The sequence below is a fragment of the Patella vulgata genome, chromosome 6 (genome assembly GCF_932274485.2).
Source record: "Patella vulgata chromosome 6, xgPatVulg1.2, whole genome shotgun sequence".
In the NCBI taxonomy this organism is placed as follows: domain Eukaryota; kingdom Metazoa; phylum Mollusca; class Gastropoda; family Patellidae; genus Patella; species Patella vulgata.
Genome location: NC_065884.2, coordinates 58,659,199 through 58,902,991, shown reverse-complemented (window position 1 = coordinate 58,902,991; position 243,793 = coordinate 58,659,199). Strand labels below are relative to the sequence as shown.

Below are 243,793 nucleotides of genomic sequence, written 5' to 3'. Positions count from 1 at the left end.
AGGCTACAAGTAGGCATCCAAAAATTGTAAAAGAAAGAAAACCACCTGATTTGTCGAAAGGTGCCGTGAGTTTGAATTATTAAATAGAATTCAAACAAGTGAAATTTATGGAACTTAACAATTCCATGGGAAACACCCAAATTACGTATTTGAAAAATCAGCAAAACTCAACAAAAGGGAATCTTTTGTTGAAACATACAAAAATCACAACTTTTTCCTTATATGACAAGGGGAGATAATTATTGTGACAATGACCAAAAGTCACATCATCTCGTTTTTTTAACTTCTGCCAAATAAAATTACTTGAATTTAACATTGACGGCCAATATTAGAATAATAACCATCAATTACTTGACATTTGGCGACGGAATAAGAGACTTAAAGGCATGTTCTCGTTAAAAATTCGCAAATAGCAAGAAAAGTCTGCAGTCAGAAGTGTTGTTAAGGGGAAATAACTCCAATTAAGAAGTTCACGTGACCCTTGTAAACAGAAGATGACTGTTCAGTGGATTCTCGTTTTTATTTTATGTTCAATTGTAAATAACTTTTTGTTTGATTTTGTATATGTGCTATAAAATATTTTTTTATGGACTCTGATATATGTACTGCACTGAATTATATCTATAGATAGCTGTTCTTTGCTCATTAGAAGTTACAAACAATGACCACTTTCTCGAAGAGAAATTCAATTAATACGAAAGGAATATCAATATATAAACCAATAGTATACAAATTCTGATAATGACTGACATAAAAGACATTTATAAAATATGAGCATCTAGTGTCTAGAATTCCCAAATGCAAAATTCATATGCCAAAAAACATGAGTGTACCAAGTGTACTTTATAGACAAAAATTTGAGAAGCTCAACAAGTCGAGCACACAAGTGATGTAAAAGCCTTTGAGGTCCCATTTATTGCTAAATCTCTATTTCATATGTCAATTTCCTACACCAGTCACAAGAATTACTCTAAAATTGTCCGGTGTAGAAAAAACATGCAATCTGGCTTATAAGTTTGCAATAATATGATAAGACTTTGGTCAAGTCGCTCTGATATTGATATACCGTCAGCTCGATGATCATCATATAGTCAGCTCAAGTGGACTATGTTTACATGTAATGACATACTAGATAGGCCTACAAGAGAGAGATAATGGACAAATCTGTGCCAGACAAAATGACAGGCATCAAAGGTATTGTCTAACAAAGCCTGATATGGTGCCTGACTTTGTAACAGAGAGAGAGAAAAGGGATTTAATATAGATCATTTTGGGACTAACTTATGGTTCAATTATATTTCAATAATTCACTTGTGCATAGGGGTCTTTAGCAGTGGGAGGAAACTGGAGGACCCAAAGAAAACCCATGAGGTTATCACAAGTGGGTAATCGAAACCACGCCACTTGACACAATGACAGACCTTATGATCCAAAGTGCATTATCCATTTTGCCGCCCAACCCTTAGACTTTTTAACAGGTGCCTTATTGCAAGTTAATGTAAGTTTTACCCTTTTAGGCCAGTGTTTCATCTTATGGAAATCAAAATGTCAACACCACTGAAATCAAGAAGATTCATCTAATATTTATGAATCATTTGGGTAAGTTGAATCCGATGGTTAACTTAATATAGGCCTAAGTCAGATTTCTAAATGTATGGTACCGGTAGTAGTATTTTTCAGTATCTCCTAACTTTTTTTATGTTCTAATTTTATGACATGTAAATTGAATGATGGGTAAGTTTTACAGCAAGTCAATTTCACTACCACTTCAAATGATCTTTTGGATGGGACGAAACACTGAGATCCTGTGTACACATTGGCGTGCACGTAAAAGATCCCTTGACAGTTGGAATTCGAAATAAGAGTAGGCCGTAGTGCCGCTATCGGGACAAAATTTCCCCCATAGCACATTGAATGGCGTATGCCGTCTTCATTAGCCCAGTCGGAGCAGAACAGTGGGACGTTAAATTTCATTTCATTTCACCACTTCAAATGACCATAATGACAATGAGAGCCTTAGTTTAAGCATTTCAGGAGAGCCGCGGTGGTTCAGTGAGTAAGGAGTTGGCTTACCAACCAGCCGGTGTTGGTCGAGAGAGTTCCCTGTCAGTTGGGACAAAAAAATGAGGTCTTGTGTACACACTGCCAGTAGAAATTCGTTATAATAGTAGGTTGTAGGATGCTGTCCGCTCAAAATTTCCCTAATAGCGCACTATATGATGAATGCCCTTCTTCATTAGCCCAGTCATTGCAGAAAAGTGAAATGTTAAACCCCATGTCATTTAAGTTTAAAATAGAGATTTGAAATATTTATTGTAGATGTTGGATATGATGGATTAGGTGGAAAAGAGAGAGGATTAGTCAACAATGTTCTCAACAAATATTTTCAAGTATATTTTCCACGAGCTATTAAACTGAGTGAGACCTTGATTGGTCTGGGTTATAGAGAGAGATTTATCTACACTACACATCCATGGCTTGTACAGATGTACGTCAATTGTCCACCAAACTTAAACCTGTCTGGTATATTGCTTCAGGTAATCATCTTATAAATAACCATACTTACAGACTGTCTGTTCGCACGAGGTTGTTCGGAATTAGTCAAGACTTTCAATTACAATTACTCTCTTAGTCTCCATCCAATTGATGTAAAATTTTCAATCATGAAACTTTGGAACACAATATTTGATGTAGAATGTTCATTGGGTAAATGTTTTGACTGAGCTTGATGATGAGCATTTTGGTCTAAGGCTTGGCTGAGAAAAGCAATTTAATTGGTAAATGTCAATGCTTTGGGGGTCAACTTTGATTCTAATTGTAGAAGAGTGTTGAAACTTGGTGTATAGTTTCATTACATCGAAACCCTAACTAAATTCCATCATGAGCAATTTCTGCATAGTCTAAGTATACATAAGCAGTTTGGTTGCTTGATGCTTTATAAAAAGAAATACATGCAATTAATTAATATGTGTCATCTATTTATTTTGGGATTGAGGCAAGGGACATCAGTCTAACAGTGGGCAAAATGTTTCAACTCTCTTTACAGCCAAGGATTTTTTGTACATATTACCTGTATTGTCTTTAAAGATGCATGATGTAAGATCTAAATCTACCTATTGCAGGTCTTCAAATCATATTACTATTTAGACATTAATTCACACAACAAGCCCAAAATCAACTCTCTAGGTCAGTGGATGGATTTTAACACTCGCAAGATTTAAACATTTAATGATAAAACAGAAAATCGAGAATTAGTCTCGATAATAAGCCATCTACGCCGCATCTTCAGACAGTCATAACTTAGTACAAAATAAAGTAATTTGAATGAAATTTTCACTAGATTCATTTTTATTGTTCCTTTTCTCTGCATATATGTTCAAGTAATAGAATTTAAATTTAGACAAGGCTACAAATAATTATATTTTATGAGATATTTCTACCAAATTTGCCGTAAACAAAATGACGAAATTAATTGTCTGGTAAAATTTCAAGATTATTTTCAAGCCTATGTATACTTTATCTCCAAACCTTTTTAAAGGACAAATTTATGTGTTCAACAATTATTTTTGTTTTTAAAAAATATTGATTTCATTGACAGTGTCCATCAGCAAAAGATTTGCAGAATTTTTATGGAGCGGTTGCTCGTGGTGATATCACATGGCATGCTGGACCAATGAACATGCAGTATGAGATGATGGACAGATCATTAATAGAGTTCAGTTTACAATTATCAGATGATCTGGATGAAATGTTTAAGATACAACGAAAATATAAAACAGTAAGCCAACGAGATGTACCTGGTAATTGTTTTTAACCTTTGATCTGATTTTCTCCTGAGTCGAACATTCTTATTTTTAGTTTTAGTCAGAAAATGCCTAGTTGTGTTAACTTTGGACTTAAAGTATGTTTGAGTTTATTCCAAGTCTGTTGCTTCGATAGAAAAGGGGCCAGGTATGTGAATAAACCGTGGCCTATCTCAAGATTGACGGATAATGTTAAAAATACTCATATTCTTTTAAAAGAATAGCATGCTAATCTGTGACAAAATATGCCATAAAGTTACTGGCTGGTAAAATCTTGAAGTGAAAGCCTGATTGATGACTTGTTATTATATTTTTGTAGGTATGTCAAAGGCTCTATTACCAATATTTGCTAGTAAAGGTATAGTGGCAATAACTGTTGGTGTTAATCCTATGTCGGCTCCACCCGGTGTTCCTGACATCTTTAACTGGCAGTATCAGAACAAAAGTCTTATAGCCATGTGGCACCCAGGTAAAATTGGATAATACATAATTTTGTGTAAGTAAAAATTTCACATGAACAATTTTATTTTTCCCAAAACAAATTTGGGGAAGGGGGGGGGGGGGGGATTTTAATTGTTATAATATTGAATATTATATTTGATTAACTCAAGACTGCTTAGTACAAATACTTTAATTGTGGTAGTTTTGGAGTGTGTTTATATTACATCTGCAGATCATCTATAACTCAGGGGAGCCACAGTGGTTAAGTGGGTAAGACGCTGGCTCACTTGCCTGGAGGTCGCATGTTCAATCCCTGCATTGGCTGAGAAAATTCATCAGGATTTTCTGACGTGGTTTCCCCCTTGTCAGTCGTGCAGGACGGCGGGCCTGACAAGAACAGCTGTCTAGTCGTTTGGATAGGATGAAAAACTGAGGTCCCGTGTTCACATTGGTGTGCACGTAAAAGATCCCTTGGCAGTTGGAATTTGATATTTGAGTAGGCCGTAGTGATGCTGTCTGGGCAAAATTTGTATGCCCATCTTCATTAGCCCAGTTCGAAGCAGAACAGTGGGACGTTAAACCCCATTTCATTTCATTTCATTTCTTTACCTCATAGACCTCTTACTGATAACTTCATGCCTACTCTTTACAACCCAGTATGGAAGAAGAAAATCTTGAGAAATTGTAGCAGTTGATAAAGTTTTTATTAATCATTACTACCTTTGTATTATAAATATCTGATGTCAGAAGATGAATAACTGTATTTATATTTTTGTTCTAGGTGGCTACCCACAAGCGCCAGGTACTGGGCCCGGCAAACCAGGTGGAATGTCCAAACAAGACTGTGTTATGTTTCCTGGTTTCCCAGAAGTTATGTGTTTTGCATTTAGAACTGATAATAGTGGCCCTCCAGTTAATATCTCTGTAAGTAAAAACTGATCTGTTTAACATTATAGCCAGCCATTGAAAGAGGTTGGCTAATCAGGATCATATATGACCCAATTCAAGTTGCTTTCCCACATCAATTAAACAGTATTTATCAGTAAAATCACTGATACTTTATTTAAACGAGAAATCCCAGATATATATTGGTGAATAAATTTGTTAATTCTTCTATGGTATATATTTATGATGTAAGGTCAGAGCAACTGCACCACACACAGAACAATTAACACAAGACAAACCTACGGACAGGGCATAATATACATAGAGAGTTGGAAGTCTTTTAGAACCTTTATTGTCAACAATTTGATGCTCTGTGTACAATCTGATTAAAATACAGATCTATATTTCGTTTCGTTTTTTTATACTTTCGATGGCCTACACTACATGAAGATCTGACAAGTTATAGCGATAGGTCACGTCAGGGGTCAAAAGACCGACTTATGACCTTATGACGTCAGACATTTGATTAACCAATCAGTATTGATGTTACTAGTGGATTACCCACAGTTCCGTAAAAAACACACCTAAAGCTTGCCATAACAGACCGTTTCATTGGCTTATTCCTGACACCATTCAGAACACGAGTTAAATAACAACTCTTCCAGATCCAAGTGTAGTAATGACAAGTAAAACGAAATTTTGAACTATAAAAGCGAAACGAAATAGGATCTGTATTTTAACCAGATTGCTCTGTGTAGTAAACTCTAGAACTCTTTATTGTAGTTTCAGTCAACCATTTGAAGCTGTAGGCCTATATTGGTGCTTCACTTGTTAACCAGAACAATAAACTAATTTCATTTATCAATATCAATTATTTATCTTCAATCTTTCTTTCTTTTTATATTCAGGAAATACTTACGAATTATGAAATAGCTCGTGGTCAATTTCCTAACGCTGTTGTTCAGGCATCAACTTTTGATGAATTTGTTGAAGCTGTTCAGCCTATAAAATCACAGCTTCCTGTGGTAACCAAGGAAATAGGGGACACATGGATACAAGGACCAGGTTCAGATCCTAGAAAAATAGCTGAAATGCGAGCCTATTCTAGATTACGTACACAATGTATTGAACAAGGTAAAATGTTCATGAAATCTATAAAATAATTCTCCCCCAAGCAACTATCTTTACCAAACTAAAGTAAATAAATCTGGGACTGGCTGTAGGTGACTTAGTTGCTGATGGGCATGGTTTGTTGCTGGCAACTTATGTTTTATTGTGTTTTTATTTTAGGACCATGTTCTGTAATTGATAAATCTGGGACTGGCTGTAGGTGACTTAGTTGCTTATGGGCATGGTTTGTTGCTGGCAACTTATGTTTTATTGTGTTTTTATTTTAGGACCATGTTCTGTAATTGATAAAGTATTTTATAACAGCAGTATAATAATGACCAAATTAGGAGAACATACATGGGGTATTGATTCACTATTTGATGGTGTTAACTGGTCCAACCAAAATTTTAATACACAACTTAAAGAAAAACGTAAGTAGGTTGTTGTAGGTAATTTATGAATGCTTTAGGGTTTTTTTTGTTTTTTTTACAGTAACAGTTATTTGATAGATAACAATTAATATTGCAGGGAAAAAAAACAACATTTTTTTAGGATCCCTCTCGACTGTAATGGCCAAACTTCCAATCCTTACATGGCTGAGAAGACCCTCAGAATTTATCGAGCCTGGTTTCCACATGCAAGGCTGACACAAGTACAGTGTTGCCTGGTGGAATGAATGGGATGTAAAAACAAGGCACAGTACATCCTTGTATACACTAACTTTTAATTGAGGGAACCCATGACAGTAGGAATTCTGCAGAAATGCTGCTGTTCAGGACAAAATTAGTTTCTCTAGCATTGAACCAAACTGTGACAAAGATAAAGCAGATGTCACCTTTCGCTTCAATTTAATATTTTGGGTTAAAATAGTCTAATGGCCTTATATTTCTGTTTGATTGTTTGAATTTTGATCTATTATATATTTTCAAACAATCGGATGCATTCAAACCATTCGCTAGGTATTATAGCTATTTAAGATAATCAAGTTATTATTCCAACCACTTGAAAATTCCTGACAAATTATGACGATTGTGTCAAATGTATATTTACAAGTTTTTTATTGTTATAGCTATTAATTATAAAGTGAGTATTAACTCGTGGACAGAACAGCGAGAATTTACCTATCTATCATTAGAAACTCTGGGTGATCATCCACTGGTAGAGGCTGTAAAGAAAGAATTCAGCATGATCAAAGCACAGAAACCTGATTTAAATGGTAAGAAAATATTTCATTACTCCAGAATAAAATTTTATCCAGTACAGAGCAAGTTTCTAGATCAAAATTAATATTTTCAAAGTGGTTAATCTCTTGTGTCCATCAAAAGCTTTATAAATATATAAAGGACAAAATTTGGGCTTTTAATTAGATTTTTGTTTTTGCATACCATAAAAATTAATTACATAAAGCAGGAGTAAAATTTTGAAAAAAAAACCCTCCATTTTATTATCTCCCTTTGCTGTTCCAATATTCAAGAAACTTTGGGGGAAATTTTGGTATAATTCAAACTCATGATATGTTTTTGATGTCAACCATCTTTAAAAGGTGCACAACAATCATTAAATCAAGTAGATCTTGTGTTAATAGAAACAGGTTGATGTGTCAGTGTGGTACCATTTGTAGTTCAAATCACCCCCACCACCAACATGTATGTCTTTGTCATAGCCTTAGCAAATATATTTATTTTATGAAATCCCACTCCTTTATCAGAATCCAATTTTTCAATACCCCTTCCGCCAATAAACAATTTTAGAAGTGGCGTTTTTCACCCCACAGACCTTGAAAATAGTTCAATTAGTTACAAGAAAGTACAGGAAAACCAGCTTTAAAAAAAAAAGACAAACAAATAAATTTGTTCCCAAAGTAAAGCGTAATTTTGGGGAAAAGTATGAAAAACTTGAGTACATAATATCTCTACAACCAATTTAATTATCTCCACAAATTCTATAGATTTTGAATTTAAAAACTGTTTTTTTTTTCTGTTAGCCTTATCCCTTAATGGAATCAAGTTTTATGCGGAATTTGTTTTATTTGTAGGTTATGTAACAGCTTCAATATCAGATGTACAGAAATGTGAGAATGGTTTTAAGTTTCAATTTGATAAAGATGGTTGTATAATATCTCTAGTTGATCCTATAACAGGGGTATGTTGATGACTTGTAATTATAATTAAATAATGGCAGTTATTGTTGAATGTGTATTCAGGTGGCTACTTTGTAACTGAGGCAGAGCACTTTTGGTCCGCGATGAAAAAGAGTTAATTTTCTGCAGGGGGGGGGGGGGGGGTCACGGTGGCGAAATGGGTAAGGTGCTGGCTCGCTAGTCTGGAGGTCGGGTGTTCGATCCCTGCATTGGCCAAGAAAGTTCATCCAGATTTTCCGGCGTGGTTCCCCCTTGTCAGTGGTACAAGACAGAGGGCCTGACAAGGACAGCTGTCTAGTAATTTGGATGACATGAAAAACCGAGGTCCCGTGTACACATTGGCATGCTCATAAAAGATCCCTTGACTGTTGGAATTTGATATAAGCGTAGGCTGTAGTGCTGCCGTCCAGGCAAAATTTCCCTCATAGCACACTGTATGGTGTATGCCCGTCTTCATTAGCCCAGTTTGGAGCAGAATAGTAGGATGTTAAACCCCATTTCATTTCATTTCATTTATTTTTCTGCAAGAAACCATAGAAGGAAAAAAATGCTTTTTTAATTTGCTGTATATTGTGTTGTAAATTTTGTCACAGGGGGAGGGAAGGGCAGCAGAGACAAGATACACTACTGTGTAGTCAACATTGTATTACTCTTTGAATGACCCAAAAAAAGTGTTAACAAGATGGTGATCTCCAATCCTTTCTTTTATCTACCATCCCTTGTACACATGGGAGGCTGGGTGACCGAATGATCTAATGTGATCACTTTAGATCATAAGGTCTGTCATAGATTCAAGTGTCATGGTTTCAATCCCACACTTCTATGTGACAAGGAGTAGGATCGCCTGTCCAACCTAATGGATTTTCTCTGGGTTCTCCAGTTTCCTCTCACTGCTAAAGAACCCTAACCATATATTGGGCCCAAAACGTGTCATAGTTTGTGTCGAGTGGACATTAAACCCCATTTTCTCTCTCACTCCTTGTCCACAGTAATACTATGGCAAGGAGTTGGGTCGCCTGTCCAACCTCGTGGGTTTTCTCCTGGTACTCTGGTTTCCTCCCACTGCTAAAAAATAAATAAAATTGAACCATGTGTTAGTCCCGAAATGACCTAGTATGTGTCGAGTGGACGTCAAACCCCATTTCTCTCTCTCTCCGCAGTAATAGATTGTATTTTATTTTTCTCTTTAACCAGACAGATTGGGCCTCTACAAGCAATCGTATTGGTCAGTTTATTTACCAGACATATAATCAGTCAGATTTCACATCCTTTGAATCCAGTTATTCCTTTAATGGTCAGCCTGTTGGCATTGGGAAGTTCAATATGTCAGAAAATTTTAATGCATCAAGCCAAGATTGGCCAGTTGTTCTTAAAGCTCTTTACAAAGCTAAAGGTAAGTGTATTATAATATTTAAAATATTTTTACAAGACAGTTGATTTTATACAATTCTTTCACCGGTGCGAGTTAGATCATGAGGTCTGTCAATGCGCAGAGTTGTATGGTTTCAATTCCCACTTGTACGTGACAAGGAGTATGGTCACCTGTCCAAACTCATGGGTTTTCTCTGGGTCCTCTGGTTTCCTCCCACTGCATAAGACCCTTACACGCAAGTGAATTATTGAAATAAAATTGAACCATATGTTAGTCCCTAATGACATTAAACCACATATCTCTGTCACTCTTTCCCATCCCTACTCATTGGGTCTTATTTACCATTCTGTCTTCAGATGAAGCAGTACTTAATTGATATATCAGAAATCAAATATTAGTATCAAGTTTAAAAGCATGTTGCACAATTTTAAATACTTTTATTCTACAATATTCATATTTACAAACACATCAGGCTACAGTAGTAGAGTTATAGGGCCTCAGCGTGGGTGAAGAACATCCTAGTAACATGTCATATAGTAACTAGAACACCTAAATAAAACATACATGTCATATAGTAACTGAATTACATAAATAAACCATACATACAAGTCAAATAGTTATTAGATAACTTAAATGAAATATACATACGTGTCATATTGTAACTGAAATACTTAAATAAAACGTATACATGTCATATAGTAACTGAATTACTTAAATAAACCATGCATGCATGTCACATGGTTATTAGATTACATAAATGAAACAGACACATGTCATTTAGTTATTAGATTACTTAAATGAAATAAAATGAAATGGGGTTTAACATCCTACTGTTCTGCTCCGAACTGGGCTAATGGAGATGGGCATATGCCATACAGTGTGCTATGCGGGAAATTTTGTCCAGACAGTGGTACTACGGGCTACCCTTTTATCGAATTCCAACTGTCAAGGGATCTTTTACCTGCACGCCAATGTGTACACGGGACCTCGGATTTTCGTCACATCTGAACGATTAGACAGCTGTCTTTGTCAGGCTCTCCGTCCTGCATCACTGACAAGGGGGAACCACGCCACAAAATCTGGATGCACTTTCTCGGCCAATGCAGGGATCGAATACCCGAGCTCCAGGCCAGCGAGACAGCGTCTTACCCACTTAGCCACCGTGGTCCCCTACTTAAATAAAACATATATACATGTCATATAGTTATTAGATAACTTAAATGAAATAACATATATGTTATATAGTAAATGGATTACTTAAAATCTTTGATAGTCATTTTAGGGATTTGTAAAAATGAGTTTTAGTTCAAAAATGGTTCAATTCTGATCAATATTTACAAAGGTACTATGGATTGATAAGTTTGGCACCCCTGTAATACGATATTTCCATTGAAACTTTTGATGTGTCTCTTTTAATCAGATTTATCCAAATCTGGAGATAATCTAATTTTGATATTTTGATTTTGTTTTCTTAATTAAATGTTGAATAATCAACTAGAGTATATTTTAGCATGGATTAAGCTGTGTAAAATCAGATATTGTCTGAAAAATGCAAAGAAGGATCATCTGCTTTAATTGATAAAATATACATACATGACATAAATAAAACATACAAATGTACCGTAAATCCATCAACACATAAGTTTGAGAGAGAAAGAGAGAGAAATGGGGTTTAACGTCCACTCGACACAAACTAGGTCATTTCGGGACTAACATATGGTTTAATTTTATTTCAATAATTTGCTTGCGCGTAGGGGTCTGTAGCAGTGGGAGGAAACCGGAGGACCCGGAGATAACCCACGAGGCTGGACAGGCGACCCTACTCCTTGTCACGTACAGCCGGGGATTCGAAAACATAAGTTTGAAGATTGGTAGAGTTTTGTGTACATTTATTTAAAAATGTATATAATATAATTAGAGTTCAAAGAGTTATTATAACTTTCACAAAGAAAATGAAAGTAATTGATTTAGACTAATATCATATTGATAATAACATTTGACTCGGCTAATTACTGAAAAAAACAAAATACTGAACTACTTAGATTATGGTATATATATCACAGGCATTGTTTAAACTCCAAGAAAACCACAAAAACAAAACCATCCCTATATCTCTTGGCAGGTATATTTCAGAGTTGAATACAGTCTAATTGGAACATGTCTGATGTACCTCTGTAGCCAAATCACATCAAATCTAAAATTATGAAGACTTCTAAAGCGCAATAACTTTAAGTGACAATGTTTTGGTTGTAACAAATCTAGTATGAGAATTATTGTCACTTCCTATACCGGTTGTTATAATGTTTACTTAGAATTGTGACCTTATTGAGTAGTCCCAATGTTTACTTAAAATTGTGACCTTATTGAGTAGTTCCGATGTTTACTTAAAATTGTGACCTTATTGAATAGTTATTCCAGTGTTTACTTAAAATTGTGACCTTATTGAAGAGTTCCAATGTTTACTTAAAATTGGGAGAACTGTTCTTCTCTTTATTTGATATTTTACATTTTGAAAATAATAATAGTTGAGTTAATTTCATGTGGGTTTTTTTTTTTATCAACACTTATAGTTATAACAAATATTTCTTTCAGTCTTGCTTTTGAGATAAATGTTGAATTCCAGATGAGCATTTGTCCTCTTCAGTTCCATTAAATCACACATAAACATATTCCTCTAAAAACTAATATAAAATAAATAAATATTATTCTTAAATGACATTTAGAAGTAGAGGTATACTATTAATGCTTGATAAAGATACCTGTAAGAGTATTGAAACATGGCATGTAAATAAACCAAGAAGTAGTAAACCATAAAGTTGTATTTTTATGAATAAATAAATATTGTTTAGGATCTGGAACATGGAGTAATAACAGATGTATCTTGATGTGGTGCTAATGCTCCTGTACTTTCACAATTACACCATCCGGTCTTCCAGACAGTTTTGATATCCGTCAAATTCTTAGTGCCGTAAAAAGTAGCTTGACCCGAGACTTGAATGAGATGATTTACATCTGATAAAGTTGTCCTGTAATAGTGAACAGCCAGTGAAACGTCAGACCCCATACTTTCTTTGATGTTTTGAAGAGTTTTACATTCGATATTGTTGTTGACCTTGGCATTGTATTTTATATCTCCGATTAGCTGTTTAGCAAAAAGACCATGTGGAGCGTCAAATTCAAATGCAAAAAAGATGGATTCTGTGTAAGGGCCGATTATGAAAAAAGCACAGTTTGTCCCAACGGTGATCTGTTTTGTAGTTTTATTAATCATATAACATTCCATTGGTTGCCATGGTTCTGAATCTGTTGTTTTCCAAATCACCATCTTCAAATCAGTGCTGGTACTTTGATATTCATAATTAAAAAAGTATTTTTTGTCAGGATTATAAAGTAAATTGTTTATTTTTATTAGTCGCATAAAATTGTCATTCGAATTTTGCCCATTATATATAAAAGTTGGGTGATGAAACAATATACTGACATTTTTAAAATATCGATCGTTATCAAATTCGTGATCGAAGGCTGATGACGGAGTTGAAATGGAGATACCATTATCTGTTAGATTGGTTTGAGTAAAAAGGAAAATTTGGACAGATGCAAGAATATTTAGAAGAAGTCCAAGGAAAATAACTAAACGAATCTTGACAACAGATGCTCTTGCCGGATTATGTTTGCTGGCTTCTTTAAAGGATTCCTTATTACAGTACCGCACAAAATATAGAAGTAGTCGGATTAACATGGCAAGTAGAACCACAGATGCTTTGCTCAGCTGGAATATGCTGACAGGATCTTCACGACAAGCAGCGATTATCAAGCTGAGGATCAGTTGTGGTAAATCAGCGAACCAGACAGTAGCGAGAGAGACACAGTCGGTACACACCCATGCCTGTCCACTACAAATCCCATGACATGAATTAGCCATTTCAAAAATCAAGAAAATAGATCCGATCACAGCCATTGCTAACAGCGCCCATATTACGGCTTGTTTTGGGGGGCCGTAAACTAATCCTGGTTCCAGATAATATATATGTACAAAAAATAGCCAATCGCAAATAATATCTGCAACATCAACCACTAGAGTAACGATCAACAGACCGAGCTGAAATTGTTGACTGTTTACTCCCATATTTTATTTTGGTTTTCTTCAAACGTACAGGTACTTTTACTTAATTCTTTTCACCTGAAATACAAAAAAGGGATTTTTGATTAAATAAAATATTAATTTGTTCTGCCGAGTTGTTAAAAAAATTTCAATTTATACTTGGTACTTAAGAATACAATTTGAATCACTTGACATGAAGTAAATATTTTGAAAATCAACAAAATGGTGCTGATGACAGCCATTACTAACATCGCCCATATTAGGGTCTGTTCTGGAGGTCGGTAAACTAATCCTGGTTTCAAATAATATATAAAAAATATGCACAAAAAAAGCCTATCTCAAATGATATTGGTAACATCAATCATTAGTTTGGCAATCAAGCTATCTAATGCGACTTTGTACAAACATCAACTTGTTAAATTGCGTATGTGTTTGTTTCACAAATGAAGGATAAACACCATTTTTTCCCCTAAAACTAGACCATACTAATTCTTTGGTGGTACAGATCCTATCCTCACAAACTCTTAAAACTTGACTTCATCGTTTGTTTGTAGTTTGGTGGGGAAATCAAGTTCATGCTACTATTAGGGTCTGTTAGAATGTCATCTTTTGTAAGTAGAAATAGTCACTGTTTTTTTTTTCAGCTGGCAAATTTTACAACAAATTTTTGCAATAATAATTCTCCATCCCTATAATAAAAGTAATTAAATGATTGAAATGTAATTTAACGTCCTACTGAAAGGGTTATTAAAATGTAGCCATAAGTCATTTTATTTTCTTATTTTAAATAGGTTACTGGTAATACAAAATGTTTTTACTTGAAATGTTTACAGGCAGCTTTATTATGATATCCAATCTGATCTATATTTCGTTTTTTTTTTATACTTTCGATGGCCTCTACTACATGAAGATCTGACCAGTTGTAGTAGGAGGTCGTGTCAGACGTCATACAAGCGACTTTTGACCCTATGACATCAGACATTTGAGTGGGTTAGCCACAGTTCCATGCACCTCATGCCAAAAACTCGTCAATCATCCAGAACACAAAATTTTCAAGATCTGACCAGTTGTAGTGGGAGGTCGTGTAGGAGGTCATACAAGCGACTTTTGACCCTATGACATCAGACATTTGAGTGGGTTAGCCACAGTTCCATGCAACTCACGCCAAAAACTTGTCATGTCATCCAGAACATAAAATTTTGAAATATAAAAAACGAAACGAAATAGGATCTGTGTTTTAATCAGATTGTAAGATATCCTTTGTTGAGTCGCTAAATTATTACTTTATAATGGAAAATCAAAGATTCTGTCAATAGCGATTAACATATTGAGCAAAAAATTGATATTGAATACAAAAACCTACCTTTTCTTTCAAAGCATACATGAATTGGATAAACCGTAATATCCTTGAAATTATAGATAGCCTATAGTACCATAAGGTAGATGTCGGAAACTAATGTTGTATCATACGAGTTATAAAGATTGTTGGTTTTTGTCACATGTTAGTTTAATATGTACCATATGTATGATACAATATGTTACAGTAGGTAAATGTATACCATATATTACTATATGCTAACAATACTTATTAAAGGAATTCTTTACTTCATATTAAAGGGGCCTTATTCACAAAAACCTTCATCAAAATATTTCAATGGTGCAGTACTTTAATTGGCTGGATGTTGAAACCCTGATGCTATTTCTGCTCTAGGTTAATAAAAAAAGGCTTAATTCTTGAACTATTTTAGTTTATTTTTTTGAGTAGGATGTTGACTTGCTAACCCTGTTGTTTGATCCCTGCGTTGACCAAGAAAGTTCATCGGAATTTTAAGGCGTGGTTCCCCCTTGTCAGCAGTGTAGGACGAATGGCCTGGCAAGGGACAATCTATAGTTGTTTGAATGGGACAAAAAATAATGAGGTCCTATGTACACATTGGTGTGCACATAAAAGAACCCATGACAGTTGGAATTCAAAATAAGAATAGGCTGTAGCGCCACTGACAGGTAAAAAAAATTTTCCTCATAGCACACCACTGCATGGCGTATGCCTGTCTTTATTTGCCCAGTAGGAGAAGGACATCATTACGTTAAACACAATTTCATTTCATTTCCTTACACGTTTAAAGGTAGTCTGTCTTATTCTGTCTTAGAGTGTCAATCAGATATTGAAGAAAATAACTTGTTTTTAATTACTTTATGTAAGCTACTTAAATTGACAAAATTTTAATCTTGTACATTTAATACTTCTATGGATAAAATGTAATCATTTGATAAAATTTATTAAAACTAATCAGCTAATGAAAGCTGCTTTGATTAAGATAAAGTATTGGCTTTAGTTTGTTTTTTTTCTAACATAAAACATATTCTGCTTTAGATAAATTACTATTTGACTATTTTTTCTAACATAATACAAAATCTATATTTTCCTTTAAATTTACTCACTATTTAATTGAAGTTTCTTCCCCAAGCAATTTGGTTATTTTTTTTTTATTAACTTTCACAATTACATCTCACATTTATTTAGATTGTGTCAGATATGACTTGTCAAATATCTATATTTGTTGACGTTAATAATATAGATTTATAAAATGGCTTGCTAAATAAAATTCTATAAAAATATATTACTTACACCCACGATACTCTTCATATTTATATAAATTGTGATCTGTACAAAATTCTAAATATGCTTCGTACAAACTTGTCATAGGTTGTATGTCATTTAAACCTTACTCGTTGTTATAGTGTGTAGTATTGCCACTTTAACTGCGGAATTAGTCATGCATAGACAATCGTTATAGGTCAGCAGATGTTTTCTTAACATGTGTTGTTATAATTAACTAGGCCATCATCAAAATAAACAACCTTGTTTATAAACATACACGTGTATGAAATTAATTGTCATAGGTTAAATGGCATGGGTTACATGTCAATCTATACTTTATTCTTTATTAGAATTGCCTGTGAGTACTGTCACCTTAAACCAATGGATTAGTCTTGCACTTGCACATAAAATCGTCAAGTCAACGAAAGTTATATCATTACATATTGTTATAATTCACTAGGCCTGGACGAAAGAGTCACTCTTCCAAAAAACAAAGTACACCAGCCCAATATATTGAAGCTTGTAGAACAAAGACTGCCTACCAATTAATTATTTAAAGTGCAAATATAACATTATGGTTTCTTGCATGCCCCTACTATCGTCATATTGTTGATGAATTGATCCTATTGTTAAGAGCGTGTATATGAAATAATCTATTAAAACACAACTTTAGCAGCAACTATATACTGAAACAGCATAATGTGGTTTTTCAGATAGGGGTCCCTGCATATGTTTTGTAGGATACACCATAATCGCTCCGAGCCTTAAACTTCACATGTTACCCTACTGTTGATTGATAAGAAACCCAAGAGAATACTTGGGAAATATGTACATATGTTACTCTATTAGTTATCTTCTTATATTTAGTAATTATTGTCTTATTCAAAAGATTTTACTGTTCATTTCCGTTATTTTGTTAATTACCTTCAAAATAAATCTAATATGCCTTATTATGTGCACTTCACAACATATAACATCAACGCATTGTTTTAAAATTGACCAACTTTATTGTATTTCTCCATCTAAAATTTCGTGCTACTTAATATCTGTTGTCACATTTAACATTGCTTCTTCTTCGCCCATTTGTTTAAAACAAAGCATCATTTCAAAACAATCGCTAATGAAATAGCCTTATTGAAGAAATGGGCAGAAGAAGTATTACATGCCTTTCATACTACAGTTATATTTGCTCATGAAAATGTCAGATGTATTATACCTACTTCCGTCGGTATTGAAAATACGATTATTTTGTCATTAATAATTTATACCTTACTTTTACTTAGTGGCAACATACAGCCCAATCCGGGACCAGATAAACATCTGAGTCTCTTATACTTAAATGTACGTAGTATCTCACAGAAACTTGATCTTATACAAGCAGAATTTTCCGATAATGATATCTTGGCATTTTCCGAAACATGGTTAGGTAAAGACTCAAAAGTAGAAAACTTAAACATAGATGGTTTTCATTTACCTGTACTACGTAACCGTGATGATGGATTTGGCGGGGTGGGGATTTATGTTAAAAGCTCTCTATTTTACAAACCTAGACCTGATCTTCATATACCAAATCTTGAAGCGGTATGGGTTGAGATCAAAACTAAGATTAAAACCGTTCTCGTTGGCTGTTTTTACAGGAAACCTAGCTCCACCATTGATTACTGGGACCGAATAGCAAATAGTGTCTCACTAGCTAAAGCTGAAAACAAACCTTGTCTTATTGTAGGCGATTTTAACGTTAACCTTAGGTTAAATACACCATCCAGATTATTTGATATTATAAAACGCTTTAACTTAGCCCAACTCGTTAGAGACCCAACACGAATCACACCCCACTCTTCCACTTTACTGGATCTCGTTTTAGTTAGCTGTCCCGATTTCGTTTACTCAACAAATGTTCTTGAAGCAAGCCTGAGCGACCACTGCCCGGTTAAAGTGTTTCTTACTTTTGATAACCCCCAACCGAAAAACTACACTAGAACTATATGGTCATATTCTAAAATTGATTTTGAAGAATTGAATAGGCACCTTGAAGCATTAAATTGGCAAAGTATTTTTGAGATAGACGAATCCTCTAATAATTTGACCGATGCCTTTTCTGGTGTGTTGATTAAAGCCATTGAAGATTACACCCCACACAAAACCGTGATAATACGCCCTCGTGATGCGCCGTGGATGAATGGTCATTTGAGGAAAATCATACGCAAAAGAAACCGTATACATCGTCACTCGAAACGTCATAACACGTATGAATCTTGGGAAAATTTCAGATCGTATCGCAACTTTGTTATTTCTGAAATTCGCAAATCGAAACAATTATACTATGATAAACTTGACCAAAACATTTCAGAGAATAATTTCAGTGAGAATAATTGGTGGCGACTTGTCAAATCAATTTCCATTAAACAAGGTAACTCGATCAAAGAAATACCTCCTCTCCATTTTAATAACACGATATTTTACGATACGAACGATAAGGCAAATATTTTAAATAATGTCTTTGTTAGTAACAACCAACTAAGCGACATAGACGATGAGCCGCCGACATTACCATTTAATGATTTCTCCATCGAATACATATTGATGACTTCTTCCGAAGTGCATGATATATTAACTTCAGTCTGCCTTAAAAAGGCCCCCGGGCCTGACAATATAAATAATTTGATATTAAAATCGTGTGCTAAAAGCTTATGCAGACCCTTAACCAAACTTTTCAATTTCCTAATTGATAACGTCACTTTTCCCAACTGTTGGAAAGAAGCCAGCGTAGTACCGATCCACAAGCATGGTGACAGACATGACCCTCAAAATTATAGACCAATATCTCTATTATCAACCTTAGGTAAAATCTTTGAGAAATGTATTTTTAAATATATTAACAATTTTCTTATTAGTCATGATATCTTGACTCCGCTCCAATCTGGTTTCAGAAGTAATGACTCTACAATTTTCCAATTGGTTGACTTATATGACCAAATTTGTCGTTCGCTTGATAACGGTAAAGAAGTAAAGTCCATATTCTGTGATGTTAGTAAGGCATTCGACCGTGTTTGGCACAAGGGTCTCATCTATAAATTAAACTCTATTGGTATTCGGGGAAAATTACTTAAATTAATTGAAAATTACCTACAAAACCGTCAACAGTCAGTTGTAATCCGCAATCAAAGCTCTGATGTCCTCATGATAAGGTCTGGAGTACCACAAGGCTCGGTACTCGGGCCTCTTCTATTTTTGATTTATGTAAACGATATTACGCGTGGAATAAATGCAAATATCCGTCTTTTTGCGGACGACACGTCCCTATACATGGTAATCGATGATCCAATAGGATGTCAATCCCTTCTAAATGAAGACTTAAAGAAACTAAGTAACTGGTCGAAAAGTTGGAAAATTAACTTTAATCCGCAGAAAACAAAAACTATTACATTCTCGAGAAAACAAAACCCTACCCGTATTGATCTTTACTTTGATGGAACAGCACTAACTGATATCAAAGACCACAAGCATCTGGGAGTTTATTTAAGTAGTAATTGTAATTGGACTGCTCATATTAATTATATTGTGACTAAAGTGAGTAAATTTATAGATTGTTTCAGAAGTTTAAAATATCGTTTAAACAGAAGGTCTCTTGAGACAATATATAAAGCATTTATACTACCGTTATTCGATTACGGTGACGTAATCTGGAATAACTGTACTAAACACGAAAGTACTGTACTTGAAAACTTAAACCTTGATGCACTTAGAACAATTACTGGATTAGTGAGAGGTACATCTCATTATCTATTGTATAAAGAATCCGGATTCACTTCGCTTGAAACTAGACGATATCGTCATAAACTAATTTTATTTTACAAAATGGTGAATAAAATAACTCCAGGTTACTTGTCTATTCTAGTTCCTCACAAATCTTCGGACGTAAACCCTTACGAAACGCGGAATTCACAACTATATAGAAATATTCTTGCTAATACTACATTTTATAAAAACTCCTTTTTACCGTCCGTAATAAAAGACTGGAATAATTTACCCGAGCATATGAAAGCATGCCCTAGTATAAAACTTTTTAAAGCACAGTTAACCAATGATGATAAATTAGTACCTAAATATTTTTACACCGGAAAGCGTTCTTCTCAAATAATCCATACAAAACTGCGTCACAATAAAAGTAACTTAAACTACCATAAATTCGTCATGCACTTAACGGACAACCCAGCATGTTCATGTGGCCACTACATAGAGGATACGGAACATTATTTATTATATTGTCCAAAATTTACCAATGTTAGATTCCAAACTATAAATACATTACCAAATATTTTTATTAACTTACAAACGTTAACCAATGGTGATAGCAATAATACCTTACAAATAAATACGCACATTTTCAATACAGTCCACACATTTATACATTTATCTAAAAGACTACAATAACCATCGTAAAATACCATCTAAATTAATTACTTTTCGGTTAATATACATCTGACGTCCACAAAACATGATGCAAGGCAAGCGTATTATGAAATAGTAAGGCAATGTAAGTGACACTAACTGTTAAATTACTTGCATGCACGATTAGTGTGAATATTAAATATTGTACCGTTAAATGTATTTGTATGAGAAGTGTATATATCACAGTTGTATTTGTAGTATACTTAATATATAAGGAGACGAATTAATATAAGCCTTGGCTTGTTTTTGAATCCTTACCTTCAGAATTGTATATGTATACAACACTTATCTTATTTGAATAAAATATTGTTTAAATCATATTTATTTAAGTAGGCCTAAAACCAATTTAGCTAAAATTAATTGCATACTACTAGTAAAGCTAATTTTGTAAATTTGATTATTACCCTAATCTGCCCCAGGCATAAAACACAGTATTTTAAAAAGTATTATTCATTCAGTGCATATATCAAGAAATGCGCATATACTCACTAATGTGGCTTATTGAATATTATAAGTAAAACTAATATACATAAACTCTCTCATATACTTCACACTTCCAGGCCTTCACGTGAATAAATTCCTGGGGAGTCAAAAAAAAGCTCTCCTGAAATTGGAAAAAGAGGAAATCGCTCTTCTGAATCTCTTGAGGAGAGCTTTGTTAGCATTTGTGATAAAAGTCCAGAGATTTTAATCCATTTCGAAACCAACCGGCCAGAATTGGGTCAAATGAGGTCCCGGTAAGAAACAGGGAAATTCGAAGCTCCCGTTAACTTTAATATCTGACTTCATCAAGTTCAAGTCAGTAATGTTCCTGAATAGACTAGTGTCTTCGTTTATCATCAGTCGATCGAAATTAGGATTTATCTACTACGACGAAAATAAGCTGATGCGACAGCATGACATTTCTTCATATTTAAAACACAAATATATAATGTTTTTGTCTATCACGTAACTTACAATATTTTTTTCATTCGTGGATGAAAGACAAGCCACACAATGATCACGTGACTCCCATGATTGAAATTGCTTTATATAAAATAAAATTCCGTACGACTATGCCATGGCCTTAAATAAAAAGGGCAATATTTTTAAGGATAAATCCCTGTCAGCATGTGTAAGAAATAAAATTGAATAAAACTAAAACACTATTGCAATGCTGGTTTATTGACCTAATTCCAACCAATGCATGTCACGTGTTATCGGGAATCTGAAAGCATCGAAGATCTTGACGGAAAAATATATTAGTTATTAATATTTGTTTCTCGGGATATCCGGTGTTCTATCAGGGATTATTCAATGAATATTTAAATTTAACTAACAACGGGTCAGTGAAACCATAATTAAAATGCATTATCCAATTATTATTTTCATATCTACCTAGAATTCGTACGGATCGAGAGTCGAAGACGGGGCGCGAAGCACGAGATTCACAATCCATGCGGAGCGAGATGTCTTAGTGGACCTGTTATGAATAACCAGCAGACTTGTTGGATTTTTTTTTGCCGAATTATCAAAATTACTTGGATTATGAAACGGATGGCGGATTCTCACTAAGGTATGCTGTTAATGGTTATTGTAGCCGACAAGCAAGTTGATTGTCGATATGATATTGACAGTATTTTTCGTTACCAGTATATTTTTCCTGATTATTTTCTTTGAGGGGAGTCAAATTAGACATTGAGGAGAGCTATAAAAAGCGCACCTCGACTGACATCCAGGCACGTCCAGGAGAGCGAGAGCGAAATCGCTCCTTTTACGTGAAGGCCTGCACTTTAATAGTATTATTATTAACATTTATAGAGCGCTATTTTCCAAAAACATGTTCTGATGCGCTGTACAATACAATTCAATAAAATTTGTAATAAAAATAAATATACATGTAGGAAAACTAAATAAAACTATAGAAGTAAAACACAATATACTTTACACCTCTAATACATACAGACTCTCTGATATATTCGTGATGCTATATCATGGATTTCCCATCAAAAGACTAGTAAGTTCGTCATTCCAAGCGACTCTCTGAGCAGTCTGATTTCAATCCAAAATGACAACTCGGACTCAAGACCAGAAGTCATTTTGGAAATCAGGCAGCTGTACCAGAGGGTTATAGAGAAGGGAAGCAAAGTAGAACTCGTGTGGATTCCATCACATGTCAACATAAGAGGAAACGAGGAGGCAAATCGACTCGCCAATGAAGGTCTCAAGGACACAGCACCACTCCGCACCATTGACTACAGCACCACGGAAATCTACAGTATGGTCAAAAGACAGGTCAATTCAATCTGGGAATTAAATCTCGTTAACTTGACACATACAGATTCCGGCTGGATGACAAGATCTACACAAAGACAACACTCAATCACCCTAAAAGAGATACTTGTAGACTTATATCGAAGCTAAGGGTGAAAGAGCGGCTGCGAGACTACAAACACCAAGTCATCATCTGCGAGTGCGGAGAAGAATGTACCACCAACCATGTCCTGGTAGACTGCGAGGTATACGAGGAGGAGAGAAGGGAACTAGTGAGAACAATGGAGACCAACAACATACCATTCAACACTAAGAACCTACTCTTCCCGAGACCAGATCTGAAACTGCAAATCTTGGAACAAATCCACGCCCTAATGGACACAGTTGGACTAAGTAGAATAGTGAAGTAAGAGGGGGTCACGGTTAGGCGGGCCCGGCATCTAAACACTAAACTACATAGGGGATTTATACCAAACTGGCAGGATAGTGGAGTAAGGGGGAGTCACGATCAGACGGACTCGGCATCTAAACACTATTCCACCAAAAACAGACACCAAACCTACAGAATGGGATAGTGGAGTAAGGGGAGGTCATGATGAGACGGGCCTGGCACCTAAACACAAACCCCACAAAGATGACATCTACCAAACTAGCAGGATAGTGGAGTAAGGGGGAGTTACGGTCAGACGAACTCGGCACCTAAACACTATTCCGCAAATAAAACTGATACCAAACCCAGAGAGTGGGATAGTGGAGTAAGGGGAGGCCACGATAAGACAGGCCTCCACCTAAACACTAAAACGATGACATCTACCAATCCAGAAGCAGACGTAATCATCTACCAAACGATATGTTTTATATTAGATAAAGGGAAGAACTTCCCACTAAACCAAATCCATGGCCTAAGGCCAAATGGAAAGATTGCAAAATCATATTCTAAAAAACAGGAATCAGCTTCGGCTCTCCTATGTCTTGTCTGCGATATCACTTATGTGGAAGCAGACGTTAAACACCAAGAACGAACGAACGAACGATTTCAATAATTCTCTAGTGGATAGGAGTCTTAGCAGTGGGAGGAAACCAGAGTACCCAGAGAAAACCCATGCGGTTGGACAGGCAACCCTACTCCTTGTCACATACCAGCAGGGAATCAAAACAAAGCCACTTGACTCAATGACAGACTTTATGATCAAACTATTTGCCCCCGACCCCCCCCCCCCCCAGGAAAACACAGAAGTCACTTATTTTATGTACAGTATATGTATTTGTACTGGGTATTTAAATTATTGAATGATTAGATGATTAACTGGATGTATCTAATTGAGTGGTGTAAGAAAGTCTGGTCTACTGTAGATATTATAAAATATACTTTATATATACACCAAATATCATGTAATAATGAAATCAGCTATATATATTCAGCTTACACATATATGTTGTCTTTACCATACTCGGGTATAGACCATGTACAATGTAGTTGTGTAATAGAGCATGGCATTATTGTTGCTATAGCTCCAGGGTAAAAGGAGTGTATGATGTCACGCTATATTTCTAGTAGGTTCCAATGAAAAAAACTCTAATAACACTTTCAGTTTCTTTTCAGCAACTTGATTACATTATGACTAATAATAGACACTAAAAAATTACTGAATTTGTAGTGAGTCAATGAAAGGAAATAAAATGGGGTTTAAATGTTAATATCATACGTCTTAATCATTGAGCCACCACAGCTCCTGTAATGAGTTGATGTTGTTGTTGTTCTTAGCGTTTAACGTCCTCTTCCACCGAAGGTGATATCGCAGACAAGTTCATTTTAATGATCTTAGCGCACGCGCAGGGGTCTTTGCTGTGGGAGGAAACCGGAGTACCCGGAGTAAACCCACGAGGTTGAGAAGGCGCCCCTATCTCCAAGCCACATACGCTCACACCTGGGATCGAAACCACAGCCGCAAGCCAGAGGTGACCGGCCAACTAGAGGTCGAAGCGTGACACTCTAGACCACTAGGCCATCCCAACCCCCCTAATGAGTTGATGAATTATTGTTTAATTTATATAAGATCAAATCCAAGTAGAAATGATTAGATTTGAAGCCATTATTGAAGTCAGATATTATTTTACAATATAGAACAGAAAATTACAGCAAAACACTGAACAATGTCAGCAGCTTTTTTTTTTTTTTTTTACCTCAATGCTAGTATACGGCAATAAACATATCAGCTTAAGAGTTTATGTGAAAATCATTTTATTTGTGTATTCTAAATTATCTGAAAAAACAGTAGCCTACAATCCATTCTTTGATATCAACACCAGAAAAATAGGCAATCATGTTTGATCTGACTCCCTTTTCTGTTTCCATCACTTTTCCACCGAAAAACTAGCAGTTAGCCGTCCCTACCGTGTCCACATGGAACTTCCTACTTTCTATTAGGGTTGGGTTAGGGTTAGGGTCAGGGTCAGGTATTTAAGATTAAAACCTATAACACAAAAATGGGAGTCACATCAAACATGAATGCTGAAAAATAAATCTGATCATTAGTGTTTAGTTTAATAGGACTTAGCCTGTATGTTAAAATATAAAATAAATAGTAAACAGTAAATCCCTTCTTTAATATCAAATCTAGGTAGTCTAAATATATGTTAAAATGTGAAATTAATTACCTTTATATTATTAATTATCCGTTAGTCTATATGTTAAAATATAAAATGAATAGTAAACAATAAATCCCTTCTTTAATATCAAATCTATAGAGAATAGTTTAATATAAGTAGTCTAAATATATGTTAAAATATGAAATTAATTACCTTTATATTATTAATTATCCGTTAGTCCATATGTTAAAATAGAAAATGAATAGTAAACAATAAATCCCTTATTTAATATCAAATCTATAGAGAATAGTTTAATATAAGTAGTCTAAATATATGTTAAAATGTGAAATTAATTACCTTTATATTATTAATTATCCGTTAGTCTATATGTTAAAATAGAAAATGAATAGTAAACAATAAATCCCTTCTTTAATATCAAATCTATAGAGAATAGTTTAATATAAGTAGTCTAAATATATGTTAAAATATGAAATTAATTACCTTTATATGATTAATTATCCGTAAACCTGCTTTAATACATGCCCAACTGTCGTCTAGCAGACGACTAAACCAAATGCTCGTAGGATATTAATAGAAATATTTAACTCAATATTGTCTACCTCAGTCATTGGCTTACTGCTGAAAAAATCTGATTGACTTTCACTTTCTTTCCTTCTCATGAGATTAACTAAGTCAATAGTTCAATGGTTAATTGGCTGTGTAGGTCTAAGCTATAACTAAATAAATCTATACCTTGTCAAATATATAAATAACTTGTCACAAAGTAGAATTAATAACTTTTGGTTTATGATCGTTTGTATTACAAGTAATTTGATCCCTTATTGATTTAAACTGTTTATAGGACCATTACTGAGAATAAGTTTCCAATGATGTCATAATTCTTAGAAATTGTCAGTGTCAGTATTTAACCTGAAAAACACTCAAACTAGAACTAAGTTCTGAAAAGTTCTGAAGTTGGGAAAACCATATGTGAAATTGTCTTTGTTGATTTTCTAGTTAAAGCTGTGGTGGCTCAGTGAGTAAATACACTGGTTCACTAACTAGGAGGCCCAAGTAGGTTTGATCCCGATGTTGGTGAGAAAGTTCCTTGTGATGTTCCAGCCTACTTTTCTCTTATCAGTAGGGTAGGACAGAAGGCATAGCAAACAAATTAAATGTCTAGTCGTTCAGATGGAACAAAAAAGTGAGGTCTAGTCATTTAATCACTGACATGCACATAAAGAGATACCTTGACAGTTGGAATTCAGTGAATTTTTTTTTTTGTAAATAATATTTTATTCACGGGATACTGAAACAAGCCAAAGGCTTATAAAAATTGACTTCGCAAAAGCAAGATACATACACTACGGCATGTGCCCAGTTGATGGAGATAAGTAGGATATGAAACCCACTCCACTCCACCCTACAATGGAGCACATAATCAGTTATATCTTAATACTGGCTTGATCTACAGACATGAAATCCTCTAGGTAGACAGATTGTTACCCTTCATATAAATCAACAGGTAAAAGTTAATGAAACAGACAATTTTATATTTGACCCAAATCAAAGATATCTAGTAAGGTAACACAGTCTTACAATTCATTTCCAGAGATTATATAGTCTTTGTCTATTAAGGACAACTATAGGATAGACACATCCTACTGATGTTCTCTGTGCTATGTACAAGACTTATATGATGTTATAATCCTTGACAGGCATTTAGAAATTGACTTATAATATATTACTAGGACACTTAGTATGGTAATGAAATAAAATGAAATGGGGTTTAACGTCCTACTGTTCTGCTCCTAAACTGGGCTAATGAAGATGGGCATAGGCCATACAGTGTGATATGAGGGAAATTTTGCCCGGGCAGCGGCGCTACGGTCTACTCTTATATCGAATTCCAACTGCCATGGGTTCTTTTATGTGCACGCCAATGTGTACACGGGACCTCGGTTTTTCGTCCCATCCGAACGACTAGACAGCTGTCCTTGTCAGGCCCTCCGTCCTGCATCACTGACAAGGGGAAACCACGCCGGAAAATCTGGATGAACTTTCTCTGCCAATGCAGGGAATTGAACACCTGACCTCTAGGCTAGCGAGCCAGCGCCTTACCCACTTAGCCACCATGATCCCCCACTTAGTATGGATACAATACCTCTGTTTATTATACTGCAACGTTTCAACAAGATTTCTCAAGTTGTTTTCAAACACTGCTTGAAAATGACTTGTGAAATCTTGTTGAAAATTGCAGGGTAATAAAAAAAGTGTTTACTTTACTAAGTCTCGTAGTATTATATGATTTTGTAAATAGATCATGTCTTTCATAATTCCAAAATCAGCATTTTTATTGAAAACCATCTGATTTGATTGAATCAGTTTGCACTAAGAGTGGACAATGGAGAAGACAAAGATGGTGTGATATCCGACATCAACACATCATGATTGATAAATCTGTTTAGTCTTGTGAGAAAGCCAGAAAAATGCCTGAGTTATTAAATAAAATAAATTATTTTCTTGGAATAAGATTGCCAATAAATGAAACGGCAAAGACTATGAATGGGAAAAGCAAAAAAAAGTCTAGTTAAAATGTTTAGTCTCACAGAAAAGCCAAGGATATGCTGAGGGTCTTAAACAATCTGGATAGAAGACAATGATGTAAAAATCAAAAGAAACAGCCAAAATAAAGTTGATGAAATGATATAAGATATAGTCATATGGCAACTACCTACATCTATTGACAGTTCTTTAGATTTTGTCACATGAGATAATTGTTTGAATTACTATTTTTTTGTAATTTCAGATAGAAGTTGTGATTTTTTGGTGAATTCTGGTGTGATGAATAGTAAAGCTACAACAACTTATGGTGCACCTAGAGATATCTGGGTCCAGTATTCGGTTGATGATGTAAAATCAGGTAGGTCTTCGCTTGACTGTCAGACATAATTGCTTTTCTTCATTAGCCCAGTGGGTGCAGAAAAGTAAGATGTTAAACCCCTTTTCATTTAATTCTGATATATTATTTACAAGACTGACTACTATCTTAATCTATTATCTATATTTGTGAGCCAAGGTGACAGTTACGGATTAACCTTGTGGGGGGCCCGGGACATACCAACTGTGCGGGGGCCCCATTGTTGTTTGTTCAAATTGTTCGTACTGACAGCGGATCGTACTAGTATGTACTCCGCCCCCTTGAGTGCCTAGGGTGTTTTCCTCCAGGAATTTTTTTTTAAAATTAGGATTAATTTCAGTGCATCTGTTGGTACCTACCAGTCCCGGGACCCCTGATATCCCTTACTGGCCAGGCCTCTATCCTTGCCCCCTCAGCCCAGGTACTGGTTGGTTCTGTCCAGGATAAAATATTAGTATGACCCAGAATTGTGGGGGGCCCCAATCCCCCCCCCCCCCGATCCGGTACTGCAAGGTGACTCAGTAAGGTGTTGGCACACTAACTAGGAGATCAAACCGGGTGTTGGCAGAGACAGTTCCCTGTGATTTTCCAACTTGATTTCCTTTTGTCAATGGTGCAGGACAGAGTGCCTGGCAAGGAACAGTGTCTAGTTGTTCAGATGGGAAAAATAACCGATTAATTCAATTTCATTTCAGGTCATTTCATATTGGTCCTTTCTTTATTAATGGAGTTATTTAGGATGATTTATTTGTGTTTATTTTTAGGTGTTTCTGTTGTTGTTCAGTGGTTCGATAAACCTCCAACTCGTCTACCAGAAGCCATTTTCTTCTCATTTCAACCTGTACCTCAATCTAATGATCATCATTGGTTCTTGCATAAACTAGACCAATTAATAGATCCATTGGATGTTGTTATTAATGGCAGTCAAAGACATCATGGTAATTAAGTTATACATTTTATTAGTGATGGGTACAACTTTTCACTTAATTTTGCTAAGAAATTTTGTTGTAATGTTTTGAAGGGAGACATGAGTGAGCACTGACAAGGAAAAGTGTCTAGTCCTTCAGATCGTATGAGGTCCTGTGTTTACCCTGACAGTTGAAAGTTGAAATAAGAGTAGACAGTAGTTCTGCTGTCTGATAAAGATTTCCCTCAAAGATTCATTAGCTTGGTTGGTTCAGAAAAGTATGGCAATAGCAAAATTTTGATACATTTGCACTCAATTCTTTATAGTAAAATTCTGTGAATAAGAATGGTAAAAACCCTCAGAAATTGTTAGCTATGTGAATGCATCAGGATGTCTATGCTGAGACAAAAAAGTGATCATGCAGTCTATATACCTGTACACGATAATCAATACTATCCTTTTTTCACTCCGGTTGTACGTGGCAAGGAGTAGGGTCGCCTGTCCAACCTCTTGGGTTTTCTCCGGGTCCTCCGGTTTTCTCCCACTGCTAAAGACCCCTACGCGCATGCGAATTCTTGAAATAAAATTAAACCATATGTTAGTCCCGAAATGACCTAGTTTGTGTCGAGTGGATGTTAAACCCCATTTCTCTCTCTCTCTCTTTCTCCCCTTTTTTCACTGGGAGCCACGGTGGCTCAGTGAGTAGGGCATTGGCTCGCTAACCTGGAGGTCCTGTGTTCGATCCCTACGTTGGCCAAGAAAGTTCATCAGGATTTTCCGACGTGGTTTCCTTTTATCAGTGGTTCAGGATGGGACGGTTGTCTAGTCATTTAGATGGGACGAATAACCTATGTCCCGTGTACACATTGGCATGCAAGTAATATAGAGCATTTGACAGTTGGTATTCGAAATAAGAGTGCCGCTGTTCGGGCAAAATTTCCATCATAGCACAGTAAGCACACTACGGTACATGGCGTTTGCCCATATTCATTAGCTTAGTAGGAGCAGAACAGTAGGACGTTAAACCCCATTTCATTTCATTTCCTTTTTTCACTGTTCAAATACCACTAATGTTTTCTGGGGTTTTTTTTAGCAATTGACAAAGGTGTTGTTTATGTTAACAAGGAGATGAAAGGCATGGAGATAAACTCTGTAGATGCTGCCATAGCAACAGTATTAACATCATCAGGTTCCTTGTCAACACTCCCTTTACCATTGACCCCTCTTAAAGATGTGACTGGGATGAGTTTTAATCTATTTAACAATGTCTGGGATGTCAACTGGATATTTTGGTATCCATATTTAACAGAAGATAAAGACCAAAAGTTTAGATTTAATATTCAATTTGCGTAATATTTTCACAACTACGGGTAAATATGTCCTTTACTGTGATATTCATGTAGCCCATCAGAAGGTACTAGCTGTTCGAGAACCTAGCCGGTTGGTAAAAAAGAAAATTTTATTTATTTTATTCATTGTGGTTATGCAATTAAATTGGGGATGTACAAATAAATTTGTATCTGAATTTGAGATTATAAATGTTATAGAAAGTAAATTTATTTTAAAGGTGGTTAATGTATTGGTAGGCTTGAGTAAAATATGATCTTAGAGTTCTGATCATTAATTTAATCAAAGTATGTTAATTTTGAATATGATATTTTTTAAAATTAAATACAGTTATTTTTTTGGTGAAATTAATCTTGCATTCAAAATTTCAGTGTTATAAAGTTTATGTAGAAATGTCTTTATTTATTACATATAAAATATAAAGGGCATCAACATGTCAGTGTTTTACAGTTTATTTAGAAGCCTCACTTTATAATGAAACCCTAGTTTATGTAGAGAAGTCTTTAAGTATTACATATCATAATAAAGGCCTCTCTATAATAAAACCCAAGCTTATATAGAGAAGTCTTTAAGTATTACATAAAGGTCTCACTATAATGAAGCCCAAGTTTATATAGAGAAGCATTTAATATAAAGAAGCCCAAGTTTATATTGTATTGTTATATAAACAGTTTATGTTTGTTAATGTGTAATTTATTATTTTCTTCATACATTCCCATATATTTTGAATTTGTAATTGTTATTTGTACATTTGTTTTAATTGATTGTATATAATTTTATGCTTCGGTCGTAAAGATATATGCCTGAGAGAGTCAGGACCGTAATTATTATACGACCTAATATATTAAGTAGATATTTTTTAATGCTTTAAATTAGTTGGCACTATCACATCAGTGGAAGCGGACGTTAAATAAAGCTAATTCAAAGCTGGCGAGTAATAGTTTAAAACATCAACTATTTGTCATTACTGGTTGAAATACTATTGTTAACTCATTTATTAAGGCTTTATGAAAATTATCATTTTGTTCCCTTGGTCATTGGAGACATTGTATAAAAATACAAATATTTTTTTGTGTAAGAAAAAGTGACATAATTAACATCATTGATATTTGATAAAATATTTTTTTAAAAAATGAAATAAGTCTGATTAATGTATTGATTTTATATTTGACAAACATGACATTATTTAGTTTTAAGTTATTTTCATACTTTTATAGTGTAATAGTGTTTAGCTTGCAAGGAGTAGTCAATTCAAAAATTAAGCTCTTTTATAATATGCCAAATTACATGTGTATTTAAGCTAGAAATGAATTCTATCCACGATATTCAGCTGTTTTTTGTGTTTACTCAATTTGCCTTAATGTGCCCCAAAAATAAGATTGGGGTTAGATTGCTGAATGGTTTCCGTGCCTGCTGTATCATAAGGTCTGTCATTGAGTCAACTGGCGTGGTTTAGATTCACAAGTTATACGTGACAAGGGGTAGGGTCCAACTTTGTGGGTTTTCTCCAGGTCCTTCGGTTTCCTCCCACTGCTAAAGACCCCTATGCGCAAGCGAATTATTGAAATAAAGTTGAACCATATTAGTCCAGAAATTACCTAGTTTGTGTCAAGTGGACATTAAACCCAATTTTGCTCTCCAAAAATAAGATAACACTTGAGTGCTGTGCTCAAAACAAAACACAGATAGACTAACAACTAAGTTGTTGATCAAGACTTGACAGTTACAATTATTCATTAGTTTAAATATCGTCCCAGGTTTATTTGTGACAGCCACTGGGAAGGGAAGTAACTTGTATATTTTTGTTGGGATCAGACCACAGTTATTCTCAACTGATTAGTGAGTTGTAATCACCGACAAGCGTGTTCTTTTGTTATAAGCACCAAAAGTATTGCAAATGATTTTTTAAAAATTGACAAAATTAGTGAGTGGTTATCTGAAATCACCACCAGTTATTAAGGAGTTTTAAGCTGTGGTCATTATAGTGAGGTGTAATCTATGGTTACCACCAGTGAGTTTACCATTAGTTATTAGTGAGTTGTACGGTTATCAACAGTTAGTTGTAATCTGTGCTCACCACTAGTTATCAGTGAGCTGTAATCTACTGTTACCAGAAGGGTTGGATGACCGAATGGTTAGCACATGTGCGCTGTATCATAAGGTCTGTCATTGAGTCAACTGGCATGGTTTCGATTCCCGGGTTGTACATGACAAGGAGTAGGTTCACCTGTCCACCCTCGTGGGTTTTCTCCAGGTCCTCTGTCTTCATTAGGCCGGTCGGAGCAAAAGAGTAGGACATTAAACTCCATTTCATTCATATATACAGGGGTCTTCATTTGCTACAATCCGGTTTCCTCCCACTGCTAAAGACCCCTACCCGCAAGCGATTTATTAAAATAAAATTGAAGCATGTGTTAGTCCCGAAATGATCTAGTTTGTGTCAAGTGGATGTTAAACCCCATTTTTCTCTCTGGATGTTAAATCCCATTTCTCTCTCTCTCTCTCTCAAGGACAGTACCACTATGACCTACTCTTATTTCAAATTCCAACTGTCAAAGGATCTTTTATGTGCACGTCAATGTGTCCACCGTTTTTTTTTTTTTGTCCCATTCAAAAGACTAGTCACACTTTCCTTGCCACGTCCTTCCCCCTGCACCACCGACAAGGGGTAACCGTGCTCGAACCGGACTGTAAATAATAGACACATGAATATTAAAAAAGATAAATTTATTTCATAATTATAAATAAAGATAACTGAATCAGGATTTGACATCAATCTGATTAAAACTAAATGTTAGTTTCATTTCATGTATTTGATTGGTGAAACCATTAACATGTTTAGGTCATGACATGACAGCATATAATCAGCCAATTAAATGTCATGATAATCAAACTTTTCTGTATGGATAGATTGATTTTGAACCATAATGTAATAAATTATAACACATGGTCTAGAGTGTCGTGCTTCGACATCTAGCTGGCCGGTCACCTCTGACTTGCGGCTGTGGTTTCGATCCCTGGTGTGAGCATATGTGGCTTGGAGATGGGTTTGTTCTGGGTACTCCGGTTTCCTCTCACAGGAAAGACCCCTGCGCATAATCAAAATGAAAAAATAAAACTTGTCTGCGATATCACCTTTGGTGGAAGCAGATGTTAAACACTAAGAACAACATATGAAAGAACAATTACTGGCTTAATGCTCTGTCCTGTTACTAAATGCCTCTAAAAGATTATAATCACAATGTACACATTGTTGAACACATCCTATAAAAAAAGGTTTTTACAGTAGGTTATAATCATATGGAGAAAACAACTGAAGAATAATCAAATAAAACACTATTTATGGATAACAATTACTATGGTTTATTTCACTGTAATTCTTATCCACAAATAGTTATTTATTTGATTATGTTTTATTTGATTATTTTCCAATTACTAAATGCCATTCAAAGAACTGAAGAATAAAATGGAAACAAAACCTTTTTGAGCATAAAAAACCCTGATTGAGTTGGTAAAAAATTAACAAAATCATTTAACAACATACAAATAATACAATTTTAACACATTGATTATAAAATTTTCAAATTCTTCTTCTTAAGGGAATGCAAGAAAATAGAAATGCCATGGACATTATTATCATAAAATTGCTATAACCATCAAAATTTTCTCAGAATATAGAAATCACATGAAAGAAAACTATGATTCAGGCCTAAAATTTTACTAGAATGTACAAGGAATCTCCTGACAATAAACTTCAAAATCCTCTGAATCAAAAGATACAGAGAACCGAGCTGACAGATTGTTTTTTCATTAAAATAATTGAACTTATGAATATTGGCAAAAATATTCCATACAAATCTTCAAGCAGTGAAATAATCAGGTCAGCAAGGTTCCTTGAAAATCAGATTCTGAGATTTTGCAAATATCACAGTAAAGGTTAAAATTAAATATTTCTATTATTCCCCCTGATATTGATTCCCTTTTACTTTTGAAATTTTATTACTCCAAACAGGCTACATTTACCATATATGCAACTTAAAATACAATTTGTTTTTATTCAATCATGTCTGTTTCGATCGTGTATTCAATTAAATACCTTAAGCTTAACTAACCACCTTAAGGTACAATTTCAGCTCAAACCTTAAAGCGTATTTAGTGTTGTTCAGTGGTTCGAGAAATTAAACTTTATGTGTATATTTTTTGTGAAGTAGTTACAAAAAGATAAACAGACATATTATATTCATTGTTCTCAAATTTAAATTATTATGTCACTACATTCCACCTTACTTTACCAAAAATAAATGGTCAGAAGCAAACCAGGAATTAACTAACTTAGAGACTTGTATCCAGTTGAATTAACTATTTTATGACTACAGGGCCGGCGGAAGCAATTCTTGATTGAGGGGGGGGGGCTTCCATCCTAGGTCCTTATAGGCAATAACCTGGAGAAAAGAGTACTTGCGGCCAATTTATTGGGGGGGCTTTAGCCCCCCCCACTCGACTGGGCCTGGACTAAAAAGCTTACTTTTCCTCAAATGGTCATAAGCAAATTCAGAATTATCTAACTAGAAAGCTTAGCAAGTTGTAAATAACTATTTTATAACTAAACAACTTCCTTTCCCTTATATGGATGGCCATATGCTAAGTCAGAATTATGACTAAAAGATATCCTTGTCTTTCTCACTCCTTGGGAAATTTAACATGAATCGAAATTTCTGATTTTTATCTTGAGCTAAATATGGATACCAGAATATATAATTAACATCCCATAAATTATTATATAAATTAAAGGCCATGCCCTTTACATCTTTAATACATGTTAACGGCAATGGTAGGCTGGATGCTCCATTCTCAGATGTCAATACTGTCACCATAGCAACATCTGGAGATTCGATTAGTAACCCTGACGACAGTTTTGAATACATAACTCCTCGATCAATGACTGAAATATATATTTATCATAAATTCAACAAATTGATGGTATTTGTAGTTTCTTTAGAACTTCAACACAATGATAGAATTTTGCCCATAGCCCCATTTAAATCTCTTCTTTTCCTATTTTCGACTGCCAAGAGACTATTTATGTGTAGTACTCCCATGTTTTTTTGTTTCATTTGAAGGTTCTTCTAGCTGGTACGGCATAGAAAACAGGTGGCAAGAAAGGTGGTGAGTGTTAAATGACATTTTACAGCAGGCCACATTTAATCATTATTATAAACACTTGCCTGTGGCGCTGACAAGTAAAGTCCTGTCTAGTCAGTCAGATGTGACATGTAAGCATGAAAGGACACGTAGAAAAATAGGTTGACAGCCAACGAAACATACGCCCAAAACAGCTAAGTCATCCGGGTAGTCAACAAGGGTGGTCGCATATTTTTTCTTTTGTCGGTAATGAAACAGTGTATTAATTCGAAGTCAATCAGATATCTACTTTAGCCTCAAGAGCATCCACATGTTTACCTACTTTTCCTCAAATGATCACCTGTGCATGTTCTAAAACAACACATGGCTGGTTGATCAGTAACTTGAACACCTGAGTCATAACAAAAGAGTCCAGTGTGTAAAACTTTATCCATTCTTACCGTGTAATCTCTGACTACCATTAGTAACCACATTCAGAGGATCTAGAATTTGATCTAATTTATGTAGTTGCCATTGGTAACCTGGTCGTGTTTTTGATTGAAATGAGAAGAAAATGGATTCTGGTAATCTGGTTGGTTGTTTATTATACCACTGTACCTCTATCGCCATGCCTACAAAATATTAAATAATTACTATCAGTCAAAATATCTTAAAACCAAAAATAGCTAAGAAATCTTTTGAAAAGCTTTAAATTTCCAGATATTTGCTTGACTGTCTAATCAATGCTGATATGTACTTTTCCTAAAGATGTCATTGGTTGTTAATTTAGCACGTTTATTAAAACGCATATTCTATTTTGTTTCATTTTTCACAATTCAAAATTTAGTTTTACTTGTTTTCACTACATAAAGATCTGGAAGTGTTCATCCGCGCACAACTGCGGGTAGACAGTCACCGCAAATGTATTTCCAAATGGCCACTTGAAAAACCGATGCTGATTGGTTAATCGAATGGCTGACGTTATAGGGTCAACAGCCACTCATATGACCTCTGACATAACCTCCCACTACACCCAGTCAGCACTTCATGTAGTGGAGGCCATCGAAAGTATAAAAAAATATATAGATCTATATTTGAAAATTCCCAGGATTATGAATACAGGAATATTACGTGCTGCCAATGGTATACATGGGATTTTCTCTCCCTGTCCCTTTAATACCGGCATCAAGTCTGGGAAGTCTTGGTTAGTGACCTAGCTCCATACTGACCGAGTGGCTCAGGCTGGATTAATTTGGGGGTCTCTATCATTCAACTTGAATTAAGCAAACCCCTTGTATCTCCCAGACCTTGTGCTTATTTGACTGACTAGATGATCTGTTATAAAATCATGTTATAAAAAATATATCACAAAAAGTTTTCTGATCCAGCCATGGTGTCTCGAGTTTGATTTTTACTTCTTTTGGATAATGATAAACACTTTAACATCATATGAGCATTTGGGAAGAGCAACCATGTATTTTGGGGTTATCCCTTTTTAAGTTAAATTTTCCCCAAAAATAGATAGTAAAATTTTAATAGGTGTTTCCGAAGAAATGGAGTGGACTAAGCATCATTTGTGGATCTAGAATATAGTTAATCTAAGTAATTGATATTTAATTGTTACCTAATTCTCCTTCAGGTTTTGTATATCTAATCCAGATACCTGGTGGAGCACCATAATACGATACAGCTCTACTCTCAGCTATCTGTATGTGGATCAAAAAATCACACTGAGAGTTTTCTGAAACAAAACAAATGTCAGTTTCAATCATCAGGAGCAGAGTCCATATCAGATACACTCAGTTGTATGTTTGGAAATGAAACCAGAGTCTGACTAACATGGAAAAGTTGGAAACCCATAATATAACTGTACTTGTTCAATCGTGATGAAAAAGCTATAGTTAATGCATTTTGTACAAGACAAAAATTGAGAAATCACACTCATCTGAGATGAAAGAATTTACACTCCACATCCCATGCATGAGGGAGCATAAAGTCATTTCAAACCTTAACAACAATTAGCCCTTTCTCTCAATTCTATCTTAGTTTAGTTTTGATCACTGAACAAAATATACCATATCTAGCTTCTGATACGATTGGTTGATTCATCGCAGACACATCTGTAACCGCGTTCCCCAGTTTTGCGAAAGTGTCAATTACAAATATTTAGCCAAAAAGTACTCTCACTCTGACATAACACCACATTCTTTGTCTAAAACAATAAAATCAACTAACTGTTATTTCTGTAGCGTTGTACCAACCTAGTTCTCCAAAATTTACTCTCGGACTGAGCGTTTTTAGTGAGGTTAGGTTTCCCAATACCCAAGAAGAAATGTTTCGAGTATGGTGTAGTAGCTGCATCCAGTACATCGAAGTCTGTCTGGTTATAGGTCTGGTATAAAAACTGACCCAGTGGTTCTGTTTCTGATGCCCAATTTGTCTGAAATTCAAATATACCATAATTCACTTTTAATCATCGACATGAATTTTCATTTCCAGGACTTGCCATTAGCTATCTGTTCTTCATTAAATGAAATATCAAATTACAATCTGGAATGATCTGATCAATTGTCAAATGAAATGAAATGGGATTTAACGTTTTACTGTTCTGCTCCGACAGGGCTAATGAGGACGGCCAGAAAAATATTGCTCGGGCAGCGGCACTATGACCTACTCTTATTTCAAATTCCTACTGCCAAGGAATCTTTTACGTGCATGCTAATGTATACACTGGACCTCGGTTTTCCGTCCCATCCAAATGACTAGACAACTGTATTTCACATACTCTTATAATTTCAACCTCAAAAAGACGTTTACATACACTACAAGTCTGACCATATTTTGGTCGCATTCAAATCATTTGACAGACTTTTCTTGTCTCAGCTATGTTGGTGTTACCCCTGACAAATGGGAACCAAATCTAAAAATACTAAGTATATAAATAGCTGAGTATTGGTACCTTTGTATAAGGATCTATAAGTGTTGTAACTTGTCCCTGTTCATTAAATCCTATCTTATATCCTTTATCACATGTTAATATATCTGTCTCACTAGGTACTTCTTCCATATCTATAATATAATATCACATGTTAATATATCTATCTCACTAGGTACTTCTTCCATATCTATAATATAATATTACATGTCAATATCTTCATGTGATTAACAAGCCAACAGTGAGGCTGATGTCCCCCGCCGAAATCCCAAAATAAATAGATGACACATTAATTAATCGCACATTTATTTTTTTCAAAAGTATCGAGCAATCAAATTATACACTAAAGTTTCAGCACTCTCTATCAGATAGAATCAAAGTTATCTTGTCCCAAAGCATCGACCAATGTTAATAATTGAACTCAGCCATGACATGACAGCAGAAAATACTCATTATCAAACTTAGTCAAGGTAATGATATAATAAAGCTATACACCAAGTGTCCTCACTCTCACTTAATTAGAACTAAAGTTATCGTGTCCCAAAGCATCAACCAATCAAATTGCTTATCCCTGCTTACTCTAAGCAAAAAATTCTCATCTTCACACTCCATCAAGGCATTCACCTAATAGCCACCTATGCCAAGTGTGAACATTCTAACTCAACTAGAATGAGAGTTATTGTGTTCTAAAGTCTCGACCAATCAAATTGCTTATCTCTGCTTAACCTAAGCACAAAATGCTCATCTTCGAACTCCATCAAGACATTAACCTAATAAACTCCTACACCAAGTTTGAACATTCTAGCTCAATTAGAAAAGGAGTTAATGTGTTCCAAAGTCTCGGCCAATCAAATTGCTTATCGCTCTGCTTACCCTAAGCAGAAAATGCTCATTATCGAGACTTAGTCAAGGTATTGATATAATAAAGCTATACACCAAGTGTCCTCACTCTCCCTTTTAATTAGAACTAAAGTTATCAGGTCCCAAAGCATCAACCAATCAAATTGCTTATCTCTGCTTACCCTAAGCGGAAAATGCTCATCTTCGAACTCCATCAAGGCATTGACCTAATCAACACATACACCAAGTTTGAACATTCTAGCTCAATTAGGAAGAGAGTTATCGTGCCCCAAAGTATCAACCAATCAAATTGCTTATCTCTGCTTACCCTAAGCGGAAAATGCTCATCTTCGAACTCCATCAAGGCATTGACCTAATAAACACATACACCAAGTTTGAACATTCTAGCTCAATTAAAAGTTATCGTGTCCCAAAGCATCAACCAATCAAATTGCTTATCTCTGCTTACCCTAAGCGGAAAATGCTCATCTTCGAACTCCATCAAGGCATTGACCTAATCAACACATACACCAAGTTTGAACATTCTAGCCCAATTAGGAAGAGAGTTATCGTGTCCCAAAGCATCAACCAATCAAATTGCTTATCTCTGCTTACCCTAAGCGGAAAATGCTCATCTTCGAACTCCATCAAGGCATTGACCTAATAAACACATACACCAAGTTTGAACATTCTAGCTCAATTAGGAAGAGAGTTATTGTGTCCCAAAAAGTGTGACGGACAGACAGACGGACGGACGGACGGACAGACAGACGGACGAACCCATTTTAATAGTCCCCTGCTTTCTTCGAAAGGCGGGGGACAAATATATGGGATATCGACTCTCAGCGTTGGGTCATCACTTTACCCGCAACCAATGTCCATGTTAACAATAAATTTGTGAAAAATATAACTTTCCAGTCAAAATTTTTTAGATTTAAATAGAAAAGCATCAAAACTTTTCATTTGGAATAAAAAGAACAATGTTGTTTAAAGACCAATTACCCAGATGTATTACCTGTTATGTCTGGTGGGGTTGACTGTATCTGCTGCCATTCTTTAGTAACCATAGAAACTAAAGGATGATCTCCCAGTGCCTCCATAGCAACATCTAGAAATGCTCGCTGACTTATCCAGGAATTTATAGCATTGGTGTATGTAGGTGCTTCAGATTAAAAACGAAAAATGGACAAATGAATATTCAGAAACAAATCCTAACAGAAAAATATATTGTGCTTGTAAGCTATTCTGGTTCAGAGTTTGTCGTCATTTTCACAAGTGCAAAAACATTTGACTATAATCATGAACTGAAATGGGAAAACATTTTGAAAACCCAGTATAAGGCCACACAAAAAAAAAAAAATTCTGGTTCTCAGACAATCCTTTTAAAAAAATTGATGTGTGAGGGTGTTTTTTGTTTGTATTTTGTCAAAATATAGCTCATTTTTAGGAAACATGTGAAATTATTATGAATTTAATATTTATTCAACTCTTATTAATAAAAACAAAAAAGGTAAGAATTTGAAATAATGTCCAAATAATTCTGTGAATTCATCTATCTACATTAAATAAACTCCTAGGAAAATGTTTTCAAATCCGTTAGTTTATATTTTGGCGACCATTCGGCTAAGATCTATGTGGTTTTGATGCCGTACTCATTGTTAAAGCACAGATTTTGCTGATGATGTAACTCCAAGTCTGCGCTGTCAATCTACCTGCGTAAAATAATTTTTGTCATCTCTCTAACAGTCATATTTCTCGGGGGAAAAATGGGGCATTTTGATCGAAAAAAAAAAGACAGATGAAAGCAAAATTGTCGCCATCCAGAATACAACAGAAGATTTAAAATAGTTACCATTATTTTTCAGGCGTTGATGAAACTGTATGTTGGTCCAGTTAACAGCATCATAAACATTATCAATACCCCATGTATGTTCCGCTAATTTCACTAAAAACCTACTGGCATTATAAAAATGCCTGTCTTTTAAATTACACATTCCTGAAAAATCAATTTATATTAATTTACCAATACAGCAAACATATATGGAATCTGGAGACATGGTGGCTCAGTGGGTAAGGTGCTGGCTCACAAATCAAGAGCTCTGTGATTTTCTAGCATGGTTTCCCCTTGTGAGCGGTGCAGGACGGAGGGCCTGGCAAGGAACAGCGTCTAGTCATTCAGATTGCACAGAAAAAACAAGGTCCTGTTCACACCTAGACATGCATGTATAAGAACCCTTGACAATTGGAATTAAATTGCTGTCTGCCCCATGGCAAAATTTCCCTCATAGCACACTGCCTGTCTTCATTCTTGACTTATTACGTTGTGACCTTTTCACTGAAAACTATCTTCATTAGCTCGTTGGTAAACAGCATATAATTTCATTTCTTCAATGAAAACTATGACCATCTAAGCACAAATTTCATGCATTTCTCATCTTTATAATTTTTAGAAAGTATTCGAATCAATCTATAACATATGTCACATTTTAAATGGAAGCACTTTTCATAACAGAGTGGATACCTTTCATTACAAAAGTAATACCTTTCATTACAAAAGTAATACCTTTCATATCAAAATGAATACCTTTCTTAACATAATGAATACATAATGAACATCTTTCTCAATATAATGAATAACTTTCTTAACATAATGAAAACCTTCCATAAAATGGATACCTTTTTCACAAAATTAATATCTTTCTTAACAAAATGTATACCTGTTTTAATACAGTAAGTTCTGGCTCTATAAAATGCTCTCATTTTAGCCACTTTTAAAGGATCTGAGGAAACTCCTTGAATCCAGACATCTCCAATCTCCTTGTCAACTACTGGAAGTTTATCTTTAATAGACCTAGCTAAAATAACAAAATCTTCGAAAGTTGACGCCTGAACTAATGCATTAGGAAACTGACCACGAGCAATGTCATAATAAAGTAAAATTTCCTGAAATCAAAACAAAAAAAGATTAAAGAATACTAAACAGAATTTACAAAAGTCTTAAAGGGCATACCAAACAATGGACATGAAGCCATGTATATGAGAGTGGATCAGATAGATACGTAATTGGAATATGATTGTCCGATTGTCCGAAAGCTGTTTGAAATGGAATGAAATGGGGTTTAGCGTTGTAATGTTCCGCTCCAACTGGGCACACGTCATACAGTGTGCCATGAGGGAAATGGTGCTAAGGCCTACTCTTGTATCGAATTCCAACTGCCAAGGGATCTTTTACTAGCATGCCAATGTGTCCCATCCAAACAACTAGACAGCTGTCTTTAACAGGCCCTCTGTTCTGCACAACTGATAAGGGGAAACCACGGCTGAAAATTGCGATGAACTTTCTCAGGCAACAAGGGAGCGAACCTGTGACCAAAACTGGTTGATTTATAATGTACTGTAGTGTAAAAATCCTAAAATCAAAGTTTAGTAATACTGTAAGGAGTTCAGGTGCTTTATTCAAAAAAACTTAAACTAAATATCTTAATAATCCTGGCCTTTCATTGGCCAAGAGCTAACATTTGTTCTTGAATTTAAACTCTCAACCAATGAAATGCCTGCACCTTTAAAATATTTCAGTTGAAGTTTTTTGTGAACTAGTTTCCACCATTTTAAAATGTCCAAGTCAACAAAACTTACTTCCAGAGAGTCTGGTGGTCCAGCATTATCCGATCTAAAAGCAAAACACATAGCTTGATCAAATCCATCAAATGATACACAATCTTTAGCAGATAAACCTCCTGGCATCTGTGGAAATATACCTGGTTGATTAGGATAGCCACCTGAAAAAAATTGTAAATACAATTAATCAAAGTTTAATCAAAATCAAAACAAAGATTTATTGTTTATTTCCTCAAGTTTACAATACCTTTACTCTAATAAAGACATATAATACAGACTTGTAATTATGATGCAATTGACATACATTCAGAATTATAATTACCTGGATGCCACATGGCTATAAGACTTGTATTCTTGTACTTCCAGTTAAATATTTTGGGTACAGCTGGAGGGGTTGTGGCACCATTAACACCAACGGTTATAGCCTGTATTCCATGTCTATCAAATATAGGTAACAACATCTGAGACATTCCTGAAATAAACAAGCCCTTACATTTAACACTTATATAATGATGATCTGCAAAACTGGCTAAATCTAGAGAATCTAGGCAATTCCTGGTAGCATAATCTAGACAATTCCTGGTAGCATAATCTAGACAATTACTGGTAGCTTAATTTAGAGAATCTTGACAATTACCAGTAGCTTAATCTAAAGAAAAAAAGACAATTATCAGTAGCTTGAGGATCTAGCCAAATCTTGAGAATTTAGACAAATCTCAAGAGCCTAGACAAATCTAGAGAATCTAGACAAACATTGAGAATCTAGACAAATCTAGAGAGCCTAGACAAATCTAGAGAGCCCAGACAAATCTTGAGAATCTGGACAAATCTTGAGAACCTAGACAAATCTTGAGAATGTAGACACATCTAGAGAACCTAGACAAATCTTGAGAATGTAGACACATCTAGCAATGGCTATGGAATAGAGGGATCCTGGAAGGTGGGTATCAAAATTATCACTGTTTAATAGATATTTTCAGATTGCAATTAGTAATGATTTTCTCATTAAGATACATTGTTTTGAGATAAAAAAAAAAAGTAGTTTGACATGGGCTCTAATTGGTGGTTTCCGTGTATAAAGATAGGTTGCCAGGCAACGAAACATACGTCCACAGCAGCTAAATCGTCCGGGCAGTCAACAAGAGTTGTCACATATTTTTACATTTTTCGGTAATGAAACATTTATAATACACTAAAATCTGATTAAGAGTAACAACTCATTAAGTAATTATCAGAAAATCATTAGAATTTGTTTGGTTTTTATAAAGTTCTGCCCCATGCTAATGTTTAGTATACGAAACATTTAATATCTTGGATTTAGCTGTTCAAGTTATAAAAATTCATTGAAAATCAATATACTTGTTCGTCTCAAGACCTTAAACTCTGTTTATCAATCTGAAATCAATCGGATAATAACTTTAGCCTCTAGATATTTTCAAGTGATCAAGGGCCATAACTCTGGCAGTAATTACCGGAAATTACTGAAAATCAATAGGCTTCTTTGTCTCATGACCTTAAACACTGTGTATAAATTTAACGTCAATTGGATATTAACTTTAGCCTCTAGAGCGTCCACAAGATTTTTTGAAGTGATCAAGGGCCATAACTCTGCCAGTAATTATCGGAAATTGCTGAAAATCAATAGGCTTCTTCAACACATGACCTTAAACACTGTGTATAAATTTAAAGTCAATCGGATATTAACTTTAGCCTCTAGAGCATCCACAAGCAATTGTGGCTGCCGGCTGGCCAGACGGGGGTGAGACAATATACAACCACATAAAAAGAATATCCAACATCAATGAAATGATATTTAAAGTCCTACTATTCTACACCAATCTGGCAAATGACAACAAGCATACATCAAACAGTGTGCTATGAGAGAATTATTCCCCGGACAGCAATGTTTCCGCCTACTCTTCATCAAATTATAACTGCTAATTCTTTTATCGGACTTCAGTTTTTCATACATCCAAATGACTAGAAACTGTTCCTAACCAGGTCCTCTGCATCACTGACAAGGGGAAATCATGCTGAAAAATCCAAAAGGACTTACTCGACCAACAACAAGATTGAACCAAGAACCTCCCTAGTTATTAAGCCAGGACCTTGCTCACTGCAGCTCTCGGGCTTCGATGGAAGATATCTATCAATATCATACCTGGCACATCTCTCTGGCTAAGAACTCTGGTTGGTCTTTTTATCTGAAAATATGCATCTAAATCTGCAGCTATTTGCAAACTAAAGTCAACCATTGGTACATCAAACATTTCATTCTGCATGTTCATTGGTCCAGCATGCCATGTGATGTCACCTAATTGTACAGCCTTTTTAAATGCTGCTACATCTGTGGCATTAGGGCACTAAAATAAAAAAGGCAATAATAGGTTTCTACAGTATTTCATTTATTATTCAATTTTAATTTGTTTATACTAAATCTTAAATGAACTATGGTACATGGGTATCACACACACAATTATGCTACATTTATATCTTTTGCCAGTGGGCTAAGAAGGAAATTTTTCCCTGACAGTGGTGCTATTGAATTATCTTCTCTCCTTTTTCCAACTGTCAAGGGATCTTTAAATGTCTGCCAATGGCATTTATGGGACATAGGTTTATTGTTCTATCCAACCAACAAAATGATCTTCCTTGCCATGTCGTCCGTTCTTGACCAACACCAGGATTGAACCCAGGATCTCCTAGTTAGTGACCTAGCGCCCCACTTTCCGAGCCACTAACTCCATTGAAACCAACACATGCAAGAATTTTACTTCAATCAGTCTTTGACGATCTCAGCTGACCAAATGCAGATGGGAACACATTTAAAAGTGCTAGGTTTTTCAAATCCTGTTTGTTTCTTCTAATGATGATTCTCTCATATTTATGTGATGAGGAATTTACGTTGTATCATATTAATGGAATGGCATTTAATATCTTGACAAGTTCATAAAAAAATTTGAAGTGATAAAATATAAATGATTGGTGGACATGGTTTAACTAGTATGAGGTCTGGAAATAATGCCAATCTGATGGACATATATCAATAAAAAAAACCAGAGAAAAGACAAATCAGTGCTGGACAAAATGGCAAGCACCAGAGGGATCATCTCTGATAAAGTCTGAATTTGTTTCTGATAATGATTGTAGCTGGTGCCTTATTTTAAGTCTTGGCCTTTAAGCTTCAGACTTCAAGTTGGCTTACCATAAGTTTAACACCTGACAGAACGAGATTTGATGGACAGTCCAAGTACATGCTAACTAGCCAGGCATGTGTGGTATAGATAAATCTCTCTGCATATCCCAGACCCCTCAGTTGGTTCGCTAAGCTGATAGCTCTAGGATAATATTCATGAAAATATTTATTGAGGATGTTGTTGATAAATGCAACTTGTGGTTTGATTCCACCAAATCCAACATCTGAAACACAAAGTTTAAACACTCAACACTAATATTATCAATATTCATATCTTTAAAACAAAATGTGAAAGTCACTTTTCCGTACATTCGCCAAAAATCAGTTTCTGGTCAAAAATGGAGACATTCTAGAACCTGAATCTTAGCCTCTCCCCCAATCAAATGGTCCCATATGCCTTAGCCTGAGATTATCGTCTGAACAATGATCTGCCACAAGAAACAAATTTATCTATGTCTAGCTCAAACCTCAGTTTCGTCAAATTGTGGTCATGAATGGCTGAGTAAGGTTGAATGGCTGAGACTGAATCTGGTCATGAATTGTTGATTCTGTCCACAAGAAGAGAAAAAGAGAATCAATATGTTTGAAAGATGTAGAATAAAACCATTCAACAGCCCTGCTACTATACTTACCAAGATGGTATGTAATCAATTCAACAGACCTGTTATTATACTTACCAAGATGGTTCATTCATACATATACCAAGATGATTCATAAAACAATTCAACATGCCTGTTATTATACTTATCAAGATGGTTCATAAAACAATTCAACAGCCCTGTTCTTATACTTACCAAAATGGTACATAAACAATTCAACAGCCCTGCTATTATACTTACCAAGATGGTTCATATAACAATTCAACGACCCTGTTATTATACTTACCAAAATGGTACGTAAACAATTCAACGGTCCTGTTATTATACTTACCAAGATGGTTCAAATAACAATTCAACGACCCTGTTATTATACTTAACAAGATGGTTCAAATAACAATTCAACAGACCTGTTATTATACTTACCAAGATGGTTCATAAATATAAGGTGAACTTGTTTGACATCTGATGGATTTACATCTTGCTTTGTTGGCAAAGGAAAAGTACAAATCTGAAAGATTAAAATTATTAATTGATTTTTTTATTTAAAGGAGATAGTCCATATCTGTTTATATTCTAAGACTAAAAGGCAAGGATGACAGTTACCTAGTTTTCTCCTTTTCATGCCACAGCTAAAGGTCCATAGGCGAGACCACATTTTTAAATAAATATATACCACAAGTTACTTCTGAAATGGGCTAAGATGTCTTTCGTAGCAGCGTGCATCCAAAATGAATGTTATCATAATAAAGATTACCTTTTCTATCTGTGGTGTCGTTCAACCCACTCACCCAATTCCCAAGGTTATTTGATTGGTCCCTAATGTAATTAATGCATAAGCTTACAACCTTTGAAAAGATCTGATACTAATCTATTAAATGTTTTGACAAGAATAGTGCAGCCTCAATTGTCATTGCTACAATAATAGACAACGTCTCGATTTTCCATTTTCGCTTTAACCGATTAAATGGCACATACATTCTATCTAATCCAATTATTATTGCATCCATCTCATGTCCTAGAGACTTGATTATGGGCTTGTCATGTAAAAAGATAATAATTTATATAACATTTGAAGCCAATAAAGACCTGCAATATGCAGATTTAGCTCTAACACAAGGCATCTTTAATAAATCATTTGTATATTGTTTTCAATTTCAGCTATATCAAGGATATCCAACACTTAGAATATTTCCTCATTTTATTATTTCCTTATTAGCTCATCACTAGACTGCCCTATGGTGTTATCTTATGATAATGTACTAATCTAATCATTTTATTTTCCCCAGTAAGACATTAAACCCCATTTCATTTCATTTTTTATTTTCAAACAGACTGAACAGAGAGGGTAGAAAACAGATCTTTGGATGAATTTTCCATTATATTTATGTTTTATATAGTGCTATGCTTGTGTATTAGATTTAGTATTTTGGTTATGAGAGTAGCATCTCCCATCTGATTCATGTAAATAAGTACCGGTAGGTAGGCGATTCTGATTATATACTCACTTTGTATAAATAAAGAATACTATTTTAAACATTATTCTGTGCTGTAGTGCTTTTTACACCAACCCCTAGATTGTGGTAAGTATGGTGTGCAACGTAACATGGTGGAGATGCCAAATTTTGAAATATAATTAACTATGTGCAGATTTCCAAGATTTGGACTTGGTGGATTCTTTAATGTACTCTGTGCTTGTAACCATTTTTCGGGCAAAAATGATACAGCCCCCTCCAAGGAAAATCCGCCCGTACCCCAGGTTGACTGTGACCCGTTCTGCAGATATAGTTCATTCGTGTATAAAGTAGTACCATTAATCATTATTTTTATCTGTGTGGGGTCACTGCCCACCCACTCCCCTTTACAATCAGTAATAGTTTGTTTTTAAATCTATGTGTTATTAGAATAATTAAAATTTATATTATAATTGTTATGAAATGCGTTTCCAATTTCATTAGATTTCTTTTCAGTGTTTCAACAAAGATTCAAGACAATTTTGAAATGAATGTTTCGATGGCAGATCTAGTCTGGAACCTAGAAATGGACAAAAAAGGGTCGCAATGCATATAATAATGTAATATGAATGTATATTAACTATTTACGTTCAATCATTTCTATTTTTAACTGTAATATCTAATCAGTTATTTTCAGTGAAATATGCGAAGAGTTCAAATGGAATAGCAGTCTTTGACGTCTGGTTATTCCAGTTTACATCAGTAGTATTTGTGTGCCATTTTTAAAATTTTCATTGCATCTTAAAAGAGAGAGAGAGAAATGGGGTTTAACGTCCACTAGACACAAACCAGGTCATTTCGGGACTAACGTATGGTTTTAATTTTATTTACATAGTTCGCTTGCGCGTAGGGGTCTTTAGCAGTGGGAGGAAACCGGAGGCCCCGGAGAAAACCCACGAGGTTGGACAGGCGACCCTACTCCTTGCCACTATTCAGTATCATCCACAGTCTTCAACATTGCAAACACGACTTACGGTAACATTTCATTCCTAGATTTTGAATAGTGCCTAACCATAGCCGAGAAACTGTGACCTCTGGTCTGTGCAAGTGTGGGTTTCATCATGGCAGTCCAATTCAAATTAATTTGTGTGTGTTTTTGAATTGAAAAATACTACCGTACTTCAAAATAGTGTTGATCCCTGCATTGGCCGAGAAAGTTCATCTGGATTTTTCTGACGTGGTTTCCCCTTGGCAGTGGTGCAGGACGGAAGGCCAGACAAGGACAGCTGTCTTGTCGTTCAGATGGGACGAAAAACAGAGGTCCTGTGTATACATTAGCATGCATGTAAAAGATCCCTTGGCAGTTGGATTTCAATATTATAAGAGTAGGCCATCGATGATGCTGCCCAGGCAAAATTTCACTCATAGATCATGGCGTATGCCTGTCTTCATTAGCCCAGTCGGAGCAGAACAGTAGGATGTTAAACCCCATTTCATTTCCTTTCAGTAACGGTGAGAGGCTAGTCTCTATCAAACACTGTTACTAAAGTAACTAGGTTAAGTCACTCAAGTTAGTAATACTTATACTAATGTTACTTTTTTTTAGCCATTTCTAATTCTACATTACCGTACTTGTAATATGAGAATCTCCATAAAATCAAAATAACAAGGACATTATCATGCCCATTATCATGTTAAACTAGAGAAATCGTTAACAAAACCATTACTTACAAAACAAACAAATACTAAACATTTCAGCACCATCGTGAAGCTGAAACTTCTTATGTTTACTTCTACCTATTCTTTCACTTTCATCTTTCACGTGACTCGTGACTTACATTGATACAGCTTCCTGTGTAGACTTGTATGTCATAATACCATACCCAACAGTTACATTAAGTCTGGATAACAGAATACATTCCCGGGCAAAGATGAAAATCTTTGATGATGGCATCCTAGATCGTATACACATGTATAGGCCTAATAGTAGTACAGTTCTATGATGGCATGATTACACCATGAAGATTAAATTATCTGAAATATGATATTTTACTACAATAAAAATTGAAAAAGAAATATATCAAAACCTAAATTTCAAATTTGGGAGCTAAGAAAAAATATATGTTTTTACTCGGATTTCCAACAGAAACAAATTTAATGACCAATTGTGCCGTCGTGGTTTATATTACATAACGATTATATCTAGATAAAATGAAAACTTAAAAAAAAATCATAAAAGTTTGTCTATTATCAACATTAATTCATTGAAAATCTCCAGATTTCCCCAGAAAATCTATGACTTGAGTTCAATTACAAGGTACCACCACCAAATTTAACGACTATAATAAACAGTTGTACGCTGATTTCTTGATCCGTGTTAGCTCGAGTTACAAAATTGATCATTATTTCGAAATGAAACCTACCTAGCTCGAAAACTGTTTCCGATGCTTCTACCCCACAGTTACATATTTTCTATTTCTCTTGAGCAAATTTGTGAATGTTTGAAATGAAGGGTTCCCCGCTTTACCCCATTCTGGCCCGGGTGTAGGCCTATGGAAACTGGAATTCTTAAAGATATCTTAAAAGGTTTCTGGGATGTGCCCAGGAATTTTAATTCCTTACGAAAAACAAAAGTCCATAGAGACACAAAAATTATTCAACTGAGAAGTTTCTAATTAAACATACATTATGCAAGAGCGAAATCTGCCTATTGCAAGTCTTTATTTAGGCTTCAGATGTTATAGAAATTATTAATTGGACCTTTATTTACAAGACAAACTCAAAATCAACTATGTAGACCCACGGCCTTGGATACAGTTTGGATTTAACCAGTCGTCCATTTAAAATTAAATCAATAAATGGCGGACCAAGCTAACGTTTACCGTTAGTCGCTGATGTCACTACTGGAAACTGGTGATGAAAGGCCTGCCAAGCGAGGCTACCGTAGCAGTTGAGCATGTTACTTGATAATTGAGGATGTGTGGGTGGAGTTATCTATTTTTGAATTATTATAGCAAGAACAGCCAACTTTTTATGAAACTCTTAATTAATGTATCTTTAATAAAAGGCGCCACTATACTTACAATACTTTGATATGATCATGCCATTATTATACGTTTCATAAAGATAGACTATATTGAACGATTTCTGAGATGTCCCTGAAAAATACTTGTTTATCAAAACCTAACTGAAATTTGCTTCCATGGAAACACGAGAATTACTAAACGGGAAAAAATTCTAATTAGCAAATGACACAACTAGCCCACTATAATTATTATTGGCTGGTGGGTGTCGTAAATTATATTGAAAAGTTTATGAGACATGCTCGGGTTTAAAAATTGCGATATACTAAAAATTAAGTAATATTTGTTTCCACGGGAACGCAAATATATTAAACCTGAGAATGTTCAAATGAGCAAAAGGCACAACTATAATAGGTTGATATGTGCACAAAATTTCATGCAGATATCTTAAACTTGGAGATATTTATAACGCGCGGTTCCTACGTATGCTCGGTAAACAAAACCGGGGCGACGGGATGGACGGACGGAACTTCATTCGGCGCAGAATAATAAACGAATAAATACAAACGTTACAAAGGCTGTCGGTCATGTTTAGTTTTCAAAGACCATTAAAAGACCGAAATATTTTGTTACCGAAAGCCAGATATTCTCCGCCAAAGAGATATTAATCTTTTTTTTCTTTAATTTTTTTTAATTAAAAAACAAAAACAAAACGTCTCTCTTGGCTATAAACAAAGAAAATACTTTTACACTGATGAATGGAGCAAATATGCATTGCATTTTTTTATTCGTGTGTGTCTGAAACGTAATAAATATGCATTATGACGTCAAATCATTGTAAACGTTATAACTTTTAGCTTTTAACACAAGAATCCAGGGATGAAGGTGCATTATTGAAATTAATCTTGAGCAAACCGTTAAAACTATCTTAATTGCCTTTTTGATACCAAGTTAAGTCTCGATAGTTTTCAGCAGGTGTTTTCTTCTTAAAATTTAAATATTTATATTTATAAAGTTATGTGATATTTTGTTTTTAATTGATTAATTTGTCTCGAATTGATGACCCTAAATATGTTTGACGCTGTAGTATTGCCGGTTGGAGCTAACATGTCATAAAACTCCATTTCATCCATTTCAGCAGATGGATCTGGACATTTAAATATATCTACCGATAAATCTAAAGAATTTTTGTTTTATTTTTTGTATTTTTTTAAATTTCAGACTCCCTTTGAAATCATTCATTTTTCTTTCAGGCGGAAGGGGTAGTAATGGGGGAGGCATTACCACCGGATCCGACAATGGATACACCGTTGACAGTCAAAACAAAATACATAGCCCAGCTGTTAAAAATGGGCTATTCATTCGAGGAAGATGTGGAAATTGAAGGTCTCTTTATTGACTTAGAAGACAATAAAGTTGTATTACTGGGTCTTACGAACAGACATCTTGTAATTGGCAACATCAGTAGCGAATCTCTTCCAATGATATGTGATTTGTCTTCGTTGTTACCTTTAAAATGGTTGACCATAACGGTGGAAGACGCCGGGCAGCGGATTCTTAAGGTTGTGTTTTGCACGGCTAAATGTTTGAAATTCAGACTTTGCGATATTGATCCAGATCAAGATTTAGTGTGGATGGAATTTGTTTCTCTTATTCGTAAACTGGATCTGGATCACGTTGTGGTGTGGAAACCTACGGCAACGAATGCAAGTGGAGATTGTATGGATTCAGAGACACTGAACGGCACTAATTCTCAAGAATTCATTTCCATATTAGCAAATCATTTCGGATCGTCAGTGGATAATCTAAATGATTTAGATGGTTGCTATCCATTCAGCAATGAAGAGTTCCCAAAACAATTTAAACGTCTGTCTGTTCAGGAGAAGCAAGCAGATACAAAAGTTAAAGAACAAAACCACAATTCTGAAAGTATATTTAAAAGTATCGAAAGAAAGGAATCCAGTCATTCCTTTACGTTGAACGAATTGTTCACCTGCGTCCAAAATTACCATTGTGGAAAGGAATATCCATATCAAACGGATGAACTGCAAGGAACGGAAGCATCGAAAAAATCTGATTATGAATGGTCGACTTCTTCTATTAGCTCAGATGAAGATGTTCGACACACAAGAAAACCTTCACTATACCAGGATGCGCCATACCAGATGGGCAATGTAAAAAAAAGTAAACTGAAAACTCTAAAGAAATTTTTCACGCCACGATGTCTAAAAATAAAACTGTGATGCTTGCAAAATATATTTTACATATTAACCCGATTATTTTTAATCAATTGTTTTTAATATTTTTTTATTACCAAGATAGGTTGCCAGGCAAAAGAAAAAAAACCCACACGCCCACAGTAGCTTAATTGTTCGCACAGTCGACAAGGGTTGTTGCATATCTATTCTTTTGTATATAATGGGTGGATTTACAAGACACTGGTGGATGGACGGGCGGAGACGACGGTACGGTGGCCCATATACGACTTTTAGATATTTTGTAGTTTTGGGTTGGTTTTTTTTAGTTTTAGGTTTGTTTTTTTAGTTCTCACCTCGGTGATAACTTTTCACCTCGGTGGAAACGTTTTCACCTCGGTGATAACGTTTTCACCTCGGTGATAACGTTTTCACCAAGTCATAACTTTTCACTAAGGTGAAACGCGTGAAAAAATTGTGGCACACCTGGCTAAATATATATGAAAAATATTTGAATTTTGCAAAATAAAAACATGGTAAGTGATCAGGCGGCATACAACTGTAGACAGACACTAGTCATAGACACATAGAAAGATTCAAACTAAATAAAGAAAAAAACAGCTATATGAACACCAGTGAATACTCAATTGGGATCACGTAGTTTTTCGCATTGTCTTGGTGTGGCGTTCAAAATTTCGCGGCACACTAAGGAAGATCTCGCGGAACACCTGTGTACAACGGCATACTGGTTGAGAATCACTGGACAGAGCATCCACAAGGAACAGTAATTATTGGAAATCGCTGAAAATCAGTAAGCTTCGCCACATGAGCATAAAGACTTTGGAAAAATTTCAAGTCAATCGTATGATCACTTTGTATAAATTTCATTCAATCAGGTGATAATTTTAGCCTCTAAAATGTGGACTATGGACAGACAGACGGGGTGATGACATTTCCGTTTGATATACAATAATAAATAGAATACAATTCCGGTATCAAAAACCATCCCCGAAGAAGTTAGTACATGTATTTTTACTGACGAAACGTCATTGGATAAAACAATGATTTTTATACGTCCACATTCATAATTGCCGTCGCCCCTGCCTGGGTGTGAGTGTATGTGTGTGTCTGTGGGTGCATGCCCGACCCCCAGAAGAAGAGCCACACCCATTTCTTCTATTTGTTTGTCGTCTACAAGCCGCATTTCTTAACGGATTATCTTGAAACTTTGAATGCCTATGCCATATACCCTAAGGATCATCCCTACTGTTTGTGGTGTATGTTCAACATCCAGGGTCAGAGCCACACCCATATTATCTTTGTGTGTCTGTGTATCGCCTACAGACCGCAATTCTTAATGGATCGTCTTGAAAACTTTTCATACTTTTTCCTTATACCGCAAGGATGACCTCAATTATTTTTGGTGCATGCCCGACTCCATGGGACAGAGCCACGCCCATTTTTCGTATCTGTGTGTCGCCTACAGGCTGCAATTCTTGACAGATCATTTTCCAACTTTGCATACCTCTTCTTTATACCCTAAAGATGATCCTTATTATTTTTGGTGAATGCCCGATCCCCAGGGGTAGAGCCACACCCTTTTTTCTTTGTGTGTTGCCTACAGGCCACAATTCTTAATGGATTGTCTTGGAACTTGGCATAATGTATTCCTTATAGCCTAAGGATGGCAGCTATTGATTTTGGTGCATGTACTGACCCCCAGGGGCTGAACCACGCCCATTGTTTGTGTTTATCATATACAGGCAAAAATTCTGAATGAATCATCTTGGAACTTGACATACATATTCCTTATAGCCTAAGGATGGCAACTATTGCTTTTGGTGCATGCCCCGACACCAAGGGCAAAGCCACGCTTATTATCTTGAAACTTTGTAAACTTATTCCTTATACCCTATGATCGCCCTGCTGCGGTGGTGTCACACTAACTTTTTATTAATATTTTGTCTGTAAAAAATCTACAGGTTACAATTATTAATATATTTTTATCAAATTAGCATTATCCACCATAGGTTGTAACTATTTATATTGTTCCATATCCCACCCTCAGGGGCAGAGCCACACCCAATTTTTGTGTTTATCGTCTGCAGGCTGCAATTCTGAATGGATCATCCTGGAACTTTGCTATTTATTTCTTATACCGTAAAGACAGCAATTATTTATATTGGAGCATGACCCGACCCCCCAGGAATGTGGACGTATATTGCAGCAGTACCGATGCTCTTGTTTGATATTGTATTCTATTTATTATTGTATATCAACTTATTTTAATATCAAATGCATCATTTTGACTTAGTAAAAATTGATTCAGTCAAATGTCTGTAATTAGTTAGTATTTCAATGTGGTAATATAATTTAAAAGATAAAGACACAGCAAAGACTTGTAATTGTATATCCTTTATATTTTCTCTGAGGATAAATCCATACATCAAAGATATATACAAACATACAAACAGTAAACACTGGAAGTCTTTTATGGCAGTAAACAGTCCTACAAAAATAAATCACAGAATACAATATACAAATTCATATCTTTACAATGTATACAGACAGATATCACAATGTAGTCATGACAATAAGAATTAAATTGAATTTAATATTTATCCATAATATGTTATCTCATTCAACACCATTTCATTCATATAATAGAATTAACATCACAGACTTGTTGTCATAATGTGAATATATAAATGCATTACAAAGAAATAAATCAAATTTATTCATAGGTCTTAATTTAGCATGTGACAATATGTACAGTATAGGAATAAATATTCTTAATAAGATTAAGATGTACTACTAGTACTAAAAAGATTAATTTATAAAGTATTCTCTGCTTCTACATCTTAATTTTTATATCATGTTATTTTTTTATTCTATAGTCAAAATTTTTAATGGACAAAATTAAATATTTTTAGGTTAAAAAATGATGAAAATATGGAAAACATGTGGTTGACAGGCAACAAATATATACCCCCCCCCCCTCCCAATAGGATTTTGAAGTTTTTAAAGTGTGCAATAACAACACATTAAACCGTTATGCAAGTTTGAATTTTGTAATAGTGTTCTTCAATCGGACTAACTGAACAATCCATGGACATTAACCTAAACAAGTATAAGTGTGGTATGTCTCTGAACCAGGAAATCAATTTAAACGCTCAAGCATTGAGAAGTGTCTTTTCTTTATAGCATGAAGATAAAAAATACAGCTTGTCTCTCCTGCATACGATGACAATAACAAACACGGATCAAACATCATAACTTATTTTTCTTTCGCAATTGTCTTTCCCTCACAGAAAGATTATATTCACATTCTGGTGTATCGTAAGCTAGAATTTTACTCACACCATCTTTTCTATTTGGAGGAGTTTTAAATATCTGAAAAGTTTGTAGATATTTATCTTGAAGTCTCGCTGATCTCCGAGTCGTAGGAGTGCATGTGTTGTCACATTGTTCCCCTTCTTTTGTATTGCAAGTCCGCACACAGGTTAAAGGTGAAACATTTAATGTATGGTTCAAAGGTCGTTGATTTAAACTTTGCACATTTTGAGTTAAAGATTCATTGAAACTAATATTAAAACTTTTTCGTGATTTCTTTAAATGTTTTAAACTCCATGAATTTGGTTGCTTTGTTGGTGTATCAAGACTGAAATTAGGCACAGCAGTGGATTTTCGCTTTACCTTAACAGGACTTGGCGAGTTAAACGATATGTCATCTACACTGTCGACGCTTCTATCCCCAATAAATTTCAAACAGTTATATTTGTTTCTGTAGTTAGGATTTATTGCTGAGGTATTCTCTTTGTTTGAGTGATGACGTGAGCGAGTGAGGATGGTACTGTGGTATTTTCTCACATGTCTGCTTCCTCTTATGCTTCTTTGCAGATCTCGGAATTGGGGTGATACCTGGAAAAAATAAATATAAATATGGTGAAAAAATTACAAGTGGACATGAAATGATTTATCAAAAGACAAACAACCTGAATTGAAATGACTGTATGAATATTTGCGTCATCAGAATGAGTTCCGCTTTTTATACATTTAACTTAGATTAAACTAAAAAAATTATTCGACAAATTGTAACTTTGGAAAAATATTAGGGCTGTCAAAAGTGAAAACTATGCACTTTTTGATAATTTGAATATTTGTAATGTAAATAGTGTTTAGTACCAAAACTCCATGATCAAACATTAGAAAATGGAATCTCTAAATAAAAAGACTAATTTAATATATTATACCCATGTTTGATCACCATCAACAGGAACTTTTTTAGCAGTTATTGGGTTATCAACACATAACACTGGTGTAGGAATATGTCGTTGATTATTAACAGGACTTTCAGTAAAAACTAAAGAATGTTTTCTACTTTTTCGTCTCTTTCTCCTTCCTGGCATGACTATAAATCAGAAAATAACGAAATTTAAATAAGAATTTAAGCTAGATTAACTCGCAAGGCCCACTAGTCCCTACGGCTACAGTTCTTACATTATGGAAAATAATTCATTACCCGTATAGGCCTATTTCTGGAGCTGTTATAATTTTGAAAATTTAGTACCCTTCCTTCTCAGTCAGAAATGACTGATTCGGTTAATGTTGAAGAAGATGGTGTCATTGCCTCTTGCGCTGAAAACCAGCACATGAATAGAACTTTGAAGGTTTGTTGGATATTTGTTTTCATTCTATTATTATTAATAATTATTTTAAATAAGCTGCGGTATTGTAGGCCTATGCAAAATTGAATCGTCTTACTACAATAAATAGATTATTCTAATTCATTTTAATAATTATGAGTACTTTTAAGATTGTAAACTTATATTAAATTAAGGTAAAGAATTCCGGTGCGTAAAGAATTAAGAAAGCTTACGCTTGCTTCTGTCAAGTTACAAGGACTAGGAGAAATCAACATTTACAACGTGAACGTAAACAAATAAATAAACTTTATTAATTTTAGGTCTACATCAAATATAGCTTTGGTTACATTGATTATTTGCTTAGTAGATCGATCAAATCTACCTGTGATCCACGCATTTGTTAAACGTCACGAACGAACATTCCGCTAAACGACAGACAAGTATGGACATATCAAATTTTAATATTTGTATAGATCCGCCATATTTTCCTCGTTTCTTTTCTGTCTCAAGATGAAACGAAGCCACTAATTTGACGCTAAAAATAGTACAACGAATCGTTGACCTTTTAACAAAGATGTCACGGTAATAAAGTCTCGTGTCCTCGCGCGGTATATATTTAGAGCTTTTCCATTGGCTTATTTTTCCAGTGTCTCAAAATTTAAAAATGGTCGCCAATCTTGTACAGACATGCAGAATATAAGAATATTTTTTCTGTCACTATCAAGAAAAGTACAGACGAACAATTTAAATCATATCCCAACAATCAAATCAATTTAGTTTTACAAATGCTGTTATTTTTGGTAAGTAAGAGCCATTTTAATGGCTAGTTTTTAATGAAGAAAAACAGCCCTGTTTGAAGTTGATACGCATTCTTCTAATTTCTATCTACCGACCTCGCTTATTAAATAGGCCTAATGAATTATTCCAATATAATGCCAGCCACCCACTCGCTAACACACTCAAATCCTTAAAAATGAAACCATGGTTGAGCTGAACTGTGGAGATCTGAGCATGTTAAATCAAGTTGAGATCTTTGTGACTGAGAGGGTGTGTGTGTGTGGGGGGGGGGGGAGGTGTGAAAAACTGCATGTTCGTCATTGATGTTGCCCCCTCCCCCACCACCACAAAAAAAAACACAAATTTTTTTGCAATTTAAATCAGCATTGGTGTTGTGATCTTACCTGGAAAAGATGGGCTTCTGATATCCAATATAAGAGACAAAATAAACATTTTACAATTGGTACACGAATCGTGTACCATAATGCGTTTCAGCGCCATTTGTAACAAGGTGCTCAAAGAATGAGGTTAGACATATTCCACAAGTCATGTCAAACGGTGATATCATATACTTATTTGGAGAGCATGCGCAATAAATAATATCGGTGTTGACTGGAATAACCAGACGCTAGAAACTGACTTGCGGTTGAGACTTCTGGCGTATTTCGCCGAACATAACTGATGACAATTCACAGTAAAACGGACACGATTGAATGTAAAACAGTTTATATAAATTCATATTACATTATTATGTGTGTTGCGACTCATTTGTGCCAATTTCTAGGTCCAAAATATTAGCGATTTAGCTCCTTTAACATGGTCACATCTCCTCATCTATCCATGCCCCACCCCACCAAGACAAGTCTAGGCCTATATATAATAGATGTATTTAAATTAAGAAACCTTGCATGACCAGATCTTTTTATTACAATAGTTTAAGATTAGAGGGGGGGGGGGCATCCAATTTTTTAAAATCCTCCTACGTCTGTCTACTTGACTTTCCCGAATAAGTTTACCGGGTAATTGTTCTTAACTGCAGTGCATGTGTGTGTGTAGAATAGACCTACAGATTCCAATCATAACTTATGGATACTTTTTAAAAGAACTTTTTTAAATTAAATTTTAATTTTCAAAATCAACAAAAAAACTTGACTTTCACGAATAAGGTTAATTGTTCTTAACTGCATGTGGGTAGAATAGGCCTACAGGTTCCAGTCATGGATACTTTCTAAAAGAAGCTTTTTATTTTTTAAATTAAATTTTAATTTTCAAAATCAACAAAAAAAACTTCACAAAATTTTAAATAACTGAGACTTGAGTGTCTAATCATAGCTAGGGTTTTGGTAGATGGTACATGTGTAGGCTACCATGTTTGACTAAAAAGTATTCACCAACAATCACCTTTCTCCAGTCTCTTTTCTTATAATCTCTACCTAGAGCAGGGATGTATGGAAATAGCAATTTTAATTGTACTTGTAGACCTACCTGACAAAATGAACTTTGTGCGATTTGTGCCACGTACCGAAATTATTAAAATCAATAAAACCACAGTGCCACCACAAAATAACCGGTCAGCAGAGCAGTTGTGTCTGATATTGTCTGCGACAAGTGTGTTATTTCCAGGCTAATTACACCTACACATAGGATGATGCACAAAAAAGAAATTTATAAATATTGTTTATTAAATTTAATCCTTTGTTTCCCTAATTTTTAAATTACCATATAATTTTCACATTGCAGGATTCTTTCGTAACAAAAGATTTGTCCACAGACATTTGACATCATGTGTGATGGATCAGGTGAACTCCAGTACAGTCCACCAATTGCACCCACAAGCCAGACCATTCATGGAACAGTCCAAAAAATTATACAAGAGGGCAATAAAAAGACTTACGTAATTGTCATCAAACCAAACAATGAAAGTAATAATAAACCCCAGAAGAAACCAGCATCAAGGCCTCAATTTACAAAATTAAATCCGGCCAGCTCTGATATTGTTAAACAGAACTTGAGTAATATAACAGATGATGACTATGACAGTAAAAATTCAGCAGCAAATCTATTTCTGAATGATGACGATGATGGAACAGCTTGGCAAGATGATGGAGAATTTGCTAACTTTTGTCGAAAAAAGCCGAACGATGACCTTGACTCTAACCGCAGAATTGATAGCACTGCATCCATTGCTGACGTACATATATCAAATGACAGTGGTTTTATTGCCACTCCTCCAAACTTACAGTTCATGTCAAACAAGTCAACAGCTCGACAAATTATGATGGACTCCCCGGAATTCCAAACCACTCCAGAACAGCAAAGGATTTGTTCAGTAATTGGCAAACTTGATGATGGATTTAAACCATCACCCCTGGCATCATCAACACCTATAAATTCTGCTCTACCATCAGAACGTTTTGCGTCTCCAGATTCTGGGATTTATTCTGCATCCTCATCCATGCTGTCTCCTACTATTTCTACCCCAGATGGTATTCGACCAACTGAAATTCTTATTACCAAATTAATAGAAAGACCAGCATTAAATAATCATTCTGATGATATCGGTTCTAGTCAAGAAGAAGGTAAGTTTGATCAATACTTAATATGTAAGCTAACTCGCTTTTCATTTTAAGAGAGTTGCATCGTTATAGATAAAAGCTGTATTGTTGTTGCCTTGACCATTACATGTCTGAGTTGAAGTGAGTTGTCATTTTCCTTGAAGACTCACTGCAGACGAAGGCCAAAAAAAATTTTCCTTAATTATTTTTATACTTTCAGGAGGTGAAGATAAATTAAATACATCTTTAGCTAATATACAATGGTTGGGTGGATTTGTTCTAGAGAAAGAAGAAAAGAAAGAACATAGACCTCATGTTGTCAACAGAATGAGTGTAGAGGATAAATGTAGAAGAAAACCATTTGAATTAGATGAAATAGATAGGGTATGCCTGTTCTACTGTATTTCGTTTCTTCTTTATGGTTCAGATTTTCTACACTACAAATGACTACATTATGTACTTCATATCTAAGGTGTATATTTACTGTAAAAATGTGACACAATGGTAAAACTTGAGTCTGGTCAAATAAAAAATATGGAAAATAAAAAGAAAACAAATTTAAAGTAGCTAAGTCTCTAACTCAATATCATCCAAAATCTTCAACATTGAAAACACGATTTATTTGTCAAATTAAATCAACATTGATGTTGTGATCTTACCGGAAAAAGATGGGCTTTTGATATCCAATATGTAAGACAAAATAAACATTTTACCATTGGTACACGAATCGTGTACCATAATGCGCTTCAGCCCCAGTTGTAACAAGAGACTCGAGGGACGAGGCTAGACATATTGCACCAAATCAAACAGCGTCTGTAGACTGGAATAACCAGACGCTAAAAATTTGCACTCGATTGAGACTGCTGGCTTATTTCGCCGAACATAACTGATTTGAAATTGGAGTAAAAACGGAAACCATTGAATGTAAATCAGTTTATATACATTCATATTACAGTATTATATGCGTTGCAACCCACTTTTGTCAATTTATAGGTCCCAAATGTTAGCGATATAGCTCCTTTAAGCTAAATTGAATAACACAATTTTAATCAGATTGACAGCAAGTATCATTTCAACTAATAAGACAGCGACAGAATCCTTACAGTATTTATGTGGCATATTATGGTAAATAGTTTAGATGAAGTAAAGCAGAAGTATGTCTGAAAAACAGACTGCTGGAAAGATCACTATGTTTTGCCGTCCAGTGATTTTGTTTATTGACATAAAAACCTACATTATCTACAAGTGAAGTTGGGGAAAATAAATTGTATTTGTTGCTGTCTTATGTCCTTAAAATAATTAGAATACAGTGCACTCTGTCACATCCGACCTCTGATCACTCCGGCACTCTTACATCCGACACCATTTTCATGTCCGATTTATTTCTTTATTACTTAGCCAAAAAATCTCTGGGTAATTCGACCTCTGTACGTTCCGGATTACGACATCAATCAGCCGTCCCGTCATACGATTTCCATTGAATCGACACCGTATAATCCGGCCTTCAATCGGTGGGTGTGAAGCAAACACTTACCAATCAATTATCCGTTAGATTAAAACTGGATGGGTGTGAAGCCACAAAAGATTAACAAGCAATCACCAATCAATTATCTGTGAGATTAAAACTCGCTACCGTGGGTCTTTGTTGATTACTTTGATAATTTTAATCTCTTGTACGACAGTTGTGACAAATACTCAAGAATTTACCAATCAATTATCCGTGAGATTAAAACTGGATGGGTGTGAAGCCACAAAAGATTAACAAGCAATCACCAATCAATTATCTGTGAGATTAAAACTCGCTACCGTGGGTCTTTGTTGATTACTTTGATAATTTTAATCTCTTGTACGACAGTTGTGACAAATACTCAAGAATATCCACGAATTTTCCCCCGAATAACATTCTGATGATTCGAAGTTCTATTTTCGAAGCTACATTATAATAATACTTCCGGTTTTCGAAGTTACAATTTTTCCGGTTTTGAGAAAACTGGGTATTCCGCCACTCTGCGTAATCCGACATATTGTAACAACCTCTACGATGTCGGATGTGACAGAGTGCACTGTACTTTGATTTGTGGCCAATTAGATTTTATATATTTATTTGCTTTGTGGGATGACAAACTGTCTTTATTGAAAATTTTAAGTCTATAGAACATGAACCTAGTGTTAAGATATGATTGAATTTGTGTTTCAATGTTGGCAGTCACCACAGCAAGCCAACATTATGAAACTAGAAATAGTAAACAATCAGACTTTGAAAAATTTAATTGTATTTAGCTTTCCCCTTTTTTTAATCAAAATAAGACATCAGATTCAACTCAATTCAATACTTTAATTTTACCTGAATCAAAAAGGTTTAACTCCTGTAATTAATTGAAAAATTAATTTCTGATAGTATTGTTTTATATATTTCAGCTTTGTCGAGATTGTGGTCATGAACAAAGACCTCCATATTCTTACATGGTATTAATACAGCTGGCTTTAAGTAGTGCATCAGATCACAAGATGACCCTAAAGGAAATTTGTAAATGGATTGAAGACAAATTTGAATACTTTAAATCAATTGCGAAACCGGGATGGAAAGTAAGTATAGAAGTTGATTTTCTCAAACACAGGATTTTTTTGTCTTTTTCTATGTGCTGTATGATGGAGTAGAATTGTGCCTGGACAGCAGGATTTCTTCCTTGCACTATCTATGTGGGAACTGAACAGGATAGTCAAAATTCAATGAATTTATTTCTGAACTGAGCAGAATAGTCAAAATTCTATGAATTTATTTCTGAATTTATTTTGTAATGGAAAATGGTTTAACGTCTCCTCAACACTATACATGGTTTATTATGAGTAATATGAGACTAACATACGGTTATTTGTTTTTCTATTGTCATGTGAATGTAATGATAAGGAGTTAAATTTTATCTTGGCAGCGGTGTTACCAACTGTCAAGTGTCCTTTTAGCTGGATGCCAATGTGTACATGGGTGGTCTTCAGTTTTTAGTGCCTTTCCTTGTTAGCCTATCAACGGGATTCAAGATTGAGACATTCTATTCAAGTGTCTAAGAACCCTGAACACGGTTCCCCCTCCTGTTTAAAATCAGTTTGCAACATTATAATGGCATTATTCTCTTTATTTTTTCAGAATTCAATCAGACATAATTTATCTTTCTATCACTGTTTTGTTCGTGATTTGTCCAACCAGAAAAAACATGGTTCCAAATGGATGCTCCAGTTTGATCCAGTTGAATCACATCACAGAGATCCTCTTTCAGGTTGTGTTTCTCCCTCAATTATTTATATCTAAATACACTCATGCTCATGTTGCTCATTAACAATAGTCCAAGAGTAGGGTGACCCATGTACTCTACAGAAATACAGTCCACCGCTGATAGTTCGAGACTACCACTGAAGCGTGCACATTCGCCGTGCTGAGACCAACTTTCTGACAGTATGATACTATAAATAGCCATGGCATGTGCAATTCTCTACAAATCTATCAACTATTACAGCCGTAAAAAATTTATTGTTGACGATTTTGAATAGTAGTAAAATTAAGCTTCTTGGTTATTACAGCAGATTTAGAAATTACGTTCGTTTCTTTTTTTAAATCGCTTTATCATTAACTGTACCGTTAAGAGCGGCATCTTTTGGTTTAGTACAAATAATATCTCTGAATCACTCGGGTTAGACAGGAACATGATACTAGCAGTAGTTTCATTTTACTTTTACAAGCTTCTTAAAACGATTGTTGAGCTACCTAACGTGCTTACTTCTAAATTCAATTTCTTGTTCTAGCTTTCTGTTATGTTTCGTAACGTAGAATGGTCGATAGACTGGTTAAGCGAGACTAATTTCAAAACAAGGGCACGTAACCAAGAGGTCAAGGGGGGTTGGGTGGCCGAAAGGTTAGCACAAGTGCATTGTATCATCCTACCTGTCATTGAGTTAACTGACGTGGTTTTGATTCCCCAGTTGTACGTTACAAGGAGTAGGGTCGCCTGTCCAACCTCATGGGTTTTCTCCAGGTCCTCCAATTTCCTCCCACTGCTAAAGATCCCTACGCACAAGCGAATTATTGAAATGAAATTGAACCATATGTTAGTCCAGATGACCTGGTTTGTGTTGAGTGGAGTTAAACTCTATTTCTCTCTCTCCAAGAGGTCAAGTATTCTAATTTAAAGTTAACACAAAATGACATAATCATAGTTCCCCAATCCAATTCAGATATCCTGAATAAAAATATGGTATAACTTTTTTCTTGAAAACTGTTAGTCTTGACCCTTGCTTGAGACATTTGGAAAATAAAGGAAATCCGGTTTTGCATGACAATTCTGCTTTTGATTTTATATAAATGAATCTTTGAAAAACTCAAACTGCTTTTGTTTTCAGAACGAGTTGTTACATCACAGGCATCAAATACTAGAACACTACCAACCAGCATGCCCCAAACAGTTATTCCTTTTGTACCAGTATTCAGTTCTATACCTCAGAATAACCTCATGCCCATACCTCAGAATAACATCATGTTTCCATCTTTATCACAATATCCCGTCCACCATCAACAGCAGAAAACTGCTCCTCAGAAAAATCATACAGTACTTCAGAATATGGGCACTGGTGGTCTTCACAACAAAAAGAGAAAAAATTCAGGTTTGTTTTTTTGATTATGTTGAAGTATGAACAGGAAATTATGCTGTAATTGTAATATAGACAGCATTACAAAGAAAAATCTGTTGTTGTATGTTATCTGTCGTTGAACCATCGTCCACAATTCTTTGTGGATGCTTTGAAGGTTAAAATTGTGTAAGATGTTGGCTAGCCAACCTGGAGGTCAGGTGTTTGATCCCAGTGTTGACCTAAAAAAGTTCATCTGGATTTTCCCTAGTCAGTGGTGCAGGAATGAGGGCCTGGCCAGGGACAATGTACAGTCGTTAGGATGGAACAAAAAAACTAGGTCCTGTGTACACATTGGCATGCAAGTAAAGATCCCTTGGCAGTTGGAAGAGTAGTCCGGGCAAAATTTCTCTCATGGCACATCTTCATTATCCTAGTTGAAGCAGAACAGCAGAACATTAAACTTTTAAAACCCTATTACATTTCTTCTGATTGATTATGATTTATACTCAGTATTTCTATTTGTGAGACATAGAATCGTAGAAACATTAGACTTTGAGGCATGCGGAAGTTCTGTATCCAATTATGAACTTTAATTTCCAAAAAAGGTAGCGCCTTAGTATTATTTGTCAGGAAATTCAGGATCAAATGTTTAATCATGTTTGGAATCAAGACTGGGTTTTGAAATTTGACCAAAAATAATAGAAACGGGGTTCTATCCGACTTCATAATTATGTGGAAAATACTTGACCAAAATGTTGGGGATTAGTCAACGATTAAGTATCTCCATTAATTGGTGAATAGAATTTTTGTTTAACACAGTGATCATGATTATAAAAAACAAACTTTCTATTATTTAAACCACAAATAAACAAAATTATAGAGTTAAAAAGAGAGGTGGGTGGAACGTTATTGAAATACAAAGAATTAGATAAGAATTTTTTTTTACCATCACCGCTCATTCTAAGCATCAGATTCATCAGTTTGAAGTTGCCAAATAAAGGTTACTGATTTTATAGCTATTGGATAAAGACTACAGCGACTTAGAACTGAAATAAAGAGATAATTAGTATACTGGATTGTTGGTCAGTGCAGGGCCGACTTGAAATTTTGAACACCAGCTACTAGATTTGGGAAGAGAATGTGCTAAATACATAAAGTAAGCTACGTCATAATGGAAATATATTTGTAATAAATCTTTTCTCTTTTGCAGGTCCATTGCCAATATTACCTCGTCCTGCATCTCTTCAAACCTACGCATTAGTTCCGTTACAGAATGTACAACAACAGCATGGAAACAATCTACCCACAATCCCATCTTCAAACCGTCCAATTCTAGTGAATATTCCTAATAATCCATTTACTCAAAACATTCCGCTTCACTCAAATGTCCAGCCTGTGCAGAATCAACACACAGCCAACATATTACAACAATCCAAAAAGTCAAATACAATTTCTTCAAACGAGCCTGTGAGTTTAGTTCGTCAAGCATGGATAGATGCTCAGTGCTGCATGTCAGAAGACGACCGAGAAGAGCCAAATATGGCTGTGCCTTTCCAAGAAAGACCTGCCTTTTCTAATACAGAAAACAAAAATAATGAAGTCATTGTTCAACATGCTAAAAAACAGAAGGTGAAAGCTGGTCTTCCCGTTCCTACGATATATACTAATAACAATCTACGCAAAACTAAGAGAACAAAAAGCCGTATTAAGAGTAATTCTAATCATACATCTAGTGAGAGAAACTTATTAGACAGTTCCGATTCGGAATGCGATAGTGAAGATGATAAAATAAGTGATCTTCCGACACCTATACGACAATTATTTAGTGACACTCCCAGTATGAAAAATAATATATCTACGTCGACGCCTGTAAGACATGCAGTGACATCGATTGAACAGTTGCCGTCGCCCATTAGAGGTTTTACACCAGTTCGTTGTGGTAATATATTTGATGGTAGTTTCCTAGATATGATTCAGGAAGAAGTTTTTGCATCTTTAGCCGGCTCACCAAACGCAGTCGCCAACAATCTGGTGAATCAAGATTCACCAAATGTTTCTTTGTCCGATTTCGGTTTATTTCGCACTCCACCAGACAAAAAATCGGGCAGATCTCCACAAGAGTCAAATCATTCTCATGGACAGAGTTTGTGTCGATTTTTAGCAGATTTTCCAATAGATTCAAATATCATAGCAGAGGCTGGAGGTATTTCAGAGGACTTGTCCTTGAATTTAAATTGGAGTAATAACCATGGAGAAGGCACAGAAGATCTGAATTCAAAATAACTTTCTGTAAAATCTATTTATTGTAAATGCAGGACTATCTTTTAATATATTTCAGGGATGTAGATAAGATTCTGAATTCATAGGAAAAAAAGAGTAAAAAAAGATCTTTAGACGGCCCCAATTTGAATATTAGTTCTGTGTGAATACTGTTAAAAGTTTGTCTTTCTATTTCTTGGAGTAGAAAAAAAATAATACTTGGTTCCTCTTCTCAAAAGTTCTTAAATCTTAGCTCCAGATGCTTAAAGAATTAAATGCCAATTATGAAAATCTTGAAGGATTATCTATATATCAAATTGGTTAGGTCTTATCATCGGGAAATTAAGTAGAAACAATCATTTTTCAGCCTCCGGACTATTATTGATGATGAGCATTTTCTGTTTAGGCTAGGCAGAGAAAAAGCTATTTGATATGTCAATGCTTTAGGACATAACTTTGATTCTGATAGAGTGACATTTGGCATATACATGTACATTCATTGCCTGAATACTTTGACAGTATCAAATGAACATTGTCTGATAAGATAAGAAATTTGATTGCTCAATGCTTTATAAAATGTGCAAGATGTGTGTCACATTTTGGGATTGCAGTGGGTGACATCAAAATTCTCCTACTTTTAAACAATCTTTAACATGTATTTTACTCAATCTGATTAAAACACAGATCCTATTTCGTTTCATTTTTTATAGTTCAAAATTTCGTTTTACTTGTCTTTACTACACTTGGATCTGGAAGAGTTGTTATCATTGACGTGTTCTGGATGATGTGAGGGTTTAGGCAATGAAACAGTCTGTTACAGCGAGCTTTCGGCGTGTGGTGCACGGAACTGTGTGTAATCCACTAGTAACACCAATGCTGATAGGCTAATCAGATGCCTGACGTCATAGGGTCAAAAGCCGCTCGTATGACATGACTCGACCCATCACTACAACTGGTCAGATCTTCATGTAGTGTAGGCCATCAAAAGTATAAAAAAAAACGAAAAGAAATATAGATCTGTATTTTAATCAGATTGGTATTTTACTATGGTAGACCTCTTACTCATGGCTGTGTATTATTACAAAATTTACTAAAAATTTACCTGCAAGATTGGCTGTTTATAAATGTTGTATAAATTAATGGAGTCATTTTAGATTTCTATACCTTTAATTCAAATATAATCTTCGTGTGATATGACTATTTGTTATTTGACTTGTTGAGTATTTGTCGTAAGTAAATATTAAGGCTGATGTCCATCAAACATGACAACCACAATTAAGCAGTGCAGAATTAGAAATTGAAACCACTTGAGAGAATATGATAGTCTCTGGAACTATATCCAGCGAGCACCATATACATCAAACTAAACTATGAAATCTTTAGTATGACCTGAATACAAATCAGTTTTGATAATATATAAAGGAATTTCTATTTTGTGCGTATGCTATGCATGGCACATCCTGTATACACTGAGAACTGCATTTAGTAGATGGAGTTGCTATAGGGTTTGTTTTTTTGTGCTTTTTGGACATTGACTATGACTGTGTTATTGAGCATTCATTTAGTTTTTGTTGACTGTTTCCATTTTTGTTTTCAAACATATCTGTGATGCATTTCATATCCCTTGTGTGTAAGGCCTTGATTAAAAGAAATTTGTTTGCCAATTAATTTCTGTTAGATTCGGTGTTTCAAGGAAGTAACCTAAAAATGTTGCAATCAACTTATTTTAATTAAGGCCTCATGTATTCATGTAAAATTGAATGATATTAATTAGTGTGAAGAATTAAATACATTTATTTATTTTATGATGAAAAGATTGTACATTGAAGATTCTGAATGAAATAGAATAATATATATATATATATGTATGTACACCATATTTGGAAAACCTGTGATGTTAAAGGGATGTTGCCAGATTTTACTTTGGGTTTGGTAGATGCGTACTTCGGTGGGTAGGGCGCTGGCTCACTAACCTGGTAGTAGCAGTTCGATCACGGTGGAAATCAAAATTATTTTCAGTGTGACAGAAATCAATTATGTAATATTTAAAGATCCTCAAATCTTAAGTTTTAAATGGCATTTAGAAGCTGGTAATTTCAGAATGGCCTTTGTACGATGGTTGTGCATTTTAAAATGATCTTTTGAATCATATGTTAATTGAATCTGGCAATGTCTCTTGAAGGAGAGATTTGAACTATGCATGATTTTAACACCAGAGCAATCAAATCTTGTTTTCTTGTTTTGTTTAGATTTGTTGTTTTAGAATGAATCTGAATTTTTTTAAAATTTCTATGAACAGAATTAATTACTAAAAGTGAAAATAAAGACCCTGTACCTTGGTTGTAAGATGTGTGTTTTTATATAGATTATAAAGACTATAAATAAACTTGTTGTCAAAACATTGAAATAGCTAGTACTAGAAACAAATAAAAACATACAATATTTAAACAAATGTTTGTCTTTAAAATTTAAAGAAGCCACGGTGGCTCAGTGAGTTTGGTGCCAACTCGCTGACCAGGAGATCCTGGGTTAGATCCTGGTGTTGACCAAGAAAGTTCCTCATGATTTTTCAGCGTGGTATTCCCTGATCTTTGGTGCGCTAAAGATGGTGTGGCAAGATACAGCATCTATCTGGTCTGATGGGACGAAAAACAGTGGTTACATGTACACGTTGGCAAGCACATAAAGAACCATGGACAATTGGTATTTAAAGAAGAGTAGGCAAAAACACCACTGAAGAGGTGGGGGGGGGGGAATTTCACACCGTAGACCCCATTCCATTTCTTTCTACATTTTTCTCCCACTGCTAAAAAAATAAAAATATAAAACTTGTGTTAGTCCCAAAACACTACTAGTCTATATTTTGTGGACCTTTAACTTTATTATTTTCTCAGCATCAAAGTAGCAATGATGTTGTTGTGACATGGAAAATATGGGAGACTTTCAATATTTGCTTCAACCATGGACCCAATAATGCTTCAAATTATGTACTGCCAGCCTTTATAAAGTAACTTTTTACCCGAAGGTGCCCCCATTCAAAAGGTGTTACATCGATTATTGTTTAAAATGCTGTCTCTTTTTACTTTTCTAACTCTAAATCTCTGGGTATATCTATATACTTTTAAGGCATATTAGAATGTGTATTGTAAAAGAGCCCAGTTGTCTGGAATCAAAATAAATTCCTTGACCCATTGTCCCTTCAACAAATTACTTAAAGTAGCTAAGTCTCTAATTCAATATCATCAAAAATCTTCGACAATGAAAACACAAATTATTTGTCAATTCAAATCAACACTGGTCTTGTGATCTTACAGGGAAAAGATGGGCTTCTGATTTCCAATATTCAAGACAAAATAAACATTTTACCATTGGTACACGAATCGTGTACCATAATGCGTTTCAGCGCCATTTGGAACAAGAGACTCAAAGAACAGGGCAAGACATATTCCACAAGTCATGTCAAATGGTGACGCTATATTCTTATCTGGAGAACATGCGCAATAAATACCATCGGTGTAGACTGGAAAAACCAGACGCTAAAGATTGCCATTCACATGAGACTTCTGGCATATTTCGCCAAATATAACTGATTAGAAATTACAGTAAAAACAGAAACGATTGAATGTAATTCAGTTTATATACATTCATATTACATTATTATATGCGTTGCAACCCATTTGTGTCAATTTCTAGGTCCCAAATATTAGCGATTTAGCTCCTTTAATTATTTATTAACACAAATTATATAGTCTTTGTCGGAAATATACCAGGATCTATTAAATCACGCTCTGTAATTAAATACCGTTCAATAGAAAGACCTTGACTTGTACAATAGTGCATTGAAACTTATCTTAGAAAGCCCACGCATAACTAGGCCTATTCCAATCATTCATTCATTGAAATATATACCGTAAACTCAAGTAGGAGTTTAACTGCACTTTCAGTTAGTTAGCCATAGCCTACCAACCGGTCTTGTCTACTTTCACTTCATACTACAGTTTTCAAAACTATCTTTAATTGACAGTATCAAATTATATGATTATATTTAATTCATGTAAATATCAACTAAGATACTATTTATACTCATCATCTAAATAAAATATTGATCTGACCGTCTGCTATTGACACTAGTACGCATGCGCGATTCATTCTTATGGCAACCAAGAAAACAATTTACAGGTATTCGCTGACAGTGCACGTGTCTAAATATGTAATTTTTGGCAGTGCATTTGAAAAGGATTAGGAAGCATTTCACGAAGATGGATGTAAAACTTATGTAACTTTGGTGTAAATCCTGTTATTAGAAATCAGTTAGGGATACAAGTTATAACGCATAGATAGATAGTTGATATATCACAGTTGTGTTTATCGAAAACGAGGTGAGTGGGACATATTAATGTTATAATCAACAGTGATAAACATTGTATCAACAAACGGTAATTACTACCAACAACAACCGTATTATAAAATAACAAACTTTTGTAGTTTATTTTTCAAAATTAACACATTCTATAGTATACATTTTTTAAAATTCAAATATAGATCTAGCAGCTGTTACTGAGTGCTAATGAAATGTTTTGTTTTAAATTTTAATGAGAAATTTCGATCATTTGGCCAGAAGATATTGATTTTGTAGGTAAAGAAGTATTGATATGAAATGAACTGTCATTGATGTATGATAAATTTAGCGTCAAAGATGAATTCTTCTTCATTTATATTTGTATAAATCATCCTATGCCTAAAGAAATTATTTACAAGTTTTATCCAAGACTAATGGAGAAAAGAAAGCAATAAAAAATAGTAATAAATTTGTAATTTATAGAATTACTGAGCAGTGCACCCCCTCCCGGAAAAACAAAATTGTTACAAAACAATAGCCCCAAGACATACTCCACCCCAATACGAATCATAAATGGATGTTTCGATGCAATAAAATCTTATCTTATCTTTACCGCCTCCCCACCACCACTTTAATTTGAGCTATCATGATTAACTTGAAAGAAACTGCTATATCTTTTTTGTGTTGAAATGTTCCTGGATTCTTGTTCTACTTCTAATATTGTGCCTATTTTGTTTACAGAATATCTCAGGAATGCAACAACCACTTACAAATTCAGAAGCAGTGAGAAGATGCTTTACTATTCCACATGCTCCATTATCTAGTCAAGTAAACAGATATGATTACGAACCACGCCCACCATACGCAGGATTAAACCATATATATTCCAGACCTCTCTCAGGTAGGGCCAAAACCAGAGCTCTCTCAGGTAGGGTCAAAACCAGGCCTCTCTCAGGTAGTGTCAAAACCAAAACCAAACCTCTCTCAGGTAGGGTCAAAACCAGAGCTCACATAGGTAGGGTCAAAACCAGGCCTGTCTCAGGTAGTGTCAAAACCAAACCTCTCTCAGATAGGGTCAAAAAAATTATTATGTACAGCAAAGAACTTTGTGAACTTCCTACACAGATTTGAAGTGGTATTAGTTGTTTAAGAGACAGAAGCATGAGTATGTCGCCACCATTTGCCAGAGGGATGGTGAGTCTCCTCAAAATTTTCAAAAATACTTGGGGAAATACCAAATTTGGGGTATGTCCTGGATAAAAAAAAACGCAATCAAAAGCTTCCTTTGTGGGCCGACCTTGTGATTATTCAATTTAAATCATAATCTCCAGAGTTATAGTCCTTTTAAAACTGTTTTAGATTGCCCTTTTGAAGGAGTTATAGTCCTTTGAAAACTGTTTTATATTGCCCTTTTGAAGGTTTGGACTTACCTTAATTAGTCAGAAAAAACCCACCTTCCTTGGTATTGCTACTGACTTATTACTTTTTCAGTCAGTGTCCCAGTAAAGTCAATGTTATGTTTCAGGGAGGACATCTGCGCAATGACCACCCCACACCCCCAACCCTCCCTTCGCTCTAGGGGGGTTGAATGGCTGAATGGTTAGCGTGCGCGCGCTGTATCATAAAGTCTGTCATTGAGTCGACCGGCGTAGTTTCGAATCCCTGGTTGTACGTGGCAAGGATTAGGGTCGTCTGTCCAACCTCGTGGGTTTTCTCCGGGTCCTCCGGTTTCCTCCCACTGCTAAAGACCCCTACGCGCAAGCGAATTATGTAAATAAGATTAAACCATATGTTAGTCCCGAAATGACCTAGTTTGTGTCGAGTGGACGTTAAACCCCATTTCTCTCTCTCTCCCCTTCACTCTATCGCTCTGCAACTGAGACTTCTTTGCACCTTTGTGTGATATCTATCATAACTTGTATCAGAGATAGGTTTCAAACTTCAATTTTATGTATGGATTCATATTGAATTTGCAATGGTGCAATGGCGCCAGAATCAGTAAGCTTATAGACAACAGGAATGGGGTTACTGTATGGCCATGGCTGAATATATTGCGAATGAACTCTGCTAGGTTGTTGATGGTCCTCAACTTTCAATAATTTGTCAAAGTTTCTTTTAAACATGTAATAGATTCCAGAAATTTATCTATTGTCTATCAGTAAGATGAGACGCTAACCGTTAATCCTTGCAAGTTTACCAGCAAGCATAATCATTCATGGGTTAAACTGAAACATTTTTATTTCCAGCACCAACATATCATGGAAGTCGATCATACTCTGTCCCCACCCCACCCCCACACAGAAATAATAACAATTTATACAACAGACATAAAGAATCAGACGTCAGTAGAAGAGCACCATACGCACGTAAGTTGTATTTAGATAAATTCTTAAAACAAATATTCTGTGTAGTTTCCCCTTGTCAGTGGTTCAGAACAGCTGTCTAGTTTTTCGGATGGGCAGTTGGAATTTGATATAATAAGAGTAGGCCATAGTGTTGCTGCCCGGGCAAAATTTCCCTCATACCACACTGTATGACTTATGCCCGTTTGCATTAGCCCAGTCAGAGCAGAACAGTAAGATGTTGACATGTTGTAAAAACCAAATTTCTATTTAAAGATTTTTTCTTTCAGCTCGAAGATTTGATAGTACTATAAATACAACTGCAGGGTTTGCTAAAGTTGAAAATTATGGGAAATCCCCATCTCTGCCGTCATATGATCCTCTTAATGATGTTCATTTGGTTGATTATTTTGAAAAAAGGTTTGGATCCATGCAGCTTGATGCCTTATTACGCAGAAAGGTAAATATTCTAATATTTGAAATCCCAGAGTTTCATTGTAATATTGGCAACCTTGTTCTAATCTGTTATAACATCATGATTCACAGGACATTTCTAAATTCTGTAGATATAAAGAGAGAGAAAGACAGTAAGAGAAAATGGGGTTTAACGTCCACTCGACACAAACTTTGTCATTTCAGGACCAACATATGGTTCGATTTGTATTTCAATGAAACGTTTTCACATATGGGTCTTTAGCAGTGGGGGTGGTGTGGGGGGAAACCGGGGAAAAAACCCACATGGTGAACAGATGACCCTACTACTTGTCACATACAAGAATGGGCTCAAAACCATACCCCTTGACTCAATGACAGACGTTATGATTTAAGGCACACTCGCTTCATTTTGTTAAGTTTGTCGATTTAGATGATTTACCAGTTGAGTCCTAAGTTGTCACATGACAAGGAGGTTGTTTGCTTGTCTAATTTTGTAGGTTTCCGCCCACTTCTAAAGAGCCCTACACACGATCAGAATAATGAAATATAGATTTACCATTTGAAGTCACAGATTTTATGTAGTTATCTCCCTTTAATGCTAATTGAGGCGATGCTTGGTTGTCAATCCAGAACGTCCCAAATTGACAAAATTGCAATAAAGTGAAGTGGAACTCTGTCAAGTCACAGTGCTGTCAGTCCCAACACTGGAGGTGGTGTGAGTAGAATATTGTGATGTAATTAAACACAACCAATATGTTTCAGCTATCATGGTTGGGTGGCCGAATGGTTAGCATGCGCACTGTATCATAAGGCCTGTCATTGAGTCAACTGGCGTGGTTTCGAATCCCCAGTTGTACGTGACAAGGAGTAGGGGCACCTGTCCAACCTCGTGGGTTTTCTCCGGGTCCTCTGGTTTCCTCCCACTGCTAAAGACCCCTACGCACAAGCAAATTATTGAAATAAAATTAATACTATATGTTAGTCCCAAAATGACCTAGTTTGTGTCGAGTGGACGTTAAATCCCATTTCTCTCTCATGGTTGGGATATTTTCTTATGTAGTCGGCGTAGGTGTTGTAGCTCAAAATCTCCCTTTTCAAACGATTGTCTCTTTTTTTTCGGATTGAGGTAATTCAGTTCCGGAACGTTCAATCGAGTAACGTCTTAAAATGAATGCCTTTTAACCTTTTTTTTTACAGAGATTACTAAATGGAAAACGACCCTCGTCAGCTGGTTCCCTAACCCGTAGATCAAAACCATCAGAAGTAACTTATAAAATTGCTGTAGTAACTGGAAGTAAGAAAAATTCTGGCACAGATGCTAAAGTAAGTTATTTTAATCTACCTGATTGCGGATTGTCTTTGATTGAATTGCTCATGATTCATAGTATTTGTTAAATTGGGACAGTTTGAATTTTGGATAACAGTAGGGTGAGACACTGCTATGTGGACAAGACTATCCTCCTTGTCATTGAACAACTAATCATAGATATGACATGAAATGGGTTTTTAAACGTTAAAACAATCTACTTTTCTACACAATTCTGCACCATTTCTTTCCATTTTGTTTCTATGCCATTGAATCTTCAAAAGTATGGTTACTAAATTTATCTAGAAATTAAAGTTTCATGAAATCTGTAATATTTTGTGTTTATTTTTCAATTTGACAGGTATTTATAAAACTAAAAGGTACAAAAGATAAATTACCGAAAACCAGATTAACCAAAAAAGCAGGCTCCGTAAAATCCAGTAGAGATGTTAGTTTTAAATTTGGAAAGGGAACAACACATATGTTTAAAATAAAAGGTCCAGAAATTGGTGATCTAAAATCTATAGTCGTTGAGGTATGTATCACTCTCAAGAGGTCAACTATGAATTCTGTATACTGGGAGATTGGGTGGCTTAGTGGTTTAACATGTGTAGAGTTTTCTATACGTTTCAAGGTGTATAGTTGCGTGGATAACTGTGTGTATATTCTTTGGGGACTCTTTGCTCAGGCAAATTATTGAAATAGAAATATATCATATGTTAGTGCTGAAAGATCTTTTTAGTGTCAGGTATAGTTCAATTCTCCCTTTTTGTATTCTAAATTAATTGCTTCCTTATCTTTTATAAGTTTGTAAATTTTGTTGGATTATACTTGCCTCTATAAATTGTAGCTGGTTTTGCCCACCTGTGATGTAACGGTGGCACTGTGCATAGGACACTGGCTCGCCAACCAGGATGTCCTGGTATTGATCCTGATAATGGCCAAGAATGTTACTCTGGATTTTTCACTCTGATTTAAATTAAAATTTTGTTCTGTCTGTTCTGAATTCTTGTCTTGTTTGTTCTATGGTGTCTGTAATGATTATTTTGATGTCTCTTCAATACAACTCTATGAAATTTTAAATCTAATTTATTTATAGCACAATGGAAGTCGGAAAGAAGACGCATGGTTTTTACAAGAAATTGAAATCGTCAACACAAAAACGAAGAAAACATGGAATTTTATTTGTAATCAATGGTTGTCATTACACCATGGTGATGGACAAACAATGAGAGAATTATTTGCTCAGAGGTCTGCAAAAACAGGTAATGTTTTAATTTAATCTACAATTTATATATTTATATTAAAATGTTTTGCACCAAGTTAGGTTGTTGATGGTTTTGACAGGAGCTCATACAATTCACATACTAGTAACTTTTAATATCCACATACTAATGTGTAGTAACTCTTAATGTCCATATACTATAACACATAATATCCAAATACTAGTAACTCATAATATCCACATACTAGTAACTCATAATATCCACTCATAATATCCCCATACTAGTAACTCATAATATCCACGTACTAGTAACTCATAATATCCACATACTAGTAACTCATAATATCCACATACTAGTAACTCATGATATCCACATACTAGTAACTCATGATATCCACATACTAATAACTCATAATATCCACATACTAGTAACTCATGATATCCACATACTAGTAACTCATGATATCCACATACTAGTAACTAATGATATCTACATACTGACAACTCATGATATCAACATACTAATAACTCCTGCTATCCCTATACCAGTAACCCACAATATCCTCATACTATTAACCCCCATTTTATCGCCATACTAGTAACCCACATTTTATCCCCATACTAGTAACTCATAACATCCACATACTAGTAACTCATGATTTCCACATATTAGTAACTCATAATATCCACTTACTAGTAGCTTGTGATATCCACATACCAGTAACTCATGATATCTACATAAGTTTATGATACTAATAAGAATTTTTTTTTTTTCTTCATAATAGTAACTCATTATATCCTGATAATCGTCATGATACTAATAAGAATTTAAACTTTTTTCTATAGAATACGAGATAGTTACTGTTACTGGTGATAGACCAAATGGTGGAACAAATGCAAACGTCTTTTTAACCTTATATGGAAAAACAGGAATAACTCGAAGATTTCACTTAAGAAGCTCAGAAAAGGGTTTGTTTGATCGAGGAACAACAAATTCATTCAGATTTCCATCCAATTGTGTTGGTCCTATGAAAAAAATTCGAATAGAACATGATAATACTGGTATTGGAGCTGGTTGGTATTTAGAAAGGGTATGTAGGCTTTCATTCACTAAATCATATTAATTCCAAGGGCTTTATTCACGAACACTTGAACTGAAATATTATTTTAAAGATGCAGGCATATCATTGGTTTAGAGTTTTTAAGATGAATTATTGTGCATTTGAATGTATATCTTATTAATTTAATAATTTTTTTTTTCTTCTAAATAATAGGTTCATATAACTGATGTTAAAAATCCCCAGTGGAAATATTTTTTCCCATGTGGTCAGTGGTTGGCTGCTGATGAGGGTGATGGTTGTATAAGTAGAGATCTGGTAGGAAGTAAAGATCCAAATGCTGTTAGAAGAGGTAACAAAATTGACCATTACCACCATCTTGGTCTTTATATTAATTTACTAATAATTGCTGTAATATTGCTAGATAATCAAGACTATATTATTTAGGGATAGTGTTGTCATATTAATTGAAGATTTTGTAATCATCTTGGTAGTGTTTGTGTTCTGAGGTCATAAAATGCTGATTTAGGAACAAATAATGAATTTTTATCCTATGCTCAGTGATTTGGATGGAACTGAGTGGTCACATTAATTAACGTGCAATAACCCATATGTGGTTTAACAAATATGATTCTGATAATACTTGGTATTCTAATGGGTGCTTACGATAGAAAAGGTATAGTGAGTGTGTGTTCATTAGCATATCATAAAGCTTGTTATCTATGCAAGTAGTGTCTTCAAACCCCAGTTTGTGTGTGATAGGAAGTGCTGTGGCCCATTTCCCCTCACTTCTAAAGACCCCTGCATTCAAGTGAATCATTATTATAATGACAACATACCCTATGACCTAGTGGGGGGGTTGGATGACCGAATGGTTAGCATGCGCACGCTGTATCATACGGTCTGTCATTGAGTCAACTGGCGGGGTTTTCGATTCCCAGGTTGTACGTGACAAGGAATAGGGTCGCCTGTCCAACCTCGTGAGTTTTCTCAGGGTCGTTCGGTTTCCTCCCACTGCTAAAGACCCCTACGTGCAAGCCAATTATTGAAATAAAAAAATAAACCATATGTTAGTCCCGAAATGACCTAGTTTGTGTCGAGTGGACGTTAAACCCCATCTTTCTGTCAAATTACCCAATGTTTTAACATCTCTTACAGCTTCCAAGTATAAAGTGACTGTTTTTACTGGAAACAAGAAGGGAGCTGGTACCGATGCCAATGTTTACATCATATTATTTGGAGAATTCGGTGACTCTGGAGAGAAAAAACTAACGTCAAGAAAAAATAACTTTGAAAGAAATAAGTAAGTTGTATTTGTAGAAAGTTATTCTATTTTAAGTGTAAATTGTGAATACATTGTATCTTGTTATGTATCTTGTTACCTAACACTTCAGAAAGAGTTCTGGAAAACAAGAGTTTCATTCATCTATTTGTCTTGGTAACCTAGACTAAATAAAATATATCATGGGCAATGTCAAGATTATGCTTATGGCCAGAATTGATTTCGAGTGTTACTTTATATATTAACTGGTGATTACTTTGAAGACAAGAAGGGTAGACAGGGGCTTACTGGGTAGCCTTTGAACCAATTGGTTTTCTTGGACCTCCATTGCAGTGAAGAATACTTGACATAAGACAACGAAACTAGCTTGATTCACCTTTCCGACACTCCATACATGGATCATTTTTCCCCTTGGATGCGAAGATATATGTATTTGTCAATTTCTTTTCAATCGGTGCCAGTGGGCCCCTTACTGCTCGATCTTCGGACAGCATCCGACAATTCAATCCCCTGGATATAACACATATTTTACAAATTTAAAGCACGATACCAACACGAAACTAGCTGAACATAACCCGACAAATTCATTTGGTTTATCTGGCAACCTATCATTCCGTTATAAATTTATGTATAGAACTGAATGAAAGAACTAAAACATTGTAGCCAATCCTCCAACATAATAAATTATTGCTAATATAAACAGATGTCATCTTCAGACATGAATGATAGAAATCCCATTGATTCAATTTCCACACCTGTTTAATAAATAGCAATGAAACAATTTGAACTTGGCTACTTATATTACTGTGGTGGGTCGTCTATGTTGAAATACAGGTGTACAATTCTTTAAATCATTCAACGCTAATTAAGATGTTAACACTAAAAAATTAGGTATTGTTAAAATCAGTGTTAATGAATTACTAACAAAGATACACAGATCTTGTCTAGATACCTTGCCTATCACAAGACAAATTTTTGATCAAATTTTTATGAATAGTTTGTGAGATATCACTTCCAATGTTGGGATTTATTGTTCTCATATGTTGTTTTTTTTATTTTAAAAAGACCTTTTTTTTCAATAAAAAAATCCTTCTTTTTTTTTAATAGAAAGACCTTTTTTTTTCTAAAATGCCCCAATTTTTTAAGTAGTGTCTGAATCAAAACATAAACATTAGCTTATAAACATAAATTTAGGAGATAATCAATTTGTAGGAGATTCCCTGTAATTACAGATTATAAATTGATCAAATGTTGAATTTTGTGTAATGTAATGATAAATAAATCGAAACAACAAAATAACAAAACATGTTGTCATTTGTCCATCAGATGGTCAAATGGTTGTTATAATGTGAGTTTTTGATAGTTAAGTTGGATGGGGGCATAATCTTATAAAAATTAGAGGCTTCGGTCCATTCAGCACTCACTAAATGTGTTTGTGCCCCCTTTATGAATTGCCTGGCAAAGAACAGTGTCTAGTTGGTTGGATTGTATGAAAAACTGATATCATGTGTACATGTTAGCATGTATGTAAATGAACCTTTGTTGAATTCAATGAAGAGTAAGTGGAAATGTTGCTGTCTAGGCAAAATGTTCCCTCATTTCACAAATTGCCTGATTGGTGCGAAAAAGTAGAACATTTTCAATTTATTTCATTTCATTACTGAATTGCCCTCTCCCCACATTACAAAATATCTTTGATACAGTACTTATGGCAAATTTACAAAATATCAACATTGTTTGAGGATTCTTCCACTTTAAAGAACAGGTGTAAAATTCCTTCAGTGCTAATTAAGATATTAACACGTTCAACATTAAAGGCATTGTTAATGGATTCTATATTTTACTTCGTCTGTTATTTCGCACTTTAAAAACCAACCTATACTTGGGTGGTACAAGTTTGTCTTTCTAACAGTTAAACCACTTTTGCATTCTGTTTGTACTTTTGATCAGAGAGGGGGGGTTGGGGTGGCTGAATGGTTTTAACGTGTGCACGTTAGATCCACAAGGTCTGTAATTGAGTCTCTCCGGTTGTACGTGACAAGGAGTAGGGTCGCCTGTCCAACCTCGTGGGTTTTCTCTGGGTCCTCCCACTACTAAAGACCCCTACGCGCAAGCGAATTATTGAAATAAAATTAAACCATATGTTAGTCCCGAAATGACCTAGTTTGTGTCGAGTGGACGTCAAACCCTATTTCTCACTCTCTCTGTGTGTAAGTGAGTCAAATTGCATGGATTTGATTCCCCGCTTGTACATGACAAGGAATTGGGTTGCCTGTCCAACCTTTGTGGGTTTTCTCCAGGTCCTCCCTACGTGCAAATGAATTGATGAAATAAAATTGAACCATATGTTAGTCCCAAAGTGAACTAGTTGTGTTGATTGCACGTTAAACCCTATGTCACTCTCTCTATCTATTTCTTACTTTATAATCCAACCAATACTTGGGTGGTACAAGTTGTTAAACTTTCTTCACAGTTAAATCCTTCTTGTGCTGTCTGGTTTAGTTTCTTCTAAAATACATAATTCGTTCCCGATATTTATTTCACCAGATGTAGACTAAACTGTACATCATTCGTTCTTCACAGAGATGATTGTCAAAATAATTGAATTTGATCTCTTGAGGTTGTTCTTATCTTAATGGCTTCATGCTATAATCATAACATAAATTACACATAAACTATCTGTATATTATCACGATGGATGTAATATTTGTTTTAATCTTCTGTCTGTTTGAAATTGTGGGGTTGAATGGCCGAAGGGTTAGCGCATACGCATAAGGTCTGTCATTGAGTCAACTAGCTTTTGATAGACTCTTATTATGCTGTTTTGATAGTCTCTTATTCACTATACCCTACCATAAATAAAAAACATGAAATAGGAATTTAATTTGCATTTTTATACATTATCAACTGACAGTGAAAATCATGACATGGAAGCCAGACATTGCTATATTTTGATTATACAGAATAATCAGTTCTAATTAGATTTTCAGTACTTTACTCTTATTCTAGCGGGGGAGGGGGGGCGCAAATGGTTAACACATGAGTGTTGGATCATAAGGTCTGTCATTGAGTCAAGTGGCGCGGTTTCGATTCCCGAGTTGTGCGTGACAAGGAGTAAGGTCGCCTGTCCAACCTCGTGAGTTTTCTCTGGGTCCTCCGGTTTCCTCCCATGGCTAAAACTCCTATGCGCAAGAGAATTATTGCAATAAAATTGAACCATATGTTAGTCCCAAAAATGTGTCAAGTGGACTTTAAACTCCATTTCTTCTTCTTTCTTATTCTAGCACAGATTTGATCAGTATTTGCAAATGTGATGGAACATTAAAATGTAGAATAGAATTAGAAAACGGCTTCACTATAAAAATATTCTGAGCCATCAACAAAAACTCATCATGTGTATAAAATATTGATCAGATTAATTTGTTTTTCAGTGCTGATGAGTTTTTCATTGAATGTCCAAAACTTGGTCGTTTAGAGAAAGTCCGGATTGGTCATGATGATTCTGGATTTGGACCTGGCTGGTTTTTGGAGAAGGTAAGTTTGATTTGTTTGTATGACCCGTATGATTTTACACACTATATTTTATCATCATTCTCTTGAGTATTTTTCCAGTTATTGAAATATATATTTAGGTCCTACAATATCTTAGTATTGGGTATTTGATTTCTCTCTCCCTCATTAAAACAAAATTGTTTCCAGCCAACATGTTTTCAAATATGTTTACATAAAGCACAGCTTTAGTAATTTAAAAAGCCTAATTCTCGATTATCAAGTAGGAGGTTATTTTGCCTGGAGTGTATGGGGTCTAGTGTCTGTTTGCATCAAAGCCAAGAGAATATTACATCTACACTTAATAGAACTTTTATGTGTGTCTGATCTATGATTTAAATAACAGAATATTTATTGTCCTATTTTCTGGTCAGTTTATGGAAAGCTCAAATCTGATTCAGAAATTGTAACTTAGTACTGATTAAGCCGGGGGGGTTGAATGGCAGAATGGTTAGCACATGCGCGCTGTATCATACAGCCTGTCATTGAGTCAACTGGTGGGGTTTCGATTCCCCGATTGTACGTGACAAGGAGTAGGGTCGCATGTCCAACCTTGTTGGTTTTCTGCGGGTCCTCCAGTTTCCTCTCACTGCTAAAGACCTCTACGCGCAAGCGAATTATTGAAATAAAAAATGGAACCATGTGTTACTCCCGAAATGACCTAGTTTGTATTGAATGGAGGTTAAACCCCCTTTTTCTCTCTGATTAAGCCATAGATGATAACTTTTATTATAGGTTTAATACCCAGTGCTTCATTGTAAATACATTATTTCCTTGTTTTTTCCTACTAGATAATAAATAAACAGTTTGGGCAATTAACACTGTTAGAAACTGAGCCAGGCGAACTAAACTGATTCTAATAGTTTTCACATGGCCATACCCTTTTCTTTTAACTCAGCAATTACGCACATCTTTAGATGTTAGTGACTACAGATATATAGATTCCACCTATTCTTAGCTACATTAGCTATGAATTAAAACTCCTGAAGTTCTTGGTTACATGAGCTGTGAAGTTGAAATTAAAACCCCTGATTCCCATGGGTAGCCAATAATTCAGTTGTTATTTACAACTATTGTAATGTTATGAAAGTATGAATGGGTCTGTGTGAGACTTCGAAGCTGGTTGGTCATGTGTGCGAAAATATTGTCATGTGTATAAGACAAGGGCTAGTCTTCTGGGTAGGAACAGTGCAGGTCATGTGTGCGAAACAAGAACTGGTCCTATGGGTGGAAAAAGTTCAGGTTATGTGTATCAGATAAGGGTTGGTCTTCTGGGCGGGAAAAGGGCAGGTCATATGGGTGAGTTAAGGGTATGTCATGTATGAGAGATCAGAGCTGGTCATATAGTCAGCTGGTCATGTAGGTTAGACAAAGGACATGTTTGGTCACGTGAGACCATAATCACGACTTGTTATGTGAGTAACACCAGGGTTGGTCATGTCGATGAGGCAATAGTTGGTATGTCATATTAGTTGAGACCAAGAATGGTCGAGTAGATAGGACCAGATTTATTCTTGCATAAAAGTATCAACAGATTAGCCCTATGTTTGCTACATTTTGTAAAAGTAAAGTATTCTGAGGCTTGTGATTTTAAATTTTGTAAAACAAATGCTCTACTGGATGAGGAGTAGATGTATGATCATGTTTTCGAGACAAGATAATGTCATGTGGGCATGACCATTTGAATAGAGGCCACTACAGGAATCAACCGGATACAAAATTTTATTTATTTATGATATTTCTGTTTAATGTCAGTCGCAGTAGAATATGTTGTAAAATAAAACCTCCCAGGAAATTTAAAATGTATTTGTTGATACAAGCATTAACATGAATTCAGGGTGATAACAGATCACTATCTGGTCTTTCTTAACTTTAATGTCTAAATAAATGATTCAATCCTATATCATTTTAAGATCCAAATTAAGATAGCAGTCAAAGGATAGGTCAGAGCATTCAAAATTTTGTTCCATTAATGTGGCTGATGCTGTTAATATGGGTTTGTGTCGTCTAATATTAAACAAGAACCTTAAAGAATAATGGGCCTGACAGATGTCAAGTTGTTCGGATGGGACAAAAAACCAAGGTCCCGTTTTTTTCATTGGCATGTACATAAAAGGTCCATTACAGTTGGAATTCGATATAAGAGTAGGCCTTAGTACGGCTGCCCTCATAGCACACTGTCTTTATTAGCCTAGTTGGAGCAAAACCGTAAGACGTTAAACCCCATTTCATCCATTCATCATCAAAGAATAATGGATATCAAATTATGTTTCATTGTCACACAAAAACTAAGCCTACTCTGCCTTGTGCATGACACTTTTAAAGTTTTCACAAAGTTCAAATAAGTGCTAATAATCTGTCTCATAAAAGTACTCAGATGTTTCAGTGTGGGCTGTTGTACTTTTTGATGAAGCCAATGAATGATTTGTTATTCTGACTGACAAACGGTTAAGATAACATTGATAAATGGCCATTGGATACATCCTCATCTCAACCAACCGAGACCAAATAACATCTTTATCTTTATATTCCCCCATTCCACTGCTGCTCATGGTGGACTAACAGTAGTCTTCAAACAAACTTGACTCTGTTTATTGTTTTTAGTAAACCTGTTTACCCTGGTATGGATATGATATATGATTATTATTCAAAAGAAAGTAAGCTGTTTATCTTTGGGTCAAAAATCTTAGAAGAAACCAGTTAATAATTTTCTACCCCATGACGATCTGATAATCTCTCTAAACTCTTTTACATACCTGTGTTGTAAGATAACAGTTTTTGATATGGGTACATGCTGTAAGAAAACATAGACATCTATTTTGTTTAGTTTAATATATCATTTTCATATCTTGTATTCTTTGTATTATCTGGCTGTGAATTTGTGCCTGTGTATAACTTTTGTCTTTTTATATTTCACCTCTACATATTGTATGCTGCCAATAAAGGCCGTTTCAATGCCATTTTCTTCTATTCTATTCAGTTTCTTGTGTCATTCCGGAGCATAGGATTATTTTATTGGAGGGGAACACAGATTTGGATGCTCTGATTTCTCTGTTTTCCCGCCTGAATATCACCAGTCACAAATTTAGTTGAATATACGCAGAGGCGTAGCTGTAAAATATATATTGGGGTGGTCTGCAACCCTAACCCCTAACCCTAACCCTAACTCATTTTTAAAACCCCTAAAAAATGTAAACAAACACCATGTGGCCATGCTGTCTACCAAGACACCGCGTGCAAAAGCATTATGGTTACATTGCTGGCTGAGCGGTCGATAAATATTTGGTTTAGGTGATAATGTTTTTGGGTACCTACATGCGATTCACTCTGATAAGTGGCAGACAAAAATTAACAAAATATTACTGACAGGCTAACTAGACACAATTTTATGGAACACAGTTACTTTTCACTTCACACATGTTTCCAGGATGATTCTCTCTGTGTTTTATTTTAGCAATGTAAACCATATTGGGATATGTACAGGTTTTATACAGATAGAATCTTAACTAATCCTAATAACTGTTGTAAATAAATAGGAGTTTGGGCCTACTATGTAAATTTTTTGGGGGAAGTCCAAGTATATTGAGACCCCCCCCCCCCCCCCCAGGAAAACAATTGGGGGGGGGGGCGGACCCCCCCATGTTTGACGCCCATGAATATACCAAAAAGTGACCATCACAGTTTTATTTTTCGATTATATTAGTGGAATTCTTGATACTATAGATTGGAATATTAGTCTTGGCGATGCTTATTGTTCAAAAACTGTTCAGTGGAATAGATTGAATTGCAATGATTGCAGAAGTTTCTGTGACCCTTGTGCTTGATTTTCAGTCACATGAATTCGTAAAATTTCCCTGCGTCTTCTCCAGATTCTCTTTTTTCTAAACTGAATTTCAGGCTCTTCATAATGGTCAATAATAAAGAACCAAAAAAAAATACTTAGCCACAGTTAAATATTCAAATTATCAATTAGTTATGTAAATATTATTTAATAAGCAATTATTTCGTCAAGTAATTAACTTTATTCATTTTTTCTTGACTGCTTTTAAATTGCTTTTATCTAATATGTGTATTTTAAAATGAGCATTTATGAGCATAAATTGTACACATTATGATGTTTACATAGTAAACACTAACAACCATCAAAAGTTTGGGCATATATATTTAATTGAGCAACTGCTTGAAACATTTTGTTTTATGGTTTACCTGAGGAATAAATAAAGCCTAATTAAGAAAGTAACTGGAAATCATATAAGTAAATCTTAAACTATTTTTAGAATCCCAAGGTACTTTTTATTCCCAGAGCTTTCTTGAGATAAACAACTTGGAAAGATTTCTTCTTTTTAGTGTACTTTATGCAACTAGTTTCACTCATTTATTTACAATTAACGATAAAAGACTACATGTACCAGGTTTTTCTTAAAGTAGCACTTCCAGACTTAAAGGTACCTGTTATAAAAGTGTGACGAGTTCATAAATTTGACCACAAAAATGTGAAGAAACAGCTTGTCTGCTATTTTCAGCTCTAGATATTGAGCCGTTTGAAAATAATAGCTAGATTTTCTTATCAGGGTTATGATTATCTTAGTGTTATGTTTCGAATTTAAAGAATTCCGGTGTTCAATTGTCTGAGTGACTTTGTAATGATGTTAATCACTTATCGTTATAAATTAAAACCTGTTTCATTTCAATTCACAAATATGTAAATATTGCTATCCAGGTAGAGGGTTGGATGGCCGAATGATTAGCACGTGTGCATTGCATCATAACGTCTGTCATTGAGTCAACTGGCGTGATTTCAATTCGCCAGTTGTACGTGACAAGGAGTGTCCAACCTTGTGGGTTTTCTTCTGGTCCTCTGGTTTCCTCCCACTGCTAAAGACCCCTATGCGCAAGTGTATTATTGAAATAAAATTGAACCCTATGTTAGTCCCAAAATGTTAGTCTATCTCTCTCTCTCCAGGCACTTAAGAATATAGCCTCTCTGAAATACCATATTCCTTGCAATTTTCATATGGAGAGTAAGCTGAAGTCACTGTTAAGTCTTTTTACTAATTTTAATTTTGACTGTTTTATTTAATGCAAAACACGATGAAATTTACCATACTGATCAGCAGTTGATTAGCAGTGAATATGTCATCTTATACAGAGTTATAAGAAGGCTTTTGCAATGCCATTGTGAAACAGATTGTATATTTACCAATAGTCTATATCATGCAAAATATGATGGTAGTCCTTAAATTCTTTATCATCCAGATGGTAGCCACCACAATTTGGACGCATGCCTGTGACTGCTTACAGTCATTTTTATCCAGACAATGATTGTGACCAGTACTTTTTGCACGCACTGCTGTCAATGCTTACAGTCCCTATCATCCAGATCATGATACCGGTAGTAGCCACAACCATTTGTACGCATGCCTGTCAGTACTGGACATTTTAAATTTTTATCCATGGGAAAGAGGTTGTGTTCTTTTGACATTTGTTTTAATGGAGTTTTTAAAGTCAGTTCTTTTGACATTTTGGTTTTATATGCAACAGAAATAAAACTTTTCAAAACAAAAATTTAAGGCAGGAAGTCTGTTGTTAATTTATTTATAATTCTATACCTGATTTAAGAGTCTGTTTATTTCCTTTTAATTGACAATGGCTTAATATCAAGTTTGTGTACATGTTGAAATAGTAGCGTCGGTTACACAAGCAACGCTTTACGCAATTCACCGAATGTCATATGAAATTTTAGCTTATTCTTAAAATTATTCAACAGATTAATGTGCAGTTTGTATATGTTCAGATGGTTGTGTCTGCCATGTGGGCAAATTTTATTTATCATTTTAAATCAAGAGCCGCACCAAACTGACAGTCTGCACATATGAAATTTTATTTCGAAAATAAATTCACCAGTCCATTGAAAGTTAACGAAGTGAAAAAAGATTGAAAGGATTGGCAGACGTGGAAAGAAACAGCTGTATATCCTGAATAAATAAATTGCCGTCTGGCACTGTATGTATCACACCCAAACATGATGGTAAACATTCTCAACCAAATCTCACGCTTAATAGTACATTTACATTGATAAAAATCCTACTGAGTTGATTATGCTTATAAAATAAGAATCAAACATCGCGGTAAGCATTCTCAACCAAATCTCATGCTTAGTAGTACATTTACATTGATAACAAATCCTACTGAGTTGATTATACTTATAAAATAAGAATCAAACATCGCGGTAAACATTCTCAACTAAATCTCATGCTTAACAGTACATTTACATTGATAACAAATCCTACTGGGTTGATTATGCTTATAAAATATGAATCAAACATCGCGGTAAACATTCTCAACTAAATCTCATGCTTAACAGTACATTTACATTGATAACAAATCCTACTGGGTTGATTATGCTTATAAAATAAGAATCAAACATAGCGGTAAACATTCTCAACTAAATCTCATGCTTAACAGTACATTTACATTGATAACAAATCCTACTGGGTTGATTATGCTTATAAAATATGAATCAAACATTTACTTAGAATTATATGGAATAATGTTTAAATCTTTCATAATTGGATTAATTTTGACACAAATGCAATGAAAATGTAGAAAATGTGTGAAGTGGGGCAAAAATAAAGCAAGAGCAGCAATTAAAGCCACATTGCCTTTGATTTGCCTTGGAAATCATTTTTAAGAAACAGATAATTGATTTCCTTTGTATTTTGCTAGAATCTAGCGAGGTCTTCAAATTAATTTCAAATGTTATAATGTTTGTGAGGTGTATTGAGACATCATTTTTAATAAAAAGGGCAAGAGGACTGCACCACAGAAAACAAAAGCCTATGAGACAAACCTGCGAACAAAACACACAGTACACACAGATATCGCAAGCAATAAACGACAAACGTGTAACTCAAAATAATTTACTACTGTAAGTGTCCACAGCACTGTAGAGTCCATAACCTATAATGATACATGCTTCACTCAAAAGGAAACAGACAATTCTTTTCCTTTTTATTTTAAAGGGACAATAACACTCTTGCTGGCTTGATAGCTCCAGAAAATAGAAAAATAGCCTTATTCTAAGTACTAGATGTGTTAGTGTCTTACCTGTTGTGTAAATTATCCATTAAATCCTATTTTACTTGTTCAGAGGGTTAGAAAATATTTTTAAATCCAAGTCATATTTGAATAGGTTTACGTTAGGCTTTTCAAATCATTTAGTTGAATTTTTCCAGTTTTTTAAATTAGGTGTGTTAAGATGAAATTTATATCATCAATTAATATGAATATTGTAAAATAGTGCAATTTTATGACCAGAATAAAGATTGGGACATATTATTCAGTTACAACAAGACTGGTATTGAGCCTTTAAAACCTTGCTATATGTCGCTTACATGTTTGTTATTACTTACAATGTATATACATCAACTTAATATCCAAATAAACACACAATACACCATTGTCTTCTAAACAAAATTTTACCATTTCATTTCCAAACACTATAGATCTATTGTGCAACAATTGAAAACACATTTTTTAACCAACATTAAAAAACTTCAAATACTTTATTTCATAATTTAATTTAAAAGGCACTTGATATTTTTTGCTGACATAATGTTTTTCTTGGAGAAATTTAACTGTAAACATGTAAATAAAAGTGTGCAGGACATGTTTGTTAATGATAGACACATGTTTACCTTTAATCTAAAACTCATTTCTCTTGTATACTTTGTAGCAGCACGCCAACAACAAATTATAGAAGGTGCTGGATTTACATTTAGGAATATCATCAGGCAATAAGAGCTACAGTATTTAATTTTTTGCAACGAAATCATTACCATTATGACATTGATTAGTTAAATAATCTACATAGTTATCAATTAACAATCTGCATTGTTCATTAGTTAAAGAAACATTATGTAAGATTTAGATAAAGAGCCAACCATTCTTGCTATAATAGTTTGAAAATAGATAATGTAAAATTAATAATTTGAAAATTTCATTCAAATTACTCTATTGCGAGCGAAAATATTAGCCTTTGAAGGTTTGAAAAGACGTGTGCAATAATTTCAACCACCGTACTGGTTGTTCGAAGCTAAGTCTTGCTCCTCCATTTTTAGCTTAAATCAAAATATGGCTGAACGGTTCTACTCTATTTAATATCGGAGAAATCCGATGCCATCGAGAGTTGATTATGGTCTGGATAAAGGTAATTAATGTGTAATTAATATAGAAAACATTTCAGGCCTAAAGAAAGACCTGCAATTGGAAGATTTAGCTCTTGCATAATGTATGTTTTATAAGGCACTTAGTTAATCAGTTCATCTACAACATTAATTGGGAAATGCATGGTTAATCAGTTAACAACTTGTGCCTGTTTCTAACCAACTTGGTTGTTGAGTTATAACATGGTTAACTACAGTTAATGACCATGTCAGTTTCTGGCCTACACCGTGAATGAGGTAGACACCTACATGGTTAACCAGGTCCGTTTCTGACCTAAATAGTGGATGAGGTAGTAACCTACATCATTAATCAGTAAACCGGATTATTTTCTAAGCTCGTACATAGTGGGTGAGGTAGAAACCTACATGGTTAATCAGTTAACCTGATGAGTTTCTAACCTACAAAGTGGATGAAGTAGAAACCTACATGGTTAATCAGTTAACCTGGTCAGTTTCTGACCTATATAGTGGATGAGGTAGAAACCTACATCGTTAATCAGTTAACCGGGTTATTTTCTAAACTCGTACATAGTGGGCTAGGTAGAAACCTACATGGTTAATCAGTTAACCTGATGAGTTTCTAACCTACACCGTAAATGAGTTAGACACTGACATGATTGATAACCCTTTCTTTGATCAATTAAATAATTTCTCCAAAAATAATAAATTTTAATGAAAATATTTAAAATCCATTATACAATGTCTTCCAAAATATTAAATATAAACAAAAATCTAGAATGAAATAAACAAATGTATGTATGTTTCCTTTGATGTTTTGTTGCCATTTTTCTCCCTAGAATTATATCATTAGGTTTCAGTAAATCATACTGTACTCCTTAATAAAATAATTGAGAGATTTTTAACTTTTAAATTCTTAAAAAGTTATAACAAAGGAAAACTTAGAGTTTTATTAATAACAAAACTGAACAAAATATTAATTTAGCTATAAAAATTAAAAAGACTAAAAAATGTAAAAATATCTTTCATGCTATAAATTCTCTGCCCATTGAAAGCATTGACATTATGAATATACAAATATAATGCCAATTTCAATTACATAGCACTAAATAAACAAAATATGTTTTTATTAATAATATAAGTAAAAAAGAAATACTATATTGCACTTGCTTACATTAGACTAGAGATAAACATAATCTTGTATGAACATGTATAAAATGGTTTTTGTACAATAAACCAGAGCTCTAATCTGGGCTTACAAGCCTGGAAATAAGGCACAAAGCTCAGACATTGCTGAGCACAAGTCTCAGACATTGCCGGGCACAAGTCTCAGACATTGCCAGGCACAAGTCTCGGACATTGCCCAGTGCAAGTCCCAGACATTGCCGGGCACAAGTCTCAGACATTGCTGGGCACAAGTCTCAGACATTGCCAGGCAGAAGCATCAGACATTGCCAGGCATATGTCAAAAGCACAAATTCAGGATTGATCATGTACAACCCCTCTGGTGTCTGTCATTAAATATACATGATTGGCACATGGTTTAAAATGTCAGATATTAGTTTAACAGATGCTGCCATTTTCTCAGGTACATGTACAACTAAAATCCTCATTTCCGGGCCTTGGGCTTTATTTTTGCCAGTCAGTGTCAGGGTGTCAGAATTACCTGTCAGACAATTTGCATGCCAGAAAACTGATATATAAGTCACTAATATCAAATTTTCCATCGCTTAATCCATACTAAAATGCACTCCTATTTGATATTGAACATTTAATTAAGAAAAACGAAATAAAAATAGCAACGGCAATTCCTCTTCTGGATTGGACTCTGTCGTATTAAAAAGAGACCTATCATATTGGTTCAGCAGAACTTGCTGGAGACGGTTTGTTTAAAAGAGTTATAGATGAAATAACGCCCCCTCAAAAAAACCTTGGAATTTTATTCATGGGTTTTTGAACAATAGATAATTATTAGTTAAGTTAGTCAAATCCAGAAACTAAAATCTATTGGTATGAAGGCCATAAATATCCTATAAGATTTACCTTATTTAAAATGAGAGCTTAGAGTTCAAAAAAGATTATGGTTATTGAACCAAAGATAACAATTGAGGTATTGAAATCCGGCAAACAAAAAGCTCTTCTTAAGAAGCCCCTAAAACCACCATAAAAGTCAAATTTATGCTAAATTCTAATGCTGCCTGACTTCTCATTGAATTAAGTTTGATAGAAAAGTTTTCAAAATTGTACGGCACAAGTTATCAACCATTTTTATGGTGGTGCTCACAGGATTATGCTCAGTTTTAGTATTAAGCTTCATCGTAAGTAAATAAGTTTCATTGCCATGAAAAAAGTTCCTTGAAATTTAGAATATAACTGTACATATTTACACTTATTGTATTCTGGTGAATTTAAACTTTGTTTCTAGTTGTCTGCTAATTCTGACTGTTGTCTTAAAAAACGCCACAAATTGGTTTGAAACACAATTCACAAACACAATATAATCTTTTGTAGTCAACAGTCTTTTAATTTTAATCCTTATCTGTTATTTCCTTGAGAAAACATTATGTGTTTACAATTTTTCAGAATATTCCACAGAAAGGAGTATATAAAGATGTCCTTTTCTAACTTTGTTGCAATGTTTTACTGTGGGATTGAAATAGTTGGATTGCCATTGTCCAGCTGAATTATTAGTCACTATAACAACACCAATAAAAATTTTTTTTATGATATCCGATCTCTGTAAAATAGTATGTACACATATCACATATTCCATCGTTTGCCGTCTGATGAAAACACTGACAATTCACACATTTCCTCTTTCACACTTTTTGGCCAGTTAGATGTCCGTATTCAAGGGATCGTTATTCCACATTCGTACCAAAAAGGTGAGTGATGTAAAAAGCCTAAAAGTCCAATTCGTGGTTCGTCTCCCCAGTTAGACCGAATATAACCTGCAACATAAAACATGTAAAATTAATACTCAAGCTATATCATGTAGCCCACGGTGGTTCAGTGAGTAAGGTGCTGGCTCACTTAACAGGAGGTCCCAGGTTCAATCCCGGTGTAGGTTGAGAAAGTACCTCACGATTTGTCAATTGTGTTGAGCAGAGGGCCTGCTGGCAAGGAACAGTGTTTGATAGTACTGATGTTACAATTGTGTGCACATAAAAGAACTGAATAGTGTTTGATGGTACTATGTTACAATTGTGTGGGTGTAAAAGAACTGAATAGTGTTTGATGGTACTGATGTTACAATTGTGTGGGCGTAAAAGAACTGAAGAGTGTTTGATGGTACTGATGTTACAATTGTGTGGGCGTAAAAAAACTGAATAGTGTTTAATGGTACTGATGTTAAAATTGTGTGGGCGTAAAAGAACACTATGACAGTTGGAATTTGAAATAAGAGTGACTAGACGCACTTTCTTTGTGGCAGCCTCACAGGTGCTGCCACAGACAAGTGAAAACCAGTGGCTGCCAGGCAAGATATGCCCACATTTTGCAAGAGATGGATAGAGAACAAGCTAAAAAAAACAAACACGATTTTTCGTACAATCAGGGGTCATAATCAAAAAAGTTATGATCTGAAATGTGCGAATATCGAAAGGAACCAAGATCTTTGAAATGTAAAGATATATTTTAAGTTTTATCAAAATCAGACAAAAATTGTGACCTCTAGAGGGTCCACAACCTTCGTATTATATACTTGTACACAATTTGCATACTAGGAGCGACCATTTTGTCATGCAGTTTCATTTCGATTTTCACGAAATTCGTACTCAACGGTCATTAGGGTATAACGATGATACATTTAAACATTTTATAAAATTGGATAAAGATTGTGACCTTTAGAGGGTCCAAAAGCTAAAAACATGATTTTTCGTACAATCAAGGGCCATAATCCAGGAATTTACGGTCTGATCTGCGCAAATATCAAAAGGAATCAAGATCTTTGGATTATAATCATACATTTCAAGTATCATCAAAATCGGATAAAAATTGTCACTTCTAGAGTGTCCACAACCTTGGTCTTACATACTTTGACACTATTTGCGTACAAGAAGCAGTCATTTTGTCTGGTTGCTGTCAGATTTTTACGAAATTCGAACTCAACCTTCATTGATGTGTAACGGTGATATATTTAAATTTTTTTTAAAATTGAATACGATTTTTAGAACAATCAGGGACCATAATCCAGGAAGTTACGTTTGGATATGCGCGATTATCGAGGAACCAAGGTCTTTGTGATTTAAACATGAATTTAAAGTTTCATCAAAATCAGATCAAAATTGTAGCCTTGAGAGGGTCCACAACTTTGATATACCATATTTTTACACTATTTGTGTTCGAGGGGCGGCCAATTTGTCTGGCAGTTTTGGTCCGATTTTTACAAAATTCAATTTCAAATGCCATTAGGGTGTAACGGTGATATATTCAAATGTTTATTTTAAATCGAATAAAAATTGTACAATCAAGGGCCATAATTCAGGAAGTTACGAACCGATATGTATCTACTCAACTAACACGGTTTATAAAAATAGAATAAATAAAAAACTTTGGATCAAGTACCATTGCTACGATACTCAACTAACACAGTTTATAAAAATAGAATAAATAAAAAACTTTGGATCAAGTACCATTGCTGCGATAATAAACTAAGTCTAAGTTATGCATTTTATCATTAAAATAATAAATGGTGCGGTTGTTCTAATCCATTATTCATTAAATATCACAGCCTTCTGGTGGTCTCTAGAGTTGATTATGAGTTTGTCATGTGGACAAATGCCTAATTAATAATTTATATAACATTTGAAGCCAAAAAAAGACCAGCAATAGACATTTTTAGCTTTTGAATAACAAATCTTTAGTAGAAAAAAATGTACTTGACGTACCTTTATCTTGCTTAAAGGACTTATTGAGATTACTGATTGTTACAATAGCATTAGGATTACTACCAACATATTCACAGTGATCCTGTCCTAATCCACCCTCATCACCAATACTCAAAAACTTGTCCATCAAATTCTGACCTAAGAGAATTTTATAACGATTTTTGTCACACAATACTACTCCAACAAATCTACCAACTTTGTATTTGGTTCTTTTGATGAACTGTTGTCCAAAACAGTCCGTGCGTGAGCTGTCATATGAAAATTGATACTCCACCCAGTCACTCGTTAAACTTAATTTAAATTCCAATTCCAACATATCAAGTCTTTTTTTCACATCGTTATTGGCTTGGAAGCTGATCACTTGTTTCTCTAGGGACTCCTGCTTTTTCTGCACCTTGCCTTGTGAAAAGCCTAAACTTTGGATATCTTGTTTAGCTATCTTCAGATCTTGGTCGATCTTGGACATCTTTGTTTTCAGTTTCCGTTCGGTGGTACCCAAATCCACTTGCATCAGAACGTTCTGGTCTTCCAAACTCGTTAGCAGACTTTGCATTTCTGTCAGCTGACTTTTTATTGTGGTGTTTTGATGTGCTATTTGAGTATCAATGATCGCGCCGACATTTTTAACAACAGTTTCACGGAGAGTTTTCATCATGTTTGATTCAGAAGATATCTTTCTCTCAAGTTCTGCATAAGTAGCTTTACTTTCATTTCTGTAATGTTCTAGAGATCTTTGGAAAATTTCTGCAAGCCGCTCCATCTTCCGTAGTGTTTTGGCATGTTCATCCAGTGTTTCTATAGTTGATTGACTGTCTCCTGTAGACTTGGTTACTGAATTCTCTGTTAAATTTTTCTTTAATTCTTCAAACAGCGTTGGCAGAGGTTGTAGTTTGACTGTTTTACTGTAAAAATCATCCATTGTCTGCGTGATGGATGTGATAGTGAGTTCTACAGTAGTGAGTTTGTCGTTAAGATATTTCACGTCCGACAGATGCTGATCTGACAAGTTGTCAACTTCCTCATCATAGGTATCGTGAACTGACTGTTGTTTTTTGACAAGGCTTATGACGGCTTCTATTTGATTATTTAAAACATCTTTAATTTCTTTTTTTAGCATTTCTTCCAACTGTACAATCATAGTGTTTCGACCAGTCGGAATATGATTGTTCTCTATCTTCATCTTGGTATCGGGAAAATTTCCTGCTAAATTGTCGCCAATCTCTGTGTCATTTGAAACATTTTTGGTGAGTTTCAATGGTTGATCGTTTTGTAATGGTATGTGGTTATTGTTTTCGTCTGGAACAAATTCTCCGAAAGTTGACCCTGTCTCATTATCGATGGCATCCTCCAAACTATTTGAAAATGTTTTATTTAATTTTACAGTGTTTGTCACATTTTTCAATACGTCTTCAACTTTATTAAGAATATTTTTTCCAGTGTCGTTAATTGTCCTCTTCATATTTTCTAGCTCTTCCAGCAATTTTACTTCCCTCTCCGATTTAGTATTTTTTTCAGGTTTTGTAAACTTTCCCCAGTTGGTCATTGGACTGAGGGACTGGTCACTGGTCATATCTGCGTCCTCATTGGAGAATTTGTATTGTTTGTCGTTACGTCCAAAATCACTTACTGTTCTTCGTTGATTATTTTCGAGATACGAAACTCTTTTTTCTATTTCCTCTAGTTTATCAACCTTGGACAACATGGTTTCCAAACTCATAATTTTGTCATTATTCAGAAGTCTTTCTTTGTGTATTTGTGTCTCTAGTTCGAGAACTTGTTGTTTATAAATATTTATTTTTGTTTCCATGGTGTTCATGCGGCGTTTCACCGTTCCGTCCACAGAACACGAGGTTTTTATTTTATCCCGTGGGACCACTAAACTCAGAACACAACTCTGATCCATGGACTGTATACTGGAGGCCATTATGAGACACAGGTTAATTAGCGCAACAACTGACTGAAACATTAAAGATTTCAGCGCCATCTTAAAAAATCGTAAACACACGACTCCCGTCAAACACTAGGGCTTATGACCACCTTTCTTTTAACTGAACATAAAAAACAAAAGTTCATGTAACTGGTCTACCATCGTGGTACATGTATTCCCGTCTGATAAATGGTGAAACTGTCGATCAACACAGACGTGAAAACACTTAGCTCTATATTTAGCGGACGGATAGAAAAGACACTGATTTCTTATCTTGATGAAAAATAAAGGTAGATCATCACTAGAACAATTAGTCATATAATCTTGTCATTCGTGTGCCAACTATTTTCTTATCCTCGTTAGAATGTTTGTGCAAACAGACAGCTTGGATCTTCATTCATAGCACTGTGTTGTCAAATCACTCACTTTACAAGACTTTACCCACTGCAAAAACACATTACTCGCATTTGAAATTGCAAAAACTTATAATCGGTCCTAAAAGTTGTGGCAGTAACCACAAAATAATCTTGTTTGCAGAAACAGAATGATGAGTATAAACTGTCACAAAGAAAAAAAAAATATCTATGTCTGGTGCCAACTACTTTGACTATGTCAGACTTTGCTATAATATTTGTTCTTCAAATAAACAAACTGACTGATAAAATTCAGTAATTGTTACACACCAGTGCTTCTTCTGTCTGAGGATTTTTTTTCAGGATATTGTGGGCGAAGGTATGAGAAAATAAACCAACCACTGTGATGATAAGCTTAGATTTTTTTCTTTATGTCTTTAGCAGATCAACCTGAAATAGTTACGAAAAAATGTCTTGTTAATGATACATTTTTTCACTTCCATAGATGATATATTGATAATTTAGTTAATGTTACCCCTTTTCACTTCCATAAATGATATATTGTTAATCTAGTTAATATTACCCTTTATTACTTCCATAGGTAATATTTTAATTGGGGTTTGACCCCCAAAATAAGACCCAACAGAAAGTCAGAAGCAATTTTTTTTTATTAAAAGATTTCCTGACTAGGTCACCTGCAACATAGTAAGATTGTAAGCTACACGGTAATAACATGCACGTGATGGTTTCAATGTTGTTGGTTTTTTTTTTATCAAAATGCCTGCAGGAGGCAGGGTACAACTTCGTATAATGTACATAACATAGATATGAAAACAGAAATTATTAAAAAAAATGCTAAAAGATATCCCCAGACATGTCCCAAGAACATAATAATTATAATTGTGTATTAAAAAAAAACAACAAAAAAATCTAGAAAGAACATTCACAAAACATGATTCAAAAAGAATATATAAAAATTCCAGTAAATTGTGAGTCAAAACAGAAAATTAAAAAAAAAAAAAAAAAAAAATAGAAAAAACTCCCCAAAACATGACTCACACAAAACAGTATTGTGAATCATTTGAGGAACATTATTGAATGTATTCATTAGGTTAAAAAAATTGTATGTGAATCAACTTCAGAATGATCTGAAAACAATATCCAAATGTACCGATACATAAAGTCGTCATTTCTGAAAATCTAAGAATCTCAGTGCATTGGAAAAAATCCAGATTCATCTCACATTAATTATATAAATCATACTTTAATAAATTGTGAAAAATTCATTAAAATATATATTTCTTATCCCAGAAAATATGGTATTCCACTCACTCCCCAAAGCTTGATCTCTCATGGTCCAGCACAACAATTATGTTCAGATTTGCTTTTTAACTTCCAAATATAAGCGTAAAACATTCATTACAAAAAAAACAAAAAAAAAAAAAGTTCAGATATGACGTTCATTTGTTATCTGGAGAAATATCTTATAAAGTTAAGATTTCCTTTAACTTAATTAATTGATCCAACAGTCACACTTTTCAAAAGAAGAAAAAAATATAACAGTGCTGCAACATGATCTTAATTATAAAGTGGTATGTTGTTTTCTGTTATTTGAAGACCGGAATATTTTCTTGATGAAAATGATTACGTAATTTAATTAAGGTAGGAGTCAAGTTCGACACAAACGTTTTTAATTGTAAGATAGAAATATAGATCTTATCATTTGAGAATGTTTTCGCCAAAAGTAATGAAAAATAGTGTTTAGTATTACCGTATTTTACAGTGTATATGTCCAAAAATGGTTCCGATTCTCTTCTCTATTTACTAGAGGATGATGAATTGAAAATTCTGTAACATTCCTTATCTTCTGCAGTGAAGATGATATAAAACATCCACATTGCCTCCTATAAGTGTTGAATAAAATCGTTTGATGGGTCCCTTTTTTGATCTGATTGAATCCAAGCCTAGTTAGGGGAGTGGATGGCCGAATGGTTAGCACACATGCGCTGTATCATACGGTCTGTCATTGAGTCAACTGGCAGGGTTTCGATTCCCCGGTTGTACATGACAAGGAGTAGGATCGCCTGTCCAACCTCGTGGGTTTTCTCCGGGTACTCCGGTTTCCTCCCACTGCTAAAGACCCCTACGCGCAAGCGAATTATTGAAATAATATTGAACCATATGTTTGTCCCAAAATGACCTAGTTTGTGTCGAGTGGACATTAAACCCCATTGATTTTGTTTTCTTAATTAAATGATAATAATTTAATAAACTGATAAAAAAAAAGCATAGTAATGCATTATTATATCTATCCTTAGAAAATAACATTAATTGTCAGAAACATATGAGAAATATTACGCTATTTACACCTGGAGTTAAAACTCTATTTTGAAATGTTGTGAAGTACCATTAGCATATCTTGTTTTGGAATTTTGACTTCGTTCAGCCCTTAAGCTGAATGTGGAGCAAATGATATTTCGCCCGCATTTCGGTGAATATTTAAAAAGCGTGAAAAATGATTGGATTAATCTGTGAAGAAATCATAGAATTTGATGATTAGCATATCTGTTTTAGAATTTTGACTTCGTTCAGCACTTAAGCCGAATGTGGAGCAGATGATATTTTGCCCGCATTTCTGTAAAATATTTAAAAAGCGTAAAGGATGATTGGATTAATCTGTGAGGAAATCATATAATTTGATGATTAGACTGGTTTATCAAGTACATCTGTTACCTGCTATAAGTTCATTAAGTCTTTCAAAATAGTGTTATGTCTGGGGAATCAAGGTTTAATATGGATCCTCCCTTAATCTGATTCACAAGTATGTGAAACAAAATATTTTGAAAAAATGTCTGTTCCAAGGAAACTCATTTTCAGTCCATCAGACCAAAGAACTTATTTCATACTCTTGGCCATCGTTCTGTTGATCAGCTCCTAAAGGAGCTGGATGAGGGAACCTGAAAGGTTTAGACATTTTCAGACAAATTCTCCTCTAAAAATACTTGATGGATTTCAACCTACTTAGGTAGGTACATGTATGTTGCTTGAGTTATGCTTATTTAATTTGTTCAATTTTGATCAGCCTCATAAGGGCAGGGTGGCAGGTTCCTGAAAAACACTCAATATTGCACAATTTTTACTTCTTCTCCACAACCAAATTTTGTTTGTATGTTCTGTCAATGTTGTTAATATGTTAATGGTAATTCAGATGTGCAGGAAATTACCAGCATTTATTGAGGAATACTGATTGGGTCACATGTCTAAAGTTTCCACTTTGATTCTTTATCTTTTAATGATTGAAATTAGTCATTTTAAAGGATTTTTAAAAAAAAAAAATAGAATGGTATGATGATGAATTAAACCCCGGATAATATGTCTAGTTGCAAGTCTAGTACTCCCAAGAGATATGGGCCCTAAAGTATGGACGATATATTATACAATGCTCTTACTTGAGTTAAAGTAAAATTTTCTTATCCCTTAAGCGGAAGATGTTGGTTTTGTTTTGCACATGAGCTGTTCAAAATATCTTTATGAAACATTGTACTTATAAAACATTGTACTTGTGCTTTTTGATACTTGCAAATTTCCCGGTTTTTAACCATTTTTGTGTTTGAATGAAACAAATTTGATTGCTTTATTGGTATACAATATTTATCCGAGGGCCCTGGAGGTTGATAACTTAAAGTCTTCTTGTTGATTTTAATTGAATTTCATGTGTTTAATACTGTATTTTAGAGATTATATTTATCTTGCTTAGACACATCAAGACATAGGTGTTTATATCGACAAAATAGTAATCGTCAATGTTCATTTCCCAAAAATTGAAAAACTAACAGTCATGATGCGTTTCATTTTATCTTGTGATGTTTTAAATTTAATTCTTATCTCCTTTTTGAAAATTACTGCTAATAAGGAAGTTAAAATTTTGAAGCAATGAAAAAGTATAAATGATAAATTTTTACCTTGAATAGTCGATCTTGAATTTGATTTATGTCAATTCCTACTAGCGGAAACTTGATAAACACATTTAAAGAGTACGAAAATATTCACATTAAGATGTTTATCCTTGATGCCTGTAATATGGTCACATACTAATTTCTAATTAATTTACAACTCTGTTTGAAATTCAAGTAATTAATTCCTCGTTATTTGAACATGTCTTGACACCATACTTGTGTCTGCTGTTAACTGAACATATGCAGTGAGGATCATATGTAAAGTGGAACGCCACCTTCACTAAACACTTGAAGTGTGAGAGATCCCGTGTAATAGTAGCTAGTTCCTGCTTTAATATATATATATATGTATATGTATTAAACATGTAGACGCTTGATGCTATATACTTCCAACACAGGTGGTCCATTCGTCTGCTGGCTTAAAGGGGCAGACGGCTATAATAGCCATTTTGTACTCTGCAGTAAATATTGTTTTTGTGCATCTACATCAAATGTTTTTTATTTTTTTGTACTATATCCATTTTGTTTTCTGCTCTGTTAATGGGCGTATTGATACAATAATATCTTATCTTAATGCCCAAATACAATAAAAATCAGTTTTGAACATATATGTTAATTTAAAATAAAAAGTGTTAGTTTTTTCTGAAAAGTCATCTTGTAATATTACACAGTCTGTATGTACTACAAGCATCGCTAATGTATAAGAAAATTTGTTTACATATAATAAAGATAGTGTAAATAAAAAAGACTTGTTTTTCCAAATTTGAAAAACATGTGCCTTCTTGTATTTCTTTCTAAAAGATATCTTAAATTGTAATTTAATAAAATATATTTACTGCAGATCTGTTTGTCATACACAGAAATGTGTTTTACATGCATATTAATTTATCATAAGGAACTTGCAGTTCTGAAAAATAATGTATAACTTAGAGGAAAGCTGGGGGTATACATGAAGGTAGTAGAAACTCTTGGCACCGGATTGAATTTCTCTTTCTAAAAATATCAAATGTGCCATTTTATGATATTTAAAATTTCTATAAGTATTTATAAAAAAAATTCCAACACAGTAGTAGTAGGGTTATACCGCAGACTATTAGTAGTAGTAGGGTTATATCGCAGACTAGTAGTAGTAGTACCGCCCGGTGGTACTAGTAGTAGTAGTACAGGGATTAACATCAGCATCAACCTGGGAATTATATCGCCGACTAGCAGTAGTAGTAGTACAGGGATTAACATCAACCTAGGGATTATATCGCTGACTTGCTGATTTTGAAGGAAATTCTACTCCCTTTATTCTCACTTCCAGCTGAAAGCAAGATTTATCCAAAAAGTAAATGATTCACCAGTTATAAACAATATTTACATATCAATATTAGCTTGCTGTCATTCTGTAAAAGTTATTGTATGTTCTAAGGCCAGACAGGAAGCGATGTTCATCCAAACAATATTTTGTTTTACATATTAATGAGTTTATGTCAAGGTAATGATATTTACATGGAAATATCTAGTGCGTGAAGATGTTTTTCTGAAAAATGATCGTAGTAGATGATATTCACAGATTTCTCATTTTGAGAGAAATAAGTACGTAATTTCAAGTAGCAATTGGAGGCATGATAATCCTTTACATACTGAAGTACAATATCAGCCCTATTCTTCTGATCATTTTTTACTGGTAAATAAATCAGCAAGACTTTTATCATTTGGAGATCGATCTTTTACACCCAAATTATGGAATTCTTTACCTTTTAATATAAGATGCTGCACCAGTTAAGTCACTTGTTAAGATGTTTTTGTTTAAGAAAACCTTTAACTTATAATCCTTATCTACTTTTAAAACCTATTTATGTATATTTATTTTTATTGCATGTTTTATTGAATTTAATTGTACAACACATCTGAACACGTCTTGTGGAAAATAACGCTCTATAAATGTTAATAATAATAATAATGTAGCCTAAATTTTAGAAGTTATATTAAGTGTTCAAGAAAGGTTTCTAAATTGAAATTCTTTATAGGTGGTAACCTCAAAGAAAAGAGTCACGGATGAATCACTCAAAAAGATGTTTATACAGTAATCCTGATGTATTTTAATTTAGTAATTTTAAAGGCGTCTTTAGTTGAAAAAATTGAATATTTGGGGGATGAAGAAATTTTTTCTAAAAGATTTATAATGCCATGCCACTGTGAATCAGCAGGTTTTATTGCCAGTATTTCACAATAGAGTCCAGTAACCAGTTGTATATATTAGAAATAACCCTTTAATTGACAGTAATGGAACTTGGAGTTAACATGTCAAGTGCATAGAGATAAATATTATTATTAAAGTGTTTACCTCATACAGATTAAAATTTCTTTAAAACTCTGGTAACATAAATTTTAGTTGAAGTTCATTATGAAATTTGTAAAATAGGGAAGTTCCTGTCTAGTGAAGTGGTTCACTAGGTAAGGAATATCAAAGCTTCAATAGATTACTTAGAGATTTTCGCTAGTAAAAAACAAAGTTTGATTTGCCATGATATTTCTTTTCTTTTTGAAAGTTTTAATGTCACTTTAAAGTTTAATTGCATTGTTGAGCAATCAACATAATTTATATAGGAGAAAACATCCAAATTTCAGAAACTTCTGTCGATATATATTAGACTGTAAATTAAACTGCATCTATTTAAGAAAATGATAAGTCATATCCTTGAGCATGATGTACTTAATGTATAAATGAAATAGCTGAATCAACATGATGATGAATAATGCAGTATGTGATTCATTATTACAATTTCATTGAAAAAAAGATTTGGATTTGTAACCAAAAAGCATGACAATTTGGTCCACCATCTAGAACTTCAACCAAACCTTTATAATTATTATTTGCTTATTAAAGATGCATTATGTAAGATCTAGATAAAGAACTGACTGTTATGTAAGATTTAGATAAAGAGCTGACCGTTCTTGGTATAATTGTTCAAAAATAGATATGTAAAATGAATATATTGAAAATTTTATTCAAATTACTTTATTCTGAGTGAAGGTATCACTGTTTTAAGTTCTGACATGATGTGTCATAGATTGTTTATTATTATAACACTGATACTTGTTAGTCGAGACTTAGCTCGATTCGCCATTTTTCAATTAAATTATTAAATGACTACCATCTTTTAATCTGTTTAAATCTCTGCCATCCTATGGCCTAGAGAGCTGATCGTAGGCTTGTCATGTGAATAAATGTCAAATTATTAGTTCACATAACATATCTAGCCAAAATAAAGATGTGAAATAGTTCGATTTAGCTCTTACATAATGCATCTTGAATATAAGCTATGCTTATTGTCCCCTGTCTTTGACGAAACAGGTTCGTCTGTCCTTCATAGTTTTTGGAACACCAATAACTCAGGTATTGGTGTTTATTAGGTGGATGCTAATAAGCAGGGGTTAATGATGTGCATTTTCTGCTGTGGTTAAGCAAATTGAGCAAGTAATTTGGTTGATCGATACTTTGGAAAATGATAACTTTGATTCCAATTCAGTGAGTGTGATGAAACTTGGTGTAGATTCATTACATCAACAATGACCATTTGGTTGCTTGATGCTTTACGAAAAGACAAATATATTGTCTATTTCTTTTGGATAATTCCTGCATTTATTCATGACCAAAAATTCTCATTTCTGCAAAAATACTTGTATTTGCTACCATAACTTGCCAGAAATTATTTTGAATTTTTTAGAATATGTGACTTTTTGTTTTAAACTCAAGTTACTGTGTTTAACATTGGTATGATGACAAAATATGTAGCAAGTTTATTCTAGGCGTATATTTAAATACCGTTGGATGTTGAGGAGATTACATGAAAGTTTTCTGTGAGACTTGGTATGTAATCTTGATCAAGTTTTGTTTTCTGACACATTTATGTAAATATCAACAGAAAAACAACAATTGTTCCATATAAATGCTCACAAAAAATGGAAATTTTTACTGCTTGTTGATGTATTGTTCCATCCAGAGAGTCATGATATTTTGGCTAGTTGATGCTAATTTACCATATAAAACACTGTTTTATTTGTCATTTTCCGAAAATATGATATTATAGTCCAACACCACTGGCTTTATATCACTCAGCTGACTTAAGACTTAAGTTCGGTCACATGAAACAAAGAAAATTGTGATCCATATATGGGAAATGGTATTATATGTTCAAGAAGACTAAGCATACATTGTCTTGTGCACTACACCTGTCACTAATTCTAGTTATTTAAAGAAACTTATTGGACTTGAATATCAAAAGATCTATTGGGGATATGGTGGATGAGTGGTTGGAACAATCCCAATGCAGACATAAAAGAACCTTTTTAAGGGTGGTGCCTGTGAGGATGACAGAGAAATCCCACCCCACCCCACCCCATCAGGTCCTGTATATAAATTCGCAGTGTATGTTAAAGATGCTTTGGCAGTTGGAATTTGAAGAAATGTATAAAAAAAATGCCGCTGTAGAGGCAAAATTCTCCCCTCGCATTGCATAGGAAACAATTACTGTATGTTAGTCTCCAAATTGTGTTGACAAGACTTTTAACCCCATTCCGTTCCATTCAAAGAGATCTATTAAGTTATTTATTGTTTATAAATTATTCCATTCCAAGAGATCTATTAAGTTCACACAAGGTACAATTTTTATGGATACACAATTACTGAGTTTTAATACTAAGTGACGTTTCGACTAGGATACTCTCGTCTTTATAAAGCAAATGATACAGATAAGTTCTTTATTGTTTATGAATTATTCCATTCCAAGAGATCTATTAAGTTCTTTATTGTTAATGAATTATATTTAATTGTTGATAGTTTATGGTATATAACTAGATCAGTAATATTACAATGATTTATTATACTTTTCTTGGGGGGGTTGGGTGGCTGAATGGTTAGCACGTGCGTGCTGTATCATACGGCCTGTCATTGAGTCAACTGGCGTGGTTTCGAATCCCCGGTTGTACGTGACAAGGAGTAGGGTCGCCTGTCCAACCTCGTGGGTTTTCTCCGGGTCCTCCGGTTTCCTCCCACTGCTAAAGACCTCTACGCGCAAGCGAATTAATGAAATAAAATTAAACCATATGTTAGTCCCGAAATGACCTAGTTTGTATCGAGTGGACGTTAAACCCCATCTCTCTCTCTCTCTCTCTTATACTTTTCTTAATTGACTAGAGATCAGCAGTAAATCAAAGATTTGTTTTATTTAAATCTACATTACAGCATATTACAAGATCTTTACCATCCACTTGTTTTTTTCTATCTCCTATTATTTTTTCTTCACGCAGGGTTCTTTGATGTTTATCTTAATTTTTTTGTTTTTCTAATCAGATTTTCTCGTTACTTTCTCAAGGGCAAGGTGTGTACTGCCAAGTCTCAGTGAATGTATTTCGTCTTCTTCGTGAGTTTATTTTGGTATAGGCGGTTAATTACATTTACATTTGGTTTTAAATTTTAAGTAAATAATTTAACCAATATGGCAAAATAAACTGTTTCAAGTCATCTTTGAAATTCTTCAGTATCGTGTTTCAGATTTCCCAATGTCACTTTTCTCTTTTGTCAAATATTTATCCACCCACGAGGGTCAATGACCTTAATATTCTGCTACTTATAAAAGTAGAGCAGAAAATGTTAGCTGTGTGAACTTCCCAAATAGATAAAAAGTGGTATCAGGTTTGTCTTTAATGTTTATACTTGGATTTCAAAAGCTAACGTTTTTGCAAGAGAGAGATAAGAAAATCCCTGGAAAAAGGTAGCAACACTGTCGGTAAATAATTAAACTGGAAGTAAAGTGCTATCTCAGGTTGCAGGACCTCCTAAGATACACATATAAAATTTAAGATAAGGCCAAACCATTTGATGAAGAATAGGTGGAGAGGTTGCTGTACAGCAAAATTTCCTTTTTGACACTATGTGTCATATATCTGTGGTTCAGTGAGAAGGACTTTGACTCGCTAACCTGGAGGTCAATAGAGTTCATCTTAATTTCCCGCCATTTTTCCCCCTTATCAGTGGTGCAGGACAGAGGGCCTGGCAAGGAACAATGGATAGTCATTCGGATGAGACAAAAAAATGAGGTCCCGTCTACACATTGGCATGCACGTAAAAGATCCCTTGACAGTTGGAATTCGATAAAAGAGTAGGCCGTAATGCCGCTGTCTAGGAAAAATTGCTCTCATAGCACACTGTATGGTGTATGGCCATCTTCATTAACCCAGTTGAAGCAGAACAGTAGGACATTAATTAAACCCTGTGTTTCATTTCACATGTGCCTGTCTTTATTAGCCCAGTAGAGGGCAACTTCATTTCATTTTTACAAAGTGACCCTGCCACAATCACAATAAGTGAACTTTACATTGTTGCAGCTGCAACTATTCGTGAGATTTCAAAATTATTTCTACATTTGCATCTGCATGACTTTATGCTCAAGAATCCGATGGTGAAGACATTTCAAGGTTTGTAAAATAATCTCACCCTTTTACATATTTAGATAAAGTGCACATTTGTGATAATATATGTTTAAATGTGGAATATGTTTACATAGTTTCATAAAACAATTAACACCCATAGTGCACCTGTTGTTGGGCAACAACCATCATTCCAAGTGATTTTATTACTTTCAACAATCCAGGAAGGATGTAGTAATCATAGACCACAAGATAAAGATTACAGATAACAGTTCATTTATATCAACAATGACGGGATGTTGGAGATAGTTCTTCTTCAAGCGTTCCTGTCTGCACTCGTACTGAACTTCAAGCATCGATTCATAAGAGAAATCTTTGTATAACAAGAAATGAATGGAATTCCACGTCTGGTCACCACAATACTTCTTCTATTTTAGACTAACATACGGTTATATTTTCTATGGTCAACATGTGCAATGCTAATGAGGATTGTTCTTCTTCTGTTGCCTCCCAAGTTTCATGTGGTCCTGTCTGCACTTGTATTGAACTTCAAGTATTGCTGCACAAGAGAAATCTTTGTATAACAAGAAATGAATAGAATTAAGTGTTTCGTCATCACAATATTTCTGTCATTATGAGACAAACGTGCAGTTATTTTTTCTGTGGTCATATGTGTAATGCTATAAAGGCTAATTTTGCCTGGAAAGCGATTTTGCCTACTCTTCTTCAAATTCTTACTGTCTAGGCTTCTTTTACGGAATTTAAGGACCTTGGTTAGAATGAGATCATGTATAGTTTTCAATGATTTATACATTAATGACTTTAATAAAAACCAATTATTTTCTGTGAAGAAATGTAGGACGTTATACCCCATTTTATTTCAATTACTTTCTGAAAGGCTGTTTACAATATTTAGAACCCTTGGTGGAGTCAGACACCCCGATTTGGATCTGCCCTTGTGAATCAGAATCAGACTGAATTACAGGTCAAGTATTTCCACAGTTTAGTCTCTGGGCAATAATACATACAAACGTTTTCAGTAGAGAGTGAATGTCGGGTAGATGTTAAAGAAGAGTAAAATAAACTGTTATCCCATGGGAGGACTAAAAATCTTTGATCCAGTCATAAGTGAGAAATATAGAAGCACATGATGATGAATCAGTTCAGTTTAAAGGGAGGAACTTGACCTGAAGTTTACAAACGGTAGCCAGACTTTGTTTTAATGTCTCCATAATATGTTATTTCAGGCATGTGTATTTATGCAGTTATTGGATTTTTCAAATTTGTTTTTCACAACATTCATTTTTATCTTGTTTATTACTTTGATTATCATTCAGTGCTGAGTTTTATCAAGAACAGTCCTTCTAAATTCAGAACACTCTTTCCCTGAACCCCTCTTCCAATTAAGACCTGTTTCTTCTGATCCAGAACAGAACTAAACCCACCCATCCCTTTCCTTGGTCTAGAACTTGACTTTCAGAACCAGATCTTCCATTCCTGATTCAGAACTCCCTCTTACGACATAGAACTTATCCCCTTCTGATCCCAAACTACTTATCTAATCCAGAAATGTTTATCTTACAACATTTCTCTTATGACCCTCATTGATTCAGAAATCACTTTTCAAACAAAAAATTTCCCTTTCTGAACTACAATAGTTCTTATGACCCAGAACTTCTTCTCATGACCCAGAACTTTCTCTTATGAAGCAAAAACCATATTATTTTATCAACCCCAATAGGGTTTTTTTTTTTCAGGTCACCTTTTCATGATCAAAGACCATTCCCATTTCAGTTAACTTTGAAATCAACTCTGATTTTTCTGTACTTTTGTTTGGCAGTAAGTTCTGCACTGTCTATCATTTATTATCTTTTACATCATAATCATCATTACAATAAAATTTTGAGAAATTTGAATGTAAAAATACAAAATAAAATGCATGTTGATAGAATTTGCCAGTAAAAGCTTACTGTATATACTGTTTTTGATTTCGGAAAAGTGTAAAAGTACTAATCATGTTTATATTATTTATGTCATATGGTTGATGTATATTAAAGATGTTATGAAACCAGATATAACGTTGAGTAATAATTAGAACATGGTTGCTACGGAGTAAAAAAAAAAACAACAAACGCCCACAGACTTTCTAGTTTTTGCCAAAAAGCCAATATAACCTTGAAAACATCTTTTTTGCTTGAGTGACAGATTTTACCGAAATCTCTTAATCTTGTGCTGTAAGTTTATTTTGCCATAATTTAATTTTATTACTCTGGTTTGAAAAGGTTAATCATAAATGATGTATTGGTAGAAAGAAAATGTTTGCTCATAGTTCTGAATGAAAATTGTCAGAAATTTGTACTTTCCTCTGCACCCTATCAACCCAACATAATATACACACCTAATAACTTGATAAATTATACCATATATTTTGAATCCTGGAATTGCTATATCCCAGCTTGCTACTTGTCTTTTTTTCTCAGCTGGATTAAATTAGCTGTCTGAATGGGTTGACTTTGGTCTTGAGCATTTCGTTACTTTTCGTGAAAATTTGCAGTGTCTAGGAGAATATACACAATCGTAACTAACTATAACCTTTAACCATGACTGTCAGAACTGTTAAGCAGGTTTTGTTTAGTACCGTATTATCCTAAAGGCTGGCCATGTTGAAACCTAGTGTCCCACAAAGAGCAGGCACACACCAAAAGCATTAAGGATGTAGAGGAGCCCACAGAAGATCGAAGCTTAGGGAACCTGCTTACAGTGTGTGAGGAAACTACACGTCTATGACTTAAATATGCAAGTGTTTTTAAAAAAGGTCTATGTATAGCTGTCTGTGTGTCACATACATAATATTACATCTCTTACTAATATGCACACTATACAGTATATTATTAATCACACTAATTAATTGAGTTATCAGTAAATGTGAATAAAGTGGTTGATTACAAAAAATTAATTAATTAGCTATCACAAATCACAGTGTTTCTCTGTAGTCAATATAACTTAAAGTCTCCGATTGGTGATTATATAAGTCAGACGTCAAAGAAGGATATCTTCAAACCTCGAGTAATTAATTAGAAGTTCATTAATTAGCTGTGAAAACAAACCGATTTTCAACGAGTCCTTAATGAACCTCTTAAATATTTACCATTGTTGTTTATTAGTTATCCAGTAAATAAAACAAAACTCCACCCTTGACTTCAAGTTTGATTTTAACCAAGTGTGTATTACATTGATATCCTGTATTGAAATTCCGTTCCAGTTTAAAGAGAGTTGAACAAGTTTATATTGATGTAACTTGTTGCTAAATAAAGTCAACGATTTCCTTTGATTTCCTACTTGTGGTTTACGGTGAAAGATATTGTGAAAATTAGAGATAATTGCACACTCCTGTCACACGGGTAATTTGATCGTTAAAAATAATATTGGTCAATTGTTATGACGTATTTCATTTTTGTTGCCCTTTAAAATGTTTAATTAGAAATAATATTTAAGATCATATGACTGTTATTACGTATTAATTATGAATGCTATTTTATGCAATAACAAAAATGGTTTTGTAAAAATGAGTTTCATATATTGGTTCAACAGAAATTTAAAACAATTTCTTATGCTGCCACAAGACTGTGAACCGGTCTGTGGCCAAATTCCAGTTTAATTTTGATAATGTTAACCCAAAATAATTGACTTGTGCGGTAGTAGAACAAACTTTTACAGATTATGTTCATTTTCTAGTCATGAAAGGTGCAATAAGTTTGTTATTCCATCTGTCATCTGTAGTGATGGAACTGATTATGAACTGTAATTGGTAATCACAAGGCAATCTTCTAATCTGTCATTTTGTTTCTAGAGCTGTAATAAAACTCCCTTTCCCTCATCTCACAAATTAACACATACAAATTACCTACATGTCCGACAGACTTATTCTCATACTATACACTTGAATTTAATGTCTAATTGCGTTATTTGGATTTTTTCCGAAAATATCAATTTTTTAACAAATTTGGATTCAATCAGCTTAAGTAGAGGCCCATCAACAATTTTTAGTGGAAATTAAAGGTAGTGCAGGCTTGTGTTGACTATATATCTTATGTACGAAGTGTTGGTTTTTTTTTCAAGGGGGCGAGGGGGGTGGGGCAGGGCACGACACACTAACCACAAACACTAGCTGTGGAAGCCATACTTTGAAACAGTAACAATATGTTTCTGTAACTTGCCAAAAATGGTTGAGATCAGAACCTTTCGTTGCATATCTGCATATCGGAGCAGGGGTGGACGACACAAACCACAAACACTAGTTGTCGAAGCCATACTTTGAAACAGCAACAATATGTTTCTGTCTTTTAGGATACTAGTCTCCCTTGTGTTGCAAATCTGATCATAGTTGATACAAATAAACATAATAATTAAAGTTTTAACACCATTCATTTTCTTTGCGGGAGCAAAAGTTAAAAATCAAATTTTGATGTTTTCAGGTTATTGTTGATGATATTGCTGTCTCTAAAGTTTATGAATTTCCGTGTCAGCGATGGCTGGCATCTGACGAAGATGATGGACAAATTTCTAGGGAGCTGGTGTTGAATGTGGGGCCGAATGATGCCGCTAAAGGTAGGTTAAAAGATTTGTTTGGTGTTTTTTAATGTTTGTAGAAATAACACATAACAGAATACATATTATACATGACTATATAGCAGTAACGGTGACAGAAAGGGTGGGGTGGGCATGCTCCCCCTTAAAAAAAAAAAGAAATTAAGTGATTGACATGATTAATTAATTAAGCTAATTGATCAAATCTTGATATAAGCATGAAATTGGATTCAATTTATAAAAGATTTAAGTGAAAGAGATCCTTTTGGAATTAATTTGGAAAGCACCATTACCGCTTGTGCCGTAACTGCAATGTAGTAATATTATATAGAACATTAGTCTGTAGTTGTGTGGTTATTGCTAACCAAAGTATTTATCTAATTATCTATATACCATAGCGTATGTATTTAGACCGTTTTTTTTATAGCATACGGTATATAGATATATGACGAATAATTGTTTTTCTAATGTACATTAAATATGGTGTGTAAGTAAAGCTAGTAAATACTTTGTTGTTTTCTAACTTTGTACCATTATTTATTTGCTTGTTTATCTTCATCCTCCATATTGAAGAGGAATATATGTGATCTAGTCATCCCTTTTTTTCTGAAAATTTAAAGGAGCTAATTGTCTTTGATTTAGGTCAAAATAAAGGGTTAATTGAGTTGATCTGATTGTTATTTCAATCAGGGCTGGGACAAAATCTAAACAAGTACATTTTCATTTTGAAAAATTGAGTGAAAGATAGTTTACAAACTCAGTTCTATCTCAGTAATGACGCCATCTGTGGACTCAAATGTAAACAGATGCCCACTTCAAAAAGCAAATAAACGCATTACATTAGCACTTTTAATTTTTATCCAAATCAGTGGGGTCTTACATTTTAAATTAAAAGTAAATAGAACCCAGAGGGATGACTTTGACTGTTTCCAATATCGGTTCAAAGATTTTGGAAGTGATGTACCTATATATTTTGACTCACTGTCATGACGTCTTTATTTTCTTTTTTTAATCTGCAAATTTTTATCCAAATCAATGAGGTCTTATATTTTAAATTAAAAGTAAAAAAGAACCCAGAGGGATGACTGAGACTGTTTCCAATATCGGTTCAAAGATTTTGGAAGTAATTTACCTATATATTTTGACTCACTGTCATAAGTCTTTATTTTCTTTTTTTAATCAACAAATTTATAATTATTTCTAATCTATTGTATCTATATGAAGGAGGTGGTAAGTAATTCTTATAAATTTATTTACACTGTAAACTTATGTAGGTAGTAATTATTATTTAGTTTACACTATAAGCATGTAGGCAGTATTTTAGTATATAGTAGTATTTTAGTAACGTGAACAGTAGCAGATATTGGGTAATTGTGAAGATGCAAGTAGTTTTGCAATCTAATTACACTCAGTCCAATCAAAACACAGATCCTGTTTCGTTTTTAAATTTTAAAATGTCATTTTACTTGTCTTCACTGCACCAGGATCATACGTTCGATTCTGAGGTTTTACGTCCACTTCTACCAAGGGTGATATCGTAGACAAATACACCAGGATCTGGAAAAGTTGTTAAATATTCTGCATTCTGGGTGATGTGAGCCAATCAAATGGTCTGTTGAGTTGAGATATTGTCATGTGGAACCATGGGTAGACAAAACAAAGTAAAAGTTGTATTTCCAAATAGTCAAACCTCTCTGATTTGACCTCCCACTACAACAGGTCAGATCCTAATGTATTTACGGCCATTGAACATATAAAAAAAACGAAAACGAAATATAGATCTGTATTTTTATTTGATTTTATTTATTTGGTTTTCCATTAAACTCCAAAGATATGTTTGAGAAAAGCGTGTGCTGGCCTATGACAAGAGCATAATGAAACCTTTTGACCTTGATTAGACAGCCAGAAAATCTGCGAATATTTCTCGTTTATCTGGAGAAGGTCAATTGAATCTTAACAATTTATTTAATGCACATTTTGAACTGGAATAAAACAACCAAAAAATAAAACAAACTGAAATTTTTTTATTATTTTAATTAGACTAGCAGTATTGAAGTTTATTTTATTTTATTTACATTTGTATGATGGTCCTTATTTTAAAATTTATAAAAACACATAATTTACTATGGATTTACAAGTTCTTAGTTTATTTCATGCACTGTTTCAATACTGTTAATGGTATCTTTATCAAGCAATGATATGGTCCATATTTTTAATACTTAGAGAAATGTGCTTAGAGAAATGATACAAGTAATGTAAATCCTTTGATTCTGGAATTTTGCTCTGTAAATCTCACACTGTGACAACAGAGCAAAGGCAGAGCATTAGAGGGTTGACAATTCTTAGAATTTACTACATTAAAGGTGTAAAGAATTACAGGCCTAAAATAACTTTTATTTTTTAAGCAAATGGAATGATTGCTAAGATTAAACTTATAAAAGTTCATAGATATAAAAGATCCATAGTTTAAAATGTGTACCGGTAATGCTTTCTTTTTATTACGATTACAATTTACCATTACCCTATAATGTCTGCTATGTGCCGTATTCATTTGGCTTGGATTACCTTAGCTCTGTATCTGAATCCATATCTTGGAAAGAATAAAGAAGTTGTAGCCATTAATCTTTTCAGTATTTGGAAATAATGATATATTTTAGGGTAAAATGAGCTAACAAGCCGCTTTAAACAAATGTCCCTTGAAATTGAAATAGATATCAGTTCATGTATTTTGAAAAATTGTTCAATTTTGGGGGCCATTATTATAGTTTTAAAAAGGAGCATTAAGATTTTAATAATTACCTAATTCTTCATGTATTCTTAAAACATTTTGTACTTTTTAAAGTTGGTGATGATGACGATGATGGTAAATCTCTATATTTTCTAGAATGGCATGTTCGATGTTATATGAATGACATATTTATAGTAGGATGATATAGATAGAACATGTATCATTAGGTTTTCGTATCCACTTTATATAGCATGAAGTATATTATAAGGATGATATAGATTGAACATTTATCATTAGGTTTTGGTATCTACTTTATATAGCAAAAATATAGCATGTAATATATATATTATGAGGATGATATTTATAGTAGGATGCTAGATTGAACATTTATCATAAGGCTTTGGTATCCACTATTAGCATGAAATATGAGAATGATTGACTGAATGTTTATCATTAGGTTTTGGTATAGCAAAAATATAGCATGTAATATATTATGAGGATGATAGATTGAATATTTATCATTAGGCTTTGGTATCCACTTTATATCGCATGAAAAATATTAAAGGATGGTAGATTGAACATTATCATTAGAATATATGGGATATTTAAGGTAGGATTCGATATATAGCATGACATTTTGGATAATAGGTTGAATGTTAATCATTAGGGTTTGGTATATAGCATGATAGATTGAACATTTATCTTAAAAGATTTCGTATTCACTGTATAAAGCATGAAATTTAGTATTAGTATTATAGATTGGACAGTTATCATATATCCACTTTTTTAGCTTATTAAAAGCAAAAATTTAGTATGATAACACACAGACTGGAATGGAATTTTCACTCTTGTCACATCACATTATACTTATTAAAGATGCCTCCCCACGTATGTGATTTGATGATATATTTCAACTCAATTTATCCACCAAAAGCTGTCTTCAATTCCCTCTCAAAACATTTTAATTACAAGGAAATACTCCACGCCTTACAATCTATTTTAGCAGCCTTCACATGTCTCTATAAAGAGCCAAGCTATTGGAAGATCCATTTTCAGTTTGTATTTGTCTTTAGTCGCTCTCCATTGTTCATAAGTTAGACTATCGAAATTCAGATTACTGATCGAATAGAATGTTTAATAATTGGGTAGGATTGTTCATTGTTGTATTAAACAAGAAGCCTATAAATTCTTTTCACTTTTCGGATCATAAATTTTGAACATGATCTGCAGAGTTAACTTTAAATTCATAGTTTTGAGCTAGTACAGATGACATTGCTGGTGGTGAGTGCAATAGGGAGCTTGACACCCATTCCCCATACTCCATTTATGGATACAATTATATTGGCATGAGATACAAAAAAGTGTAATCATCTTTTTCCGAGGGAAATTGTTGATACATTATACTGAATGTAATATTTTGGAAAAATCCCAGAGGCAAAACGTTTTTGTTTTCTTTGAAATTTCTGGGTCAGTAGTTTGATTTGTTGGTCGTTAATTCAATTGACCTAAGATAACAGTTTCTTAATATGGCGTGCAGATGATGGAGAACAAATTATAACAGAGGAGAGCCTGAGAGAATAGTTCAAACTTCAGATAATATAAATACTCGTGACATTAAGTAGGTAGAGGCTTAGCCGGCAGGGAGGCTGTCAAAAAGCCAACTTCCAAATCAAGATACACCTTTTATATTAGGAAGAATTTTAAGCTTAAAGGCATTAAAATCGCATCAGTCGGGCAATGATTTCCAGATGAGTTTTAAACCCGATCAGCCTCGAAAACTGTAAGAATTTAAGTGTTTATTATTCTAATGATAAAATTTATTTCTTTATTCTGTTTTCAAACATATGTTGCATGGGTTATGGAGGACAAAATTTAATATCATTGATAATTCAAGTCTTCATTATTGCCATATGATAGATGGAGATATACTGATGCTCAATTCTGTGATGAATTTTAGTTGGAATCCATTGTGGTTCACTTTGATTATGTCATGTTAATTATTATTAGTAGTATTTTTAATACAAAACATTTATTTAGTGCTTTGTAATTTATATTTGTACTTTCTGCGTTGCGGTAGATTAGCATGCAGGGAACTATAAATATCTGCATGTGTAAAATTCAAGTTGTAAAGATAATATATAAGCGGTTTTATGGCATCAGTAGTTAAAAGTGCATCTAATTTGAGCGAAATTTCTAAGATTAGAATAGCATAGTTTGCATCAGGGCTTTCAGTTCAAAATTTGTTTAGCCAGTCAATTTTTGATCTGTTTTGTTTATTTCAGATTGACAAATTATTTTTCCTAAGAATAGGAATAACTTTGTTTTTCCTAATATTTTTAAGTGTTTTTACACGTAAAAACGATAAATTTAACAATATATAATATTTTCTAGGGTTAAATTTTTTGAAATTGTAATTTTACAACACGTAAATTGCACTTCCAGTCATTCAAGACAGTCAAATATGATTGAAACCAGAGTCCTGGTTTGCGACTATTAGTTATATGAGATTCCATACCTAGTTGTCAAACGTCATACCAATATGGCAAGCAGACTAAACAGGGGAAACAGTATAATGAGAACCAATATTTAAATTATTGTCAGTAAATATAGACAATAATTGTTATAAACCAATTATAATTTGTGTAATTATTTAACTTTGAAAAAATTGCTGGATTACCATTCTTTTATTTCATTTATACACAATATGTAGCATTAATGTTTTGATCCTTGTACATTTTCTGTAGCAACCACCTCTGACAAAATATGATTTAGATTTATTTTATAGGTGGAACAACATTCTCTAAGGAATTTTAATGAGGCATTTTATTTTATTTAGTCACCAATCTTAGCAAAATGCAAGGAATATTTCATGCATTCCATTCTTGAAATATATTAATGCATATATGTCACTTCAAGTTTGTTTTTTTCTGAGAAATACAACTCTTAGCACTTTATGTGTATTGTATTAAATACAAAACAAACTGGATAATTCACTTATATCTCAAAATAAACACTTCACAAGAGTAAGAAAAATCAGCTATTTTGCATGAAAAAGATTACAGAATGCTAGATTGGTCTAGAAAAATTAAATGTGGTCGTGTGAAATTATTAAAATCGGTGTAAACTGTGAATGGCCCTAACTTATGCTAGAATTTGTCAACTTAGAAAATGTAAACTTTAAATGGCTGTAGCTTATTTTAGAATCGATCAATCTGATTGTGTATGATCTTAAACTTAAGGGGATTGGATGGCCGAATGGTTAGCACGTGCGCTGTATCATAAGATCTGTCCTTGAGTCAACTGGCATGGTTTCAATTCCCTGGTTGAATGTGACAATGAGTAGGGTCGCCTGTCCAACCTCATGGGTTTTCTCCAAGTCCTCTGGTTTCCTCCCACTGCTAAAAACTCCTACGCACAAGCGAGTTATTGAATAAAATTGAACCATATGTTAGTTCTGAAATGACCTAGTTTGTGTTGAGTGGACGTTAAACCCCATTTCGCTCTCTCTCTTAAACTTTTTATTTAACTTTGAATTTATGTTTTTTTGTATCTAGCGTTAAGTTAAAGAATAATGATATTCCATTTCTAATTGTTTTTGGTAAAACTCTTCAAAACAAAATGGAGGGCTTAAGTAGCCAAGATTTTATCTGAATTGCTGTTTATTTTTGTAAGAGAATTAGAAAATAATGTATAATTTACCATAGAAACAAAAACCTTTATTTCAGACTTTGATTTGAATATCTTGTAAACTTCAATGTTGTGAAAGTTGAATCTCTAAATTGCATATCAGTTAGCAAGATTTGATGAATTGTAATTCACTATTTGGCAGTTTTAAATCGTCAAAATAAGCCAGCCTATTATTTATATTAACTAAATTATTTTGATTGGGCTTTTGTTAATCCGAGCCGTGAGATTATCTATCATTAATATTTTGGTTTTATTTTCTTATTTAGAGGTTGAATAATCGTTTTGTGACCATTTTAGTGTGGATTAAGCCATGAAAAATGAGATATAGTTGAAACAATGCTAGTAACGATCAAAAGCTTAAAGTGAAATATATATATTGGTTAAATCTGTCTTTGAAAGAATTATTCATAGACTGTACTAATTTGATAATAGAAAGTTCTAAAGTAAGAGAAGGAAATGAATATTAAAGTTGTTTTTCTTAAAAAAGAATATGCAAGAGTTGTAAACTGTTTTTTATTTTTACAGGTATACCATACATTATAACCGTGGTAACTGGAAACAAAGCCAGTGCAGGTACTGATGCTCGCGTCTGGATCATTCTCTATGGCGGGAAAAATGGTGTGGAGTCCAGTGGAAAAATATGGCTGGATTCAGGAGAATTTAAGAAGGGCAAAACAGATTTATTTAATGTTGGAATTGCCAGGATGCTCAGTCCCTTGTCTAAGATTGATATCGGCCATGATAATAAGGGTGTGGCTGCTGGATGGTTTTTGGAGAGTGTAACGGTGTATTGTCCTACAGCCGGAATTGAACAGTTTTTCCCATGTGGAAAATGGCTGGCTATGGATGAAGGTGACCGAGTCATCAGCAGAACCTTGACGGAACAAAAATCTAAGCGTATCAAGAAAACTAAAAGTAAGTGAACATGGTTAATGGTACAGGATAAGGTTTCACAATAATATTTCTATACATATAAAAATTAAATGTCAAGTTTGTCAGTCAGAACGGACAAATATCTCCAAAACTAGAGTAATTAGGTTTAAAGTCTTGTGAACACCAATTATACCCAGGATTCTTCTACATGCATGTCAAAGTGTAGACCTGTGGTTTTTCATCCCATCCGAATTACTTGGCAAACTCCGTATTTTTCGCCTCACAGAGTCGAGGCCAAACCTGATCAGACCAACACTGACAATTGACAAAATCCTAAAGGTTCTACTTAGCCTACACTAGTATTTAAACCTTGGATATTTTTGACAGGTCACTGCTCTACTACTTGACCCTCTCCCCACTCTCCTTCCCCGCAAAAGAAATACACTCCAGTATTGATTTTTTTACGATATTATCTTGATATTTTTCAGATATAGAGGTATATAAATTGGGCATAATTTAATATTATATTTTGTTTATTCACTGTGTAAAACATGCATATCCCCTTACAGGTGTGATTTTTAACCAGAACACCTCTCACAAAGGGTAAAAAAAATAAAAATATTTTTATAATTTATTACAGAAGGATCATGGACAGTTTGGGTTTATACGACGGACACGACTAATGCTGGAACCGATGCCAATGTCTTTATATGTTTATATGGTGACAAGGGTAAATCAGACGATATTCAATTAGAAGGTAAAGGTGATTCATTCGAAGCTGGAAACATGGATATCTTTAATGTGAATATGTCTGAAGTCGGTAAACCCTATAAGTTACGTGTTTGGCACGATAATAAAGGTATAGCTGCTGGCTGGCACTTAGATAAGGTAAGTAATATATATAAATTTAGGGGAATTACAATTCGATCGGGAGTAAAAATTTGGGGGAATTGTAAATCAATTCAATGGAAACTATAAATTTAGGGGAATTATATTTGGATGGGGAGTATAAATTTGCAGGAATTAGAATTGGATGGGGAGTAAAAATTTGGATGAATATAAATTTGGGAGAATTTTAATTCAATGATTGTTGAATTTTATGGTTTGAACAGTTTTTATTGCCTTGAAACAATATAGTATATATTAATAAACACAAATCTCACTCCCCCTAGTTCGTGGTCATCGCCCTGGCCGGGCCCGTAGCCAGCTCATAAAATTTGATGGGGCTACAGAATTTTTGGGAGGGGCTGAGGATGTGGCCTGCTAAGAACGCTCCTAAGAAATCATTATTGTTGGCGAAATATTGGGGGGGGGGGGCTAATTCCTGGCTTTAAAACGGCTTCTGTGTCCCTTTTCATTTGATTTAAGAAAAAATAATTTGTAATTGCAGATCGAGATAGAAAGTCAAGCTGCCCAAGAGAAATATAAGTTTGACTGTGGTCGATGGTTGGCGACTGATGAAGATGATAAATGTATAGTACGAGAATTACCAGCAGAAGGACCAGGCATTAAAACACCACTTAGAGGTAATTCTCATGCTTTTAACCCTTTAGCATTTGGTACATGTAAATATTGACTACAAACCAGTTTCTTGAAGAAATTTAGAGAAAAGTGATTATATTAATACTGGTACATCCCTGGACAGTCCGAAACAGTCTGAATCGGCTGTTCCTTAGACTATGTCAAACAACCCGAGATATGTGAATAACTTTCCGTTTTATAGGACCATTTATTTGTTTGATCACAGCTGTGCACATGTCACTAATTGACTTATTGATAAGGAGGCACTACATAAGAGACATGCAGAATATCTAAACTGACTTAAAACACTGACCATCCATAGATTGAATGATGATCCCATATATATCTGCAGTTGTATGTTATTATGACATGAATTTACAGATATACCTAATTGACACATATTGTACAATATTATGACATATATATTTACAGTTGTGCATTAATATGACATATATATTTACAGTTGTGCATTATTATGACATATATATTTACAGTTATGCATTATTATGACATATATATTTATAGTTGTGCATTATTATGACATATATATTTACAGTGTACATTATTATGACATATATATTTACAGTTGTTCGTTATTATGACATATGTATTTACAGTTGTGCGTTATTATATTTACAGTTTTGTGTTATTATGACATATATATATATATTTACAGTTGTGCGTTATTATGACATATATATATATATTTACAGTTGTGCATTATTATGACATATGCCTTTACAGTTGTGCATTATTATGACATATATATTTACAGTTGTACGTTATAAAGTAGAAGTTTATACAGGAAATGTTAAATATGCTGGAACGGATGCCAATGTCTACCTCAATATATTTGGTGAGCGCGGAGACACTGGTAATCGCTTCTTGAAACACTCGGCAACAAACATTAATAAATTTGAGAAGGGAACGGTAATTATTTATTGTTTTTTTATTTCAAATTGAACAGATTAATTTTCTTTACAAAAAACTACAGTACTAACATGTAAAGATTAGTCTAATAATTTTGAGCTGTGTTCTGAACAGGTAAAATTTAATGGCATATTTTTTTTTTCATTTCAAGCCATTACAAAGAAATCAGGTAGTAATAAAACATCTTTAGGTTAAATGTTTTTAGGTCACTGTTTTATGATTTGCATGTCCGTTGATAGAATTTTAGTTTAAAATTTTTGAAAATCATTGTTGCATTATTATTAGCAAAGTGACAAAGAGTAGGATCACCCACCAAAACACTATAGGTTTTCTTCGGGTCCTATGGTTGGCTTCCACTGCTAAACAACCTGACACGATTAGATTTGCGTCCACACCTCCCAAACACTTCTGGCTTAAACCCATACATTTTATAGTACAATAACTCCAAAAGAGGCATGTTTATTTCGTAATTTTACATTTGCATGAATTGCATCCAATATTTTTGCTCGCTTACTTAATTTGATTAACTATTTTATGACCCTAAGTGCATGCTAAAATAAATGGTGGAAGTCTACAATAGATATGATTATTTCTAATAATCCATTTCTTTGATGGACGGTGGCTGGTAATGGATATTGTTTTAAGGCAAAAAGAGGAAACTTGCCATTAAGCTGTGATTTTTTGGTCATAATAGATAAGCATAGCCCAATATTTTGGGAATCTGTTTAGTGTTTGCTATATGTGCTGTTTTGCAATCCCTACACATCTCATTCAATATAAATTCCAGATCCTAGCAAATTTTACAGTGGTTTGCTGTGGATATTGTTTGAAAGATGAGATGGGAAGCTTACCTGTAACCAGTGTACTTTTTGTGGTAGTGGGTGGGCATAGCCAAATTTTGTTTTTGGCATGCGTCTGTTTAGTGTGCGCTATATGTGTTAGCCTCCCTCCGTTATAAAGTCCCTGATCTGCGCAGTTTTACTTGTGATTTATTATAGTTTTATATTTATATTTATTATTTAGCTTGTGTAATATGTTATTAGATATTTGTTTATAATCATTATGGTATTTTTGACACCTGTACTTTAATTTTTAAGAAAAAAGAGACGCAGTGCTCTCGGTTTTAGATTTTTTTCTTAGAGGTGCAAAATGTAAAATTATTTGTTTGTAAATTAATTTCTAACTCCAAGCGTTCGTTTTGGTTAAAATTAAAGTTGATATAATCCAAATTAAAATATGTTAGATACGCAGAATTTCCAAACATGTCTGATTAATTGTGCATAGACTAAAGTTATTGAGGGTTTTTTGATGTTGTACTCAGATGTGATTATAATTTAAACCTTGAGGAATCAATTTTAATGTCAGCATTTTAGTATACCTTAGGTTTGATGACTTAAATCGTCCACACTAGCTAGTGCTAGCCATCTTAATAGCACCAAATGTTACTTTCATACGCTTGTTAAGGTCGGCTTACACCACACGCTTCTCACAATTTATTAAAGATGGTTTTAATCCCTTTTATTTGATATGTCCCTGGTTTTAAATTTCAAAGAAAATGAAATTGGCTCTTTTTCCATCTTTTAATACATCATTCATGTTAACATGTTACAATCTAATGAATATTTGATTACTGTTTCATTTATTTTGAGTTTTTTGGACATATTTTCCATGGGATACAATACTGGAAATAAATGAATCGTTATTCAAATCTGTTTTATATCGTATTTTAATTTATTGCTTCATTAGTTTGTTTTTTTCTTGGTCATATTTTCTTTGGGATACAATATCGTAAATAAAATGAAACATAATTCAAGTTATTGTTGATTTTGCCGAATTCGTCTTTTGGATCAATTTTTTTTGTCGCCCAGTTGGGTTTGTTGTTAATTCTTATTTTGCTGTCGTAGATTTCATTAGTATTCTTAATTGTATATTTTATCTTCTAGAATATATTTTTAATTGTATTTAAAATAGATGGATGAATGTGAAATAGAAGCTGTATCATTGTTAAAGTTGAATAAGATTAGAGTTGGCCATGATGGTACTGGACCAGGCAGTGGTTGGTTTTTAGATAAGATTGTAATAAAACAAATTGGTACCAATAAATATGATACAGCATTCACTTGTAACAGGTAGGTTTGTTTTTACAAGTTAGATACATCTATCATAAGGGATGTGGGGGGTGGGGGGGACAGATCTAGAAATAACACTGGATATAAGTGCTACAGAAGATGAATAATAATAGGCCTATAAAGTCAGGGGAGGGAGGTTTGATAGATCTATCATAGGGGGGAGGGGGCCTTTACAAGATCAATAGAACTATCATTGTGGGTGTGTGGGGGGGGGGGGTTTATTTACAAGCTCAATAGCACGATCATTGTGGGAGGGAGGGGCGGGGGGGAGGGTGTCTTTACAACTATGATAGATCTATTGGTAGGGGGGAAGGGGTGCCTTTACAAGGTCAATAGAACTATCATTGTGGGGGGAAGGGGGATGGGGTCTTTACAGGTTTGATAGATCTATCATAGGGGGAGGGGGTGCATTTACAAGATCAATAGAACTATCATTGTGGGAGGGAGGGGGTGTCTTTACAAGTATGATAGATCTATCATTATTTTTGTAGAGTGGTTTGGTTTGAAACCAACCCTAGATCTTCTGTTAAGCGATAGTCTTATATACATATGGCAGGCTTGTAGTCAAAACAGGTGTAATTTTTAAGTAGATTGACCAAAGATGTCTACCATGCATGTGGTCATGTCTGATCTATGTTGTCTATTTACAGATGGTTAGCAGAAGATGAAGATGATGGTCTTATAGAAAGGGAGATAACTGCCAGTGGCTCACAGATGTTGAACAGTAAGTAAAGAATTAGACTATATTGTTTCCGCCCAACCTTTGTTTAGCGTTATTGAGATTAAAAACACCTGACTAAAGTTTGATAGAAAAGGAGAAACTAACACCGTCTCTACATACATTTGTTTCTTATTTTAAATGAAAAACATCAAAAGTACATTTGATTGGCTGTGTTTTGAAACGAAAATAAACACTCAAACAAATTAATCATACATGCATTTTATGTCGGTGACTTGAATTTGAGAGATAGGTCATTTTTCAAAGCACCTTTCAGAATAACAAATTGAAATGATTTAGACTAAATAATTCAGAAAAACAAGCAATTACTTTTAAACTTGTTTCTTATTTTGAATGAAAAACATCAAAAGCACATTAGATAGACAGTGTTTTGCAACGAAAATAAACGCTCAAAGAAATTAATCATACATGCATTTTATGTCTGTGACTTGAATTTGAGAGCTAGGCAATGTTTTAAAGCACCTTTCAGAATAACAAAATCACCCCCTCACTACACCAGAGTTGATTAGTTGGTCTAATCAGACGGTTCATTTAATTCTTTTAGTTTCAAAATGTCAGACGTTTTCACCGAATTTACATTTTTTTTTTGTTTCTAATTTTAGCCACTTCCTACCATGTCCAAGTTAAAACTGGTGACTGCCGTGGAGCTGGAACAGACGCAAATGTATTTCTTAAACTATTTGGTTCTCAGGGTGACACTGGTCAAATTCAGCTCCGTCAATCAGATAATTCTAATAAATTTGAAAAAGGTCGTACAGATCTATTTAAACTGGAAGCAACAGATATTGGAAAGGTAAAATTACAGAAAAAGAAAAAACTATTGTATGTTCTTGTTTAGATGGTGATTTAGTAAAGTTTGGTCACTGAACATTGCAAAGTCATGGCAACTTTATTAAATTCTGACAAGGGCAGCTGTCTAGTCGTTTGGATGGGATGAAAAACTGAGGTCCCGTGTACACATTGGCGTTCATGTTAAAGATCCCACGGCAGTAGGAATTCGATATAAGCGTTGTCTGTAGTGCCGCTGTCAGGGCAAAATTTCCCTCATATCACACTGTATGGCATATGCCCATCTTCATTAGTCCAGTTCGGAGCAGAACAGTAGGACGTTAAACCCTATTTCATTTCATTTTATTAAATTATATATTTGAAACTAAGAAGTGAGCTTACGATTGGCAAAGGTTTAAATGACATAAACTTTCTCGATCATCATCAGGATCGAACCTGGTACCTCCCGCTTAGTGAGCAGCATCTCACTCACAGAACAACCATAACACCTCTTTTTTTTTTTTGTGACAAAGACTGATATCTTTTCCTCCCATTACTAAGTACGGAATAGTTACTGAAACAAAGAATCAGTGTGTTAATACTCTATTTACGATTAATTTATGTTATTAGACTCACATGTTTTCCTCCCATTACTAAGTACAGAATAGTTAGTGAAACAAAGAATCAACGTGTTAATGTTCTATTTACGATTAATTTATGTTATTAGACACATATCTTTTCCTCCCATTACTAAGTACAGAATAGTACATACTGAAACAAAGAATCAAGGTGTTAATGTTCTATTTACAATTAATTTTAATTATTAGATACAACGTATCAAGATTGGTCATGATGGAAGTAAACCAGGTGCTGGTTGGTTTTTAGATAATGTTATTATTGATGTACCCTCTAAAGGTAAACATTATGAATTCGCTTGTCATCGTTGGTTGGCTAAAGATGAGGAAGATGGTCTCTTAGAACTGGAGTTAGAACCGTCCGTGGCCGAAGATCGGGAGAAAAGTGAGTCTCAGATTTCTTATTTTATTATAAAAATTCATAAAGCTTTTTGACATTTTTCCATACATGAGAAATTTCAGGGGAAACAAGTCAAATTTTAACGGTTGCGTTTTTTGAATATGTATCTCTATTAAAGTGAGGGATACACAACAATATAGGCCATGATCAGTTTGGTGAATTTCTGATCAAAAGATTTTCTGATCTGATACTAGGAAAACTCTACAACAGTTTGAATAGCGGACAGAAATTTATATTTTTGATCCAGAATACGTCCTCATTTATTTCACCAAATGATATGCTGTTGGTCCCAGAATGAACCAAATATAGTACTAATTAGACTGTCCGACATTTCATATCTTTTTGTGTTTAAAGCTATACCATATGAAGTCACAATCTGGACATCGGATACATCCGGATCTGGAACAGATGCCAATGTTTTCCTCCAGATGTATGGAGAAGGTGGAAAAACAGAGGAACGCATCCTTAAAAGCAGATCTGATGAATTTGAGCAGGGAAAATGTGATAAATTTAAGGTAGTGTATTATTTTGAATATAAACCTGTTAAGAAGAATTATAATATTGCCAACACAACAAATTTAAAAATCTCAAAGTTCTTATTATCCAAGTGCACATATCAAAACATAACATGATTGTAAATTCTGGGTTAATAGATTATTTGTTATATTTAGATTGAAGCTGCAGATGTTGGACCATTACAAAAGATACGAATTGGACATGATGGTGCTCGGAAGTTCGCTGGATGGCATTGCGAAAAGGTATAGTTCTTATGTTTTATTATATTTACATAGGTGAATGGCTAAAAGGAATATCAGTCCAAAATTGATTAATGGGAGGCACTGCTCGACATTTTAAAAATAATTCATTTCTAATAGTGCTATCAGCATGAAATTTTCAGGAATTGTTGAGATAGCCAAAATATAGTCTAGATTTTCAACAGATTTAAATCCCAACTGTGTGGTTCAACAGCGGTTGATGATTTACCATAAAAATGGATAATCAAGAGTTTTATCGTAACAATGGTAGCAATGACAATCGGGGCTACAGTGTCATTGAAATGAGGATTTCTCGGCTCAGAGCGAAGTAATTTTACCGACATTTTCAACATATTCCCTTTACATTATCATTTTTTTAAAACTATTTTAGTGAGAACTGCCAGCTCTTTATCTAATCTTCCATAATGCCACTTTGAATTTGAGTACATTTTAGCATGAAAGTCATGAAAAATTAGATATTGTGTAAAAAATGCATGAAAGGGATCAACAACATTAATAGAAAATACTGCAAAGTATTGAATTGACTCCTGCATTTCATTAATTTACAATTTTATTGTAGATTCTCATACAACGACTACCAACATTAAAGAGAAAGAAAAGACGACCTACCTCTGCTTACAATAGCGATTCCGATTCAACGAGTCCCTCCACATCACCTCGACGACGTCAATTAAATCGCAGAAAAACGAAATCAAACCTGGAATCAGTAGAGGAGGTAGATGAAGATACTGAAGATTATTGGTTCTATGTTAATCGATGGTTTGCTAAAGATGAAGATGATGGCGCCATCGTTCGAGAGCTCGTTCCAACTGATAAACAAGGTCGTCCATTAGCTGGTACCTTAAAAGGTAATGTTTATTGTTCAAACATCAGGGCCACACAAAAGACGACCTACCTCTGCTTACGGTAGTGATTCCGATTCAACAAGTCCCTCCTCATCACCTTGACGTCAATTAAATCGCAGAAAACCAAAATCAAATATGCTCAAAACCAGCCAGCGCTACAAATTATCTTCACTAAAATCTTTTGATGGGCCTACTATTATTTAATCGGATTGTATCCAAGCCTGGAGGTTTTCTATCTTTAATATTTTATTTTGTTTTATCGACAGAATATGAAATAATTGACTGAAAATTAAAAATCAATTTAAGTTTATTTTAGCATGAATTCAGATGTGATAAATATTGTCTGAAAATGCAAATGATGATAATTGGCTTTATAAGTAAAACGTTAATAAACTTTTAATTTCATTTGGTTTGTAATTTGTTTGTATATTTTGTACTTAATTTCAGAGATAGAATATATTGTTTATATTTGGGTTTGTAATTTCAGATGTAGAATATATTGTATATGTTTGGGTTTGTAATTTCAGAGATAGAATATATTGTATATATTTTTGGTTTGTAATTTCAGAGGTAGAATATATTGTAAAGGTTTATACTGGTGATGTGTCTGGTGCTGGAACAGATGCCAATATATTTGTTAACCTATACGGAGAAAATGGTGATTCCGGCGAACGACAAATGAAAGATTCAAATAAAATGAATAAATTTGAAAGAAATCAGGTCAGTAGTTTTCATCAAGAAATCCTTGTTATCTTAATGCCAAAATTGAATACTCAAATAAGTGATTCTCTTGGTATGCTATCTTGAACACCATTTAGATTGAGAATTTAACAAGCATCTTGGAATCCTTCGATCCTTTGACAGAATACAAACACAAAAATAAACACCTCCCTTCCACCATAGTATTTTGGGAAGAATTCCTGAGAACCAGAACATTTTTTATTGTATGGCATTATAAAACTTTCTCATGTTTCTGTTAAAGGGGCATTATGGGAGATTAAATAAAAAGTTGACAGTTCTCGCAATAATAGTTAAAAAATAGATAACATAAATAGAATATGCTGAAAATTTCAGTCAAATTGCTCCACTCTGAACCAAGATATTAGCGATTGAATTTTAGGCTCACCTCGATTATCATTACTAAAGTCGGTGCAATAAAAAAAAAAGTCTCAATTATCCATTTTTACGCTTAATTATTTTTCAAAAATCTGCTAAATATCACAGGCTAGCGATGGCATCGAGAGTTGATTATGGTCTGGATAAGTTAATTAATGTCTAATTAATGTCTAATTAATAATTTAGATAACATTTCAGGCCTAAAGAAAGACCTGCAATAGGCATAATGTATGTTTAACTAACTTGAGTTGATGTTAGGTGTTTCCCCTATGCTATATATAACAATATATACATAAATAAATATAAAAAAAATACGTCCAAGGAAAAAGTTCACCACTTTCCTCCATTCTGACATTCATTAAATCATATAAGCTAGCTGTCTGCCCTCTATAGGTGTCTTCAGATATTAATGAGAAAATTTTTTACAAATATATGTATTTTAAGAATATGTCAGATGTTAAACACCATTTTCATTTCATTTTTAACAGGAGGATGTATTTAGTGTTAGAGCTATAGAACTTGGTAAACTTGTCAAATTAAAAGTTCGTCATGACAACAAGGGAGGTGGTGCTGCCTGGTTTTTAGATCGAATAGAAGTAGTAGATACTAAAAAGGACAGAAGGTTTTTTTTTTTTTTAAGTTTTTCTTTTTCTGTAATCATAGGGGCCTAGATTTTATTTGACAATATATCAACCATTTACCAATGATAGAGAAACTGTATGAATTCTTATTGAAGATAGATCCCCACATTAACACCATAGGTCAAGATATCTCAAGCCCCATTCACACTTGAGAAAGGGAGAAAGATGGACCCGCACATTAACGGTGTGGGCCAAGGTTCAAGCCCTGTTTACACTTGACTTGTTCACTGACATGGAAAGTGTGTCTAGTTGATGATTAGACAGGATACATACCATTGAGAGAGATTTGGGTTTTAACATCCTTTTGACACAAACTAGAGCATTTTTGGACTAACATTAAGGTTAAATTTTATTTCAATAATTTGCTTACGTGTACCGGTCTTTAGTAGTGGGAGGAACTAGAGAAAACCCACGAGGTTGGACAGACAACCCTTCTCTTTGTCACGTACAAACAGGGAATTGAAACCATGCCATTTGATTCAGTGACAGACCTTATGATCCAACGCCCACGTGTTAACCATTCCACATAACAATAACATAGAGACCATAGACAAATATTTGAGTAAGATGGACAAGTGGGAAAATTATCCATCCACAACATGAAGAAAGTAAGTTCTTAAAGAGACATTCAACCTAATTTATTCCTGTTGAACTCTGTGCAGAAATATAGCAAAGACATTAATTGTTAAATTTTTATTATTTTTTTCAAGTTATTTCTTCCCATGTCAAAGATGGTTGGCAACTAAGGAGGATGATGGACAGATTGCTAGAGAGTTGGTACCAGTTGATAAATCACTGAAGCCTAAATTATCTAGAAAAGATTCACAAGCTATCTATAAAGAAATTGCTTTAGAACAAAAAGGTAAAATAAAAGTAGGAATTTTATGAAAATGCGGACAGGGGCTCTTATACACCTGCAAGGGTCTGTGGTTGTCTTGGAATCATTGTCAAGAAATTCATTTGAGCAAGTTTTGATAACAACTCAAAAGTTTTGAAAAATTCCATAAAGATTAACAGAGAGCTTTCGAGTATCAGGTTCACAAGCCTTAATTATATCAGAATATGAACAGAAAGATAACTCTGGACAACACTTTGAAATTTACAATTTGAAATTTTTCTAATTCATTTGGGTTCTTCCTGATGTTAGAAATATTCCATCAATAACTCTGTGCTATATTATGTCACCAAGATTTGTTATATGTTAACCTTAAATGTGTGTGTGTGTGTGGGGGGGGGGGTATAAACAAAATAAAAACTCAGGAAATCAAACAGATTTGACATGGAATTTGAAAACAATTTCATGCAAATGATATTTAGGGTAAGTGTGATAATATATTTATAATTCACTGGCTCAGACTTTCCAATTTTAGGCATCAAGTCCTGTAAATTGAATGAAACAAACAAGTTCGCTTTTAATATAATCTTTGATTCTATTTTTAGCTGCCATGACAACATATCATGTTACTGTGGAAACAGGTAAACAATGGGGAGCAGGAACTGATGCTAATGTGTATATTATGCTGTTTGGAGAAATAGATGATACAGGTGAAAGAATCGTTTTAAATTATTTTGCTTTCTTTGCAGCAAACATAAATTTTTGATAGATGTGCAAACTCCTTCAGCCCCAATCTTGATCTGTGCCAAAATATGGTGACCAGAAGACAGAGCTGTAACTAGCTCAAAGCAATGAAGGGGGCGGGAAGTGTTCTCAGGGGTGCTGTAAAATTGACAGACACTGTATATCTAGGTTTTTTTTATGGTCGACAATAGAAGTCATGGAATGTCAGAGGGACAGTGCACTTTGAAGATCTGATTTAGCTTAAAATATAGATATATGTTACATTACGGATTTAGAAACCTGGAGGACAAAATCTCAGTATACCTCTGCAAAATAACTGTCTAAACACTATTTCATTTTAAAGGGCTGTCGTAGTTGAGAATTAAAGGCACAGGACTCTTGAAAAAATGACATGATTTTCAACGATGATAGAGAAGAATCATAAAATTTGTCTTGCTCAATTTCCACTTAAGAGGTTGAAAAGCAATGTTTTGGGATGGTACGAAAAACCAAGCTCCACTCGTTTACACTATTTTTGCACCAATTTTGCCAGTCAGTCTCTGGTTGAGAAATTTTCCTGAAAAAACATTTGCATGCCAAAAATTCAAGTACTTTAGTAAAAGTTTGAATATTGTATAACGTTTAACATTAGGCTATGATAAAATGATAATCAGAAGAATATTGTTATTTTTAAGGTAAAATGTTCCTGAAGTCATCATCGACAAACAAAAATAAATTTGAAAAGGGACAGAAAGATGAATTTATATTAGAAGCTGTACAGATTGGAGATTTAAAGAAAATAAGGTATGGAATATTTATTACATCATCATTATCATCGTAACAGCAATAAAAGTGATAATAATTGTCTTATTATAGGGCTGAAATTATAACCTTGTGGCGTGTGATAGGCCCATATTACAATTGGGGGTGTGGGTGGTTTAATGCGTGCACATGAAATCATAAGGTCTGTCATTGAGTCATGTGACGTGGTTTCGATTCCCTGCTTGAACCTGACAAGGAGTAGGGCCGGCATGTCCAACCTCATGGATTTTATTGAAATAAAATTGAACCATATGTTAGTCCCAAAATGACCTAGTTTGTGTCGAGTGGATGTTAAACCCTATTTCTCTCTCGCTCTCTCTCTCTCATATTACAATGTCACAAGAAAGATATTGCTCTGTTCTCTAATTCTGTTTAACTGTTTCCATCACCGTATGGCAAACATTTTCCAGATGATGGGAGCAGCCTAGGAAAATGCACACTCCATGTCATGTCTGGTATAAGGAACACTATCTACACAAATTATTGCATCTTTGCATCGATCAGAAAGGGTAATAATTGGCTTCAATATGAGATGGAAAAGTTCTTGTCCGTTGAAAAAATTTCTCACATATAACATAATGTATGGTGTATGCCGATCTTCATTAGACTGGTTCATATAGAAAAGTTAAAAACCCATTCTATTATCATTCCTGCTGGTTTTTGTTGTAGTGGAAATTGGTTATTAGTCTTTGATTTTTATTTCGTAGAATTGGACATGACAATGCTGGTGGTGGCGGTGCTTGGTTCCTGGAGAATGTTGTTATAGATGCTCCATCTCTAGGTAAAAAATGGGTGTTCCAGTGTGGTCGCTGGTTGTCGGAGAAAGATGACGATGGTAAATTAGAAAGAGAACTCTACCCCCAGGAACTTGCCACAGAGGAATATAATCCATGTAAGTTTATTTTATGTATATATTTAGTTCATTTGATAGCATCTAAATTCAAGCTATATGTTGAGTTGCTCGATGGATCTGATACAATATACACGTGCTAAAACATATCTGATGGTTTTTTCCCGCTTGTACATGACAAGGAGTAGAGTCGTCTGCCCACCCTTGTGGGTTTTCTCTTGGTCCTCCGGTTTCCTCCCTATGTGCAAGCGAATTATCAAAATAAAATTGAACGATGTGTTAGTCCCGAAATAACCTACAGTGGACTCTGTCACATCCGACATCGTGCGGGATCGTTACAATAATTCGGATCACACAGCGTTTCGGAATACCGAGCTTTCTTCAAAACCGGAAATACTGTAACTTCAAAAACCGGAAGTAGTTTTATATTGTAGCTTCGAATCACCAGAATGCTATTCCCTTTATAAATGATAAACTTTTCTGTACTTTCAAAATTTTATTACATTAAATAATTAACAATAACAATATATTCATAAAATCATTTACATGTAATATCAATGCATGTGTACAATCTATACTAATATTTGTGACTGTCGTTTGTCTGTCTGTCTGTCTGTTCGGGGTTGGCGGCTACACTAGGTCTGCCCCGAGTCTGAAATTTGGGGTATAGGGGTAGCTCGGACCGGTGAGTAACATAGGCCAGGTGGCGTTACTCTACCACTTCCGGTTTTGGAGTTATGACCCCCGAGCGAAGCCGATCTGTTCGGGGTTGGCGGCTAGACTAGTTCTACCCCGAGTCTGAAATTTGGGGTATAGGGGTAGCTCGGACTGAGGAGTAACATAGGCCAGGTGACGTTAGTCTACCGCTTCCGGTTTCGGAGTTATGACCCCCGAGCGAAGCGGATGTCACAGCAATCCGGAGTCATCAGAGATCGGATGTGACGGAGTCCACTGTAGTTTGTTTCAAGTTGATGTTAGACCCCATTTCATTTCATTTAGAAAAATAAAAAACAATTCCAGAAAAAAAAAAATTTAAACACATATTTTAAAAACATGTAAAATGTTGAAAGAAGATCGGGGATCTTTTAGAATGGGTGAGACTGGATCAAGGTGAATTGGTCTGATGATAATATCAGCGTGCAAGTTTAAAAATCTTACAAGAACAAAAATGAGATTTCCTGAACTTGATCAAACACAAAAATTGTTTCTCTAAATAAACTCTCCAAGTGTAAGGGGAGTGCTTCTTTGTTTTGAGAAGTGTAAGTTTTCGATGTGTAATATCTCTGCCATATATCAGAAAATTAAATAGGACTACCTATTTTTCACAACTTCAATGTTTTTAATATCAGACCTTAATATTCGAGGCGACTGGTAAGTATGCATGTGCGTAAGCATGTCTTAAACCTGTATGATTGTAATATTAATATGAATTATTATAGGTATTCCGTATGAGATAACTGTATATACCACTAAAAAGGCAGGTGCTTCTACTGATGCTGATGTATATATTGTACTATATGGTAGAGATACATGTACAGAACAAAAATCATTATGTGCTACAAAGAGAGAACGAAAAGAATGTTTCAATAAAGGCAGTGTTGATAAATTTGTGGTCGAGGTAATATTGTTAAAGCTGCATTCATTTACTTTTAAAGGACAATATCTAAATCTTTACTACTTAATCCATGTGGGTTGTTGGATGGCCGATTGGTTAGCGTGTGCATGCTGTATCATAAGGTCTGTTATTGAGTCAACTGGCGTGGTTTCGAATCCCTAGTTGTACGTGACAAGGAGTAGGATCATCTGTCCAACCTTGTGGGTTTTCTCTGGGTCCTCTGGTTTCCTCCCACTGCTAAAGACCCCTACGCGCAAGCGAAATATTGAAATGACCTAGTTTGTGTCGAGTGAACGTCAAACCCCATTTCTCTCTCTCTCTCTCTTATTTAAATTTAACTGCAAAGCATCATTTAGATTTTAATTTAGATGGTTTAAACAAAACTTTTAGGTTAAATACCATCTTGGCTCTGATGTTCATGGATAAAAATAGGTATTTTACAGATTTCGACAGACGATTACAAGAATTAAAGATGGTGTAGACATAAGATCACAAAGAAATAAAAATTAGAGTTTAAGGGTGGAAACTTACTTTATGACCATTACTTTAAATGACAATCTTGAATTTTTCATTGAAATTTTAGACATTTTAAAACTTATTGTTAATATTTTATAATAGCTGGAAGATGTCGGTGAACCAATTGAGAAACTACGTATTGGCCATGATGATTCTGGTTTAATGGCAGGATGGCATTTAGAAAAGATTGAAGTACGCAAACTTCAAGAAGGAGCACGGGTAAATAAGTTTTACTTTCGTTTTATTTTATGTATTCTTGAGAGAATTTCAGATTCAAATGGTGGGAAGTACTCGATTGGACGTTCCGGAATTGAATTCTCTCAATCCCAAAAAAGAGTGACAATCGACTGAAAAGGGGTATTTTGGGCTAAAACGCATGCGGTTGAAACATATTCTTTGTGTTTAATTACGTCATGATTCTACTCACACCACCTCCATAGTAGGGACTGACAGAACTGTGACAGGACTGAATTCCGTGTTATTCGATTGCAATTCTGTCCATTCAGGATATTCTGGACTGTGAATTGAGCATCCCGGGTGATATATATCTGTGATTAGCTAAGAGGAAATTGCTTTACCATTTGGAAATCAAAAATGTGGTGATGATAAAAGAAAAACATTTAACTTTTGCTGACAAATGATGTTAGTGTTTTACATTGCACACACATGCTATCCAAAGACTTGTGTTTTTTTTATTTTTGAAACTGTGTGTGCTAAGTTAAGGGATATTTATTTAGAGTAATAATAAATTTGGTGCAATGGTTATAATCTGATTCCTTTATATTATATAGTAACTGCATGAATAGTTTTATTAATTTTCATTCATAGATTCATTACATGTACATTTGATTTTGAGTCAGATTAAGACTTTATTGACCCCTAGGATACAGGTACTGTGAGGGACCCAATTATATTTTCACCCACCGGTCAAATTTGCAAACAGCATGTTGTTTTAAAATACTATGTTTATTTTAGATACTGGTATATATATATACACAGTATATTGAAGGAACATATTTTTAGATAGATAATTTATAGTACTTATACTGATTTTGCTTTCACATACACAAAGCTTATTTAAATTTATTCACATTAAAAAAATATTGAGCAGAAATGCCATGGTTTAAGCCATTTTTTCCTGTTTCATTTCATACCCCTCATAACCATTGTAATTTTAAAGTAGTTCATTTTTTAGTCACAAAATGACCAAATTATTGAACTCCTCATTGTTTTTAGTAGCTTGTGTTCTGCTAGCAATATTATATGGAAATCGTGCAATATTCAGGGATATTGGGGCTGCACTTTAAATTAAGACCTCAGACGGTGTTGGTTTATAACAGACATTATAGCATTATGTTGTTTGGGGTGTGGTTATTTCGTTTATAGTAATTACATTGAGGCTTCACTATAACAGCACTTACGGTAGACTCCACATATTCAGGTCTGTTGGAGCTGCACTTTCAAAAAAGGCCTCAGCAGGTGAAGTTTTATAACAGAAAACACACAGTATCAATTCACAGAAATTATGGCATTATAGCAAGTCACCTTTATATTGCACTGGAACACCTTGGAAGGATTCGCTATAACAACACTTATGTTAGTCATTACACCCACATTATAGCAAGTCACCTTTCTATTATACTGGAACACCCTGGATAACAACACTAACGTTAGTCATTACACTCACATTATAGCAAGTCACCTTTCTATTATACTGGAACATGAATACGCTATAACAACACTTACGTTAGTCATTACACTTGCATTATATAATACTGGAATACTCATGTTATAGCATGTCACCTTTATATTATACTGGAATACCTGCATTGTAGCATGTCACCTATAACACTGGAATACCCGCGTTATATTGAAAGGCTTCGGTGTTGGGAACGATGTTGACTGACACTTTTACTAAAACAAGCTTATAGTGAAACATCTTATAGTGAGGTCTCAGTGTATTTATATATATTATATAGGTCTACTAATTTTTTTTTACTAACATACATCATTTGTTGCTTTTTTATGTTGTTCATTTAGAAAAAACTTGGAACCACCAAGAAAATGGTGAGTGATAAGAGTGATGTGATAAATACTTTAAAACCTCTATATCATAGAAATGTTTGATGTCTATCTTCAACTTGGTCACATTGGTTCAATCTAGCATGGTTTGTACTGATGTGCCAGCTCCATTTCTTTCAGAGAACTTTCACTCTTAAGTCTTTAGATTTAGTCCTTACTGGTATGACTGAAAATTGCTACATTGATTCAGTCTAGCATGGTTTGTACTGATGTGCCAGCTCTATTTCTTTCAGATAACTTTCACTCTTAAGTCTATAGATTCAGTCCTTAACTGACTGAAAATTGCTATATGATGCCTACAAATGACATTTGTTGCGTCAAAGCTTTTAAATTTGACCATATGGTGATTGTAACATCTGTTGTCACTTCTCAGTTAATGATTAATACTGTATTAAATCATTCTATTCTCATGTATAAGGTTTTTTGTTTTCATTTTTGCTTTTTTTTTACTGTTAATTTTAGCACAAAATATCTACTGCAATACTTTCAATGATGTCTGCTCCTATATATATATATATAGCACAATAATTAATTATTATAGGTTCTATATCTTGTATCTTTTTATTAGTAAAATTCTTATTTGATGTAATAACTAGTTACTGTATTACTTGATAGTATTTATTAAATCTCAGATTACAATATGGTTCAGGGGGGGCACGGTGACTAAGTGGATGAGACGCTGACTCGCTAGCCTGGTTGTTGGGTGTTCGATCCCTGCATTGGCCGAGAAAGTTCATCCAGATTTTCTGGCGTGGTTCCCCCTTGTCAGTGATGCAGGACAGCTGTCTAGTCATTCGGATGGGATGAAAAACCTATTTACACATTGCCGTACACGTAAAAGATCCCTTGACAGTTGGAATTCGTATATGAGTAGGCCGTAGTGCCGCTGTCGGGGCAAAATTTCCCTCATAGCACACTGTATAGAATATGCCCGTCTTCATTAGCCCAGTTCAAAGCAAATCAGTTGGACGTTTAACCCCATTTCATTACAATATGGTTCATCAGCTTGTCACCCAGTTGCTGTTTGTTCCCAGAGATCTATGTGTTGTCTCTGTGTTAGTAATTTAATGTTTTAAAAGTGTTTAATCTGAAATTGTTTTCCAATAGTCACTCTAAGGTGAACTTTGAAATATCAGGCGCATGGAAAACTGATAACCAGTGAACAATTCCAACATAGTTTAAACCTGTAAAAAATTTCTAATACTTCTCACAATCCTCGACAAATCTAGTGCTAAGATATGAAACCACCAACGAAACATGAAATTCACCTCAATTCGTGCTAGAAAACATACCAGTAAGTCAATCTTACAGCAAACCTTATAATTTCTAAAGGAAATTTTTCTTTTTTGTTTTAGGGATCCATTACCTATTCATTCCCCTGTAATCGTTGGTTGGCCAGAAACGAAGAAGATGGTGCCATTGAGAGAGAATTATTACCAGAAAAAGCTGTAAAAGAAGTGGTCAATAAAGATGGTGAAGTCCGAGCGAAGGAAGTTAAAATATCAGACAGACTCAAAGGTAAATTATTCAAGTGGATTGCCTTGGATCAAGGAGAATCTGCAGAATTTTGTCATTTGTCATGGGTATCCCCTGCAGGGCTATTAAGCAAATTATTCTCGTGTTGACACAACTGTGGTCAGGTATTCAAATCAATCGTACATTATAAAGATCACTTACTAAGTGGAATCAATTGAAAAGAAGGTTAAAACACCACTATGGGAAGAAATGTTGTTCTTAGGCACTTGACATGTAACAATAAAACTACCTTGAATATATATTAGTTATGTGCAAATTCCATCCCTTTTTTTGTGATGTATAAATATTGAGAATTTAACCTGCAGTGAAATAAGTATCTGATTCGTAGGATGGACGAAACAGAGGTCATTTGAGTTGGTCATTGCATTATAGCAAACATATTTTTAATAATTAACATGATTTTATATTTAATTTTAGCCAAGAAGTATACAGTCAATGTTTATACTGGTGATAAATCAGGATGTGGAACAGACGCTAATGTCTTCCTTAATATATTTGGTGACCGTGGTGATATGGGAGAACGAAAATTACATCAATCAGAAACACATCGAGATAAATTTGAACGAAAACAGGTTTGTTATTTTTAGAAGTAAGCCAGCTGAAATATAAGTTGTATTGGTGCTTCAGTTTTTATCAATCGTAGATAAATCAACCGAAGATATATATCTCATACGCCCCTTACTCTAAAAATACCTTCTTTATTTGGATTATTATTGTTCTTGGTTTTTGATTCAACATTTTATACTTTTAGGTTGATGTATTTAAAATTGAGGCAGCAGATTTAGGAAAAGTATATAAAATTAAAATCCGACATGATAACTCATTGATTAATCCATCATGGTTTTTGGATAAAGTAGAAGTATTAGATCCTGATGAAGAACAGCCGTATGTTTTCCACTGTGAACGTTGGTTAGCTAGAAACAAAGATGATGGTAAAATAGAAAGAACTCTGTATGTCAAGGTAGGACACAAAAAAAACCCTACAAACAATTAGATTTTAGAAATTGTCAGTTATTTGGGAGGTTGGATGGCCAAATGGTTAGCATGTGCGCACTGTATCATAAGGCCTGTCATTGAGACAACTGGCGTGGTTTTGAAACCCCGGTTGTATATACCTTGGAGTAGGGTCGCCTGCTCAACCTCGTGGGTTTCCTCCGTGTCCTCCAGTTTCCTCCCACTGCTAAAGACCCCTACACGCAAGGGAATTATTGAAATGAAATTAAACTATATGTTAGTCCCGAAATGACATAGTTTGTGTTGAGTGAACGTTAAACTCTCTCTCTCTCTGTCAGTTATTTTTACCTCTGGTTAGAATATTGAAATAGATGGGCGGTTTTACTTTTACTACAGAAACTGTTTTAAATGACAGCTGGGTAGAATGTAACACATTGAAACCTATATTTTTCACAGAGTCAAATTGTTAATATTACCTTTTGTAAATTCAATCATAGAAGATGTTCATAGCTTGTATAAATGTGATAGGATATTGTTTGACTCGTACAATTGCTGAAATTATCATTATTTAACTGTATGTGCATTATTTAAGTGCACTTCAAATAAATGAAGTCCTAGATAATTTGTTCAAGATATCATCTTATCTGATGATGTATCCTCGGACAATTTGATCTTTGTGCTGGAAATTTATTGAAAATATTGAAAAGAATGCAGATGAAGACCAATCTGAGACGAGCACCAGAGGGGATGTGTCTGACATTGTCTGTGACACAAGTTTTATTTCCAGGCTTGATAATCTAAAATTATTTATTGTAATATATTTATAGGGTTATGATGGTGATATGTCGAGTACTGGTACCTTAAAGTCAACCAGAATAGGATCTGTATCTAGTCTTGATTCTATACGTACCAATGATCCATTTGGTAAAAGTCCCAGATTAAAACGATCTCAGCTTTCATCATCTTTAGAAAACGTACCTGAAGGACCTTGTAAGTTTTATTGCAATCAAGTTTTATCCAACATGTTCTTCTGTGACATAAATAGTCTGATTGAACTTTACATCTATCTTAAGAAATAGGGTGTGTTTGTATGTGTGGAGGAGGGGCGGGCAGAAAAAGGGGAGTCACTTGAATCATAATGTCAGTCAGAGTCAAGTGGTGTAATTTCCATCCCAAGGTTGTATGTGATAAGGAATAGGTATTCGATGTGGTATCAAGTGCTACGGAAACTGTAACCATATGCTGTCTCATGTAATCACTGAGTGTAACTTTCAATGTCTTACAACACAGTCACAAGCTAGTAAATATCACCCTGTATGCTGTCCCATGTGCTAAATCACTTATTATAACTATCCATGTTATTTTACAGCTATTTCGTACACAGTGAAGGTTATGACAGGTAAAGGAGAAGATAATGGTACAGACAGTAACGTCTGGGTTGTTATATACGGTCCTAAAAAACGGCGTACAGAACGCTTATTCTTAGAACTGGCCCAGAAATCACGATTTGAACCAGGATCATTAGAAACTTTTTCATTGGAAGCCGTGGATGTTGGTGAAGTTAAACAAGTTGAGGTTAGTGAAAAAAACAAAAAAACATAATGTGTAATATACCCCAGTGTTTAAAATGTGTTTTGTATTTCAGAGCTTATGTACTTTCAGCCATGGTTGTGATTTTCTATGTATTTTTGTTAAATTCAGTGAGAACAGTGGGCAAGGTGGTCACAGAAATTCGGGCAATCATTGAACTTCAATCAATTCTGCTAAACACTTTTGGAACATCGAGGCTCAATTTCAAATAAGAATTTTCATGTCCATTGTATTCCTATATAGGGTACTGGTACCAAAAATCTCACTAATAATGTCGGGAGATTTATGTGAAAATTTGGGCACCCGAACCTGTGCCACTCCAAAATCAAATAGTAGTCCTTTACACCTTTGAGTGAGTAGTTGAGGGTTTCATGATTGTTTATGTTAATTTGTTTATTACAGCTCGGTCATGATGGTACAGCACCAGGTACGGGGTGGTTTGTAAACGAGATGGAGGTTGATATGCCGACTAAAGGAAAACATTATCATTTTACATGTAACCAATGGTTAGCTAGAGATAAGGGAGATGGAAAAACTAGTCGTATATTCAGTGTTAGTGATGGTCAGAGTTCTGTGGTCTCATATAAACCTAGTAAGTTATAATATGAATAATAATTATTTACTGTAAACCTAGTAATTAGTTATAATTATTTGCTGTAAGCCTAGTAATTAGTTATAATTATTTGCTGTAAGCCTAGTAATTAGTTATAATTATTTGCTGTGTACCTAGTAAGCTATAGTACGAGTTATAATTATTTGCTGTAAGCCTAGTAATTTATAGTAATTTATGTTGTGAAAAATTTCATAAAAACGTAATTATTATCAGATTGCCCAATTTTTTTTACAAGGATATGACACTAAATTGCAATTTTAGACTGAATCCAGCACTATTTACATGGTTAAACATCCATGGATCCCTCAGATCGCGCACCATGTATTTCAGAAATAGTATGACTGCATCGCCCCACCTATTACACCCATCATAATTTATTGCCTTTACACCATAACTTAAGATTGCTGAATAATATGTGTTTTAATAACAGTGAGGTAATAATAATAATAATAATGAGGTTTTATATAGCGTCTTCTCCATGTTGACACATGCTCAAAATGCTTTTTGTAATGGCTCTACTGGTAAAACTGTTGAAACAGGAAAGTCTTTAGTGCGGATTTAAATTGATTAAAAGTTTGTTGATTCATGATCTGTTGTGGAAGTTCGTTCCATAATCTAGGACCAGCTGAACTGAAAGACCTATACCCATATGACTTTAAATTATATCTTGGAACAACTAGTGACTGTTTGTTTTGAGAGCGAAGTGATCTAATAGGGTTGTAGTCATATAAGAGTTCAGATAAGTATTGAGGAGCTGCATTATTGCGACATTTATACACTAATGTTAGTATTTTGTATTTGACTCGCGCCTCAGCAGGTAACCAATGTAAAGAAGCCAGCACATTCTGGATGTGATCAAACTTATGGTTTATATGTGTTTTAATTACAGTGAGTTAATGGTTTATATGTGTTTTAATTACAGTGATAACATATGAAGTAACAGTTTCTACTGGTGATGTAAGTGATGCTGGTACTGACAGTAAAATCACTTTGACGGTCTTCGGTACAAAAGGATCTACATCACCAACAGAGTTAGATAAAAATGAAGATCGATTTGAGAGAGCAAAGGTTGATTTCATGAAGGTAAAGACAAAATCTTGGTTCAATTAAGATGTTAGCCTTTTACCACATCTTGAGAAGATTTATAAATTTCATACCCCTTATCCTTAGTAGTTTGTCTTGTCCTCATGTTTGTCTTTGGTTTTGCCTGTAGTGTGGTAATCATGCACCATTATAGTTAATTGTGTATGTTACAAGTCCCTGTAGGTTACAGGTCCCTTCGTTCAATATCAGTTCTCGTGATACGAGACATCCGGGTTACTGGTATTGTAATGGCGTTTTGTCAATTAAAGTTATCAACAGTTGTCGCTGTCTGTGTTTGTCCCTGTAGTGCTTCCCACTAAACTGTCGTGGTGGCTGGAGTCAGTGCACTTACTATTAGACTGCTTAAAACTGTTCTCTGAGTTAAGTGACTAGCCCTTCATATGGTTACACCTTACATACTAATTCTTTTGGGTACCTAAGCTACAACAGGTGGTGAAAGGGTCTAAGACCTGTTTATCAAGGCTGGTAAATCAGTTGGACTTTGTGCAGTTCTCCTATTAAAAACATATAGCTTATAGATTATATACCAATACAATCCTTGTTAAAATTCTCTTGTCAGCGCTTCAGGAATTAAAATGGAGGCTATGTTTATATTATAGATGGAGTTAGAAGATGTTGGTGATGTAAAGAAGATAAGAATAGCTCTAGATGGAAAGGGTAGTCGACCAACATGGAATCTTGATAAGGTAAGAAAATAATGACTTTTTGTAATAATTTGAAAATGATGATTCTTATATTTTACAATTTTGCTTCCTGTGTATGCCATTTGCAGCATGTTAAAGATTACTGATGAGTAGGCTGTAAAACCGCTGCCTTGGCTAAATTTCCGTCATATCACTTTATGTAATGTATAGCTTCAATAATCAATAGCCCAGTTTGAGCAGAAAAGTAAGATGTTACTTCACATTTCATTGCATTTCAAAACTTATTTTCAATTAAACATTTCAAGTGTGAAAATCTCTGCTGTAGAAATATTGCTGTTTTTATTATTTATTTTTTACTTACAAAAAACTGATATTTATTTTATAACACAAAAAGACTACAAACTTCTTACAGCCAGCTATGTGTTTGCAAAATTATTTATTATTATGAATAATATGTTAATAAGTGATGATTATTTAAATTATATTTGAGATTGAGTTACGAAATATGAAGACTGGTGGATTATCTGTATTCCACTGTAGAGATTGGTTGAGTAAAGAAACATCTCTAACTCGTGATATACCAGCTACTGAACGTGGAAAACTGGTCATTTCTAGTAAGTATCTACGTATAGAATTACAGAAAATAATCTTGCAAAATGTATTTTATAGATTTTGTAAAAGAAGAAATTTGTGATGGCTTGATTTTTCTCCCACCAAGGTTGTACCGAATATGGGTTGATGGATACCCACACACACTATTATTCAGTGTATAATTTTTCTCCCCCTAATCCAGATCCAAAAATTAGATACATTTGTGATTATCTAGACATCCCATCATGACTTAATCATGTTTTGGATATCGATAATTTCTTTATGGTTTCACAATGATAATGGTCCTGTCTGTAACTAGGGCATACAGGGTTTGACCCTCCGGATTTTCCAGTTTGACTTTCCTGTGAAGGTCAGAGAAGAAAAAGCATCCATTTTTTCGGATGTGTATTCAAATTCAATGAAGAGTAAGCAGAAAGTCATCCTCATGGCACATTGCATGTCTTATGTGCAAAATCTAAAACTTAAGGTCCACTGCAGATTTGATCAAGGTCGTGAGATGTAAATAGGGGTAGGGCACATGATTGTTGACAAGACTGTGGGTTAGGGTTAAGGTTGACCAAATCTACAGTGGGCCTTAATTTTTAGAACTAACCATATCTTATCATCATTAAACCAGTTTGTACGGATAGTATCGTTGTGAAATAACCCTTATTACAATAGACAGCAGACAAGTCTATTATACATATTGTTTAGTTTTAGGGGAAACAAATTTGAAATGAAAATAGTTTTTTCTTAAAGCCAATTTTTAAATTAAGATAGATTTTTTAGTTAATTTTAATCAAAGAACTTGCATCGATGACATTTCCTGTACTCCTATGTTCAGTTTTTTTAATCTTCAGTAGCCAGTGTAGAATAGTAGAACGTCAAATATCATTTCATTTATCTTTAATTTTTCCTACAGAGACTGATTATAAAGTGAAAGTAAAGACATCTGATATTAGAGGTGCTGGAACAGACGCCAATGTTTATATTGTAATGTTTGGATCAAATGGTGATTCTGGTGAAATACATCTCAAGAAACCTGACAATAATAAATCACCATTTGGTAATAACGCTACAGATGAGTTCACACTAAATGATTTATTGAGTTTAGGAGAATTGAGTAAAGTTCGAGTTTGGCATGACAATAAAGGTAATGATTGTTAATAATTACTTAAAAATTAAGATTTTGTTAAGTGGATAAAAGCAGATATTATGTGAAAAGATGTGGCAGCTGTGGTGGCTCAGTTATTAAGATGCTGGCTCGCTAAAGAGGAGGTCTCGTGTTTGCTCCTGGTGTTAGCTGAGAAAGTTCCTCATAGTTTTCCAGTGGTGCAGCATCAAGGGCCCGGCAAGGAACAGTGTCTAGTCATTTGGATGGGATGAAAAACCAAGGTCCTGTGTACTCATTGGCATGCACGTAAAAGAACCCCCATTTGATTTCATTTCTATAGGCAGGTCTACAATGTGTGCCTGTGGTAGTCTAGTGATCAGGGCATTGGACTTACAACCAGGATGTCCTGGGATTGTATTCCGGCGAGGGTCAAGAAAACTCTTCAGATTTGTCAAGTTGGCCTAACTAGTCATTCACAGGTGACAAAAAAAAAAGGTCCACCTGTGTATAAGTTGGTGCACTTAAAAGAACCACTGACAGTTGAATAAGCAGAAAGAGTTAGCAGAAGTGCTTCCTCTAGGCTCAAAATTCTCCTACCTCCTCCGATAAATTTCCAAAAAATGCTTAACATGACTGAAACAGGTTGATGTGACGCAATTCTGTGTTACTCAGTTCAGGAGATTCGGGACTGACAATGAAGCACCTCCAAGATTATCTGATTTTAAAAATAATTCTCTTAATTCCAAAGTTAAAACAACATTGTTTTATATAGGCCTAGGAGCTGCATGGCATTTGTCATATATAGAAATAGAAGATTTAAGTACAAGAAAAGTTTATATGTTCCACTGTGATAAATGGTTATCTAAAACTGAAGATGATAAACAGACTATTCGAGAGTTAACTTGTAGTAATGCTGCTAAACCAGGCGGCACTGGTAGTAGTAAGGATAGAATCAGTGAGTATATTTTTAAATTAATGAAATTAACAACATGCCTCTCAAAACTAAAGGTTGGTTGGATGGCCGAATGGTTAGCACGTGCATACTGTATCATAAGGTCATTCATTGACTTAACTGGCGTGGTTTCAATTCCCCGGTTGTACGTGACAAGGAGTAGGGTCGCCTGTCCAAACTCATGGGGTATCTCTGGGTCCTCAGGTTTCCTCCCACTGCTAAAGACCCCTACGTGCGAGCGAATTGTCGAAATAAAATTGAACCATGTGTTATTCCCTAGTTTGTGTCGAGTGGAGGTTAAACCTCATTTCTCTCTCTTTCTCTCTCTTTCTCAAAACTAAAATCCTCCTCTTTCCTAAGCCGCGGGCAGTAGGTGACTGGATGATCTATCTTGTGTGCTTTAGATCATAAGGTCTGTCATTAAATCAAGGGGTGTGGTTTTGATTCCCAGCTTGTATGTGACAATTATGTTAAACTCGTGTTTATATTTTGTACATACTTTCATTATATATTTTTATTATCGACTTTTTATGTATTTTTCATCCCTAAATGTAATATTATGTCATAACTATGTATTGTTTACATGCTACCCGAAAAGGGGGTTTTATGTAATAAATATCTAGCTACAGTAGAATCTGTATTTGGCAGCCACTCGAGGGAATTTTCATGACTTTTCGCTTAACAGGAGTGACCTCCTAATAAAATCTCAGTGTTTGTTAGTGCTGAGAGCAAGTAAAGTTTTACCCTTGCATGTATTTAGTATATATGGTCATATTGTTTTCAGCATATGATATTGAAATATCTACTACTGATAAAAGAGATGGTGGTACCATGCATAATGCCTGGATGATTCTCGAGGGTACAAAACGTAAATCAAAAACATTGATGTTCGAGAACAGTCCACAGAATAAAATCCTGAGAAGGTAAGTTAAAAACAATTATTAGTTATTTATCAATTTGATTAAAACACAGATCCTATTTAGTTTTGTTTTTATAGTTCAAAATTTTGTTTTACTTGTCATTACTACACTAGGATCTGGAAGAGTTGTTATCATTGACGTGTTCTGAATGTTGTGAGGAATTAGTCAATGAAACGGTCTGTTATGGTGAGCTTTTGGGCGTGTTTTGCACAGAACTGTGGGTAATCCACTAGTAACATCAATGCTGATTGGTTAATCAAATGTCTGACATTATAGGGTCAAAGCGGCTCGCATGACCTCTGACGCGACCTATCACTACAACTGGTCAGATCTTCATGTAGTGTAGGCCATCGAAAGTATAAAAAAACGAAACGAAATATAGATCTGTATTTTAATCCGATTGGTTATTTATTAAATGCAATGAAATGATATGCAATGGATGTTTAATACACCAACTGGGAAAATGAAGACATACACACACCATAAAGTGTGCAATAAGTGGAAATTTGCCTGGGCAGCAAACCCCTGGGTCCATTCACTGGAGAGGCACATAGTCCATTTATCTGCCCTTTATAATTGTGCTATTTTTTTTATCGACCAATCAAAAATAATTGAGAGTGGGCAAAGGGAAGTAACTCAAATTTGATTGCAACTAAGATCGTTGTTGCAAACTTTGTCACTTCTTTGACATTAAATTTTTGCAACTTTTCTCATAATCGAGTGTACAAGCCATTGTGGTTCCCTATATAAAAAAGCTATTGTAGTGCTGCTACATTATATATTTAGTATGAGCTGTCTTTACTCTCTGTCTTCCCACTTATAAAAAACACTGCATGACTGGCCAGGTTAGTGTTGAGCCATTTGCCCTCTTCTGTATTAAATTCTGTAAGATCATCACTATTACACGGGAAACCACAGTTTACTTAAATGTATCAATTTTCTATTTGTATTTTAGGGGTAATACAGATCATATCAAGAAAGACTGTTTGAATCTAGGGAAATTAAAAACTTGTACATTAGGAGCTGTAGAAAGAGAAGATAGACCTATAGAAGATGCTTCAGGAAAGGCAGCCGAGTGGCATTGTCATGAAGTCATTGTTACAGATACCTCAACAGGCGATAGGTAACAATCTTTTTACCCATTTCTTTTACAGTGAATTTCATCATCAACATCCAATACTAAAATGTGCAGTGAAAAGCCCAAATTAATATGAAAAATAAAAATGGTTTGGATATTGTTGGTAAATTTCAGGACCTCTGCTAAGGAATAGATCTGTGCAACTGCACAGTTTACACACCTTTTAGACCAGCTCTGATTTTATGATTCTGCCCATAATATTCATTTTACTGAAAGAAAGTTTTCCATAAAATAAGGTTAGAAATGAAATGGCGTTTCACCTCCTACCTTTCTGCACCAACCAAGCGAAATTTGGATGAACCTCGATAATATTTGGTTAGACATTCATGCACTGTAGAATTTGTATCAACGAAGTGGGTAACAACTGCATTGCACTTCCATGGACTTAAGACTCTAATGTTTAGGGTTTGTTACACTTTTATCAACTGTTAATCAGCCTTGGTTACGATTCCGAGGTTTTGACTGTCAGAGATGGGTTATAATAAACTAGAGGTGAACTGCCAAAACATTCGGATTTTATTACTATCAAATCTTCATGTATTTCTACAGATATATTTTCCCGTGTAAAACATGGATACCTATCTGTACTAAGATCTCGATGAAAGAAGCCGAAGTATTGACGGTAAAGTCTGTAGAGGAGGGGCAGGTTGCTGTCGTTAGAAGTAAGTAGTTTAAACATATGTGAATTATGCTTGGCCCAATATTACCTCAAATGTTTAGTAGTCAATGTGCCAAGATTGGTATGCAGATTTTATTCGCATGACAATATTATGTGCGCTGCATAGTTGTCCGAATGTAGACTTGAAGTTTTAATGCCTAATAAAACTGTATTGGCAGTTAGTCAATTACAATGTTTTTAGACAAGACAAGTAAAGTTTTTATATGGCCTACAATTTCTGTGCACATTAATTTCTTTTGTGTGCTGGTTGCAAAGTTTGTGTGCATGTGCACAGCTTGAGCTGATAGTGGTCAGATTTGTGTCAACCAATTCAAATTAGCTGTTTTTAGAATTCAACCATTCTGTTCATTAAAATGCTTTGGGTATTTATGGGTCCATTTTGATTTAGAAGATCAAAACTAGTAAAAACTAGAAAGTAAAATGCAATAGATTGTAGCTCTGCTTTCAATGAATGGATTTAAATTATTGTTTCAATTATTTTACAGATTTAGCGCCAATAAAATATGAAGTTGTTGTCTACACTGGTGATGTCAAAGGATGTGGAACCAACGCTAATGTTTCAATAACTTTATTTGGTGCTAATGGAGATACAGGCACAAGACCTCTTAAACAGAGTTTCCGTGATCTCTTCGAAAGAAATCAAGTTGATAAATTCCAAATAGAGGCTCTTGATTTAGGTAGGTGTATTAGTGATAGAGAGAGAGAAATGGGGTTTAACGCCCACTCGTCACAAACTAGGTCATTTCAGGACTAACATATGGTTTTATTTTATTTCAATAATTCGCTTTGCGTGTATGAGTCTTTAGCAGTGGGAGGAAACTGAAGGACCCGGAGAAAACCTCATTTCATTTCATTGTATTCATAGTTGCTTTTTGAACAAATGCAGGCTCCTGACCATTGCCTCATTTTACGGACATTTGTTCTTCATACTTTACCTTAATCAAAACCATGACTTTCATTTTGATATCTTTAGGTACGGTACTTCAAAGAATTTAATCTTAAAAAAACAAAACTAAATAATGTTAATTTTTTGTGTAAAAACGATTGAAAAGGATTTATAAGATAGACATGCATTATGCAAGAACTAAATCTGCCTATTGCAGGTCTTTCCTTAGGTCTGAAATGTTATCTAAATTATTAATGGGACATTAATTAATTTACCAAGATCATAATTATCTCTTGATGCCATCGGATGCCTGCGATATTTAGTGGATTCAAATACATTTTGTGCTGGATGATGTTACCATAAAAATGGATAATCGAGACTTTGTTTATTATTGTACCAACGGTCTTAATGAATATGAAGGCTAGCCTATAATTGTATCACCGATTCCTTGACTCAAAGTGAAGTAATTTGACTGAAATTTTCAGCATATTCTCTTTTGATTATCTATTTTTTGACTGTTATAGCGAGAGCTGTCAGCTCTTTACTTAATCCCTGTTTCAGATGATGCTGAAAATTGTCATGTTCTTTGAAAAAAATAATAGCTTGCTTATACAAATTACATAAAATATGCTAAAAATTTACCAACTGTCGAAATCATGAAGTGGGAGCCTTGCCCTCTGTACTTTCATATTGAGAATACATACTTGTGTACATTGTATTTTTGAATTTTCTTGTTTACATTGAGTGATTGGACATATTTATACATCATTACAATTTATCTAAATTTACCTTTCATTATTTCAGGTGAATTATCGAAGATTAAAATAGAACATGATAATAGTGGTTTCCGTCCTGGTTGGTTCCTAGATCGTGTTGAAGTTAACAACATGGCCACAAATAAAACAACAACATTTAATTGTAATAAATGGTTTGATAAAGATAAGGGAGATGGTGAAATCTGTCGGGAACTATTTCCAGCCCAGGACTAACTTAATTCCTCCCTAGAACCAACTAAATTCCTACCAAGGACCAACACTTATGAGACCATCACTAAACCACTTTACATCGATGACAATTGCCTCTAAAATCGACAATTCCAAACAAGGACTAGCATATGTCTCACAAAGTATTTAAAAGATTTCCATACCAAGACGGGTCTAGCCAAGGAATATATCCTTTCCAATGAAGAATATACATTTTTCCACAAATGACATATCGGTAGTTTGCTTTCTGCCAAGCCTTAGCCTAATTTTTATCAGGGCCTTACTTCATTCTACCCAGTCGTTCAATATTTATATGTACATAACAAATATATTTAAGTGCTAGACATGTAAAGTGTACATTTCGATCATTCAATATCTTTTCGTTGTGGGATTTCTACATAAATTTTAATATTATGTTCTTTAAATTATGAAAAGTCTTCACTGATTCCCAAATTGCCTTCAGGTATCATCTTGGCTCAAACCATCTTTATTCTTTTTCTGTTATATTCTCATGGATATGTGTATTTTAGAATGTTTTATTGTAAATACCTGGTATATATTTATAATCATTTCATTTCTACACAAAAGATCACAATGTGCCATTCCATATTAATGTTGTGTTGTATTATTTTGTTGTCTTACATTTTAATCCAAATTTGTACATATTTATTAATATATTAAATGTAGTTATGATATTTCAGGTCATTAATACATGAATTACAATTTGAAAATAATTAGAGTTATATTGTAGAAATTTTAAGTTTTAACTGGGATAATGGTACTTGATTATTTTTTGACTTTTGTATAGGTTGCAATAATGATTTTAATTAAATATTTATTTCCACTTGTTCAACATTTTAAAACAATTTATCCCTACTATTTTTTATTATACTAAAATAGAATCATGTATTGCTTCTATATTACTATTATATATGAATATTTTCTAATTATATGTAACCATGTCTGAACTTCACAATATAGTAAAGCCTTACCAATTTAATTTTCTGTTTTTCGCAACATGAACACCTGTAAAATTATTCCAGGGTATTTCTTTGGGAAAAAAATTTATTTAAAATAAAAAAAGAAATTGGTTGCATGATCCAAAACTTTTAGTTCCAAATTTTTAAGTTTTGAGATTTTAAACAAAGTATCTTTCACTTAATTCATGTGGCTATTTATTTATCAAGCCTCTGAAAAACAGAAAATTAAATTGGTGGAGCCTATTTATTATATAGAGCCTTATTAATATTTATAGGATCTGTCATTTACTGATACCCTTGTTATGTTAAGTCAATGTAGGCTCCATTAATTATTGTTAATATAAAACTTGTGATAATTTTATTTATAACAGTTATTTTAAACATTTCTATCCAGGGTTGTGATACCAATAATCAAAATGTGAATAAACTAATATTTATATGTAGTACATAGATTTCATCTTTTTGAAGATTTAAATTTTATATATAAGAATTTATTTTCTAAATGTTATATGCTTTTTATCTTGATACGAGAAAGATTTATCTTTCGATAAGCTCTTAGTCATTTTGGGTTACCTGGTTTTATCATTCATTTAGGGGATACTCAATTGAACATTCCAGAATTAAATTTTCTCAATTCCAAAAATAATGACAATCGAGTGAAATGGGTTATTTTGGGCTACAGTGCATGCACCGACTGAATAAGATAATATCTCAACCAACCTTGCAGCATCACATATTCGTTCTTTAATTACATCAAGATTCCACTCAAATCACCTCCATTTTTGGAACTTGCAGAACTTTGAAATTCACATTGATTGCAATTCTATCAATTCTGGATGTTATGGACTGACATTCGAGCATGCCCAAAGTGTCTGTTATGGGGAGGTAAATCTGGGTAACATTTGATGGCTTGATTTCAGATCTGATATAACACACCATTACTAATAAAATATTTTTATGATATATATTTTAAAAAATTGTCATTTTAGTCATTATAGAATTTTATTTATTTTTTCTTCTAGGCCTTAGATTTCGCTTCCTTAGAATTGCTCAATCTCACGTATGCCTCATTCTCTATGATCTCCTCTGCATTAAGCCATAATAAGTTTTATATATTCATTACTGTAACTTTAGATATGCTAAAACTGATAGCTATTTCGACCATGTAGTTATAAATATTGAGCTCAACTGTATATAACTGCTGTGTCATCTAAAATATTTATTAGTATATTTTATATTATATCAAGTAACAAGAATAAATTAAAGTTATTATTAATGCTATTTTTAAACATTCGCATATTTTTGTATTTATTTTCGAAGATTATTAATAATTATAAACAAATTGCATTTCGTCTAACGTTTTTTTTTTCTGTATTGGGGAATATTTGTTTTGATATTTTAAGTGGGTATTTAATTAAAATTCCACGAATAGTAACAATCAAGTAAACACAAGAATAAGAAAATATCTCTCTCAAACCATCTCTTTATTAAGAAATATGTATATCAATAGATTTATGAACTGCTGTTGACTAAATCAGTATAATATAAAGCCTTTTATTTAGATATTAGAACATTATAATATATAGATTTATTTATAGATTTATTAGTTTATGATATATATTATCTATTGTATATCCAATAAGTAAACTGCTAATAGATGACCAAATATAGAAATATTTTTAAGTGTACATCTTACAGTTCTGTTTGTGGTTCAAATGATATCAACAATAAAGAAAACATAACTGTGTAATTATTAATTGATGGATATCCCTATTCACTGACCAATTCAAAGGGGTTTTCTTTTGAACATTCCACATAGGCCAATTTCATATTTACAAATTGTTGACATTGTGATATACTCTATGGCATTCCAGGTACAAATAAACCACTCTTGACTCTAAAAATACACATTATTTTCAAACTTTCGCCTGGATAACCTAGTGCAATGTCAACAATCTGTTTATTAATAGCCCAAGGTTACAATCACAAAGTGGAGATATCCTTCTATGAAATTTAATTATTCTCACGAACCCCTTGTAAGAAATCAGTGATTGATAATTTTTTTTTTATAACTGTCTAAAGATGTCTAGAATAGAACCATGGACATCTTGATTATAATGTTCATGATAGAACTATGTCATAACCTCTTCAGACTTCTACAAAGAAACTGAGGTGTTCTTTCATTACCTGATCTGATCACTTGCTGTAGATTGTATAATAAACAAACATCCTGCCTTTTTTTCTAGATTATTTATTTATATTCAGATATCTAGTGTATTGGTTATCTTGTTATTTATATTAATTTTATTAAATAAATATTTATTAGACAATAAAAATGGGTAGTTGTTTTGATTCTAGAGGGAGAGAGAGAGAAGCAGTGAACATTGATACATGTACATACTAGAAATAATGTGTGTCTGAAAGAATGTCGGGCACGGCCGAACAAGTGTCTGACACGAACAAGTGCCTGACATTTATAATGAGGCATGTATTAAAAATATCAATAAAAAAAGCTGAAAAAACACAGATGTGTGCTGAACAAAATGAATGACATGGTAAATGATAACCAATAAACATTGAGACTTGTACTTGCTGCAATTCCAGGCCTGGAATTAATGATTTTGGTTGTGCCTTTCAGGGGCGGATTGGGGCCCCCGTGTCGGACTGGCCCCTTAGACTGACCGCGGAGCCCGGACGGGAGGTCCGGGGCCTCTCCCACTGGAAAATTTTGAAAAATGAACCCCAAATATGCGATTTAGTGGCATATCTGATTATAATCTGTCAAATAATATATCTCATAAATCGATTAATTTAGGCCAAATTCCCGACCTGCAAGTAATTTATAACCATCAACCTATGAAATTATCGTATCGTCATATTATTAATTAACGTATTAAGTAGTATCGTCAAGAGTCAAGAGAATTTAACTGGTTAAAAAATGGGACTAGTTGAGAAAATTTTGACCATTTGATTAACCATTTAGGAATATTGAATAAGTAGGAATATATACAACATGATCATCATCGCTCCATGGCTGGTCCAATAACAAGGGTTTTTAGACGAATTGGACAAAATTAATTTTTTCATTTTTTGACCGACCGGCCCTTCGGGAGATCGCCCGATCGCCCAATCCGCCCCTGGTGCCTTTCATCACTGTTCACATATTTCACCGAACATATAATGTAATATAAATTACAATAAATTTTATAAAAATTGAATATAAATCATGTTCTAATATACATTCATATTACATTAATCAGGCCTATTTTAAGGTCATACGTCTTTTAATCCTACATGAAGAAGCAAAAAAAAAAAAAAAAAAATTAGTCCACTATGACACTTTCTAAGAAAACTTAACTTTTGGGATGGATTTCTGGGGTGTTTAAAAAGATAATTGTTTTCTGAAAGGATATAAAAATAAAAATACCAGTAGGCCTAAACAAAGGGTGAAATAACTTCGCCAAATAAATTTAATAACCCTATTTCAACTTTATATTCATCCTGCTGTGTCATGGTAAATATTATATAATCTTACGAATTTATTATCCTTTTAATAAACCAACCATTAAATCCCCTGTATGAATTATTTATCATATGACCTACCTCCTGTGATTTATGACCCTACCTTTGTGCAATTTGACACATTTCAAATTCATCTCCTGAAGTAATATAATTTGTAAAAATTATAATTTCTATTTTATTTGAAAGATGGCTGTGGAATTTTTGATATTAATCCACAACTATTTATAGGAATAAACATATTTATACAGATATTGGCTAAAACAGTTAAAATTAAGTTACGCTTTCAATTCCGAATCACATGATAATCGAGACTACAAGTAGTCTGGATAACGGGATTCACATAGCGCGAAATATTTAACCAATCAACGTAAGGGGTGAAAGTTGAAGGACGTGGCACCGGTAATCAGTTCAGCCCCGTTTGTTGTTGAGAGAAGTCTATTGTGCGTGAAACCTTATCTTCTAAAATGGGAAAAATAAAAGGTAAACTTATGCACACTTAAATTTGAAAGTTGCGTGTATGTTGAATGAATACTTGAACCCAACCATGTAATGTTTTTGTCATTAATTTCAGGTGGTGCCGTTGTTGAAATGCAAGGAGATGAGATGACAAGGTAAAATTTTATGTATTTTATTTTTGACGATCATTGAATGAAACGTCACATAGGGCCAACTGTCATTATAGTGAAAGGTTTTCGGTCGATTATAGTAATTCTTGTCACGTCACGTACATCTGTTGGGTATACACGTAGATCATGTATTATTTCAGTACCAGTATATTTGAGTTTCTGTATGGTACAAAGTCCGTTCAATTTTAGAATTAATAAATTAAAAAAAAATAATTATAGGCTGCTTGAGCGCGATTTTATGCAAACATATTATTAGGCGTACATCTAGGCGTAAAAGTTAATGAATGAAAAAACTGACAGATTAGTCGTTGACCTGTTGGTTTATGTGTTTTTTTAGACCAAGAATTGAAAAATTAGAGATTTAAGTACAGATAATGTGAATGGGGAAGGGTGGGGGTGGGGCAGTCTGGTTATTATAACTAACCCTCCAATATTTCTGTTACATACCCAGTATTAAAAATAAATCTTTATTTAACCAACCCAATAAATTTTTGGGAAACCCCTCGTATCTCTGAATCTGATTTACATTTTTACATAATGGAAATTCTTAATTTTATTATTTGATTTAGGCAAAAAATACTTCGGTCACGTTTAAAGTAGGCTATCATACTATTTATGACAATAAAATATAAGCTGACATCATTGTTTACTATGAATGATGTGCACATGTTGATAGTGTGATTAGGTGTTGGTAAAGTGCATGTATAGTATAAATGATTATAAAAGTGAGTATCACTACTAGGGTAAAATAATGCAATCACAAGATAATTTAAGTGGACTTCAAAAGTCAGTAGACCATATCAGCATGTCTGATGGTTGGGGTCAAGAGTACAAATATATATCAATATGTCCATAGACCATGAAAGGGTCAAAATTCATTTGTTGTCTTGATAAGTTAATACTAATATGTAGAGGGACTAAAGATAGTAGACTCAGATGGCCATATTCTTTATAATAAAAAGATAGAAAAGTTAGTATTAGTACTACATGTACATCTTGGCAAGTTAGCTACCCCCTCCCATCCCCCACCCTCCTCTTTATTTTTTGACACAATTTTATTGAAATAATATTCCTGTAAAAATTTATAGACAATATTTGGGGAAATTAGGAAGCCCTATCTACCTATGTTATCTGGTTACCCTTTTTTGAACGATCTGCGTGTTATGTCCTTAAAGATTGATATACAAGAATCTGGTTTTTCGTCCTATCTGAAGGCCTAGACACAATTCCATGCACCACAGATCCTGACAACTTTCTCGGTCAAAATAAATAAGAACCTGAGACTCTCTGGTTAGCAAGCCTGCATCTTACTCACTGGATGTACATTGTATATTGTTGTCGCCCCTGTCTGGACATCCGTCCGTCCACAATTTTGATCCGATTTTGACGAAACTTTAAATATAGATTGATCTTCCAAAGATCTCGGTTTCTTTCAGTTTTGGTATGTATCGGACAAACCTTAAGGATTATGGCCCCTGATTGTACATAAAAATCACGTTTTCAGCTTGTGGACACTCTAGAGATCACAATTTATGTTTATATCTGAAAGATGTAGATTCCTTTAGATATTTGCGCATATTGTACAGTAACTTCCTGGATTATGGCCCCCGATTGTACAAAAAATTGTGTTCTTAGCTTGTAAACCCTCTAGAGGTCACAGATCCGATTTGAAAAAAAAACCAGTTTAAATATATGATATCACTGTTACACCATAATGACGGTTGAGTTCCAATGTGGGCACATTTTGCATGGTAATAGCTTGTTTGATTGTACTTTAGAGCAATCTTTGTTGAAGCGGAGTTTGTAAAAAAAAAATTAATAATAGTAGTTTATATATTCAATTTCTAAATGTTTATCAAAGACATTTTTACATGTGTAATAAAGATTATATGTATGACATTAAGTTGGGTAGAATACAATATGTGCTGGGTACCTTATCCCCTTACTATAAGTTGCTATATAATGTATAGGGTTATTATTTGCACTGTCATATTGTAGTTTAAATTGATAGCAAAATTAGATTGGACTTTGAACTTTCTGTTTATGTACAGGGTCAATGTTCATTTAATCAAGGTTGTACTAAATTCACAATGTGTTTTATTATGTCCAAGATAAACCCTTACTTAAATTATGACAATCTGTCATAATGATCCCATGAAACATACAAACCATGATTGATGACCACAAATAAACTGGAAATGCATGCATATTGAAACAACTTTTGACAAATTATTATTTGCATCTCTTCTACAGTGTATGTTTAACACAAGTCTGATAGAAACCAAGTTGATTGACTGAATTTTGATACTTTTTTAAAACTGCTGATTTTGAATGCCTTGCAAACTACCATTTGTGAATGTTGAATCAGTCAAATAATGGTTCTTCTCAGTTTAGTATAAAAAGATATCAATTGGTATCCCATTTTATTCAAACGGTATTGTATGTACAACCCATCAATTCGAGCTTACAACATTATATCTGAGCAGACTTTTGAATTTTGATGTCAGACTGTTGAATTTTAAATTTTAACTCTCATGGTATATTAAGGCAAATTAAAAATTATTTTATTCACTGAAGGTGGAGAAGGCCACAGTGCTATTGCTTCATTAAAATTTTCAAACTTAACCCGTTAAGTGTAATTAATTTGACGAAGAACTATGTACTATGTTCTAATAATAGGTTGGGGAAAATACCTCCAAGGCGTTATATTACGCCCACACACAGTGAGTGGCAGTTGTATAACGTCCTACACATGCTGCGATTGTGGGGGAATTCCCAAGGGATTCCCCCAAGTGACGAACTATGTTCTAAGAATAGGTTGGGGAAAATACCTCCAAGGTGTTATATTACGCCCTACACACATTGAGCGGCAGTTGTCCAGCATGATATATAATGACCTACGCACTTAACGGGTTAATTGAAAGTAGTGAATGTAAAATATATCCCTTGGCAGTTGGAATTTAAAGAAAAGTAGGTAGAAATGCTTGTGTTCAAAGATAAAACATAGAAAACATTTGAAGCAGTGCCATGCATGTATAGTACCAAGATATTTTAAAGATGGTGTACTTTGTCTCTTGAGAATAAATTCCATTGAACCACTGTATAATTGTTCATTATTATTGACAGAATCATCTGGGATTTGATCAAGGAAAAGTTAATTAATCCGTTTGTGGATTTAGAGATACATTCATATGATCTTGGTATAGAACACAGAGATGCTACTGATGATCAAGGTAGGTCATTCACAATTACCTATTTATGACCTGTACGTTAATTTTATTCTTTAAGGACTTACGTTACTTTATCTGTTTGTTTATTTTTAAGTATTTGATTTCAGTCAGTTAATAGTTTTTATTTAATAGCAAACAAAAACAGACCCAATTCTGTTCAAATAACAAATGATAAAAAAAACTATGTTTGATGAGGCCTAAAAAAACTATTCGAATAACAAATACTAACAAATCTGTTTGAATAGATATGGGACACTATTAGAATAGAAAATACATTCACTAAAAAATCTGTTTGAATAATATCAAATACTGAACAGTCTGTTTGATTAGCATAGAAAAACTATTGGAGTTTATATATTGTTCAGGATCACGGTGGCTAAGTGGGTAAGACACTGGCTCGCTAGCCTGGAGGTTGAGTGTTCGATCCCTGTGTTGGCCGAGAACGTTTGTTCAGATTTTCCGGCGTGGTTCTCCCTTGTCAGTGGTGCAGGACGGAGGGCCTGAAAAGTACAGCTGTCTAGTTGTTCGAATGGGATGAAAAACTGAGGTCCCGTGTACAAATTGGTGTGCACATAAAAGATACTTTGACACTTGGAATTCGATATAAGAGTAGGCCGTAGTGATGCTGTCCGGGCAAAATTTCCCTCATAGCACACTGTATGGCGTATGCCTGTCTTCATTGGCCCAGTTTGTAGCAGAATAGTAGGATGTTAAACCCCATTTCATTTCATTTATATATTGTTCTCTAGGGTCTTTATTCTATGCAATTTTGTTTATAAATTTTGTGTCATTCGGATGGGACGAAAAACCGAGGTCTCGTGTACACATTGGTGTGCACGTAAAAGATCCCTTGACAGTAGTGCCGCTGTCCGGGCAAAATTTCCCTCATAGCGCACTGTATGGCGTATGCTCGTCTTCATTAGCCCAGCTCGGAGCAGAACAGTAAGACATTAAACCCCATTTCATTTTATAAATAATGTAATAATTAATTTTCCAGTTACAATTGATGCAGCCAATGCTATTCGCAAGTATAATGTTGGTATTAAATGTGCTACTATAACTCCTGATGAGAAAAGAGTAGAAGGTAGGTTTCTTGTCTTAACTCTTAATGTTTTACTCGCACGCCCTCAATAGTTCGTGACTGAATGGTTAACACGTGTGTGCTGTATCATAAGGTCTGTCCTTGAGTCAACTGGCGTGGTTTCGATTCCCCAATTGTATGTGACAAGGAGTAAGGTCGTCTGTCAACTCTCGTGGGTTTTCTCTGGATCTGCCGGTTACCTCCCACTACTAAAGAGTAAAGATCCCTATGCGCAAGTGAATTATTGAAATAAAATTGAACCATATGTTAGTTCTGAAATGACCTAGTTTGTTTTCGAGTGGACGTTGAGCTCCATTTCTCTCTCTCAATAATTTGTGTTCGTGTGCTTAGATGTCCTGGGTTCAACAAGGACCTTGAAGAGCCTTCCCTGATGTTTGAATGCATTTAATTAGGAAAAAAAGCAAGATCACCCGTACAAATTAATAGGGGGCATAATAAGAGGCAACTAATTCAGTTGGCTGTTAGAAGATAAAGGAAAGTAGGCAGAAATACTGCTAAGATTAAATTCTCTTGCATTGCACATGGAGTCATTGCAAATAAATAATTTAATATGTTAGTCTCAAAATGATGGAAATGTTTGATATACTGTTTGACTGGCATTTAGTAATTGAACACATTAAAATAAACACAGTAATTGTTATCAATAGAACTGTTGTGTTTATTTTGATGGAAATGTTGTTTTAGGCTAATTTTAAAAGTCATTGTTTTCTTGCATTGGACTTGTATTATACAAGTAGTATAATATATTTTTCTGGAAGTTGGGTTCGTTGATGATGGAAAAAAGAATTTCTGTTTAAATTAATACTGATTGACAAATTCCAAATACTTATCTAAATGTTACACTTGTAGCATAGATATGCTTAGGCATTATATAGTTTTACCTGTTTCATTTGATTTATATTTCAGAATTTAAACTTAAAAAGATGTGGAAATCACCAAATGGAACAATTCGAAATATTTTAGGGGGAACCGTATTCCGTGAAGCCATTATATGTAAGAATATTCCACGTCTTGTACCAGGTTGGACTAAGAGTATTGTTATTGGGCGTCATGCTTTTGGGGATCAGGTAATAAGTTTATTAAAGCTGTAAACTGTCAAAATTTATCATTCCTGAATTTATTTTCGATTAGTCGTAGCTAGTTTATAAATGAAATGAAATGGGGTTTAGTGTCCTACTATTCTGCCATACAGTATGCTATGAGGAAAATTTTGCCCGGACAGCGGAACTACGGCCTACTCTTATATCGAATTCCAACTGTCAAGAGATCTTTTACGTGAACGCCAAAGTTTACACGGGACCTCGATTTTTCGTCCCATCTGAATGACTAGACAGCTGTCCTTGTCAGGCCCTCCGTCCTGCATCGCTGACAAGGGGAACCACGCCGGAAAATCTGGATGAACTTTCTTGGCCAATACAGGGATCAAACACTCGACCTCCAGGCTAGCGAGCAGGTGTCTTACCCACTAGTTTATATATTTACCTAGTTATGCATCCCGTTTTCCAGAGCATGTTTCATAACCTGTTAATGATATCTTTATGAAACTTTGTACACATTACAACCTATTATCTATATAGTAGTTAATAAGAAATTTTGCAGATTTGATAATTTTTGTGTTTCCATTGAATCAAATTTTACTTAAGGTAGTTTTGGGTGAATGGGACTTCTTGTTTAAAGTTCTGTTCAATCTTATTCAGAAATGACTTGACGCAATGATGTTTAGGCAAATATCATTATATGATAAACAATTGGTTGAAATTATTTTGTCTTCTACAGTATAAAGCAACAGACTTTGTGGTTGGTGGAGCTGGTAAATTAGAGATGACCTTCACCCCTGCTAATGGTGGGGAGAAACAACAATACACAGTTTTTGACTTCAAGGAATCTGGTGGTGTTGCTATGGGAATGTACAATACTGATGCTGTAAGTTTTGAAATGGTTTTTGTCATATTACTCACCAAATCATATGCACTTTCAGTTCTTTCATGTCATTCAGTGTTTCATTTATGAGAAGCCTCCGTAACGTACTGCTGCATTCTCTAATTCTATCTTTTTGATCATCATGCAATGGAATTATTCCATATTCCAGTCACATGTTTTATCAGGTGGACTGTTGTACGTTTATGTCGGATTGCACATGCGCAGAAATAGTATTCTTAAAAAAATGCATCGAAACACCTAAACTCTCAAATAATGTGCGCATAAGGATTTAAAAAAATAACGTAGACCGGTAAGGATTTTGCACTGTTTATTATTTCGTTTTACAGCCTCTATGAGAGTCGTGTATGTCTAAATAGTCACGCACACGCAACTAAAATAAGCATACGAAGTGTCAAGCAAATAAATGATTTAATTGTTCAAAACTCCAATGATATTTTAGAGTTATTTACCAAGTCTTTTTGAACAGATATCAGTGATTCCAGTATCGACAAAATGGCTGAGCATCAGTCGATATCGATTTCTTCCGATAGGCCACTTATCGGCCAGTTAATGATGTTGAAACCGATTATCGGACCATCACTAAATGAAAATGTATTATTTGAAAATTTATTATTCTGCTTGCAAACTTCAAAATTCAATAGTTTGTTCCTAATTCATGTAATCTTAGATTATTTAATGTATTTTTCAGAGTATCACCGATTTTGCTCACAGTTCAATGAAGTTTGCTTTACAAAAGGAATGGCCTCTTTATTTAAGGTAAAACTGAAATTTTTGAAACTATGTAATATTTCATAAAAGGGAAGCAACTCTGTTACATGTCCTCAACTTCATATTATCTCCCCTTAGACCACAAACAATGTCTTTTTGTGTACTAGATTTCTCTCAGATTTTGAAACTTGAATGTACTTATTTATATTTTGTATAAATGTTTTATTACTTTATTTCAGTACAAAAAACACAATTTTAAAGAAATATGACGGTCGATTTAAAGATATCTTCCAGGAGATTTATGATAAGTAAGTTGTTGATTTTGATTTTAAAGATAATGATTCAAATTGGATAAAATTGTAGGTCATTTTAAGTTTAAATTAGAGCTGTTTCTATTTATACCATTAAAGATCCCCTGACAGTTGCAGCAGCGCTCTCTTGGCAAAATTTCAAAGCCTACTGCCTGTCTATATTAGCCCGCTTGATACAGAATAGTAATTTGTTAAATTCCATTTCATTTCTATATGCTCAAATTTTAAAGCACCATTGAATGATATAGTATTTTGTTTGTAGTCAATATAAGAAAGAGTATGAAGCTAAGGGTATATGGTATGAACATCGATTAATAGATGATATGGTAGCTTATGCTATGAAATCTGAAGGTGGATTTGTTTGGGCATGTAAAAACTATGATGGTGATGTACAGTCTGATTCTGTAGCTCAAGGTAGGTGTACTTACAGGTGTTTTGGTATCAAAAGCAAGTCCTGGGAGATAACCATATAGTTTGTAAATTTACTGTTCCTCTTAACGGTACTGTTCCTCTAAATGTTTAATTTGTAGGTTTTTCTTTAAAATTTACTTCACCATTTAGGACGCTATAGATAATTTATAATCAGATTCAACAAAATTTTAAATTAAGTATAGGAAGAGTTTCATTATTTTTTTTTAAACTACAGGATTTGGATCACTGGGTATGATGACAAGTGTTTTGATTTGTCCTGATGGTCAAACTGTAGAGGCTGAAGCTGCTCATGGTACCGTTACTAGACATTATAGATTCCATCAACAAGGAAAAGAAACATCTACAAACCCTATTGGTAGGTTGTATTATTTAAGGCTAATATAATATATACTGGAAACCGTGCCAGTTGACTCAATGACAGACGTTATGATACAACGTGCATGTGCTAACCTGTGTCTTTAGAACAAGCTAATAAAATTTAAGTAAAAGAGCAACTCTTGGTGATGGATGACAAACAAATACCTTTTCCTCAATTTATACAGTATATCATATTTGAAATAATCTCAGTCATATTGTTCAAAATCCAAATATTGTCAGACTTAGAATACTTATGGAAGAATGATTGTTAATTTAAGTTTAGGCTGTGTTGAAGAGTTGTTATATCACCATTATCAAGCCATGTATAGATTAGTAATATTGTTCTTGCATAAGTAATTTTAAAGTTTTTTGCTATATTCAGTTACTAAATACCTCGAAAAGATTTGATTAAACTGCTTACAGATGACTATGAAGTAAACGAGTTAGAAATCAGATCTTAAAACATCTGTATCTTGGTGCTCAATTGACAGATTTGACCCAAGTATGGCATACAATCTAATTTGAACTCGTGAGATTGAATTGTGTTGTCAGACTAAAATAATAAATGAATAAACATGTGTTTGTGTATTTTTCAGCATCTATATTTGCATGGACAAGAGGTTTAGCTCATCGTGCTAAATTAGATAGCAACAGTGAATTAGATAGATTTGCTACTAATTTAGAACAAGTTTGTGTTGAGACAATTGAAAATGGAAGTATGACCAAAGATTTAGCTATATGTATAAAAGGAATGAGCAAGTAAGTTTACAAATGTTTGTTGTAAGCAAAACAAATTTTTAATACTTTTTGGCATGGAAAACAGTGTCTTGTTTTGTAGTGATTGTAGATATAATGATCCTACAGATAGGAATTACATTGCCTGTTTAAGAAATTTTTGTTTTTAGAAGGTTTCAAGTATTGGGCAAATCCTATATGTTAGCATAAATGTAAAAATTATCATACATTTTTCTCAGATGCTTTTATTTTAACATTTAGGCCTTACAATAAACAATAATTATATAATTTAAATTTTTCTCTTCTTTTCAGTGTAAAAAGAGCAGATTATTTGAATACGTTTGAATTTTTGGACAAATTAGCTGAAAATTTGACCAAGAAAATGTCCAGTTGACTTTCACAATCATCTAGTAAATTATAATATTTTGTTTATTTGTTAGTGTATTTAGGAGATAGTACACAGAATTTATCATATACATTTTTTACCATACACATACATGGATTAATTAGTTATATCTAAGGCCATATCAAAAAAATATTCCGATTCTCAGATAATCCAGCATCACTTGATAAGAGCTGCATTACCTGTTTTTATTTCAAAAAATAAAAACAGTCCCATTAATTACCACATGTAAATAATTTACCCCAGATACAGGAAGTAACTTTATAAATCTTTTTAATTAATCCACAGTCTCTGATCAATGTTAATGACAACTATAAATGATACTAGATAATCATACAATCCTATAAACGGATAAATGTATTGCCTTGAAATGTGATTTAGCCAAATAATGATCCTTTGACAAAATAAAAACCTGCCTTCTGCATCAGATATTTGGTAAGGATTGTCTGAGAACCAGAATATATTTTTTGTATGGCCTAAGGTTGTGGTAAATGATGGTGGAGCTGATTGCAGTCCTATAAATATCAAAGCTGTAATTTTTAGCATCTAGTCAAGACACAGATTGAAAATAAACACCTGATTTTGGAAGTGTATTACCTTATTTAAAAATTTGAGAATTCAGAATCACTCAAGTATGACTAGTTAAAGTAGGAATATTGTAGGCCTATACATGTACAGCTTTTAGTCTTTATGTTAAGGCCATATATAAAAAATATTCTGTTTCTCAGATAATCCTGCATCACCCGTTTTATTTCAAAAAATAATAACTGTCTCATTAATTAGTGCATGTAAATGTTTTACCCTGTCACAGGAAGTAGCTCTAAAATGATTCCGGAAATGTACATAGGTTCATTTATCAAGTACACAACTCTGATAAATGATACTGACAATCATAATTGATACTGGATAATCATACATTTCTAATAAACTAGATAATGAGATAAATGTAGTGCCTTGACTTTAAATGCAATGTTTATGAGATGTCACATAACCCAGTAGTGATCCTTTGACAAAATAAAAACACAAAAAAAAATCCCCTACCCTTCCGCATCAGATTTTTTAGTAAGGATCGTCTGAGAGCCAGAATATTTTTTTTGTATGGCCTTATTAAAATATTTTTAAAGTTTTTATAGATATTAGTTTTGGAAAATATGAATATTGCTGTATCAAATAATCAAACTACCACAGCTTATATTGATTTATTAAATTTGCACATATTGGTAATAAATTTTCTTTGTTGGAAAGCGTTGAGTTTGATAGATTAAATTCTGTCATCAATAGCTTTCTTAGGGACTGTCACAAAATTTCACCACTTGTATCCAAACGAATAATCCGTATAACATGGTGAGTGGATAAAAAATGACAGATTAAATGTCGGTTATTTTGTATTAAACACACATCAAAATCCATTTGTATCAACATTTTCTTATTCTGTTGGTGCAGGTGGGTGTACGGGGCTAGATCTATCCACGGTTTTTCGGTTATTCGTTTGAATGCAATCAGCAAGTGTTGAAGTTTTGAGATGGTCCCTTATTATCTGTAGTGTTACATTATGTCCTAAAGTCACTTCTAAAAGCTTATAGTGTTCCAGCATCAACATTTGGTAAAAAGATGAGTTTCATTTTTCTTTAAATTCAGCGAATGTTTTATGTCTTGGATGATCATTCTTGAGATCTCATTGAATTAAACTGCCCAATTATTAATTATTAATCAAACTGCCCAATTATTTTACATCATTTTAATTAATTAAATTATTAATTCTCATGAAATATCCATTTAAATCCACATTATTGTATGCCAAAGATTCATGCATAAACTTTTTCACGAATTGTAAAATCTCTAATCAATTATAGTTTTTGTTCTTCAGGAATGCCTATTAAAATTTATCTTCCTATTTCATCTGGAAACAAAATATAAGTTTTTTAAAAAAAAAGTACTTGGTTGTTCTTCTCAAACCGTTTAGTTCAACATTTTGAAGTTTTGAAATTTTAAACAAAACATTGTTCACAAGCTAGACTTGAGATCTGGAAGATCCCAATAACATGGTGTATGTACTTAACAAATGCTAGCTTAAATTTAATGGACTAACTTTTGTACCAGTATTTTTTCTGTAATGTTCATGAGTAAGAGCTCCATTTAATATATATACTGTTAATGTATCTATCATTTATTTGTTGAAAAGTCTGGTCAAATGGACAATAAAACCACCTTTGTTTTAGCAAGCAAATAACCACATATAAATATTGCAGTGACATTTTTCCATTTCCATATTTATGCTCAATGATCCTTCCTACATCTAACTCTTGTGTATATGAGCTCCATTTAATTTATCTGCTGTCAATTGAAATGCTTCTGCCGTTTATTTGCATTGTACACTTATAGTGGTTTATCTTCATTCCTGTAAGTAATTAAACATGTTTTATAAGAGCAGGGTATGCTGTTTACACTGGTACTTTCTGAAACACTTGATACCACTTCCCGTTTATTTTGGGAGTCACATTGCTAAAAATGTTTTCTTTTACCTTTTAAAATTAAAGCTAGTCTTAATAATTTATCCTTGTTAATATATATTAGATTGGCTGGTTATATCACACTATTTTACACTAAGATTTATATAATTAGATTTACTTTCAAATCTTTCAATAAATATACAATATTATGAATATTACTGTATTTATTTACATGGTTTACCTAATACAAAAACATAAAAAAAAGTTGTCTTTTGTTTTAAATTACATGTACCTGTACAAGGATTCATCAAGATTTTCAGACGTGGTTTCCCCATGTCGGTGGTGCTGGGTGGAGGGCCTGACAAGGACAGCTGTCTAGTAGTTTGGATGGGACGAAAACCTGAGGCCCTGTGTATACATTGCCGTTCGCGTAAAAGATCCCATGATAGTTGTAATTCGATTTAAAAGTAGGCCATAGTGCCGTTGCCCGGGCAAAATTTCCCTCATAGCACACTGTATGGAGTAGCCCGTTTTCATTAGCCCAGTCAGAGCAGAACCCTATTTCATTTCACCTGCACAGGGGCTGATCCAGGATTTTTGGTAGGGGTGGGGTCCAGGAAATTTTGAAGTGCTGTATTGACAATTCTTGAGTTCAAAGAGGATCTGGGTGAAAATTTGAAAAAATGAACACTGTAGATGCCATTCGGACATTTAGCTGGAGCAAGGTGGGTGGGGTGGGCCTGACCTTGTTGTGAAGTAGTAGGACCTTTACACCGACAGTGTGGGGGGACAACATAAGATATTCTGCATTAGCACACTCTTAGCTACAGCCTAATCTTATATCGAATTCCAATTGCCAATGGAACTTTAACTGCATGCCAATGTCTACTTTGGACCTTGGTTTTTCGTACCATCCGAACAATGAACTTTCTTGGCCAATGCAAGGATCAAACAATGTCTTACTGAGCAATACTGGTGGAATGTGAGAGTAATGGGGTTTAATATCCACTCAACACAAACTAGGTCATTTTGGGACTAATATGGTTCAATTTTATTTCAATAATTCACTAGAGCATATGGCTCTTTAGCAATGGGAGGTAACTGGAGAAAACCCACGAGGTTTGACAGGTAACCCTACTAAATGACGTATACAAGCTGAGAATTGAAACCATGTCACTTGACTCAATGACAGACCTTATGATCTAAAGCACACTTGTTAGACCATCCAGTCACCCAACCCTCTCTACTTGTGGAATGAAATGAAATGGGGTTAAACGTCCTACTCCTAAACTGGGCTAATGAAGACGGGCCAAGGCCATACAGTGTGCTATGAGGGAAATTTTGCCCGGGCAGCGGCACTATGGCCTACTCTTATATCGAATTCCAACTGCCAAGGGATCTTTTACGTGCACGCCAATATATACACGGGACCTCGGTTTTTTGTCCCATCCGAATGACTAGACAGCTGTCCTTGTCAGGCCCTCCGTCCTGCATCACTGACAAGGGGGAACCACGACAGAAAATCTGGATGAACTTTCTCGGCCATTGCAGGGATCGAAGACCCGACCTCCAGGCTAGCGAGCCAGCGTCTTACCCACTTAGCCACGTGATCCCCACTTGTGGAATGAGATAAAGGCCAAGATAATATAAGTCCTTGTGCAAAATCTCTTTTATTTCACAATTTTGAATATTATGTTATATATACTGTATAAATGTGTTTAGAGAAGAATACAATATGTATTTCATTCATCTGTATATAACACAAACTAATATCTATATACAAGATATAATAATACACATATACACAACTAATTATACAAAAATAGCAATGTGACAACACTAGGGCAAGAAACACAAAAATATTCATGCTTAGTTAATTTTTGCAATGTCATTTAAACTTCCAATTAAAATTTGTGATTTGCATATCATATTTGTACAAACTCCATAAAAAATGAATAAGTGATAGGTAAAATCATAAATTTAGGGATTCTGTACAGTAAACTTATAATTTCAATAGGAAATCCCTTAGCTTCATTAGCCCAGTTGTTACAGAAAAGAAATCCCATTTCATTTAGCACATTTTTTGGACTGTTGGGTTGTATGTCAAAATTAAAAGATGGGAAACATAGTAAATTGCCACTGTAGAGAAAGATTTTTATGGTCCTTGGTTCTAGGCAAGGAACAGCCACAAAATTTCAACCCTTGCATCCCTAACCAGTAGATCAATCTCCACACACCGACCCACCTCCGTCCAAGGCGTAAGAAAATGTTGATATATTTACATTCATGATTAAAAAACCCCACAACATTTAATTATCATTTTCCCTCTGCAGTGTCAATCAACTCATCCACCCCATTTGTGTGGGTTATTCATTTGGGCATCAAGTGTTGAAATTTTGGGATGGTCCTGAAATATTTAAAGAAATAATATTTTATTTATAAAAACAACACAGTGTTCTTTTGACCAAACCAGAATCTGATTACGGCCTTTCTGATGCAGGTACAGAATTTTTTTTTACGAAAGGTCCATTTCCTATGTGGTTCTTGTTCTAATTATTAAAACAGGACAGACATTTCTTTGTTTTGGAAGTTGAAGTGAATGATTGAACCTAGGTTTAAACAAACCAATAGCTTTACCTCAAAAACATTGGGGAGGGCATTGGGCTATAATCCACCACTTCCTTTCTCCAATATATTATATTTGGGCTGGCAATACCGGACACAATCAATTATTGACCTAATCAACAAAAGTAATGCTGTTTTTACTCAAATTCCCAAATATGTTTAGCTCGTTTACTACAATTCAATATAAGATATTTTGTTGCCCCCCCCCCCCCTCTTTCAAACCACAGCTAGAAATTATATTATGTTAGGATAACCCGTTTTACTTCTAGTCTCTGCACGGATCAAACTCTAAATCAGAAATATTGGGTGGTGGTAATGAAATATATCATTTGTTTGTGGGCCTTAATGTAAGCTTAAACCAAGCTATATTACGGTAATCAAATCAACACTTTGTTGTCATGGGTGAAAATAGAAAGATAATAGCACACAAGTTGAAATATATCACAGAAAAGGTATTATTATATATTTACATACATAATTAAAATATATAACTATGTCATATCTAAACACAAGCTTAACAAATTACATGTCCAATTTCTTGTTGATGATTAAATTAGCAAAGTGACAAGTGGCCATATTGCTTTTTTGGATAAATTTTAAAATTTATTCCCCTATTTTCCTAGAAGCTTGAGAACAGGATAAAAAAATGTCCTGTACCATATCCAGGAATATATCCATGTACAAGTGCATCTAGGTTTTTTCCCAAACTAACCATCTGAAACCCTACCTTTTCTCTGACTAACCATCTGAAACCCTACTTTTGCCCTGACCAACCATCTGAAACCCTACTTTTGACCTGACCAGCTATCCGAAACCCTACTTCTCCTCAACCAGCCATCTGAAACCCTACTTTTTCGCTGACTTTTAACACTCTAAAAGCCTACTTTTACCCTGACTTTTAACACTCTAAAATCCTACTTTTGCCGTTCTAATCAACTGACATGTGTCCAGACTTCGAGAAATTGTACACACTGCCGTTTTCCTACTGTCATGTTTTAGACAACTTGATAGCCGGTGTTCTGCCACCATCTAAATATTAACATTCAAGCATGTACATATATCTCTCTACTGGTGCAATCTCTATTATACTAGATACTTAAGACAGGCAGTGTAGAACCCCTACTGTGTTTAGATTTCAGTTAACTGAAAGAATTTCATTTCCTATCATTTTATTAAAATATTATGAGTTGTTTTGTTATTTGCACGATTGGTCATTTATGAGGATACCATAAACAATATGACTAGACAACTGATTTCAACCAATCATATTTTGCTAGACAAATGATCGCAGCCAATCACATTTTACGAGACAATTCTTGGCAGCCAATCAAATTTTACTACACACATGACGGCAACCAATTACAATTTACTAGACAACTGATTGCAACCAATCACATTTTGCTAGAAAAATGACAGCAGCCACAAGACATTTCTAAAACTTTCTAAGAATTCCGAAATAAGATTGACAAATGTTCAAGTGGACATGCTACAAGGATAGTTTGTTGGACAAAATGTCTGTTGATTTGAAATATCTGATGATTATTGTTAATATGTGGGTAACATAAATAACTCCCTTCTTTGAGCTTCTAAATACAACTCTCATCAATACAGGATTACTTCAGCTGATAATTTATGTAATAAATAAAAGAGATTCAGGTTGGATGATCACATATTAACAATTCACAAACAAACTTCTGCTTCAGATTTAATACTGTTTGGGGCTATTTAATTATTGAGGTTTATACCACAGAAAAAGTACAATGGTGAAAAAATCACAAGATGACAATGCAAAATAGGAGAGGAATGGAATCACAAGGGGAGGAACCTAACCTATGTCTCTGAGAACCACTGTACTAATATATATAAAGCCATTTAAAACACAGATCCTATTTCACTTAATTTTTTCATAGCTCAAATTCGTGCCATGAAAGAATAAAATATAAAAAAACCAAACTAAACTATAGATTTGTATTTTAATAATGTTTAGAATAATGTTACTAAGGGACATGCTCAACTGTAGTTATATGGAAACCTATGTTATTAAAATCCATAATATAGCTGAAATAAATACAATAATATTATTGATCATGTAGAGATAACAGATATATGTTATAAGAAAATTTTAATAAAATCAACAGCCTCATAATATTACACAGATAATCAACAGAGGAAACGTAACATACATGTATGGCTGCTAAATAATACTCTCAATTTGAATATTAAAATACAGGTAGCCCAACGTGATGTTTATATTTTACCTTTGATGTCATTATTTATTCCATTTAAAGACACCAGAAGGTAAACCACCTAAATATAGGGTCAAGAAAATGTAGTTTAATGGCATGTCAGCCCAACTGTGCTATGTATTTTGTGTGCCAAACATATGGTGATCAATTCAAGACAGGCTAAATTATATCTCAAAAACATCTATACAAATTTTAATAGATGTTTTACGAATAAAAATTCAAATTGATGTGACAGCCGATCGTCAATTTCCTTTATCAAATACAAATTAAAATTGATAAAGTGGCTTTATCAGTATTAAACAAACAACTATAATTCTATCAATACAAAAATCTTTATTTATTTTTTATTTTGATATTCATGGAGCTTTTTTAATGTTTTATCTCCAAAACTAAAATAAAATGAAACTATTAAAACCGCTGATCATCATTGCCATTTTTAGGATATTTAATTTTTCACAGGTCAACCAACCCACACTGAAATGTATTCAGATTGATTATATAACATCTATCTAAGAAAACCAAACCAGATGGTAAATATTCTCCTAGCTTGGATTCAAATTAAAAAGAGGCCCATCAGAACATTTTTTACTTGGATTTTTTTTTCTGCTAAGGATGCCCAATGTTGAGAAATTTTCAGTCCATCATATCTTTGTAAATACTGAAAGGAATTGAAGCATTTTTGACTGATATTCCTTTTAGAGATTCATCTTTCACACTATGGGTATCGCTAGATTGTTTATATTGTCTGAAGAAGATGCCGAATATTGGGAAGTTTTCAATCCATCATATCTTTGTAAATACTGAAAGGAATTGAACCATTTTTGACTTTCTCAATATTATCCTTTGTAAGGGATTCAAATAATGATCAGCTTCTTTAATGGTTTAATACATAGATGTCTAGATTGCTATCTAAATAATATTGAAGAAAATACTAGAGAAATTTCTATATCGCTGTCTAAATAAATATCGAAATAAATATTACAGAGATTTCTAGATCACTATCTAACTAAAACATCAAAATAAATAAACAAAAACAAAACAAATCTAGTCATATTCTCCCGAATTCAAAACAGAACAAAAGAAATGTTAGTAAAAGCTTTGTGTGTGACAAATATATTTATTTAACGTCTGTGACATCACAGACAAAAGCCTTTTTTTCCATCGCTAATTTCAAATTAAACGCTAAATATACCACACTTTTAATAGTATACTTTTTTAAACTATTAACGGTTAAATATTTAAAAACAAACTGAAAGGAAATATGTTACAGATTGATCAGTATCGTGTAATTAACATTTACCAATAGTAAGCGTGAAAATTAAAAATCGCTCCTCCTGTACAAATTTATCTGGATTAGCAAATGCAATCCTTGCAAAACTGGGGTTATTCAATACTTATTTTGCAGCCCTTGTATATATTTATTCAATTTCTTATAATACCACAGATGTCATAATGAATGAATTATATTATGTGCTTAAGCATTGAATAACTGTAGTGCATATTGTCGAAATTGTAATTACATTTATTAACAATTGTAATTACATGTACTATCTATCTTAATTACATTTATTAACTATTGTAATTACATATCTTAACAATGGTAATTATATATATATCAACAATGGTAATTATATATATTAATGACAATTATATTATCAATTGTAATTATATATAGTAACAATTGTAATTGCATATATTAACAATTGTAATTATATATCACATATATTAACAACTGCAATTACATATAGTAACAATGGTTATTACATTTAGTAAGAAATATAATTACATGTATATCAGCAATTAATTATAAAAATCATCACTAAAGTATATAATTTGTGGGATATGATTATTTGGAAAGATGAACTGAAGCGGTTGTAGGTCACAAATAAAATCCAAATTACACTTAAATTTTTATATATTTATAAAACAATATGTGGCTTTAAAATATTAAGGGGATGAACTGTAAAAATATTCAGTTTCAAATTAGGACATACAGGTACATATACTCAATAGAAGTAATAATATACAAGTACAATGAATGCATATACTCTAATAAAATTTAAAAAAAAAAAGATGCTCATACAAACAAGTTGTTGAAATATTAGAATAAACATTCTATCAAATTCTTCTTGGTTAACTTTAAACTTATATATTTAATAAATGATTGTATATCCTCAAACACATTTTCACAGTACTGCTGAAATTAAGATATTCAAAAGGTCTCCAACTTACTAGTCGTCTTGACGAGTCAGCTGTGTAGTCTTGTATGTCATTGTTGAAAACTACTACACAAGCAGAGGTATGAGATGAATTTAAGTTGTACATATTGACATAATCTCCTAGGGGATGTTCGATTGTCAGTCCGGAATTTCGAGAATGGACAGAACTGTTATTGAGTGACACTGTCATTCTTGACAACGGAGGTGATGTGAGTAGAATCGTGACGTACCCGGTAATTAATCCTAATGAATATGTTTCAGCTGTCATGTTTGCTTGAGATATTTTCTTACGCAGTCAACACATGCATTGTAGTCGAATCCCCCCTTTCACTCGATTGTCACTATTTCTTTGATTAAGAGAATTCAATTACGGAACGTTCAATTAAGTATCCCCCGTCGTTCATACAACTTCATAGGTAATCTCGAGCTTGAGGTCACTCGAAATTATTTTTACTCCAATGATGATGCATTCACCTATTGTGAGTCCTGTAATTGATTTAAAACTGCCATCAGAACATGGAGTCGCACATTACATTATTGATATTATATACACTTGTCCAAATGTTTAACTCCAAGCCACGAGACATGTTCAAGGGAGAAAATAACTTGTTTAACATCTATTATGTAATAACACACATCAAGTTTTAAACCAGAGAGGTGTATTCTCTTAGGTATTCAGTACTATACACAAGAAAAGATGTATTCTGTTACAGTAGATACTCAGTCTGTTAAATCACAACAGGTATATTCTATCAAATATTCAGGATAACTCTGATGACTATCAAAAACAACCCAGATTTTGGGATCGAAAATATTATCCACACATGAATCATAACATCTGCCCATTTTGTCCGTTTCGGGATATAATGGTGGAGGTTTACGATACCCTTTTTGACCTCCTGTTGATTTGCCAACAAGAACTCGAGACAGGAACATTTTGAGCAGATATTCCGGTTCCTTGGCCTCTGTTGAACTCTCTGAAGCTGCTTCTATGGTAACATTTGGGACTGAGTTGCCACGAGTCGGCATGTGTGGATTGATCACAGGCGTATTAAGATCGTTAAATCCGAGAAGAGGGTTGTTGATAGGGTACGTGGAATGCTGCGGATTCAGATTGACAGGGATGTTTCTGTTGCTGAGCGAGTAGAGACTGTTGGGTGCTGAAGAAAACATGTTGAAGGCAGATGACGTGGAGGCTCCAAGGTATGTTGGGTTTGGAACAGGAACTGAGTTAACCACCGAAATAAAGGAACCTTGGCTATTGTTTGTAGAACCAAACAATAGTTGGTGAGCTGGTGGAGGAGGGTTAAAGTTAGGAGTGTAGGGAATACTAACAAGACTTTGATGAGCAGGCGGAGGATGAAATAGGTTTAATTTTTGTCGAATAGCCTGGAATTTCTTTCGATGATGTCTTACTTGTTTAAAATTGTGGAAATCTGTGTAGTCGTGGGAATAAATTGCATTCTTGGCAAAATATGAACCTGAAATGAGAAAGAATAAATGTGACATACGAGGACAAGGGAAATAACTCTCTGGAAGTAATTATAGGAAATAATTGGAAATCAATAGTCTTTGTCACACTAATGTAAACAATGTATTTCAAGGATATCAAAATATTACAGTGATCTATGAGCATTCACAAGGTAATTATGGATAGATGGCAATATAATGTAGGTTCATATTACAATGTACATGTATGCCTATAAAACAAGAGCTTCTCGTTAGATTTAATCCAATTACCTGATCAAACAAGTTGATGTCTATCTGACAATGCAATATCAGTTCATACAGAACAGAATTCTATTGAATATACTTAGTGTTTATTAACGATGTATCAGGTCCATTGACAAATGTGGGGTGGAAACAAGTGATAATGCAGGTAAAATGTGAAATGAGCAAATGAAAAACCACAAAAACCTCAAAATTTTACGGTCCCATCAAAATATTCTCCAACATTGGGATTTGTTATATATTTAAATTTGTAATAAAACCTGTTATAGAATTACCTTCTCCATAAAGAGAGCCATGTTTACCACATAATCTCCAATCAAAACCTTTCTTTGTGATGGCTTCCACACACTGACCCTGTGTTCCGTGAAATAACGTCTCTTCCTGAACATTCAGACCATCATTTTCATGTATCATTTCTATCCGCTTCCTGAAATATCAAACATATTAGGCTGTACAAAACAAATATTCTGGTTCTCAAGACAATCCTTCCTAAAAATGTAATTTTTTGTTTTCTACTCTTTTATTTTGTCAAAATGAAATGAAATAAAATGAAATGAAATGAAATGAAACGGGGTTTAACATCCTACTGTTCTGTTCTGAACTGAGCTAATGAAGACAGGCATATGCCATTCAGTGTGCTATAAGGGAAATTTTGCCCTGACAGCGGCACTACGGCCTACACTTATATCAAATTCCAACTGTCAAGGGATCTTTTGCGTGCACGCCAAGGTGTACATGGGACCTTGTTTTTTCGTCCCATCCTCCGTCCTGCATCACTGACAAGGAGGAACCACACAGGAAAATCTGGATGAACTTTCTTGGCCATTGCAGGGATCAAACACCAGACCTACAGGTTAGCGAGCCAGCGTCTTACCCACTTGGCCACCACGATCCCTATTTTGTCAAAGGATCACTACTGGGCTAAATGATGGTATATGAAAGACATAAAATATGACAAAAACAGTAGATCTACTCCCAACTACAGATAGGAGATTAATATAGGTTTTCATTTGTCCCGTTTAGTTTTTGGGTTTGTTTTATCCCTGCCGAACCATATTTAATGCTGTAAGTCAACTGATTTACTAATGTTTTAACACAGTTTTTAGCAGTGTTTAAGTTAACCGATTTACTACTGTTTTAATTAAGGCATTGTGTAAGTCAACAAAATTACCACCGCAAGTCAATTGATTACCACTGTAAGTCTATTGAATTAGCACTGTAAATCTATTGAATTACCACTGCAAATCAATTGAATTACCACTGTAAGTCTACTGAATTATCACTGCAAGTCAACAGAATTACCACTGCAAGTCAATTGAATTACCACTGCAAGTCAATTGAATTACCATTGCAAGTCTATTGAATTAGCACTGTAAATCTATTGAATTACCACTGTTAGTCAACAGAATTACCACTGCAAATCAACTGAATTACCACTGTAAGTCAACAGAATTACCACTGCAAGTCAATTGAATTACCACTGTAAGTCTATTGAATTACTACTGTAAGTCAACTGAATTACCACTGAAAGTCAGCTGATTTACACTGTGAAATTTAGAAATTGTTCAAGTCAACTGAATTACCACTGCAAGTTAGCTGTCGACTTATACACAATTAGAAGTGGGAGATGTAGACACATCGAAAAAAACCTTAATGATTTCATTGTTCAAAACAAATGGCAGGACTGAAATTTGTCAACATTGTTCAACACATTTAACACAACAATGCTTAATATATGCCTTTCACTGACATCACATATGGATTTGAAATGGAGAAAAAAAAAGAAAAATATTGAATATTTTTCACTTACAAGTTGTAATACTTCCACAACGTCAAATTCTGTACTCGTGAAATTCTATGTAAACAGAAGCGAACTCCATTCATAGTTTTATAGAATCGAATGGCAACAGTTATAAATTCAATAGAATCATTGTCCAAAACAACTATCTTCAATGTCTACAAAAAAAAAGATAAAAAGATAAAACATTACTTTGAAATTTATACAATCCTTTCTTTGTCAAGGATTAGTCAACTGATTTGTCAAAAGTTAGAATATAAGACAGAGGGAGAGAGAGAGAGAGAGAGAGAGAGAGAGAGAGAGAAATGGGGTTTAACTTCCACTCAACACTAGCATTGCTGCCCCCTTCCCCCGAAGTCACTTTGATGTCTGTGCTATCCATATAATGGATGAATATGAGATAGAGAGAGAGAGAGTGAGAGAGAGAGAGAAATAGGGTTTAACTTCCACTCAACACTAGCATTGCTTCCCCCTTCCCCCCAAGTCACTTTGATGTCTGTGCTATCCATAAAATAGATGAATGAGAGAGAAAGAAATGGGGTTTAACTTTCACTCAACACAAACCAAGTATATTTTAATTTTATATCAATAATTAGTTTGTGTGTAGGGTCTTTAGGCTGAGAATTGAAACCATGCCGTTTGACTCGATGACAGACCTTAATGACTAAAGCACATGTCTTAAACCATTTCCCCCCACCCCCCTTACTTAGTTCTTCTGAACATCTTAACATCTTGAATAATAGACTTACAGATCTTTCATCAATGGGAGACCACTCTGGAGGTATGTCCTGATGGTCGTCTTTCTGTCTATCTTCAGTATTATCATCACATTTCTCTGCTTCCCTTTTTTCTAATATATCTACAACCATCTCTGGTAATGTTTTCTTTAATTCATCTAGAAGAATACATTATAACATACATACAGGAGTAGACTCAATTTTTGCACGTAGGGGTCTTGAGCATTGGAAGTTAACCAAAGGACCCGAGAAAAACCCTACTAGTTGTTAAGCACAAATGTGACATCAAAACCATACCAGTTGAATCAGTGACAGACCTTAGACCATTTGGCCAACCAAAAAAATACACGTGACCATCTAATACCTCTGATGTCATCTGCATGTTTACAAGTGCTTATAACTTTTCAAACCCGATCAACAGCAGTTGGTTTGATTAGGCAGATTTAATCAAAATAAAATAAAAATTCAGAAATTTTTTTTAATTTGCCTTATATACTGGGTCATATACATTACCATACTTCATAACTTGTGTTGCACATTATTCTGTTTTGCATATGGTGTATTGTACATAAACCAACATACAATGAAAACTCAACATGTACCATAACAACAATTTTGGGACTAACATATGGTTTAATTCTATTTCAATAATTCGCTTGCGCGTAGGGATCTTTAGCAGTGGGAGGAACCGGAGGACCCGGAGAAAACCCACGAGGTTGGACAGGCCACCCTACTCCTTGTCACATACAACCGGGGATTCGAAATCATGCCAGCTGACTCAATGACAGGCCTTATGATACAGCACGCACATGCTAACCATTCGGCCATCCAACCCCTCCAACAATAAATAAAACACTTACCAATACTGTAAACACCCCTACAACTTTCTTCCAAACAAAACAAATATTTGAACTAAAAAATAACAAACCAAATGTATTATTCATAACAAATCAACAATCATTTAATCAAACCTGCTGATCTTCTTTTGTGAGATTTTCAATCTCTTGTAAACTACAATATTGTGAAAATTGAATCTTTAAATCGTGTCCAAAATCTACCGTTGATGTTGTGACTTTGTTTTCTAACTTAAATGTTTTGATTTTGTTTTCTTGCTTAAATGTCAAATAATCAATAGCAATGAAATAATAAATGGTGATTAATTAATTATTATGCTAATCAATGTTCTTTATACTAAGGCTGGAAAATGGCATCTGTGACAAACATTGGTGGACCTAAATACAGTTACATTTGTCTATTTTCTGCAAGATACGCCAACATTTGCCATAGATGGACGAAGACAGTGGTAATCAATAGGATTCATCCTCCCATTGTTCCAAGGCTTCCCATCAAGTTTGAAAAATATCTGTTAAAAACTTAAGCCTCTGTGTAGTGATTGTAAGGATTTCAGAAAAGAGGGGTAACTCTGGAATGGAAGGTCATTCAATGCTGAATAACAAGTCATGTTTCGTCTTCTCATGAACCCAATGTGTCACACCAAATTAGAACAATAGGTCGTGCAACGCATGTTTGAATTTATAGTTAGAGATCCAGGTGAAAAAGTTAACTAAAAAAAATGAAAGCTCAATTTTCCATTAAGATTTGGGACTGGATAATCCTTGCATGATGAGGGGGCCTTGTTAACTTGACATAAGAATTCTGTACTATTCTAGTAACGGTAAATATATTTCTAGATAATTTGCATACATTATCAAACAGGACTGGCATGCAAACGAGAAAACACAAAAAGCGAGAAAACACAAAAAGATCTTGTAGTACTCACCGTTTTTTCAAGTAAAACTTGTTTGGTATGTTCCTGGATACAAACTTCACAAAACACATGGCCATTAGAACAGCATGAAACCTTAATCAAACTAGTTTTCGTACATTTAACACAGATTATTTCTGATTGGTTGCTCTTATTTGTCAAAATGTTTGTTTCCATAGGAACAGAAGAGCCATAGTCTATCGATTGAGACATATTGATTGTGTATTTATAGCGTTTTCGTGGTGGCAAATTGTCTTGTGAAAGATCTGTGGTTCGTGAAAGACTTGGCTTTGGCGTTGATGTTGAATTAGAATTTGGTAGATACATGTCAAACAATGAGGATAAAAATCTGTCGTCATTATTCGAAACTGTTCCCTGATTGGTGTTGCATGCAGATGCAGCTGTATTTGTGGTTGATGAACAGGAAGCACCACTCTGATCTGCAGACTTGAGAACATTGTTTGGAGTTACCTGCACTTGATTTAAAAGATTTGCACTACTTGTTGAGGTTTGCATGCACATATTTGAATTAAACTGATTATCAGGCCCGATGCGTGAACATTTCAAATCGGAATTATAGTTTAATGGCGTTTGATTTGGAATATTTGCATAGTTTGTTGATATTCCGAGTGTTGGTCCCGTTTTAGGGGTTTCATGTGTACGTAAAGGATTAGCAGATGTACACAATTTGGGATCTTGATTGTCTGTTTCTGCTAACAGACGCACGTATTGCTCAATTTGTTGAAAAGCTTCATCTTTTGTGTCCGTATGAAGGGTAGAAGAGGGTTGAGTAGCTGCTGAGTTACTGGTTATTAAGAGTGAATCAACGAGGACGTCATTATTGTTATTTAATGTACACGATCTCATAGTAGTTACATAGGTTTGATTTGGGAATAAATCAGTTGTAGCACCATTCACTGAAAGACTATTTGCGTCTGCTTGAGCTGAGGTATTCACTGTTGCATCAAGCGTCTGATTGGCTAGATTTGTTGACGAGTTGGCTTGATGTTCGACTGATCTGTCGTTTTCATCCTTATTAGCATCTAAGTCCATTTGTGCATCTGCTGTCACCGTAGAGACATGGTCTTGACTTGTGCCTGCTGCAGAAGCATTGCTGCTATCTGTAACTCCTTGGCTATCTGGAGCTTTATTCAGGTGATCAGTGCCTGGAGGGCTAGAAGTATAACCTGCGGCACGTAACAGCTGATCAATTCCGTTACCAAAGACGTCTTCCAGATTAGTCTCGAGGTCCACGTTCTGTTTGCTGACAGACACAGAGGGTGTGGAGGTAGAATCATTATCATCATCGTCGTCATCTATATTACAAGTTGAATCACACAGCACTGTCTGTACACAATCTACAAAATAAAACAATTCAATCATTTTACAAATGTCAGTACTAGAAAATGTATCATGACACTGAAACCAAGAGTAGTTAAGTTTAGGAGAGGCATAGCGATTTTTTACGCTTGGTTTCTGCATCGTATCTCGACTTTGCTATCTTTAAGCCACTAACTGTCATTTGAGAGTAGTCGTTCGGATAGTACGAATAACTGAGGTCCTGTGTACACATTGGTGTGAATGTAAAGGATCCCTTGGCAGTTGGCTGCTGTCCGGGCAAAATTTCTCTCACAGCACACTGTATGGCATATGCCGGACTTCATTAGCCCAGTCAGAGCAGAACAGTAGGACGTTAAACCCCATTTCATTTTATTTGAGATATTTGCAGTATTGTGAAAGTTCAATCTCTAGGAGGATTATCAAACTTAATAAAGATTTATTTTGAAGAATGAAAGGGCAGTACCCTTACAGATACATTCCCATGAAAGTATTTATAGTATATTTGGCATATATGGAAAGTAGAGACAGTCAATTTTATTAGAAAAATACTGGATTCCCTGATAAAAAGCATTGGGGTGCTCACAGGACAAAAATGATTGAGTGACGTAAGGAAATGAAATGAAATGAGGTTTAACGTCCTACTGTTTTGCTCCAACTGGGCTAATGAAGACAGGGAGTGAAGTAAGGACTGCTTCTTATGTGTTGATCTAATCCAAGAATTTACTTTGGCTTTGGTATTTATGGTAAATACAATATATTTACCATATTGTAAAATGCTTGGAGAGGTATTTGAATCAAACTTTTGATAGATGAATTAATTTAAATATGTTTTTAGTCTAAATATATCATCAAATCACACTGTTTGTAAGCAGGAAGACATCTTTAAAATATTTGAGTTCAAGTTTTCATGAATAAGACCACCGGCATCTTAAGCATGATGTACAGGAGACAACTAGTTGCCAGCAACTGGGAGCAACTGAGTGGATACGATAAGTTTCCGATTTGTGTCAATGTCGATGTATGTGCGCTTGCAAATACACAAATCGACTTCAAACGCTCAATTTGTGTTAATTCAAGTAGCTGTGTCGATGTACGCCATTCTTTATTTCAAAATCAATACTAACCAGAAGGTTCTGCTTTAGATGGAGTATCTGTCAGTTTATTGATGGCGAGCGTAGCAGAAACAAAGATGACATCATTATCAACAACAGGTGGTTCTTCTTTAATAACAATAACATCATCGCCATCATCTGATTCATCTAAAAATACAATAATACCAATAAAATACGATAACAGGGGTTCACCAGGAATCTGAACAATGGGGGGTTCCAAGGTGGGGACAACTTCAAGTTTGGTTGAGGTCTGATGGTTTACCTTCCAATTTCATAAATTATAAAGCTCTGAGACAACTGCTCTATTTAACAGTATAGTCCCTCTGGACACATGCCTGTATTAACATCCAATTCATCTAAGAATACAATATTACAAACAATACAATAACAATGTCGACACCATTGTCGATAACTTCAATCTAAAATACATGAGCATTGATACACATGAATGACTGCAGCTAATTTCCTTAAATTAATGCGAGATAACTGTTAATTCATTTACTAAAAATAGTCGTAATGGACGGAAATAAAGACATATGATATTGAATAATCAAGCATAGAGATAAGCTTGTTATAAATAAGCAAGGGAAATCAATTATGTACTAAAAATACTTTTATGAACAAAAATAAAGACAAGATATTGAATAATCAAGCAAAGAGATAAGCATTTCACCTATTTCTAACTGAAATATTACAGGTACATGTACATGTAGTAATGGTATCTTTACATTTGAAATAAAAAAAGAATTTGAGATGATCATTACTTTTAAAATTTGTTTTTAGATTTTCACGTATTTAGAATATTGTCTGAAAAGGATGGCTGAAGTGCCTGAAGACTGCACCACACAAAAACAACAACCATGAGACTAATCTACGGACTAGACACCATATAAATAACAAAACCATAACATCAACAGAGATAAACTTAGCAATGAATACAAGAAAGATGCAATAGAAATGGTGTGACCAGTCTTGACAGTGGTTGTCTACTGAACATCGTTTCTAGATGGCAATGGTCTAACTAGGAGGTTGGAATTAAATTTAAGCTTCCGATCATCAGTTTACTTTTTGCACATTTTAATCCCAGCTAAAATGTTCCCAAATTGATTTTTCAACATTTAATCAAGAACAAAAAACCCAAAAAGGAATATGAGATAATCTCAGGACGTGGATTCAATAGGGTTATCGACTTTTATTGTCTGCATAAAATAACAAATGTCAAAACCAGCAGTTGCCAGGCAAGATATGGCCACATTTTGCAAGAGATGGATAGAGAACAAGCTATAAAAAAAGCTATTTTTCGTATAATCAGGAGCCATGATCCAGGAAGTTATAGTCTGCAATGTGCAAATATCGAAATGAACTGCGATATTTGGGACATAAAGATACATTATAAGTTTCATCAAAATTGGATAAAAATTGTGACTTCTAGAGAGTCCACAACCTTGGTAAAACTTTACAATATTTGCGTACAAGAGGCGGCCATTTTGTCCGGCAGTTTTGGTCCGATTTTCACGAAATTCGAACTCATCCATCATTATGGCTTAACGGTGATGTATTCAAACGTTTCTTTAAATCCGATAAAAATTGTGACGTCAAGCTAAAAACATGATTTTTCATACAATCAAGGGCCATAATTCAGGAAGTTACAATCAGATATGAAAATGTGGGCATATAAAAAAACTCAATTTATATCTTTGTAAATACTAACAGGTCTAAACCATTTTTGGATTGATATTTGTTTCCAAGATTCAACTTATAAAGGATTAACAACACCTCAAATGATGATCAGCTTATTTAATGTAATATATAGTGTAATGTAATAATAATAGAGAGTTCTCATATTACGCACAGATCCATTAAAGTTAATGCTCAAGGCACATTTAGCTCTCTGCTGATCACAAGATAAAAACACAGCTAATGTTAACAACTAATAAGCAGTCGAAAAAAGAAGAGTCTTTTAATTGCTTCTTGAAACAGCTAAGCGATTGTGAATGAACAATTTAGTTTACAAAGATAGTGGAGAGCTAAATAGGAACAACCACTACAGCACAGAAAGCAATAACTGACATACTATGTACATTTAAAATACAGATTTGACATCACCCTTTGATGTTATAATGGTATGGGCAACTTGCCAATCACACATTATTTATACTAGTGAAATATTGGACTCGCATGACGTATTTCATTGTATAAACATGTGTGGAGTGTCTATATTTTAAGTAGTTTAATGGTCTCTAGCTTAAGACATTGTGCAATAAAAGTAGGGATATTGAAATGCAAATACCTATGCAGGTTGTTATATGATAAATGGCCATGGACACTTGACATGCTTTGAGAGTTTGTTCACAGATAAAGAACTTATCGCCCCAACAGAACCACTGAGCTACACATGCGACACGCAATAGCACCATACACGTGGGAGGGGTCTATTGTCAAATTTGACACTTCAAGGAAGGGTTGATGAAAACTGCCGCATGCTGGTTTATCTATCCATGTTTGCTTTCCTATCAGTTCTTGCATAAGATTTACCGTTTAGCGTATCTTTGCTTTAGTGTGTTATGTTTAATTTGATCGGGAGATGTGTTAGTCGACGTCAACCGACAACACTGAAGAATTGGCCGTGGCACTGCAAGAGGAGTGGGTCAGATTGCCCCAAATCGTGCTTGGAGGGTTGGTTAAGTGCATGCCACGACGAATTGCTGAATGTCTGAGGATTGGTAGAGCAATTACTCATTATTAAGACAAAAATCAAAACATCCATTTTCACTTTTGACGGTATATGAACTGTTTATGTTCATGTGTAGGCAATTGGCTTGTTATTAACATACACTGGTTATCTCTAATAAAAACAGCAGTGCATTTCCACAGTTTTGTATTGTTTCTGAATATCCCCTACTTTTTTTGAAGAGTATATTAGTTAATGTTTGGCTCTCAACCATTAAACAACACTTAGTACACTGGAAGTAGATTGTGCACAAACTATAACGACCAAGACAGAGCTTTCTCCAAAGCTTATCAAATTACAAATACCATGTGAAAGTCTGGTTGTTCTAATGGATTGGATATCTACTAAGCTTGTCATTATAGTCAACTCCTAATTACTCAGTTTAGACCAAGACAGACCTCGAAAGCTCATCAAATATCATGTGAATGTATATGGTTGTTTGAACAGATTGGATATTTATTAAGCTTGTCATTATAGTCAACCCCCCAACTACTCCAGTCATGTGAGCACACAGCTTAGATTACATCCAACACATTCTAATTATTATTGAAATAATAGGTACTGTGTAAACTAATAATAAGTTTAGGTGAAAAACAGCAGTGGTGCTACATGTACTTCTCACTTTATCTGATGAATAATTTTATGTTGTTCTACGATTTATCCAAATCCACCATTATTTCAATTAAAAAGACAATAATTTATATCGATATTTGATAATATACTGTTCAGAATGCCAAATTGTCAACTCTAATTTACAATCACATTTTTGTGTCAATATGCGCCACAAAATGTGATTTCCAAGCAAGTTTGGAAGCTGTAACACCAAATCCACCAACATTTCAACTCATAAGAATAATTTATATCAGTACTAGATAATATACCGTTCTTTATGCTAAATTGTCATTTAAAATTCAAAATCGTAGCATTTTGTGTCAAAAATGCCCATCAAAATGCAATTTCCAAGCAAGTTTGGAAGGTGTAACCAAGGGACAAAACTAGTGTTTTGCGCAAAATCAGTTGCTTGGAAATTGCATTTTGATGGACATTTTTTAAACAAAAACATTACGATTTTAAATAAAATTGCCAATTTGGCATAAAGAACAATATATTATCAAATATAGATATAAATTGTTATAATATTAGCTGAAATAATCATGGATTTGTGTGGAGTAGGGTAGATTTGGGTGGATGTGGGTAAATCGGGCTACCGCCTAATTGTTAGGAATGGACAAGAAACCCAGGTCCTGTGTACACATTGGGAAGCACGTAAAAGAACCCTTGGCAGTTTGAATTCAAAATAAAAGTAGGCGGTAGTGCTGTTGTATTGCACACTGTATTGCGTATGCCGGTCTTCCTTAGCACAATTGGTGCAGGAGAGAAGGACATTAATTAAATCCCATTTCATTTCATGTACATGTATGTTCTTTGTTATTCTGTTTTATTCTGTAAATGCAGTTGAATCTTGTATTATAGTGTACATGTATATAGAGCTTAATCATGTGGCAGTTGTTCATGATTGAAGTGTTTAGTAACAATAATACATGTACACTTTTTTTCAAGACATTTAAATAAAATCAACATTTATAACTCTGGGCTAATGAACAATAATTATTAACTTCATATATAATTTAGATAAAACCTTCAATGTACATGTAACATAATTAATGCCTTAAATGTCAATGGAATATGTCTTTTAAGTTGTAATTACCTACATGTATGACTACAGGCTGAATAAACTGAATAACACATTGATCAATATTTCTTAATAAAGCACAATCTAGTTTATGGAATTCAAACAGAGGGAGAAATGGGGTTTAACATCCACTCGATACAAACCTGTTTATTTCAGGACCCAGAGAAAACCCATGAGGTTGGACAGGCGACCATACTCCTTGTTAAGTACAAGTGTGGGATCAAAACCATGACATTTGACTCAATGACAGACCTTATGATCTAAAGCCCCCCCCACCCCTCTTACACAGAACAACCTTTTTACAGACATTAAAGAATTCACCATATGCCATGAAACCTACCACAAATCGTGTTTAAAATAAATTGTCATATGACTTGTCATATAAAATACTGCATTAAGGAAAAGGGAATTTTTTGACCAAAGCTGTTGTGGTAACCATATGGCTTGTAAAAATACATTAAACATAGAAGGTTGTTCAGTACATTTTAATATCAGATAATTCAATAAATGTAAATAGTTTCTTTACAAAGGTTGTATAACTGAAATTACACGTCATTATGAAATAAATGTATTTTTGGATATATCCAAGGGGTATTACATGTACATGAATGTAAGAGCTAAATCTGCATACTGCGGGTCTTTTTTCTTCATATAAATGTTGTATAAATTATTATTTAGACATTTATTCACACGACCAGCCCATAATCAACTTTCTAAACTATTGGATGGCTGAGATATTCAGTGGATTAGACAATGTCTGCCATGCCTTTGTTCAATACTATTTCTCTATCTCTTTATACTGAACTCATAAAGTAATGGTAATTAATTACTTTCAAAGTTATGTGTAATGGTGATTAATTACTCCACTAAATATGAGAAGTGATATTACATTTAACAAGCCGTTGCCATGCAAGATATGCCCATATTTTGCAAGAGGTGTCCAATCTGTTTCACAGAGATCATCTAATATCTCTGTAACAGATGACTGTTTCGACAGGCGGCGTCAATCATTGGCTCAATAGCGCATGCATTGTTTACATAAGACGTTACTGATTCGGGCTAAATGGTGAACTTTACTTATTTTAATACCCATTTACACTAAATAGGAAATAATTTTTAACTACAAATAATTCAAACGTCTTTATTTATTTTTCTAATAAATGAAAAAAATGTTTTAAAATTTAATTTGACGGAAGAAAAAAGTTAATATTTGGGACTCATTAAGTCGCATCGATGTCATCCTTATCAGTGATTGTAGCGGCCTAGCGAAAATTCACTGCTGATCAGTGTGCTCTTACTCATGACCGGGAAAGTGTCTCTGGAATGGAAGATAACAGTGCATTGAATATTGATAGGGTTCATTCTTTCACGAGCCAATTAATGCTTCACAAAAAATTTGAAATAAATCTGTTAAAAACTATTCAGACGGTTTTTGACTAAAGGGAGTAACTCTGGAACAGAAGGTTTCAGAATGCTGAATATCAATAGGATTCATCCTCGCATTAACCAAATGCTTCTCACTAAATTTGAAAAACATCTGCAAAAAACAGTGGCTTCTGGCATTCACAAAGTTTTCAGCTAAGAGAAGCATGCATAACTCTTGAGCAAAAGGTTGAGGAATTTCCATTATCAATAGTGTTTGTACTTTCATGACCCAAGTGCTTCAAGCCAAATTTGGAAAAGATCTGTTAAAAACTATAGCCTCTATTATGTTCAGGTTTTCAGAAAAAGGGGCATGTCTCTGGATTGGAAGATCTGACTCACACCAAACTCAAACTGAAAGCTTTTAATCCTCAGACAAAAACTGTGAACTCTGGAGGGTCCACAAACATTTACTTGGTTTCAGGGCTGTATGTAGGATTTTAAAAGTGGGGGTGCTGCAGAGTGGTTGGGCGCCATAGCCTCCTAGTATGTGATATAAGAAAGTTTCGATCAGGGCAAACAAACCCATTGGCGTGTGGGCACCCTTAAAACTGATCGACTGATCAGTGCCTTAAGAGCATCACTGTGTGATCATAATCAAGTGTATTATTTTATAATTGAAAGATTGTCAAATAATTTTTGTTTTTTTGGATGGGGTGGGGGCGCAATTTCTCCAGGCGCTTTATTTTTCTGGGGGTGCAATGTACCCCCTTCACCTCCGCTAAATACGGCCCTGCTTGGTTTTAGCCATTTGTTACTATACATATCAGTGGCAGATTTACATGGGACATAAAAAGAGTATGCCCTACAAAAATACAGTGTCATAGATCAGCTTTTATGTGAAATGTATTTATTAGCACATCGTAGACTTCATATTTGCATATCATATAAAGTTTATGATAAGGATTTGAAAATAATTTTCTTGTGCTTTAAAGATACATTCCCGGGTATAAAATGGGTGATTTGATGATATATTTGGAATAAAAACATATTCAAACTAATTAATTTATCATAATTTTGCTTCTCAAAACATTGCAATTGTCAGGGAATACCCAGCTATAAAAACTCAAAAGAGGTCATGTTTGTGTCATGTGACACAACGAGTGCGATGTCGGAGGAGAATTCATTGCATACAAAAGACGATGTTGCTTTTATCGCTATTTATTACAAATATCGAAGCCTAATTAAAATCTTGGATTATCCACTGCCTGCATCTTTTTCCGTGATTTTTATCTCAGAAAGTGTTGTACGTCTAAGTCCTCATAAAGTTTATCAACATGTACATCAAGCGCTCAATCTCTGCATGCAACCTTCGACGTCACGTGTGCAGACACTCCTAATTGTCGGGCTGTCGATTAGGGAAACCCGTACATTTTTGTCCCGTATGCGCTCCATGATTGTTTTTCAGGGAATCCAGTATTTTTCTAGTAAGATTGGATATTTCTACTTTCCATACACTTGTATATACCAAAATTGCCATAAGCACCCAATAAATACTGTTCTCTGGGAACATAGGTTTAACTTTATTGTTACCATCCATGTTATATGATTCATAAATATTTAGTTGCCCTGTGTTAATAGATGCATTTTGAATGAGTATAATAATTATGAACTGAAAAGGTGTGATTCGCCCCTATTTAATGGGGAATCAGATAACAACCTTAAGTGTATTAATAACTATACAATTACAGGAGAGATATGATGACATATTTTAGTGGGTGGGTGTTAATATTTATATCCTGGTTTAACTTTACAATCTGTCCACAACTTAAGATTACCAGTATCATAGTATAGAGAACATCAATTAATTTAGATCAGAGAGAGAGAGAGAAATGGGTTTAATGTCCACATGACACAGACTAGGGCATTTCGGGACTAACATATGGTTTAATTTTATTTCAATAATTCTCTTGTGCGTAGGGGTCTTTAGCAGTGGGAGGAAACTGGAGGACCCGGAGAAAACCCATGAGGTTGGACAGGCAACCCTACTCCTTGTCACCAGTTGACTCAATGACAGGCCTAATGATACAGCAATTTAGATCGGGGGGGGGGGGGAAGAGAGAGAGAAAGAGAAAGAGAGAGAGAGAGAGAGTTTAACATTTACTCAAACCAGGTCATTTTCTAACAGAGTAGGCTTGGAATAGTCTGTCAGGCTACATTTAAAACACAATTCAATTTTTTTCAAATTAGGATTCTTATTTCACAATTAGCGTGTTTCCAGACGCATCTGTTGCCAACAGATAGCGTAAATAAAATGCTATCTAGATTCCAGCCTGGTTTTCCAACCATAAAAAGTTAATCATTGAACCTGAACTGTAGTTGCCTAAATTAATTGGTCACAACCAACAAAGTCAAAGTAGAAGAATACCTCAATCTTAGACGATCCCATCCCACAATTACTACAGTTTCAGGACTAACATATGGTACAATTTTATGTCAATACAAGCATGTAGGAATCTTAAACTGTGGGAGAAAACCAAAGGGGAATAGTGTTAGCCCGATATATCGTGATTCACTTTCTCACGATATGCGTATTGAATCGCGAGATGCTGAATCGATTCATCACCATTTTTTTTTGTCACTTCAGTAACTAACCTGTCACACCTAATTACCCATGCATCTTCCAGACATGTAGGTACACAAACACTCTTAAATTGTTTTGGTCCTTATTTTGTGATATAAAACAGTTTTATTTCTTTGAGGTCGGCAGGAATAAAAATATCAATTATTCATTTATCCTGTAGTTTTCTTAGTAAATATTGACCTGGTTATGAATCGGGATACGAATTGTATTGTAGCACCTGTTGGCTGAGAAAGTTCATTGTGTTTTTCCGGCTTGGTTTCCACTTGTTAGTGATACAGGATGGAGGGTCTGACAAGGACAGATGTCTGGTTGTTCGTATTGAATGAAAAACTGAGATCGTGTACACACTTGCGTGCACTTAAAAGATCCGTTAGCAGATGGAATTCGGTATAAGAGTAGTGTAGGACATGGCACCTCTGTCTGGACAAAATGTCCCTCATAGCAAACTGTATGGTGTATGCCCATCTTTATTAGCCCAGTCGAAGCAGGACAGTAGGACGTTAAACCCCCATTTGATTTCATTCTATAGCACCCGAATCGCAATACATATTGTATCGTGACTGCTGTGGCAATACCCAGCACTAGCGGGTAACAGAGAAGACTGACAAGGAATAGGCAGGAGGTCAGGTACCGTATAAAAAACGATTGGTGGATAGATTCTGTAATCATGGTTTTACTTTAAATCTTAAACATACATTATGGAAGAGCTAAATCTGCCTATTGCAGGTCTTTCTTTAGGCCTTAAACATTATAAATCAGACATTTATTAAAACGACAAGACCATTTGAATACGTTTTGTCGTGGATGAAATAAATGTAAAAATGGATAATCAAGACTTTGTTTATTATCGTAACAGTAGTATTGACGATTGAGGCTAGCTTAAAATCACTAATATCTAGGTTAAAAGTGAAGCAATTTGACTGAAACGACAAGACCATTTGATTACGTTTTGTGGTGGATGAAATAAACGTAAAAATGGATAATCAAGACTTTGTTTATTATCGTAACGGTAGTATTGACGATTGAGGCTAGCTTAAAATCACTAATATCTAGGTTAAAAGTGAAGCAATTTGACTGAAACTTTCAGCATATTCTCTTTTCATAATCTATTTTTTAACTTTTTAAGCAAGAACGGTCAGCTCTTTATCTAATCTTACCTAATGCCCCTCAACACCTGCCTTATCTATTGATTTAAAAATTTTCAATGAAGAGAGATTGTCACCCCTCAATATAAATCAACACAAAATTCATAATGGGAAAATGTTTTTAGTTTTTTTTTTCCTCAAATTTTATTCTCATGGTTATTTCTAAATCAGCGCACTGAACAAAAAACAAACAAAAAAGAAAATTCCTTATCACGTCATTACTGATCTTTTAGACAGAGCCCTGATGGCTCAGAAAGACAGAAATTGGCTCGCTAACCCGGATGTCCTGTCTTCGATCACTGCGTTGGCCGAGAAAGTTCATCAAGATTTTCCAGCTTGTCAGTGGCGCAGGACAGAGGGCCTGGCAAGAGACAATGTATAGTTGTTCTGATTAGATGAAAGATAGGTTGCCAGGCAATGAAACATACGTCCACAGCAGCTACCGGTATATCGTCCTGGCAGTCAAAAAGAGTTGTCACATATTTTTACTTTTTTCGGTAATGAAACATTTATAATACATTAAAATCTGATTAAGAGTAACCACTCATTAAGTAATTATCAGAAAACCATTAGTAGAATTTGTTTGGTTTTTATAAAGTCCTGCCCCATGGATTTAGCTGTTCAAGTCATAAAGATTCTTGAAAATCAATATACTTGTTTGTCTCAGGATCTTAAACACTGTTATAAATTTAAAGTCAATCGGATATTAACTTTAGCCTCTAGAGTGTCCACAAGATTTTTCAAAGTGATCAAGGGCCATAACTCTGGCAAAAATTATCGGAAATTGCTGAAAATCACTAGGCTTCTTTGTCTCTGGCAAAAATTATCAGAAATCAGTGACAATCAATAGGCTTCTTCGTCTCATGACCGTAAACACTGTGTATCAATTTAAAGCCAATCGGATATTAACTTTAGCCTCTAGCGTCCACAAGATTTTTCAAGGGCCATAACTCTGGCAGTAATTATCGGAAATCGCTGAAAATCAATAGGCTTCTTCGTCTCATGACCTTAAACAATGTGTATACATTTAAAGTAAATCGGATATTAACTTTAGCCTCTAGAGCGTCCACAAGATTTTTCAAAGTGATCAAGGGCCATAACTCTGGCAGTAATTATCGGTAATCACTGAAAATCAATAGGCTTCTTTGTCTCATGACCTTAAACACTGTGTATAAATTTAAAGTTAATCTAATATTAACTTTGACCTGTAGAGCGTCCACAAGATTTTTTGATGTGATCAAGGGCCATAACAGTAAGCCATAACTCCGACAGTATTTAACGAAAATCGCTGAAAATCAATAGCCTTTTTCGTCTCATGACCCTTAACACTGTGTATAAATTTAAAGTCAATCGGATATTAACTTTAGGCTATAGAGCGTCCACAAGCAATTTTGGACGCCGGACTGACGGACGGACGAGGGCGACAACAATATACGAGCACATTTCAATGTGGGCGTATAAAAACCGAGGTTCCTTGGCAGTTGGAACATGATATAAGAGTAGGGCTTAGCGCTGCTGTCCAGGCACAGCACACTGTACTATAGGCCTGTCTTCATTAGCCCAGTATAAGCAGAACAGTAAGATGTTAAACCCCATTTCATTTCCTTTCATTTGGATCTTTTAGAAGGCTAGTGTGTTGCTCTAATAAAACAGGACAATGTTTATTGTGTTTGAGAGACAATAATCGCCCATGTGTGACATAGACTTGGTATTTGATTTATCAGACTGATATTGACAACAAAAATATAGCTTTTACTTTTCACAACATGATATACCCCATTTATTTGGTATTCACCATCTGTTACTTTGACGGCCAATTTCCACAAGATAAAATAAAATATATAATTTATTTATAGTCCATTGTTCTCTTATATCTCCCTTATCTTCAATAAACCATTTTGACTATATTCCGCTGTGGGCAATATTGTACAATATTCTGTCATGAGAACGATGACATGTAATGCACAGCTATCTTCAACGATGCAGACATTATGAGTTGTTATTGTCCTAAATATAATACTTCAAAATGTGATACTTTCAATATTTTCGAACATGGCTGGCAGAATTTTACAATAATTAACTCTCTGTCGATAAATTTTGAACGAGTTCATAAAACAAATTTATTATTTTCATTTCACTGTATGGTCTGAAATCAATAAGGAAATATCTCAGGGACATCAAATTCCGCAATGCCCCTTATTAAATGACTTCAGATTGCAAAATTTGGATCAAATGCAATCTATTGTATGCACTACTGTGACCCCTTCAATGACAAAAAGTGTAAATCTGAACTCATATAATTATTATATAACACAAAAACTCAGTGTTACTGGTTAGAATACACCCACTTCTTCATAAATCCTTGCCAATATTTCAACAACCATTGAAAAATTTAGACATTTATATTCTTCTTTCTGTAGTGTTTATTTCAGACACATCACAATCACATTTGTCAATAAAAAGAAGGAAATGAGGTTTAACATGTACTTGACAAAAACTAGGTCATTTCGAGACTTACACATGGTACAATATTTCAATGATTCCCTTGCACATTGGGGTCTCTAGCAGTGTGACGAAACTTGAGGACCCAGACAAAATCCACAAGGTAGGAAAATGAAATGAAATGGGGTTTAATGTTCTGCTCCTGTACTGGGCTAATGAAGACGGGTATACGCCATACAGTGTGCTATGAGGGAAATTTTGCCCGGACAGTGGCACTACGGCCTACTCTTATATATCGAATTCCAACTGTCGAGGGATCTTTTATGTGTACGCCAATGTGTACACGGGACTTTGCTTTTTCGTCCCATCCGAACTTCTAGACAGCTGTTCTTGTCAGGCCCTCTTTCCTGCATCACTGACAGTGACAAGGGGGAGCTATACTGGAAAATCTTGATGAACTTTCTCGGCCAATGCAGGGATCGAACACCAGACCTCCAGGCTAGAGAGCCAGCGTCTTACCCACTTAGCAACCGTGTCATGTACTAGCTTGAGATTGAAGCTATGCCACTTAACGAATATATCAAATCAAGTGAATGGAAACAAACTGACAATTAAGGGGGATGAACCATGAAAGAAAACCCACCAACCAGGCTAATGAAGACAGGTGTTGACTAGGAAATGTGCTATGAGGGAAATTTTGCACCCTAGTCTTATTTTGATTTTCACCTGTCAGACTGCCAATGCTATACAAAGTAGGTAACCACGGGAACCAGATAAACACACAAGATTGGCTAATCACCTTGTCACTATGACCTAAACACATCTAAACAATGTCCTCTCCCTATACTTTCGGCTATCAAAAAGTTTCAAAATGATCCAAATGCTCTAAAACAGTAATTATTAGCCGCCCATGAATTAGCCATCAGAAAGTTTCAAAATGACCTAAACACGCTAACAAAATCATTATAAGTCTAGTCTTTTTTCAAAATTTCTATGAAGGTTCTACCTAAGATCTTAGATAAGATTGATTTATGATTAATCTGGGCTATTTAATAATACTCATAAACCATTGATTAAAAGGCTTGGACTAATAACCCAACATTATTACTCACTGACTTATAGTAAGAGCTTTGTGTGTGTGTGCACGAATGACTAAATCAGTTAATTCAGACACAAGGCCACTAAAGTATATTAGTAATATTACATACATGTGGGCCTGCATGTACAAAACACATTAGACTAATATAACAAGTTTCACAACAGCTTACATGTACATGCATAACCAGGGGTCGATCCACGAATTTAAAATAAGTGAACCATCAATGACATTAAAGTAATGTCATGATACGTCATTTGCATTTTTCCCTAAAATATCAAATTTCTCACAGCTTAGATCAAACTAATATAATACCCAGAATGATTATTTAACATTTAAAGATACATTATGCAAGAGCTAAATCTGTCTATTGCAGATCTTTCTTTAGGCTTGAAATGTTATCTAAATTGTTAATTAGACATAATTTAACTTATCCAGACCATAATCAACTCTCGATGCCATTGCTAGCCTGTGATATTTAGCAGATTGGAATACAATTTGTGGAGGATGATTAAACGTAAAAATTGATAATCTAGACTTTGATTTTTATTGTACCGACTTTAATAATGCTGATCGATGCTAGCCTAAAATTCAAAAGCTAATATCTCGGTTCAGAGAGGAGCAATTTGACTTTACAGCATTCTATTTACATTATCTAGTTTTTAACTATTTTGGCAAGAACTGTCAATTCTTTATCTAATCTTCCATAATGTCCCTTTAATTACGCTTGGATTCAATCAGATTTTAAATTGGCTAGCTTAAACATGCATTATGCAAGGGCAAAATCTGCTTATTACAAGTGTTTCTTTAGGCCTGAAATGTTATCTAAATTATCAATAAGACATTATTTAACTTATACAGACCATAATAAATGAAATGAAATGGGGTTTAAAGTCCTACTGTTCTGCTCCTATACTGGAAACCATAATAAATTGTCGATGTCAAGGCTAGCCTTCGGTGTTGGCTGGATTAGATTCCTATATGCCGCTTAACGGCCATTGATAATCAAATCAAAACAGTGGATAATCAAGACTATGCTGTTTATATTAATGATTTTAGTAATGATGACCGAGACTATGCGAAAATTTGACCCGCTTCGTTCTCGGCTCATAGTGGATCAATTTGACTGAAATTTTCAGCAAATTACCTTTACACTATCTAGTTTTTAACTATTATAGCGAGAACTGCCATCTCTTTATCTTATCTCCCATAATGTATCTTTAATTACATAGGGAGCAGCATATACGGATGAAATTTAAATTCCACATATCTTTGTGAATACTAAATGGAATTAAACCATTTTTGGACTGATAATCTTATTGGAGATTAAATGAACTAAATCTTGATAATTTTCCATAACATTTGAAATTAAAAATATGATTCAGAATTCAATATTGGTCCTTGATGTTGTTATCTTGCCTTGACAATATGGGATCCTAATATCCAATATTTAAGACACAATGAACATCTTAAAATCAGTACACGAATCGTGTACTCTGTAGTTTCTGGTACCAGTTGTAATCAACAAAGCAAAACATATCCTATAAAACAATGCGGAAGTAATTAGTAACGGCTGATTCATTAACTACAAAATAATAATTTTAAAAATGTGTGGAATGGACTAAGCAGACATTAACAACTTTCATTCAAATTTCACCAACCCTAATTGATAAGAAATTACAATAAATATTTTAAAAATTGAATATTATCACTTTATATACATTACATTCATATTACATGAATTGGGTTATAGTCACATTTAATGCCCTTAAACTTTCTCAATATTGTAATATTGTAGACATTAATGTAAAATAACCCTTGGCAGTTGGAATTCTGATATACGAGTAGGCCTTCACATTTCTGTCCAGGCAACATGTCCTCATAGCACACTGTATGGTAGGACATTGTCATTAAACCCCATTTCATATCATTTTTACTTTGTGATAGTATTTAGAAGCTGGGTGTTTGTAAAGCTTGTAATTAATGCTGATGTATACAATAAATATTTCATAAAATATCAGTGAATTATATCTAATTAATGTGTATATGGCAATTACAGGGCTTTTGATTCGGACATAATTAATAATAATAACTTAACAGGAGAGAGAGAGAGAGAGAGAGAGAGTTTAACCTTTCAATAATTATCTTGCACTTCTTAAAGGTCTTATTAGCAGAGGGAGGAAACCAGATAACCTGGAGAAACCCTGTGAAGTTGGACAAGTGACCCTACTCCTTGTCACGTACAAACTGGGAATCAAAACCAAGCCACTTGACTCAATAACAGTCCTTATGATCTAATGCTCACATATTAATCATATCGGCCACCCATCCTCCGAAATAAGTTACAAGCTATTGAGACCATGCTGTAGCTAAAATCCTAGCCACTGATCATTAAATGATAGCATGTGTGGTCTAACATGTAATTTAGCTACAATTCATGTTTGGATGCAATTTGCAGCTGAGTAGGTTGTTTAAACTTGGCTTGTTTAACAAAGCAAATGGAAATTACCCTTCGATAATCAGCCCCAACAATCAGGAAAAATATAGGCCACTGTTGGCTGTGCAAGCTGTATGTCTCACAATAATTTTCTGTACCTGTAGGCTTATCCTGTCAAATGCCAATCAATAGTATTTTCTTGATATTCTCTCAATCCCAAAATAATTCAAAGCTCTTGTAAAACATTCTTTTATTAAGCTAAATCAGCATTCTACTCTAAAGGGAGAGAGAGAGATTGATGTTAACGTCCACTCGACACAACTTATGTCATTTTGGGACTAACACATGGTTGAATTTTATTTCAATAATTTGCTTGTGCACAGTGATCTTAAGCTATCGGAGGGAACCAGGAGTCAATGACAGACCTTATGATGTAACGCGGACACATTATACCATTCGACCACCATACTAAACCTCCCACTCCCGTCACTCTGTATTCTAAGTGAAACAATGTCAAAATATATTTATTAATCTATGCTAAATTAAAAAATAAATTTTAAAAGACAGAATTCCAGCTGACGAAACATACACCCAGGGCAGATTAGTCATCCTGACAAACTTCAAAGGTTGTAAAATTATGATTCAATTTAGGTAAATGAAAAGCAAAATCATTATATTGTACAAATATCACTTGTGCATTGAAAAGGTACTATAACATAATCAAAGGCAAGAACTCTATAAATAACTCTAGAAATTGTTGAAATGTAATAGGATTCATCATTTCACTAATGTAAGCATGCATTAATTTCAAACACATCACATGATCAGTAGTCGATCACTTTTGTTGACAAGGAGAGAGAAATGGGGTTTAGCATCTACTAGATCGACACAAACTAGATAATTTCGGTACTAACATATGGTTCAATTTCGTTTCAATAATTTGCTTACGGAAAATACAGAGGTTAGACAGCCAACCTTAGTCCTTGTCACATACAAGCACAGAATCCAAACCACATCACTTGACTTAATGATAAACCTGAAAATCTAAAGCGCGTGCTTTAAACCATTCAGCCACCCAACCCCCCTTTTGTTGATAGAAAATTCACAAGATTTTACAAAGTGAACATCATTGACATTCATAGGATTCTTCATTTCATTAAAGTAGCTAAATTTCTTAACTCAATATCAATACGCAATAAATAGTATCGGTGTAGACTGGAATAACCAGACGCTAGAGATTGCCATTCGATTGAGACTTCTGGCTACTTCGCCGAACATAACTGATTTAAAATTAGAGTAAAAACGGAAACAATTGAATGTTAATCAGTTTATATACATTCATATTACATTATTATATGCGTTGCGACCGATTTGTGTCAATTTCTAGGTCCCAAATATTAGTGATTTAGCTCCTTTAATATACAAAACAATATTTCAAACAGATAAAATGATAAATTTTGTCATAACACCATTTGGCAAGATTCTACAAAATGAACAAGGCTTCATAACACTACAAACCAATCAAGCGCAGTCATTATTAGAAATCACTGAAATTCAAAAGGAGTCTTTGTATCACTAATTCAAACAACAAATATTTAACAACCCCATGGATTAACAGCTGATTCCACTGACAAACGAACTGTCAACAAGAAATGAAATGGGGTTAAAGGGGAAGACCAACGATTTTCAATAAGGTTTCGAACCAACTACGTCACTTCCGGTATTAATAAAAATTAATTTCTCGCTTACAAATTATTTTTTGCATATGTTATAGGAGGGATTATTTCTAAATATATATTTATTATTTATGGAAACCTTATTGAAAATCATTGGTCTTCCCCTTTAAAAGTTCTACTATTCTGCTCCGACTGTGATAAATGAAGATGGGCATACGCCATGCAGTGATTCATGTGGGAAATTTTGCCCAGACAGCAGCACTATGGCCTACTCTAGTACTCTTATATTGAATTCCAACTATCCAAGGGACCTTTTATGTGCATGCCAATATGTTCATAGGACTTCAGTTTTTCGTCCCATCTGAACGAATATTGTCCCTTGTCAGGCGCTATATCCTATACCACTGACAAGGAGGAACCACGCCCGAAAATGAATATTCTTGGCCAACTTCGGGATCGAACGCAGAACCAACGTCTCACTCCATGAGGCACAAGACGAGAAGAAAGAGAAGAAGAAAAAGAAGACCTTGTATGGCAAAATGTTTGGAAAATCAATGCAGAGTGTCTATCTATAGAGTGTTCACAAGAAATAGGTCACCAGTATGCTATGTGCTCATGTGACATGTTTCCTTGTATTAACTATTGTTTGTCTATTATGATAAGTTCCTGAGATTAAAACATGCAATGTCACCCAGTGCATCAATGTGTCCAGGTAAATCTATTTACAGTATCCATTATAACAACTAAAAAATGAAATAAAATGAGTTTTAATGTCCTCCTTCTCTACACTGAAAACTGACAAAAACAATAATCCCTCCCAGTGTATCCATTTAACCATTATAACAATGAAATAAAATGGGGTGTAACGTCCTCCTTTTCTGCAATGACTGGGCTAAACCTGAGAAAAACAATAATGTCCCCCAAGTGTATCCACTTAACCAATATACCAATGAAATAAAATGTGGTGTAATGTCCTCCTTTTCTGTGCCGTCTAGGCTAAAACTGAGAAAAACATGCAATGTTTCGATGTACAACTGTATCTAGGTAAATCCATATATCCATAATAACAGCTAAGAGATGTAATGAAATGGGGTTTAACGCCCTCCTTTTTAGTATGGACAGGACTAAAACTGAGAAAAACAATATTGTTCAGGCCAAGTGTATGAATGTATAGGTACATTGTAAATCCATTTATCCATTATAACATGGAGGAAAACAATAATAAGTTTGTTGAATAAACAAGGAAGACCATGTTTAAAGCTTGTTTAAACTGTAAACAGCTGTTGATAACCATTCATTCTATTTTAACATCTACTTTCTGTTTATATAATCATCATGAGTAATCATTTTTATTCATATTCTAGTTAGTGAAAGGAAATAAGGGAAATTTTGCCTTAACAACAGCACTATGGCCTATACCAGCACTTTTATTTAAAATTCCAACTTTCAAGGGTTCTTTTATGTGCACGGCAAAGCTTACATGGAACCTCGGTCATTCATACTATCCAAACAACCAGATACTGACTTTGCCAGGCCCTCTGGTCACTGACAAAGGGAAACCACACCGGAAAATCCTGAGAGACTTTCTTGGTCAACACACTGAGCGAACCCGAGACCTCACTGAGCCACCAGGGGTCCCCATACATTTTATTCTAGTAATTGTCTTATTTTATTTACAGTTTAAAAGTAAAATCTGCATGCCCACCATGCAACCCACATTACACAATGAATTGTAATTCGTAAAATAGGGTGTATTTAACTCCTACAATTTGGAGAATAATCATGATCTTGAAGTAGAAATCTTCTTCATAGAGAGTGGTAATTTTCAATTCATAAAGGTATTGGTAAGTTCATTATGAATCCTGTTAAAGATAGCTTGGTCGCCGGGGAGACATTCCTCACAGGGTCAATCACTTTGAATTGCACATGACGTTAGTTTTGGACCAAACCCGAATTTTTTGACCAAACCCAACCGTAACCCTAACCCTAGCACGTGGTAGCAAATTTGGTACCGGGTACATTATAAATTCTTATACCATAATTATTACGTGTAACGTTTTCTTTCCACAATAATATCACAAATCTATTATGAATGCTTTTAAATGTGAGGAAATATGACTAGGCTATTTTGATCATAAATCATGATCGTACAATAAACCTGTTTTAGTTCTGCCAGACAAGTGTGTGTATAAAACCCAGAATTACAGGAATAAGAGGAATTGTACTTAACGAAGTTTGAATTTGAGCCGGGCTTGTCCCATGTTCCTAAATCAACGACCACAAATTTTATAACATCTAGATGTTGCTACACTGCTATGTTATCTCCCTTTAAAATACCACAGACACGTGAACAGTAGCGTCCAATCAGAGGTTCTGACACGAACACACTCAAATTAAACATGGCGACCTCCATGGAGGCCTTAACCCTGAACGAACCTTGAACTTTGAAACGCTATTATCACAGGTAGACATTTTAGCTAGATAGCTGGAGACTTGGTATTTGCGATATCAAGGAATCTGATAGGTTCTCAAGTTAGGTCAGCTCCCAATGGAAATTTGAGCCGAAATATGCGAGGTATTACGTTAAGTGCTTGATAAAATGTACAGAGTTAAAGCGAGATCAAGCCTTCTGTTGAAGATGGGTTTGTCCATGACAGATACCTAATTCCCAGACTTGAAAATGGGTTCTAAATGCCATGTGGGTTGTTTTACACAGGACCTCATCTTTTCTGTCCCATCCATTCAACTAGACACTCTTCCTTGCCAGACTCTCTTTTCTACAACACAGACATGGGGAAACCAAACAGGAAAATCCCAAGGAATCTTTTCAGGCAACAATGGGATTGAATCAAAGAACTCCTAATTGGCAGACTGTTCCATATTGACTGACATCTCAAACATGTCACTTACTGACGTCACCTACTAGTACTACATAATTCAAGTTAGTAAAAGTATCGGACTGCTTTCCTTAGGAACAACCTGCAATATCAACAGAGGCTGGATTTTCTGTCAATAATACAAACTCAACTAATGGATTAATTTCAACTACATCTGGGCAGTAAATCATACCAATACACAAAAGGCACAGTCATTACCGTAGTATAATAAAAAAAAGTATTATGAATATTAGTAAGAACTACGTGTATATAATAATATTAATAGTCTATTTATACTGCGCAATATTCATGCATGAGCATGCTCAAAGTGCAGTTCAAAAATGATCACAACTGTCATAAAGTGAATGCTTTCTTGAACAAAAAGGTTTTAAGTCTGGATCTAAACACAGCAATATCTGGAGAGTTCTTTATTTCCAGTGCAGATCATTCTGCCCATATATATTTTGATATATACATGTACATACAGTCTAGTCAGAAATGTCAAAATATCTCCCTAGCCATTTTTATGGCTATATTGAGGACTGTGGGTTAGAGGAGGAAGATAGAAAGAACAGTAAGGCTCTGTATTATTCATAAATTCATTCTTAATACATTCCTTTTCGACTGTCATCCGACAAAACCAACAGACATTTTAAAATCAATTTATTTTTGACCCAAATCCAAGAGGTTTAGTCATTTTGATTGATACCTTTCCAACTACTTATTCCAAAGCTTTCTACAAATTTGTATGATGTAGATTGTGGCAAAAACAATATTATTTGATTTGGGGTATCAACCCAAAAGTTAGGAATGTAGATATGTAGTAAGTCTAGAATATTTTTGAACAACTTTGGACATAGAAAGATCAATCATTCACATTTTAAAAGGTGTATATAAGAAATTGAGTAGCCTATAATCTTCCAAAGATCAGAAGAAAATGTCAAAAAACAGGGCCGTATCTGTCCTCTGGTCACATCAGCCATCACAATAGCTATCAAAACAGCTAGGGAATGAGTCAGACATCATTGACTATAATAGTGGTCAAGTCCAAGGTGAGGCTGATGCAGTCGGTACATCATACTTGTGCCCATAAATATCTATTCAGTATTTTTGTGCTACTTATTAACTACCGATCCCCTATGCTCTACTCTGGAAGGGGAGGGCCCCTAAATTAGTCTTGCTCCAACACATATAAATCATATCGCCGGCCCTGGCTCGTGGTACCCAGGTACTGTACATACCATTCTGATTAAAATACACATCTATATTTCGTTTCTTTTTTTTTTACACTTTGGATGACCTCTACTACATGAAGATCTGACCAGTTGTAGTGGGAGGTTGCATCTGGGGTCATACGAGCAGCTTTTGACCCAATGACGTCAGACATTTGATTACGTGCAGCGCATGCCAAGAACTCGCTGCAACAGACCGTTTCATTGGATAATCAATCACATCACCCAGAACAAGGGTTATATAACAACTTTTCCGGATCCTAGTGTAGTAAAGACAAGTAAAATGAAATTTTGAACTATAAACAACAAAACGAAATAGGATCTGTGTTTTAATCAGATTGTGGACATTCATGTATTTGGGAATCAGATGAATGGGGATGCAATCAAGTTGTGTCAGATATTTAAGAGGAGTGTTAGATCAATGGAATGTTCCCATATAAATGTTCATGTTTTATGGCGATTCAGTTGCTTCTGTTCCTTAGAGACAGGCTTTTCTGGTCTTTGCATTTAACTGATCTGTTGTTATTTTGATAAATTTGATTTGCACTGGCTATAGTATAGACTAGCAGGATACCTGGCTTCGCCCGGGGCCCAAATTTGATGGCCTATATCATTCACAGGGTCATGCTGGTTAATTTGATACCACATGTGGGGGTGGCGTGTGACGACTAAGCGCGATTCACCCGGGACTTAGGTGAAATTCTCCTGAGGCCCAAATTCGATGGCCTAAAACATTCTCGAGGTCATGCTGGTAAATTTAAGACCACATATGTGAGGGTGGAGCGTGACAAGCATGATGGGCAAACATCCACAGATACATAAACACACACACAGACATCTTTGATTTTATTTATATATAGAATAGATAGACTAGGCCTACTTGCCTTTCGCGCCCCATGAAATATTGTAAAAAATAAGCTACTGAATCGTTGTACCTCAATACCGGTTACTAACAACCAAAAGCTGTAGAAATATAAAACTACTGGTATGGACTGACTGAGCCATTAGACTATAGACACAGCCCAGTACATAATAGTCATAAAGACATTTACATACATCCAATATTTATCAAGTGGCCTGTGGGTGTCAAAACGTTCACAAAATTACCTTCAGACTGGACGAAAATGGGACTTTCTTCGGTAGTAGCCATCCCAAACTGTAGCTAAACAGTTCCTGGTTGTTGTACCGCCATTAAAACTGGAAAAGGGATTACTAAATAATGTATTATAAGACAAAATATGCGGAGTTGGGTTGGTTCTTGATTCTAGTGAACTTGGCTCTCGTTTTTCCAGTGTCTTTTTTCCATTGGATTTTACGTCTGGAAAATCACGACTAAAGCGATACCCTTTATAAAATTCCAAGAATAACGAAATTTCCTGATTGGAACTGTCTCTAATGCGTAGTTTCCCAAAATCATGAAATGATATGTTGATATTTCCAATAATCTTTGCACTTTTTGACAAATATTTATAATATTTCCTGCCCTGTGGCAACTGGCTGAGTGACTGTGAATGTTATTATCCGATCCATTGACCCACGGAGCTAAAAATAGAAAAATAAACGCAGTTACCTCCCTTTAGTTACTACTCGTCCATTGAAATAAAACGGCATTGGAGGCAGACCACTTTATTGTCTGCGATATCACCTCGGTGGAAGCGGACGTAAAACACAACTAACAACTAACTAAGACCACTTTAAATTTCACCGCCTGTTTAGCCAGCCACTAATGTAGTTTCTTCATACACTATTATTTAATTGTATTTTATGCTGAAATTATAAATGGGAATGTTATTTTGCACCCAGAAATAGTTATTTTTAATATTTCAGGGATTTATAATACTTTGTTTTGTTTTTTTAAATTGATGTCCCTGAGAAATGAAATGGGGTTTAACGTCCTACTTTTCTGCTCCGAACTGGGCTAATGAAGACCGGATGTCCCATACAATCCTTTACCTTTATATGGCAGGGGTAGGGATCGTGTGGATGGCCGAATGGTTAGTGCGTGAACGCTTTATCATAAGGTCTGTCATTAAGTCAAGTGGAATGGTTTATGTGATGATTTTTTAATATGTGGCACTTACAGAACAATAAAATATTAAATAATCACCTTTTCAGATACAATTTATGCTATGAACGCTGTCATGCATAACTGCTTTTCCCACTTCATTTTATCAGGAATTTGATGTAAAGATAAAAACAACTTGCTTCCACAAAATAATTACACTACAAATTTAAATAATATACCTCTGAATTGGGTTAATGTTGCTGTTGTGTAGATTAACTCGTTATTCAAAATGTTTTTCACCGCATAAGATGTATTTTTATACATAGAATTTAATCAATCCGAATATTTTTCCATTAATGTCATGTTTCAGTAGAATGAGAAGTAAAGCTGGATCAAATGCTTTTGAGAAATCGACGAAGTACAAAAATAGAGGTTTCTTGTGAGGATGAAAGCATAATCCATATTTCTACGGCCCACTTGGAATCCACTATGCACTAGGCTAAGCAGGTTATTTGATTCAGTATATTTATATATAAATACATTTCGATTATTTATAATAAAGGTTTTTGCTCAAGCACAGTATAGATATTAACGTCCCCCTTCTTGTGTATTGGATCAATTCATGATTCACGCCAATGATTAGGAAAACTACCTGATTCAAGAATTAAATAAAAGTTATTTTATACAAATCAATCATATTCATGCATGATATAAGAAGCATCTCATTGAAAATTAGTAATTTGATTGGATAATTTTAGATTGATTTTAGTGCTTAGCCAATCAAAATTGAAGTATCTACTAAAATTTGGATTTTATCTTTAGTTAAAATTTCGTGAAACAGGGCCCAGGTCCACAAGATTTGAATCATTTTTTTTTAAAAATGTGTTAAAATCTGTAGCCTCTATCGCTTCACAAGGTTTTTGGCAAAGGAAGATAACTCCTGAATGGAAGGTTGGTAACAAATATCAATAGGTATAGGGCATTGTGGGGGCCCTGGAGCCTTGAGCATGTGGGGGGGCCCCCGACCTAACACAAGTGACTAGAACCCAATCTGATTAAAACACAGAAATATTTCGTTTCGTTTTTTATAGTTCAAAATTTCGTTTTATTTGTCTGTACTTCATGTAGTGTAGGCCATCGAAAGTATAAAAATATCGAAACGAAATACAGATCTGGGCCCTTAGTCACGAAAACTTAAACTAAGTTACAATATAATTTTAAGAAATACTGCAACTTCATTGGATATATGCAAATTGATTTTACTGGTCAGCCAATCGAATTGCAGTATTTCTTAAAATTTCGATTGTATCTTAGTTCAAGAATAAGGGCCCTGTATTTTAATCAGATTGACTAGAACTTAGGCATTATTCCACACATGAATGTAACTACATAAAACCTAATTTGAAGTCGGTCAGTGATAAATAAGGACCTTTAGTCATATCTGCGATGGTCATAAGGACATTAGTAACAGAGAGAGAGAGAGAGAGAGAGAGATGGGGTTTTAGTCCACTCGACACAAACTAGGTCATTTTGGGACGAACACATGGTTATTTCAATACTTCGCTTGTGTGTTGGGGTCTTTAGCAGTGCTAAGAAACCAGAGGACCTGGAGAAAATCCACGATTGGACAGGTGCATTAGTAACATTCCTTAGTTGATTTTTGATGAACTAGGCTGACACCGATTTAAAAGCGTTTTATTGGAACCAAAACGCGACATATCGTAAGTAATGTAGTCTATACATAAACTACACATATTATACACACCAAATTATCACATAATTATAGTCTAGGGCAGTGATTCTCAACCAGTATGCCATGGAATTTTGAACAGCACACTAAGAAAATGCGACAAACCACATCCCAATTGAGTTATCACTGGTGTCTTCTTATAAGTTCTTAGCTGTGTTTTTCTTTATTTATTTTGAGTCATTCTATGTGTCTATGACTAGTCTCTGTCTACGGGTGAGCGCCGTCTGACTTGACATGTTTTTATTTTGCAAAATTCAAATATTTTTCATATATATTTAGCCAGGTGTGCCGCTATTTTTTCATGTGTTCCGTTGGCAAAAAAAAAGAGTCCAGAAACCAATGTTCCTCAATTCATCTCCAACAAAATAAGGAAAAAATATGTTTGGAGATTGCCAATGATATTTTTGGCAGATTCTGCTATCAAAACTCGATTATAAATGGGTTCAAAGTACTTCAAAGTTACCTTGACTCCACCTCCAACTAGCACAGCAAGTTGTAACCAAAATATTACCGCTAAAAAGAGGATTTTTATGCATTTTCTCGATACACTTTTCCCGTTAGATACCCCCCCCCCCCCAAAAAAAAAAACAGCGGCTGCCAGGCAGGATACTCCCACATTTTGCAAGAGATGGGTAGAGAACAAGCTAAACAAAAAGCGATTTTTGTACAATCCGGGGCCATAATTCAGGAAGTTACAATCCGATATGCACTAATATCAACAGGAACCAAGATCTTTCGGTTATAAACTTACATTTCAAGTTTCATCAAAATCAGAAGAAAATTGTGACCTCTAGAGGGTCCACAACTTTGACCTACCATATTTTTACCCTATTTGAAAACGAGGGGCAGCCATTTTGTCTGTCAGTTTTGGGCCGATTTGCATGAAATTCGAACTCAACTTTCCTTAGGGTGTAACGGTGATATACTAAAACGTGTTTTTTAAATCTGATAAAAATTATGACCTCCATAGGGTCCACAAGCTAAAAACGCGATTTTTCGTACAATCAGGGGCCATAATTCAGGTAGTTATGGTCTGATATGCTTGAATATCGAACGGAACCAAGATCTTTGGGTTATAAACTTACATTTCAAGTTTCATCAAAATACATGTAGGATTAAAATTGTGACCTGTATAGGGTCCACAAGCTAAAAATGCTATTTTCCGTACAATCAGGAGCCATAATTCATGAAGTTGTGATCCGATACATGCCAATATCGAAAGTTGGAGATAAACCTATATTTCAAGTTTCGTCAAAATCGGATAAGGATTGTGACCTGTAGAGTGTCCACAAACAAATTGTGGACGGACGTCCAGATGGACAGGGACGACGACAATATACGTCCACATGAAAATGTGGGCGTATAAAAACAGAAACAGGATACCATACGACAGGACGAAGTGGCATCGCCAGATTACACCCAAATTCTTGGATGTCAACTGCGATCTTTCAGGAATTTGAAAATCCTTGGTCACATCGCTTTTCCCATTACTAAGATTCTTTTGTGCCTCCCCCCGATGTCGGAGGCCCTGGGGTCTGGGCTCCACCATGTCCTGTTGTTAATCCGGCCCGGGTATAAGCTTCACCCTCTTGTGAAGTCAATGTTTCACATCAAATTTGAAAAAGATCTGTTTAGAAATGAAGAATTTATCGCATTCACATGGTGTTGGTGTTTGGAAAAGGGGGCATAACACTGATTATCGAAAGGGTTTGTCCTGTCATGACCCCAAGGTTTCAAATCAAATTTGAAGGGGGCATAACTCAAGAATGGAATGTCTGATGCACAGCAACATCAAACTCATCCGAGATCTTTTCAGTGACGTGCCAGGGCCTCTGAAGTAGGGTAGGCAGACCAAACTTAGATACCTTTTTGCGAACTAAGCGACCTACGAATAAAGAAAAACAAGCATCAAAAGTTCCAAGAGTTAACGTTCACAGCCCAAAAAATTAGACGATCATGATTTGAACACCGGTCGTGGCACAGGTGTAAAAAGTTTACTTTAAGGAGCTAAATTGGTAATATTTGGGACCTAGAAATTGACACAAATGGCAATCTCTAGTGTCTGGTTATTCCAGTCTACACCAATAGTATTTATTGAGCATACTCTCCAGATAAGAATATGGCATCATCGTTTCACAATGCTGAAACGCATTATGGTACACGAATCGTGTACCAATGGTAAAATGTTTATTTTGTCTTAAATATCGGATATCATAAGCCCATCTTGTCCTGGTAAGATCACAACATCAATGTTTATTTAAATTGACAAATAATTTGTTTTTCAATGTCTTTGGATGATACTGAGTTAGAGACTTGCTACTACTTTAAGAGCGGCCAAGGATGTTACTGGGACAGAATAAATGTCAACAGGGCTAGATCTATTTGTTAAGGCCAACTCAATTTTCGTCAAGGTCGCTAAGATGTAAAAAAGGTATGCAAGATTGTATGTTAGGGTTATGGTAAGCGTTATGGCTAGGTCCAGGGTTAGTGTCATGTATGACAATATCTTTGTTAAATAAAGATAGTTTACAATATAGTTTGCGGTGGATGTACCAAAGAATTTATACCTCAACTAGCAGGATACCTGGCTTCGCTCGGGGGTCATAACTCCGAAACCGGAAGTGGTAGACTAACGCCACCTGGCCTATGTTACTCCCCGGTTTGAGCTACCCCTATACCCCAAATTTCAGACTCGGGGCAGACCTGGTGTAGCCCTCAACCCCGAACAGACAAACGACAGTCACAAATATTAGTATACTAGCAGGATACCCGGCTTCGCTCGGGGGTCATAATTCCGAAACCGAAAGTGGTAGACTAACGCCATCTGGCCTATGTTACTCCCCGGTCCGAGCTACCCCATACCCCAAATTTCTGACTCGGGGCAGACCTAGTGTAGCCGCCAGCCCCGAACAGACAGACAGATACCCGGCTTTGCTCGGGGTCATAACTCCGAAACCGGAAGTGGTAGACTAACGCCACCTGGCCTATGTTACTCCCCGGTCCGAGCTACCCCTATACCCCAAATTTCAGACTCGGGGCAGACCTAGTGTAGCTGCCAACCCCGAACAGACCGGCTTCGCTCGGGGGTCGTAACTCCGAAACCGGAAGTGGTAGACTAACGCCACCTGGCCTATGTTACTCCCCGGGCTGAGCTACCCCTATACCCCAAATTTCAGACTCGGGGCAGGCCTAGTGTAGCCGCCAACCCCGAACAGACAGACTTCGCTCGGGGGTCAGAACTCCGAAACCGGAAGTGGTAGACTAACGCCACCTGGCCTATGCTACTCCCCGGTCCGAGCTACCCCTATACCCCAAATTTCAGACTCGGGGCAGACCCAGTGTAGCCGCCAACCGCGAACAGACCAGCTTCGCTCGGGAGTCATAACTGCGAAACCGGAAGTGGTAGACTAACGCCACATGGCCTATGTTACTCCCCGGTCCGAGCTAACCCTATACCCCAAATTTCAGACTCGGGGCAGACCTAGTGTAGCCGCCAACCCCGAACAGACAGACAGACAGACAAACAACAGTCACAAATATATATATAGATAGAAGATAAATATAGTATATATGTTATTGTTGTTTATTAAAGTTTGACAACTGATGAACATGTTTTTAGATTATGGTAATAAAGTTTGATTTATAAACATTTGATTTTATTATTTATTTATAAGATGTATGATAGTTGATATTTGCTACGGTTGAGTAACTCACATGTCTGGTTGCAGGTATGATTGCATTGAATGCATGTGGGCTGCCTGTTTTGATGTCGTGATATGATTGGTTGCGAGTGAAACTGTAGTTTACATGGTAGGAGATATGAATTTATTGCACTCTAATGATGGATTTTGGGAGAATCACACATATTCATTGGTCATATCATTCATGAATCATTCGTATAGATATTTCAACTAAATGGGTGTTGGTTTGGACTGTTTATTATTTATGGTAATCTGTGTGATTAATGAGTAATAATTAGTACATTTATTTGTAGGTGTTGTTTGAATTTTGTAATGTTGATAATCATGGAAATGTAGAAATATTTTGATTATTTGTTAAACATTGTGTTATGTTTTATAGGTGACCTGTTTCTGTTTCTGATAATGTTAAAGTGCTACGGATATTATTACTCTGGTCGTTACTGTTCCAGTTATTTATTTTATGGTGATTAATAGATCTACATGAATAACTCATCAACCTTTTCATCTTGATCATCTTCTTAAATGAGAGTCAAATATTTATTGATTGCTGTTTGTGCGTTTACCACCAACTCATTGTCATCTTATCAACCTAGAAATGTGATTCGTCGTGCTGTTTTAATCAGTGATATAATGAACACATTAGAGAATAATTACATGTATATACATGTTATATTATAATTGTATTCATATTATATTAAATTAGAATGTGTTTTTGTTAATGTGAACTATAAGTACATGATCGTCAATCTGCCCCATAAAGAACCAAAGGTCCAATTTTGTGACAGTTAGGTTTAAGAATTTGGGGGAGAGGTTAAGTCCATCTGCCCCAACTGAATCACATAATTTGACAAATATTTTTTTCAAGCAGGAAAAGGGGGACCATAATGTTGTCAATGGGGCAATAGGAATATTACGACATTGATGCGAGCATTTGAGGTATTTGAGGTATATTTTTCAAAATTCGAGGGCAATTTTTCAGAAATGAGAGCACTTTTTCAGAAGAGAGGGCATATTGCCACATATACCCCTATGCCCTAGTAGGAAATTTCATTGTATTCGAGGGTTATCAAACATTTTCGTTTCTTTTGTATTTGCATTTTGCATTGCCTACCCCGCATGCCTCTGGATCTTTTGATCCTTACCATATTTCTTAAATTTCATCTAAATTCGGCAATAATTGAACGTATTTCTCATTTTGCATACAAGGCATAACTCCTGAACAAAAGGTCCAATGCGCATCAACATCAAACTCATCCATGATCTTTTGATCCTTAATAGTAAGTGCAGGGGGACTGCACAACACTTATATGTTTTCTCAAGGGGGTGGGGGTGTATTTTAAGGGGAAATTTCAGTCTGATCTTTCCAAAATTCAAACTCATCCTTGATTGTTGTTAAGTGAACATATATTTGAACAGTATTTTAAATTGAATTATAAAAATTGTGACATCTAGAGGGCCCACAAGCTATATAGGCAGTACTTAGGCCCCTACGCGATTTTAGAACAGTGGCTAAGGCGCTGGCTCACTAAGATCCTGTGTGGTCAGGGGCGGATAGAGAAATGTTTTGCAGGAGGTTGCCTGGTTCCTGAGACAAGGTATCTTTTAAGTGTGTGGGGGGAGGGGGGAGGCTGGGCGTATATCTGGAGTAACCAGAGGTCACTTTGACAAAATATAGAAACTATGATTTTACATAAAAAAAATACTAAATACATGTACTACGCTACGTTTTAGTTTTACTGATATGCAATAAAATCAGTTCTGCGCGATTTTACAGGAAACTTTAAGGAAGCAAGATAGAAAAACAAAAACAGATCTCGACTCTGTCAAACACCATAGTAGAACCATCTGATGATAAAGCACACGACTGTGGAACTTTTCTCATAATATTTTTTATGTAGCTGAGCGGGGGGAGAGGGTACCGCCCCTGGTGGTTTCCCAGTCTCTCAAAGTTAACACCTGTCTGCATTAGTCCACACGGTGCAGAATTACAGTGGGATGTTAAAGCCCATTTCATTTTATTTTGTTCAATCATTGGCAATATAATCCAGAAGTTGGATAGCCTACGGGTCCGATATGTGCTAAAATTGAACCCATCCCAGATCCTTGGGATAAACAATTCAAGTTTCATAAAAATCAAATAAAATTGTTACCTGTTAGAATGTCCACATCAATATTTATTGTGAACAGACATTCGGACATGAGTGACGCCATAATATAATGTTAAATGAAACCACATGAACAATTATGTACTCCGGCAATGAATGTATATTGTGATGTGACAAAATATAAATGAAATGAAATGCAGTTTAACGTCCTACTGTTTTGCTCTGAACTGAGCTAATGAAGATGGGCATATACTATAATACAGTGTGCTATAAGGGAAAGTAGCCAGGAGATCTTTTACGTGCATACCAAACAGGACCTTGGTTTTCCGTCCCACCCAAACGACTAGACAGCTGTCCTTCATCGGTATACAGACAACTCATCCCAAGACAACTCATCCCAAGATAAAAGAAAACTCATCCCAAGATAAAAGAAAACTCATCCCAACTTTAAAACATGGGTCGAGATATAAGATAACTCATCCCAAGAAATATACGTGCCAGTTATATTTGTTTTAATACAATTGCTTTCTTTGAAGACTACTCAGACCATTGTGATTTTGTTATAAAAATGTGTTATCTGAATAAAATTGATTTTGTTGTTTTAATAAAATCAATATTGTTGTTTTAAATTTTAAGTTATTTTAAGTTTTTGCCGCTCCGTATACTTATAGCGTACACGTTTCAATTCCATCTTTGAACCATACATGCAACTGAAAATGTTGGCCCCAGTCGTGCAGATTGTTTCCATATTATTGTCTGATAGAAATTCGTCAGAATATGACATTATATCCTTATCTTTATGTATGAGTTTCAGTATAGCTAATATCTTGGGATGAGTTGTCTTCTAACTTGAGATGAGTTGTCTTATTTTGGGTTGAGTTGTCTTTGGGATGAGTTGTCAGGAGAACCACGTCGGAAAATCTGGATGAACTTTTTCGGCCAATACAGGGATCGAACACCCGACCTCCCGGCTAGCGAGCCAACGTCTTCTGACTTCTTACCCACTTTGCCACCGTGACCTCCCGACAAAAATAGTGCGCCTTGTATATCATATATAATGTTAAACTTGTTAATAAAAAAAACCCCTTGAAAACTGTTATTTGTTTTTCCTAGCAAAAACTGTTACTTTTTGTCCGTTACTTTCTTTTACGTTAACCAATATGTCCACATGAAAATTTGGGCGCATAATTAAATGCCCTGAATATATCGCCTTGATTTTCCCGCCGATTTTTCATGCAATGGGCGTGCGCGTGCATTTTGTCGAGGTTACCCAGTGAAGAGATCTGTTACATTGCAGAGTTGCGCGTTAGTGTCTATTTATAGGTTATCAACATTGACACACAAAAAAGTCACATGGCTTGACGGAGACAATAATAGGACAGTTATTGCCTTTATCATATTTTGTAAACCATTCAGCTAAGAGCAAGCAAATATGGCAGCAAATAATGGCTTACGTTACAAAGACAAAGTGACAATTGTGACTGGCGGTTCAAAAGGAATTGGGTTAGGAGTAGTGCAGGTTTTTGGTAAGAACTCTGAATTGTCTTAATTACTTTGTCTTTGGTTTGTTTGGCGTTATGGGGAGCTTGATATATATAGTTCTATCTGGCACTAGCTTAGTACGGTAGCTATCGCGATAAACTATCATATTTTTCTTCAAAACAAGGATTGATTATTGTTGTTTTTATTCAATTCTCTGGACCAAACAATAGTAAATAATAGTATATAATCATATAATTCATGCTATGTCGAAAACGATCAAAGATATGTAGTGCCAATATATACAATAGAATTTTATTCCATGCATCGCAACTCCTTAGTAGAGGACAGCACATAAAAGAAAAGTTTAAAAATTTTGCACTTGTGACTTAATCAGAGCACTCCCGACCAGACAATCAACCAGCAGGGTGTGTGTGTGTGTCTGTGGCACGTTAAACCCAATTTCTTTTCATTTGGTATCGATTCGATAGGATACTGTGCATACACCACACATAACTACACCAGTGGCGGCTGGCGGCGGTGGTTGGAGGGGCAAAGCTGGGACAAAGTCCAAGGTTAAGTGTGCAAAGGCATGAGCTTCGACTAGTGGTAGGTGGGCCTCCCCCAGAAAATTTTTAAAAACAGGCTGCCAGAAATGCAGCTTGGCAGTATTTCAGGCACTGATCGTTGAGATAAAGTGTCAAAAGTACGGACTTGCGCGAACATCCATAAAGCCCACTCACGAGCGCCAAAGTAGGGAGTGCTTACGGAGGGTATGGGTGACCTCCCCCAGAAAATTTTGAAAAATAGACTGCCGGAAATGCTATCTGTGTATTCAGTCAAGCAAGGATCGTCGAGATGAATTGATCTGACCAGATACTGCCATCGCCTCATCACTAGTTTATCCAACCAGAGAACAAAGTGTCAAACGAACGGACTTGCGAACCTCTACGAAGTCCCCTTGGGAGCGTCAAAGTAGCGAACCCTTGTGGGGGGTATTGGGGACCTCCCCAAGAAAATTTTGAAAAATAGACTGTCGGAAATGCTGTCTGGCAGTATTCTGGCACCGATTATCAATATAAATAGAGCTGATCTGATACCGCCTGTTGTCCGATCACTAGTCTATCCGACCCCAGAGAGAAAAGTGTCAAATGAACGGACTTGGGAACCTCAAAGAAGCCCCCGAAAATTTCGAAAATAGACTGCCCGAAATGCAATCTGGCAGTATTTCAGGCACTGATTGTCGAGATAAATAGAACTTACCAGATACTGCCTGTTGCCAAATCACTAGCTTATCTGACCAGAGAGGAAAGTGTCAAATGGACTGCCGGAAATGCAGCGTGGCAGTATTTCAGGTACTGATCGTCGAGATAAAAATAGTTGACCAGATACTGTTCGTCACCAAATCACCAACTTATCCGAACAGACAGGGAGGTGTCAAACGAACGGAGTGAGTGTATCAAGTGAATGTATATTTTCGCCGCGTATGTTGAACCTATACCAAAAAACTTTGAGCATCGTAAAAAGCACTTCTCAAGTGATTCACATGTTATTATTTATAGCAGGATGGACTTGGTAAGAAATCACTCAGCAGGCTCTACTACATGCAAGTCTATGACTGTGGGATTTAATCACTGTAGAAGGTATTGATCACCGAAACGTATCACAAATACTTTTTTTTAATTTTTTTAAATTATTGGGAGGGGGGGGGGAAACGGAGGGCAGACCAGATTAATGGGGGGGGGGCAAATGCCTCCCTCCCCTTGCCCCCCCTTTGGCGCCGCCACTGAACTACACAAGACAATAAAACACAAGCATTGAAAAGCACTATGTTGAATGGATCGAGTGGCGTTCTAGGTAAAGTTTAGGGTAGACCTTGAGTTTGATGCCAGCATCCAAACAAGTGCAACCAATATTGACCAGGAACTGAGCATGAGACCATGGCAACCATCTTGGAATTGTGACATCACATCAAAAATTGAAGTCCATTAATCGATGTGCAATTGTCCAAGGAACAAGCATGCCAAGTTTTGTGTCGACCGTACTTGAATTGGCGGATCCATAAGCTTTTTTTGAAGGAGAGAAGAAGAGAGCTTAGGGAATAGTTCCTGGTCTTAAAACCAAACACAATTCACAACAAACAAACTTAAAACTGTTTAACAGAAGCAGTGATTTTGTTGAAAATTACTCCCAGAAAAACAACTTTTTTTTTCAATGAAGTAGAACTGAAGATCCACACACATTAAAAGTGTCTAAAGTTGGTTATGGTCATGTGATGTTAATAAATGCCAAATTAATAATTAATATAGCATTTAAGGCCCAAAGAAAGACCTACAATAGGCAGACTTTGCTCTTACATAATGCCTATTTAAGTCTTTTTCCCAAAGACATAAGAAGCAAAATTTTAACCAGTGTTCCCAAAGAACAGAAAATCAAATTGGTGTGACGTAAGCATTTATATTTATTGAATTATAAAGAAATTGTGTTTATGGGTTATTAGAGTGAAGCCATATGATGATGATGATGATGATTAATAGTTGGTCTTGTGTCTGCTATTAATAATATATCATGAAATAGACATGTGACATATGGTACACCATATTGTAGATGTAGTACTTTATCATTTGATTAATCATATGTCTAGTCTTTGTCCCCTGAAATACAAGGGAATATAGACACTCTTGAAAGAGGGAGCCAGAGGAGCTGATGGGGTGCTTCCTTCATCATCCAAAGTTTTGACTTTAACATTTGGTGTGTTCAAGGAATATATTTCAATTTAATTAGGAATATATTTCAATTTAATTAGGAATATATTTCAATTTAATTAGGAATATAATTCAATTTAATTAGGAATATAATTCAATTTAATTCAATTAAAGGCAGGATTTTTTCAAGAATAGTAAGGAGAAGACAGCGCGACCAACGCCTACAACTCCTACTGATATTTCTGGTGCCTTATCTTCCATGTAAATCTGTTTCTTATTAATTGCAAAAAGATTTAAAGCCCTGTAATTGATATGCATGCCCAGGCCCCACAGTTTAACACCAGGGACTGTTTGTCGGCCGGAGGCCCCAGCCCCTGGCCGCGTGAGGGGCACCCACTCTAGGGTTGTCTATGCCCTGGGTGTGTGAAATTTTTGAAAACTGAAATGAAATGATGTTTAACGTTCTACTGTTCTGCTCCTATACTGGGCTAATGAAGACTGGCATACGCCAAATTTTTGAAAAGCTAACTGTAAATGGTGCCTTTTAGATTATATCCTGATGTTTCTAGGTTGTGAGCAAATTTAGTGTGTGGTAATCTTAACAGGTCATCCAAAACAACATATATTCATAATTAGAAAGGGCCCCAAACTATGTATTTAGGGGTCCCAGGGTCTGCCGTACTCGAAGACCCCTTCTCTGTCCATCCCTGTTTGACCCTTTGAATCATATGTCAGCTATATATTTAGATATATTTTTGAAGTCACAATGCGGTTGAAGTGTCTGAAGACTGAAACATACTAGAACAGGGTAATTTCGTATCATTTGCTGCCCTGGATTATATTTTTTTGCCAGAAATGATGACGAAAACCCCACAGGATCCCCAGATACAGCAACGGTCTTACATCATCACTAATTTGTATGGATTTGCCTCTCCCCCCATGCCTGTTTTACGTAGTAGTCTTACGTTGGATGGCCGAACATAAATTTATCACATAAATAACTTTATTTATCTGTTTGTAAATTATAGGGTGGGTTGGATGGCCGAATGGTTAGCACGAGCACGCTGTATCATGAGGTCTGTCATTGAGTCAACTTGCGTGGTTTCGAATCCCTGGTTGTACGTGATAAGGAGGAGTAGGGTCGCCTGTCCAACCTCGTGGGTTTTCTCGGGTCCTCCGGTTTCCTCCCACTGCTAAAGACCCCTACGCTCAAGCGAATTATTGAAATAAAATTAAATCATATGTTAGTCCCGAAATGACCTAGTTTGTACCGAGTGGACGTTAAACCCCATTTCTCTCTCTCTCTCGCTCTCTCTCTCTCCCCCCCCCACTCCAATTTGTGGACAAGCCCCTGCTAAAGTATCTAGGTTGACATACACCAAATTGATTGGTGTTTTAAGTTATCACAGTGTGAACATAGTGTCAATTTTTGACCTGTTGACAATTATCATATTAGCTTATCACTTATTATACTAACAGTGATAATGGATTGTTAATATATATATAATTCTTTATAACCTACATGTTCATTATCAAGTGTATATATATATATATATTTAGCCATGAACTAATCACACCTATTGGATATGGTCTAAGACTATTGTTATCTATACTGTTAATGGTTATATATATATTGGGGTACAGGTCCATATTATATAATTACGATAGATCTCAATTTTTGCCCAAAATAATACCTTCTCCAGGGCTTATCAGATTCTTGCACGGAAATATGTTATTTTTGTCTGAAAATGACCCTATTTGCTCTAGAAATGATATCTCTTTTAGGAAGGCTCCCAATTGAAGCCCCTTTCTAATATGCCTGTATTCATGTGGTTAAGCTTTCATCAGTGAAGGAATGGTTCCAGGAGTTTTTGTGCAAAGAACTAGTCATATTAGCATATGTAAACAATTTTGTGATATTCTATCAGTTTACTACACAAATTTCCTAGCAGTTTTCTACACAAATTTCCTAGCAGTTTGCTGAACAAATTTTCTATCACTTAGCTAGACAAATTTTCTAGCAGATTTCTATTCAAATTTTCTGCTCTCTGTACAAATCTGCTATCAGTATTCTACACCAAATTTCTAGCAGTTTTCTAATCAAATTAGCCATCAATTTTCTATGCAAAGTTTCTAGCAGTTTTCTATTCAAAAGAATTTGTTACTTAAAGCGGTATACAAATTCCTACCGGGAATTCTCGTATTTAAGCCCTGGGCTTAATTTCGAATTTGACCATGTCAGTGATGAAACATTTCTTCTGAAATTAAGCCCTGGGCTTAAATTCGAAAAGAGAAAAAAATGACAATCATTTGGGTTCTTTTTATAATTTTAAATGGAATGAACCAAATTCATCAAAAAAAATGGCTTTTAAAACACAATTCTGATACACTGTCACATAAATGTTCTGAAATACAAAAAGAAACTGTCCATAAACTTTAAATTTCAAAGTTCTTTGAACAAATCAGATCTCAAGGCTAGCTTTTACTAGTATGGTGAGCATCTGTTACCCATCAATCTCCTCGTCTGAACTGGAATCCTCAAACGGGTCGTCACTGAGTTGGTCCTCACCTGGCAGTACAATACCGGAATGTGACTGGAGAACATCTTGTAGCCTATAGTTCACATGTGGTTTGAAAATTTAAAAGGGAGACCACTCTAAAATAAATTGTAAATTTAACCCCATGCGCTTAAATTCGAAATTTAACTTATTATTTAGCTCAAGGGCTTAATAGCGGCAGGGCTTAAATACGAGGATTCCCGGTATGCAGAAATTTTGTTAAAAAGTTTGTAGCCGATTAATCTGCTTAAAACACAGATCCTATTTCGTTTCGTTTTTTATAGTTCAAAATTTCGTTTTTCTTGTCTTTACTACACTAGGATCTGGAAGAGTTGTTATATTGCTGGTGTTTTGGTTGTGAAGTGAGGGATAAGTCAATGAAATGGTCTGTTACGGTGATTTCTTGGCGTGCCATGCACAGAACTGTGGGTAAACCACTAGAAACGTCAACGCTGATTGATTAATCAATGTCTAACGTCATAGGATAAAAACAGCTCATATAACCCCTGACACGACCTTCGAGTACAACTGTCAGATCTTCATGTAGTTTAGGCCATCGAAAGTATAAAAAAAAATGAAATGAAATATAGATCTGTATTTTAATCAAATTGGGAGCCGACCAAATGACAAAGGTCATGATGTAGACCTGTGATTCTTGTTGAACATTTTCAAGGTTGATAAATGTGTTATAAGATAAATGGATAGATTTACATATTACTTCAGTTACTGATAACCTAAATCTTCCAATTTTTTACTGTGTTACTACTACAATAAACACTTTTTGCTGTGATAATATTTTATCAGACAAATTTGATCTACATAGATTGGGTATGAAAGACCTATCTTACAAGGGTCTTGCTATAACATGTATGTAGTAAGTGGACTGTGATAGTGAAGCGCTAGCTTTTGCATAATATCATATTAAGCACATATTCTAGAAATAATCTTGAAGAGATCTTTTTTTTATAAACCATATTTAGAAATCATCTGCATAATTGATTAATGACCTTTGAGTCTCTGTAAATAAGGTACTGGCTTGCTAACCAGGTGGTCATGGGTTTGATCCTGGTATTGGCCGAAATAGTATCTATGTTTTTTTTGGCATTGTTTCCCCATGTCGGTGGTGCATTATGGAGGGCGTGGCAAGGAACGATGTCCTATCCTTTGGATGGTACAAAAAAACGATTTCTGTTAAACACATTGGCATTTGAAATAAACGTAGTCTGTATAGCGTAACTGTCTAGGCAAAAATTTACCTTATAGTAGACTGCATGATGTGAGTCAGCCTTCATTAGCCTGATTGGGACTGAAGAGTAAGACGTTAAACTCCATTTCATTTCATATTCTATTAATGATCTGCCAATTCGGAAATGATCAGAATGATTGAATTATTGAGTTTACAATATGTTAAAAGCCATTCTTTTCACCAAGTAACTTATTGCTTACGGTGATGGAGTGAATATAAAATACCTACCTGTATATGGTTTAATGATTTAATTTTTTTTATTCTTCAAATTCTGTTTTATTTTCCTTCACAACAGTAGTATCTGGAAGGGTTATTAAATAAACATGTTCTGTTTGATATCAGAGTTTATGTGTGTTTAGTCACATGTGAGCTGTTGAAAACAAAACAAAATTTGTATATATATATAATATATCCAGAAATATTAGCACAACCGTAAAGCTGCACTACTCTGTTTCACGGTAAACGATGAAAAGATAAAAGGTATGCCGAGACAAACTGATTTCACGATGGTTTAATAACATTTTAACATTTTAAAGTACTTTTCGTCCGTCTTGGGACTATTCATAAATAATGTCATTATATATATATATGTGAAGTTTACACCTTTCAAAATTCACCTACTGGTACATACCGGTAACCCCAAATGTGACCTTTCTACCCAAACAGTCCAATCTATATGAAGTGGATGCCATTAAAAGTACAAAGAAACAGAACAAATTTTTTTTAGATCAGATTATAATGAATTTTAAAGGCACAACAAGCTAGATTTTTCACAAATTTTCGAAAGTCAAAAATACATGTATTACTGTTTTAATATAAAGACTGTGGTAGTTATGTAATTTACATCTGAGTATAAGAAGACCTACATTTAGAATGGTCTGGTGTACACGTACAAAACGGGTAGAACAATATTATTACTATGTTTTCTGAAGGCGATATAGATGGCAGTGTGAAATCTATACAAACTGAGGGAAAGTAATTTGGATTGTGTATGGTCTAACATTAATTCTATCATGTTGGGGCTTTAATTAATTTTTCTTTTCATTGATATATTTCAGTCAAAAATGGAGCCAAAGTTGTATTTTGTGCCAGAAGAGGTAAGTAAAAAATTCATGTAAATATGAGAATTCATTTTTCCTATATTATGGGGAGTTGGGTGGTCAAATGGTGTAATGTGTGTGCTTTAGATCATGAGTCAACAGTGACATGGTTTCGATCCCACACTTGTATCTGCCTAACCTGGTGGGTTTTTTTCGGGTACACCTTTTTCCTCCCACTGCTAAAGAACCCTATGTGTAAACAAATTATTGAAATAAAATTGTACCATATACATGACAAGGAGTAAGTTTGCCTGTCCAATCTCGTTGGTTTTCCTCCCACTGCTAAAGACCCCTACGCGCAAGCGAATTGTTGAAATAAAAAATTAAACCATGTGTTAGTCCCAAAATGACCTAGTTTGTGTTGAGTGGCTGTTAAACCCCATTTGTCTCTCTCCTATTCCGAAATTGGGGATGGGTGTTGCCGATGATTAACACATGTGTGTTGCACCATTAGGTCTGTCATTGAGCCTGGTAGCATGGTATCGATTCCCTGCTTGTGTATAACAAGGAATAGGGTTGTCTGTCCAACCTTGTGAGTTTTCTCCGGGTGCTCTGGTTTCCTTCCACTGTTAAAGACCCCTACGTGCAAGCGAACTTAATTTGTGTTGAATGGACATCAAACCCCATTTCTCTCTAGAAAAGCATTAAGAATAAGACAAATCTAACAGTAATTATTCCATTTGTTTACTTTTAACACATTGAATTTAATAATATGTTTCATCTTATGAACCCTTTAATTGATTTGAAATCTTTTTGATTTTTATTAAAACAAGTGGATGGTAAGAAACATACATAATCTTGTTACTTAAAGCCGCTCATTGTCATTTGCATTTTACAGACAATATCAAATTTTTCTTGACTTAATTCATGGTAAAATTTACTCGTTTTGATTGTTTAACATTTAAATAAGAAAATAAAACCATAATATGAATGGTAGATAATCTTCCGTCGTGGATTCAATCAGAATAAAAAGAGGCCCATCAAAAGATATTACCCAATCACTTAGAGGTGGTACTGGTTGTTTATATCATCTGCAGATGAAGTCAAATTTTTGAAAATTTTCAATTCATCATATCTTTGTAAATACTGAATGGCATTGAAACAATTTGGATGTAGATTAAATTTTGACAATTTTAAAGTTTGCAAGGGATTCCAAAACTCTCAAATGACAATCAGCGGCTGTAGTTATTAATGCATGATGTAGATTAGAAACCATGTTAATGTAGCCTTTGTAATAACAGTATTATCAGATTTTGTTGTAAAGTTATATTCAGTGACAGTCAAAATACTAATTTGCTTATTGAGCAGTTTAGGTCAATTCTTGTTCAGATTGCTAATTTGATCTGGAGTTGACCAATCACAACAAGCAAATCATTGAACACGCTTTATAAATTAATGTCTTTAGTCAAACATACTAATTGCTTTTTACGCAATTTATGTTTATTATATTCTATATTTTCAATTCTTTAGGTTGATTAATAATACCTTTGACTTTCATTAGTCAGTCAAATGTAAAACATTTCATTGAAATTTATATATCGTAGGCTTTGATTGGTAGGTTGATCTGTAATCAATCAATCATTGCCCATGCTCCACTGAAGGGTTCTGTAAAGGAGTATCTTTAGACCAAGATGAAGTGGAGTAAACTGAAGTTTAAAGCTGATTTTAATGTTGTTATAACTTTAATTAGACTGTTGTTTGATCACTTTTGCCCTTTAATTTCATTCATTTCCTTAATGTCTTCTTTCATTAGATTATTTATATCTAGATATCTTTTTCCACTTATTTCCACTAGCTATATATTTTAAGGACATGAACAAGTTTTAAAAAAACAAACCATATATATTTACTTAAAGTCCCAACATGCCAGAATGAATGTTAAATTTAGAGTCATAAGTACTTTCATTAATGAGCATTTTTTAACCAAAAAGTATTCAAATTTGTCAATTCTGGTGACCATTTCAACCTTACATTGGTTTCTATACATTTCGAACAACATTAAAATATTACATCTATTTGACTTTTTAGATATATCTGGTCAGTATAATTATTTCTTGTGTCCTTTGAATGAAATGGGTGCATGTTTGTTAAGATTTTTTCCAGTGCCAGATTTTTGGTTTAGTATTTATTTTAAATTATTTGTAAATAGGGGTACTATAATCTTTTCAGTGCTAAGCCCTCAGGGCCTTTAACAGTCTCAATACGACCCTGCATGAACTCCTGTGAATGTTGTACATATTGTAATATTGCCTGTAAAAAGCTGATCCATGCATTAGGTTACTACAGGAGATTTATGAGTGTCTTATAATACAAAATTACTGGATTAAAGGGCGTGGGATTTGTGGCCTGTGTAAGGGCCCCAAGATAATTTGAGAAATCATACCTATTACTGGTATACCAGGGCTATTCAAACGCCCACATTGCAATATGGTCATACATTGTCATCATTTCCATCTGCCCGTCTGTCATCTACAATTGCCTGTGGATGCTCGAGAGGCTAAAGTTATTATCCGATTGACTATCAGAGTTATTGCCCTTTCGATATTCGCGCATTTCAGACCATAATTTACTGGATTATGGCCCTTGATTGTTAAAAAAATCACAGGTTTTTTTTAGTCTGTTCTCTATCCATCTCTTGCAAAATGTGGGCGTATCGTGCATGACAACCGCTGGTTAGTGTCTTGTGAATGCTTCCATTACTCACAAAAGATTAAAATGCGACAACTTTTGCAGACTACTTGGGCGACTTAGCTATAGTGGGTATATGTTTCATTGCCTGGCCACACTGCCTATAATATCAAGGGAACATCAGACAACAACCAAGCAAAACATGAGCTATTAAATGCTAACTATTTCAAAGTATTCACATCTTCCCATAAAATACATTACACATATTTCTTATGGATCTTCTTGAAAAGGTTATACAGTTATACAGGTACGAAAATCTTTCCAAAAGAAGCAACGAGTAAAATTAGAAGCATGGGTAAATTAATTTTCAGATGATGTCATTTACATGTGGTTGAGTGGTGGCTGATTATTTGGTATGAATGTATATTTTATATTTGTGTTAAAACAGAGGCAGAAGGTAAAGAGGTTGAAGCAGAGATGAATAAATTAGGTCTTGGTGAAGCACTGTTTATACCATGTGATGTATCGAACGAAGAAGAAATAAAGGTATGGTAAGACAGGAAATGAATAAATAAATGTAGGCGCGATTCCAGAGAGGTAGACCGAGGGGTCCAGAACCTCACCTGCTCACACAGAGCATATTTTTCTCCTACATTGTCACTGCTTTGACTTCACTCCACTCTAATCCTATATATGTACATGCATGCACCTAAATGAACAGAAATATTGTCTCAAATCTTCTGATTTTATCAAATTCTCTGGTAATCCCTCAGACTTCATACCAAGCTTGACGATGTCTCCACCCTGGATGCCCACTGCACAAATTCCTAAATTCCTGGACACACCCCTGCAATACCACTAATCAACACAGCATGTTGTTTTTTTATTAGTTTGGGGGATCCCTGATGTTCTACCTTTTTCCTGATCCTCCCACCATCTATATATAGATCAAGACTTTACAAAGATATCTTCCATCTGTCAACCATACAGTTTTTCTTTAGTTAACAGAGGGGGGTTGGATGGCAGAATGGTTAGCGCGTGAATATATTGAAGATTTCATTCAAATTACTTTATAGTAAGCAAAGTTATGAGTATTGGAAGATGTAGCGTAGATTGTTTATTATCGTAACTGTCCTGATTATTCATTTCATTGTTAAATTTTTTAATCGTGCAGGCATTCTAATCCATTTAAATCTCTGCCATCTGATGTTCTAGAGAGTTGATTATAAGACTTGTCATGTTAATAAATGTCTAAATAATAGTTTATATAACATTTGAAGCCTAAATAAAGACGTGCAATATAGCTCTTACATAATGCATCTTTAAATAGAAAAATAAATTAAGAGACTGTTACATCCTTACTAGAAGCCTGTTCAAGCATGGGTACAGTTACACACACTTGTATTCATTAATATGTGTGATTCATATTAATTTTATATGTAAGCTTGACATACTTTAAAAATCTAATATACATGTAATTGTACAGGCCAAACCAATCTGTTGCTAACATAGGACAAAGCCTGTTGAATTTCAACAATTTCAAGCATGGGTAAAGTTAAACACACTTGTATTCATTAGAGTTGTATGTCATCTTCCATTGTGATTCATATTAATTTTATGTGCAAGCTTGACATACTTTAAAAATCTAATATACATGTAATTGTACAGGCCAAACCAATCTGTTGCGAACATAGGACAAACACAAAGCCTGTTGAATTTCAACAATTTCCGTTAATTAATTCTAGAGTTGTTGTCCTTGTTTCACATTGTAGAATCTTGTGAACACTTAAACAACAGTTTGCACATGAAATTTGTATTTATTATTCAGATTAATGAAATGAATAAACCTTTTGAATTTCAACAATCACTGTTTTAACAGTAAATTCATGTTCTTTGTTTTTATACTCCCACATTGAAATGTGGACGTATATTGCCGTCGCCCCCGTCCGTCTGTCGGTCCGTCCGTCCGTCCATCGTCCACAATTTCTTGTGAACGCTCTAACGCCAAAAGTTATCATCCAATTGTTTTAAAATTGATGTATGTTGTTTACATTAGTGAAACAAAGAAGCCTATTGAATTTCAATAATTTCTGTTTATTATGTCTAGAGTTATGGCCCTTGTTTCACTTTATTGAACCTTGTGAACGCTCTAACTCCAAAAGTTATCATCCGATCTTTCTGAAATTCATATGCATTATTTAAATTAGTGAAACGAAGAAGCCTATTGAATTTCAGCAATTTCTGTTTACTACATCTAGAGTTATGGCCCTTGTTTCACTTTATTGAACCTTGTGAACGCTCTAACGTCAAAAGCTATCATCCGATCTTTCTGATATTTATATGCATTATTTAGATTATTGAAACGAAGAAGCCTATTGAATTTCAGCAATTTCCGTTTATTATGTCTAGAGTTATGGCCCTTGTTTCACTTTATTGATCCTTGTGAACGCTCTAACGTCAAAAGTTATCATTCGATCTTTCTGAAAATTATATGCATTATTTAAATTAGTGAGACGAAGAAGCCTATTGAATTTCAGCAATTTCCGTTTATTACGTCTAGAGTTATGGCCCTTGTTTCACTTTATTGATCCTTGTGAACGCTCTAACACCAAAAGTTACCACCCAATCTTTGTGAAATTTATAGGCATGATTTAAATTAGTGAAACGAAAAAGCCTATAGTATTTCAACAATTTACAATAAATACTTCTAGAGTTATTGCCCTTGTTTCACTTTGTTAAATCTTGTGAACACTCTAATGACAACAATTATCATCCGATATGTATGAAATTCATATGCATAATTTAAATTAGTGAAACGAAAAAGCCTATAGTATTTAAGCAATTTACAATAATTACTTCTAGAGTTATTGCCCTTGTTTCACTTTGTTAAATCATGTGAACACTCTAATGACAACAGTTATCATCCGATATGTATGAAATTTATATGCATCATTTAAATTTGTGAAACAGGTCTATTGAATTTCATCAATTTCCGTCAATAATTTCTAGAGTTATGGCGATTGTGAACGTTTCAATGCTAAAAGTGATAATGTGACCTGTATGAAATTTATATGCATTATTTAAATTAGTAAAACAAAGAAGACTGTCAAATTTCAACAATTTCTGTAGATTACTTCCAGAGTTGAGACCCTTGTTTCAGTTTGTAGAACCTTGTAAACCCTCAAACGACAAAATTTATAATCTGATCTGTATGGAACTGTCTTGTAAAGGCCCCCAATTACCTACAAAGGAATAAATATGCGACAACCCTTGTCGACCGCTCGGACGATTTAGCTGCTGTGGGCGTATGTTTTGTTGCCTGGCAACTTATCTTTACTAATTCTGATAACTAGAGAGTTATTGCCCTTGATTATTGTCATAAACCTTTATGGACAGCTTGGACAACTTATCTGCTGTAGACAGATGTTTTCTTTAAAAGAAAAAATCAAAAACTCGTTCAGTTGCCACTCCACTCTAGCTGTTTGTTCTTTTAGAATATGCCGTCTTCATTAGCCCAGTCACTCATTTCATTTCCTAAAATATGAAAACTGGTTTATTTTTGATGATGTTAAATTTCATATTTCAGAATTTAATTGAGAAGACAGTAGCCAAATATGGTAGAATTGATTGCCTTGTCAATAATGCAGGTTATCGTAAGTATAAATAACCGTCTCTTTATATACAGATATAACTGAAACGATGTAAAAGTAGATCAGTTCTTGGTTTTTACCATCTTTATTAGCCCTGTTGGTGCAGAAAAGTAGGATGTTAACCCCATTTCATTTTATTTCAATTAGGGTGTGAAGGAAGTAACTATAATGAGTTGTGATATTTGCTGGTCACATTCCAAGAAGACTTTGTTCTGAACTGGTTATAGCACAAGATATTACCTTGCTTTGACCTTACTGAATGGCGAAGTGGTTTAATGTCTGGCGTAGGCTTGTTATGTATGACAGTCAAGAGTTGGATCCAGAGTTCACACATAACGAGTGGGGTCATAAGGTCACCTGTCTTAACTTTGCAGGATTTGTCAGGTCTCTCCACACTTCAAAATACTAGTGAATTATAAAAATAGAAATATTCAGAAGTCCCAAAATGACCTTGTTAGTGTTGAGTTGTCTCTCCCTCTCTCTCCGTGCAGACAATATCGTTGTCAAAAGGATAAATATCTTGTGCCAATTGTATTTTCATTGATTGTTGTTTTCTGTATAAAACAGCTGATGTAGCAGTGATAAACCAAGAAAAATGTCTGTCATCTGCTTATTTACAATTTGTGTAATTGTATTTTTTCAGATCCTCCTCACATGCCAATAGATGACTTTAGTTCAGCAGATTTTAGAGAATTATTAAATGTTAATCTTGTTAGTTACTTTATAGCATCAAAAGTAAGTATACACACATACACAGTAGAGAAGTCTGATTAAAATACAGATCTATATTTTTGTCCCCCGCCTTTTGAAGAAAGCAGGGGACTATTAAAATGGGTTCGTCCGTCTGCCTGTCTGTCCGTCCGTCCGTCACACTTTTAGGGACACAATAACTCTCCTAATTGCGCTAGAATGTTGAAACTTGGTGTGGGTGTTTACTAGGTTGATACCTTGATGAAGTTCGAAGATGAGCATTTTCTGCTTAGGGTAAGCAGAGATAAACAGCTTGATTGGTTGATGCTTTGGGACACGATAACTTTAGTTCTAATTAAACATACATTATGCAAGAGCTAAATCTGCCTATTGTAGGTCTTTCTTTAGGCCTGAAATGTTATATAAACTATTAATTAGACATTAACTAATGTATCCAGACCATAATCAACTCTTGATGCCAACGCTAGCCTGCTATAATTGCTGGATTGCCTTTACATTATCTAGTTTTTAACTATTATAGTAAGAACTGCCAACTCGTTACCGAATCTCCCATAATGTATCTTTAAGTGAGAGTGATGAAACTCTGAGTATATATTCATTATATCATTACCTTGACTAAGTTCGATCATGAGAATTTTCTGCTTAGGCTAAGAAGCAATAAGTAATTTGATTGGTCAAGACTTTGGAACATAACAATTAAGGTAGAATGTTTAAACTTGATGTAGATGTTCATTAGGTGAATGTCTTGACTGAGTTCAATGATTAACATTTTGAGCTAAAGCTAAGCAGAGCTAAGAAATTTCATTGGTCGATGCTTTGGGACAAGATAACTTTGATTCTATCTGATAGAGAGTGATGAAACTTAGTGTATAGTTGATAATCTGTTTGATTGCTTGATACTTTTGAAAAAAAGTAAATGTGCGATTAATTAATATGTTTCGGCGGGGGCCATCAGCCTCACTGTTGGCTTGTTTATACTTTTAATGGCCTCCATTACATGAAGATTTGACGAGTTGAAGTGTGGAGGTCGTGTCAGGAGTCATACAAGCTGGTTTTTTGGCTTAATGACGACAGCTATTTGATTAACCAAACAGCGTCAGTGTTTTAAGTGGGTATTCGGAAATACAACTCTTGCTTTGATTAAATTGATTTGTTTTCTATTGCTGCAAATGTTAACCAACAGTTCTGAGTGCCAGAAAATAAAAACTTGACTCAATAAACCATTTGATTGGCTAATCCCTCACATCAACCAGAACGTGGGTTATTTATCATATCTTCCCGATCGTGGAGCAATGAATACAAGTAAATGAAATTTTGAACTGTAATAAATGGAATGAAATAGGATCTGTGTTTTAATCAAATTGACAGTGGAGTCACACTACTGTTCAAATCACTGTTTTATAAATGCAACAGGTTTATAAATATATAAGTAGAGAGGCCCTCGGAATGATACAATTTTTTTTTATATTGGTTGTTTATGTTGTGGGGCCTATACAAGCAAGTAGTTGCAAATTTGTCAGATCTGATCTTTATCCAAACTAATATTTGAATATAAATCCTATTAAATGGAAACGTTAATCTCCATGCAGTGCTTTAAGCCATTTTTCTTGTATCTTGTATTTGGCCGAATCAGTTGGCACCGAAATTCGCCTAATGTGTACAGTGTCATTCGGCTGAATGATTCGCCCGAATGAAACATGTTTGATATGTTCGCCTATATTGTTTGAGATGCAATCGACTGGTGAATCGGTTTTAGGATTCGCTTGATGTGTCCACTGATTGATTTGACTAGACTTAAGATCAGTCAAATATCTTATCACATTATCAGATATAACTCTCATTCTGCACTCAGAGAACTAGATCTCTGTCCTGAATGGCTGCCATATTGAAAAAGTAGAGTACTTTTTTTATGCGATTCTTATATATTTTCAATTTCATTACACATGAAAATGAAAGAATAAATACTTCTTAGAATTCTCAAAGTATACTTAGTTTTACACATGAAAATGAAAGAATAAATACTTCTCAGAATTCTCAAAGTATACTTAGTTTTCTAGTCAAAATGGGAATTAAGATATTGGTTAACTAGCTTTAATTGTGTCTGTTCTTACTGAACAGTAGACAGAGAGCATAAGTTTTGTATGATATAAAGTCTGTGTGTTTTATCTTATTTATTTTGTTACAGTATGCCTTACCATATCTTAGAAAGGTTGAAGGTAATATAATCAATATGTCTAGCTTGGTTGGTCAGATTGGTCAGTTTGGAGCAGTTACTTATGTTGCCACAAAGGTAAGATCATTTAAATAACTTTATTCTACTGTATTTAGTTTTAGTTTTAAGAGTTTAGCACCATAGTAGTTGTATGAACCCATGATGGGGACAGGTTTCGCTAGTTAGTTCTCACCGAATTATTTGCCAGACAGCCTAATTTATCGATGACAGCATTCTGATAGGGAAACCATTCAGCATGCACCATACTAATTTCTTGTTCATGACTCGTCACTGATGTCTTGTTTGTGTTGGTATATCGTGAAAGAGAACTCTCCATCACCTTTATGATTACTTGGTGGGTTTATTTAAGCGATGACCGATACACAGACTGGTGTATACAGACATCTAAATAATGGCCATCCAAGTGCTTAAACAGTCTTCTTTTGAAGAATAAAGCATATGGTATATGTATTTGGAAATAAATGTTATCAGGCTACTGCTTACTCCTATTACGAGTTATTCTACGTGCATGTCAATGTGCATACAGGACCTCGTTTTTTTGTCCCATCTCAACGTAAGCCATTACCAGGCCCTCCGTTCTGCACCACTGACAAGGAGAACCATGCTTGGGAAATCCTGATGACCATTCTAGGCCAACACTAGATCGAAACTGAGACAGCAAGGTTAGAATGCCACTGAGCCACCACGGGTCGCATACACTGATTGTCTATATAGTATAGATAATAGAACCCTGTATGTTTTTGGTGTATTTATTACAATTGTATGGATAGTTTTTTTGTTTAGATCTCTTCTACAAGATCAATAAATTCTTTGTTTTTTTTCAGGGTGGAATAAGTGCTATGACAAGAGCTTTATCAATAGATGAAGCTAAATATAATGTTCGAGTTAATTCGTAAGATCATTTTACCTTATATCTCTTATATTCTTGTGGATTTATAGAATTACAAGGAATAAATAATATCCAAGTTGTTTGCTAATATATGAGTTAGAGCCTTTACAAAGTGTAATATTGCCAATGGGTGGTACATCATATGGGATTTCAGGCACTCTATATAAGGGCATTCATTATAACATTACATTACTTAGTCCAAACTTACGTCTACTGTTAGATAACGATATCTAGAGGTCACAATTTTTATCCAGTTTATATGAAACTTGAAATATATATTTATAACCCAAAGATCTTGGTTCCTTTCGATATTCATGCATATCGGACAGCAACTTCCTGGATTATGGCCCCTGATTGTACAAAAAAAAACGTGTTTTAAGCTTGTGGTCCCCCTAGAGGTCACAATTTTTATCCGATTTGAAAAAAAACGTTCAAATATATCACCATGGCTGCTCTATGTACGCAAATAGTGTAAAAGTGTGTTATACCAAGGTTGTGGACCCTTTAGAGGTGACAATTTTTATCCGATCTCGATGAATCTTAAAATATATCTTTATATCCAAAAGTTCTCGGTTCCTTTCGATATTTGTGCATATTGGACACTAACTTCCTGGATTATGGCCCCCGATTGTACCAAAAAGTGCATTTTTTTTTTCACCTTGTTTTCTGTCCATCTATTGCAAAATGTGGGCGTATCTTGCATGGCAACGGCTTGTAACGTTATATTATTAAATTGTGCTGGTGTTCTAATCCAATTAAAATAATGGCTATCTAATGGTCAATAACATTTGAAGCCAGAAAAAAGACTTGCAATAGGCATATTCAGCTCTTATATAATGCAATTTTGTTTGTAATGTGTAGACTGTTGAATGTTTTTATAGGTTATATAAATGTATTTATTTTCTTTAAATATTTGTTTACCAGAGTGTCTCCAGGAAATGTTTGGACTCCCATGTGGGATTCTGGTGCTCAAGCCACACCAAATCCTGAGAAAACCATTGAAAATGGCGCCAATAGTCAGGTTAGATTTGATAATTTATTGAACAAGAAAGAATCTACCATATCAAAGTAAACCCAAGTTCTTAGCTATTAATTGACATTTGATACACATGGGCTTAATTATAATGCTGATGTAGGAGTCAACTGGAATAGTTAGACCTATGAAATAGATAGACCCCTTCACCATGCGATACACCTGTCAGGATTTATGAGGACTCCCTGCTCATACTAAAACCTTGCTTAATAAAAAATAATACTTAAAGATACATTATGGGAGATTAGATAAAGAACTGGCAGTTCTCACTATAATAATAGCAATCTGATTAAAACACAGATCCTATTTCGTTTCGTTTTTTATAGTTCAAAATTTATTTCGTTTTACTTGTCTTTACTAGACTAGGATCTGGAAGAGAGAGAGAGAGAGAAATGAGGTTTGACGTCCACTCGACACAAACTAGGTCATTTCGGGACTAACATATGGTTCAATCTTATTTCCATAATTTGATTGCGCGTAGGGGTCTTTAGCAGTAGGAGGAAACCGGAGGACCCGGAGAAAACCCACGAGGTTGGACAGGCGACCCTACTCCTTGTCACGTACAACCGGGGATTCGAAACCACGCCAGTTGACTCAATGACAGACTTAATGATACAGCGCGCACTTGCTAACCACTAAGCCATCCAACCCCCCTAGGATCTGGAAGAATTGTTATCATTGACGTGTTCTGGATGATGTGACGGTTTAGGCAATGAAATGGTCTGTTACAGCGAGCTTTTTGCGTGTGGTGCACAGAACTGTGGGTAATCCACTAGAAACATCAATGCTGATTGGTTAATCAAATTTCTGGCGTCATGGGGTCAAAAGCCGCTCGTATGACCTCTAATGCAACCTATCACTACAACCGGTCAGATCTTCAGTTAGTGTAGGCCTTTGAAAGTATAAAAAAAAACCCAAACGAAATATAGATCTGTATTTTAATCTGATTGCTATAAATAGTTAAAAACTAGATAATGTAAAGAGAAATTGCTAAAAATTTCAGTCAAATTGATCCACTCTAAACCGAGAATTGGGTGATTGAATTTTAGGTCATCATTACTAAAGTCAGTATGATAAACAACATAGTATTGATTATCCATTTTCATACGCCCACATTTTCATGTGGACGTCGCCCCTGTCTGTCCACAATTGTTTGTGGACACTCTACAGGTCACAATTTATATCTGATTTCAACGAAACTTGAGATATAGGTTTATCTCCCTATTGGCATGTAACGGACCGTAACTTCATGGATTATGACCCCTAATAATCATGTCTTTCCTGAATTATGGCCCCTGATTGTACGAAAAATCGCGTTTTTAGCTTTGGTTCCTCAAGAGGTCACAATTATTATCTGATTCAAAAAAACGTTCGAATATGTCATCGTAATTACACCGTATTGTTGGTTGAGTTTGAATTTCATGACAATCGGACCAAAACTGGCAGACAAAATTGCCACCCTCCATACGCAAATAGTGTAAACATCTGGTATATCAAGGTTGTGGACCCTACAGAGGTCAGAATTTTGATCCGATTTTGATGAAACTTGACATGCATGTTTATAACCCAAAGATCTTGGGTGCTTTCGATATTCGCGCATATCAGATCGTAACTTCCTGAATTATGTCCCCTGATTGTACGAAAAATCTTGTTTTTAGCTTGTAGTCCCTCTAGAGGTCACTATTATTAACTGATTTAAAAAACTGTTCGAATATATCACCGTTACACTGCAATGTTGGTTGATTTTGAATTTTGTGAAAATCTGACGAAAACTGCCAGACTACACAAATAGTGTAAACATCTGGTATATCAAAGTTGTGTTCCCTCTAGAGGCCATAGTTTTGATCCGATTTTGATGAAACTTTAAATTTATGAACGTAACTTCCTGGATCATGGCAAATGATTACACGAAAAATCACGTTTTTAGCTTCTGGACCTTTAGAGGTCACATTTATTTTCCGATTTTAAAAAATGTTTATACGTATCACCGTTGCACCCTAAAGACGGTTGAGTTTGCATTTCGTGAAAATCGAACCGAAGCTGCCTGACAAAATAGCCGCTCCTTGTACGCAAATAGTGTAAAAGATTGTGGACCCACTAGAAGTGACAATTTTGATCAAATTTTGATGAAAAATAAAATATATGTTTATGTCCCAAAGTAGTCGGTTCCTTTCGCTGTTTGCTGGATTATGCCCCATAATTTACGAAAAATCGCATTATTAGCATGTGGATCCACTAGAGGTCACAATTTTTATCTAATTTAAAAAAACGTTTAAATATATTACCGTTACACCATAATGATGGTTAAGTTTCAATTTAAAACAGCCGCAAATAGTGTAAAAGTGTGTAATACCAAGGTTGTGAACCGTCTAGAAGTCACATTTTTTATCTGATTTTGATGAAACTTAAAATATGTTTATATCCCAAAGATCTAGGCTCCTGTAGATATTCACGCATATCAGACCATAACTTCCTGGATTATGGCCCCTGAATGCACGAAAAATCACTTCATTTTTTGAGCTTGTTCTCTGTCCATCTCTTGCAAAATGTGGGACGTATCATGTATGGCAACCGCTTGTTTCGACAAGGTATTTAACCAATTTCTTTACTTGTTTTTCACTTTCAAATTACTTTTTTTTTAAACAGTTAATGGGACGGTATGGCACTCTGGAAGAGAGTGGTACAGCTTGTCTATTTTTAGCAGCAGATGCTACTTTTTGTACTGGTATTGACCTAAATCTTTCTGGTGGAGCAGAACTCAACTATGGCATCAAAACAATGCGAGGGGAAAAGGAACTACCATTTTAATAATAGGGTTCAATCTCTCAGATATTGATCAGTATTTTAAACTAAATAATGCGTGAAGTCTTTAATGACATTGTTTTCTTAATTGCTGAGGACAAAGATTGAAGCAAATTTTAGGAGCACAAAGGTTACTTTTTAATAGAAATTGTTAGGGTAAATGTTATTTGTTATTTTTGATTTGAATCCAAGTGATAATGTAAATTATTAGATACTGTATGATGGTGTGTATGCATGCTCTATGTTTTGTCTATATTTGAGCTTTGGATCAGGCAACTTATATACAGCAAGTATACAAGTATTGTTTGTTAAAGTCTTCCTTTTAATAATATTATAAAGTTTATATTATATATTTTGAATATACAGATATTTTTATGCAACAGAATTTTGGAATGATAATATTTATAAAGTCATGCATCTAAAACACAGAATACCTTAAACTGTAATTCGGGTATCATTTACTCTTGATTTAAAATCACCAAAATTCATCTAATTTGTTTTTGTGTCCAGTTTAAAGCTGACCATTCAATTTTGATAACGAGTGTCCAATTTACAAGCGTTTAATTTCTCGATCACTATTAAAAAAATAAACAACCCAATTGATTATTGATGTATAATGATTAATTTTTGAACAGTAGTCAGGAAATTAAATACTTATAAATTGAACACTCATTATCAAAATTAATCAGTCAGTTAGCTGGACACAAGTACAAATTAGATGAATTTTGGTGATTTTAAATGATTTTTACGAATTTTTAAACAAAGATTTGATATTAAACGAATGTGAAAGAAATTAGTGCTAGATACACAAGATTAAATGATACACTGGTTACAGTATTATGGATTATAGCAAAGCCTGGAAATAAGGTACAAATTCAGACTCTTTCATGCACTAATTTTCTAGTGCCTGCCATTTTGCCAGTCACAGATTTTTCTATTTTATATAATTGTTTTTATATAGTTAATACTTGTTGGGCAGTAAAGTAAAAACAGTAAAGTACCACTTTTGCAATGATTATTTCCAGGTCTGATTAGAGCATTGTGTTTTGAATGAAGTTCATTGTCTTTTGTTAGTTTAAAGGTGACAAGTCGCTAACTCAATGATATATCATCCACAGTCTTGAACATTGCAAACACAACTTCTTTGTCAATTTAAATCAACATTGATGTTGTTAGCTTACCATGAAAAGATGGGCTTCTGATATCCAATATTTAAGACAAAAGCCAAACCATTCAGTTTGGACTCTTCGAATATTTCGCTGAACATAACTGATTAGAAATTACAGTAAAAACAGAAACGATTGAATGTAATCAGTTTATATACATTCATATTACATTATTCTATGCATTCTGACCTATTTGTGTCCCATTTCTAGTTGCTATAGAATCGCAATTTAGCACCTTTAAACTGACTTTAATATTGTTTTGTCTTGTTTAACACACAGGCTTTATAGTCATCATCAAAAATTATGTAAATAACTTTATTTATCTGTTTGTAATTTATAGGGTGGGTTAGATGGCCGAATGGTTAGCACGTGCGCGCTGTATCATAAGGCCTGTCATTGAGTCAACTGGCGTGGTTTCGAATCCCCGGTTGTACGTGACAAGGAGTAGGGTCGCCTGTTCAACCTCGTTGGTTATCTCCAGGTCCTCCTGTTTCCTCCCATTGCTAAAGACCCCTACACGCAAGCGTATTATTGAAATAAAATTAAACCACATGTTAGTCCCGAAATGACTTAGTTTGTGTCGAGTGGACATAAAACCCCATTTCTCTCTCTCTCTCCTTGAATTATAATATAGCTTCAATTTTATAATATTAACTTTGTTAATCATTGTTGTGTGTGTGTGTGTTTTGGCTGTTAATTTTTAAAATTAAATTCGTATATTTTTTAATTTGCATGAATCTTTATTTATATCTATGTATTTTATCTAGTCAATTTTGAGCAAATTATTTAGGAATCATATTTATTATACTGTCCATTTAAATTCAATATTCACTTATAAATTGATCCTATATTGCCATTATTTAAATTAGGCTGTCAACATTGATTCTGGTCATGGTTTTATTTTGTTACTGGGTTATGCCCCTTAGTCCAAAAACATCAAAAATTTGGGGATGCTCGATTGTCAGTCTGGAACGATCCGAATTGAGTAGGATGGAATTCAGTCCTGTCACAGTTATGTCAGTCCCGACAACGGAGGCAGTGTGTGTAGAATCGTGACGTAATTAAACACAACGAAATATGTTTCAGCTATCATGGTTGGTTGAGATATTATCTTATGTATTTGACGCATGTGTTGTTGCACGAAATCCCCCTTTTCACTTGATTGTCACTTTTTTTTTGGGATTGAGAAAATTCCATTCCAGAACGTTATGGAGTATCCCCATTGTGTAAGGTCAAATTCCTTGGATAACTTTGGTCTGTTATTTATTGTTGTAAAAAAAAAAAATTAATATTAAAAGATTTTACTTCGTTTATTTATTCTTTGTTCACAGGCCGTGGGTCTGGCAACTTAAATGTTGCCCAGATTTTCGGGTGTGACAAAAAACTGTGGACCACCCATTGGCATTTGATGAAGAATAGGCCAAAATGTTGCTGCCTGTGCAAAATTCTTCTCCATAACATGTGACCACAGCATAAAAATAACATTATGTCATGATCTCAAAATGACCTGGTTAAAAATGAATTATAATTTATTTATGCAGTGTAACAAAACTGGATGTTTAACAGTGCCGACTGGCCACATGCTTTTTGTAGGGTGTGAGGCTTTTTAAACTTATCATCGTTTCAAAAGAAGTTCTGTAAACATTAAAACTATCTAGATGTGGTTTGGTGAACATTTTCAGAAAGTTTGGGGTGTAAATGAGTGGCAATTTACAAATTAGATATCTGATATCTTTATGTGTTCAATGCTATTTTAATGGATAATGTAATTATTATATAGGGGGTATGGGTGGTCTTGAGTGTCACACTTGAGGCTTCAAGCTCTAGCTGGCCAGTCACCTCTGGCTTGCAGTCTTGGTTTCCGTCCATGAAGTGAGCATATGTGGCTTGGAAAAGGGGCGCCTTCTCAACTGCATGGGTTTACTCAGGGTACTCTGGTTTCCTCCTACAGAGGAAAGGCCCCTGGGCGTGCACTTAGATAAAGATAATAAAAAAGAAGACGAACTTGTCTGTGATATCACCTCGGTGGAAGCGAGGCCTACATATATGTACCGGTAATAGAAAGAAAAATATTATTATTTATTTTCTTGGTTATTCTCATGATATTTACATACAAAGTATTTGTACTGAGAAGCGCTGTAACAAGGAATGAAGACTAAATTTATAGTTTTGTTCTGCTTCCAAATAAGACGAAAACAAGGTGGTCTGATTTCTACATTTCTACACAAGTTGTGTCCCTTCCCTACAACAGCTGAGCACCCAAGACGATTTATGCTCAAAAGGGTTAAAGAGAGAGAGAGAGATGGGGTTTAACATCTACTCGAAACAAACTAGGTCATTTCGGGACTAACATATGGTTTAATTTTATTTCAATAATTGGCTTGCGCGTAGGGGTCTTTAGCAGTGGGAGGACCCGGAGAAAAACCATGAGGTTGGACAAGGTACCCTACTCCTTGTCACGTACAACCGAGGATTCGAAACCACGCCAGTTGACTCAATGACAGGCTTTATGAAAATGATACAGGGCACACATGCTAACCATTCGGCCATCCAACACCCCAAAGGGTTAAAAATTTCAACCCAAAATGACATATTTGATACTAAGAATGTTCACATTATAAGGGGAACTATTGACGGATTTGGCGTAATCGTGCTTTCGCGTGGGAAAGATATATATAGGCCTATAATAAATTAATAAATAAATTTGCAAAAGAAGAATTATGTGGAAGGGACGCAACTCCATGTAATAATGGACCATTGACAAAAAAATCATACGGCCCACCACATTT

General features: G+C 34.6%; 9 protein-coding genes and 1 long non-coding RNA gene across 14 annotated transcripts; 5 read left to right on the top strand and 5 right to left on the bottom strand.

The window, feature by feature from the left end:
• Nucleotides 1–469: 469 nt before the first annotated feature.
• LOC130013170 (uncharacterized) lies at nucleotides 470–32,252 on the top strand. The gene is made up of 14 exons (XM_056101851.1): nucleotides 470–536; nucleotides 1,518–1,599; nucleotides 2,320–2,537; nucleotides 3,599–3,800; nucleotides 4,123–4,272; nucleotides 5,026–5,168; nucleotides 6,038–6,263; nucleotides 6,527–6,670; nucleotides 7,309–7,455; nucleotides 8,275–8,381; nucleotides 9,574–9,772; nucleotides 28,559–28,672; nucleotides 29,434–29,607; nucleotides 30,670–32,252. Exons 1-14 carry the CDS (start codon nucleotides 495–497, stop codon nucleotides 30,927–30,929), a joined length of 2,208 nt encoding a protein of 735 aa, XP_055957826.1. The 5' UTR covers nucleotides 470–494; the 3' UTR covers nucleotides 30,930–32,252.
• LOC126823748 (uncharacterized) lies at nucleotides 9,871–26,475 on the bottom strand. The gene is made up of 2 exons (XM_050552718.2): nucleotides 26,251–26,475; nucleotides 9,871–13,931 (listed from the first exon to the last, which is right to left on the bottom strand). Exon 2 carries the CDS (start codon nucleotides 13,875–13,877, stop codon nucleotides 12,597–12,599), a length of 1,281 nt encoding a protein of 426 aa, XP_050408675.1. The 5' UTR covers nucleotides 13,878–13,931; nucleotides 26,251–26,475; the 3' UTR covers nucleotides 9,871–12,596.
• Nucleotides 32,253–33,631: 1,379 nt separating the features above from the next.
• LOC126824418 (uncharacterized) lies at nucleotides 33,632–50,521 on the bottom strand. Of its 2 annotated transcripts, XM_056101939.1 has the most exons (14): nucleotides 50,415–50,521; nucleotides 47,656–47,740; nucleotides 46,643–46,857; nucleotides 45,599–45,800; nucleotides 43,760–43,909; nucleotides 43,456–43,598; nucleotides 42,537–42,762; nucleotides 41,672–41,815; nucleotides 40,835–40,981; nucleotides 39,004–39,113; nucleotides 38,280–38,484; nucleotides 37,669–37,785; nucleotides 36,506–36,676; nucleotides 33,632–35,865 (listed from the first exon to the last, which is right to left on the bottom strand). In XM_056101939.1, the coding sequence occupies exons 1-14, from the start codon at nucleotides 50,445–50,447 to the stop codon at nucleotides 35,582–35,584; spliced, it is 2,232 nt and encodes a 743-aa protein (XP_055957914.1). In that variant the 5' UTR covers nucleotides 50,448–50,521; the 3' UTR covers nucleotides 33,632–35,581. The 2 variants fall into 2 exon arrangements, with proteins under 2 accessions (XP_055957914.1, XP_055957915.1); XM_056101940.1 differs by lacking the exons at nucleotides 46,643–46,857; nucleotides 47,656–47,740; nucleotides 50,415–50,521 and having other exon boundaries at nucleotides 45,494–45,600.
• Nucleotides 50,522–56,300: 5,779 nt separating this feature from the next.
• On the bottom strand, nucleotides 56,301–59,087 carry LOC126823833 (uncharacterized). Of its 2 annotated transcripts, none has more exons than XR_007681333.2 (3): nucleotides 58,930–59,087; nucleotides 58,155–58,312; nucleotides 56,301–57,822 (listed from the first exon to the last, which is right to left on the bottom strand). It is a non-coding gene; the product is annotated as an uncharacterized LOC126823833 (long non-coding RNA). The 2 variants fall into 2 exon arrangements; XR_007681334.2 differs by having other exon boundaries at nucleotides 58,781–59,070.
• A 118-nt stretch (nucleotides 59,088–59,205) lies between these two features.
• LOC126823831 (uncharacterized) lies at nucleotides 59,206–71,197 on the top strand. Its single transcript, XM_050552853.2, has 7 exons — nucleotides 59,206–59,347; nucleotides 61,065–61,903; nucleotides 62,100–62,263; nucleotides 64,298–64,465; nucleotides 65,022–65,151; nucleotides 66,269–66,529; nucleotides 67,707–71,197. Exons 2-7 carry the CDS (start codon nucleotides 61,108–61,110, stop codon nucleotides 68,777–68,779), a joined length of 2,592 nt encoding a protein of 863 aa, XP_050408810.1. The 5' UTR covers nucleotides 59,206–59,347; nucleotides 61,065–61,107; the 3' UTR covers nucleotides 68,780–71,197.
• Nucleotides 71,198–72,924: 1,727 nt separating this feature from the next.
• On the top strand, nucleotides 72,925–156,848 carry LOC126824436 (lipoxygenase homology domain-containing protein 1). The gene is made up of 50 exons (XM_050553660.2): nucleotides 72,925–73,134; nucleotides 73,836–73,995; nucleotides 75,341–75,460; nucleotides 75,727–75,896; nucleotides 77,069–77,194; nucleotides 77,539–77,712; nucleotides 78,277–78,442; nucleotides 79,249–79,493; nucleotides 79,677–79,812; nucleotides 80,619–80,763; nucleotides 84,174–84,276; nucleotides 114,492–114,624; nucleotides 117,446–117,466; nucleotides 121,544–121,933; nucleotides 122,532–122,779; nucleotides 123,282–123,417; nucleotides 124,188–124,342; nucleotides 124,494–124,511; nucleotides 126,314–126,471; nucleotides 127,122–127,195; nucleotides 127,813–128,003; nucleotides 128,806–128,998; nucleotides 129,368–129,528; nucleotides 129,685–129,771; nucleotides 130,349–130,637; nucleotides 131,203–131,354; nucleotides 132,239–132,372; nucleotides 133,102–133,253; nucleotides 133,832–133,936; nucleotides 134,645–134,753; nucleotides 135,479–135,663; nucleotides 137,061–137,239; nucleotides 137,855–137,971; nucleotides 139,793–139,819; nucleotides 141,190–141,352; nucleotides 141,788–141,942; nucleotides 142,122–142,331; nucleotides 143,152–143,314; nucleotides 143,694–143,899; nucleotides 144,317–144,506; nucleotides 145,450–145,610; nucleotides 146,231–146,317; nucleotides 146,766–146,889; nucleotides 147,789–148,019; nucleotides 148,753–148,935; nucleotides 149,717–149,855; nucleotides 150,808–150,975; nucleotides 151,540–151,652; nucleotides 152,155–152,346; nucleotides 153,360–156,848. The coding sequence occupies exons 2-50, from the start codon at nucleotides 73,848–73,850 to the stop codon at nucleotides 153,542–153,544; spliced, it is 7,617 nt and encodes a 2,538-aa protein (XP_050409617.1). The 5' UTR covers nucleotides 72,925–73,134; nucleotides 73,836–73,847; the 3' UTR covers nucleotides 153,545–156,848.
• Nucleotides 89,870–103,900, bottom strand: LOC126824439 (uncharacterized). 2 transcript variants are annotated; one of them, XM_050553666.2, is made up of 3 exons: nucleotides 103,606–103,900; nucleotides 97,364–100,093; nucleotides 89,870–95,425 (listed from the first exon to the last, which is right to left on the bottom strand). In XM_050553666.2, exons 2-3 carry the CDS (start codon nucleotides 99,345–99,347, stop codon nucleotides 95,325–95,327), a joined length of 2,085 nt encoding a protein of 694 aa, XP_050409623.1. In that variant the 5' UTR covers nucleotides 99,348–100,093; nucleotides 103,606–103,900; the 3' UTR covers nucleotides 89,870–95,324. The 2 variants fall into 2 exon arrangements, with proteins under 2 accessions (XP_050409623.1, XP_050409624.1); XM_050553667.2 differs by lacking the exon at nucleotides 103,606–103,900 and adding an exon at nucleotides 100,976–101,028.
• Nucleotides 156,849–158,429: 1,581 nt separating the features above from the next.
• On the top strand, nucleotides 158,430–170,593 carry LOC126824442 (isocitrate dehydrogenase [NADP] cytoplasmic). Of its 2 annotated transcripts, XR_008788569.1 has the most exons (13): nucleotides 158,430–158,520; nucleotides 158,612–158,651; nucleotides 161,793–161,899; nucleotides 162,894–162,980; nucleotides 163,905–164,065; nucleotides 164,775–164,921; nucleotides 165,628–165,695; nucleotides 165,887–165,955; nucleotides 166,221–166,372; nucleotides 166,605–166,745; nucleotides 167,344–167,506; nucleotides 167,795–168,834; nucleotides 168,866–170,593. XR_008788569.1 is itself a non-coding variant. In XM_050553672.2 (12 exons), exons 1-12 carry the CDS (start codon nucleotides 158,505–158,507, stop codon nucleotides 167,874–167,876), a joined length of 1,233 nt encoding a protein of 410 aa, XP_050409629.1. In that variant the 5' UTR covers nucleotides 158,430–158,504; the 3' UTR covers nucleotides 167,877–170,593. The 2 variants fall into 2 exon arrangements, 1 of the variants encoding a protein (XP_050409629.1); XM_050553672.2 differs by having other exon boundaries at nucleotides 167,795–170,593.
• A 6,413-nt stretch (nucleotides 170,594–177,006) lies between these two features.
• On the bottom strand, nucleotides 177,007–208,770 carry LOC126824438 (uncharacterized). The gene is made up of 8 exons (XM_050553665.2): nucleotides 208,351–208,770; nucleotides 185,922–186,056; nucleotides 183,472–184,814; nucleotides 182,552–182,603; nucleotides 181,704–181,849; nucleotides 180,967–181,112; nucleotides 179,432–179,583; nucleotides 177,007–178,906 (listed from the first exon to the last, which is right to left on the bottom strand). Exons 1-8 carry the CDS (start codon nucleotides 208,391–208,393, stop codon nucleotides 178,146–178,148), a joined length of 2,778 nt encoding a protein of 925 aa, XP_050409622.1. The 5' UTR covers nucleotides 208,394–208,770; the 3' UTR covers nucleotides 177,007–178,145.
• Nucleotides 208,771–218,109: 9,339 nt separating this feature from the next.
• Nucleotides 218,110–242,317, top strand: LOC126824447 (17-beta-hydroxysteroid dehydrogenase 14). The gene is made up of 9 exons (XM_050553679.2): nucleotides 218,110–218,330; nucleotides 225,851–225,889; nucleotides 228,969–229,066; nucleotides 232,107–232,173; nucleotides 232,814–232,905; nucleotides 235,067–235,171; nucleotides 235,939–236,006; nucleotides 236,928–237,024; nucleotides 239,683–242,317. Exons 1-9 carry the CDS (start codon nucleotides 218,237–218,239, stop codon nucleotides 239,842–239,844), a joined length of 822 nt encoding a protein of 273 aa, XP_050409636.1. The 5' UTR covers nucleotides 218,110–218,236; the 3' UTR covers nucleotides 239,845–242,317.
• Nucleotides 242,318–243,793: the final 1,476 nt, after the last annotated feature.

Excerpts from the sequence above, each read along its gene's own strand:
- LOC130013170 (XM_056101851.1), top strand. The coding sequence starts at position 495 with ATGACTGTTCAGTGGATTCTCGTTTTTATTTTATGTTCAATT. Across the intron at positions 5,169-6,037 it reads GCCCTCCAGTTAATATCTCT|GAAATACTTACGAATTATGA; the intron begins GTAAGTAAAAAC and ends TTTTATATTCAG. Across the intron at positions 7,456-8,274 it reads ACAGAAACCTGATTTAAATG|GTTATGTAACAGCTTCAATA; the intron begins GTAAGAAAATAT and ends TTTTATTTGTAG.
- LOC126824439 (XM_050553666.2), bottom strand. The coding sequence starts at position 99,347 with ATGGCGCTGAAATCTTTAATGTTTCAGTCAGTTGTTGCGCTAATTAAC. Across the intron at positions 95,426-97,363 it reads GTCCTTTAAGCAAGATAAAG|GTTATATTCGGTCTAACTGG; the intron begins GTACGTCAAGTA and ends TTTATGTTGCAG.
- LOC126824418 (XM_056101939.1), bottom strand. The coding sequence starts at position 50,447 with ATGGTGCTGAAATGTTTAGTATTTGTTTGTTTT. Across the intron at positions 37,786-38,279 it reads ACAACGCTACAGAAATAACA|AAAACTCTCAGTGTGATTTT; the intron begins GTTAGTTGATTT and ends GTTTTGTTTCAG. Across the intron at positions 36,677-37,668 it reads AAAACCTGAAGGAGAATTAG|GCATGGCGATAGAGGTACAG; the intron begins GTAACAATTAAA and ends AATATTTTGTAG.
- LOC126823831 (XM_050552853.2), top strand. The coding sequence starts at position 61,108 with ATGTGTGATGGATCAGGTGAACTCCAGTACAGTCCACCAATTGCACCC. Across the intron at positions 61,904-62,099 it reads CGGTTCTAGTCAAGAAGAAG|GAGGTGAAGATAAATTAAAT; the intron begins GTAAGTTTGATC and ends TTATACTTTCAG. Across the intron at positions 66,530-67,706 it reads CAAAAAGAGAAAAAATTCAG|GTCCATTGCCAATATTACCT; the intron begins GTTTGTTTTTTT and ends TCTCTTTTGCAG.
- LOC126824442 (XM_050553672.2), top strand. Across the intron at positions 165,956-166,220 it reads TTCCAGGAGATTTATGATAA|TCAATATAAGAAAGAGTATG; the intron begins GTAAGTTGTTGA and ends TTTTGTTTGTAG. Across the intron at positions 166,373-166,604 it reads GTCTGATTCTGTAGCTCAAG|GATTTGGATCACTGGGTATG; the intron begins GTAGGTGTACTT and ends TTTAAACTACAG.
- LOC126824438 (XM_050553665.2), bottom strand. The coding sequence starts at position 208,393 with ATGGCTACTACCGAAGAAAGTCCCATTTTCGTCCAGTCTGAAG. Across the intron at positions 186,057-208,350 it reads CATTTTCGTCCAGTCTGAAG|ATGAATCAGATGATGGCGAT; the intron begins GTAATTTTGTGA and ends TTGTATTTTTAG. Across the intron at positions 178,907-179,431 it reads TGGCTCTCTTTATGGAGAAG|GTTCATATTTTGCCAAGAAT; the intron begins GTAATTCTATAA and ends TTCTCATTTCAG.
- LOC126824436 (XM_050553660.2), top strand. The coding sequence starts at position 73,848 with ATGCAACAACCACTTACAAATTCAGAAGCAGTGAGAAGATGCTTTACT. Across the intron at positions 141,353-141,787 it reads AATATCAGACAGACTCAAAG|CCAAGAAGTATACAGTCAAT; the intron begins GTAAATTATTCA and ends ATTTAATTTTAG. Across the intron at positions 148,020-148,752 it reads AGTTTGGCATGACAATAAAG|GCCTAGGAGCTGCATGGCAT; the intron begins GTAATGATTGTT and ends TGTTTTATATAG.
- LOC126824447 (XM_050553679.2), top strand. The coding sequence starts at position 218,237 with ATGGCAGCAAATAATGGCTTACGTTACAAAGACAAAGTGACAATTGTG. Across the intron at positions 218,331-225,850 it reads AGGAGTAGTGCAGGTTTTTG|TCAAAAATGGAGCCAAAGTT; the intron begins GTAAGAACTCTG and ends GATATATTTCAG. Across the intron at positions 232,174-232,813 it reads TGTCAATAATGCAGGTTATC|ATCCTCCTCACATGCCAATA; the intron begins GTAAGTATAAAT and ends GTATTTTTTCAG.
- LOC126823748 (XM_050552718.2), bottom strand. The coding sequence starts at position 13,877 with ATGGGAGTAAACAGTCAACAATTTCAGCTCGGTCTGTTGATCGTTACT.